Here is a 288,358-nt window from a genome sequence, read left to right on the forward strand (position 1 = left end):
AATATCATGTGGTAGCTGTCTTTCTGCCTAATTTATTTTGCTTAGCATAATATCCTCAAAGTCCACTTATGTTGTTACAAATGACCAGATTTCATTCTGTTTTATGACTGAATATCTTTCTTGAAGTTTTATTGTGTTCTAAAATATATATACCAGAGAAGAGATGCATAAAAGAAATATATTTGGAACAAAGGTGTCTATTAATAACATCAGTGTACATTAAATTAGACATAACATGGGGAGAGATGATAGCTCAGTGGTAGAGTGCGTGCTTAGCATACATGAGGTCCTGGGTTGAATCCCTAGTACCTCCATTAGAAAAATAAATTAAAAAAATGAATAAACTTAATTACCTCCCCTCCAATTTTTTTTAAAAATTAGAACTTCAATGCAAAAATATATCAGAATATTTTGACAACTTATGGTAAACCAGTATGATGCTATACACAAAACACTTATTGTTGGAATTATAAATAAATACACCCACACCAAAAAAGGTATAAATTCATTTTGTATCTATTAGTGGGTATGTTAGTTACATTACAGGCAGTCTTGCTCCAGCTATCTCTCTTCAGTAAATGATCCGAGGTAGAACTATGACAGAAGACCATGGAAGAGTAATAAAAATAGAAGGACAATCAATGTTGTGTACAACTTCCGAGGTCTTTGCTTCAAATGTTAGTGTAATAAATTGGTACAACTTATTTCAGGATAATTTGCCAATAACAAATTTAAATGTACATACATATATATACACACATATGTGCTCAAGAAACCACATGAACAGATGCTAATTATATCATGATTTTTAATAGTATACAACATTAAAATCAACTTAAGTATACACAGGTAGACAACAAAAAATGTTTTGTATACCCTATGCCAATACACAATTAAATCTAAAACAAGTATTGAAATGAACAAGTTAAATATGATTGCTGACCCACAGATATGTTCATCAATGTATTGTTAAGTGACAAAAGGAATTTTTTAGTATTATATAGTATGAATGATTCCTTTGGTGAAGCTGAGAAATGAATTCTATTCTTAGGACTCCAAGGCTGCTCTGTGTTCTACTATCCTCTGATGCCTTCCAGCCATATTAACAAAAATTAGCATAAATATAGCCCTTGTGCCTTAGATTCCCCTGATACAAAGAACCTCTGATTAATTTCAGATTGGGGCATGGGTGCCTGACAATATAGATCATCCTTAATTTGATTTAAGTTTCTGCCAAATCCCAGGAGAATAAAATAAACCATTGAACTTGTTTATCCTGACAAATGCATTCATAAACACTTATAAGGAAATGCTTATAATGCAATTAAGAAAGAATGCTAATTACAGGAAAACAACATCGCTAAACATTACACCTATATTGGAATATTGTTTTAGCCTTTTAAATAATCACGTATGTGGGAAGCATTGGAATAGGAAGGACAGAAGGAGGAATAAATGAAGGGAGAGAGGACATAAAGATTAAGTGAGGGAGTAGGGGTTAACTTTGTTTTGCAAAATCTTCAATAAATGGTTCTCACATACTTTTAAAAAATCTATGCCCCATCCACATTCTTTTAAGCATGTCATAAATGAATGAACTGAATTGCTTGATTTTTCTCTGTAAGTGCTCTCTAGTTTCTGTTTCCATGCCTTTGTTCCTTTTATACCTCCACAGACATGTCCTTTCCCAAATATTTGTCTAGATCTTACCTGATGCTAAGGAGAAACTCAGACCACACATTTCACAAAGCCTTTCTTGATTAAACACCTTACCAGTCAAACCCCCAGGGGAATAACATGTGACTGTATACAACAATATTTTATCCAGAACTTTTAACATGTAACCTATCCTACAAGTGCTGGTAAGTATTTTGGTTTTTAATTTGTCTCTAAATAAATAACATTCCTCATTTTTCATTTTCATTTTAAAAAGATATTAATGTTCTTTGGATTGTAGTTTTTGCTTTTAACAGTTTATTATTTCTGAAGTGTGCTTGCCTTTTTAGAGTTTTAATGAATCACTTGAAACTTCGTTTTCCTTTGAAGTTTTTACAAAGCAGTAAGTTTGATTGTTGCTTAATGAAACAATGACTTTATAGTATCATACACATGTTAGATTAAAATAAATTCTATTTTGTCATAGGTACCATCACCACTGTTTGAAAGATATTTCCACATGATATTTTAACTTGATTTCATTTATTCCATAGATATTATAAATCTATACAAGCTGCTCACTGAAACTCTGTCTTAAGGAATCCTACAGGCTTAATATAGGCAAAATCAAAGTTACCCTGTACATCATTACAGGAAATGGGTTCCAAAGTTGCTTTTGGACATAAAACAGTTTGACCTAATCATTATATACTATATAATATTAAAATGTTATGCATTAATGTTATACATTATATATTTTATATTAATGTATGTATAATTACTTAGAAAATAACAAGTTGAGGTTACTGGCATTTTCATTTCATGCACAGTTGACCCTTGAACAATGTGGGGGTGTTATTCCATATGTGACTTATAGTTGATCCTCCATATGCTCGGTTCCTCTGCCTCTGTAGATTCATCCAACCACGGACCATGTAGTTCTGTAGCATTTACTACTGAAAAACATTCCTGTATAAATGGACCCCATGGAGTTCAAGCTGCATTGTTCAAGGGCCAACTGCATTTACTTTTGGCATCTATAGATGTAGAATTACTTTTCCTGAGGTAGGTAAGACAAGCCTCCTTGATGCAGTGAGGTTTTCATGATATTAAGGTTCTCACCTATTTTATTCTACCAGATGATAATAAAGCCAGGTTTTGGTATATTTGAATATTCATAAATGTGTTATAGATTGTATTTGGTAGACAAGATTTGCTCTATTCTTCTATTTGATTGTATCTAGCAACATTTGGTTACTATTTCTAATTCCCCTCCACAAACTTCATAGCTACCCCAATAGTCACCATCTTACCAAATGGTACCCCCACACACCCCATTGCAAGGCCTATAGCATCTGATCTTTGACTCTTCTAAGCTTATTATACTGTTATCTTTGTCTTGTACTTTGACCACACTAGTCTTCGTTTCCCTTGAATCTGCTGAGCTCCTTCATAAGTTTAAATTTGAAAACCCAGTACCTGGAATAGAACCTGGTACATAGTAGCTGTCCAGTGAATAAATTAATTAATGCCTTACAACCATACATCTGAGGAAAAGTTGTGTTTTGGATGTTACTAAGGGTAAAGAGGTGTGGTGATGCAGAAATTACAATGGTTCCACATGTCGACTATTTTTCAAAAGTTCAAAATAATAATGAACACCACTTCTTTAAGTCTTGAGTTACTATATTATAAAGATAGTAAAAAATAACTTTAGATTGTTATACACAGAAACACTTAGCTCAGGGCAAAGCAATATTATCATTTCAGTGAAGAATGTTGCTGCTGCATTTGCTGCACATTGAGAGTTGGCTACTGTAGACTGCAGTTTTTGTGTAGATGATGGAGTGAAGGGCACCATTTGGATCATCCCCCAGACAAAAACGGTTACTGCTCTGTAATGATGGAGCAGCTGCTGTAGGCCACTAATTGTTGCTAGTTGTTTTGGCTTTTCCAACTTGAATAGGACTCTGAAAGAGAAACAGAGGGAGAAGAAAGCAAGAGAGAAAAAGAGGACAAAATATATTTCAAAGAGGACTGGGGCATGGGGAGATAAAGTAGACTCAGACATTATGTAGAAACAGATGGATATTTCCTGGAAGAGAGGATTGTGTGTGTGTGTGTGTGTGTCTGTGTGTGCATGTCTTTATCAGAGGTGTGAAAAAATTTTAACTCGGAAGTCATGTCTCCTTTTCATCACAGAACAAAGGCAGAGGAAGGGAAAATAGCCCCTGCAATGAAAATTAAGTGCTACGACTGCCAGCTCTCTTGGGTGGTTTGCCCAGTTTTTGAGGGGTTAAAAAAGTTACAAACCACAACACTTCACCTGCATCTTCATATGGGGCTTTGATGTTAGAACACAGCACTTGTTTTGGCATGGATGAAATACTCAAGTTTACCTCATTAAGCTCCTCAGGGAAGTTAAGCTACCAAAGATGATTATTTTGACTTTAATTATACAATTTTTTAAAAAAATAAAGCATGAGAAATGTATAGAAAAATACGTTTAAATTATTTTTAAAAATTTATACAGAAACCATTCCTGAGCCCATGTAATTGTAGTATAGCTACCAACACATAAAACATTGATCTAATGTATTCATTAAGATAACCAACCAAGTTACAAACAGATGAAACATTTTGTTCATCAGAGCAACTGTATGGCTAAATATATACAATATCGATTGAAATAAGCATCTTTAAATATGTTTATAAATATTATTTGATCCCTTTTCATACCATTATTTATAGTGTTTTTTCGTGTGCTATTCTAATAAGGCTCTTCTTAGCTGGACATGTCTGAGAAGCTAAAATCACAAATCTAATCAAGACTGGTCTGATCTGTTTCTACTTAGCAATTATTAACTAGAACTACTAACATTGTAGGTTAACAGCAAAATTTCAACTATCAAATTATTTAAGTCCAACATGAGTAAGATAAGTGTGTATATTTCTTTTATATTTTGAGGTGTTTCCTGTATTTTTTCTCAGTGACTAAAATTCTTCTATTGCTAGGAGCCAGGTGGGAGAAAATGGACCCTTATATTCCAGGCTTCTGGGCTTTAAACTGCATTTGTTCTAAAGAGAAATGTGACACTTATGTGTAGCATCAAAATTAACAGCATCACTATTTTACACTAGCTCAAGTTGTAGAGGGAAGCAGTAGCTATTAACTTAGTTTAAAAAATATCAATTCAAAGGGTTTTCTCTGTAGTTCGTCAGCCTCACCCAAAACTTTATACACCTTAAAATCAAGAGGTAATTTGAAAGCTATTTTTTAATCTACTTCCTGCAGTCAGTCAGCATTTCATGTTCATAACGTGTCCAAGATACATCAAATGCTTTGGCATCTCCTTTGCTGCTGCTGTAGGTCTTGTGACAGCCTGTGTTCTCACAATAGCTTCTTAATGCGTCTCTTCTTTCATCTCTTTGATTTGTTTTCCTAATCTATTAGCCTTATGAAGATGGGAAATACTCCCTAGAATTGTTTGTGTAAGTTTGAACTTACTTATTTCTTTTTAATTTGGTAGATAATCCTGTAAAACATTCTTGTATTCAATTTTTATTGGTTGTTTCCATATTTAAAAACACTTTGAGGTGAAATTCACATGACAAAATTAACAGTCAGGTGACATTAATACTTTCACAATGTGGTGCAACCACCAACTCTATTAGATCAAGACTGTTTCAAGCATAAAAAAGTAAAACCATCTACCTCTTGAAACTTTCTCCCCATTTTCCCTTCACTCCACACCAGGCAACCACCTGTCTCTATGGATTTATCAATTCTGGATGCTTCATAAAAATGGAGCCACAGAATGGGTGACCTTTTGTGTCTGGCTTATTTCACTTAGCATAATATTTTGGAAGTTTATCCATGTTGTAGCATGTATCATAATGCACACCTTTATTAAATATGGTCAAGTAATGTTCCATTGTGTGTGTGTGTGTGTGTCTATCATAGTTGCTTTTTTTTAATCCATTCATCCATTGGTGGACATTTTGGCTCTTTCCACCTTCTGGATATTTTGAACAGTGCTGTAATGAATTTGTATGTACATATATTTACTTGAGTGCATATTTTCAATTATTTTGAGTATATTCTTTTGTCCCTAATAACACACAGTTTATTGAAGTATTATTTACCTGGTATCAATATAGGGGTCCTTAAGAATTTTTCTGATACATCTTTATATCTTAATTTTTTTACAATCTTAACCATTTTAAGTGTAGAGTTCAGTAGTGTTAAGTATATCCACATTGTTGTGAAACAGACGTCCAGAACTTTTTCATCTTAAAAATCTGAAAAACTATACTTAGTAAACATTCCCTCCACTCTGTCCCCCCACCCCTCAGCTCCTGGTAAAACACAATTCTAATTTTTGTTTTATGAATTTGGCTAATTTAGATAACTCATAAAAACAAAAGAATATAGTACTTGTATTTTTGTGACTGGCTTATTTCACTTAGCATTATATCCTCAAGATTCATCCATGATGTAACATATGACCAAGAATAATATTCCATTGCCTATATATGCCACATTTTATTTATCCATTCATCCATCAGTAGACATTTTGATTGTTTCCATCTCTTAACTGTTGTGAATGGTGCTGCTACAAACATTAGTGTACAAATATTTCTTCAAGACTCTGCTTTCAGTTCTCTTGGATATGTATCCAGAAGTGGGATTGCTGGATCATATGGTAGTGCTATTTTTAATTTTTTTGACAAAAATCCATACTGTTTTGCATAGTGGTTGCACCATTTTACAGTCTCACCAAAGGTGCATAAGGGTTCCAATTTCTCCACATTCTCACCAACACTTGTTATATTCTGTTTGTTTTTTTATATAATGGTCATCTTAATTGGTATAAGGTAATATATCTTTGTGGTTTTGATTTGCATTCAATAATTAGTGATGTTGAACATCTTTCCATATGCTTTGGCCATTTGTATATCATCTTTAGAGTAATGTTCACATCCATTGCCCATTTTTAAATGGATTTATTTGATTTTCTGTTAAGTTTTAGTAGTTCTTTATATATTCTGGATATTAATCCCTTATCAGATATGATTTACAGATATTTTCTCACATTCCCTAGGTTTCCATTCAATCTGTTGTTTATGTCCTTTGAATGAAACTTAAGTTTGATGTAGTTCTGTTGTCTATGTCTGCTTTTGTTGCATGTGCTTTTGGTGTCATACCTTAGGATAATTGCCAAAACCTTTGTATTTTCCTCTGGGAATTTTACAGTTTAGGCCATACATTTATGTCTTTAATTTATATTGAGTTCACTTTTATATATAGTGAAATATAAGGGTCCAACATCAATTTTTTGCATGTGGATATCCAATTTTCCTAAGTACCATTTGTTGAAAAGACTGCCCGCATTGAGTGGCACTGGCACCCTTGTTGAAGGTGATTTGTACACAAGAGTTTATTTCTGGACTCTGTTTCTTTCCATTGTTTTAACTGTCTGTCTTTGTCAACACTAAACTGTTTTGATTACTGTAGATGTGTAGTATGTTTTTAAATCATGAAGTGAATCCTACAACTTTGTTCTTTTTCACAATTGTTTAGCTATAAGGGATCCCTTGAGATTTTATACAAATTTTGACTTTTATTTTTATATTTCTGCCAAAAATGACACTGGGGTTTTGATAAGGATTCTGTTGAATCTGTAGATTGCTTTGTGTAGTATAAATATCTTAATTTTAAGCCTTTTAATGTACACAGGACGTCTTCCACTTATTTGTGTTTTCTTAAATTTCTTTCCACAGTGTTTTATAGTTTTCAGTGTACAAGTCTTTCACCATCTTGGTTACATTTATACCTAGGTATTTTTATTCTTTATGACTGTAAATGAAATTGTTTGTTTCCTTTTTGGATTGTTAATTGTTAGTATATGTAAGTGCCACTGATTTTTTTTTTTTTAGAAGTTAATTTTATATCCTGCAACTTCACTTAATTGGTTTATTCTAACAAGTGGTTTGCCTGAATGCACATGCAAGTTGCAAGTATAATTTTCTTTCTCCCTTTCCTATTTGGGTGCCTTTTATTTCTTTTTCCTGATTGCTCTGGCTAGGGCTTCCAATACTATGTTGAATAGAAGTTGTGAAAGCAGGCATCCTGCTTTGTTCCTGATACTAGAGGAAAAGCTAGAAGGAGAGAGCACAGGAGCTAGAGAGGGGAAGTATGACATTGCTTGTATTTAACTGGAACAAGATAACATTTAAATTTACTGTGATTATTTATATATTGAGTTTTACTTCGGCCATTGTGTTAATGTATTCATTTTCCCATACTTTCTGGCCTTGACTTTTTCTCAACAGTTTTTAGATTTATTGCAGGTTTCTGTTTACATCCCTAAATGTCCCTCTTCTCTTTTTGAAAAGCTGATTTTCATTTCTTTTCTTTTAAGCATTACTTGCAATTTTACCATGTGTATTTAGTTTTATAATCAGTGTCTTTAATATATTTATCCCTATGAAAAGCATGTAATACAGGCCAAATACATTGACAATTTCACAACAAAGAAATTGAGGTTACAATCCTGAAAGCACATAAAATTCAAGACCAAAGGAATAAATAAAACAAAGAGGAATAATTTATGATGCTAAAAACTACATTTCAAAGTGAAGAAATAACATTTGTTACTAACTATGAACCAAATAACCCAGAAGCCCTCAATGTAAAATAGAATCTATTGAAAAGTAAGGCTTTAAAGGAGACTAGGCTAATTCAGACTATTAAAATTAAAATATTTCAAATTACAACATAATGCAAAACCAACTCTATGCTCTATACGAGAAACAATTATTTAAAAAGTAATTTAAATGACTCTAAATTAAAATTTAGACAACACTAAGTAGGAAAATGGGCAGAAAATTTAGTCATTTGGTGAAACTGGGGGGAAACAGTTTCATACTTTGGTAATGTAAAACTGATACACCTAACAGAGTAGTTTTGGGCAATATTCTACAAAAATATGAATTTACCCTTCAAGCTACCAATCCTACTTCTAAGAAGATGTCCTAAATATACACCCTCAACAATATGAAAACATATATATACAAGTTAATTGTGCCATTGAGAATTACTTGTATATCCAAACATAAGAGATAGGTGAATAAACCGTGATACATAACTATATTAGAGCATTACACAACTTTAAAAAAAGAATGAGGGAGATACCAACAAAGTGAAACAGAACGATTTCTAGGAGATATTTTTATGTGCGAAAGCAGTTGCAAAATAGAATATGTAAGATGCTACATTTGATGTAGGAAAGAAGAAACAGTAGATAATAACCATATTTTTGCTTGTCTACATGAAAAGAACCCCAGAAAGAATAAAGCCACCAACAATAATGACAAGAATAAGAGGTAGGATTGGGACAGTGGATGAGAGTGAGTGACACTTCTGTAAGTAATCTTTGTATAACGTTGACTTCTGAAAGCATGTGAATGCTATTGATATTTTTTATATCACAGTAAGAGTGGGAAGGAGGAAAAAAATAAAAATGAAAACAAACAGGAGCAAATTAACCCAACTTTATTTCAAATGAATAAGATGGCCAAATGGAAATAATTAATCAAAATATTTTATAAATACAATATATTTTTTTAGGAAATGAGTAAATGTTTTGATGTATTGAGAGCCAGGACATCACTTTAGGAGATTTCAAATATTGGAAAGAGTAAAGGGAGAAAATGGTTGGCCAGGTTGAAGTTGGAGGCATTGATAGGGACTGATGATTTCTAAAATATGCACAGGCGTGAGCATGCAAGTACATGAGTTAGGTTCCTTAGAGAAATAGCTAATTCTGGGGCTATTTCCAGGAAGTACAAAATGAGACTAGACCATCTTGCCATGCCAGAAAGTAAGGAGTCACTAAAAAAATGAGTGCATGTCACAAGGACACAGGTACCACCTTGAACAGGCTTCCACTGGCCAAGTCTGGGACAATTTGATCAACAAAATAATTAAGAGTGATGAATTATAAACTTTTGAAATAAGATGTAATTCATGAGACCATACCTATAACAAACATTGGCTAGATGGATGGATAGATAGACAAATAGGAAGAAAAAGTAGGCTATTTCAGTAAAATGGCCAAATGTGGACCATTATTAATTTTGGAGGCAATGATGGAGATAGAAATGATCATGTTGTAATCATCATATTAAACACTGAAACAGCCAAAAATCTCCACTAAATGATTAATCTGGGGGTGGCACATGTTGGTGAGGATCTTAAAGTGTCTCACCATGGATTAAATGTTGAAGATTGAAGTGAGTATCTAAATGTCTCAACATATATAGTGTATTAATTATGATGGGAAAAAAAGTATCAACCATAGAGTGGGAATGTTTACGAAACTTAGTACAACATCTGGGTAATTTTTTCAGTAATTCTGCTGGTCCAAAAGATATAGCAGACAGTTCTATCTATTAAATAGATTCAAATGATTTAATAATTGCTATATACAAAATACTTAATTACCATTTGAAAAAATACACACATTGAAAGAAACAAGCATTTTCTTTCATTTCTAAATAACGCAATGGGATGTGTGTGCCTTTTGGGCATTGAACAAACTGGGAATCAAATTGGACACTGATCATTTCCATTGCTTTTTCTGTGGTCTCATTTTCATCACAATGAACACTAGGTTTGCAATGTTATGGCATTTTTGAAAGAATATAGGATGATCCAATTTAACTGGGAGCTCACCTCAGGCTAATAGTTGGTGCGATTTCTGGCAGATGACAAGTATTGGGTTTCCGTAGAAATTTAAAATCATCCTTGGTTACCCCATGTATTCACCATGGGACCCTAGACTGTACTGGAACATACTTTCAAACCTATGTCTATAATGAACATATCAGTTAATACTTTGACAGTGTGATTAAAAATTAACGTGATTAACGAGGGGCAGATGGACATTGTGTGGCCCCACATGTGATACCTATACTGAGAGAGGAAACATATAAAATATTCAGGCTAGGAGTATAAAACCTGAATCTGATAATAAGGAAGCATCAGACAAACTCAGTTTTGTTTTGAAATGAAAGTTAAAACAACAGAGGAATGATAATTTTCAGTAATATCAATTCATAAAGTACAAAGAAAAGCTGACAACATTTTCCAGATCTCAGGAGGTCTGGAGAGAAAGGAGAGAAATGACAGCTCAGTATAATACTTGACCCTAGACTGGATTCTTTACTGTAGATAAAAACTTACTACACAGGACTCTACTGGGACAATCAGCAAACGAATAAGGAGAGCAATTTTGGCTAAAGTATTATATTAATATGATGTTACTGATGTTTATAACTGCACTGTGGTTATATAAAAGAATATCCTTATTCTTCAAAAATACATACTGAAGTATTAAGGATAAAGGGCAATGAAATATACAAATTACCCTCAGATGGTTCAGAGGGAAAGAAAAAGAGAGCTAGCAAAGAATAAATCAAGTGAGGTAATATAAAAGTAAATTTGTTATTTATCTACTTTGTAAGTATTTTGCAACAAGTGTTTTTCTTGAGAAATTCTATTGGAGGTAAAATATTTTCATGTTTCACTCTGTATTTATTCATCAACATATGATAGGAAAACCTTCCAGAAAACTGGGTGTGAGGTGGTTATTTTAAAGATGTCAGGAAATTCCTCTTACTTTGGCTTTTGATTACAAAGATTTTCTTTTCAGATACTTCTTTTCTGTTACTAATTCCATAATCTCCCTTTAGATTTTGTCATAGTCAAATCAGATTAATTATGCATTTATATTACTCATCCAATTTTTGAGCTAATTAGATTGTAAATAGCTTGATCTCTTTCATATTTTAATCTCTATTTTACAAACCTGTGCATATTTAATTAATGTAGAAACACTCACTGATAAAACTACAACCTTATACAGATTTTCAGATACATAAGCTACTGTTTTATGTCTTTTGAAATTAACATAAATTGGAGGATTATAATGTTAAAACAGATGAATTTATTGCACTTATTTCACCTTCTAACACAATGTTAATGCTTCCATGATGAACACTATTTATGCAAATACCAAGTTTTTTGAGCTGATGTGTTTGAAAATATAGTGATGGACAGCTTCCAGTAATGAGAAATGATCATGAATATGCACTAATGATTCCATCTGTGTTTTAACTTGCTCTAGTTTTACAGAACCCAGGCATAGTATCTTACGTATTCATAAAATAATTAACAATTATTAAAATAATGAAAGAGGAAATATGCTTATAGGCAGTGGGTGAGAATTGCTACCATGTTGATTAATTATCCTCACCTCAGTTAGCTTGAGAAAGAAAAACAAAAATCAAAGCCTGATCACCATAGTTGGTATTTTGTCAAAGTTAAGGGAGTGGGTAGGAGGTGAGCCTGCTGGCCCTGTAGGATGTGGAGTCACGGAATGGAATGGAATGTAAATAGATGGTCACCTCTATTTAAATTGTATGCACTCTACCAAAAAAAAAAAAAAAAAAGTCTGCACTGAGAATCATAGTGTCCTCCTTTTCTTAAAACCCCATACTCTCACCATCTTATCCATCATCTACTGCAATTTCATCTCAATAAAGTGGATTCAGTAACCTCATTGCCCTTCACCTAAACTTTATAATACTGCCTACTCTACCTGCTGGAACTATGCTCCTAAACAGTATCAATATTTCCTTAAGAGTGTTTCATGCCCTAACTGCAGTTATGTCCCCTTCCTTGAGAATTACTTTACCTGTAGCGCTACCCAGTAGTTGACTATTCTCTCGCTCACCATGCACTTCAACTTTGTTTGCTGTGTTTAATATTTTGTTTGTTCCTTGTTATAAGGTCCAGATCTGTACTCACTCATCTTGAAGACATTTGAGGCATGTGTCCTTATACTACACCACCCAACAGTCCCTATAACATGTCAGCATCTAACTTCAGTATTCTCTCCACCCTAGTTATTGCCAATATTCTGGGTGACCCCAGGTTCCATAGAGATGACCTTTCCAACATTCACCCTCTCTGTTCTTTAATCTCTTTACCTCTAAAGATTTCCCCCTCCCCTTTCTCATCCATGTAATCCTACACCATAAGCCAGATCTTGTTCCCCCCAATAGTGCTCCTGCCACCCCCTTCACTGGTAGTCGTAGTGCTCTCTCTACCAACCCTCTCAGCTCACTTGTGAATTGCTACTATCTGTATATTCTTTGATCTCATGTGAATCTCCACTTTTCCATATTTCCATGTCTCCATTCCTTGACCTCATCTTGTTTCCCCTCCATATTCAGCCTTTGTTCCATGCTTCATTATTCTAATAATTCTCATGCCAATGCTCTAAACCTTATTCACATTTTTTATTCTCATTGCACCCAAGGAACAAATTCTAAAGTTTCTCAACTACCTGCTTTATAATAAAACCTTTCAACTGGCAATGAAGCATGTTGTCATATTATCTTTATACATAGCCTCCAAAATTACCACATCAGTTCCTTCTTCACAAGGACATTTCTTTAGAGTGGTTGACCTTTGTTCTCTCTATGTTCTGACTTCTCTTTTTACCCCTTTACCCCATTCAGCTGTCTCCAATCATTCCATAAAAAGAACACTTGCTTTAGTTACTCAGGACCTTCTGGAGTTTAATTTAGAAACATTTTTAGGTTTCTTAATTGTCTGGTGAATTATTTCCTTTTCAAAACACTTTGCTTGCATTTTGCCACTCAAGCTGTATTGATCTTATTCTGCTCTATCTGGCTCTTGCTTCTTGATCTCTTTTTCTAGAGCATCACCTTTCTCTCTCTTTCTCTCCCAGTACTGCATTTCGTGAAGACCATTCATGTTAAAAGCTTCCATTTTACCTCTGTACCATCTATATGCTAATTACTTGCAAATTTATACTTAAACTTCTTCACTGAGCTTCAGACTCCTGTCTCTTAAGTGCCTACTTAATATTTAAAGAAACTGAAATTTTTCTTCGCACAAAGTAGAGTATTAAAGTATGTTAAACGAAGACCAAAGTTACCTCAAACTGAATATACTCCAAATAAACTCAGGTCTCTTCCTCATACCCTCCCTACCAAGGAAAGTAACTAGGTCTCCTCCAGTGATTATCTCAGTGACTGATACCACTATTCATCTTTATGATTATGACAAGTACTGAGAAGTCACACTTCCTTGCCCTCTCATATTATATCCTACTTATCACTAAGTCGTATCTGTTTTTCTCCAAAGTTCCACTAAAAACCACTTTCCTTTCCACTGCTAGTTTAAGTAGCTTCACACCCTCCCACATTCTTTCTATTGACTTATCTTCTAACTGATCTGTTTGTAACCCCTGTGTACCAGAGCTGAAAAAAATACTCCACAACTTTATCCCAAAATTTTATGTTCCTTTTTTATATACTATTTCTTCTGTTTTGAAGACTTTTCTGTTGTTTTCTCTACTCTCTAAATCATTTTCCTACTTAACTAACTTTCCTTCTATAGATATCTGCTCTATGATCTCTGCTCTGTATTACTTCAAGAACTCTTTCCTAACTAGCAAGACAATAATGAATTCCTAGGCTCTATGAGCTTATAACTTTATAAAATTTTTATTCATAGAACTTTCACAGTCTACTACAGTGCATCATATTTATGAGAGAATGGTCTGTATCTGTTATTTTCTGACTGTTTTACTCCCAGTGACTAACAGTTCCTGACACATAGTAGGGACTACTATGTAGTAACTACTGTTTCTAGAATCAGTCAATAAGGAGTCATAAATTATTTGCTATGGGGGGACTAAATACTTTATTATATGTAGTTTATATTATCCAGTAAAATGCAACACACAATTCAGCCCTGAATACCGATAAAATGTTCTATGTCATTCTTATATAAGGGACACACAGGGCATACTTATATAAAGGACAGAAGGGATAATAGGAAAAGTTTTCCATTATGTTTGACAAAACAATTAAATATTTTCTTTAATGGAAACTTGTAGATACTGAAAATGTAATATTAATTCAACTGAGTAAAAGTATTTCTACAGAGAACTAAGATGCTTTTTGTTGTTGTTCTTACAAAACTTAAATTTAGTAACAGAAATTAGAACACCAGTTCCAAATGCTAAAATGTCAGTCATCTGAAGTAGAACAAATTAAATCTCCCAGGATTAGGAAAGGGATTTGTTTCAGGATCTTGGATATAGCTAAGCCTGTAAGAGATACTAACTTGTTCTAGGTCTATGGATTGGGAAATATCAAGAATAAATAACCAGATAATTAGTTACAGATTCTTTCAATGTCTTAAGTGAGGTTCATGAAAGTCTTAATTATGAATAATTCACAGTTAGATCCTTTGATGCATGTCTGAAATGCAAATGTTTTGGTTGTTTATTTAAAATAATCCATTTAGATACCAGATGTTCTGGTGACAGAGTAAATAATTCTGTTCTAAAATTTAGAAACTCACATCTATTCCTACCTAGTTTGAAAGATAGCCTCAAGAGGGTAAGCCAGAGAGGTGTCTATGACCTAAGATGAATTATGATATTTATAAAGGGCTTAGAAGTATGCCTGACACATAGCAGCTGATGTATAATGGTAATTATAGTTATACTTGCAACCAAAAAATTATTCCTGTAGGAAATGTACATTTGTTTATTTATTATATCCCCATTAAAAATCTGGAATTTAGGCTTATAAGTATACATCTGGACACATCTGTATACTCCGAACAGATTTATTTTGAAATTGAAAAATGTTCATTGAATAATTATACAGTATTCTACAACTTGTGCTGATAAAAGGATTAACCTTTTATTATTACTCAAAACATAAATAATTAAATCTATGAATGAAGTCTGACAGTTATTTACATATAAGAAGCTAAACTTCTGAAAAATACATTCATTACTTCAGGGCTTGAATTATCTTAAAGAATTTAATTCGAGCAAATGTTTTAAGCTTCTCTTATATTCACTATGTAATAGGAATAGTTGAGGAATGGAAAAAAATGATCCAGTTGGATCTTTATTCTCAAGAAAATTTAGTCTATTTAGAAGAGAAAGTCACTTATACAGCAATGATAATCAGAAGTGCCACAAATATTGGTACTTGGAGGTGGGAAAGAAACAGAATTCAGCTGAATAAATGTAAAGATCTAATTGGCTTTATTCAATGATTCATTAATTAAGCAGCATCCCATCTAGCAGAAAGAAAGGAGCTCCAAGGAGCTGTACAAATGGAAGGCTTTTATAGGCAGAAGAGGGTGGGGAAAGGGAGTTTCTCACAAGGAACGTCTTGTTTCAGGCGGGGTACACATGGGGTCTACCAATGAATTATTTCACTAGTGATGACCAGATAATTCCAAATTGACTAGTTAAAGGTCGCATTCCTGGGATAGCCTGAAACTGCAGTTAAATTAGGTTCTGACTTGCTGACATGGGGCTTAGTACAAAGTGACTCTGTGGGGGCCTACTGTTTGTTAACAAAGGAAACACTTCTGTACAAAATAAATGAGACAGATTTTTGTGTATAGTATTTAAACAGTGTCTCTTAAGGATGTTCTTTGTGGGATTTTGCTGTTTTCCTTTTGCTTTAGGGACCATTAAGCAATTTATTGATTGTTCAGGTTATTGAGGGAGCTCATGGTATCTCTGCAATGATCAACTGATACTTAGATTAGCCAAGCTAGTTTTCAAGGGATGCTTAGGATCTCTCATCTCTGCATCTCCTAATTGCCTATCATTGTTCCCTATGTAGGCATCCTTTTGTAATGAGGTAAGGATACTTCGTATGATCACTGGATTAGTAAACATTTACTGAAAAATTAATTTATTTATAACTTTGTTTAAGCATTAGTAAATGTCATGTCTACATTTAAAAAACTTAAAGCATGACATATAATAGTTAAATCCTTTCAGAACATACACCATGGAAAGCAAATTATGCACATCTTTAGTAAAAATTTAACTTTTTTCCTGTGTAATGTAGTCAGATTTTCCTTCTTTTCTGAGTATCCTGTATTCTCACATATTTGTGATGGGCATATGTCTAGACGAGAAAGAAAATGAGGTAGGTGCCCTTAGAACATGCTGGATTCAGGGAGGAGAACCAAAGAGCTATCCTTTTTTTGACATAGGTTTTGTGAGTAACGCACAGTGGGAGACACAACATGGTGCAGCTGAAGTTGTTTATTCAGTGTTTCATCTGATGATACTGTTGGTCTCTGACCCTATCCTCGACAAATGTTAACATTTAGCTAGTATGCCGGTGGTGTTAGAAATATATTTTTCTGTCGAATTCTCATTTATTCTTCACATCCAGATCTAAGGTGTGGGAACAGATGTATAGAAAAAAAAAAAAAAAAGGTGAGGTCTTCATTCCCTGCACAGAGGAGACCATTATTCCCTTGAAAGAAAAAAAAAAAAAATCAAGTTACATTTAGTAATGGTTTTAACATTTTTAAATATTATGTTTTACTTTTCTCAAGAACTTGACAGTATTGTTTTACTATAAATACACCCCATGACTTAGTCACTTTCTGGAAAGAAGTTCTTTCATTCAAAGCCACATCCAAATACAGGCTCTTCAAAGTAAAAGTAATGGGAAAGTCTCATTCTTCTTGGTCATGCCCCTTGGTGTTATTCCCTAAATGGAATTTGAAACAGCTGTCAAGAAATCTAGTTAGCTAGAGGAAAGAATGTGAATAAAAAGCTAAATCATAATGTAATGAATAAAAGGGTTTCACCAGGCTTGTGGTCATCTGTGGCAACAGATAAATTATATTTAAATATTATCAACAGTATTTCACGAGTACCTGCCTCTAACAGTTGCTGTAAATGAGCCTAAATGGCTTTATGTGCATGCAGAAATGAACAAAGCCTCACCTGTTTCACTGGGGAGAAGGAACAAAGGCACTCAATTAGACTGTTCATGTTGCCAGCACCAGCAGCTTCAAGGTGTCCAGTCTGGCCTTATCTTAAAAGGCTGTTGGACTCCAGCAGTGCAGCATTTCAAGACAAATGGTCTCACCTGGGTTTCTTGAAATGGCACCTTTCTAAGCTGTACAAATATGGAGGTGAAGGGGCTGATAGCTAACAATCTAATTATCTGGTATTCTAGAAACCTGTTAGGTGTAACCTTTTATATTGCTCAATTTCTATTGTAAACTCACCGTGAGAGATGAGATGTATGTTAGAATTACTCAGACCCTAGATTTTAGTGAAGGTGCATGGAAAACTGATAAATTTAATTTCTGTATCACGCGCTAGCCACTTCCATTTCACATGAATGACTTATCCTTAACATATTCTTATTTTAAAAAGTAAACATCTTTCAGTAGCTCAGGAAACTGAAATTATTGAATGTTTTCCCTTAGAACAAGATAGACAAATTGATACAGGTGAATACCATGAATACTTTTATCCTTCTTTTCTGGATAGAACAGATTTATAAAACCAGAACAAGGAGTGAATGAAACTGAGTGATTTGTTTTGGGAATATAATAAACAAGATTCTGGAATCCAAGCTTTTCATGCTCAGCTTGCCAGAGATTCCCCTAGTTCTTGTGTTCTTTAAATAATCATGTATAAGAGTCATCTTGAGAGCTTGCCCTGTCCTGAAAGATTCTCATTTAGTAATTGCATAGTTGGGGATAAAGTAGGTAAATTTTTTTATCAGGCAACTCAGGTGATTCTTTTACCACCAGAGATCTGTAGACTTGGAGAAAGACTCCTCTAGGTACTGTGGGCTTGGTACTGAGTTGAATAGATTCTCAGAAAAGCACACTTAATGTCAGTGTTTTCTAAGGATATTAAATATCATCCTGTATATCAAATCAAATGTCAAGAAGAGCAAAAGACTTGCTAATGAAGCAATAGCCCTTCTCTTCCTCATTCTTTTATTCTGCCATGTTGTTTTCTCTTGAGTCACACAGTCCTCAAATGCAGTTTACGTTAGATAACAAGGTGGAGACTGCGCATCGTCCCCAGTATCCACTGAACCTTTATTCTTTGATAGAGTAACCCAGGATTTTATCTTGGCTTGGGTTGCCTAGAACAAAGACACTACTTCCCAACACCCATGCACAGGTTGAAGACTTGTGACTAAATATTGTCCAAATGGCTGTAAGGAGATATGTTTTTACAACTTTTTAAAAATTCCTTGAAAAAGAAGGCACAGATTTTTTTTTTATTTTCTCCTTCCTACTTTCAGTTAGATGGACAAAGTTAGGATAGCTGGAACTTGAAGGAAATCAGAATGTCACCCTAAAATATGCCTTTTTGACATGAAAATTATTGTGAGCTAAAGACACTTGAAGAAAAAAACCCCTCAGGTGCAAAAAGAGTGCTCTGACCTTCCTCTTTCACTTCCTGGAAGCAGGAGATAAGACCCCCATGGAAGATGTCTTCCATATATCAGAAGGAAAGCAACATTCTTATCAAGGACCTTGAGACCCAGAGAATTCTATACAAACAGACTTTGTTAAAATAATTCGTTAACATCCTTAGATTCTTCATTAGATTACTCACTTTTCTACAACTGACTTTTTAATTAAACCTAATACAAAAGCAAGCAGGTTTTGCTGTTTCTTTGGGTCTTTATTCTGTATGCGGGTTCACCTGTCAAGTAAGACATACTAAAGTTGTAAGTTTTTTCCTCTTGTTGATCTGTCTTATATCAACAGAATTCTTAGACCCAGCTGAAAAAAAAAATCCTAAGAAGTAACATTTGGGCTCAAATTTGCACTCAAGTGGCCATCTTTCTCTGAGTAGAGCTGCAGGTAGAGGATGCACTAGATGTCAGCCTTCTTGAAGACAGTTTCTGAACATTTTTATCTTTTCACTGCTTTATCTTTAAAGACTATATAACAGTTCATGAAACAGAGCAGAGTCAATCAATATTCAAATGAGTGGATTTTTCAGATCATATTTCAATTAAATACTACTTTTTAACTTTGAAAAGTAAATCAGTCCTTGATTTTTACTTTAGTCACTGAAAGAATGACAGTGTACTGCCACAACTGAAATTCTTTTGGAAATACGCCATGTAGGGAAATTCTTTGCTATTTATGGCTGTCAATTCTGCAATTAGACTGAGGTTGTGAACATAATTATACAGCTATTTGCTAGCATATTAACTGGTAACTATATGGTAGATGGAGGTTATGATTTGGGAAAAAGCTTACAACTACTAAAATGAGAATTCTAGCTGTCCCTTCACTAGTTTATAAGTGATTCATATCTATATCCAAGCTAAAGGCAGGGGTAGGGGGAGAAGAAATTCATTTAGTATTATATTGTGCCACTAATAATTGACATAGTAGATAAAATAAAATAGGCATTTTATCCTTGGCAATTAAATTTCATGCCTCTGCTGTGGGAGGCTCCATTTTCCCAGCTGTTAAATACAGGGACTTTTTCCAAAATCTGACAGCAACTTCTTTAATTAGATTAAAAAATCTTGTGAGATAGTGCCAAAATTTTAACTATTTATTCACATTTAATCATTTTCTGTACTCTAAAAACTACTGGTTACTCATATGCAATAGTGGAGACTGCATAAATCTTGATAATAGATTTCATTTGCAAGAATATAGTTAACGGGAAAAAATGCAATTAATGTACTTTGCAGTGTTTCAGAAAACAGGAGATGAAAACATAACATGTTGTAAATTGTTCTCTCCCTTTTCCCCTTACCTAGATGTTTTTCCTTTGTTGGAAACATTTTGCTATTTAAGCTAGTAATTTCTTTAAAAAGTGTTTAAAAAGGAATAATCATATAAGATATTGAATATAGTTCCCTGTGCTATATATTCAATATCTTGTAGTAACCTATAATGAAAAAGAATATGAAAAGGAATATAGGTATGTATATGTATGACTGAACTATTATGCTTTTCACCAGAAATTGGCACAACATTGTAAACTACACTTCAATTTTAAAAAATGGATAATCATAGACTATCATAGGTCATGCTATAATATGGGTTATGGATTATCCTATTTAAGATTTTATATTTGGAGTTATTTGAAATAAAATATGAAGAATAAGAAGGCAGGCTAAATTTATTATACAAAATTAATTTTGCTTTTCTTAAAAAATAAAGATTGCAACGCATATAAATGATTGATAGCTACTTTAGAAATTCATTTTCTAAGAAATTGACATTTTTTTGGATTGCTTTTCTCCTTTTGCAGTTTAGTGCATTTGTGACTATTTCCCACAAATCCATGGAACCTTTTCTTCCTAGGTTTTCATAGTAGCATATTATCCTGGTTCTCCACTATCTCAAAGGCCATTCTCTATTTTCTTCAAGAACTTCTTGTTTCTCTCATTTCCTAATTATGAGAGGCACAGCATCCTCCTATACACTGCTGACTTCATTTCTGTCTTTAAGAATAACTACAAACTTAGATCACAAAATATTACATTGCCCTCAAATTTCAGTATGAGTTTTCTTCTGCCTTGGTCATTTGTACCAGAATAGAAGCTAGAATCATCCAAACATGGAAAATATCCAAATGTGGAACTAACTTTCCTCTCCCATCTTCTAAGTCAGCTTGTTTCCATCTTGCCTATTTCCTTTTATTCCACTATTATTTCTTAAAAGTGCCTTGATATAAACATTTCATGACCATGTATGTATACTTACCTTTGTCACCATCATCATCCAGTCATTAACAGTTCTGTTTATTATAATCTTAAATTTTAAAATTTCAACCTCAAGTAAATGTAGCAATGAAAAGTTACTACCCTCCTTCCTTTCTCTCATCTCATATATTTAATTATTTTCTGGAAAATTTGCATTTGTATTTGAAGACTGCATGAATACCAAATTACTTGCTCAAGGCATAAATTATTATAATTGACCTTAAATTGAAATGTTACATAAGTTACGTTGAATTTTCAGAGTTGTCTGATATAGCTCTGTAATTTACAAATAAAATACCAAGTAAACTATTTGAAAATAAACTATTTGGAAAATAGAGGGAAAATGTAATTAATTCTATACATTTTGAATTAGACTGATAATGCATTCCTTGTATTATGCACATTTGAACAGATTTATGTGTTAATTTAGTTAATATGGTTGTCTTTATAATAATATAAGAACATAATGTGACAGCATAATTATTTTCCATTTTACTTTTATCATGAGCTACACCACCTAAAAAATAACTAGCATAGGCTACATATTTTTAGGGTAAGATTGTCATGGAATACAATACTATTTTATATATATAAAAATGTCAATGGCTATCTTTCAGCTTTCATGTCATTCTTTCTCCCATATTCCTCACTATTTTCTACCATTGCCTGAAAAACTGCCCATTGAAAGGGCACAGGAAAATTGGGTAAATGCTAGTCTACGTATAGTAGAATGGGAAGGCCTGGAAGGCAGGTGGACACTTAGCAAGAGCTACTAGGTATCAGATCAACACAAAGGTTCGGACTTCATCTTAATACGTTGCTTAGAATCCATCAAAATAGCTTTGTCTTGATTTCAAAAATAAGTTTTAAAATCCTAGTGAAATTCATTTTCTGAAAGATTGCCATTACATTGACTAAGACATGGCAATCAAAGTACATTATTGTAGTTGTTAATGATAGCACAGGAATATAGTCAACAGATCAATGCACACTAGAATCTGCACAGAGAGAAACACAAATATTGCTGGATAGTTATTTGGAAAAGTAACTTTTTGAACTAGAACTGTTAACCCACGCTGATCAAATGTGGCTGTTCAGACAGGCATTCCCTAAGCACACTACGTTAAATTAAACAAGGAGGCCTTTAGCGTGATGTGGCTTTAATGCCTTTGTAGCCTCCATAAGCAAAATAAAACCTAAGCCTGTAAATGCTTCAAGGTTAAGAAACCCAAATCTAAGGACAACCAATCACAATAGTCAACTCGGCTTTCTCCAAACTGCAACAGCTTAAGTTATAGCCAGTCAAATAATGTCCTTGCTTTGCTTTGGCCGTTTTTCTATCGTCTTTCCCTGAGCTCCTGCCAGGTGGAGCACTCCTTACCATTTCCAGTTTGGCACTACCCAATTTGAATCAGTTTTTCTCAAAAAAAAAAAAAAAAAAAAAAAAAATTGAAATTTTTAACAAGCCTCGGTTGATCTTTTAACATATCTAAGTGTGCCTGTCACTTTTTACACTACTTAAGTTTTTTCACAGCAACTTATCACCTGAAATATTATGTACTTATTTGTTGTCTATCATCATATCAAGAATGAGGAGTGAATGTGGAAACTTGGCCCCTTCATCTCTGTATCTCTAAAAGTAGAAGTAAGGGTTCTATAAATGTTTTTGATTAAAGTAAGGAATATTTCTCATATTTTATGTCTGTCACAAAATTGAATTACTGCTGTTAATGTCATTTAACTTAAAGTTACATTTTTAAAAGATTAAAATCTATATCATCCACCTCATTGCATCTCACTTGAAGGTTAAGTAGGGCGATATGAAAATAGATAACTGTCAAATACAAAGGGCAATGTAACATAGCAAAATTTGCAGAAAAGTAAGCATAAAAGATAATTTTAAAACAAACCTATTTTGCTATATCATTCTAAGTTGTTGAAGACAGTATGGTCTAGATTAGGAAGTGAGTCTGAACCCAGTTAGCATATCATAATCCTTCTGAGAATATTTATAATATTTATTCTGATGCATGGGCCACACTTTTAGGAATTCTTGCTTAATTGGCATAGGATAGGAACTGGGGCTCAGTAGTTTTGAAAAGCTCCCCAGAATGATTCTCACTGAATGCTCCCAACACCCTATTGTTCTTCTAGCTCTGTTTCTAAAATAACATTTTAAATTCTAACTTTCCAAAACTTTCTTCTTTCTTTGTACTTCACATTGCATATGCCATTATTTCCTTTCACATTTTAAGATTGTTATTTCCTCATAACAAAGCAATACAGCAAACAAAATTGTTTTAAATTATGCTTTTTTGAAATGAAAGATTGATTACCTTTAAATGTGAGATTTTGGTAGTCCCAACATTTATAAAATACTTAAAACTAGGTTATTTTTATTCAAAATATTTCTACTGAATATTTGATGGGACATTTATGTGTTACGTGTAAATTCTGGTTGATTTATTTTTGGGTAGTCTGACAAAACATTATTGAAATAATCTTATTACAATTCAGCACTTGGCTATGACAGCATAAATATTGGTTTGACCATTTTCAGTAAACTGATGAGCTAGCAATCAGTTCAGATGAAAATACTAAACAAATAGATAAATATTTTGCCATAAATATCTTAATAATAAAAGAAGGCACTGAATATACTGTCTCTAGGCCCCTGACATTTTGCACAGCAGAGGCAAAAACTTAAAATATTACTACTTAGGGTACAACCTGTGAATACTGGGCTCCCTATTAGTATAACAGAACATGTGAGAACTGTGCCTCAACAGGACGAAATTGGATAATGGTGCTGCTTTCTTCAATTTTCCTGCTTTAGGCAGTAGAGTCTTGATGACACAGTTGAATAGTTTACCTGGTCTAGGAGAGTATGTAACAATTTCTTTAGAAGACTTCTCTAATTTGTGCTTTATAAAAATATGGGAAAGAATTTTCTTCCAAACTGATAGATGTTGCCTTCGTGCGTGTGTTTGCACAAGTGTGTGTGTGCACGCGCACGCGTGTGTAGTACAGCACTTAATCCATGCAGTTGAAGGTAATTGTAACAGGCCAGTCTAAATCCTCCTCTCAGAAAGCTGTTCTGCTTTTAGCCCCCATATCTGTTTTGAGCTTCAATCACAGATGGTTGCTCTAATTCGGGCCAGTAAAATAGACCAATTAATGCTGTTCACGCTCTCTCACCTGAGTCCCTGGATGACCGTTTTCTCTAACAATGCCAAGACTCTGATTACATTGTAGTGGGAAGAACTACTTTAAATCCAAGTAGAGAAGCTTTCCGACTGTTCACACGCCATAGGAACCTTGACATTTCCTATGAAATGCCATTAAGTAGACCCCTGCAGCAGTGATTCCTCATGCTACAAGACTGGCCTGTCTGGCCATTATAATCTTAAAGCTTTATATATTCACTTACTTCTATAAGAGTAAGAAAATTAATTTTTTTTTCAGTTTTCTCAGTATCTAAAAGGCCTAAGCGATCCTATAAAGTGCTTAATTAATGAAATTTTTAAAATCTCCTAATCGTGAATTTTGATTTTTTCAAACCAATCTTTTAACTTTTAAAAAGTCACATTTTAAATAGCTTTATTTAGGTACAATTTGCATACAATGAAAGTCACTTGCTTTAAAAGGATATGTATAATTCAGTGACTTTTAATAAATTTAGTATTGTGCAACCAGTACTACAATCCATTTTAAAATATTTTCATCATTTAAAAAGATCCTTTGAGCCTGTTTGAAGTTATTTTTTGTTCTTACTTCAGCTACAGCCAACTACTAACCTATTTTACGTATCCAGAGATTTACCTTTTCGTATAAATGCAGTCGTACAAAATGTAGTATTTTGTGTTGAGCTTCTTTCATAAACATTATGCTTTTAAAGTTTGTCTGTGGGGTAGATGTGCTTTGTTTCTCCTTATTGCTGAATAGTATTTCCTTGTCTGGATATACCACATTTGTTTATCTGTTCAGTAGGTGGACATTTGAGTTATTTCTAATATTTTTATTTTTACAGATACTGCTAAAATTGTTCCCATAAAGATATTTGTGTGGTCGTATATTTCCATTGCTTTTAGATGGAGCCTAAAAATGGGATTGGTTTGTTGTATAGTGAATGTGTATATATCTTGTTAAGAAACTGAAAAACTCTTTTCCAAAGTGGCTGCGTCATATTATATTCTCACTTGCAAAGTATGAAGTTTCCAGGGCTATCCTGCTGTAGGAACCACATGGAGAACATGTTAAGTGTCCCAATCAGCTGACCCAGTTAACTGCCAGACATGTGTGTGGCTACCTTAGATCATGCAGCACAAGTCAATTCATCAGATGGCGGCAGCTGCAAGCAAGATGAGCAAAAAAACTTCCAAGCTGAGCCCAGTCCAAATTAGAGTATCATGAATAGATAAATGCATACAAATCTAGTGTTAAATACCATTATGTCACATACAGTCTTCCTTGTGGCTAACTTACCAAAAGGATATTGGATCTTATGAAATTTTAGTTTTATGATGAGTAGCAAGTTCTGTTCCTAACAAACATTTCTGCTTTTGGACTATTGGTTTTTTCACTGGAAACTGTTAATCAGTGCTATTGCTAATTGAAATATGAGGGGCATGGAAAGGAGCACAGTCTTTTGCCAGCAGTGTCCTGCTGGCTCTGCCAGTGGGGGTCCCCAGCACAGTGTCAGAGGGCTGGAGCAAGGACAACTCTATTCTACTTCTCAGCCCTTCTCTGGGTGCCGTGCTGGGCTCCTGCACCGCCTTGGTTCACGCCTGCAGTGACAGCAAGAGAAACCGTGATGCTCTTGCAGCAGCCAAGAGCATCGGAGATGCAGATGGCTGGGCCTCCTGAGACAGCAGTAAGGCCTTCTTTCCTGTATCTTCTGGTCTTTGGATAAGACTGCCCTGGGCCCTTTCTTAACCTGTCTGTCTTTTCTGACAGTTTTGTCACCCAACTCATGGCATTAAATTTCTGTGAATGAAATGTCAAGTGAGTTCATAGGGTTCTGGGTTCTCCTGACCAGTTCCTGGCAGATACTTTGTAAATGTCCCCTGAAAATCCAGTTTGAGGAAAGTTCCCTGTCTGACCTTGATGGTAGAGACATGCTTTCTGAACACAGCTGTTTTAATATAATTTTTGGCAACATTGTACAGACTCATAATCTGACAAATTTGTTGAACAGAAACCCACCTGGGGTTTCTGGGGAGAGTAATATATTAGATTGATATATTAGATATGTTAGAAGGAAGTGCTCCCCTGGCTTCAACTTCTACCCAGTTATCCCATTTCTAGAACAACATGAGTTCCTTTTGTTTTTAACTCAAATAATGATAAAGTGTTATGGTGGGAACAAAACAAATAGCTATGCATTTTCTCAGTGTTTCAAATTCTCTACCTAAATAGAGAACTTTTCAGAACTTTCAAATCTCCTCCACTTGCCTATTTCACTCGTTCCCTCAAAACCTACTCAGTCACTTTTCATCAGGGAAGTCTTCCTTCCCTGACCTTTCTGATTAGGTGTACACTCCCACCGAAACATTGCACAGAACCGTGGGTCTCCTCTTTCTACTAGATGTGATGTAATTTTGTAGTTATTTGTATTATTATTGGATCCAAAGCTGTTCCCACAACTTCCCTGTAAGTTTCACAACTACAAGGCCCATCATTTTGGTCATTTTTGTTACTCCTGTTCTCACCATGAAATCCTCTCAGCTAATTGTCAGTTTGAATTCTAGCTCTATTTTCTGTTTATTCTTTCCACCTTGGGAAGTTATTCCATCTCTGTGCTTCTGTATCCTAATTCACTGAATAGCTATGTTACTTTATGCAGTATATATAATTTTGCTAAGTCTCAATTTAGTCCTTTATTAGCAATGTAACATTGGGCAGAATTTAAATCCTCTTTAGTTGTCATTGTAATAAGAATGAGATACAGCGCACAACATCCTAAATCAACTATACTTCAATTTTAAAAAAAGAATAGGATTACAGTATTATTTGGAGGATAAAAATGCATATGAAGTGCTTATCATAGTGCCTTGTACTTGTTAAGTACTCAGTAAGGTTACATTTTTCTTTTTTTAATGGAGATAATAATCTAATATGATTGCTGTAATAATTACATTTTATATAATATCCTTTATGTAATTTACATTACCTACAACAGGTGAACAATGCATTAAAATTGTTGTAGTTTGTGTAATAGGAGCAGTCTTTATTGTAGGGGACTGTCTATTGTTAGGTAGAAATTCATTCATTGGAGAGGATGTCAGACAAAACTCTATTTCTGGTTTTGCCACTAAGCATCACCAATTAGCAATGGAGTAATTGTGACAGTGGCATTAATTATAACAATAAAAACTGTTTATGGAATGTCCACCTCGTGCAAAAGACTGTCGAAAGTAACTCCAAGTGGTGAGTTAACTAGACAAGATACTGAGTTCATAGCAGACCACATACTAATATTTTAGCCTTGGAAAATATTTAACCACGCCTAAGACTCTTTTCCTTCACTAATAAAATGAGATAATAGCAATACTTGTGGCATTAGGTAGTTATGAAATGAAAGAGGTAATTTACACTTAGTTTCCAGCATAGTGTTTGACCTATTGTAGACCCTCAGTGTGTGTTAGTACTTGCTGTTGGCTCTGGCATGTTTCTGTATCACACCTGACTTGAGAGCATCCTAAGGTTCTTCCCCCACTTGACCTATGTAACCACCTTCTCCACACTTCTCTGGGATGTACGCTTTCACCTAAAGGTAATTTTTTTTCATTGCCCTCTTAACATGTCATCCAATTTCCATGTAAGTCTTCCTGCACGGAGGTACAGAGGCTTTGGCCGCCTCTGGTGCTGCATGAAAAAGATCCACGAAGGGGCAGTGGCCCTCCTTCCAGTCTGATTCTTTCCCATGTCCTTCTGCCCAGTGCTCAGATCAGTTCCATCTTCTGAAGTAAGCCTCTCTGTCTATGTCAACCTATTTTGATACATAGCTCATTGCCTTGGGATTTTAAAAATAAGTATAGGGTCTGGTCTGTACAAGATTGTTAGCAAATTTAACTTAAAGAGAGCGATTTTGCCAAAGCCTTTTTTTCTTATCAAATGTGTCCTGAAAATTGTGATATTTTTCCCAGTAAAATATCTATGAAAACTTGTGCTCACTGTGACCATCATAGCCTCCAAATATTAACTCTTTGACTGGAGTTTATTTTAACTTATAAAATATTTACATTTGTGCATCTTTCTGCATCTTGCAAGTGGAAGTTCCCCTGAACTGTGTAAATAGCCTGGCTCAATCCTCTGACTATGCAGCTGATCGGGAAATTAAGAATTAAAGGAACTGCAGTGAGAGTTACAACGTCCACTTTAAGTCCAAGCTAACACAGGGTTTGCTGCCAGGCACAGGTAGAATGAAAAAAAAAAAAAAAAAATACCCCCTTTCGCCTGATTTTCCTCAGGCTGATTTAGTTTTCTTACCAACTTTTGAAGTCTGGAGAAGCATACATCAGTGAAAACTCCTTCATCAAGTAAAGAACAGAATGAAAAGTGGAATTCTATTGCTACATTTAAATAGAGTATCATCTTGTTATAATAATGAGAAATTTTCATAGACGAGGCCTCATCTCTGTGAGCAGCAAACTCATCTGTTTGATTTGAAAATATCATTCTTTCTAATGGGAAAGATTTGAACAAGGTAATTTTAGGCAACAAGACACTTTAGCTATCTTTGTCTAAATTTAAATGTAAATGAAAGCTCAGCAATCACTCCTTTCAATCCAGCCTTTTTCATTGTTATTAATCTATTTTGTCAACAGTGTTTTATAGACTAAATCAGTGGTGCTTTTTAAAAATAATATTGTTAAGTAAAGGGTCTATTTTATTTCTTATCTCTCTGATTACATAATGCAAGCCACTTTTGAAAGCTTAACAGAAAATAACAAAGGCTTGTCTAGGCCAAGATAGGGGAACTAATTCAATTATAATAAAAAGGATTTAAGCCCACGCCATAAGAGTTCTTGCTTTTATTATTTTTCAAGCCTTCTGGAGATTAAAATCAGAAGACTTTAATGCCGGATTACAGACACAGCTAGTAATCTTAGAAAACTTGTCAATTCAATAATGTTCATATGAATTAGAATGTTTTAGTAAATATCATTAAAACATTAAAAGTCTAACCTCTGGCAAATGAAAACTGGCAAAGTCTAGTGGATCCGTAAAAAGAAAATATTTTGCAAATCACATTATTTAGACAAATGCAGCTGTTGTACCAGAAATTAAAGTCTATGTGAAAATAAATATTTTGGTCTTCAGAAAACAAATGATCAGTTGCAGAAATCTCTCCTCTGCTACACTGCTTCTAGTAGTCTTATACCTCAAAGTCCACTATAACCCAGCAACCAACTGAACAATAGCAAACTGCTACTCTTCAACCAAGAACAGGTTGAGGTTATTGATTTAGAAAAGTTTAAATAGAAATAGCGGGATGCTTACCATTGTTGTTACAAGTATGCCTCTGGTTATGTCACGATTCTGTCCAAAACCTTACAGTTGCCATTACTAACATGACCATAGTCAGACACCTTTGTAAAAAATAATGTGATATAAAGTAGGATTGTCTTTTTTTTTACCTGTTTTTTTCCCCAGGAAAAGCATGTATAGGGCATGGGAAAGCTTGCAGGGAAGTGAGACTGACCTCTCCACCCTTGTGAGGTTTTATTTGCTCTGGTGCTTCGAGAGGAAAGGAGCAGAGAATACGTTGAAAGATCCTGGCTTGTGCCTTCCGGACATTTTAGGGATGCAAAAGACTCGGAAAAGTCTGACTTCCCTGTGAAAATTCCAAAGGCACAACAATGGCTTTAGCTGCCTCTGATGTCTGGATGAAGAAAGAGGCATGGAGGAGCCAGCTACACTCACCGAGGTGCTGGGGAAAGGGCTCAGTCCTGCTGATCATGCGTGGACCTAACAGAAAGAGGCTAGGACTCAATTCCTTTTGGAAAGAACTGTGGTCAAGAGGCTAGATTGGAAGGGCAAAGTTACCTAGACAGAAAGATTCAGCATGGGTGGGCCCCTGGGAAGTCCAGGACTGATAGAGTTATAAGTTGCTAGTTAGTGGAGATGTGACCTAAACAGGAAAAGGCAGAGGAGAGATGAGCGAAGTCCTTAGAGAACACTCACATGAAATAACTGAATGTAAGTGGGGTAATTCAGCATCATCAACCATGTAAGGACATGTCCGACTATCCATCTATCCTCTCATATTCAAAATCCTAGAGAAGCAAGAAGTACACAGAAAGGTGGGGTTTGGGGGAGAAGAGAAGTCAGAATTATGGAGCAAGAGTAAAACAAATACAAAAGACAGCTGACTAATAAAAAATAAAAAAATCACTGGACCATATTTACGCCCCCTCCCCCCCCTTTCTCATTGCAGGCTTTTGAGATTATGGAAATAAGGCAGAAGTTCTAGTTTGCATCAGACAGTATGGTGTGTTTAGATTTGACCACATTCCATTGTTCGGAAAAGAAAAACAAAAAACCTGAAGTAATTAGACTATCTAATAAGAAATGAAAGTGCCTTGGGATTTTTTTGATAAATCTCCAGGACAGAGTGGTTAAAAGGAGGTGCTTTAAAGAATGCAATTGCTTTTTCCTTCATATCCTACAAGTCTAGTTTGTTCACTAAAATAGTTACCTGGAATTCTTTTGATTTTGACATTCTGAAGTAAGTGTGCCCTTCACTAAGTCTCAAACTATGTATGCATCTTCTGATAGTATGCCACACTGTAAGAAAAAAAAAAAGTTTTGATGGGTGTTTAGCCCATAACTGGCCCTCAATGGATACTACTTATTACTCTATATTTCAGTTACAGTACCCATAGTGTGTGTGTGTTTCAATAAATATTTGGAATATAAATTAATTTTGAAATGGATAACATGGTATGTGCTCATATATAAAGATTGTGTAGATTAGATCATTTCTTCCCTGCTGGTAGGCAACACTGGATATATACCAGATACATGTGTGTGTACATGCATCACATACATACATAGATACATATGCACACATATATACATACCTGTATGAATGCCTGTGTATATGTATGTGTGTATATATACATATATAGGTGTGTGTATGTAGTCTCTTTGACTGTTTTATTCATTTATTTATCAAATACAGACTCAATGTAGTGTATAATTTCTCGATGTCTAAGTTTTCATTTTGCAGAAACCTTGTGATAATCTGTGGCTCTTTTAGCTTCCATATGCATATTAGAATTAGTTGGCCAAGCACAATAATAACAATGAATCAGTTATTTCCCCAAGGATCTCTGGTTCCTTTTAGTGGAGAATACATATACAAACCAAGCAAAGGGATGCTTAATACTACTGGGGTGTCATTGCACCAAAGCTTTCTCAGTGTACAGAGCTTGGAAACATGAAATTTGTGTAGACACATACATGTGCATCCTTTTCTATTTTAATCTCAGTCTGTATATTGATCAAAACCTCTGAGTTCAGAGTATCTCAAACACCACAGGGTGCACTTAAGCCATCGCCCCCACCCCCTTCTTTATTTGTAACTACTTTCCCTGACAGGTTCTCTGACAGTAAAAAACTGGATTTCATTATCTACAATATATTTACTGATTTGCCCAGTCTGAGAATACCAATAAAGCAGTGTCAGAATTGTTATCCTAAAACTCTGTGAAAAACAAATCTACTAAATAGAGTACAAAACTGGCAGATAATTATTTTTCCTTTAGTATTTTTTACTTATAGTATATTCAATATTATATATATTCAACGCCTTCTTACATCTCTTCCTTTCTTACATGAAAGGCAGACTACTAAGGATATTCTTTTGCACAAAAATGCATTTTCAACCAAATTACCTGAAATAGAGAAAGTCGAATGCAGCAGAGTTTGAGTCTGGCAGTTTTAAAGTAACGCATAATTTTTAAACTCTAAAACTTCAAATTAAAGATGTTAAACATCAAAGTTAGGGTTTGTTAGGGGTCTGGTTTTTATTCTCATTGTTTGGTGTGGTAGAGGACTATTTGATTAAATTAACCATGGAAATCACAAAGTTATGCTTTTCCAGGATGGAGAAGACATCTTATAGGCAGCATATAAGGAAAATACTAGTTTGAAAATGTATATCTAACCTTTACATTACAATTATTAACTGTTTAATAGGTGATTAAAAAGAATTTAAGGTACCCATTGGACATGTTGATAGGGAAAGCACTTGTTCTGCGGTACTTGCAGTAGACTACACAATTCATGCTAAATCATTGTGTTGATGCAGCTATTCTAGGGGAAAATTAAAGTCCTAATAGTAATACAGAATGGAATATGGAAGTCGAACCCACCAAAACTTAGCAAATATTTTCATGCATTTTACATAAGGATTTCCATCTTCCAGAATTCTTTTTCAATGTTTATTTATAAACCACCATCTCTATGCCAATATTTTCCTATAAATATATAAATGTATTAATAAAAGAAAGAAGGAGATGAGAAAACCATTTCATTATTTTCTGCAAAACAAAACAAAACAAATACCAGTTTGGTATAATACCACTTCTAGTCAATTCATTCTTAGGTTTTATGAAACTGACTAAAGTCTCACAGCGAATGGAGGTGTTTTCTTTCTAAAAATATGACTTTCTCTAGGGACCTCTCTTATCCTTTCACAAAGCGTTTCTCCACGTTTGCACCACACGCACTCCAGTCACTAAAAATCTACATTATGCATGCTCTGCAGTTTGATCCCAAATTGGATCTACCTATATCACTGAAGTAACATGAATATATTTAGTTTTTCACCTGAAATGAAAAGTTGTCAGATCAGTTCTTCCTCTCTGATTCTGCCTTTGACTGTGGCATTATTACAAACTGCCCTGAGGCATATCTTTTCTTTTAATGCGATGTCTCAAATGCAAACGTTCAGCGGTAGTTATTGTTCAACGTTACATAACCAAAAAGAAATGCCACCTAGTTATTAAACTGTCAGAACAGTTAAAGTGAATACATTGTAACAAACTTCATCCTATATAAAGTCATAGCCACTGTCAGCTTCTTCAGAAGAGACCTCATGAAGTGCATGGAGGGAAGTAAAGACCAAAACTGAGTAGAAATTTCCTGTCTTCAGAGATTTTTAACTATGTCATGAAAAGTAACCGTATCTCTGGTTCCACAAAATTAGTAAGGATGTAGAATTTCCTTTGTACTGACCATTCTTTTATTACTTAATATTTGACTTAAGGCGATATTTCCAACTATTAAAATATAGTTCCTTGTAGGGTAGCTCTCTTAACATTCAGTCACCATCTGATACTGAATTTCAATTTGAAGTCACCCCAGATACTTACTTGTGAATACTTTGGATTTAGCTTCACATACCTCAGAGAAGCTTATTTTTTATATAAAAGAAATATTACAATGCTCTCTTTTATTACCTCTGCGACCACATAATTGAGCCATATCATCTTTAATTATATGACAAGTTGTTTTATAGGTTGTGTAAAAATGTAAGCTTTCATCACATTTCCTCTTAAGACAAAGATAGCAAAAGGTTTCATGTATTAGCTCAAACGGAATTTTAGTGAGTTAAATTAATATAACGTGCTATTGACCTTACATTGCAAACCAAACAGAATAGTAGATACTATAAAAGGAAAAACTTTGAGATGTTTATAAAATCCTAAATTAATGTTGCAAATTACATGGCTGTCCAAATCAAAAGCGGCATGGCATCGAGTGACCGAAACGACTATTCTTTCAGAAATAAATAGGGAGAAGTATAAAACTGGGCTTCCCACGGCAAACTATCTTGCAGAGTCTTGGAGCCACCTCCTATACTTTGGATGCAGAACAACCAATGGAGATTTGTCAGCAGGTGCTAGAGTAACAGATGTATTTTCACTCCCCCTAACCATCTGAGGGGACCACCGAAGTTGAGAATTGAATTTCAGTTCCAACTAATATATTTCAACTATTCTAATCAATCTATCACCAATAATCTCAGCTAATTTCTACAATAGGTTCTAGTCTTTATTTCTGCCAAACAAGAGAACTGTGGATCTCAAACTGTCATTTGCTTATCAGAAGCAACAGGTAGTAATACTCATTGCTTGCACTAGTTGGTGAGATATTAACAGCCCATAGTTTTCTTAGTACAGAATGACTTGATTGACAATGGTTCTTATCCTCTTATCCTGCAAAGTTATTTTAATAATGGGACAATATTTGGCAGGTTTCTGTTACATAATCGACTTCTAGATATAAAAGCAGGTTGTTGAACATGTCAGTCTGCATGTATAACTATTTTATGTGTTATCATCAAGTAATAATTCTATTAAGATATAATCTAAAAAGTAAAATTGCACTTTGATATTTTCACATGGATGTATAATTCCTTCCATTCTTTGCTTATGATTGGGAAGGAACCTAGACTATCTACACTTCAGAATGAGGGGGAACGAGTAAGCCTTTAGTACTTCCCTAATCCTGATTTTCTGACTTAAAATAAAAATGGCTCATATAGATGAAAGAGAATGCCAGACAAAACACAAAATATCAAGAGGGAGGTGTATCTGAAACTTCCTTCTAAATAGCATGTACTATTGCATACCCTTCCAGGGAGTAACTTAGTGTACACTTGTTAGTGAGAAGCTGTTACTACACTAGTCTACTCAACACATAGTAGCTCTTAACTTCATTGTCACAGACCAGATGTGCTTGTACCCCCACAACCAGAAAAAATGGGTCAGGGGAGAAAATTAAACATCAAAAGTGGATTCAGTTGTTTTTTAGTTTTGTTTTTGTTATTTCATTGCCATGTTCCTCTGGTAATAAACAGGATGTTCAGTTTTCTCTTTTCTTTATGTATATTTTCTTACATATATTATCCCTAAATGAAATCTCATTTAGGGAAAATGCAACAAATTGGTTTTTTTGAAGATTGTTTCCATTGCTTAGCACAAATAATATTTGTGAGGTGGTGCTCCAGGGAATGAAGGAGACAGAGGATTTTGACTGGGTGGAAACTTTCAGCACCTCATTGAGAGAAATTTTGTGTTAGACAGATACCTTTATGTGTTCCAAAGTATGAGAGGAGTTGTCAACGGATAAAAGGTCAAGTAGATTTAGGAATCTCTCAGTTATTAAGTAAACAAGTTTCTATCATTGACATCTTCTTAGAGCTTTAAATAAACAAATTTGAGCACAAATGAGAGGACAGCAAGACAAAAAATGTAGAGAAACAAATGAGGAATGTTCTATAAGTGAAGTGAAATGATAAGGTCAGGATTTAAATCTGTTGAACAGCAGATTACCTTGGATGAAAGTCTTAATTTCTCTAACCCTATTGCCTAATTAATTAAAAAACCCCAAAATTTATACCTACCTTTCAGGGGTTTTGTGAGATTTATCAAAATATTAGAAAAATAGTAAATATAATTTGCAAGTATTAATAATAACAATAAACCTAATCTTCCATGTATATTATTAAACTTAATACTAGCAAAAAAAAAATCTGTAGATAGATATTGTTTTCTACTCTAATAGAATCTTTAGGAAGGTAAACATAATTTTTCTTTTTATTTTTTCCATTGGTATATCCTAGTGTCTAAAAGTATATATGAGTCGGAACTCAGTAATTTTCTTAATGAAGTGAATGACAAAGTGAGAAAACACTATTAAATTCGACGCGGTTTGATTCCAGAATCTCTGATCTCATTCACAGTATGTTGTAGATTTCAGCAAAAAGTGCAGTTATTTTTGTTTTTGTTTTTATTTTTCCTTTGAGGATGTACAGCTTTTAAAATCAGAAATTTTACACAACTAAACAAATGCATTTTATTCTGCTTCTGTGAAATTCTTATATTTAGTCATTTATTTATCAAACATTTATTAAATGATGACTACGTATGATATACTGAGCTAGAAACTGAAAACTATACAGAAATGAAAGACAAAGTTCCTGCTTTCAGCCCTGGTATAAAGGAAAAGAGCAGCATGTAAACAATTACTTATTATCATAGTTCAAGTGCTCATTTATTGTTTGCTGGATACACTGTATTCTTAGCACTGCACTATGAACTGATGAGGTAATGAGGAAGAACAGCTAAATATTTTGATGTGGTTTATTAAAAAAAAAGAGCAGAAAACTTTGAGAAAAGAAAAGCACATAATTAAAAGATCATAAGCAGCAAGTTCAAAAAATGGGTTGATCATTTCTGAAACCACCTGTATGCGGAGCATGAAAAGAAGATAGAAAGCTGCTTGTGCCTACGATTACTGATCATCTGTGAAGTGCATGGCATGTAGTGAGACCTTAAAAATACTGTTTTAATCAGTGAATGAATGGATGCTATAAATAATTACTTTTAAGGAGCTGGAAGTGGAAGGGATTTAGTTTGGGAAAATATTTTTTAATCTTCATTTTGCATCTTTTTTAATTTGGGAAAAAAAGGTTACTTCCAAAAGCCATTATCAGTTAATGGTTCTACAATTATTGGAATGTTATAATCAGAATAATTAATCCTGAGTTGACCAAATTTGATATAAAATGGTGTATAATATGTGCATTCCCTTTTCTAAAAACAAAACAAAACAAAAACTTCAGGAATACTTGTGGTAGGTCACACTGTAGGCCACCAAAAAAGTCTCAATAAATTTAAAAGGATGAAAATTACGTCAAGCATTTTTCTGACCACAATGGTATGAAACTAAAAATCAATTACAGAAAGAAAAACAGGAAAAGAACAAACACTTGGAGACTGAACAACGTGCTACTAAAAAATCCAGTAGGTCAATGAAGAAATCAAAGAGGAAAGCAGACAATACCTTGAAACAAAAGAAAATGGAAACACAGAACTCCAAAGTCTATAGGATGCAGCAAAAAGCAGTTCTAAGAAGGAAGTTTACAGCAATACAGGCCTTCCTCAAGAAAGAAGAAAAATCTTAAATAACAACTTAATCTATCACCTAAAGGAATTAGAAAAGTGGAAAGAAAAAAAAAAAAACCCAAACGTCAGCAGAAAGAAGGAAATAATGAAGACTAGAATAAATATAAATTCAATTAAAGTCAAAAATAACAAAAGATCAATAAAACCAAGAGCTGGTTTTTTGAAAGGATAAACAAAATTGATAAACATTTAGCCAGGCTCACAGGAAGAAAAGAGAGAGGACCCAAATGAACAAAATAAGAAATGAGAGAGGAGAAATAACAACTGTTATCACAGAAATACAAAAAATCATGAGACCACTGTGAACAGTTATATGCCAACAAATTGAACAACTTGGAAGAAATGAATAAATTTCTAGAAACATACCGTCTGCCATGACTGAACCAAGAAGAAACAGACTCTTTGAACTGACTGATCACTCATAGTGAAATTGAATTAAAAAACAAACAAACAAACAAACAAAACTCCCAGCAAATGAAAGTCCAGGATTGGAGGGCTTCAAGGGGGAATTCTACCAAACATATAAAGAAGAACTAATTCCTATCCTTTTCAAACTATTCTAAAAAATTGAAGAGAACAGAACAATCCTAAATTCATTCGATAAGGGCACCATTACCCTAATACCAAAAACCAGTCAAAGACACTACAAAAACAAAATTACAGGCCAATATATTTGAATATACATGCAGAGATCTTCAACAAACTATTAGTAAACTGAATCCAACAATTGGCCAAAAACCATGATCTAGTTGGATTTATTCCAGGAACACAAGGTTGGTTCAACATTCACAAATCAGTCAATGTGATACACTTCATTAACCAAATGGAGGATAAAAATCACACGATCATCTCATTTTCCACAGAAAAGGCACTTGACAAAACTCCGTATTCGTTCATGATTAAAAACTATCATCAAAGTGAGTATAGAGGGAACATATCTCAACTTAATAAAGGCCGCTTACGACAAACTCACAGCCAAAAAATACTCAATGGTGAAAAGCTAAAAGCCTTCCCACTAAATTTAGGAAAAAGACAAAAATGTATTAGTCTTGGCTCACAACAACAATCACAACTGAAAAACAAAGCAGCTCAGCTATAGCAATCTGCAGTTCTACTAAGTCTGTTTTTACCCTTGATCTCTTATTTGATTCATCACTTTTCCTGGTGTTTATACCAATGTGCCTTTTCTTAAACTCATATCTGTTTTTCAAATGGCTCATTAGACAGATGTTTCTAAGATTACATTGACATTTTCCTAAATAATGCCTGTTTGCTAAAATTTCAAGTTTTATTACCACAGGTGTTCTTCTTTAGGTTTATAAAAATTTTTTATTGAGGTATAGTTGATTTACAATATTACATTAGTTTCAGGTATACAGCATAGTGATTCAGTAGTTTTTACAGTTTATACTCCATTAAAAACTATTATAAGGTAACAGCTATAATTCCTTGTTCTAAAGAATATATCCTTCTTGCTTATCTATTTTATACATAGTAGCTTGTACCTCATTAGTGCCATACCCTTAATTTGTATACACACACACATATATATATAATAGACTATTACTTGGCCATAAAAAAGAATGAAATTCTGCCATTTGCAGCAAAGTGGACAGATCTAGAGAATATTATGTATACTTAGTGAAATAAGTCAGACAGAAAAAGGCAAATACTGTATGATATCACTTATGGGTGAATCTAAAAAATAATATAAACAAATATATATGCAAAACAGAAACAGACTCACAGGATACAGAAAATAAACTAGAGGTACCAGAGGGGAGTGGTGGGGCAAGTTAGGGGTATTATCATCATAGATTTTAGACGACTAAAATCATATATAAATTACAGAGAAACAAAATAAGATTGTAAGAGGGACTCCAAGGAGCAATTGTAAAGTTAACTGAATATTTGGTGGATTGCAATGATGACCTTATTTCCTTATATCTGCCCTTTGTCATGCTGTGCTGCAGTTTCTCATGGTAAGATAGAGTTTTTATCCCTAAGTATTGTGTTTGTGGTACCCTTTGTTTGTCTTAGATAAGTGATTGAGGCAAAAATGATGGTGTGCCAGTTCTAAGCCCAGGCTTCAAGGATTGTATGGTTCCCATTTGTACTCTTATGCATCCACCTTCACTATGATAATAGGATTGGGGGTGGGTAGCCAGGTAGAAGATGGGTGACAGGAGAACAGAATCTGAGGCCAGCCTATATCAACCAACAGATCGCTGATCTCAAGACATGTGAGCAAGTGCAGCCAAGATCATCAGCGCCTTGCCTATCTATTTGACTTCAGACACAAGAGCCGTAAACTCTCACTGCCATATGCCACTGAGCAGCACAACGGTGGTAATAGTTAACTGAAATGACATTAATAAAAAAGAATCAGATTATGCTACTCCAAAGACTCCATCTACAACAGGCAGGCTTTTGAACATATGCTCTTGCATCTTCTGCAATATTTTAGAGACTCTACATATACTGTTGGACCATATTGTCTAAGAAGTCCTCACCCAGAACAACATACATGGATATATATCAATAGTGTTTGTTTCTCTCATTCCCCCTGTTTTAATGTATCCAAATGAACAAATTTGGTGTATAGGTGTGCCATTTATGACATGTATATATCAGAGATCGAATTCTTCAGAGAAAATGAATCACACACATATGCACACATGTATGTATGTCTGAAATACACTAATATTCTTATCATTTCCAAAGAATGTCATTTATTTTCAAAATATGTCCCTTTAGCTTGTGCCAGTGTTTTACACTAATTTGGACAACTTTATGACCTTTTTTTTTTGCCTTTTGAAATCTTACTTATACTACATTCATTTTACATTAAACTCCTCAGTTGAGTGTTGTTTAGCAACTATGTACTTCTGAAGTGTACAAGATTTAACAATTTAGATGTCTAGTATCCTTTAAGTTCTTAGCTCATTAAGAGAATGACTAAATCTTTTTCTTTATACTCCCTTTGCTCTCCTCCTTGGCCGTCTTTCTGTCCCCTAGCATAGGAATGAACCAATACACTCAGTAAATATAATAAGTGTGTTAACGTTAGTTTATTCTTGAAAGTTAATTTGGTACATAATTTGAGAAACTTATGTCTTGGATTTTATTGTTTCCAGGCAGTTTAAGCTCATCATGTCGTTGATTCAAAGTTAATGATGCCAATGCATTTGGCTTCTGTATTAATTTCCTAGGGCTGCTATTACAAGGTAATACCAACTGGGGGGCTTAAAATATCAAAATTTATGGTTTCACAGTTCTGGCAGCTAGAAGTCTGAAATCAAGGTGTCAGCAGAGCCATGCTCCCTCTGAGACTCTGGGTAGAATTGTTCCTTGCCTCTTCCTAGCCTCTGGTTGTGACCAGCAATCCTTTGTATTCAGTAGCTTCCAGCTGCATCTCTCCAGTCTCTGCCTCTGTCATCAGACTGTGTTCCTCTCCCTTCTTCCAAGTAGACCAGTTACATTGGATTAGGGACCACCCTAATGACCTCATTCTAATTTGACTACATCTGCAAAGACCCTATTTCCAAGTTTAGTTACATTCAGAGGTCCAGGATTTAAGATTGTAACTTCTCATTTTGGAGGACATTTTTTCAACCCATGACAGCCCCTAAGTTCCAGTTGATGTTTGCCCAGCCTTATATGCAGAATCATTAAGAACAAAAATAAGTATTGAAACTCTAGAGAGTAAGCTTGTTCTTCTGAAGTATAATGTTAGACATTTTTTCCTGTCAGGCTATAGTAAGGCCCACCTAGAAAATCAGCGATGATATTTGCAAACAAGAGGAACTATTAACCATTAATGACGTTAAAAGGAAAGGGTATTAAAGATGGAGGTTTTTCACATACAGCAGAAAAACCATCAACAATGTATGGATGGTTTGACAAGCAGCCAAATGTCCACAGCAGTTATTAGCTAAAAAATCATAATCTACTAATTGCCTAGATTTGTCCATGTGTACCTGTCAATCAAATCTTATAGACAGACACCTCTATAGGAACATCAACAATCTTAGATAACCAATCTTAGCAATCATACAAACGAGTTACATACAAATAGTGCTCAGCTATTAAGAATAAAAGTAACATAATACTCATTTTGTGACTCATCAGTTGAATAACTTGACACATGAGCGTAACTTATGCAGATTAGAAAATGATGCTTCATTACCAATTCAAAAACATATAATTTTAATAGAATTCTTCAGATATTGTTAGTGAAGTAATCAACGACTATTGGAATTAAATTGGTATCCTGAATGGTCTAGCCTTCCATAACATTTTTAATACATGATTTAAGATATGTGATGTATAAGACTAGTCTCACTTAGTAAAGTCATATAAAGACATATAGGGTGCACTGAAGTACATGTGTTGATTTTAAAGGGTTGTAAGCCATCACCTTTATAAGAAAAATTTAATTAAGAAATAAGGTAGTGGGTAGTGATATGACCATAACAATATCAATGTATTTGCTATCCCCATCGTTAAGGTTTCTTGATGACTTTTTAAAAATTAGGTATTTATTTTATTGAAGTATTGTTGATTTACAGTATTGTATTAGTTTCAAGTGTACATCATAGTGATTTAGTTTTTCTTTACAGTTTATACTTAAAAGTTATTATAATAGCTATAATACCCTGTGCTAAAGACTATATTCTTCTTGCTTATCTAATTTATACAGAGTAGTTTGTACCTCTTCATCCCCTACCCCTAACTTGCCCCACCCACTTTCCCACTCCCCTGTGGTAACCAATAGTTTGTTTTCTCTATGATTCTGTTTCTGTTTTGTATATACATTTGTTTATATTATGTTTTAGATTCACACATAGTGATACCATACAGTATTTGTCTTTTTCTGTCTGACTTATTTCACTAAGCATACACAATATTCCCTAGGTACATCTATGTTGTTGCAAATGGCAGAATTTCATTCTTTTTATGTCTGAGTAACATTTCATTGTGTGTATATTGTATATATGTATGCCATATCTTGGCAGTTGTAAATAGTGCTTCTGTGAACATTGAGGTGCATGTATCTTTTTGAATTAAGTTTTTTTTTTTTTCCAGATAAACACCCAGGAGTGGAATTGTTGGATCATGTGGTAGTTCTAGTTTTAGTTTTTTGAGAAACCTCCATACTGTTTTCCATGGTGGCTGCATGAATTTACATTCCCACCAACAGTGCACAGGGTTTCCTTTTCTCTACATACTCTCCAACATTTGTTATTTGTCAGCTTTTTGATGACAGCCATTCTGACAGGTGTAAGGTGCTATTTCATTGTTGTGATTTGCATTTCTCTAATAATTAGTGATGCTGAGCATCTTTTCATGTGCCTGTCAGCCATCTGTATGTCTTCTTTGGAAAAATGTCTATGCAGGTCTTCTGCCTATTTTTTGATTGGGTTGTCTATTTCTTTGATATTTAGTTGTATGAGTGGTTCATATATTTTGGATATTAACCCCTTACTGGACATATCATTTGCAAATAGTTTCTCCCATTCTGTATGTTGTCTTTTCATTTTGTCAGTGGTTTCCTTTCATATCAAATTTTCATTTCAAAATGATGTGTTAGAAAGAAGGTCCAATTTTAAAATGACTTATCTGAAGTCTCAGATAAGTGAGTATCATCATTTGTGTAATACAAATAAAATCCATTTCATTGAATTAGCAAGATGTAGACAATGCTGGGACATTGCGGCTCCATTTTAGGCCAATCAGGAGATTGATCTGTGTGATTTTTAAAGAAAAAAATCAATTACATAATCTTCGATTCTTACTGGTTAACTTCAGAAGCTTCTCAAAAGCTTATTAGTGGCACAGCTGTTGGATATGATTACAATGAGTATCTCATGATTAAAATGCCCAATATGAGAGGAAAACTTTGAAAACAAAACCTGAGATTTACCTAAATATTTGAATATCTAATTATTATAGCTATGGTTTAATATGTATATGCAATATACATATATAACAATTATATATATATATATATAAAAATATATATAACAATATATATATACATATATAACAATTGAATACACATAGTTATAAAAAATCAGGAATAAAAATCTTTCACTATAACTACAGTATGGTGACATCATAATAAAAATAAACATAGTTATGTATTTAAGAGAAAACATTTTTCCCAGTTCCTAGTACAGGGTTATTAAAACTTCTGGAATTTCCTGAATGACAGGTCTTTTGTTATTCATTACAAGCTCCTTTCAACCATATCTGAGTTTATGCTAGTGAGGTGACAGGGTAACCCTTGGAGGATGGGAGCTGAATGTCAGAAAAGCCAAGGAATGATTAGAGGGTTAGAACTTTCAGACCCACTCCCAACCTGTGGGAAAGAAGGGACTCTGGAGGTTGATTTAATCACCAGCAGCCAATGATTTCATCAATCATTCCTACCTAATGAAGCCTCCACAAAACTCCTAAATGATGGGGTTTGGAGAGCTTTTGAGTTGCTGAACACATCGAAGTTCTGGGAAGGTGGTGAGCCCAGAGAGCACATGGAAGCTCTGCACCCTTTCCCCATAATTTAACTCCATGTGTCTCGTCCATGTGGCTGGTCCCAATTTGTATTCTTTGTAATAAACCGTTATAGTGAATTGTTTCCCTGAATTCTGTGAGCTGTTATAGCAAATTATTAACCTTGAGGAGAGAGTCTTGGGAATCCTCGATTTGTAGCCAAGTTACACAGAATGTAGGTAACCCTAGGACCCACTAATTGTGGTTGGAGTCTAAAGTAAAGGGTAGTCATGTGGCATTGAGCCCTTAACCTATGAGGTCTGCACTAACTCAAGGTAGTTAGTATCAAAATTGCTTAATATGAGGAGAAAAACCACACACTTAGTGTCAGAATTGTTGTGAGTAGTAAAGAAATACTAAGCCATCATAGAACTTCAAAAAATTAAGTAGTTTTTCAATTAAAAACTTTGTGAATGTTCTTTTCCCTTTGATCTACCATTCAAAGTTGGCTTACATTCAGACTAAAATACCATCTGTCTCATAGATCAAGACATCTTAATACCTTGACAGGACAATCTTAAGGGAAGCTCAATCACTGTTGTCCATAATTACTTCTCTTAAAACTACCTGATCTCTTATGACATGATGAGGTATGTAAAGAAAATATTATTTTAGTAAGATGAATACCGGTGAGTTAAAAGTGGTGACTTTAAAATTGTATTCAGAATTACTTAACATAATGATTTGTTAACTTCATTTTTTTCAGAACTTTGTGTATATAAGCATGACTATTACCAGATTCTGATATTTTGCATGTGAAGATTGTTAGTTATCCAAGGTCATACTCAAATATCTTCCATCTGTCTTACCACGGATGACATTTTCTGCAGTGAACAGGCATTTGTAGGTGTTGATTTATACATCTCAAATTCTCTTAATTTACATCCAATTCAAATTTAACCCGACAAACATCTTTTAACATTACAATACATATCTAATATTATCTTAGACACGGCTAGGTCAGTTCATGGGTGAAATAGATGGTGGCTTAACCATGTGATTTACTGGCAATAGTAAACTGGTCTTAAAACAAAAAACCACAGAGATCTCTCAACATCTTTTAAGGCAGGTAAGACACATTATTCAATAAGTGAATCAGTTTGCATTTATTAAATTCCTAACATGAAAATATGAACAAGCACAATTTTGGAAACTGCAGGAGAATGTAAGCATACAAAATGCTTCCACTGTCATTGTCATTATAGTGTAATCATGGAGACAGAAACACTAAACATAAAATAGAGAATCGTATGACAGTGCCTAATTACATCCTAGAATAGTCTAAAATGAGCTTCATTTTTTAAAGGAACTGTCTTCGATAGGTCTGTTAAAATGTAAAAAGATAGGAAATTTTCAACTAAGTAGCTAAACAGTTATCACTGCTGCTTTAACACTGTGAAGTTATTAAACAGGCAAACGTGTAAATATTGCATCGAAATCTGTTTCGTCTTTGTTTAGGAGGGATAATTTCTCTAAACCTGAGTAAGAATGAGGACACGTACTTACGACAGATTCTATCTGTCCAATAACAATTAAAAATTGGAGTAATTTGAGCATATAACTTTGCATTCAATAAAAAAAAATGTTCTGGAGAAATATCCTACTGAGTCCCAATCTGCTGAACTGTGCTGTGATGGTTGAAAATAGAGCTTGCGATAAAAGTCTCCAAGCAAAATTCAGCACTTGGGAAAAGCAAAGAGATAGGACACTTTGTTTCTAGTACAGAAGGAGGGTTAAAGTGACAGGGCCCATACAGTTCAGCAACACACAAATGTTAGTACATTCCAGTCCTTAAAAGGTTCCAGAAAGTTGTCTATGTATCAAAGAAAAAGCACCTACCCAGTAGAGTCAGCTGCTGTATCTGGTAATAGAAAATTGCTGACATACCAGCAACACTACCATCAAAAGATGAAGGTAAATCGCTTCTATATTCCTCGTGTTGGCAACTCTGGAAAAAAAAAAAAAAAGCGGGGGCACAAAGCTTGCTTTCATATTCAAGACATTGTGCTAACACTTTTATGTATACACTTTAAAACAGAATGAAGATGCAATCTATCAGTTGTATTATGGAAACTGCATTCACTTTTCTGTAGTGATCAGTTTATTTCTATTGTTTAAAAAAAAATCTTTGTGGTGTACTGGAATTAGGTAGTCAAGGTTAGAAGAGAATGTTTAATGAAGTGAAATCTCAGTTGATTAAAGGAAGAGCCAGAAAGAAGATAAGTAGTGATGCCTTTAAAATTGTTTACTTAAAAAAGATAGAAAGGAAAACCTTACCCTCTTCCCCCTGCCTTTCTTTGTCTCTGTCTCTCTCTCACTGTTTTTTCCTCCCTCAGCCGTGGCACTAAGTACATGTCTCCCATCTACCTTTCCCTGTCCAAAGCTTGGAAAAAGTAAAAATCACACACTTGAATTGCAGAAAGAGAAATTTAAAATAACTAAAACTAAAATAAAGACATTTTGGGCAGTAACAGTAATTGATATTAAAATAGATGGCTCTTTGAGGTTGTATCATGTCTTTCCCTTCAGAGAAATAGAAGTAAAGAATGAAATTCTGATTCCTCCTACAATTTAGATATAATACTGACAGAAAACTGAGGAAGGAATAGGAAACTTCTTGAGGTCTTGTCGCCTCAATTTTTAAAATTATCTGCATGGCAATCAATGGTAAAATAGGAGCCAGAAGTATGTAAATAGATTGCTTAAATTAAATAGCTGGACATATCTGAAGTGGGATTAAAAAAAAGTGAACTTTTTATTATCTTCTTATAAGTGTTCTATGACACTCAGTAGTTTGAAATAATACTCTGTTGGTAAAGGTTTTCATAACTCTACGCAAAGTGGAAATACGTGAAATAAGAAGGTTGCTATCTTAATAGTAATTAATATGTAGCTTAAAAAGGACACCTATAGATATGTTCTTACAACTGGCATTGAAATTAAGAAGCAATTTTATCTTCCAAGGCATTTTCAGCCCTTGACTATAAGGCATATCTTAACATATTTATTGTGTGTAGATTTCTTCAGTGTGTCCACAATTCCTATATATACCTGCTAGAGAATACATAGTCACTCAACAAACAACTCTTCAAAGAATGATGTGATGCAATATTTACAACAAACTCTATGGGTCTTCATTACTGAATATATTGTCAGAGAGAAGGTTACTGTCCTGTCGCAGAAAGAATCCAGAAACAAGACACGGAGGTCAAGAAAGCAAAGCAAGGATTTATTTAGGGACAGATATTATGCTCTCCAGGGAAGAGCGGGCAGACCTAGGTGGGTAACTTCCCCTAGTTTCTTTGGCAAGCTGCTTATATGGGTGTAAAAATGAGTGGGCAGAATATTCAGTGTCCGGGAGGTGTTTGGGGTTATCTTTCCTGATCTTCAGCCCAGCTCCATCTTCCCTGGGGGGATGGGGTTTGTCTTTATTTAGTCTTGATCAGAAAGTCACTTGAAGTCATGATGAGCTAAAGGTTACATTTGGGTGGTGGGGATTCCTTCTTGTCCCATCTTTCTTTTTTTGCCTCCAGGACATTTGTCAACCCAGAATATATGGTCTCTTATCCGTCTGGAGGTTCCTGCTTTTCTTGGTCTGTCCAAGGACCCTTGTTGTTCATAAGATGTATGGTTTTCTGCCATTTGGCCCATCTCCCCCTTTCCCGGCTCATATCTAGCTACCAGCCTGCTCTAACAATGTCCACCCAAACCAAATGTGGATGAAGAAAATACTATTAATCAAGCACTAATAAAATATGATAATATACAAATTAGTTTCTCCAGCTAGTGTAATTCTTGTCAACTCAAATACATAGAGTGGATATGAAGGAGCCGGGCTAAGTGTGTGATTGGTAGGAACAGGGGACTTGACAGAAAAAGCAACAATAACCTGATGAGTTCATTGAATTTGCTCTTGAAACAGAAAGAACAAAGGAAAATCAACATATCTTTGTTTAACATATAGAACTTGGTACCAGGCTGTATTTGCGTTTCTTATCTGTTTTCTTCACCAGCAGTGTAACACCGCCCATATTACACATAGAAAAAGAAAAGTGCAGTAATGAATAAAGCCTCTCCATAGTCACTGGGGCACAGCAGCATGGCAGTCAGTGGCAACGGAGAGCAAACGTATTCAGTGGTTATAAGAACTGTATATGATTTTCAGTGTTGACACTCCAAAAAGTAAATATAAAAAAGGATTTCTCAGTGATACAGCAAGACAATATGCCCTAATAGTCTGAACCTATGGTGAATTACATAATTTGTAGAAATGTATGCCATACTATATCATGCTTGTGTGTGTTTATGTTTTTATATAGTATTTGCATGTGTTGTGAAATTATTAATATTTGCTTAATTTTAGTGGTTCATCTGTAGGTCCTTTGGAGTTTTCTAGGTGTATCATGATGTGGCTACAAATTCCTTTTTTATACATTTTGTTGTTGTTAATATTATTTTACTTATTGCAATGGGCTAGGTCTCTGTCAAAAGCTGTGCAGAAATGATGGCAGGTTTTCTTTCAGAAAAAAACCTATTTCAGTATTTTCCAATCAAGTATGATACCTTGATATGATTTATAGATATTTTTATAGGAGAAAAACTTAAAAAATTAGATTTCCACTTGCGTTCCATTTCTTAAGAAGTGTGAGGTTCTTTCAACATGAATTGACATTGAATTGTACTCACTGCTTTTCTCTTTGTATATTGCAGTAAACATATTTTTTTCCTTCCTTCATTAAAGTGAATTACATTATTATGCTAATTTTGTATTTCTTCAATAAACCTACATAGTTTGTATTTTTATTTTTATATATTGCTTCAATGTGTTTGCAAATATGTTGGAGAATTTCTGCATCTGTGTTACTGAGTGATATTCTGTAGGCTTTGTTTCTTACAGTATCATGTGTGTTTGCACACACACACATACATGCACATATGTAGGCACATATGATCATATAACTGTTTCGACTTTTTTCTTGTGGCAGTTTTGATAAATGTTTCTCCTGGATTATTAGGACTCTTTCACCTGAAGAACACTCTTTAGATTTCCTTTAGTCCTAGTATGTAGTTAACTAATAGGCTTTCTTTTTTTTCCTGAATAGTATTTATCTCACTGTTATTTTGAAGGCTATTCTTATTGGGTATAGACTTGTAGGTTGGCAGTTTTTTTTTTCCCAGCAATCTGAAACTATCATTTCCTTCTTTTTTGTTCTTCATTGCTTGCTGCTGTTGTCAGCTCTCAGTGTGTCTTGTTGCTCATTTAAAAATAGTGGTATTTTTTTTTCTAAGATGGCTTACAGCACTCTGTTACTGGTTTTCAACAATGATACCATGATATGTTTACATGTGGCTTTCTTTTATTTTTCCTGCTCTTGAATCTGTGGTTTAGTGCCTTTCATTAGTTTTAGGGAAAAAAAATCAACTGTTATCTCTTTAGATATTACTTCTCTGCTGGCAATCCATATATATAACTTTTTTATTATCTGCCATATGTCTTTTAATATCTTTTGTTGCATTATACCTTTTTTTCTTTCCTACTTCAATCTGTGTATTTTCTTCTGACACATCTCTCAGTCTACTAAATATTTTATCATTTCTTTTTTGTTTTCAAAAATAACTACTGAGTTTCATAATTTAGCTACTGTATTTTCAGTTCTAGATTTTCCACACAGTTCTTTTTAAAGTTTCTAGTTCTTTGGAAATTTTCCTAGTCTCACCTTCTATTTCACTGATTATTAAGCATTGTTACTCTAATGTTCATAGTCATTAAGTCTCTTATGTGGTCTCCTGTGAGTCTGTTTCTTTTGATTGTTTAATCTCTATTTTTAATCAGGTCTTCTATGCTTGAGTATTTTTATTAATTTATGGAAATTGTGTGTAAACAATATTGAAGGTATTTTTAGGTTCTGGAATGATGTACTTCCCAACATTGTAAAGTAACAATAAATCTAAAAGAATAGAATATTTTCCTTAAATTCAGATAATCTGATGAGCAAGTATGAACTTAGTAGGTTACATATGATTACTTGAACCAGAAATAACACGATAAGTGAAGAATCAAACATGATGTGGGGAAGGACTCATTGGAATGATAATGGCTTTTATACTGTATGAGTCAGAGCTGTAGAAAGGTGTTGAGTAGAATGCTGATAAAGTTGACTTAAGTTTTAACAGGATTACGCTGGCTGCTGAGGGAGAATAGATTTTAGGTGAGTTAGGGCAGAAGGAAGAAAACAGACGTGTTTTAATAATACACTTGGGAGATAATAATTGATTTGGATATGGAGGTACTAGAGCTGGTGAAAAGTAGCCAGATACCTGCATCTTTTGTAGCATAGCAGGATTTGCCACCTCAAATATGCCACTTTCCAATAAAGAATAATTTTCAGCTGAAGGTAACTGAGAAGCAGATATAAGAATAGCTTTCTACCCTCTCCCTCTTTTCCTAAAAGCAGGACATACATTTACAAAGGTGCCCCTTCTCTTTTCTCCATAAAAAAGGGCCAAAGTTAATCACCAGAGACAACTTTAGACCCTTATCAACCCAAAGATGGCACCAGAGGAACCTAGGTAGCAAACTTCACTAACTAGCCTTTATCTACTATTAGCTTCCCCTGACGTATTTACCTTCTTAGCCTGAAGACCTTGGAAGTCTTAAACTATTTCTTTACAAATGTGTTTTTTTGATGTTGTTAAGGATTCTTTATAAGCCTGAGTTCTAAGCCACCTCTTATGTTACTCATCCCTGAGTTTCTTCCGTGTATATAACACACCCCCAGCCAAGAACCTAAGATGGGTAGAGAAAACATTTGTTCTCCCCAACACTTTTCAGATAGAGAGATGATGTATTGCTGGTTTGGATGTGGAGTATGGGGGGAAGAAAGAAGGGCTTTAGCATTACTTTAAGTTTTTTGGCCTGGTAAACCGAAGATTGCAGACGACAACACCTAAGATGTGGAAGAATTTTGCAGAAGCAGGTGGGTAGGTTGGACAAGAGGATTTTTTGGCACCCAATTAAAAATATCTAATAAGAAATTGGTTCTGTATATCTGAAGTTTCAGGGAGATGTACTAGTTAGATTATAAATTTGTAAGTTATCAGCATGTGGATGGTATTTAAAACCATTTATGCAACTGGGTATGATCACTGATGAAATAAAAACAAACAGAGAGATAGGAAGTGGTCAGGGAATGTTATTTACAAGTGTGTCCCCAATTCTTAACTCTCCTTCAATTTGTGCCCTTTCCAATGTGACTTCATAGTTCATTCCATTGAGAGGTGGCACTACTCAAATCCCTTGGAATCCTGGCCATGCTTGTGACATGCTTTGAACAACATGTTGCAATGGAAATGTCAAGCCAGGCCTCTAGACACCTCACGTGCTTCTGATTTCTCTTTGTGAAGCTGGGTGAGGGCACATGAACAAGCTTAGGCTAAGCCTGCTGGATGCGAGAGTCTTGTGGCTCAGTCACCTCTAATGTCCAGGCCAACGAGCCAATCAGCCTCCAGAAGTGAGTGAGGCTATTCTGACCAACCGCACATCAGACAGCACATCAGCTGCACACATATGTATGAATAAGCAGTAAAACCCACAGCACCTGTCCCAGATCAGCAGAACTGCTCAGAGGACACATGGATTCCTGAGCAATAATAAATATTGTTTTAAGCCACTGAAGTTTCAGATAGCTTATTACTCTGGGATAATTATAAGAATCAAGGAAGGAATCCTGAGAGCACTGTAGTTGTTAAGGGATTAGAGAAACGAAAAGGAATCAGAGAAAACTAAGAGAAGCCAGTGGGGCTGGAAAAAAAGCCCAGGTATTTCTGGTGTCTTTTAACCAGGAAAAAAAGTATTTCCAAAGAAACAGAATTATCAACTCTGTCAGGTAGTGCTAAGTCAAATAGGATGAGGACTGCAAATTGATCACTGCATTTAGTAACATAGCAGATGTTGTTGGCCTGACTTCAAACATGCTTCCTTAACCACGCTGACACAATGAGAAAGAGGCAGATATCATGACAGACACTGAAGATTACTATGTGAATTATAAATTGTAAAATTTTTAAATTTTAGATAGTCTCATTTTAGCTGAGTATATATGTGTTTTCTAGTATAACCAAATATGTAAGTCTAAGATATTAAACACAAACTAAACCTTTAAATTGTTGCTATAGACAGATTTTTACTCTTTATTCATACAAAAATAAATAAAACAATAAAATTCAAGCACCCTTTGGCTGTGTAAGCCATCACGTGTGACTTGTACACTCCTTTCATGAAACCAAAGAACAGTTTCATGCATGAATGGATACCAGCCTGTAAATAAGATTCCAAGAAAAAATGTGATGTGGAAGGAACTTTTTTAGCAGAATATTTTTAAGGGCATGAAAGCATTTCAGTTATTTTGGCCTATTAGTTATATTAAAGATAGAACTTCACTTTTATATATTAAAATAATTTTCTAGACCAATATAAAGAATTATACTAAAATTTGCCATTAAAAGGAAATCATTGGTATTTATTAATAGGCTTTATTTTTTCTAAAAGTGAGATTGGTGGGTTATTTAGGCAGCGGTTTTTTTTGTTTGTTTGTTTTTTTTAGTGATTTTGCTGAGCCTCACATAAGATTAGTGAATTCTGCATCCTGAGTCAGCTTTATCCCTTTGTTGCCCAGGAGGCCGAGTTTATCTTCTCTGTTTCCTGTGTTAACTGCCCCACCAACACTGGGATAGAGAACATGATGCTGAGAGTCTCTCGCTCAGTATTTAACGCAGGTTTGAAGACAGAATACTGAGGCACTGCTTGTAACCTTGGTGCATCCAGACCTAACAATGGTCAGAAAGAAATAATTACAGCCACTTCAAAGTGATTAAAAGCAGTTCTGTGCAAAGGGGAAGAATCACCCTAATTGTGCTCTAGGGAAGAGCTGTTTCAGAGGGATAGCGATGATTACTTTGAAGTTGAAGAAACCACTCTGGCCTCTCAGCAGGCCTCCCTAAGTAGAAATATATAAGCTCTCATGGACTCACGGGAGGGAGTAAACTGAATACCTAGTAGAAGCATTGATTTCTTAATCTCACGAGGTAAACCTCTGCAGAACAAGATGCAAAAACAAACCATGTGATCTCAACTTAAGTGACCCCACTGCATTAAAACTAAATTAGACCAATGTCGATAAGCCTTAAGAAATGAATGTCCTTCTAAAGGAAGCAATAGTTTAATTTATAATTCTGCCTAAAGGTTTCTCTGCTAAAAAAATAATCAAATAGAATAGATCTAGTGTTTTCTGTTTAATTTAAAATAAAATCAAATGAATATGATAACTGACCAGTAGTGATTACATATTTCAAAAGCCCACAGTGACATTTACTTACTCAAAGCTATAGGAAAACATACAATTTGTCTCCCAATTGTATTCCGGTGCCTGAAAGACAAGTGTAACCCCTGCATTTAACTTACTGCCAAGAAATGAATTAAAAACTAGGGAGAGGCATTCATGTACACAGATCTGACGCTCAAAATTTCCTTTATTAGTGATAGTTTCCATTGTGACTTGATCTTTGTTATTTAAAAATACATACACAAATGCTGCTTTGTTCTCAAGATGTGATAGAAATTACATAAACTAGCAATAACTATACCTGCTATTTAACTATAGTAATAAGACTCAAGACTGGCCTAGTTCAAGGATTCTCTTTGGTATAAACATCTTATTCAATAATATTTTAAATACTTCTTAAAATATGTTCTTTTTTACTCAGATTATTAAAAATTCATTGCTGGCATGCTCATTGTATACTATTGTTGATTTTGAAAAAAAAGATAAAATAGAGAATAGAATTACAAGTGTTCGGGACACTGAAAATGTTATATCACTCTTGTCTGTAAAAGGAAAATTTAGTTTGTTTGCAAATCTTTTTTTTTATTTTATATTTTACAAAGGTAATGGTATCTTAAAATAGAAATGGCTTCTAATTAAACCTTAAGGTATAAAACCATATTCATAAGTATTACAAATACCTAAATGGATAATTTAAAAGTAGTGTGTAGATGGTTATTTCTTCTTGTTTTAGTTATTTAGAAACAAATGAGAAGTATCAGTGGAAAAGACTGAAGATATAAACAAATATTTACATGAGCAATTGAGACATGACTGTAGCAATTTATAATCACTTATTTCATGTTATCCCTTAGTGTACAACATTTTTTGCTTTTTACTACTTGTTTAGAAAGTTAAACAGTACTGCACATGTTAACAACGTTTAAAGATTAAACAAAAACCTTCTAGTTTATGGAATTCTAAAACACAAGTACAGACTAGTATTAGTTTTCTGCATTCTCTATTGACTATGCTAGATCTCTTAAGTTTATTTCTCAGCAAGTGCTAACAGAATAATACTATATGGAATGGAATGTTACTTTTTTCCTCCTCAAATTTTTACTCATTGTTGACTGTTACTGGAAGACTACCATATGGTATAAAATAAAGATTTCATTTCAGCCTGCTGCAATATGTTGTATTAAAACCATAAGAAAAGGAAACTTGGCTATAAAGGTCATAAAATTGCTAGAATGTACCATACAGAAAAAGAAGTTATTACTGTCTAAGTCATCTCGTGAATATAGTGATATTCATTTCAATATGTGTGCTAAATGAAATAGGTTTAAAATATTTTTAAAAGATGCTTTTCTTATGCAAAAAATAAATAAGACAAGCAGTATGGCTGGATATTTAAGAGCTCGGGGTCCATTCATACATTCAGTAAAATTTATTGATTACCTACAATATGGTAACCACCAGGCAGAAAGATGTACAAACTCAGAATCAGTTCTCTAGAGGCTTATAATCTACTAATGGTGTTTGCAGATATATGATCAAATAACCATAAAAATGAAGTCGGTTCTATTTCTAGTAGACGTTTGAAAATGATGTTCTATGGATCCAGAGAAGAAAGTACTTAACTCTGCATAATGATTCAAGGCCGACTTCCCAGAGGAACTATCATTTCAGCTAAAAGTGTTGTTTCCATTATTCAAATCCCCTCAAGTGCCAAATCTATATGTCCATATGTTTAATAAAAAGAAAAAAAAAGAATGATTTCACAGCTTCTACTCTTGTGCCCCCACAATCCATTTCTACAGAGCAGCCAGAGTGATCTCTTCAAAACGTTGTTCCAAACAAGCCATTCTTTTGCTTACAAAGTCTGTGGTCACTGGCTCTCATACCATGATCTGTAAAGCTGAACTTATGCCATGTTCTTAATGATCCTCTGAACTTCCACTCTTCCTTCACTTAGTCCTTACTCTAGACATGTCTTTGGGGCTGTTTTTCATACATTTAAAGGCACTTCATGATGGTATTCAAATATCTTAATCCTTCACTTCATTCCAGTATCTGCTCAAACGTAATCTTGAGTGAGAAAACACTTCCCTGATTACCCTATGAAAAATTTCATCTTCTGGCCTATTGTGGTATAATAAAAAATAGATATTTGGTCTTTGTCCCCACGTCCTGGCACAGAGCTCGTAAAGCCCTTGGGAGCTCTTGTGTGATGAGTGGTGGAAGCCCTCAGGTAGCTTCAATCTCGAGGTTGATCTTGTTACCCAACTCAGGTTCAGCAGCTCACTGCTCAAAAGCCAATAATTGGAGGCAAGTGTCAGTAGAAAGGAAAGGTGCTTTCATCAGAAAAGCCAGCAATCTGGGGAAATGGGGGATTCATGTCCAGAGAGCAAATCTAAAGATTCTGCTCAGCCATGACAGTTTTTAAGGAGAAAAATGGAGGTGTGGGGAGAAGCTGAGCGAATCACTGAGGCAGGAGGTTGGGTTCTGCATTGTTCTCCATTGTGTGCAGACTGGCTAACTCTCTCTTCAGATGTTATGTTGCCCTGTGATCTCTCTGTAGGATTGCTAAGGGGGCTTTTGCAGGTAGAGAGCTAATCATTCTTTAACTGTTTCATTCTTCATTCTTTAAATTTTCTTTATCTAGGAAAAGAATCAACAGGTGATACAAGGCATTGTGTGCATTCAGGAGAGCATAAGCCAGGAGTTAATTTCAATTGCTTAGTGATCTCATTCCTATAATTAGATTCTTTTAAGGTCAGAGGGGGACAGAAATGGGTGAACAGGAAAGGGGCAGAAGAGCTGTTTTCAGTCTCCACAAAGATTAAGCCATGATTCCAGGGTTGGAACCTTCAGTCTCAAGCCCAATCTACCAAGAGGGGAGAGGGTACAGAGACTGAATTCAGTCACCACTGACCAGCGATTTAATCAATCATGCCTGCATAATGAAACCTCCATAAAAGCCCCTAAACACCAGGGTTCAGAGAGTTTCTATGTGGGTGAACCCAGTGAGTGTGCAGTAGGGGTGGTTGGCCTCCCTGTGCGCTGGGCACGGGAACTTACGTGCAGCAACAAAAGTGCTTTGTTCCTACAGACCCATGATAGCAAGAGACTCTTCTGTCTTGTTCATCACAGATCCCTGAAACCAGAAACACTGCTTTGCATATTGTAGGCATGCAGTAAATTTTGCAAATTAATATATGAATGAATGCAGGACTGCTATCTGACAATGAATGACTATATTACTATTTCATCATTGGTCTCACAGGATATAATGAGTATATTAAAAAAACAAGCATATGTTTTGTCAGGGTGCATTAGTCTTGTGAAGCAATACTACCAAATGAAGGATGAGAAATGAAGTACTTTGTAAACCAACTAACAAAGAATCCAAAGTAACACAAGAATCAAACAAGAGAAGGAAAATATCTTTGAGTAAAATTATCTCATATGTTCCCTAAAAGCTGTTCTTTTCATTTTGAGTTTTACAAGGTTCATTCCTTGCCCTGAGATAAAAATTATATGACTTTCCCCCTTGTTTGCTTATAGGCTATAAGATCTAAGGATCCCAGCAGGTTTTAGCTTCAAATACAAAAGGAGTAAATTCCCCCCATATGGTTTTTACATTATCCATATGAGGGTAATCAGAGAAACCAGCTAGGGAAATCAAAGGGATCAGCTGGAGACTTCCTTTTGCTAGAACTAAACAGACCAGTTCAAACAGTATGCTTCCTTGAAATGTCAGTTTGCAAAACCAACTCTCTCTGTGAGAATGGTTTATATTCAAAAGTATTAAAAGTATTAAGACAGTCTTCTCTAAATATAAGGTATATTTAAATGTGTTGACTAAAATATTTGTAAAATGTCTTTCTGTTACCATTTTTGTTATCCAGTGGCCTCAGCAGCAGACCAAAGCCTAACAGTAGCAAATTTTGATTTGAATTCTTCTTTCCTGAGTGAATTTTTCCTATGTTGTTCTGGCCAACTACAGAGATTTTTAACAGAAAATATAACTTAAGTAACAATATCTAAGGCTGTAGTATTTTCACATATGTAGGTGGGATCTTTTTCTTATGCAGATAATTTATAAAGTCTTTAGTGAAAAAATAGTGTCCAGCCATACAATACTGTAAGTCAACTCTGCTTCGATTGAAAAAATAAACAATGCACTGTCAGGGAGAAGTAATTTTTCCTCCATCCTTCTAGGTTTTGTGGCTGAGAGTCCCCTGTTACAAAACATACATTAACAAGAGAAAAACAAACAAGTTTGATAACACGTATACCGCCTGAATACATGGGAGATACCGAGGAAAACTAACACTCCCCAAAATGGTCCAGGCCACCATTTTGAATACCATCTTTAGTTAAAGACAAAAAGATTTTAAGGTGAGGGGAGGCCAGCTATGGAAGGTCACCAGAAAAAGCATGGTTAACAAGGCTAACGTGTGTTATGCAGGTTTAAATTGTTATCTTCTCCACTGATGAGTCTCTGGAAACTTAGAGTTATCATTCTCTCCCTGATAAAAGTACATTTCCCTCACAAAAGGGCAATGTCTTCTCTATTTTCAGAGATTCTCCTCTGTCTGCAGCTTCTCCAAAATAATCAGCTCAAATAATCCTTATGCCAAAAAGGCATATTTTAGGGTGACATATTCTACTACTCTTCAATACCAGTATTGGTTTCCTATTTTTGATAATTATTCTGCAGTTATATATAAGGTGTCAACGGAAACAGGGGGAAAGATATAAGAGAATTTTATGTATTATTTTTGCAACTTTTCTAAAATTAGTTTGAAACAGAAACTTAAGATATGAAAAAGAATTTTAGCTTTTAGCTAGATAATTAGTAGACTACAGTGTAAACCATAGGGAAAATATATCCTTAAAATCATGAGACGAGAAACCTATTTAGGGAAATCGAGTTTTTAAGAAGTTTTTACACTTCCACTTTCAATCATGACAGTGTATGTAGTCCTAGACTTTCTTTCTCACAGTAAACAATTATGAAACTAGACAAAATATGAGAACATTTTGGACATTAAAAAAAAAAAAAAAAACAGGCAGAACATGACTGTGGCTCCTAGGAAGTGAAAAATCCATGAGGAAAGCCCTATGATTTATTCAACTATCTTCCTAGGGGTTTATACACATTTGTGATAGAAATGAAAGAGACCCAAGCTTTTGAAGAGGCTGGAATTTGTACAGCTGGATCCTCAAAGAGGAAAGTGAACAGGGAGGAAGGATCCTTAGGAATCTGAATGGGGACTGATTCTGAGCCCTTGCTTTAAAGTCTGAGCTGTCCACCTGCAGGGTGAGGTTCGGTGAGTCCCGGCAGAACACAGCTACTCTGGGACACAGTGCAGCCCAGATGCATCAGAGGATGGAGGGTCATTTATTTGAAGCCCAGCCAGAGGAGAAAGACAATACTGTTCTCATCAAAAATTCAGTTTAGATACCAGAATAAAAGTCATATTTTAATAGGAAGGACCTTACCCAAAGACTGACACAATGTGAAAACAGACCTGCCTCATCAAAGAATAATACCAAGCCTTACAGTGTTAAAGGGAGCTACCAGTGACTTAACTGCCTGCGGGAACACAATTCAGTACCATTCAAAGACGGTGGTATTCTCATGATTCCATACAAGGTATCAATCAAAATGTTCAATATAAAATAAAAATTACTAGACATGTGAAGAAACAGGAAAGTGTGACATATAATGAAACAGGGGGGCAACTCAATACAAACCAAACACAAGAAGATCAAGCTTTTAGAATTAACAGACAAGGACTTATAAACAGCTATAATGAGTGTATAAAAAGTACATAAAAGACATAAATGAGTGATTATTCTTTATCTCATTAGAGAAATAGAAACCAAAAAAGTTGAAATTACAGAAATCAAAAGTATGTCTGAAATGAAAAATGTACTAGTCATAACAGCAAAAAGGACAGAGCAGAATAAAGGGTGAGTAAATATGAGGACAGTTCAAGACCTTATCCAAAATGAAAGAACACAGAAAAAAGTTTGAGTAAAAATAAAGACACTTCAGTGGCTTCTGGGAAAACATCAAACAGACTAACATATAAGTAACTGCATTTCCCCAAAAAACAGAAGAATGAGATGAAATAATATTTGAACAACTATTTCTGAAGTTTTGATAAATTTGATGAAAAAACATCAACTTAAAGGAGAGAATGAATAAAAAATAATAAACTTTTTTAAAAAAGCAACTTAGGCACACCATTGTCAAATTGGTGAAAATAAAACAAAAAGTACTGAAATAAGCAAATAAAAGCAATATTTCATTCAGCAGACCAAAATCAATAAAGGTAGACATTCTCCTCAGAAACAAAGGCCAAAAACAATGCAATGGTATATTTAATGTGCTTAAAAGAAAAAACAAACTAGTAAACCAGGATTCTCTATACAGTGAAAATATCATTTCAACATTAGTGGAAAAAGTAAATAAAACTTTTATTATTCTTGAGATAATTGACATATACATATAATTGTATTAGCTTTAGGTGCACAAATAAGGACTTAATGTATGTATATATTGTGAAATGATTACCTCAAAGTTTAGTTAACATCCATTACCATATAGTTACACATTTTTTTCTTGTGATTACTTGTGATTTACTCTCTTAGCAACTTTCAAATATCTAATACAGCATTGTTAACTATATTCACCATGGTGTACGTTACATCCCCAGGATTTACCTACCTTATAGCATGAATTCTGTACCTTTTGACTCTCTCTACCCATTTCACTCACCCAGCCTCTGGCAACCACCAATCTGTTCTCTGTATTCATGAGGGTTTTTAATTTAATTTTATTTTTTTAGATACCACATACAGTGAGCTTGTACAGTATTTCTCTTTCTTTGTCTGATTTATTTCACTTAGAATAACACCCTCAAAAGCCATTCATGTTGTGGTAAATGACAGGATTTGGGATTTTTTTTTTAATGGCTGAATCATATTTCATTGTGTGTATATTTGTGTGTGTGTGTGTATGTGTATGTATGTGTGTATGTATATATATATATACACACATACATACATACCAGATTTTCTTTATCCTTTATCTGTCCATGAACACTTGGGTTGTTTCCCTGTCTTGGCTATTATAAATAATGCTGCAATAAATGTGGGTGCAGATATCTTCTTGAGATACTGATGATATTTTCTTCAGATAAATACTCATAAGTGGAATTGCTAGATTGTACACTAGTTCTATTTTTAGAGGAACCTCCATACTGTCTTCCAAAGTGGCTATACCGATCTACGTTCCTACCAACATCCTCACCAACACTTGTTATTTCTGTCTGTTTGATACTAACCATTCTAACAGGTGTGAGGTGATATCTCATTGTGTTTCGATTTGCATTTCCCTGATGGTTAGTGATGTTAAGCAGCTTTTCAATTAGTTGTTGGACATTTGTGTGTCTTCTCTGAAAAAAATGTCTCTTCAGGACGTCCTCCTATTTTACATTTTTAAAAAGTGATTTGTATACATTCTTTAATGCTTCAGATTAACCCCTTATAAGATAATATGGTTTGCAAATATCTTCTATTCCATAGGCTGCCTTTTCATTTTTATTGTTCTTTTTGCTGTGCAGAGCTATTTAATTTGCTGTAGACTACTTGTTGATTTTTGCTTTTATTGCCTTTGCTTTTGGTGTCAAATCCACAAAATTATTGTGAAGATTAATATCAAGGAGTTCACTGTCTGTTTTCTTCTAAGTGTTTTGTGGTTTGGGATCTTATGTTCAAGACTTTAATCCACTTTGAGGTTATTTTTGGTGTAAGATTTTGCTCCTGTTTCTTTCTTTGGCATGTGACTGTCCAGTTTTCACAGCACCAGGCATTGAAGAGATTGTCCTTTCCCCATTGTGTATTCTTGGCTCCTGTTTTTTTTTTTTAATAAATTAATTGACCATCTATGTGTGGATTTATTTCTGGGCTCTGTATCCTGTATCATTGATCTGTATGTCTGCTTTTGCGTCAGTACCATATTGTTTTGATTACTAGAGCTTTGTAATATAGTTTGAAATCAGGATGTGTGATGCTTCCAGCTTTTTCTTCTTTCTCAAGATGGCTTTGACTATTCCAGGTCTTTTGTGATGCCATACAAATTTGGGTATTGTCCTATTTTTGTAAAAAGTGTCATTGGAATAGACATTGGATAGAAATGGCATTGAATCTGTAGATTGCCTTGTGTAATATGCACATTTTAACAATATTAATTCTCCCATGAGCACAGAATATCTTTCCATTTACTTATGTCTTCTTCAGTTTCTTTCACCAATGTCTAAAATAAAACTATTACTGATAAATTAAGGCTGAGAGAATTTGACAGTAGTGGATCTGCAACATGAGACATGCTAAAAGAATTTCTTTAGAATGAAATAAAAATGTGGATTTGCAGCAACAAATGTAAAACACCAATTAAATGGAGCAAAAATAATTATATTATATTCTGTAGTTTATAATGAACATAAACCTAAAATTTACAACAAGCGTATCATAAATGACATGAACAGTAAGTGGAATTATACTGTTGTAAGGTTCTTATATTCTACATGAAGTAGAACAATTTTAAGTCTAAATAGATTCCGATATATTAATAATGCATAGTGTAACCCCTCAAGCAACTACTTACAACAGTATAAAGAGACATAGCTAAAAAAGCAATTAGAGGAATTAAAAGGGTATATAAAATATTCAATTAACCTAAAATAAAACAAAAGAATAAAAGAAGAAAAAAAAATCAGAGGGGACAAAAGGAAAATAATAGCAAAATAAGAATGCTTACACCCAAACCTATGAATAATTTCAATAAATACAAATAGACTAAACATTCCAATTGAAAGGCAAAGACATGCACAACACAGTTACATGCTAATCACAAGATAAACACCTTAAATGTAATATCAGTGACAGGAGTACAGGAGCAGTTATTCCCAAGCTAATTTTTGATTTTCACAATAAATTTTGAAAATGAAGCTATTCAAGATTGCAGAGACTCATGCTGGCCAATTATCTAAATGACCTTTCTCATTCTTCTCAAGGGACACAACATGGGGCAGTTGGGGTACAAGGTTTCTATTTTTCTTTTTCTGAGGTTTAAATATTTGAACACTGACCCATGTAATAGTACAGATCCTATATCAGTGTCCACTTTTCTCAAAGATTAATTGCATGATCCATTAATTATGCCAGCCTGAAACGTGGGAATAAACTATGACACTGTAGTTATTTTTATCCTCTGTGTTCAGTCCATTCATCATGCACTCTTTACCCTTTGAATACCCCATGAATTGAATTATTTTCCCCCACAACCCCAACAACCATTGTATCTTACTTGTACCATTAAAATTGTGCTTTAACTCAAATGTTGAATTTTTCTGTAAAGAGCTGGACAGTAAATATTTTGGCTATGTTGGCCATATTATCATTGTCACTACTGTGTAGCACAAAAGCAGCCATAGACAACAAGCAAATAAACAGACCAAGTCATGTGTGTGCACCAGTAAAACTCTACCTACAGAACCAGGTAAATTTTGTTGATGGGCTGGAGTTCTGCTGATTCCCACAAACTCATTTATCTGAATCCATCCTAAACCTCGACAGTTCATTCTCAGTAAGAAGATATTTTGAAATGTAAGCCCCCTCTCCACTGAACCCTTAAATATCCTTTCATTTCTCTTCATATAAAATGAAACATCCTGATCTGACTACAAAGCGCAGCACAGTCTTCCTGACTCACTCACTCCGACCTCAGCGGCACCATGTCCACCTCATCTCCAGGCTTTCTGACCTTCTTTTGCACCACAGCAGTCATGCACAGACTCTTCTGGGATGATGTTCCTTCATCCTTCATCCTAGTAAGCATCTTAACTCAGTTTAACTATAGAAGACTTTCCCGGCCACCTCTAATAGGTAAAATCTCCCCATCCAATATCCTCACATTTTCTTACACATCTCCTTACACACAGTCTTCTCCAAAGCTTTTCATAAGTTTATAATTAGTTGATAAATAACTAGTAGCTTTAAAAGCTCTTATTTATGATATTGCTAAGAGTTCTTTTAAAAAACACGTTTTAAATGCTTTATATGCATTATCTGACTAAATCCTCCCAATGATCATAAGATAAGAATTCATTACCTAATTTTCTGGTTATAAAACTGAGGCCTTGGAAATTATCTGCCAAGTCAGACAACGAGGAAGATGCTTCTATATCAACCTAGGCAGTCTGACTTCAGAGTCCCTGCTCTTAACTACTGCAAAATAATGGCTATCCCTTCACTTAGACTGTAAATACTGGTTTTCTCTTCTTAATGCATATTGCAGAGATAAATGCACTATATACTACAAACACACACACACACACACACACACAGGTCGATGTATGAAGGGGTAAAATTACTGAAATTCAGCCTTTCACAAAATAGACTACATGTTCCCTAAGAAGTGTAGAGATGCGGACGGCCTGGATTTATGGAAAGAACATAAAAGAGTGTGGCCAGTAGACTGAAACTTTGAAGGAAGAACACAAGCTGGCCTCCCCCCATCACAAGAGGAAGCCCTGCGTTGTTTCCCTTTCACCCAGTGAAGGAGATGAAGTATCAGGTCTTACCCATTCACCTGATCGGTTTGCCAATAATCAAGAAACCAAGGGGTAGCCAGAGAGGATGGATGAGAGAATCCAAAGGCCAACACTGTGTTTCTGTTGCCCCCTTTCTCCACCCCTACGGAAACAAATGTAGCTTCACACTGAGTTTTCGTCAAGAGTCTGTAAGTAGCTCTTTAGTCTCCATTGGAGGGGGAAGAACAAGTATATTGCAAAGTCTTATTTGAAACACCCAGAGTTACAAGGGGCTTTTGTAATATATAAGTAATGAGTATAGTCACAGGCTGGAAAGCAAAAGGATTAAAAACTAATGAATAAGCAAGTAAGTTCACTGAACTGTTAATTTATATCTTAAGGTATAAACAATAGATGTAAGTTTTGATTATATGTTGTTATTTCTCACATTCATATTTAACAAATCCATTCATATATTTAATGTTTTGCAATGTGAATTCTACGTGAACATTGGAGTTGTCATTAGACTTCTATTGCTTAGATTGGCTTTGTGTTAAAACAGAATGACATCAAGAGAGTCAACATTTCCATACATTAAACATGTGGAAGTGCTCCAACTAACTAAATTGTGCTAAAAACAGAAGACAGCCAAATTTGCATCAACCAGATTCTTTTGCTACCTAGACATGATTATGTTTATATATATATATATATATATATATATATTTTGTTTTTCAATTGAGGAAAGAACTTTTTTCAGTAGAGTTAATTGTAGGGGAGGAGGTTCAGGCCCCCTATCTAAATTAGTTTAGACAGTTCAGGGGGAGGTAAAAAGCTTTTCCTGAGTCTGCCTGGCCTTGATTACCTTCAGCTCAAAGTAATTCTCATGCCAAAGCGGTGCATTTCATGTGGGGGGAGGGGCGTATTCGCCTCCCCTTCACAGTAAATATACCACGTACAGTTTTTTATTCAAATTATTGTTGATGGAATATAATTTTACTTTATTTGTAGCTGATTTCCTTTACAAAGTGAGATGTATGTCTATTCTGTATTTTTACTCTCTATTGATACATCCCTAGAAGAATATGATCAAATAATTTTGTAGTTACTGGATGGAGACTTGAATTTACTCCTATAGAGGCTCCAAGATTCAGCCTTTTCCAGGGTTTGTGATACGGGACCAAGGGGAGACTGTTTATTGGATTGCCCATTTGCCCCAGTTCTGCTAATCCACGATCATTTGGTATTTCTCAATCTCTCTCCCTCTTTCTCTATACTATACTTATAAAAATGTCAAATTACCTTTCCCAAACCCAACTCTTAAGAATAAATGAACACTCCAAAAGAAAAGCGACACACTTAAAAAAATGTAGTAAAAATTATAAAGAAATACAAAAGGCTGGGAAAATATTTTTAACCCAGCATCACCAGTAAAAAAAGTAATTACCATGAAAATGATCACATTGGCATAATTAAGAAAAGTGACAATACAGATTGTAGATTAGACCTAAGTGCTAGGCTCTCATACACTGCTTTGGTAATGACACACCCACACAGCTCTTTTAAAGATCAGTTTGGTTAAGCACATGAATTGTATTCACAATGTGCAGAAATTTTGTCATAGTAGTCATGTCTACTAAGAATTTATTCACAGGAAGTAATCACATGGACAAGTAACAATGAAATTTTGTTTATTGGAGTGTCAGTTGTAATATGAAATGGAAATTACATTAATGATGAATTATGACACTTGTTTTAATAAATTTAGGGACATTTTAATGGGATACTATAAAATGAGATAGCATTGTTAAATTGGAAAAATGTTCATGATATTTCATAATATATTTTTATAATCTTATGTATAAGCCACATCAGAGCATATAAATAGGAAAAATATATTTCCTGGTAGGACCTGTACAGTCTTAGTTTATACTTCCTGCCCTAGTGTAATTATTAAAAGCACTCTCAAAACCATCCTAGTTTACATGATAAATTTTATGGCCAATCTATGTATAAATAAAACCTTCACAATAGTTATTTTTAAATGGTAGTATTATGACTAATTACTTCTCTTTCAACTTTGTTGTATTTTATCATTTTTCAACAGAGGAACTATTATATTACAAGTATCAGAAGATAATACATTTGTTTTGTTATTTTAAGCTATTCCTCTTGTTAAATGTTAATTCTCTGTTGTAACTTGTCTGTTTTCCTTTCTTCTCTGTGAAGCAGTTTGCTTGACCCTCAGATCAGACTCTCAGGTTGCTAGACAGGTTTGGTACAATTTAATGTAAGTCATTGGCTGGCAACAGGGAAACAAGAGAAACCCTAAATTTGTCAATCATTTTTATTTTCCAGATTCACAGTTGTTAGACATTGTCGTTCTTCATTTAAGTCAAATCAAAGGAATGGGTACATATGATTTAATAGAAGTTTAACTTCTCTTCTGGAAAGAATACCAAGATTCATGTGTAGGAAAAAAATAGCATTTTCCTGGCGGCTCCTTCTCAGATTTCTTGTTTGACTTCTGTTTACATTTTTGATCTGCATACTACCTTCCAGATAGAGCCCATTTCCTCCGTCTGTAATCTGGGTATTATAGAACTGGGTTTCATAGATTTACATTTAATATTCCATTGGAAATATTTACACGTGTCAAAGAGTCAAATATAAAAAGAGGTGGTGGGAATAAATGAAAAAATATATCATAAATTTACATATTCCTTCTTTCCTTCAAATGCATATTTTCGATGACCTAAATGTGGAAGACAGACTTTTTTTTTTTTTTTATAATTCTCTGGGATTCAAAAGAAACTGTGCCTTTGATTGTTGAATGGCTCAAAATCTAATGGAGTACTTTATATCTAAATACCTTATGTATATGCAGGATTGATAGAAACTGTATGACTATAACTTAACATATTGTAATGAGATGAAGAACTAGACACAAAATAAGCTAGTTAACATCTCATGCCCTATAAGATATTCAATAAAATTAGGAAAGAAAAAAAAAAGTTTACCAAAGAGAAAATGTGTGCAAATAAGAGACCTTGATAGGGCCTCCAAAAGTGCCTTGGTATTGATCATTTCAAGGCCTGACATACATAATTAAGAAAAAAGTCAATGTTATTTAGTAACAAATACAATTCTGTGAAAGGTTCCTATTTATTTTTCAGCTCTTCATATATTATCATATTGAGTTTCTAGGTGACTCTAAATCTACTTATAAGTTTTGTGAGTTAAAAGCTCAAAAGAAACTCATTGACTTAAACAATTCAAATTAAATTTACATGTAGAGTCACTAGAGAAAATTACTGTGAAACATTTTTCAAATTTAAAATAAAAAAATGTAATATAAGAATTGAATAAAAAATTCCTAGTACATAATCAATCTCTCTTCAATTGGCTATGCTATAGTTAACTATGCTCCATGTTTTCCCATTGCCTTGATGTGTTAAAAACAATGTGTTATTTTTTTAAATGAAGCACCAGGTGTCCTGATACTATGTATAATGATACACAATTTCCCTTTGTTTTACCTAATAAGTTTCCAGCTGAAGTCCATCCAAACTTTCATGATAGCTACAATATATCCTGTCCTTTCCAGCTTGACACAATATTATATCTAATACTCATATCATGTCTTACAAATTTATGACATAAAAAATGCTCAGAGCTGTAAGCTATTTCTCTTTCACTATGCTGTTGTCTTTAGTCTAACTTTAAAAATAAACATTTAAATTTTGCAGTTAAGGGCTATCAGTAAGGTTATCTTAATTTAATATAAAATGTGTAGGTTTCAATTGAAAGGAGAAAGTATTTAAAAATTAACTGTGTATAATGTATCAATTCAGTAAAGTAACAATTTCTTTCATAACTGTTCTTCTCATTACTATTGTTGTATAACAAAATATCCACAAATTTCTGACATAAAATAACCATTTTATTCTCATAAATTCTGTGGGCCTGGAATTTAGACAAGAAACCAATGAAATCCCTGTTTCTTCCCTACCATGTCTGGAGCCTCACCTGGGAGTATATGAAATCTGAAATTATCTGGAGGCAGTTTTATTCATATGTTTAGTGCCCAGGTTATAATAATGCAAAGGTTTAACTCTGCTAGAAGTCTCAACAAGGCTATCTATACAAGACTTTGCTATGTGGCTTGGATTCCTCACAGACTGTCAACTTCAAGGCAGTCAGATGTCTTACTTAGCAGCTGAGGGCTACAGCATAAATGTTAATACAGATAAGATGGGAGCTGCATGGCCTTTTATGGCTAGCCTTGGAAGTCACACAGTGTAACTTCTGTCACACACTATTGCTTCAGACAGTTATAAGTCCACTCACTCACAAGGACAGGAGACACAGACATGGCCTTTCAATAACAGGAGAGCCAAAGTATTTAAAGCCATTTTTTAAAATTCTACAATTTCTACATAGAATTGTTTTAGGTATTGCAGCCCTATGCTTTGGGAAATTGCCAGAACTAGTAGAATATTTAAAACTGACACAGAATCTCAGATCATCAAATTTCAATCTCCCATAGTTACATGTGAGAAAGCTAATGATTAGAGAAGCAAAATAACTCATCTTTGGGAAAAACATAGATGCTAGATAGACAGACAGACTGGGAGAGCAAAGACTATAAACCACATCTAATATTTTAAGAGCTACATCTTATTTGGATCTCACCGATGACATTATTAACATTTCTGATAGCTGAGTTGACTACAGTCATGAGGCTGACTGCATGGCACCATGGTGATGGCTTTCCTTCCACCAAGCCCATTTGTCACACAGCTTAGTCAGCCTCCCTGTGAAGAGATGACACCAAGCTGCCTGTTTGTTCTGTAAGATCTCTAGTGCAGGTGCTTATTAGACACTAAAGATACTTTAGCTCCTTAACATTATTTGGGCTATCAGCAAAGAGTATTAAGGACTGGATATACTGTTCTGAAAAAAACAACTGTCCTAAACCTGAAACAAACAAAAATATAAGATATATAAACAAGGGTATCAAGATCTGCACAGGGTCTCCACTCAAGTGTTCATCATAGTAGTGATCAGAACATGCCTGTGAGCAGATTGTGTGACTGAGGAAAGAGCCATCCAAAAGCATTAGAGGAAAAGTATGTGGCCCTCACACAGGGCCAGGAGCAGTGCCCGTTCCCACCCACCAGGTTGGAAAACCTCATAATTCAAGGGGGTTTCGGTAGAATACACAGAACTGTCTTATCTAAGTCACGGCAAACAGTCAGCCCTAGATTAAATGCTCTTGTCGTCTTGCCTAACGAATCTTTACAAGCAAGACCTGAAATACTCAAACTGTTTCCAAGTAGCTTAATTGCGTACCAGACCGAGGCTTCAGAATATAGAAATACAAAAATATCCAGCACAAACAAGGCATAATATACAATGACTAGGATCCAGTAAAAAATTACCAGGTACTTAAAGGCACAGGAAAATACAATCCTGATGAGGAGAAAAGTCAACCAGTTAAAATTTACACAGATGTTAGATTAGCAGGCATGGACATTAAAATAAGTGTTAGATTATATTCCATGTGTTTTAAAACTCAAGTAGAGTCAAGTAAGATGTCAAAAGAAAATCTAAATTGAAATTCTTGGCGTGAACATGAAAACTATAATACCTGAGGTGAAAAATACACTGAATTAGATTAAAAACAGACTCAATATTGCAGAAGAAAAGATTAGTAAACTTGAAGTAAAAGCAATGAATAGTATTTGCTATTGACTATTATGTTTGTCTCACCTGTGGACTTAAAAATAAGAATATTATATGTTTACAGGACCACTAGAAGAAATGAGTTTAGTTCCTAAAACATTACATGGAAGAAAGCTACAATAGACAAGAAAAACTACATTAAAGGCACACACAAGCACAATATAAATATATATTGTTAAACCGCTGAAATATTGTGATTTATTCATTTCAAAAGTTACCAGCTTTCTAGCTAACATGGCAGTAATATTTGTAACATTCTTAGAAATTTCATACTTTTTTCTAGAAACTTCAATTGAAATTGTATAATTTGCTCTGCAAATTTTACAGAAAAAAATTAAATCATGCAATATATTTTATATTAGACTTAACAATTTTGGATAACTAGCTCAATGATATTATAAGAGCTACCAGAACCTGTATTAGATATAATGTGTATTAGTGAAGGAAAAGTTTTACTCTAATTCTGTATAGTTCTAAAATTCTTACTAACTAGAAATAAAGACAGATGTATGGAAGAATACTTAAAATGTACTAAAATGAAGCACATGATTCTGGCATCAAACTGTGATCTTGCACAAGTTTTGTTTTTTTTTTTTTAATCTCCCTAAACTCATTTTTTGATCTAGACAAAGAGATACTATAAACATATGTATAAATAAACAAGAAAGGGATTCCATGCTTATGTAGCTCAAATGCAACCAGTCTTGAACATCAAGAAGACGGTAACCAGTAATAATGTTCATTTATTCATTCAGTCCACCTGATTTGATTGTTTAGTTTAATGAGTGAAAATTGTTAGGCACCGTGATGTTTTCTGGGAAGCAACAAAGAGAAGATCATCTCTGTCCCTAAACAGCCATTAATCAATTGGCACTAATTCCAATACATGTATGCCCAGGGTGCAATGGGAGGGAGCATTCTGCGTGGGCAAGTATTTCAATCCTGGAATCAGAGTAGAGTTCAGAGAAAAGACAATAACTGAGCCTCAGCTTGAAGAAGGAGTAGTAGGAAGTTTTGTGAAACATCACAAGCATAGGCTACTTAGGTCAAAGATTTGAAATATGACCATATTGTGTTGAAGAACAGAAAGTTGTTTAGTTGTTTAACTAAAGCTTATGGATGAAATGGCAGGGAGTTAACCATAGATCATTGTGGGCATGTGTGGCCACCTCGAGTCTGGGGGAAGATGTAGACCTTTTCTTTGTAACCTGTAATTCTGCTGTCCACGTATATCATTTAATCTTATCGTGACAGCTGTATTTTTCACAAATCCTATTTATTTTGTGATCTACTAAAATCTATAGGTCATGCTGAGCACAATGATGATTTCTTTCCCCAAGACCTTAGACTCCCAGTGAAGGAGTGAATTTGCAAAATAGTCCATACTTCCCACTGTAGTGAACTATGATTGATGTGTATATCATACACCTTAATGTTAACAAAGTAATCGACAAAATAGGTAAATACATTTAATAACTAGGTATACTATATAATATATATATCACTCTCTAATAAAGTTGTGGCCAACCCATTGTTTAAATTCCAAATTAATACAAATAATGAACAAGTTAAATTAATTCAAGATTTCTCTGCTATTTCTCATCTTCCTTACATACTCAGGCATCCTAAGCAAGCAGAAATATGTCTGTTAAGTCTATCTGTAAAATCAAGTTTTGCCCTGATTTCATCTCTGAATAAGTTTTTTATCTGTTCTCAGCACTTTGGGATTTCAATGGGACTTGCCTTTAGATAAAAACTGTATTATAAAAGCTGTAAATAACTGCATTGTAAACAAAAGTTGAAATAGGAAAAAGTCTCTTACAGGAAGACAATATCTAGTTTAACCTGATAAAGTGTATTAATATATTGGGAAATAATGTATCATGCACATAGTTTAGTCAGACTTGCAGACATAAGTGTAGACTACTGAAATCAAAACTGTTACCATCCACACAAATACTACCCTGGATAAAGTGAGCATAAATGAACAGAATTTAAGTATCTCATTCTCTTTAGACATATCCTAGTCTGATGTCATTAAAATATTGACTTATTCAGCTCCTGTTATGTAATTCAGTGTTCAGCAAGCAATGTTATCATTTTAAAATAGTTCTCCCATGTTGATTTGTCCTGAGAGAGAGAGAGAGAGAAATGAATACTGGTCATGTGACCATTGTTTCTGGTCCAAGTACAGTTTTATTTATCCAGGTATGATAGTAAACTGAAATTCTGATTTTATTTATTAAAGGATATAGTACATATGCCCCTCCCTCAAGAAGGAGCTCACTCTTCTGTCTGCACACAAAACAGAGTTCTCAGCAGGCATACAGGGCACACTTGAATCTTGGTAAGCACATCATAATAACTTAGCCTCCATAATTCTCTTAGGAAGTAACCATCTTTCCTTGGCACCATATGCCTGTTTAAATTGAAAATTCTATAGCACTTAAAATATTATCTAAATCTACTGTTTGTCTATCCCTTTTGCCCACCAGTTTGTAAGTTACACCTTCCCTTTCATATTCTTACCAATTACTGGTACCCCGTCGTCATTAGTTCATGGCTGTCTCATCAAACACAGCTAGATTAAATACAGCCCTTTTACTGAGGACTTGTTTTATTGTTGTTGTTGTTAAATCTTTAACCAAAAGGTATTTTTTTAATTCCAATTTTCACTCTGCTCTTATCGAATACTTTATTTATAGATGCTTGTTACTCAGTTATCTTGGCCTGGCCACATTCTTGTTACCTTCTCTAGATTTATAACTAATAGATTATAATGGTATTTTTTTTTAAATTTGAGAGACAGATCATAAGACAAAATAATGAGATTCTACATAAGAACTTAGCTTTGCATATATAAAAAAATTGTCATTGCTAGTAGATGTAACACATTGCCATCAATATTCTAAGCTATTTTATTCTACTCAAATTTTTGTATTGATATTCACATTATGTGCATAAAGAAATTCATGGTACCCTTGTTTGCAATGCCAAAAAAACTCCAAAACTTAAATAGTGAGATCAATATACTATATCCATGGAATGAGATTTTATACATCCATTAAAAAGAATAAAGTGCACCTAAAGGGAAAAATGTGGACATAGAAAAGATGTTAAAGATACATGTTTAAAAAAAATCACATTGCTAAATAATAAATTTAAACTATGTAAAAGAAGGATACTAGTCCATTCATGTAGTCTTCCTAGAAACATATTTGATATAAATAATCATGATCATGGTATGTACTATGTGTTGTATTCATCTTTACAACGATGCCATTGCTAACAGTAACACCGTGTCTTCATTATAAAATTTAATTCAAAATGTTTCCACTGGCCATTGGAATTTTCCTTTTACCTATAAAAAATAATTTGATTTCTTCAGTTTTAATCAAACCTAAAAAATGTTTTGTTTGGCCAGATGCATGAAAAGAAGAAGAATATGAGTATCTTTAGAAAGTTTCCCACAGTAGCTACCACTTTCTGTTTCTGCTCACCTGGACTCTAAGTCATCTTGTTTTTGATGCCCTCTTTTGAGTCAAGGAAATCACTGTATTTATATACCTTGAAATATAAAGAAACATAGTCATATTCTTTGAAATACCTTTTGTTACCAAGTGATATTTTTTGTTTTGAGGCTTGGATCAGTAAAATACTGCTTAAAATTTGAGGTAGATATTCTTGGAAGATTCAAGGTCTATCAAACTGTCACTGAAGGCTACTAATGTGAACACATCAACTTCCAAAAAGCTGGAGGTTTTTCTGCAGTAACTAAAATCAGCATAAAACAATATTCTCATTATTAATGTTCAGGGTCATATAACAACTGTCCTGAAATTTTGTCTTCTATATGGTTTTAAAAGCACTAACCTCCCAATATGAACTCTTTTTTTCCCTTCTAATTGCTTCTTTTCAAAATTCTGTAGAGTTACATAGAGTATACACTGGTATCAATTATTAAAGTGCATATAATTGTGTTCAATATTTCATTATAATTATAATAAGCTCAACACTTTTAAATTCCAAAGTTATAAATGGAAAGTTTAATTACCGTGATATTTAAAATTGGACACATGGCTTCTTCATCTCTCATCATGATTATTAATCAGAGTATTTATCCTATAACGCATCTATTTGCCTAAGTCCATGTAATTTAATGTAAAACTTTAAAATAATACTATATTTTGAAAATAATTGTGTGTGTCCTTGAACCTGGAAAGAAACTAAAATAAAATATTCAAAAAATAGTTTTGTAATGAATTTAATTGATGGAACTATTTTTGAGACAATTTCACAGGTGTTCAAGCAAGAGCGTCCCCACAATATAACATTTCCATAAGTAAAAGTAGCCTCAGTGATCTTCATTTTTAAAGTTAATAATTTTTTAAAGTTAATAAACTTTACTAAGAACCAATTTTACACTTTAGGATTGGTTTAAATATTATAAAAAAATTGAAAATGGTAAAAGTAATGTCATATTTAATATTTTTATAAATCTAGCTTATCCTACAGATATTCTTTACCATGACTTGATTCCCACCTTTCTGTTATGATTTACATTTCCTGAAATACAATTTTTTTTATCCTAAAAAAAATCACCTGTTCTTTTAACACTGAATAGGTTCTGCAGCTTAGTTAACAAAGTACTCAATTGTATGCTTTACATTGCTCTTCAGTAGGCTTGAAGGTGTTTAAGGACAACATTCATGCATACTGAAACCATGAAACTGTCCTCTACTATACACTGTATTGTACTGTGCTAGGATAACAAAAGAGAAAATAAAAACAAACTGTTAAAATATGTCTTCATTTTATTTTCCTCTCAAGGTACGTAATAATATAGTGTTTAAAAGGACAGAAGCTAACTGTCCATCTTAGAGGATCATGTAAAATGAGTAGGATAAAGAACAAAGCAATTAAAATTAGGATAAACTCTGATCAAAGTTTCTAATAAAATAACGATATCAGTATGCATTTATTTATTGTTTGCAAGAATGACTTAGAATTTTTACATACATTCGTTCATTCATCATTACACTATCCGTATTAGACAGATATTATTATTTCCATTTTACAAATGCGCTACAGAAATGTTTAATGACTATACCAAGTTCTAACTACTAGCAAGTGGTACAGCTGAGATTCTGAACCTGAGAATTGACTGCAAAGCCAGGAGTATCTCAAATAGTAGTAAATTTCTTTTACTTACCATTCATTTACTACCTTTTGAATTTACTTTGAATTTAGATGATTTGGAAATTTAGATACTTTTCTGAATGTTTAATCTATGCAAAATCATATTCTGAAAAACATTTTTTGGAGGTAAATATGTGAAATACTATTTTTTCATCAGTTTTGAACACTGCATTTTAACACAGCATACAAACTTAAAGAGGTATTTTATTTTTGCTCTTAAAAGTTTTTGAAAATTTTATTTCTACACTATTTCTAAAGGTTACTTTCTATTAACAATTATTACAAAATATTGGCTGTATTCCCCATGTGTATAGTACATCCTTGAGCTGATCTTACACCCAGTAGTTTATATGTTCCACTCTCCAACCCCTGTATTGCCCCTCCTCCTCCCACCACCAGAAACCACTAGTTTGTTCTCTGTATCTGTGAGTCTGCTTCTTTTTTGTTATATTCACTAGTTTGTTGTATTTTTAGATTCCACATGAGTGATATCACACAGTATTTGTCTTTCTCTTTCTGACTTATTTCAATTAGCATAATGCTCTCCAAGTCCATCCATGTTGCTGCAAATGGCAAAATTTGTTCTGTTTATGGCTGAGTAGTATTCCATAGTGTATATGTGTATTTATATATACCACATCTTCTTTATCTGTGCATCTGTTGATGGATACTTAGGTTGCTTCCATACCTTGGCAATTATAAATAATGTGGCTATGAATATTGGGGTGCATGTATCTTTTCAAATTAGTGTTTTGTTTCTTTCATATATGTGCCAAGGAATAGAACTGCTGGGTCATATGGTAGTTTTATTTTCAGGTTTTTTGGAGAAACTTCCATACTATTTTCCACAGTGGCTGTACGTATTCACATTTCCACCAACAGGGTTCCCTTTTCTCAACATCTTCACTAACATTTGTTATTTGTGTTCTTTTTGATGATAGCCATTCTCACAGGTGTGAGGTGATATCTCATTGTGGTTTTGATTTGAATTTCCCTGATAATTAGCAATGTTGAGCATCTTTTCATGTGCCTGTTGGACAACTGCATTTACTCTTTGGAAAAATGTCTATTCAGTTCTGCTGTCCATTTGTTAACCAGATTTCTTTCTTTCTTTTTCTTTTTCTTTTCCTTTTTTTTTTTTTTATATCGAGTTGTAGGAACTATTTCTTTGTCATATCATTTGCTTCTTCCATTCAGTAGATTGTCTTTTCATTTTGTCAATGGTTTCCCTTGCTGTGCAAAAGCTTTTACATTTAATTAGGTCCCATTTATTTATTTTTGCTTTTATTTCCTTTATCTTAGGAGATAGATCCAAAAAAAATATTGCTGTGATTTATGTCAGAGTGTTCTGTTTTCCTCTAGGAGTTTCATAGTATCTGGTCTTACATTTAGGTCTTCAATCCATATAAAAGTTTTTTAAACACAGATGTATTGCAGTGTAAGGGGCATACATACAGTAAATTGTAAATAAAGTGTATAATTTGATAAATTGTGACATATCACAAAATAAAGATAATAAAAATATCCATCACTCCCCCGAAAGTACTGCTGCCCCGTTGTAATCCTTCTACACCAGTCCTGACTGCCTTACGCCACCGTTCTCAGGTAACCACTAATCTACTCTCTATCATCGTAGATTTGTTTGGACTTCCTAGAATTTTATGTGAATGGAATCATTTAGTAAGTACTATTTTATTGTCTGTATTCTTCCTCTCAGTATGGTGATTTAGGGATTCATCCATATTGTGTATATAAATAATTCATTCCTGTTGTTTCTGTGTAGTATTTCATTGTGTGAATATACCAAAATGTGTCTGTCCATTCACCTGTTGAAGGACTTAGGGATTGTTTCAGGTTTTAGACTATTACATATAGTTCATTCAGTTGCTATAAACATTTGTGTCGAAGTCTTTCTATGGACATATGCTTTCATTTCTTTTGGGAAATACCTGGGAAAGGAATGGCTGAATCATATGGTAGGTTTATAGTTAATCTCCAAAGTGATTTTTGCCAAAATATTTTCCAAAATGGTACCATTTTACATGAAATTTCCAGTATTTCCACATTTTAACCAACATTTGTTATGGTTAATCTTTGTAATATTAGCTATTATAATAGGTGAACAGTGGTACGTCACTGTGATTTTACTTTTCATTTCTTTATGAGCAATGATGTTGAGCTTTCTTCATGTGCTTATTTGCCATCTGTGTAACCAGAAAGCTCTGGGTCCTCAGAGATTCAAGCATCCCTGAGAAAGTGACTGACTTGGCATTGTGTTAATGCTCTTGGGCATCCTGAACCCCCTGAGGTCCAGGAGGAGCTAAACAGGTGTGCTGACTCTTGTTCTAAGACTGAAGGGCAGTAGGGGCCAGGATACTTTCTCCAGGTGTCACATCCACAGAATGGAAACTTGCCTAAATTCTATTACCAAGTAACTATGCCTGGTGCTAAACAGTTTTGAGAGTATACTATCATTTGAGGGAAAAGGATAAAAACTGACTACAAATTTTTATTTTTAAAATATGCAGAAAAATCTTTATAATCATGCATAAGAAATTAACAAATATCTTCTTATATAAAATAAAAATGGTAACTAGACAGAGTGTAGGATTTTTAACTGCAGTTTTTCACTTGGTTTTTGACTCATACAAAGCTACTATTTATTAAAAATAAAACAAGCAAAACTAAATGAAATATAAGAAAATGGAAATAGAAACCATTTTGTGTGTGTGTGGCATTGTCAATTACCCATTATTTTTATGCTAATGTACTATAGTTTCTATTAGAATTTTTTAACCAATTTTGATTGGAAAGATAAATGTAATAAATAGTCTTGATATTTACATGTGGAATAATATATGCCCAAGAATAGCTAAAGAATTATTTTAAAAGTGGAAGAATTATGGGACAGTTTCTATACAAGATATCAGATAAAACTAGAAGCCACCCACTCAGATCATTATACAGCAGAATAAAAAATGCAGTATCTGTGGAATTTAATGACCACAGGATAACTTCACTTGGAGGGAAAGGATGGATTATTTACATTCTCACCATCAGGGTAAAAGAGATGCAGTTCCTTCACATTCTCACCAGCACTTGGTATAGCTAGACTTTTTAATTTTGCAAAACTGGTTATCTGACTAGAAAAAAAAAAAAAAGAATATGAAAACTTCCGTATATAGCATGCAAAAAATGCACTACAGACATAATATGGACTTTAATTTTAAAAATCGTGAATCAGAAGCTTGATACTGTATCAGCCAAAATCTAGAGACAGCAATTGTTTTAACCAAGTGTGGAATTCCATATAAGAAAACACATATTAGACCATATAAAATGTTGTATAAAAGACTTTTTTAAGTAATATGTGCCATTACTAAAGTAAGCAGTCAAAAAATTTCTTAAATAATTGCCATGTACATGGTAGAAAAAGGGTTAATGTGTATAATATTCCCAGAACTAATACAAATTGATAAATGGAAAAATAATATCAAAACAGAAAAAAATCTGTTAACTGAACATTCACAGAAGAGCAAGTATTGAAAGCCAATAAACGCATAAAGTTTGCATATTTATGCATAAAATACTCAAACTCACAAGTAGCCAAAGAATGACTGTTTAATACTAACATATTTATAGGATAATGACATATCACTCAGCACCCATCAGAAAGGCAAAAGTTAAAATGGGTTATAACATCTGTTGCTGTCAGGGATTTAAGGAGAAAGAAATACTCTCACTTAAGTCTGTGGGGAATACAAAATGTTACAGGCATCTTGGATGTAATGGGGCAATATGAAATTAAGAATACTAAGAATTAATACTTTTAATTAAGAAATTAAAAACCTTTGATTCAGAAAAACATGTAGTATGCAAGGACATACATATAAGAACGTTTGCTCATAGCAGAGAACAAAGATAAATATATAATCATGAGAAAATATTTTAATAAAGCACATCCATGCCGTGGAATACCATGTAGCCATTGTAAGCAATGATCGATAGATGTGCTAATTTACTTGGATAAATTTCTATTTTATAAAAGGCGGTTGATACAGATATATGAAGGGAGGTATTATTTTTGAAAAGCAAAAGGAAACATTTAAGCCCTATATTCAGATAAGTGAATATATTATAATAATATAAATATCAACTATAGTATAAATGTTTTTTATATAATTACATGAACTTAAATAAAATTACATTATTCTGAATACTGAATTGCCACTATGGACTATTTTGGGAGATATAATGATGTAAAAAAGATACTGAAGTTAAAAATATGCATCACATTATAAATTTATATAAAATTATGTATTGACATTCATAGTGGACTTTCAAAGTAAAACAGCCAATGAATATCTTAGTTCATTTCAAACCAGAGAGTTCTAGAAATCCATTATGTACTCTTCTGATAAAATGAACATTAAAGTATTGAGGGAAATACCAGACAAGCAGAAAAATTCAACTAAATGAAAATCAAATTTCTTCACTAAATTAGAGTTCACTAGTTTTTTTTTTCCTATTTCTGAATACAATAGCTAAACCAATTTTAAAATTTATAAAAGGCATTATCTTTTCTGCCTTTTCAAAAGATTACTTGTTCCTAATTATGGCTAAACATGTTCACATCTGCCTTAAAATAGCCCCTTATTGTAGCAATTAAGTTAACATACAAAAATTGTTTCTGCTAATAAGAGAGATTTGATTTAGATGTCTTTTACCAATATGCATCCAAACATTAAACAACAAGTGAACTTTAAATACTAGATCTCATAATATATGTTACAAAATATTTTGGGAAAATAATCTCTCTTATACTTGCATCAATGTTTTGAATAATAATAGATGTTTCCCCAGATCTACTTTTCGTTCCACAAGTTTTTAAAAGAGAAGTCTTTCTTTAATTCTATACACTTGGATTAACAGAAGCAATCTAATGCATGTTAACCTAATGAAAGAGAAGTAGTGAATCAAACCACATTTATTTCAGTTCACTTGTTCACAGGCTCACTCATCTGTGAAATCTAATGAAACGCTTCTGGAATGAAAGGGATAAAGACACAGAAGCTGTAAAAAAAATTTGTGGGAAAATCTGAATTTGAGGAAATAAAATAAGGGTTTATGGAAGCTGATACTTCTGTAAGAAAACTTTCTAACAATGAATTCTACTGAATTTAGTGCACATTATTTCATAAAATTGAATTGCTTGCCCAATCAATTTGATCGACTATCTGAAACCATGTTTCATTGTTAACAAAATTTAGAAATGCTTACCATGGGCTACACTTATCCATAGAAACTAGAATTACACAGATTATAATTTATTAATTGAAACATGGATTTTAATTTATCATTCACTTAGAAACCTAAGAACACAGAGTCCCAGATTTAATAAACCTCAAATAATATTATTGTCATTTTAACCTATTGGAAAATTTCAGCAGCTGAAAAATGTAAATAGGAAAGAAAAAAAAAATCACAACCAGGTAATTTACCTGCTAATTTCATGAATTCTTGGTCATTCAAATTTATCTGAGATTTTGAGTCTAATCCAGTTTTGCAGCACTTGTGGAACACCAGTAATTTTGCTGCCTTTGTTATATACACACACATACACACACAGATAAAACCTTCAGTTCTAGTAAATACTGATAAATAAATTCAGCCCACTCGAAATCAACTGTAAAACGTGGTTTTGTGTAAATTTAACACACATGCACACCCACTTAACAGATGGATAACAAGTATGTAAGAACTTAGTTGAAAATCTGGTAACATAAAACCATCCAAAATCTTCCCCCCCCACCCCCCATTATCAGTGCTAAATTTGCATAGGAATGTAGCAGAATGATGCTTTAGAAAATTCTGGAAACATGTAAGCCAGAAAACCATTCTTACAGAACTTACATCCTTTTTATAGCAAAATATATAGTATACAACTTGTTTGACACATTTTGGGTCCTGTTTTACATGCCTTCCTACATATCCTTCCTGGATAAACTTTATCCATATAAAAATGTACATCTGGTACATATCTTCAAGTAAATAAAAATGTATATAATTATTTTAGGAGCTTCATATGAATCCAAAATACAGGGATCACACAATGATTTTTCTGCATGGACATTCAGATTACTTCCAGGTTTCATTTGATTCTACTAACACAGCTAAAACAAACACACTCACTTCTGTATTTTCTTTCTGGGACTTCTACGTTTTTGAACAGATAGCCAAAAAGGAGGGTCTGACCTGGAAATTATGGACATTTTAAGTACAATTGCTATGGCTAGGCTGTTTGCCTATATTATCGGATAATTCCTACTTGCAATGGTAATGAAAGTCAGCTTCTCCAGGGCCCCCTTAACATTAAATGTTATTTTCACTTAATATTTATTACTCAGTGTAAAAAGTGGCAGCTTTCTGTGACTTACATGCTTTATTACTCTCCATTAACCGCTCTGTTTGCTGTGGTCTTTGAGTCTTTGGCTTACTCTTTAGCCCACTTTTCTCAGTGAACCTTTGGAGGGTCCTTCTTCCCACAACTCTGACCCAGTTCCTAGGTGGTGGTATCTTGTTTAATAATCTCAATACAGTCATTATTAGTTTTTCCAATAACGTATCCACTCACAGCACAGCTTGTGTATTTAAATGGCTAAGCACACTTTCGTTAATAGCTACTAAGTAAATGTGTGTGTCAAAGTTTATTTCTCCCTTTTCTGGTTTTGTTTAGTCACCAACAGTTGGTCATTGATTTCTCCAACTATTTTCCTCTGATGAATATGCCATTAATATATTCTATAAAATAATTTCCCATCCTAAAATATTTTTCTTTTGCCTTAAAGGATAAATTGTATATGTGTACATATACTATTTTTGGATTATTTTTCCTCTTTGTCTCACTGACTTCTACTAGATACTACTGATGAAAAGCTGTTGCTAATCTGATACTTTTCCTTCTCTAAGTAACTTGTAATCTACTGGAAGGTCTGGATTATTGTCTTTATGCTTGGAATTCAAGATATTCCATAGGATGGTAGGGCATTTTTTTAATCAGTCCTGGGACATGATGAGATTTTTTAAGTCTTCCTTTGGATCAGATAAATTGTCCCCTTTGATTTATATAATCATTTCTTCTATATCATCTATTCCTTTTCTTTTTCTAAAAGACATATTATTTTTCTGTTATTGCTCTGGCAACCATCCTAAAGTCTTCTTATTGTTTCCATTACATGTCTTCTCTATTTGTTCTGTGGGCTCTGAGTTATTAATTTCACATGATCTGCCAAGCCACTCACTTGGTGCTGAATACTGATGACCCAGTCTTCCAGATGCTTAAATCAGTTTTCACAATGTTAATATCATGATTTTAATAACTTAATTAGTGCTCCTTGAGGGCTTATATTACCATGTTGTTAAGGTTGTTGCCTGCCGACTCCAACGACTGTTTCAGCAGGAGCAACTTGATCTCTGGGTCCTGTGTGTTATTTTTTCCTGTTTGTGCTCTTAAGTGTAATTTTTTTTCCCCTTTCGCCCTCTTAGTGATCAGGTTAAGTTATTAGACTGCATTGAACAAAGAGATAATCACCAGAAGGCACAGCTTTTTCTATGCCTCTGACCAGGCAGGAGACAATCTCTTAACTGCCCACTGTCACTTGACATCAGAGAAAAATCCTCTTTGCTCCCAGGTCCACCAGATGGATTTGTCAGACCTTTCCCAGCCTCAGAACCTGAAAACCATTCAGCTCTCTTTGGTAGCTCCTTTCCAGATTCAGAAAGACAAAGTTGGCCTGAGCAACAGTTTACGTGAGCCGCAAGGACAGCTCTTCCTTGAGCACCTCTATACTGAGCCCGCACTGGTTACTGGGTCATCCCGTTCTAGTCCTCAACCGAGAACCAAGTCCTGTGCTTCAGGGCACCCAGATAAAGCCTTTTGCCTCAAATGCCTTCTCTAGTTTTGATGTAAACAAAACAAAAACAAAAACAAAACTATTATCTTATCCCGAAGAAGATGAGATAGAAAACAGGAGATTTTTTCCCCCAAACATCTCTCTCAGTAAAATTAATTCTTCAAATAAAGTAATGAAATATGATTATTTAGGAACACTGTATCTATCTGGATATTAAAATAATTATTTTAGTCTTTTTTTCCCCCAAAATTCATATGCACCGTCCTATATCATTCTGCTAGGTTTTACGTGTGGCCTGCTCATTTTGTTATTAACACCACTTGGGGGCGGGGGGGGTGGGTTGGGACAGGAAGGAAGAAGGGATGTAAGAAGTGGTATATCTAGCCTTTATAATATTGTACTGCAATAAGCTACGTAGCAATCCTAAGAGGGTATTTTCTTCTGTGGAGGAGGTGATGCAGGGTGGGAAGGGGCAAAAGGGGAAGAGAATCAATTACTTGTTTGGATACAGTGTGACTGTCCCTCCCTTTACTCTCTTCTTCTATTTTACGAATGAATCCTACTTACGAAACATAATTAAATCTAACATTAGTGAAGAGGTGCTGCTGACTACAGAGTAGGTTCTGGAACTTTGTCAAATGAAAGGTGCTCATAACAAACATAATACATCACTCTCCCAATTATGGGGATCGTTCAGGAAGCCTCTGGCAGGAAGCACTGGCTGGAACTACCGGGCAGCAGTCAGCTGGTTTCATTAGGGTTAGTCCATGACTCACAGGGGTCATATTCTCCCAAGTATAATGACCATAAAATAAGTGTTTAGAGAAACATTAGATTCATAGTGTGAAATGAATTCTATGAAGATCGTTAAGTTCTATGGCTGCCGAAATAAATATTTTTAAAGACAAAAGCACAAAATATTTGGAGTTTCTAGTTCCCACATTAACCAAAGGAGGCAGTGGTGGGAGGATTGTCTGCTGCCCAATGAAGTCATTAAAGGATTGTGGTGGTGGGCAAGTCTGCCATCTTCAATATGTGGCTTCCAGAACTGCTCTGTGGGCTGTCTTCATTCCTGTCAGTCAGGAGAGAGAGGAGCACAGATGGACAGATATGGGGTGGAGGGGGGTTAAACAGGCCAGTCTGGAGGTGGTTCCCACCACTTCTACTCCAGTTCCACTGACTGAAATGCAATCGCATGGCCCAGCCAACTGCAAGGGGGGCTGCAAAATGGAGTCTAGCTCTAGGCCGACGGAGAAAAGAAAGTCTCTGCTTCACGGGCTTAAACTAAGGTTAATTAACAAATACACAAATATCAATTTAAAATAATATAAATATGATTTAACATTACGGATGATCCATACTTACCTAGAAGCAAGGATGAAACTGGTTCAGTACTTTTGTATTTTCTGCTCCTATAAACCACACGTTCAAAATGCTCTAATGGGCAGCCCACTCGTAGTAAATGGCACATATTTTTCTCTTGAGAGGAATGTTATGGCTTACTCTAGCTCTTGGTGGAAAGACAATATTGAGGGGAAAATGATATACTGGGGGAATATCTGAATTTTTTCTTCTATTATTTTTTAGCAGCTGCACTTTGTGCTTGTGAATTTTGCATGACCAGCTTGCCCCTGCACAAGGCTCTGGTGGGGGTGGCATCAGCAGAGCTGCTCCAATGCCCCAATACATGTTTGCTGCGTGCAGTAACCATGCTAATCAAACTGCAGCCTCGGGCGTTGAAATCTTACATGGACTGATACTAAGAAAGAATGTTGTGAACAACCAATTCTGTCAAAGTCCTGAGTAAGAGGCACTGAGTTCTGCTGCTGAGACTGATGCACTCACTCGGTTTTACCCAAAGCCTAGTTTTTAGATGTTTCCTTAGATATAGTAAGCAGTTTCTCTCTCTCTTTCTCTCTCTGTGTGTGTGTGTGTGTGTGTGTGTTTAATGATTTTTGCTTAAATTAGTTAGATTCAGGATCTTTTGTTGATTTCTGAGGAAACTAAAACACTCCAACACCATGTACTGACTCCCCACCCCAGCTTTCTCCCCTGCCCCCAGGTCTGGGCCACTTCTGAGTGGGGCAGTGGGTTCTAACTCGGCTCATACTGAGAATGTAAGAACTACAAACAAAATTTCTATTAAATTAAGTTTTGTGTCTTCAAAAAAAAATTAGGTAATCCCAAGAAAATATAGGATGTTGGACCCACATCTGTAGTTTAAAGGTATAAAATTTTAGCAACCACAATCAACTAGTCTTTGGCAAATAATTACTAAATAAGTTACTAAGCAGAAGTGTGAGGCTATATTAATGGTATCAGAGACCATCCAAGCAAGCAAAGCATTTTTTTTAAGATTCAGTGGGAAGGAAAACTTGGCCTGTCTGTACAAGCACGTGGCCCGTGGCACGTTTCTCAGTGATGTGTGACGCTGCTCCTGTGTGACTTTAAAACATCCCTTCTACGTAAGGTTTAGGAACCAAAAATCTTATTTTCAGGAATGAAAAGCCACCAGGTTTGTGGCTTCAGCTTCTACCCAGAAGGAGAAATCAACAAGTGCTGTCAACTACCTGTCTACTTACTGTCCAGAGACATTAGTTTTGTGGCCTTGAAAACTTAACTTTTCAGGCTAAGAGACATCCGCTGATGATTAAAATTCTCATGCTGCAGCTATTTTTATTTTATGACTTAAAAATATTTAATTGGCATGTACCCTGAGGCTTTCTGCAATGGGTTTATCTTACAAATAATTAATAACCAACATGAAAAGCAATATTTTAATTTCTAAGCAAATTAACTGTCCAACTTTTATGTCTGTTGTGGTCATATTTTTGTCAGATGGTCTAAGAAAAGCAGATAGAACAGATGACTATAATCAGAGTTAACACAAAAGGGCTTAAGAGGAATGAATTAAATTGATTAAGCCAGCAGTTTCAAGATTACCATTTTTAAATAAAAACTGTATACTATTAATTCATTTTGTAATTAGCCTGTCAACTATTCATTTTGAATGTATGTTTATAGCAAAAGCCTAAGGCTGTTATACACGCATGTCAATGTCAGGTGTGACAATGTTAATATCCTAAACTGAGGCCCATCTATATAACATACTTAACAATGAGACTACTTCACAGTCAGCAACACTCAATACCCAAGAAAAAGTGAGGTTTTAGGTATTTTGACCGTATATCATGAACCCAGGGGCTTCACATATGGTTTGTCCATTCAAATTTGGATTATTATTGCCATTTCTATTCTGAATGTAATAACTTTAATTCAAAGACTTCCTCTCACTCACTCTTTTCCTCGCTCTTTCTACCTTTCTTCCTCTCTCTCTACCTCACCTATCTTGCCTTCTCTCTCTCTTTCCCACTCATCATTTGTAAATCTGCAGTTCCAACATTTGAATTTTTCTTAATTCCTGACATAACGTACATTCCTTTTATTTAGCGACATACAAGTGCATTGTGCACGTGTGTATGGTATTATATTGATATGACTATATTGATCTATCTTCTTGAGCAACAACAAACCAAAAAAACACACAAGGAAATCTCAAATGCTTTATGTTTGAGATTTTGAGATGCTCTCCTGATATACTCACTGCTAAGTTAGTTCAATGAATGTTCAGTTACCAATTGAAAAATGGGAAACACATAGAAACCTACAATAACAGGAGAATCAGAAAAAGATTCTCAGTCTTCCTACTATACTCCCAGGACTGGGAAACGTCATGATAGTCTTCATTACAGCGAGGGGTCCACTGATCTCCAACCAGCTGTAATTTCAGGTTAGCTCAGCCTCTTTACCTAAACCTCTTTTTTTAAGAGAGAGGTACAAGGAAGGAAGCAGTTACATTAATGGTCAGATTGATGAACAGAAAATCAAGGCCAGATGTAGATTAAAAGACCATGATTTTTCCAAGGCCTTGGCTTGGATTATTAGCAAAGTCCCAAAAGTCCATTAAGAAGAAATTGAGGATTTTCAGGGTGTTGAAACTGCAGGGAATGGAAGGACAGATATTTAAGGCACTTTCTAGGAGAATACCTGAGCCTTTAAGACACTTCAGGGCGGAGCATGTACAAGGAAGTCTCTGCTGCTAAAAGGGATTACTTTCCCTACAACAACGTGGATGTATTACTGTGCCAATGTATCTCATCCCCACCAGGAAGTGGATGAGGAAAGAGGGAAACAAAAAAACTGTTGAGAGTAATATTACTTTCCCCTCCCGTATCTGTCAGATCCAAAGCATTTTTGGTTTTGCATATTTCCATTTGGAACTTTCTCTTAACTTCCCTCAATAGTATTTTAAAGTGAAAATTACTACTCCATTGCACTTTTAGGGCTAAGGTTGGTAACAGCTTCCTGTTATGGAGTTCCAGAGTAATTCACTGTTCCTTTTGGTATCACTTTAATTTTTCCATTGCTTTATGAGCAGTCCATTGATTAGAATCCTTTTTGTCTACACTTTGTTTCATCAGTTTCTTATCTGATTGATTCAGAGTCCTTGATTTCCCTTTAGGTCCCACAGTGAAATGATCAGCAAATGAGGACATTTCTACTTTCAAATTGTATCCATAATCTTATCTTACAACATTCACAGCTAACCATTCTCCAGGGCTTCCCCCACTTTTATGCCATGGCCTAGGGAGATGGACAGTACTGTTATTAACACTGAGATAAAGGGACAGGGCTGCTCACAGCGGAAGGGTTAGGCCATGGGGACAGCAGACATGTAGATCCTTCAAATTGCCGAGGGCTGAGAGGATTGCACAGAACTTGGGACACCCTGTTCTGGTTCAAGCCATTATTGTCAGTGCCCGAATTAGGGCAAGAGCTGCTCTCCCAACACCCCTCATTCCCTTGGTCGGAACAGCTGGGTTAGCATTTGAGTCATGCTTCATAGCTCCTCGCTGCAGACCTAAAAACAAGGTAGCATTACAGGTAAAATAAACCCACACTACAACACCATTATAAAGCCTGTCTTCTGCCGACACCCCCAACTTCTCATCCGCACTGCAGTTACTAGACATCTTGGTTGTCCCTCAGAAATCCTTTGGTTATACTATGTTTGGCACATTTTCAGTTGTTCCTTTTCCTTGGAACAGTCCTCCCAGAGCTGCACTGCCTTGTGTGCCTTGTATACCATTTCACTCTGGTGACACTTCCTTAGAAAACTCATTTGCCGTCCAACTTGAAATCATTACCAGTCACTCTCTACCGTTATTATTGATCTTATTTTCCTCCTGGCTTAGATCAACCAGTAAGCTTATCCTATATTTTGATTTATTAATTTTTCTGGCTTCTCAAAGTAGAACATGGGCTCTTTGAGGGTAGAGATATTGTCATGAACCTACAACTGAAAGAATAATACCCGATTCCATAGTAGTGGTTCAGAATTTTATGTGGATGATTGCTGTTTGACTTGAGAAGCTTAAATCTCCTTTAAGCCTCTTATTTCTTTCCTTTGAATTGGAAACAATTGCATTGCTGATCTATCACTGTTTGGACTCGAGGATTAATTGACACATTTATGTAAGATGATACAGTGTTCTACAAAAGATTAGACATACACGAGTAATGTGTTGTGATGGAACGCTGGGGCCAACTCCAGCACTGCAACATCTATCAAGTTTTCAGAAATTTGGGGAATTGACTGACGTCCCATGTGTAGCTTGAAAGTGGCTCCAGCTTAAAGTAAGTACTTCATGAAAATCATAAAATACTATACAAATCAGGGCCATTTTGTCCTCAAAGATCTGGTTAAATATTTAGCAGTACATCATTAAATTCTGATCTACATTAATAAATATGCCTATTTAATATCAGTACTACAAAGAATGTATTATGAAGAAGTAGAAAATATTTTAAAGTAACAGCTTTATGGATTAGGAACCAAAATAATATGAATTTAAATCATACTGAGTTTCTAACAATTTTTAAATGTTTAAATTCAATAAAATATAAATTTTAAATCATACTTAATTTTGGATTTGTAGTAACTAAATTATAATATACTTGTATCATCAAATCTGTTTTAAGGCATGTTCAAAGAAGGTAGCACTTTGTAGTTAAACATGGTAATTTGAAAAAAATTAAATACTCTGAAATTTTATAAAATCTAAGCTATTTCTTTCTCACCCTCACCTTCTTAAAATCCTAAGACAGTCATTCTACTATTTCACTGGGCATTAGAATCACCAAGAGAGCTTTTAAAAATTTCAATACCCATGAGCCAAGGCCTATGACCAATTCAATTTGAATTTCTGATTTTTGGAACCCAGATATTAGTACCTTTTTAAGCTCCCTAAGTGATTCCAATATGTAGATAAAGTTGAGATCCACTATCCTAAGGCATGAGAGTCTTGAAATGGCAGCATGCCTTGTAGATATGGATTTGGTATGAATATAGATAGAGATGGAATATTTCTACTTAAGCCTTATGCCAGTCAAGTTAAACTTTTGTAGATACATTATGTCATTATCTCTGAAATGTGTTTGGTTGAAATCCAAGGAAGATAAATGAGCACTCTTCTTAGAAATGGTTTCATTTGGCAGACACCACCACTTCCATAAACAAACTGTTCAACAAAATGAATTCTTGGAATCATTGTAACTTTAAGAATAGGAATTAAAGAACTATGTGGCAGGTGCTATATGTAGCTGCAGTAAATATAATGGAAACATTTGTACTCCTTTCATTATAAACAATATTATTTCTCCAGGGGCCTGTTCACAATTTTAAACATACATGTTGGCAGGCTGGTTTATCCATTCTCCCCGACTATTGTCTAAACACACTCTCCTAAGATAAGAATGCACTGCCATTATCTACACAGGGAAATCTCTAATAGTGTCAGTTAAAATGGATAGTGTCAATTGTTTTATTAAATGAAATCAATAACGTGCCAAAATATTTCAGAAAAAAAAATTCATGACCGCTCCAAAATGTGCTTATCTACAAAGAAATATCATTTTTAACTAGCCAGCTACCTGGCTGTATCTAGATTTAGGTAAACACATTTCAGGCTATAGAGCAGTTACTGCTGTTGTTTTCTTATGAGACTTAAAGAATGAATCTGAAAGCAAAATAAAAACTGAAATAGAAAAAAACAGTTTCAAGAAACTGACCACAAACGCACTAGAGGTAACAATGGGAATGCCTTCTGCATTGCAGGAGCGTGGCATACACCGTGAAATGTATAAATGGGGCCAATGGAGACCTGCAAATTAAAGATTTAGCATCACTGCTCACTATATGCTGCTCTGAAGCAGATAGTCTGAAAGTTGAATGGACAGCATTTTTATATTATTCTTTTAGTCAATCCCCTTTTCTCCAATCAGTACACTGTACATCAGTTCATTTTTGTCTCCCTTTATATGTGATAGTTAGAACAATGCTGCATTGTAAAATTGTATATGCTGTAAAATGCCCAAATATATAAATTTTAGCTTGTTTTCAAATCATCTTATAATTAAAAACTTGCTTTAAAAAGCAATCCTCTTATTTGCATTATCATAGGTATTTAGAAATCCCTGTTTAGAGGAAATAAACATTTGAAGTTTCCTGTAGAGTACATTTCTGTTTTTTTCTTCATGCCACAATGATTATTTTTTATTATTTAAGGTATGCCCTTTGGAAATTTATTGGTTCTTCCCAAGATGAAGACCATGAAATTTTAAAACGCTAAGAAGTACCACTGAAATGTGTAGAGGGTCAAAGTGGACGAACTTGTTAATTATTTCCAGCATATTCTGGATCATGAAAATACTGAAAATTATAATATTTAAAACTAGATCATCATTATTTCAGAAGATTGTATAAGAGGTACAGGGAAAAAGGGACACTAGTGCAGAGTTCTTGATGCCCTCTGTGAATCCACTCACCAGGTCACCTGACACATAATCCAACCATTTCTCTGATGTACAGTCATACACTGAGCTTCTGCTGGTTCCAGCTTTACGGTTCACAAGCAATTCAAATACCACCCCAAAAGTAAACATGTATTTCTCTTCAAATATGCTGAACCTATGTTCACATTCACGCAGAACAATACTACTGTCTCGAAACTGATTCTTTACAGGAGTGCGCTAGATTCAACTTGAATGTTAGAATTAAAAATAAGTTAATTTCATAAAAACATTATTTTTCCAGAAATTAACTATAAATTTCAGGTTGATCTAAGTAATTTTGATTTAAATTTTGAAAGTCATTAATTATACCCATTTTTGTTTAAATTTTAATATAAAATTTTGAATATTTAACAGAACAATGTTTCTGGCAAACATGAGTAATTATATTTTTAATATTTATACTTATTTTAATTTACATACTTCATGAAAGTATATTCAACTTTTGCAACCTGAAAATTTACTTATATTTATAATCTTTACATCTAAATATTTAAAAGATATCTTTACCATTTTAAAAGCATATGGCAATAATTATTGCCAATAGAATACAAATTAAGTAAAATCTTGATTATAAATATAGTGATTTTTGTCAAAATAAAGGCAAGAAAAATAAATTGCATGCTAGTAACATAATTTGTAATAATATATAACTTGAAAATCTATATATTAAATTTTGAATCATGAAAGTTTTTATTCTTCTTCATCCAAATATTTCCTACCCATAAACAGAACAGCTGAGCTTATACAGTAATAATTATATTCAGTTGTCTTTGATATGTTGCTAAATTGTTGTCATTTAACAAAAACGACACTGATACACATATTCATTCAGTTCTTAGGGCTGCTGTTACCAAGTACCACAAAGTAGATGGCTTAAAAGAACAAATGTATTCTCACTGTTCTGGAGGCTGGCAGTCTGATATCAAGATGTCGGCAGGGTTATGCTCCCTCCAGAGCCTCAAGGGAATAGATCCTAACTGGCGTCTTCTAACTTCTGGTGGCCCCAGTTGTTCCGTGGCTTGCAGACAGCATAACTCCCAACTTTCACACAGTTCCCACTGTCACATGGCCATCTTCTATGTCTGAGTGTCTCCACGTCCTTCCATGGTGTTCTCCTTGTGTACCTGTGTCCAAATTTCCCTCTTCTTATAAAGACAGCAATCATTTGGATTAAGGACCACCCTGATAGCTTCATTTTATTTTGACTAAATCTGTAAAAACTCTTATTTCCAAACAAGGTTCTCAGATTTCTAGGGGTTAGGGTTTTAACATACCTATTTTGGTGGCAGAAACAATTCAACTCATAGCAGCTGATTTTTAAGCTTCTTGTTTTCCAGTTGTACTTGTTGAGGTAAAGGCATGAAACTTTACCTCTTAGGTTTGTTAATTTAATAACTGAAACTTACAAATTTTAGAGAATGTGGTATGTGGGACTTCATTTGTCCTCTTTTCCTTGGTCATCAAAATATTTAGGATGGACTTTAAAGCTCGTAACATTTATTGCATTTTTAATCTACAATGGAATAAAATATTTCTGATTTAGGTCATAAAATTTCTGATGTAGAAATAGTATCTTTACATTAGTCTTTTATTCCCAGCATCCAGTGCACAAACTTACCTGATATTGGTATTCATTAAATATTTGTTGAAAGAACTTTAGAAAAAATGTTACCAAATTTGAAGAGAGAGAAAAACAAAGAGGGAGGAGGCAAAAGTGTTCTTTTCTCTTTTTTAAAACAAAGTTTTGATTTTCTACAGTTTGTGGAACCAACCTACTGCTACTTTTTCCTGTTTCTTAATTCTTCGTGGTTTAAAGATGTTTTAACACATTACATTTGAGAGGGAAAAGTTTTGACTACTTATTTCCCTTCCTGGTAGGATTCAAAGAAACCTTTTTAGGTGCTTTTGTTTTCCTTAAGTTCATGATTTCATAGGCCATATATAAAATGGCCCCAGTGAAAACCACACAGTGGTATGAATCACAGAGTCGATGATTTTCATCTGTTCTGCTCACCATGCATCCCTAGCATTGCAATTGCCTGGCATACATTAGACAGCTAATTAGTGTGTTGCATGAATTGATCATACGCATACTTCTCTTACGGGAAATATCTGAAACACATATTTATAGTTAGGTTACTCTTCTAAAAAGCAGAATACCCACAAGAGACCTGTTAGGTGCCTAATAAAACTTATTAAAGTAATCACCCAATATCCTTGTCCCAGAATCATCTGTTTGTCCTTTAATCACCGTCTTTCCTCACATGGACAGGATATTGTTACCTCACAGGTGACAAGCAACGCATGTCCCAAGGTTGCCTTCTTTTCTACCTAATGGTCTGGCACATGCAAGGAAGGGAAACATGTAGGCTACAAACCTGGTGAAACAAAATATTAATGAGCTGCTCTTAAAAGCTTCTTTCCTTGAAAGAAAATGAATTTAGCACTGAGGAAAAGCTAGCTCAATTTCTAAGAGTAATTAAGTCAACTGGCCACATTTTAGGTCTGTATAAAAAGAAAGTAAAGAAATTAAAGAAAAGGTTGCATACTGTTTTAAATTTTAATTATATTATGAAGAAAAGTACATACTTACCTCCTCAGACTATTTCACTGTTAATATGCATTGAGCAAAAAGGATAGACTAGATTTATTAAATAAACTTTTTATTTTAGAAGTTTTAGATTAACAGAAAAATTGCAAGGATTTTACAGGGTTCCCATATATCCCAAACCCAACTTCCCCTATTCTTACATTGTATGACACATTTCTTACACTTAATGAACCAATATCAATATATTACCATTGGCTAAAGTCCCACTGGTACTGAGATTTCCTTAGATTTTTATCTCTGTCCCTTTGCTGTTCTAGGATTTTCTCTGGGTCACTACATGGCATTTAGTCCTCAAGTCTCCTTGGGCTCCTTCTGGCTATGATAGTTTCTCAAATTTTCCTTGTTATGGATGGCCTTGACAGTTTTGAGGGGGCCTGATCAGCTATTGTGTAGAAAACACTTTAATTGGATTTGTCTGATCTTTTTCTTTTCCTCTTGATTAAATACGGGTTTTTTGGAGGTAGACCACAGAGGTGAAGCTGTTTTATGCTGAGTGTGATTATCTCACACCCACCGTACACACTGTCAGTGTGAACCCACTGCTGACGCTGGCCGTGGCCACTTCACTCAGGGAGTGACTGTAAGGTTACCCTACGACAAAGTGACTCCAGTTTGCCTCTTCCACACAGTACTCTTTGGAAGAAAATTAACACATGCAACCTGTCCTTAAAGAGAGAGAACTGATGCCGCATCTCCTTCACATCAGAGTCTCTGTATGAATGATTTAGAATTATTCTGCATGGGGGATTTGCCTCTTCTCCCTTATTTATTCATTCACATAATTACTTGTGTCAGCATGAATGCACAGATATGTTTTACACTTTGGGTTAAGATCCAGTACTACTTCATTCACTTTGCTGCTCATTTTCTTCCAACTTGGGCTCCTGGGAGCGCTTTCAGTTGACACCTCTGTCCCTTTGTCATACACCCATCATTATGTTTGTTGTGTGTCTTTCTTTTTTTTGTTTTTGAGTACTACAAGCTGCTCTATCTTGCATCCTTCCTCCTCCAGTCTTAGAATCAACCGTTTCTCTGAGAAACTGCGTTTCCTGTATTCAAGAATAGTATTAAAAATTAAGTGGTGCTAGGTGTACCTGTCACTCCTAGTGCCGCTGTTTCCAGTTCCTCTCGGATGAGAGAGTAAGGAAATGCACGTGTTCATACTCACTGTGTGTACACAGATGCATCAGTGCTTCTATTTCTAACCATCTGTAACTATTTTAAACCAGACAAGAGTTCTTACCAATGTCCCCTAACTCTGGGCCATTAGCAAGCAGATCATTCTAGCTTCCAGTCCTTGCTTATTTGTAAACTCCTTCTCCAACAGTGAAAAACCTGGTCCATCCCATCCACCTTCCATTTATTGAAGTGTTCAATTCTACTATACATGTGAAGTAGCATCAGAATTGTTAACCCATACCCTGTAGGAAACAACTTTTTCAACTAGATTACAGTGCTCCTGTGTGGTTCCTTTGCCTTCTGTGATACAGACTCCGCTTCCAAAGTTTTGGAGGCTCAATGAGGCTGTTTCATAACATTAGATTTTATTGTCACATTCTGCAGTCCACCCTGGGATCCACCACCTCCTACATATTTTTTAATTTGTAAATATTAAGATTCATCTCCTGGGTATATAGCCAAAAACAAAAATAAAAACTAATTCAAAACAATATATACACCCCAATGTTCACAGCAGCATTATTTACAATTGTCAAGATACGGAAACAACTTAAGTGTCCATCAAAAGATGGATGGATAAGGAAGTTGTGGTATAAATAAATATATATAATGGGATACTACTCAGCCATTAAAACTGAATGAAATTTTGCCATTTGATGAACTTGGAGGGCATTATGCTAAGTGAAATAAGTCAGAAAAGATAAATGCTGCATAGTATCACTTATATATGGAATCTAAAAAAAAACAAAAAAAAAATCTAGTGAACATAACAAAAAGCAGCAGACTCACAGGTACAGAGAACAAACTAGTGGTTACCAGTGGGTGAGGGGAGGGGCAATATAGGGGTGGGAAAGTGGGGGGGACATAGTACTCGGTATAGGACAGGCTCAAGGATATATATTGTAGAACATGGGGAATATGGCCAATATTTTGTAGTACCTGTAAATGGAAAGTAACCTTTAAACATTGTATAAAAAAATTAAAAATAAAAAAATTAAGATCCAGTTTATGCTATAAAGTTCTATGAGCTGAGACTAATGCAGTGCCATGTGCCAACCACTGCAACATCATACAGAATAGTTTCACTGCCCGAAGCAAATCCGTGCTTCACCTATTCAACCCTCTCCCCCAACACATGGCAACCACTGACCCCTTTTTACCTGTCCCTTTATAGTTTGCCTTTTCCAGAAAGTCGTATGATTGGAATCATACAGTTTTTTTCAGACTGGCTTCTTTCACTGAGCAATATACAGTTAAAGTTTCTCCATGTCTTTCTGTGGCTTAGTTTGCACTTGTTTTTTTGGTTTTTGTTTCAATTGAAGAATAGTCAATTACAATGTAAACAATGTGTCAGTTTCCTGTGTACATTATAAAGTCCCAGTCATGCATATATATACATATATTTGTTTTCATACTTTTTCATTAAAAGTTATTACAAGATATTGAATATAGTTCCCCATGCTATACAGAATAAATTTGCTTATCTCCAAAATTTATCCACTCCCATCCCCTTTTCCCTGGTAACCATAAGACTGTTTACTATGTCTGCGAATCTGTTTCTGTTTTGTAAGTGAGTTCATTAGTGTCTTTTATTTTTTTAAGATTCAACATAGGAGTGATATAAAGGTTTTTTTTTGTTTGTTTGTTTTCTCTTTCTGGCTTACTTCACTTAGAATGATCTCAAGGTGCATCCATTTAGTGCAAATGGTGTCTTTTATTCTTTTTTTAAAATCACTGAGTAGTATTTCATTGTATAAATATACCACAGCTTCTTTATACAGTCATCTGTTGATGGACATTTAGGTTGCCTCCATGTCTTGGCTATTGTATATAGTGCTCCTGTGAACATTGGGGTGCCTGTATCTTTTCCAGTTAGAGTTCCCTCCAGATATATGCCCAGGAGTGGGATTGCTGGATCATATGGTTAAGTCTATTTTTAGTTTTTTGAGGAGTCTCCACAATTTCCCATAATGACTACACCAAACTACATTCCCACCAGCAATGTAGGAGGGTCCCCTTTTCTTCACAGCCTCTCCAGCGTTTATTGTTTGTGGACTTTTGAATGATGGCCATTCTGACTGATGTGAAGTGATACACTGTAGTTTTGATAATTAGCAATACTGAGCATTTTTTCACGTGCCTGTTGGGCATTTGTATGTCTTCACTGGAGAATTGTTTGTTTAGGTCTCCTGCCAGTTTGGGTTGTTTGTTTTTGTTATTAAGTTGTATGAGCTATTTATATATTCTGGAGATTAAATTGTTGTCAGTTGCATCATTTGCAAATATTTTCTCCCATTCCATAGGTGGTTATTGTTTTGTTTATGGTTTCCTTTGCTATGCAAAAGCTTAAGTGTAATTAGGTCCTATTTATTAATTTTTGCTTTTATTTCTATTGCCTGCATAGACTGCCCAAGGAGAACATTGGTAAGATCTATGTCAGAGAATGTTTTGCCTATGTTTTCTTCTAGGAGTTTTTATAGTGTCTTGTCTTAATGCTTAAGTCTTTAAGCCATTTTGAGTTTATTTTTGTGTATGGAGTGAGGGAGTGCTCTTTGTTGATTTACATGCTGCTGTCCAGTTTTCCCAGCACCAGTTGCTGAAGAGACTGTCATTTCTCCATTGTATATTCTTGCCTCCTCTGTCAAAGATTAATTGACTGTAGGTCTGTGGGTTTATTTCTGGGTTTTCTATTCTGTTCCATTGAATCCATATGTGTGTTTCTGTGCCAGAACCATACTGTTTTGATTACTGTAGTTCTGCAGTATTGTTTTTATAACTGAATATTCCATTTATCCATTGTGATTGATATATCACAGTTTCTTTACTCACCTATTGAAGGGTATCTAGGTTGTAATATTTAGCAAAACATTATAGTGAAATAAAAAACTTGTACTAAAATGAGCTGTCATATGCACTGGTAGAGCTTTACTTTCCTTCAGTTTTTCACAGTCTTACTCCTGACTCACACACTGGCAGGATATGATTCAGAACATTTGAATCAAATAGAACTAAATTCATGTTTAAAGGATATCAAAACACAGTGAACTTGTTTTAGTGTGGTGTTTTGAAATACCTGAATTTAGTAATACTGATTTCCTAACACTCAGTCTATGCAACTATTTATTCACAATAACCAAAAATATTCCAAACTGGATTTTTTTCCAAAGAAACATAATCTTCATGTAATTAAGTACATAGTTACAAGTAGCTAAAATACTTTCCATTTACCCAAGGATCATTTCATAAATAAGTTGGTTAATTTTCACTCTCCTATGTACACATATATGAACTTAAAAATAAACTGAATAATTTTTTTCTATTCAGGGGACATCCTGTTATATTTATAAATCTAATCTTTGTTTACTATTAAATACAAGTATACTTAATTTATAAACTGAAATGGTTTTTAAAATAAATTTACTAATATTTTGTGCCATTTAATTGGAAAGCAATTTTCTTTTGAAATGTGTATTTTTATTTTTATTGTTTTGTTCCCTTATTTAAAAGATTGTAACAGCATATTACAAATGCTCTTCACCTAACACAGAGCAAGAGAAGAACCTGGTAGATTAAGAACTGTAATAATAATGAATAGAAACAAATGATGCTGAACAAATATAAAATGTTATACTGACATATGCATGTGTTTACAGTCTAATAAGTGTCACTGTATGACATTTAGTTTCTGAGAATATTGGCTAAACTTTAGCTTCTAAAATATATTTTAGGTTATAGAAATAACCTAGTAAACAACTTAAACAGACCTGTACTCAAACATTTGAGATATTCCTTCTCACACAGATCCATAAGGATCATGATGGATTACTGTACACCAGAGAACACAGATTAGTATTTGCCTTCCACAGTAAAATCATGACCTTGATTTTGTCGACTGAGGTCAAGGTAGCAACATTTCACTACCTCAGTTAATTTAATCATGGTCATCATATTATTTGGAGAAGGGCCTAAGAAATGTAAACATTCCTCCACTTCATTAATAATATGTTCTCACAGAAAAAATATTCTACAACCAACTAACATATTAAAATGAAAAAACTTGTAGTACAGCCCTTCTGATGGTTTCTTTCCTGGCCTAACAGAAATGACATTAGTGAAAATATATTAACCAACTAATTATATTAATCCTTAAGAAGAAATCAAAATACAGGGATTGTATTACTGCATTTTAACCACTTAAATGGTGATATCACATGGACATGGTCTGGAGATTTCCAGCAGGCAACATTATGCATTTCTTACCACATAAACATCAGACTATCAGGGCTGCCTGTGGCACTGATAGGCAGGTCCTTGATTTTGACAGTCTGTGTAAATATGACACCTGTCCATTGATTGTTTCCAAAATGATGTTTTTCTATCCTCTTTATTTTCTAAAGCCATAAAAGGTGAATCATCTTGAACAGAGTTTCAAAAGCATAACTTATCATTTGTTTGATAATATTCCATTTAAAATTCAGATCATAGCATTTTTAGTTGGGTAATGAGAGATACATATGTACTGTATAAAGTTGGAACATGATTTGAAGTATAGTTAATTTAATGTTGCATTAGTTTCTGGTGTACAACAAAGTGATTCAGTTATATATACATGTAAATTCTTTTTCAAATTCTTTTCCCTTATGGTTTATTACAGTATATTGAGTATACAGTTCCCAGCACTATATACTAGGACCTTGTTGTTTATTTTATGTATAGTAGTTTTATCTGCTAATCTCAAACTCCTAATTTATCCCTCCCCCTCCCTTTCCCCGTTGGTAACCACAAGTTTGTTTTCTGTATCTGTGGTGCACTATTAATATAAATAGAAATAATGAGAATAGAACAATAATATGTTTTCTTCTCATTAAACATACTCTATTTCCCACAACTAGAAAAGGGAATTTTATTTTCCTGGCTTAATTTTAAAAGTGTATAATAAAAGCGTTATAACCTAGTTCTCTCAGCACACATGTGCAGTGGCGTATCTGAAAGGAGGAAATAAGCTTCACAAAGTTGAAGAAAAACATCCAGGTTTGCACCACAAAAAAAAGACACATTAAGGTTTCAATACCAAATCATCTAACTCTAAAACATATGCTCTGTGATATATCACGATTCGTTGTGTTTAAAATTTAATGGAAAAATACAAAATGACATACAATTATAATAAAATTTGGAGTTGTGTATGTTTCATGTCCAGGAAAAGGAAGCATTTCCTAGACTGAAGCAGTTAATAGGGAACAAAGGTTACTTAAGCAAATGGTTTATAAACTTTTTAAAACCTATTTGGCATTGTCTCCTACTAAACTGTAGTTACAAAAAAAGTTTGATTCCATATCAGTATCTGTTTTTTCAGTTTTAATTTTAACAGTGTACTTCAGTGAATTCTCAGACCACTATATGAGACAAAATTACCCCCATGTGCAAAATCCTATTTTTATGCATAGCATTTAAATCGGATCAGTAAAAACATGTAAGGCTTGAAGACACTGAAATAGTGAGGTGGTTCCATCCAAGCCAGAGGCCAGAAGGAAAAAGCACGGAGAACCAAGCCACTGTAAGTCTTTAAGTTTGTAAACTCCATGAGTTTTTATTAATTCATTTGAGGATGACCTAATTTTCAATGATCTCTTTAGCACATTTTACCCATTTTATCCCTATATGCTCCTAATAACTTATCTAACCTAGCTAGTACAAGTCTGCATTACTCCTGGAAACATTCTGAGAATGATAGCGTTTCCAGTGAATTAGGCATGCCTTTTATTCTTGGGGGACTTCTGTGTTTAAATGAATACTCACACGCTTCATTACAGTATCTCTAAAATACATGCACACCCTGAGGCATACCAAATTACTGAATTAAGGTGACATAATTCTTAGAAAAAGAGTTCAGTACTTCGTTCCTAAAATATACCTATGTCTCCGAGGTTCTGACTAATTTATACTGCTAGGGGATCTGCCCCAATTTACTCTGGCTTCAATAAAATACCTGCAGCTGCCTCGAGCTACAGCTCTGATTTGGGACAGCAGCACCAGCCAAATTAGTGTTATCACAGTACCATTATTTTTAATAGCTCTTCACTTCATCAGAGTGAAAAGATTAGGACCCAATCTAACTTGTTAGTTTCTTGTTACCTGGAGAGCTCAACATGCTTCCAAATGGCAGATTAATATTAGTTCACAGCTGAACTAAAGAAAACACGTTCTTTTATGTATAAATAACACCAACTGTAGAGTTGGGACAATTTCTTCATCTCCTTTAGTGGTCTGAGAATTCACAGAACTACAAAAGATAGTTTAAATTAAAAGAAGTTGTGAGATTGTTATGGAATAAAATCATTTTTTGTATGTCCGTGCAATGGCAGGACTAGATTCTCACCTCTTGAATAAAGTGAAGTAACGCGACTAGAAATGCATTTCTAATGAAATAGCAGGTGAGTTATTTTGTAGCTTTCCTAAGCTAAGTTATAGAGTGGTATTTATGCTGGTCTTCCTGAATATCAGATGGGTGAGGCCGAAGGACATGGCTTTAAACACTGAAAAGGAAGAATTTTTTCTAAGAGGAGCCAGATATACAGGTGGAACAACTGGCTCTTAGTTTGCAGCTGTGAAGTGAACTGACTTAAAACTGTAGATTTCCCATCCAGCTGTGCTGCTGCACTGCCTAATTTGGAAGCTGTCATCCAAAACAAGACCAGGTCATTTATAGCTGGTAGGCAGCACGAAATGTACACATGACCTTTTGTGGTGTAGGTAAAAATTAATCCTTGAAGAATTTATTTTCATTATCTAAGCCCTTTTGGAAAAGAAATAAATAAGCTCTCTATGTGCAACCATCTTCAAAAGGTTTTTTAACAGAACACTGGCTCTTTCTTTATCAGCTAAGGAGTTATATGTAAACAGGGAGCCCCAGCAGTCGATTTGGTTAACTTTTCTGGAATCATGAAAATAATGGTGCATTCTCGAAGCGAAATGTGCTTTCCCTTTATAGTATAAGACTAAACTTGTGATCACTTCACTGTGTTATCTAGAAGTAGCTACTCCTTCCATTCCTTATATTCAAAATTAAATTTCTGAGATAGAAAATAAAATAGAGATTTAGTATTGGGGTGGAGGAGAAATAGTTTACTAAACAATAAATTTCTGTTTTCAAAGATAACAGAATTGAATTAGCTCTATACTAGTTTACTGATAGTTTAAAATGATACTACTTGTGGTTTCTGATTTATTCTCTAATTTTTGTGTTAAAATACTCATAAAAGTCAAAAAAGTAAAAAAGAGGCAACATTTTAAGAATACTGTTAACAAAAGTCACTGGGCAGTCATCTCTTGGATGTAAGAGGACAGATTCAAATTGTATCTAAATCTTTAAGGCAAAACTGGAAAATTCTACAGAAAACAAACTAACATATGTTCATTTTATCCAATCCAATCTCTCATGTAAATACTCGAAGGTGTTTTTGTTTGTTTGTCTGTTGGCAGACCAGAGGTAGAGAAGCCAGTCTGACATATGCTCTTTATAACAGAGAGAGAAATCAAAATAACCAAACGTAGCTTGAACAACTATAGATCAGTCAAAAACAAATGACAAAATAGCAGACATAGTGATATAAATACCTGCTATAGTATGAAATGTATAAAATGGAGCAAAGACCGATGTATTATTTTAATTAAGTATACACTTAACAATGAAGATTTTGTAGCCACAAGCCTATTTATCTGTTTTAATATCAGGAACACCTTGACAGAGTCCGAGGTCACTGTGATTTTACTAGGCATGGTTCTATGCCTTGATTCAAATGAGCCACGTGTACGGTGATTAAGATCAAGGGCACTGAAGCCAGATGACCTGAGACTGAACTCAACTTCAATTTACTAAAGGTAAGAGCATGTATAAATTGCTTCAGCACACTAGTTCTTAATAACAATACCATAGTAAGATTATCACGGATTAAATATACCTAATGTGCCTACACACCACTGTTTGTTCCTGTTTAGGTGCTAGGGTTTACATAACAGACTGTCAAATATAAAAACAAAGCTAGAGAGAATCTCAGTTCTTAATTTTCAGTTTCTATGACAATTACTTAGGAATGTGAATAATGATGCTGACTTATGATACTTAAATCCGTGGATTTTGGTTCAGCAGGAAGAAGTACCAGTAATGTCCATTTCTACCACTCACCTTAGATCTATGAACTACACTTTAGGGAACACAGAAAAGCTGATAACACAGTATCATAAGATTGACTTTGTGAAAATGAATTTTCAATATATATATTAAAATTCTTTTTCATTACGGGTTACCACAAGATATTGAATATAGTTCCCTGTGCTATAAAGAATTTTTTAATCTATTTTATATCTATATAGTAGTTAATATTTTCAAATCTCAAACTCCTAACTTATCCCTTTCCAACCCTTTTACCCCTAGTATGTATGTATATGTATGACTGAAACATGCTGTACACTAGAAATTGACACATTGTAACTGACCAGACTTCAATAAAATATATATAAAATCAAAAATTTCCAAACTATATAATACAGCTGAAGTCGTAGTCGGTAGTTTTACATGCTTATATTTTTAAAGGAAAGTAATGATGTAAAATTAAACCCAGCAAGTTAGAAAATTTTTAAAAATTACAAATTGAATAAAGTGTGTCTACAGATGTAAATAGAGAGGCAGGCAATGGAGAGGAAAGAGGGAGGGAGGAAATCCTTGTTTTCATAAAATCCTAACCTTTGTAACTTATGAAAATGAGAATAATTGATTTTAACAACAGAAACAAGAATGTGAAGCCCAGCACACCCTCAAGTCTGCCCAGAACTTGGACAGGCCTCATGTAATCATCTCAGTCACTATTGGTAATGAGGCCTGGCAGCACCCCCCTTTCTCAGAAAAAGCTGACACTCAAGGGTGATAGTGTAGGAGCTCAGGTCTGGCTTTCTGAAAACTGGAATAACATTTTCCATGGTGGTTAAGCTGTAAGAGAATTACACCTGAACTTCCCATAGAGACCTGCTGACACAGTAGTTTATTTTTCTTTCTGATTGTAACAAATTAGTTTTCTCAGTTGAGAATAAGGAAAAACCTGTGAATTCTTTTAGAAGCCATTGTTATTCTCTCTCTCCTTCTCAGTGTGTGTTAGTGTGTGCCTGCGTGTTTATGTGAGCTTAACTGATTCCCATCTCAGGCATACTCTTGAGAATGAGCACCATGACTGAAACATCAGCCAAATTACCTGTACTCTTAATATTTAAAAAAAAATTCTTATTTGCTCTCTCCCTGCCTTTACGCACAGTTAAAGTAGGTAAAATAATACTACAATGCTTCCTGTTTATTAGGTGCTACAAATGTTGTCTAAACCAATCCTCATAACTTTTATTTCATTTCTATTTCACAGGTGAGAAAAATGGAGGTCAAGGAGACAACATAGTATTTTTTTTACTTAAATACAGATATTTTATGTAGTCTGCATGGTCATTTTACAGCCATCTTCTAAATTCTATTCCAAGCTATCACTCCAAAAGGCTTGGAACTGATAATTAATCCACAAACTGATTGTGTTTTAGAAAATCAAAACTTAAAAAGGTTAAGTATATCTTTAGCAATTGTGATCAATTAAATCAAAGGAAAAATAAAGAAGTCTAGTATGCAGGAGCTAAGACAGAAGTTATTTGTGGGCTATTTGAATCAGGTAAAGGCAGGAAGCAATGGTTTTGGTATCTGCATAGAACAAGAATTCTAGGAATCAGGAGGAAAATCAAATAGAACCTGACACTGAGCTACCTTCAGAAAATCAGAAGTCTCAGAGTGTGTGCATAAAGGAATCTTAGAATTCTGGTCACAGGTTCAGGGGACTAAGGAAATATCCACTCCTTCAGGGGCTAGGCTAACATAAGAAACATCCCTGAGAGGTCAGGACCCTCAAAGCAGGTGATCAGATTCTTACCACTCTAATATTTTATAAGTAATAAGTTGAGAGACTAGTATGGAAACCTAAAATTATGAAAACTGAGAACACTGTGGGTCCCATTCAGAGAAAAACATAAAACCTCCTTTAGAGATGTTTCCCCAACCGCACGGGACCACTGTGCAAACCACCCTGAGGGGAGCTCACAGTCAATGTTTACAAACCGTATGAGGAGACCTGCACTGAGGAAAGGGTAACAGATGGAAGAAATGGGAGCACTTCCTCTCCAAGTGAAAAGATCCACTGGCATTCTAATCAAAATCTCACCAGGAATTGTAGCATAATTTGACAAGCTGATACTAGAATCCTAATGGAGTTGTAAAAGTAAAAATAGCCATGGCAGTTTTGAAAAAGAAGAGGTTTACTATCAAGCTACAGTAGTTAAAACTGGTTAGATGGAATGGAACTCAAAGTTCATTTTCCTCCAAGCACATATGGTACATGATACAGGCAGGAGTGACACTGACCATCAACAGGAGAAGGACTGTGTTAGGGTTCTCCAGAGAAAAAGAATACAAAGGACGGATATAGAGTGTGTGTGCGTGTGGAGAGGGGAAGAGAGATTTGAGAGTCAGTTTTTTCTTTCTTTCTTTTTTTTTTTTTACTCTTAGGGCTTCAAATTATTGAATAAGGCCTATCCACATTATGGAAGGTAACCTACTTTAGTCAAAGCTACTGATTTAAATGTTAATCCCATCTAAAAAAATACCTTATAGAACATGTAGACTAAAATGGCTCACCAAGTTGACACAAAATTCACCACTGCAAGCCACCCCCATCAACACGGCATCCATATACACCTCTTTAACCCATATATAATCCCCAAATACAGTAACAAGGTCCTAATTCTAACATGGGACATAAGATATGTTGACTTTATATGGTAATATTTAAAATGTATTAACTTTAAACCATGATATTTAACTTACAGGGTATCGAGGTGGGTAAACATCACCCAAGGACTTTGCATCCTCTTCTTGGTTAAGGGATAGTGCATTTTTGGTTGTTCTCAGGATAGCAGTATCCTGTTAGGCAGAAGTATGACTTTGTTATTCTCTCTAATTGGGGTGAGTATGCTTTAAGGAGACGTATACAGTTGCCATGTTGACACAGAAAATTCACCATCACAAGGATAGTCAGGAAATGTTTCCTCTCAAATTTAGAACCTTGGTCTCAACTGCCTAGCTGACATCATGCTTTGCAAGACCAAATAGAACTTATCACTATGTGCTCCCGAACTTGCTGCTCTCCAGTCGCTGTGCCTGTAAGTAAAAGGCAGCCGTCCCATCTGGTTATGCAAGCCTGAAACAAAGGTGTCAGCCTTGTCACTTTATGAAATAAAGATGAGAGGAAAATATCAATTATTAAAAGCCGTGCTATTAATCCTCTTTTAATCTACTTTATTCAACATGTTTATAATATTTAATTTCTGAAATCCAAATTAAGTAACCTAATGATTTCTGGTATTCTTACTATTTTATAAACTCATAAATCCGAGCTTATTCCTAAATCATGCACAATTAAAGTACGTTTTAAATGTAACTAAAAACATATTTAGACATTTTATTCAAAAGAGATCTACATTCTACAATTTTATAAACTCTGCCTATGAAATTTTTATAGTAGAAAGCTTTATATTTACAATTAATGGTAACTGTAGAAAATAATGTAATTTTAAATCTGACAAGAAAAGTATTTAAGAATACCTTTTGGAAATATCCCTTGTGTTTTTCTAGGAAGATAACTGGCACTGCTGGTTGTTCTCTTTGGTCATCTGCTTTAATTTCCATCTATTCTCTTTAAAAATCTTAGTACATCCTCATGGCCGTTGTGATGAAATTACCAGGCAAAATTGGGATAGATTTGGATTTCCTACAGAATAATACCTGATTCCAAAATGATACTTTATTGTTTAAGATGCTATTAATACAAACTGCTAGTAAGTAACAGTAAGAAGTGGACCAGCTGAAGAGTGACTAGGAGTGAATAGATCACTCCAACTTTTCCATGGGTCTAAGAACCAGAGACAGAAGTAGTAACAGATGGTGCTGACAGAGCCGCCGCTCCCCGGCTGTGATATCGAAACACATGTACGTTCATATCTAGTCAGCACCTCTGTCCCCGGGTTTAAGGATTATTTGGTGCGTTTCCCTCATTAGCATACTTACCTCTGAGTTTTTTGATGGAAAAGATTAGCTCATCTCTGTATCTTCAAAGTGTATATAAAATGCCTTAGCCAAATATATATATATATATACACACACACACACACACACACACTAAATGTTTATAATGGAGTGTTATAATAAATACACTGAACGGTGAAAATAAAGGGCATTAATCATATGTGTGCACTCTGTGAATGACTGCATTTTTTTCAGACACACTCACATGCAAACCTTAAGTCTTATTAACAGCACACTATTAGAGAACACTTTGAAACAAATGTACTTCAGACATGGTGCTACTAAAGAACATCCAACAGTTACTAAAGAACAAAAGATTATCATGTTCAAATATATGTGATTGTTTTCATAGAAACATGCTAAAAATTTGACAGTTATTTATATATATTCATTATTTTAAAAGGAAATCAAATTTTCATATATTTGATAGTATTATAAAACTCATTTCCAGACAAAGCTTTATGTAGCTTGGAATTCTGTTTTCAATTTTACATATGATTTTTGTCTTGCAGATACTAATTTTAGCTCAATATTCTGACTTCGTGCAGGATAGCTTAAGCTCACTCAACTGGGATAATCTGGCAGAATTTAATGAAGAAAAGTCGGAGAAATAGCTAAAGGAAACCAAGAAAGAATTTGTATGTCTCAGGTCTAGTGGGCCTGGGTGGGCGGATAGCGGGGTGGTGTCTGCCACCATGCTGGGCCTGGGGAGTGGAAGGGACCTGGGCTGCGGGAGAGGGTACCTGGAATAAAGACGGACTTCACTCTCCTGCATTCCTGGGAAAAGATCTCCTAGGCTAGGTTCAGCTCAGATAGTGGAGCCCACTGGAGATCAAGAGTGGAGAGAGGATCTGAAGGGGCAAACAGAATATACCCAGAACAGCCTGCACCTGTGACATTATCTTTGTGTAATAATAATAAAGAAAATTGTTGCTTTGCTTTTAGCCTAAGGCACAAATAAAAGAGGACAGAATTATATGGACGCCCTTGACACTACAAAACATAAGCTGTAACTAAGGTACATATAAATGAGTATCTCATTCTTCTCAGTGTCCTTTCTAAGTACAGAGTCTACTCTCTACAGGGATGGCCAGTTCACAGAACATAAGCCAGGTATGTGTGTTCCTGAGATAAGAGCTAATTAAACTCATCAACCAACAAAGGTGCTATGAGTTTAAAACAGTGAGAATACATGTTCAAGTGTATCTTCTTCACAACTACTCAAATATTGAAAACCTCACAAGCCACCTCCTCAGAAAGCAGTCTCTGCATGCACCGCACCCAGTACACTGTGGAAGACGTCAGTTCTCCCCTGTATCTTGTAAATAACCTGTTTTTCTTTTGAGGGCTATGAAAACTGCTACTTTAAACTTCAGTTTCCTTTCTGGTAACAGACATTACTGTGAAGGCCCATCTTTTTTTGGAAAATTTAGATGTGGTTTCAATATGTTGATTCAGTAACAGGTTATATTTTAAGCCCACTGGCAGCTTTTCTAGCCAACATTTCATTTTACTTACCAGAGAAAATGTGCCCATAATAATTTAAACAATTTAAATCATTTTAAACAATTATTTGTCCAAAAATAGTTTAAAAGTTGGTCAGATTATGGTGACAGTGTACCACCAATCCTAAACCACACACAAAAGAAAGGGAGTTGACATTCTGCTTCTAGAGCAGTTTTCTTACAAGTACTTTGAAACAGTGAACATGAGAGAACTAATGCGGTAACAATACATGAACGGCGCCATCACCACCTGGCTCAACCGAGCCAGGAAAGCGAAGCAGAGACTCCAGGAAGGAGCAGTGAGTTCTGTAGGTGTGCAATGAAGGAAGTTCCCAACATCCCAGTATCATCCTGTAGCTGAAAAACTCCAAGATGGGAGATGGAAGAGGGAAGCAGGCACAGGGCATTCAGCCAGGAAAACCCAAAACAACTCTGCTGAGGGTGACTCTGGGGCTAACCATGAGTTTAAGGGGCAAATTCTCAGTGACACGAGCGAAGCATGATCTACACAGGTACTCACTGTGGAGAGGGTGTTAGTCATCCAGAGATAGTTTGAGACACACCTGTTCACACAAAAATTTCAGTCAATAGTATCATTTCTTTATAATAAGAAAAATATATGTACATATAAAACAGGAATGTTTTTGAAAACTCAATTGCCTAATTAGTGAAAGTGAACATAAAAATATTAAATTAAGTAGAATAAGGCATTCACTGATCCAAACATTTTACTTTATCAAGAGCATTTGTCCCCAAACATGTTGTGATTGTTTTCATATAAATACTTCATGAAAAATTAAAGATGTTACCTACAGGTTATTACTGAAAAGGAAAAAACAAAAGTCAGACTTACCTTATATAGTAAGCAAATGCACAGAAACAGATTTCAGAGCTTGTAAAATAATATTTATAAATAACCATTCTCTCCCAGTATAAATGACCATTAGACTGAGATCAGCACCCAGCTGCTTCTATCTAACAGGGAGCTTAACTCTTAAATACAGAGGTATCTCCTCTCTACCCTGAGATTCATATCTAGTTTTCAGAAAAGGCGTAAGAAAATGGTTACGGTGCTCCAATCCTTAACTCCACGTTCTTGTATATTCACATTCCACTGCACAGAACACCTCACGTGCCTTTAACACCCTTAAAGCAGGCTTTTACCGTTTTGGTTCGGTGATCACATTTTGCCATGCCAAATGACAGCTGTTACAACATCAGAATATCATCAGTTTTATTTTCACATTGAAGCTGCAGTTATTTTTTAATACTTCTGTCCTTTGGCCTTTTTTTTATTCTATAGCTAAGTGGTTAACATTCAAATTACAGTCTTACAGTTTCCTGGAACCTGACACACTGAGCCTTATGTTGTCTTGTAGTTGATTTAGTTACACAAATTTCTGTTAAAGATTACTTCCTCTCACTTAAAGTTTAGCTTGAACTGCATGTTACAATAGGAAAAAAGGACCAATAGTAAGAAAGTTGTAACTCTTATCTTTGAAAATAAGAATTTAGTAGATATTGTCTGAAATGGAAAGATACATACATGACCATTATTCAGTTAATACATAAAGAGAGGCTGGGGCAAGAGGTTCCTAGTATTTCATACAAATGTATAGCACTAACTGATTTTTCAAACCACATATTTGCACAATTATAACACAAAAATAATAGGATAAAACAAAAGATACCTTAGACAAGTCAGGTAAAAATAGAGATAGATGTTTACTACAGTCTTAAATAGGTTAACAAACAGCAAAACATGCGCCTTCACATATACAACGTAGCAGCACCCTATCTCATGAGGGACCTGGACACTTGACAGGAGCTGAAACAAAACTAGAGGAGGGTGAGACACTAAGAGCATGGAAACTGAATGTTTCTGTTTCATAGGATGGTGATAACATAATATTAGTTCCTGAAGAGACACTGAAGATCATTTAGTCAAACATCCTTATTTTACTACAGAGGAATCCGATATTAGAGAAAGCAAGTTAACTGAAGACGGTCACAAATCAGTCAACAGCAAAACTGGGACTGGGCAAAACTGGGACTGGACACAACTGTCTGTAGATCTGGGACCTATTACTCTCCAGTGGTGTAAGAGCAAATGTTCTTCACCAGACAGCACAAAGAGGATATTGTTCAAAAGGAGAAACTGTAGTAGTGATGTGTTACAGACAGCCACCCACACACCCAGAAATATATACGATGATCACCCATTATGCACAAGACAGGAAAGCTGATAAATCTGGTCTAGTCTGAAGGTGGTCATAAATGTAACGTTTGTTTAAAGAAATAATTCAAAAACATTTTAAATAATTTGAAAAATCAAACACACACACACATACACACAATGAGTGGTATGATGGATAAAACTTGAAATGAGTGTTTTGATGTTTGCAATGTTTCTATTTTCAATTTTTTCCAAGTTTAATATTTTTTACTGAATGTTTGAAGCATTTAGTTTTGTCATTCAACTGGTTGAAATCCTTAGAAAAATACTGATACTTCTGATCAAAACTATTAGAAAAAGGCAGACTAACAGTTGGATGCTGACATGTAAACATAGAACAAAAATTCAAAGTTCTATATGATTATTTTTAACATATATGTATATACATTACAACTTCAAAGTTCAAGCTATCTTTTTTTATTATATTTTCATTTAAAATTAACTTACTGAGAATTTATCAATACACTTCTGAATATTTTTCATAGCTGTATTAATTTATGAAGTTCAGCATTATTTATTAACATAATTAGAAGTATAATTGAGAAGAATTAAGACTTATATTAAAAATGACTTTTTCTTTTGGGTTATTTGGAGTTTTAAATTTTACAATTTACCAAAAGAGAACATGGTCGAATTAATTAGGTTAGTTAATATAAGGAATTTTAAAATTAACTTAATCTAGAAATTAGTACAGTTACATTATTTCTGCTTGATTACTTTGAGTCTTTCAAAAGTGATTTTGTCTTCTGAATATTTTCTGTCAGTTCAGTTTGTTCCCCACTATTAGAATACCTATCTACTGCTTTGAAAATTTGTTTAAACGTTTACTGGAAAGCTACATGGTACTAGCTTATTAATCCTGTTCCAGTGAAGTTCTAAATACAGAAAGTGGTTTTATTTCATTGATAATAATATTAATGAAACTGAAAAAAAATGTGATTTTTAAAGCCATTCAAGTCCATTTACAGAAAAAGCCTCTTGCAGCAAAGTGTCTATTTATTATGATTCAGGCACAGTTCTCTCCCACAGGAATTTTTTTTTTCTTTTAGTCACCACCACGGGGAAAAGCCTAGCTCAGGATGAAGCTGATACAAAAGAGAGGAGCAGTGAGAGACAGATGGTCGTAAGGTCCTGGTGGCATCATCTGACATAAGTTACAAAAGGTCGTGGTCAGTGACACTGTCCTGCACAGCCAGAAAACCCCTACCAGCTGATGGACTGTCAGCTCCTGGAATGGCTCTCAGGATTCTTCCCTCCTCACATTCCCTAGTCAGGCTGTCCCCACTGGACTACTGCAATGATCCTCTCACAGGGCTCCCATCTTCTTTCACACACAGTTCATCCTGTTCACTGAGTCAGAATGAGCCTGTCCTTCTGCTCTGCTCCTGTCACATCCTTGCTTACAAACCTGTTACCTAGGATATCTCTTTCTTTAAAAAAAAAAAAAAAAAAAAAGGAATTACTTCTACATATGTTAATATCCCAAGAACATTTTTATTATTTTTACTTTAATCATTTTTCTTTTCAAAAGACTAAAAATGTAAGGTGTTTTGTTTGTTTGTTTTTATGCGGGGGGAGGGTGAGAAAGGAAGAAAAATGAAATCTGAGCTTTCATCCTTTACAATTTTGCCCCACGTTCCTTCACTTACTCTAAGGGGTATAACTGTAACAGCTGATATGTCTTCTTTCTGCAAGCTGTAATGTGTCTACAGTCCGTATTTTAAGTGAGCTGATTATTCTATAAAGAATTTAAAAGAATGTAAAGAATCTGTGTTTCTTCCACTGTGAAGAATTTGGCCAAATGTGCTGAAATGCCCTTTTACTCCATGCAGTGACAATATGGGGAAAGATGCAAAGTAAAACGGCTTAGCCTTTCAATCATGAAACCTATTTCCACACTATGTTACTGGTTTAGTCATGCATGTTTAAACACACTGTCACCAATAATGCAAAATATCTGATACTACATCACTGTACAGAATAGAAAAACCACTACCACCACCACCAAAAGGTCAAAATGAAGCCTACTGCCTGGAAAAGTCCTTTTTCATAGATACTATGGTTCTTCCTTGAACATTTTCATATGGTGTCAATAGCGTTTTCACAATTAATAAATCTACACCTGCCAATATGTGGAAATCACCAGCAAATGGATATGTACTTACAATCAGACAAAAAAACACTTTAATCAGGACAGTCCTAGGGTTTTAAAATATTATACTTTAAAACAACTAAAACTTTAAAAGTTACAGGATAAACACTTTTAAGGCAATTTTTCTTTTATTTCTTTTCAAATCCAATTTATTTAAACTAAAGTAAAATAGTCCATCCGTTTCTCCCTTTATTAGAAGAAATCTTTAATGTCACATTAAGATTTTCTTTAAAATTCTAAGTATCAAATTTGGTTTCAAATTTGAAACCAATTCCTCTCCACATTTACAAAATGAAAGTCACTTAGTCATTTAATGAATATATTTTATTTACTGAGTGATATATGACACATCCGATTTATTAGAAGCCATTGTTAATTAACAAGAAGCTTACAAAAATATTACCTAAAGACTTCTCTAAGAATAAAATTGTAGTTTCACACCTTCTCCAGATATGAGAATGCTTTTCCTTAATGAAAAAAATTAAGTTGTTGGGCATTTGCTTAATATATTTAAACATTAACTAAAATCATCACTTAAAACTTTTTCCTACAATCGATTTTTAAGAATTTCTATTTCTCTATGAAAGTTACTTTTTAATTTTAGTAACTGCCAAAAATAAAGCAAGAATAAATATAAAACACATATGCCCTTTTAAAATTAAGGAACACACTTTAAATTATTGTGTTAGAAAATTAAATTAGGAATCCCAATTTATTTCATCATTCTCATTTTATGCCTATCCAGTCTATTACTTCAAATGTGTAAAATGAATGCTCTAAGCTCTAGGTCAAGTTTAGGAACATGTTAGTAAACCCAATGGACAACATTTTATTGCAACCCAGTGCACAGAAGAATGAGAATAGATTAAATGGTAGGTATGAAAAATGTAATACCAGTTGGTGGATGTATAAAAGAATTATCATAAAAAATGATTCCAAGTGCTGAATCTATTATCAATAATATGTTACTTAAAACCATTGAAAAGTTAAAAAAAAATTGAAAAGTAAGATACAGAGGAAAATCCCAATATATATTACATGAAGGAATCTTTTCCCTTGGTTTCAGTTGATACATTTATTTGAGATTTCTCTACCCATTTTTCCTCCCTTTCAACACTGAGTATTTTTTCTGCCTTAGTTATTTCCTTGTCTTGTTCGCTAGTACCTAGCTGAGAAACAACTACACAAAAAGAAAACACTTTGATCATGTCTATTCCTTTCATTTTAAATGTGTAGTTTAAAAATAGCTGTCATTTATTCCTTGTTTATGCAGCAGGAAAAAAATATAACTACATGTTTGCCCCTTCTAGATACTAGAAATTAAATTATTTTTCTATACAGAGACACAAAATCTTATTTTGAATCATACCATACCTGTTCTCTATTATTACAATGCTAGATAATCTCTCACATATTAAATATGCTAAGATTCACTTACTATGCATTTTTAACTGAAGTATAGCTGGTTTATAATATTGTGTTAGTTTCTGCTATACGGCAAAGTAATTCAGATATATATATATATATATATATTCTGATTAGTTCCCATAATTTCTATATTATAGTTAATACAAATGAGTCTGTATACAAAACAGAAACAGACTAACAGACATAGAAAACAAATTTATGGTTACCAAAGGGAAAAGGGAGAGGGGGAGGAATAAATTAGGAGTATGGGATTAACAGATGAAACTATACATACTATAGGTAAGCAACGAAGATTCACTGTATAGCACAGGGAACTACACTCAATATCTTACTGTGCATTTTTAAATAAAAACAGTTTTCTAGGTTTTTAAGTAGCTGAAGAACTGTCCAGGCATTCTGAAGCAGAAACTAGTCATGTCGTCTTTTTAATTATGGTAGCATTACTATTGAGCCATAATACTACCTAAAGTGTGTGACTTCTAACCAAGCCATCAATACGCATTGTAACTTCTGGTAACTGAGAAATCCTGACTCCTTGTCTGCATGTTGAAAGCGACAGGGCATTTTATACCCTTCCACAGTTCATCGTGAGCTCTCTGTAGTTAACTGATGCCCTGACCTTCAGAGTATTCTTCATGGATTCTGGGCACTGCCCCATGCTCGGCCTGGCTTGACAGATATTGGGCAAGTTGTTCTCAATGGCACGCTGCCCCATGTGTTTAAGACCCGGCAGTGACATCTTTCAGCTTAGAAAACTCAGCATGAACAACTGTGCTCAAAATTCTACACAGTGACATCCAAGAAAAGTTTACTTCTTGGGAAAATAACATAATTTATCCCTGCCAAGTCTATGAGGCTATTTCCAAACCATATATATTTCTAAAAGAGAGAAACCTATTTATGTGGTGTTTTCAGACAAAAATAATATTCATAATGAAATATTTTGTGATCTCTAAATATATACAAGACTTAATTTATTTAAAAAACAAATTTCAAACACAAATTTTGGCTCTGCATTCTTTTATAATTTTCATTCAGGAACTCCAAGAAAACAGCTTTGTTTAACTGTTTATATATTTGTGTTTTCATAAAGGAGATTCAAAGTATTCAAAAATTATTTTTATAAATTCAATTAGAGAAATTTCCTGGTACATATATAAAAGTTGCTTAAAATTAATTTTCTTAAATTAAGTGTTAAAAAGATAATAAATTAATTTAAAACTAATCAAAATAATTTTTCTATTAATGCTAAAAAAATAGAAAACTAAGTATGAGTTTCACCAAAATACTGGGATCATCTTCTTTATTGATGTGAGAGAAGATAATTTTTGCAATAATTCATGCCAGACCTAAGTATATAGTCTATTCAGAAGTCAAAATACACCAGGTTTTATTGTGTCCTGATTACACGATGCTGCCTTTGAGGCCACAGTGCAGTATGTGTTTAAAGTGCGGGAATCAAAGAGCGTGGGAGAGCAAGCGTCTGCTGCTCAGACAGACAATACTATTCGCTGACTCCGACAGTCTCCATTTAAAGAATCACACATCCCACCACCAATACCCTTTAGCATTACGTCTAGAAACCAACCCCCACCTCATTCCAGTTCTCAGCAAGGCAGAGCCTATATCCAAATGATAACTTAGTTGCCTATCAATTCACAGAGATTATTAACGTTTTACCCTTGCTGAAACTATTTTCACATGGCAACTGTATTGAGAGTATAACCAACCCAATAACCGAAACCTAGAAGCTCAGTCCAAACCCTGTTCTTAAGACAGAATTTTATACTGTTAAGGTTTTCCATGTTTTGAAGTGACCTTTACAGTATGTGAAATACCTGTTTGAGGTTCTATCCTGTGTTTACCTTTTTTATTTTTTTTTTACTTTTTCATGGATCCCTTATACCACTGACATTTATTTTTTCATATATTTCAACATTTTTATAGTGAACAGAAGACTATGGTGTTTCTTTTTTTTTTTTTTTTACCCAGTATTTCATATGGGTCCTGCCATGTCACTGCACTTTCATTGAGTTTGAAATTGAATGTGTCCATGTGACTCATTTGGGGCAATGAAATGTGAGCAAGAGGGGCCTGGGTCACTTCCAGGTTGACATTTTGAGAAAACAGCACGTGCTTCACCGCACACTCCAGCCCATACTGAGGGGGGAATGGAGTGGCAGCTCCCTCAATGGACTGCGGCAGAATCGAAAAGCAAGTCTTTGTTGTATCTCTTCAGCATAACTGGGAATCCTGACTGATAAACTTGAAAATTCTTTTAAAAAAAGAAAAAAGCCATAAAACGTATATGGACTGGAATATAAAATTACTTTTGTACTTTTCAATTTGACAAATATTTTATTTTCCCAAGCCTGAACTTCCAAAGCTGGCTTTCTTTTCACACTGCTCCTTCTGATATTCACTCTCTAAAATGAATTTGATAATAATGTGAATAAAGTTCTACTAGACAAAAACTATGCACGCACAATCTCTCCTTGCATTGCTCTCTCTCCTTCATAACATAAAATTCTAATTTTCAGAAAGTGCTAAGACTTTCAGTATGTAAAAAAAGACATTATTTTCTTAATTTTTATTACAACTTTTCTCAAGACTATGATTTGCCTATGTTAATTCAGGCTGTTTTCACAAAGAATGATTTGCATGAAAAAGGTCCCCTCAAATACCTGGATCTCTTACTTCTATTTTTTGAGTAACTTATTCAATATGAAAAGCTTGGAAATAACACAGCAGATCAATTTTAAATGATGTTCAGAAATCATGAAACTAGTAAGTTCATGATTTGAAACAATTTTTAATCTTTTCTCTCCAAAAATTAACCTTAATAAGCTAAAGAGTATAATAAAATATGAAGAAGAATACAAATGAAATAAATTAATCATAAGGTCTTTTGTGGCACTTTGTGTATTTTGTTTGATGGCTTGTTGAACCTCAAGGATTTCCCCCCCCAAATGGGAACACTTTAAGCTATATTATTAAAAGAACACATACTGTTTTAATAATCTTCAAGCTGCTTGAATCTTTTGTAGCTAAATGGCTTTATTCCAAAAAAGCAGATAAAATTTAAGCTGATTGGAGTTATAAATATGTCAAGAATCAGTCTAAATCCGTCATTAAATATCACACTTTAATTTGAGATGCTCTACAAATATCGACAAAATATCATCTTTGAAGCTTTAAAGATAACAAAAATATTAACAAAAGAAAAGACTGCAAAACTTTAAACCAGCTAAAGATGTCAGAAATAAGAAATTAGCATTCATACGTATAAGCCATGCAACTGCTTTGTATATGGGATTATATCACAAGAAGCATCAAATTCTACTTTACAAATATTCAATTGAAAAACTCAAATAGCTTTTGATTTATTAAAGTGCTTTATAAATGTATATATATAATTTGAATGAATTGGTATGACTGAAAATTTAAAAATCTTAAAAATTTTTAATTAGAAATTGCTTTTAGTTCATAATCTGGTTTGAACTCATTAATTTTTTCATTTTACATTAACTCAGAATGATGTATACATTTTAGTAACATTTTTCTAATGAGTATACTAAAATTATAAATAGTTTTTAAATAGAAAAAATAATACATCACAATGGAGTGCTTTTAAATCTCAGGAGGTAAGGTACTCTGGGGTGTTTAAAACAACATCATACTTTAAGTGTTTTATTTTCTACATTTTCCTTGAAATATGTTTCATCATGAAAGGTAGAATATGCCACCCCAAAATATGCCACTCTTGTGTAAGTATTATTTTGAGATGAAGGTAATTGAGAAGATGCAGATACAAAAAAAAAAAAAAAAGCTTTTTGCCCTCCTGTATTTGCCAAAAAGCAGGACATAAAATTACAAAGGTGTCCCTCCTCCCCTCTCTACCAGTAAAAACAAAAGTTCCTCCAGCTTCATTCTTTTTCTTCAGTAATGCTTTGGCAATTTTGGGTCTTTTGTGATCATGGTATTGGTACAAAAACAGACATATAGATCAAGGGAACAGACTAGAGAGCCCAGAAGTGAACCCACAAACTTTTGGTCAATCTTTGACAAAGGAGGCAAGAAGATACAATGGAATAAAGACAGCCTCTTCAGCAAATGGTTTTGGGAAAACTAGACAGCTGCATGTAAATCAATGAAGTTAGAACACTCCCTAACATCGTACACAAAAATAACTCAAAATGGCTTGAAGACTTAAACATAAGACAAGACACAATAAATCTCTTAGAAGAAAACATTAGGCAAAACATTCTCTGACATAAATCTTAGCAATGTTCTCCTAGGACAGTCTACCCAAGCAATAGAAATAAAAGCAAAAATAAACAAACGGGACCTAATTAAACTTACAAGCTTCTGCACAGCAAAGGAAACCATAAGTAAAACAAAATGACAACCTAAGGAACGGGAGAAAATATTTGCAAAAGATGAGACTGGCAAGAGCTTAATTTCCAGAATATATAAACAGCTCATACAACTTAATAAGACAAAAACAAACAACCCAATCCCAAAATGGGCAGAACTAAACAAGCAATTCTCCAGTGAACACATACAAATGGCCAACAGGCACATGAAAGAATGCTCATTATCAATACTTACCAGAGAAACGCAAATCAAAACTACAATGATGTATCACCTCACACCAGTCAGAATGGTCATCATTCAAATATCCATAAATGATAAATGCCAGGACAGGCTGAGAAGAAAAGGGAATCTTCCTACACTGTTTGTGGGAATGTAGTTTGGTGCAGCCATTGTGAAAAACAGAATGGAGATTCCTCAAAAGACTAAAAATAGACTTACTATATGATGAGCAATCCCACTCCTGAGCATATATCCAGAGGGAACCTTAATTCAAAAAGATACTTGCATCCCAATGTTCACAGCAGCACTATTTACAATAGCCAAGACATGGAAGCAACCAAAAGGTCCAATGACAGATGACTGGATAAGAAGTTGTGGCATATTTATACAATGGAATACTACTCAGCCATAAAAAAATAAAATGCCATTTGCAGCAACGTGGATGGACCTGAAGAATGTCATTGTAAGTGAAGTAAGCAAGAAAGAGAAAGAGAAATACCATATCACTCATATGTGGAATCTAAAAAAAAAAAAGAGACAAACAAACTTATTTACAAAACAGAAACAGACTCACAGACATAGAACACACTTACGGTTACCGGGGGTCGGGGGTAGGGTGGGAAGGGACAAACTGGGAGTTCGAGATTTGCAGATACCAACTGGTATATATGAAATGTAAACAAGTTTATAGTGTATAGCACAGGGAACTATATTCGATATCTTGTAGTAGCTTATGGTGAAAAAGAATATGAAAACGAATGTATATATATTCATGTATGACTGAAGCATTGTGCTGTACACCAGAAATTGACACAACATTGTAAACTGACTATACTTTAATTTTAAAAATACAAAAAAAAAAGTTAGTTACTGGAGACAGCTTTGGACCCTATCAGTCTGAAGAAGGTTATCAGAGGAATCTGCATAACAAACTTTACTAACTAGTTTATATCTATCATTAGTCCCCCTGGCCCACCCAATATTTACCTTCCCACAGTTTGCTGCCCTTAGAAATCTAAACGTGCTTTCCTTTGTTATGTCATTTAGCACAGATGTATTTTTGTTTACTGAAGATGTTATATAAACCAGAGTTCTACGCCATCACTCTGAGTTACTCCTTTGTCCCTGGGTGTCTCCCATTTATACATGAAGTACACATGTTAATGAACTTGTGTGTGTGTTTCTCTCATTAATCTACCTTTTGTCATAAGGGCCCAAAGAGAACTTAGAAGGGTAAAAAAAAAATTATATTTCTTCCTCTAGAAATATTTAGTAAAGAAATATTAAGAATGTGCAATCTAAATAGTAATTAGTTTGAGATATAACTGTCAGAGCTGCACCAGCTAGAACCTGTATCTTATACCATTTCAAGTAAAAATACAACAGAAACCAAGAGTTTCTTCCCAAGGCCTATTCTCCCACTTCAGTGTGTCTGTTTCAGACAATTTTCAAGCCTCTCTCTTAAAAGAGGTTCAGTAGAAAGTATCTTTTCTAGAATAATTTCCTCAAGGACATGCTCACTGATTTACGTTATTAAATATTAATGCATTAATCGACTAATTTCAATAAACATGTAACAAATGCATAATGTGGTGAATCCTGGAATAGGCACAGAGATAACCAATGCAAAATTCCCACACCCAAGGCCCTACAGTACAATTTTACCTATTTATCTATCACCTAAAGCAATACTATGAGATTTGACATGGAAAATAGGGATATATCACCTTTTGAACATAGTCACATCTCAGACCAAGAACCTTAGATTTTATTAGATGGGAAATTGCAAACCACTTATGGAATGGATTCTGCCAAAGGATGAATCTTCCAGCTTCCTTATCTGAGGTCTGTTATTCTTACACGTCATCTTTAGTTTCACTCACTCCCAGTCCCCACAAACTTCACATAATCAGAAATGGAAGATAGAGGTGGAGGTGTAATGCTTTCTCCTGGCCCCAAGCCTTCATTTTCTACTGTCTGGTAAAAACCAACTAGTAGATTAAATCATATAAAACAGAAAATATTCAATCATTCTCTTTCTACACAAAAGGCAAATTCATAAGAATCACTCATTATTTTGAAGCTCTCAGAACTTTTTTTATCCACTCATATCATCTTACAGTATTACCAATGTTGACACTTGGCTCATAACCTATTTACCTATTAAAATATTATCATCAAACAATGACAATCTTGCTATGTAGACATTGCTATCACCACAATTTCAGTTTTTGTTCTCAAATTTAGTCGTCAAAACCTCTACCGTCCTTTAGCAACCACTTTATCCATGTCCTAAACTTTGCTGATTTACTGGCACTACCAAATGCATGGTGTTCAACCTCTGCTACGTCCTCAAAATTGCTTGGGAAACATTTTTTGTGCCCACATCTTCATTCCTTTTACCATATATTTAAAACCTTCACCATTTTCCTCAAATAATTTGCACCACCACTCACTACTTCTACTGAATACAGATAATCTTATATCCTACCTTGCACATATAATGAAGGGGACATACCCTCTCAATCTCCTGTCCCTTACCTAAGGAGTCAAAATAGTACGTACCTAATTCTGGTAAACTAATTATTGATCCTACTCTTTCCTGTGACCCTGTTGCAGTAGAATAAATCCCCACCTTTTGATGTATGTATGGCTCTGCAGTGCCTCCTTGTAGACTATAAAGAGTAACATTCCCTAAGGCATTATTACTTTGGGCTCAGGTGTGTGACCCGCTTTTGGCAATGTGCAGAGAATCTGTGTAAGCAGAGGTTTTACATATTTTACACTGTTTTGCTTTGCCTCTTGCACTTCAGCCATTCCATCCAGATTGACACAACTTGCCCTAAACAGCCAGTACGAGACAACAGGAACAGACCTCCACCCAACTAACAGCCTAGAGTACAGCCCAGCCAATCCCAGAAGAGCCCAGCCTGGATACAACCTCCCCACAGACCTGAGAGTGAGCAAAAAATGGATACCACTGTAACCTGCTATGAAGTTGTTTCTTACACACAATTATTCAACTGTTACATCACATCAGATATCTTTCCTCCAACCCCAATGGAAATTGCTGTCTATTCTCTCTGAAACAGAGCAGGACCCTATGGGGCCTTCCCAGGACAGACCCACCTGCCTCTTGTCTGTAGAAAAAATTTAGTCAAAGAATAAGTTTAATCAGAGAAATAAGAAAATACAGAAACAAAGGGAAATAAAGTCAAGCAAAACAAAATAACAGTTTAGTCATTAAACCAAGTCAAGAACATTTAGTTCCTCCTCAAGAGCTATAGATAATACTCTGAGCCATATCCTTTCAGCTGATTTGTAGATACTAAAACTCCCACCAGGTGGAAGAAGTTAACTACACAATGACCAGGCTGTAGCCATGGCATAGCTGCCACAATTCCAAGAACAGGCCTCTGAGAAATGGGAACAAATTAACCCTGGAACTGAAGATTAACTATACTTAAAACAACCAGGATGATGCTGATCAGACCACTGCATGACTGATTTCAAGACGACTATCAGAGCTAACTGTGCTGTTCTGCACGTTGCTCCCTCCCTCCACCTGTACGCCACTGAAACTCCTCTTTAAAAGCTCTTCCCTACTGACTGTCAGTGGGAGGGGTTGGCCTCTGGACAGGAGTTTGCCCTCTCCCCTGGTTGTCAGGCTCCAGAATAAAGCAAACCTTCATTTCTACCAACACTGGCCTCTTGCGTATTGGCTTTTGAGCAACAAGCAGCCAGACCTGAGTTTCAGAGACACCTCTAAGGGTTATCCTCACTATATTCTGGATTTTACCTCCCTAGGAGTCTTACTTCAACTTGCCAAAATTATCTTCTTTTAGACCCTTCCCACTTTAGGTCAGCTCTTCCCCTCTACCATACCCTCTTCCCCATCCACTGCATGGACACCCCATTCTACCTACTGCTCAGGCTCCAACAATCTCTGGTGTGGCCAGGGGTCCTGTCCTCCCTGGTTAGGCACCGACTGTCTATTGGGCCAAACTGTTAAGAAAATTTGGGAGAAGAGAAGAATAGAAAAGGTAGGATTTCTTTAAAAATAAATTCCAAGCATGCAATCTCTTCTTACTCTGTTCACTGCAGATGTTTCATTCTAGACTGATCCTTATTTTTTAATTTAATAACTTTTTTCATCCCAGAAAATATACATTCTAATGAAGTCAAATGTACACCTTTACTCATATGAGTTGCATTTTTGGGAACTTGTCTGAAGAATTTTTTCTTTAGTTGCGGTCATAACTAAATATATCCAGTATTTTCTTCTTAGGACATAACAATTTTCCATTTCATGTTAGACTTTTTAACACATCTGAAATGTATTTGTATATGTAATGAGCTAGGCTTCTATTTTCCCTCTTCCATGATGCTAGTCAGTTTTCCCATCATAATTTATTAACAAGTTAATATTTTCTCCATTGACTTGTAATTCCTTCCTCCTTATGATAAAAACATCCATAAATTCATAGGTCTGTCTATGGGTTGGCCATTGTGTTGCACTGGTCAGTGTGAAATAATTAACAGTTCCAGAGCTAGGTAGGGAGAGATTTTATTTGAAAGGATTATTGCAAAAGGAGGGACAAAACGATTACAACAGAGAGAGGACTACTGTAATAGAGAGAACACTCCAGGTGTGAGATCTGCAAGCATCTCAAAGACAAGGCAGAAGAGGATTTTTCTTTTACAGAGAGAAGTGAGTCAGACTAGAACCAGAGGATGAATGAAAGTGATGTAATTAGTGGATCAGAGAAGTTTTTTACCCTCAGCCTATTCGCAGAAGGGGCTGTTAATGAGAGGTTATCTACTGGCTCAGGCTGAGGGTGGATCAAAGTTCAGGAACCTGGCAGAAGCAGAGCAACCTAATCCAAAGTCTGGTTATCAAATATTTTGTTCCACCTGATTAGCGGGGGCAAAACCGTTCAGCTATCATTTATATGGCCAAGAACAGAAATTTGGAGGTTCTGCGTTTGGCCAGTCATGGGTAAACAAGGGGGGTATTCGTGAGTCTGATCTAAGTCACGTGGGGAGGCTTGTCTCCTTTTGCTAAGCCATCTCCTGGAACACAAAATGGTAGAGGGATTTCTTTACCATGACTGCTGCCCAGGATTACCAGTCATATCTGGCAGGGTAGGTTAATCTTTCTTAATTTGTTTTTTAAATTTTCCTAGGTATTATTGATTCTTTTGCCAATTCAAGAATAACAACAATCAATATAAACATTCATTTTTGTAAAACTGGAATTGTATTATTTTTATAGACTAACATAAAAAGAAATGGCATTTTCATGCCATTTTCCTCTCCTTATATATGGTATATACCTTCACATACTTAGGTTTTTTTTTCCTTCAGGAAAAGTAATGGATTTCCCTATGGTCCACTACCATACCTTAAATACATTCTTAGGTACATAAGAGATTTTCATTACTCTTAAAAATGGAATACTCATTTTACTATTACCACATGTCTAGTTTTTACAAAGAAAATACAGGAAAACTATCAATATATGTATATTGGTTTTAAGTCCAAAAAACTTGCTAAAGTCATTTGTTAGTTCACAGTCTCTAGATTTTCTTGAATTTTCTGTATATGTATTCATGTCCTCTGAAAAATAACAATGTTCTCTCTTTCCATTCTTTATTGTTCTGAACTCTCCTTATAGCACTGGTTTGCACTTCCAGTTATGCGACCCTGAACATAATTAGTGATAAACGACACCTTGTCTAGTGTCTGAATTTGAGGGGATACTTTACATTTTTACTGGTATCCACTGAACTGGTATTTCACAGAACACATGTTGTAAAAAATAACAATTCACCTTAATAAAACGCAGCAGTACTTACATCTTTGAAACTCACAAATTCTAACAAATACAAGGCAGTTTTTTCTGTTTGTTTACCACAGGTAGGACCCATAGTCTGTACCTACTGATGATATTAGTGGTGTTTGTATAGCATCACTTTTCACTTAAGGAACAAGCAGATTTATCAAATGCATATTAACCTTGTCCTGGTTTCAAGGCCAGGTTGTTTTGCTACCTTTGTTGCAATGATAAAGGTATAAAATTAAGTTTGTAGTTCTAATCAGATATAACATCCCTGGGTTCCTTTGATGCACACACGTTGGTAAGCATAACACCTTGGCATTATAAAATGTACATTCTTAACCAATCCAATACCAGGAGTAAATGGAAATCACTGATGTAGAGTATGGGGAACCAAAATCAAAACAGAACAAAACAAAACACACACACACAAAAGCAAATTCTGAGCAGAGACCCTATAGAGTCCTGACAAGCTTCAAGAAATGTCTAAACAGGAAAAAAAAAAAAAAAAAAGCATGTTTTGTGGGAAAATAAAGCATAATTTTGACAATCTAAGCTTCTGAGAACTTCAGAAGTACAAAACATATACATCCTTGCCTAACTCTGAAGGAAAGTCACATAAATAGAAAAATAAGATAAACAAGGCAGGAACACTGGGAATCAGAAAAATAAAAAGATTCTGATATGGACAGGAGTAGTGCCCATAGGAAAATGACTTCAGAAAGGATTTTACCAGCAAATGTATGTGACACTGAGCGTGCCACTCTGAAAGGCAAATCCTGTGGAGCCATAACAGCAGAGTGTAGGGCGGGAGCAGAGATTTCTCCTGAGTCGGAGAAGAAAGTGGCTCCACACCAAGGACACACTTCGTACATTTACAACAGAAGAGGAAGGTAAATACCACATGATTTCACTTATATGTGAAATGTAATAAACAAAGACCCGAGCTCATGAATACAGAGAACAGATTGGTGGTTGCCTGGCAGGAGTGGGGAAGAATGGCTGAAGGCTGTCAAAAGGTACACACTTCCAGTTACAAAATGAACAGATCATGGCAATGTAATGTGTAGCATGGTGATTACAGTGAATAATACTGTATTGCATATTTGAAAGTAGCTAGGAGAGTGGATCTTCAACGTGCTCATTATAAGAAAAAATGTGTAACAATGTGTGGTGACATATTAGTTAAACTTACTGTGATCATTTTGCAATTTATACAAGTATGGAATCATTACACTGTATACCTAGGAAAACCAAAAAAAAAAAAAGGAGGGACCCCTTGGAGCACAAAGGTGAGGGTATTATGACCTGCTCCTCCTAACAGCCTGGAGGTATGTACCTCATTTAAACATGGGAAACGAAGAGGGTTTTGTTTAAGCTTACACCAATTATGAGATAAAAAGTGATGAAATAATGTTTAAGAGAAAATGAGAATACCCCATTAAAATGTAGCAACAAAACAGGAGAATGTGTAATAATCTAATTTTTCAAAGTAAACTAAAGGTTTAACAAAATGGTGACAGCTTTAAAGGGACAACACAAATCAGAAATAAAATACAAACTAACATGGCAGAACTTAAAAACAAACACTGATCACATCCATAAGTGCAAATGAGCTTGAATTTGACATTGTTAGGATGTGAGAGGATTTAGATGAGCCTCACTTTCAGGAACACCAAGAAAAAAGTCAAGATAATATAAAAATTATGATTATCTATAGAAATATAAAGAGTGGTCGATGCAAAAAAAAACCCAAACAATTTCTTAAGAGTGGAACTCTACGATGAGCTGCAAGACACATTAATTGCTGTGAGCAAACAAAAAGTGTAAGCAGGGGTAGATGGAGGTGAAAGTCAGAGCAGAAAGCAGGCAGCTGAGCTATTAGTGATACGGGGTATGACAGGTGGGACCCACTCAAGACTAAAAGAATTCCAACTGCAAGATGAGTTTATTCGAGAAACCATCCTCCTCTTCCCTACCCCTTTAAAATGTCCTACGTTGTATTTTAACAGTTTAACAAACAGTAATTAATCAATATTTTTGAAAAGGAAATATATTTGTCACCAATTGCCTTCAAAATCTATGAAGTAACTTTCCATTACCAAGTGTTAGGATTACAATAATGTTGCAGAAATTAATACATTCTGGTTCATTATGTCTATCATATACATGATCATAACATGTTATCATATATTATATATATATACACACACACTCGCATTCTGTATGTAATATATATATATGCACACAGACACGCACACTCACTCTCACATATGAGGCAAATTACGTGGCCTTATTCTTTTACCAGGTAACATTATCCCCAAATTCATCAAAGTAACCTTCAAAATGCAGGAATATGCTTTGTCAAAGTTTTTCTCTCTCCATATATATAAAATGAAGAAATTTATTCAATCCTTCCCATGTGCCAAACACAGTGCTAGTGTCAGAAATAAACAAGGTGAATAATAATGGTCTTTATCTTCAAAAAGCCTGCAGAGGGAGCAAATCAGACATGAGGATGGTAATGATCCTACCTTATGGCAAATGCAGTGATAGAGATTGCCCTAATGATTATTTGAACACAGAAAAGTTTTCTATTTTTAATCTCATTCTTAATTTGTGGGGTTTTTTTTTTCAATTTTTTTATGGAGGGGGTGGGATTAGGCTTATTTATTTATTTTTAGTGGAGGTACTGGGGATTGAACCCAGGACTTCATGCATGTTAAGCATGCACTCTACCACTTGAGCTATACCCTCCCCACTATTTTTAATCTTATTCTTAATGATAAATGCTTTCAAATGGTTAAGAAAAGCTCTCTGGAATAGAGAAGATCTGAATCTTAAAGGTCAAGAAGGGTCTATCAAGCAAGGGAGGATAGTGAAAGAACTGCAGGCTGAGGGAACAGCGAGAACAGAATGGTAGACACAAAGAACAAGACGTGCTCAGAGAAATAAGCAGGTCAGCACTGCTGGTGCATGCGTTTTCTGCTGTGGGGTGGTAGTTACACGTGTGTTACAATCAGTGGTGGTGAAAAGAGTTGGAGAGATTCCAAAGTTGAAATCAAAAGGAGAAACAGATGAATGAATTCAAAGCAATAGAGTATTATATTGTAAGTAGCCTTAATTGAATCTGGTTTGTTGAATTACCAACCTCCCCCTCCGCCTGATAAATGAATTATATTTCCCTAAATGACAAAATAAAAGGTCAATAATTATGTCATTAGTTACAAAATAACTAAATAAATGGCACTTTTATTATTTTTTTAATCCACTGCTCTAGTGTAGGTATGAGAGCATGATTTGAGGAATATACAACTAAAAGCACAAAAAAAAAAGGAATTAGAAGACTGGGGCATAAATGCAACTTAGACTTGATGAGAATTTATTCTAGAACTGTCTCCAGTGGGACAAATTTAAGAACAGTGATTGTGAACTGAGGATGGAGGAAGAATCAGAGATGAACTCAAGCTTCTAATTTTAGGACTCAAAGTGGAGAGCTGAGAGATTGGTATAGAAAGTAAATCAAGTATTGAAATGTGAACACTAAACAATATAATATACTAGAAAGTGATGTTGAAATGGAGCTAATCTTGTTTGACAGTTTAAGGTAAACAGTGATTACAATAAGCAAAAAGCATTCTGTCAATGTTGTTTGCTTTGACAAAGCCGGGTGACAAATTTCCAAAAGATTAAGGTTATTGTTGGTACTCTATTATTCTCAGGTGATGGGAGGTAGAAAGGACTAATTTTAAGCAATCATTATCACCACAGATACATTCCCTGGGAAATTTACTCAACACGCTCATTTCAAACAAAATGTTCTGCAGTGTTCACTGTGTAAAAGACAGTTTAAATCATGTGGTAGTGACAGAGGAGGATAGCAGATATGAGCCTAAATAAATTTAAACAGCTCTGAATGAAACAAAATTAAAAGTTAACTAGAATTCCTTGCCTGAAGTCTAAACTTGTACTCAATGTGTCTGCTGCACATCTGGTTTCCTCCTTACAATTTCCCAGTAATCAGCAGCCAGGCAGCACTGCGGGAAGCCGTGCTTTAAGAAATCCTTGAGCATCCTTCAAGTCTAGTTACCTGGAGCAATCCTCCTCATTTTGCTGGAAGAAAATGCTCCAGTTCCTTGGGTACCTTCACAGAGATGGCAGAGGGGCGAGAAAGACAAGTCTCCTAGAGGCAGAGATGGGAATGCTGCCAGCAGAACAGGCCCTGAGTTCATTCCACCAAGCTGCTGCCTTGTCTCCCTCTGGATGCCCATCAGATGCAATCCAGGTTGGGGCATCAAGGCTTTGGAGACATAGTTCTCAAGTGCTCCCTCTAACAAAGTGCTTTTGGGTGAAGAAATAAAGCTCCGCATTTAAAGGAATAATGTGGGTCTTCTCTCCATTTTTTTCTGTAGCTCAGAAGTTAAACTTAGGCCTTCCCTACTAAAGAAAGCTATCCAAGAGGAAACAACTGCACTATGATTAAAAATGGATGTTAAAGGTGGAGGGTACAGCTCAAGCGGTAGAGTGCATGCTTAGCATGCACCAGGCCCTGCGTCCAATCCCCAGTACTTCCTCTAGAAATAAATAAACCTAATTACCTCCCCCCAAAATTAAAAAAAAATTAATAATAAATGAATAAAATGTTAAAAAATGAGTTAAAGCAGCTTAAAAAAAATGAATGTTAAAATAGCAACCAATCAACAACCAAAAAAACCACAGAAAATAAACAATAGCTTTCACTAGTCATTCCCATCTTTACATGATAAGGCCACAGAATTGACACTGTTTTCACAAGACTTTTTTTTTGTTTCCACTAATACTTATTAAGCATGAACTTTTGTACCAGGAATTGCACAGAACATCTTCATGCTGTCTTGTTTTAGCTTAACAACAATCTGAGGGTAGAATTCTGCTTAGGAGGCTCAAAAGGGTTAAGAGCTTTGTTCATGACAGCCACTTAGCTGCAGAGAATGAATCTGAATTCACGGCTATTGACTGTGACCCTGTGCAGATACACCTGTGTGCCCCAGCCTCAAAGTATGCTAGCCTCACTTGGTCTTTGTCACCTGTCACATCCTGACAGCATCCTCATGGCCTGGGTTGGACCTATGAGAAATCGCCAAGCACAGGAGGGTTTTGGAAGCTGAGTGGTGGGTGAGTGTAATGGAGACGGCTTCCTGCTTAAACACAACTCATACACATGTACAGGTACATTCACATCCACACTCAACCCAGTGAAACTTCCCAAGGCCCAAGAGAACAAGGGTCATCGCTGTAAAGACAATCTAGCCACATGAAGACATTTTAAATATCTCTTTTAAAGGGATATAAATCCAGTGACTCGGGTTTCCCTTAAAGCTACTACTTTAAAAATAGATTCTAAACATTTACTGATACACTCTTGGTTTAATGCGCCTCCAAAATAGTCCTCAAAGTAATTGAAACTAATGTGCTTATTCCATGGTATATGGCTTGACCGACAGAGCATGGGTTCTGAAAAGGCTATGTGATGAAATTCTCTAAGAAGGCATGGGGACAGGGAGACAGTAACTAATAGAAAAAAAAGACAGACCAATAAACATTCCACATAAATACGTTTAACATATTAAAAGCTATACAATCATGTAACACCCATTAAGTGGTAATTTCAGATGATTCGATACTCAAGATCTTTTATAGATACTTAACTGCCAGGTAATCAATATGCTTCTTAAACAATTCCAGTGCATAAACTGAGAGTTTCTAATAAATTTTAATTCCTTTAGTCACTACAATGCAAATAAAACAACGAAATATCTCAAGATAAAAATGTGTAACTCAATCCTGTACAATAGTCTTAATTTCAAATACTTAAGTAAAATATTAAAGTTCCCTTCAGTTCTCATTTTTTATTCTCAACATCAGATGCTGCTTCAAAAATAGTAGTCATTTTCCCTTTCACTCTCATACACAAACACATATTTATGTAAAATAATTGCTGTACTTGAAGAGAATAAAAACTGGGGAATTTAGGAGTCAAAGCAGTAATTATGACTTGCCATCAGTAGAGAAGCATATGCTGGCCTAAGATCCTAAAGAAATTAACATTTTCCTTCTCTTTCTTTTCTCCCTCCCTCCTACTTCCTTCCTTCCTTCCCTCTTTCTCTCCCTCTCTCTTTTTCTTTCTTTCCCAAGAGCTATAATATTCTATTCAAAATATTTCAGAGATTAAATATACCTCTTTTTATCTGTATCTTCAATCCAAGTTTGTAGCTAGATGTTAATACATAAGAAATGCAACATATCTTTCATAATATCGATTTAATACTTTGTAAACAGCTGAGACTTTCTTCCAGGAGATTTTATACAGCAAGAGACAAACACCTAATTCTCCACTCAAAGCCCACAGAAACTCAGCTTGGCTTTCTAATAACTTCCTGTTCCTTGCTTTGATTTTTTTGAACTGTTTCTTTAACCTTTTCTGAACTACATCCAGATTTCTAGGCTTTGCCTATTAATTTGCAAGAAATATAGTTTGTCTCCACAATGGAGAAGGGTACAGACTGAACCTTTTTCTGCAAATAGCACAGCATGCCTTTCCCAATTTCTAGCCAGCTGCACCTGCCACCCAGTCTCTTGCTGCTACTGTTCATGCCTGTGCAGCTACGCCACGTGGTTCCAAAATTCCCTTCCTCCTCAGCGTGCTGGCATCCCACAATGAAAACAGAAGTTTTCTTTTGATCAGTAGGCAGTGACTATTTCTGAAGGCAAATCCGAGTTTACTAAATAATTTGTTCCTAACCAGAATAAGACACTACATTACATGTCAGTAGACAAGTCATTTAAATCAAATCACCTCTTCAGATATACCCAAAATAGTTTGGAATACTGATTAGCAAGGATCCCAGAAAATAAAAACGTTATGGAAAGCAAATGGAAATTTTAAGAATACAAAATAATTTAATTCTTCCTCAAATAAAATAACCTTCACATTATTATATAAGGAAAGTATAACCTTATTCATAGTCTCAAAACAAACTTGCCTAATGTGGAGTGGTGTGATCTGAGACAGGCTTAAAAGCCCATCTATTCCCTAAATATGCACACCATCTATGGCAAAGCAGACTCTCATTTCTTGAAAAAAATTATCATCTCCTTAAGGCTCTTATGTAATGCTTATCTTCTACTGATTATATTATGCAATGGGAAAATATTAATACGATAGCAAGTCTCACTCCCTTTCAAGCTTGGCCCCTTGATTTTCATTATCACCACCCTAGACTCCAGCCAACCTGTATTACTATTTCTCAAACATATATACATTTCTGTTTCCCTGCCTATTTTTACAGAAAAACTGACAACCTTTAACATGGATTCATCCACATTCAACAAATATTTATTTAGTCACTATTATACATCAATAGTTTAATTGATTGTTAGGAAGACAAGGAGAGAGAGAAAAAACAGTGTCTGTTCTCATGGAGCTCACCATCAAAAATATCTAAGATTCTGCTTGTCCTCTATGTATCTACTCAAAAATCTCTGGCCATCTTTCAGGGTTAGTCACTGATTTTAAGGACTTCAATATACTAAAATTTCATGTCATTTTAAGATGTAAAATACTGGTAGTTATGATGAGATATGGTTACCTCAGGTATCACTCGGTAGCTTTGTGGGCTTTTCTTTGATTCTTTCTCCAGTGGTTCAATTGTCCCAAGTCCATTACTGATACCCTCACCCAAGTCCCCTTTTCTCTTTTTATCATAAAACCCCGATACTACTACATCTATCTCCTAAAGAAAATGCTGAGCAAAGATGAGTTGTATGTAGCTTTCTGAATCTCAACTTCTCTTCTGGAGAAGGTAATAGATATGAATGTAGACAGAATCATCCCACCAAGTTTATCTAAAAAGAAAGCCCAACTGGCCAGAGATGAGGAGCTGCCCAGAAGCAAAATCCTGAATGCTAGGGAGCTAGGCACTGCAAGAAAGTACTAGAACAGACATGGCTAGCATCCAGTTTCTAGAGGGTCACAGACGAGGATGAACTCAAGTTACAAGAAGCAGAAAGATCACTGAAAGCGAATAGTTTATATATTCATGAATATGTAGTTTATATTTTGTACATATGTTTATTCACAGTTCTTTCAATCTCTACCAACAGTCTATTTATTGTCTTTCCAGAACTTCTCCCACAGCATGGCCCCAAAGCCCATAATAGGTCCTTGTTATGGAAACACTCCAGATTCAAGGGATTGGGGAAAATTGGTGCTGGGAACACTAGAGTCACACTTCACAGGGATGTATCCTGAGATGTGAGAAATCTTTGGCCAGAACAGTTCAATTGGAGTATTTATGCAAAAGCTTGATAGGAATCAGTTTCCCCGATATGTTAAGAGAAGAACTGGAATTAGAAAAGGAAAAAAAATGAAGTTAGCAAATGAAGATTCCTCATTTACAGAGTTATGTTGATAAGGAAATGTAAAGCTAGCTAGACAACTGAGGTCAAGAAAAGTGTTTCTTTTGTTTTGCATTTTGTTTAATAAGGAAAATAACAGCATATTTGCAAGATCATGCAAAAATAGTAAAGTGGAAAAGGAAAACTAGATGATGCAAAAGAAAAAAGGGAAAATTGCCTGAGTAATATCTTTATATAAGAATATGCCCAGAAGACCTAAACAAGCAATTCTCCAGTGAAGACATACAAATGGCCAAGAGGCACACGAAAAAATGTTCATTATCACTAATTATCAGAGAAATGCAAATCAAAACTACAATGAGGTATCACCTCACACCAGTCAGAATGGCCATCATTCAGAAGTCCACAAATGATAAATGCTGGAGAGGGTGGGGAGAAAAGGGAACCCTTCTGCACTGCTGGTGGGAAAGTAGTTTGGTTCAGCCATTATGGAAACTAGTATGGAGATCCCTCAAAAGACTAAAAACAGACTTACCATACGATCCAGTAATCCCACTCCTGAGCATATATCCAGAGAAAAATCTAACTCAAAAAGACACATGCACCCAGTGTTCATAGCAGCACCATATACAACAGCCAAGACATGGAAACAACGTAAGTGGCCATTGACAGATGACTGGATAAAGAGGTTGTGCTATATTTATACAATGGAATTCTCAGCCATTAGAAAGAATAAAACAATGCCATTTGCAGCAACATGGATGGACCTGGAGAAAGTCATGCTAAGTGAAGTAAGCCAGAATGAGAAAGAAAAATACCGTATGATATCACTTATATCAACACTTATGTGTGTAATCTAAACAAACAAACTTATTTACAAAACAGAAAACAGACTCACAGACATAGAAAACAAACTTATGGTTACTAGGGGAGAAGGGGGTGGGAAGGGATAAACTGGGAATTTGAGATTTGCAGATACCAACTACTATATATAAAATAAACAACTTTATACTGTATAGCACAGGGAACTATATTCAATATCTTGTAGTAACTTATGGTTAAAAAGAATATGAAAATGAATATGTATATGTTCATGTATTACTGGAGCATTATGCTGTACACCAGAAATTGAGACAACATTGTAAACTGACTATACTGAAATAAAAACATATGTATATACAAAATTTAAAAAAAAAGAATATGCCATCCAGCGTACAAGTGGATATTTAACCAAAGTCAAGAACAGAAATATTTCTTTTGTGGTAACTGAAGAAAGAGGAATATCTGGTCACAAATGCCACGCAGACAGCATAATGTGGTTGGAAGAGCTTAACAGATTACTTTGAGTTGTTTTTAAAATATGAAGTAAAGTTATAAACTCTGGGGAAGAATTAGGTAGGAGATATTGTAGATTTGAAGAGAGTAGAAAGACTATTTCCCTGGGAGTATAACTAAATAAACTGGTATAATTTATGCACAGTAGGCATCATTCAAGTTGATAAATACTAATCTTGAGATGATCAGCTGGCTATAGTGTTCAGTCACCATATTTACCTCTGCAGGGACTGGGAGAGAATAGGAAAAGAAATAAAAAGAACTTTCATCAGGTTATGATTTAGACAAGCATGTAAGACAAATTATGGAAGGGGGGACATTGATGAAAATTATGAGGAAATGATGCTAATGACTGACTATGAAATTAAATTGGAAATAACAACTTGATGAGATAAAATACGTTGGAGAATTGGAAGAAACTAAATTTTGTAGGTTACACTGAGGTGGAGAAATTGGTGGAGTTAGATTTCTAGAGGGAGAGAGCTGGAAAAATGACAGCTGGTGGACTAGAGAGTGGAATATTCGAAACTAGGCTTCTTTAGGGATTGCAGTTATTGGTAAAGAGAAAATCTACAACATGATCATGGGAAAAAAATGGCATGGAAGTCAAGAAATGAAGATGAGGAGGCCAAGAAGCTAATAAATCTACTAGATTCTAGTAACTCAAATATTGAAATAGCCAGGACTCATGAAAGGATTCAAGGTGGAGAGAGTGACAATGAGCTAGGTAATAAAGCTCCCGAGTTTCAGTAACCAGCTGCAAAAGAATGGACTGATAGTGCCTTATTATATGAGAATCAAAGCTGGTTGTTTTTGTGGAAGAAAGGGGAAGTGGTTTAGAAGTGAAGTAAGAGGTAAGAGAGCCCACCCACCATGTGGTCCGCACACAAGAGGACAGCAGAGGAAGGGCTGGCATAAGGAAACTCAGGTATCAGTTTCAGCAAGAGACAAAGGGCATGCTCTTTAACAGTGCCTGATGATATAAAAGATTTGTTGATGACAAACAATGAGTTCTTAAGGTCAATCTAAAAGGATTTTTTGTTTTTAAGGAAATGGAGATTGATTAGAGAGAGAATCACATAAGTCATCACAAGAGTCATCCCTAGGGTTATAAGTAGATCAGAACCAGACTATGACAGATGATAAGGGAATTCTGAGCTGCTTCTGCCATCAGATAAACAGAAATAAGAGCCACCATGCAACTGGTCCTAATGGTCCCAAGCCAGATATTGGTGGCAAGCTGTGAATGTTGTGGAGAATGAGAAGTGGGAATGTTGCCAGGAGCTCTTAATTTCTGCTGAAGGGAAGAAGAAAGAAAAAGACCAAAATTAAAACAGAACATGCATCCTTCCAAAACACCGTGGAAGGGGGATTTTAAAATTACTCCTGGGATTTCAAAATTGTAGAACAGACTACACTGTATAGCACAGGGAAATATACACAAAATGTTATGATAACTCACAGAGAAAAAAATGTGACAATGAGTGTGTATATGTCCATGAATAACTGAAAAATTGTGCTGAACACTGGAATTTGACAGAACATTGTAAAATGATTATAAATCAATAAAAAAATGTTAAAAAAAATTACTCCTATTAGTATGCTCAGAGCATTTAAAAAGTTTCTTACATCTATATGAAAATGTAATTGGGTGCTATTAAAAGGAAACAACTCACAAAACTAAAGAGTGCTCTTACCTACTAAAAATGATTTGAGGGAAAAAAAAATATTAAAAAGACAATTGACAGCCTAGAAGATGTAATTGAAGGAAACACAAAGAACAAAAAGAGAAAGAGTCAAAAAAACAAGAAAAAGTTACACAAAACAGAAAACAATTGAAAATTCAACCGAAAAATGAAAAGAAGTTCAAATGTCAGGGAAGAATTATGGGGATGACATCCAGGGGAAAAAAAACAAGAAATGGGAACCATATCTTTGAGTCAGTTTTACCACAGAGGAAAAACAACTCCTGAAGAGTTGGAAGGCAGAAAGGCTAAAGCTTCTGAGACCCTCACTGCGCTCTAGAAATTAGTATATGATGTTCAGAGCCTTTCAAAACAAACAAACAAACTAACCCTGTTTAAAATACCATGCTTTGCATTAAGACTTTCAGGAGCACCTGATAATAAAAAGTGGATGCAAAGTACACCAAGTCTTGCAGGGACTAAAAGCCAACTTCAGATCATCTTAATCTTGAAATTGGATTACAGTAATTCAGGATTCCTAGTGTCCTTATTTGCTTGTCAGAGCAAATATGAATTCTCTCTGAGTTAAAGTAACATCATTCTAGACCTCAAATCTACATTTCTTTTGTGTAGAGTGCCCAGCACTCAGTCAAAAATAACCAAACAAAATAAGTGAAAAAATGGTATGTCTGAAAAGGAAAAGAAACAATGGAAAGAAGATCCATATAAGGTACTGATTAGACAGAGACTCTTCAATAATTCAAAAGACTGCATTCATAACTTTGACAGAAATGGGAATTATTTTTCAAAAGCAAAATGGAACTTTAAACATAAAAACAAAAAATTAAATAAATAAGTGGGTTTAATGGATGATTATATATTGATAAACTGAAGGGGTAAGGAACTGGAAGAAATGGAAAAAAAAATAACCAAAATAAAAATCACAGAGATGTAACATAAGAACAAAGAGATAAGAGATATGGAAATAAGATCATGAATGCATTAATTTGACTCCCAGGAAGAAAAGAGAGTTGATGAACATACGTCAAGTGATATTTGCTATGTCTTTTTTTTTTTTAATGGCAAAAGCAGCACAGTAAACTCCAAGCAAGTTAAATCCAAAATTTAAAGGAAAAAAAAAAAACAAAAACACTAAGCCTATGCACATCAGAGGAAAACTACTGAAAATAAAAATAAAGAGTAGATAATAAAAGCAGCAGGAAAAGTAAAGTCATATTATTTTCGAAGGAGCAATACTAAGGCTGAGAGCTGATTCTTAACAAAATTGAAAAGAGCAGAAGACAATGGAATTATACTCTCAAAATGTTGAAAGAAAAAAGCTGCCAATATAGAACTTAATAACCAAAGAAAATAACTTTCCAAAGTGGAAGTAAAATACAATCATTTTCAGACAACAAAAATGAAGCAAAATATGTCACCAGTAAACCCACAATAAAGGACACACAAAGATTATTCTTCAAGCCAAAAGTAATTGTCCAGTTTGAAAAGCTGAAGTTAGGAACAATGAAAAGGATAAATATACGCATTAATATAAATAAACATATACTATATAATCACATAATTTAAATGTATTATGTAGTTTTAAATATATACAATTAACATACAGGAAAAATATAAATTTTAAGGAGAAATAAACTGTTTTAAATGTCCATGCTTTTTCTCGTATAAGGTAAGGTACTAATTTACACTAAGGCCAACAGATCCAGTACAAATTTGTAAATTCCGGATAACTGCTAACTGAATTGTAAAAAAAAAAGTGAGTATTTATCAAGCTAGTTAATAGCGGAAAATGAGTGAAAATGTTGCAATGTTTCCAACTAAGATGCATTATAGGGAAAAGCAGAATGGTAGGACAAAAAATATGCAAACAACATGACAGACTTAAACCCAAATAATTATTTAATTACCTCACAATAGAAATGAGCTAATGTTAAATTTAGAAGATAATTATCACACAGGCTAAAAAAGCTGAATGAATGTATGTTACAAATACAAGGATTAAGGAAGGTTGAAAGTAAAAGGATGGAAAAATAAATGACAGAAAATTTTCCAAAAGAAAGCTGCTAGCACTGTTAGTAACATATAAAATAGATTCTAAGGCAAAAAAAAAGGATTCTCTATAATGTTCAAGTATGATTAATTAATTACTAAAATTACTGGGAACATATCATTCTAAACAACCTGGTATAATACGCACCTAACAGTATCAAAATACATAAAGCAAAAATTAATTGCAACAAAAGCAGAATTAAGAAAAATCACCTTTTTAGGAGAATTTTTTTAACTTATTTTTTTTAGTAACAGACTGGAGAAGCTTACAAAAAGAAGGACTAGAAGATTGACCAATACAATAAACAACCCTGACTTTACTGGCATATGTGGACAATCTCAACAGAAAAACCACAGAATGCACACTCTTTTCAAATATTCAGAGGATATTTACTAAACTTCAGGATTACTCTGGGACATGAATAAAGTAAGTCTCAAAAATGATAAAGGGTTAAAGTTATACAGATGTAAATACAAAATAAGAAAAAAGATAAGGAAACTCCATGTGTTTGGAAATTAAGCCACATATTTTTTAAAAACCAGCAGATCAAAGAAAACATTACAATTAAAAATAGAAAGTATTCTGAGCTGATTTATAATGAAAATGCAATGTACCAAAACTTGTGCAACACAGCTAAACCATACTTAAAGGGAATTTAAAGATCTGAATGTCTTGATTAAACAAGAAAAAAGGCTGAAAATCAGAGATCTAAATATCCACCTCAAGAACTCTGAGGAGCAATAAATTACATCCTAAAGAGTAGAAGAAAGTAAATTTTAAAAATTAAAAGAGCATAAAACAATGAAATAGAAAACTACAGTACAATGGAGATCAACAGTGTGAGTAGGTTCTTAACTAATAACTATTATAATTAAAGACCAGTAAAATGTATTAAATCATAGGATACAGAGGTATTTACAAATGTTGCAAATAGAAAAGAGGATTTATGGACTCTATCAACTTTAAGAAGTCATAAGATGCAAACACACATAATCAAAACAAACTTTATGCCAACAACAGAAAAAAGAAAACCTAGATTAAATGGACAGGTTTCTAGAAAATGAGAAAAAACTTAAAGCAGACACAAGTATAAACAGAAAAACTGACATGTTCTATGTCAAGAAAAGTAACTGGATCTGTAATTAAAAATTAATGTATTTCCTTATACTAATAACAATTAAGTAGAACATAAACTTATTTCAAAAAAAAAAACTATACCTAAAATCAAAACATCTAGGAATAAAGCTCCTAGGAATAAATATATCAAAAATTGTACTAGATTTCTATGTAAAAAACTGTACAATATAATTGTGAAAATGTACAAAGGGCCTAAGTAAATGTTGGGATTATCATCTGCTTGGATTGTGAGATGCAGTATTGTAATTTCTAGTTCTCCTCAATGTATTCTGTAGATTCAGTGCAACTCCAAGCGCAAAATCTTTTTTTGTTTTTGCTAAAAATACGTATGCAATGCAAAGAGTGAAAAAAACAAAACAACCTGTAACGTGATCATGAGTATAATGTTTAGTAAAAGAAGTTAGACACAGAATACATACTGCTTGATTTTAACCTCCATGTATTTCAAACACAGGAACAGATAAACGATATTATTTGATATAATATGAAGTTATAGCAATAGTTATCTATGGGAAGTAGAGACTGCAGTTTTGGGGAAGAAACATAAGGGGAACTTGTTCTATTTCTTTCCCTGTGTCATACTGATATGTTGTTAATTTTGTAATAATTACTGCTCTGTACACTTACGTCTTATATTCTGGGGGATGGGTATTATATTTCCATTTTTTTAATTATAATAAAAATTAAAGGAGACAACTTGTGAGAAAATATGGGACAAAATGATTAGTTGTGCTAGTCCTATAGGTGATGAATAGTATTAAGTGAAAGAACAAAAAGAGGAGAATTACTAGTAAGTCCGCTAGCTCGGGAATGGATCTAGAGCTACAAAGATATCACACAGAGAATGCTCATGAGGCGTAAAGCAGGAGACATTTGGGAAAAAAAAAAAAAAAAAAGACCTAGTATCATTCTTTGGAAATTTCTGAAAACAGGCCACCTACAAAAAAAAAAAAACAAAGAATCAAACCTCCCCAGAACTTCTCACTGATGACTCCTGATGTTATGAAATAAGTGATAATTTTAAAGTTTTCAGGAAAAAAAAAATGATATTCAATCTAAATTCAACATTCAGGCCAGCATCCAAACTGGTTTGAAAATGAAACCATTATGTAGCCTACAGACATGAAATAACCAAATTCCTCCCTCAAATTAGTCTTGAAATGAAAAGACACTATTTCAGAAAAATTATGATGAAAAATGAGAGGTAAGTGAAATTCAAGAACTTTTCTCTCAAGATGAAAAAAAAAAAAGAGGAAAGAAAGTGAAAGGTGGGTGGGTGGGAGGAAGAGAGAGGGAGGGAGGAAGGTGGGAAGGAGTAATCGTGTGAGAGATGCACTGGTCCTTGTAATAAAAGACTTCAGATTAGAATCCTCTATCAGTAGAATCTGAGAACATGCTCAAAAAACCAAAATTTTCATCTCATATATAAATAGAATAAGGAAGCTAGATAGCATTTTGTCATGATACAGAAAGCATTTTCTTGTTTTTCCAAAAATATAAAAGTAAATTATAAACTCCAAAACAAAATTTAAACACTGTGTAATAAAGCCAAGACACTATTTTGAAGCAAACTGAAATAGAGCAAAACAAAAATGCTGTCATTACTAGGAACATTCTCCTTTGAGTAGCACAGGAGTCCTGACACTGGATACATAAAAACAGCAGCAGCAATAGTAATGGCAACCCGCATCTATCAAAACCCGACTATTTACCACGCACTATTATTCCATGATCTTTTCATGTAGTGAATCATTTGATTCTCAATACAGTCCTATGAAGTTAAGTCCTATTTCATAGTTTACAGATTAAGAAACTAAAGAACAGAGAGTTTATGTAATTTGTTCTAAGTTATATTCCTTAGGAAGTGCTGGGCCTGAAATTTTAATATAGCCAGATTGGTTCTAAAGCTTGAGCCTTTAATTACTGTTTTTATGTCTTCTGCAAAAATATTATTCCACAGGCATTCTTGTTTCTAAATTAACCAATGTTAATTGAAGACAATTGAGATAAATGATTAAGACTAACACTAATTTCAATCTACGAAGCATGTTAATCATGATTATTTGGGGAAGGCCCCATTTTTCTCTTATTGGGCTGGCTGTCTCTTTTGCCTCTCCCTCTCACCTTCTCCCATATAATCTGTCCCCATTCTTGCTATATTAGTAATTTAATAACCTGTTCATAATCTGGTGTGTAATCGTTCACATTCCCCCATGCTCTTACAATCATATGCCAGTGCATCAGGGCATATGTTTCAACACACAAATACAAATAATTGCCTGGAACCAGCTGCGTTTCCAGTCTCTGATAACTCCCTGGATGTTGGTAAGCTGTTTTAGTCTGAATACTCAGGTCTATTTTAACTTACTTATTCATTGCTTATATTCTATGTTTATTTTCTTCCTTAAAATTAATCTAAATGTATCATGCTGTTGTGTTTTTCCCTCTTTTTATACTATTAAAATGCACTTAAAGAAATTTCTTCCAACTTGTTTGCCAGGTCACTAATTTAGGCCTCAAAAGACAATCTTATTTTTTAACTAACATAAGAGAAATATTTCCTTGTTATTCAGAATTCAGACTTTTTTCCCCCCTTGCTTAACTACACGCCTGTGTGAGTGTATGGATGGATGCTGAAGCATCGAAATTTCCCTAATTGTTGTTAACTAATTTTTTCTGTTCAAATTATCAGCCTCCTCCAGCACCTTTACTGCAATGGTTACGCATTCTGCGAGTATAAGTTTTATTCATTCTCTGGCTGCCTCAGCTATGTATAAAACCCATCCTGTTAGTCTCGCAGTAGACTGGGCACAATCCCTCATGTGAAAAGGAACAGCCATCTCTCCATCAATGGACCAGTGACACAGAATCAGGCAAGCCGCAGTCCCAGCCCCCAGCTAAGATATTTAGAATATCAAGCACATCCATGGGGCTGACTTAAGCCTCCCTACAACAGTCCCCACAGCTCTGAGTCACATTTTTTTGAGGAGCTGCACCCTTGTGATCTTCAAAAGATTCTCTGACAAGGGACTCCAGACAGTTGGCCTCACCCATAGCAGAGAAACCCCACATCAGTTTTCTTGGGCCAACTCCCATAGAGGCCAAAGGATGAACTCCGACCCAGACACTTGATTTCCAAAATTTCAAATCTGGAGAGGCAGACAGATTAGAGATGGACACAGCTGAGAATGAGCTGCAGTGTGAGGAGTACAGCTATTGGACAAAACCCCCTGTGGGATTTTTCCAGGCCCAACAACAGGCAATTCCAAAGGCCTCCCTGGCAGACGTCGGAGGAAAGCTGCCCTCCCTACAGCAGACCTGCAGCACAGCCAAGGCACTGCAGTCTCTCAGGGGAGTAACAGTGAAGGACCCAGCCCCCTGGCCACCATGTCTTCCTCCTCTCTGCACTCCCAGTCCCGGTGCCTCCACGTGGAGGCCTCCTTAGAGGAGAGGAGCTCAGCTGAGGCCTTCCCCAGCCATCTCTGCCAAGAGCACCTTCCGGGGCCAGAGGCCTTGAAGACAGCTTTCTCCACTCAGATTCAGGGTGCGATACTTCCCATTCTAGCCCTCTTCCCTCATCCTTCTCCCCACATCCCCACCAGGAGCCTTAGTTTCCATTTCCCTCGGCAGTGAGACAATCCCCATGTCTTCACTGAACTTCCTGACTCTCACCTTTCCTTGTCCCAAGGAGAAAAACGGAAGATTTGGGGAACCGATGCCTTCTCCTGTTTGGCCTCCCATCTACATTACCTCAGTGCATTGAGGACTTAACCGCTGACACCTGGCAGCACTTGGCAGTGCCTGGCGGCTCAGGCGTCTCCAATTCAGCTCAGCTGGCGGCACAGCAGACGCCGGGAGTGGCCGCGCAGTCACCCCTTCAGGCCCAGGCACTGCCCCAAGCTTCCAAATCCTTGGCTTCCGAGAGTTTTCAGTTGACTGGCCTCCCATAAATTTCCCACAGCCTCAGGAAGCTACCAAGACCAAGTTTACGCTGTAGCTAGTGTGCGACAACCAGTACAAGAAGAGACAGGAAGGTCCGCTTCACCCCACTACGCGCTCCCCACCCCTGACCTTGAAGAGGGCCTGTGAAGAGTCAACCCAGCAAGACCAGCTGGGGCCTCTGACTTAAGTGTAAGCGCTTGGCTGTTCAATCACCCATTCTGCCCAATCCTACACCTTCACTCCGTAAGTGACGCCAGGGCACTTCCCCCAAGGTGGCACAGACTCAAAGTGAACCTCGCAGTCTGTTTCCCACTGCACCTAAGACAAGAGTCCATTTTTCTTTACCATAATTTCCCTTTAAATGTATAGGCAAACAGTAGACAAAGCAGAAAAACCTAATTATGGTGAGTTTAAGTATAAAGAATAGATGGTAGGAGAGAGAAAGTTGGGAAAAGAGAGGGAAGAAAGGTGCGTTAATATTCTTACCTTGAACAGTGGTCATAGACAGCTAAGGCGGCAACAGAACCGGGCAGAGCGGCGCGGACCGGCGTCTGGCAGGAGCAGCCGTGAGCACGCGCGGGCCGTGAGCACGCGCAGTTGCTGGGTACGGGGTGGGCGGGGCTCGTGGGCCTGCACGCGTAGTGGGCGGCCCTGCTGCTGACGCAGCTTCAGGAGCTAAGGCTAATCCTAGCCCTCACCTGCTGCTAACGTAGCTGCAGGAGCACGCTGCCTGGTGTCAACACCAGCCAGGTGCACGCCCTTTGGCTGGGAGCTAGTGCAGGCCCGCCATATTGAGAAAAAAAAAAGGTATCGGAAATTGATGGAAATTTAACAGATTTAAAGATGGACTCGATATTATATAGAAAATCATTTTCTTAAATATGAAAATAACATTATGGTTATGTAAGAAAATATCTTAGTTTCAAGGAAAACATCATTGGTATACAAAGGTGAAATATAACATCAACAATTTAAAATAATTCAGCTCAAGTATATAAATAGATATAGCATATATAGAAAAATATTCTATTAGCTAAGCCTATGTGATGAGTTTAAATACACTTAGTCATTTTGCTCTGGTTTTTGCTGTTTTGTATATTTTTATAAAGTTTTTATAATACAGTAAATAAAAGTATGAATTAATGAAATATTAATTTAAATTCCAGAATATTACTTGATGATAAAAATGACTAAAATGATCAACTATAACCTGAAATTAAAGCGAGGTGACTTGAAGTGAATTCTATGTGTTCTCATTTTCATCTGTCATAGAAAGTAGTAACAAATGTTAATACTCATATTTCAAGAAATGCTTGTATAAAAAAATGACAATATTGTTGCGAAAAACAAGAGAACCTCAAATGTAGACATTTAAAAATCATTGCTTCTACAGAGGGATAGTGGAACTGTGATTCCAAAAGGGACGTGTGGGATGATTTTTTTTGCAGGTTTTCTATAATCATGGCTTTCACCATCTGTATTTTTTACATCAATAATAGAAATAAAATTGATTAAATAAAAATAATCCGTGTTGACTATCATGAATTAAATACTCTGTCTTTCTTTTTATCCTAATTTTCATGAAATATATAAAGAGACTCTCGTGTTATGATTTGTTTTGAATTTTATTGGTAGGTGACAATATATGCTTCAAAGGTATCTATTCTCCAAAATCTCATAGGAAGAGAAATAATTCACAAGTTAGGTGCAGCCTTCCACAGAGCATAGCCCATTGTTACTGCTTTCAATTGCCACTTTGATCAAGAATGTTCCCTATAGCTCTATAAAGCAAATAATATATTATCAGGAAATCATCCCAAATATCAAAAACCCTGTTTCAATGACATAATTTTTTTCCACATTGGACTTCAAATTTACCCAGGGATTTGAAGTACTCTGATTTATTTTATGATTTGACTTTTCTGTATAAAATACAACTTTTTTACATAACTTTGCTATTCCAGGTCATGTTACAAGTATAAATGACAGAAGTAGTGAAGTAGTGACCTACCTGAGAATGTCTGCATGTGGTTATTAAGTTCCCAGGCATTTCGGTCTGCTTGAGCTTCTCCTGGAAATAGGGCATGGCAGTGTGGCTTGTGACTCCAGCAGTGTATTTTTCATGTTGCTTATATGGGATTTGAACGACTAGTTACAGTATCTCCTAGCACTCACATGTCAGTTTTTCACCAGTTTAGCTGTACTAGTTAATTACTAGCTCTAGGTAGCTCTTTTGCTTTATTCATTTACAGGAATGACAAAGTGTTATGTGATAAAATTGATTAAAAGGAATGTGGTAAATGCTGGATCTTAAATATCACTTGTCCTCTACAGCATCTTGTTTATATAAAATAAGTCCTAATTTAAAGGGTTTATAAATAAATTATATATAATTATAAATAAATTATATATATTTAATTATATGATAATCCGTAATTTACACATGTACATTTATTTACATATAATTTGTATATCCACTAATTCACATATAGTCTATCTCTCAAAATGTATAATATATACATCAGCAGTAATAGAGATTCAGAATTACATTGGAGGCAACACTCTGATGAGGATGGTAGAAGAAAACTGATTGGATGTTGTGGGGCTGCACCATGCTGGCCTGCAAGGCCTGTGCTTACCCAGCTTCAAGACCAAGGAAAGAGCCTGGAGTCAGCAACAGAGACATCAGTGGTTTAATGGATAGGGGTGCCTACATGTCTGAAGCAAGGTCCTGGTATGATACCCCACTGTGTGCGGCAGACAGCAAGGCAGGACAAGGTGGTAGTCTTTGCTCTTGGTCGGAGTAGGGGGTTAGCAGCTATACGGGGAATTGACCTCTGGTTGGCTCATCTGTTACCAGGGAAAGCAGCAGAGGGGCGTGCCCCTCACCTTCCCTTTTGATAAGCATATTGGAGAGTTCTGATCTAAAGTTAGAAAGATCACTAGCTGGGGCAAGTGTGTAGGAAGGTCAGTCCTGTGAGTAAGGTGCATGTGAAGCAGGCACTGTTTGAGCAGGGGATGGACAGACAGTAAGAGACCATCTTGAGTGGCCTGACCATACAGATGTTCTGTTTAAAAATTCAGTAACACATTTTACATAGTGACATTTTTTATCAACAAATACCACATCTGTTTTTGAAGGAAAGGTGTTAAACTGAGAATGCTATCTATTAATGATCAAGCTTATATTTTTCCAATAATAAAACATTTACTTATAATGAAGAGTTGCAGTAGAATAATAGGAAAAGAAAAGAAAAAAAAACCGCACATAGAATCTGAACTTAGTCTGAATCCAAGTTATTACTATATGACCTTGAGCAACTCATGTACTCTCTGAAATTCATTTTTCCCATCTGTAAAATGGAGGTGAGAACAGTAACAGCAACCTCCCAGGGTTTCTGCAACTATCATGTGAGATAAAGTATATGAGAGTTCTTTGGAAATTTGCTCAAAAATGTTAGCTAATTTAATTTAATTAGCTAGAGGTCATATTCTAATGTACTTGACATCTACATTCTATTTCATTCCCATTTAGAGTTAGGAAAAGTCATTCACTAATCATAAGGTTATTATTAAAACTTGTTTATAATTCAAAGGAGGCAAATGTTAATCAGACAAATTAAAAATGCCACAAATTAGAAATAGCAACATTTTCCTTCTGGGGTAAGTATGCATGGCATATGGGAATTTAGTGTTAGATAGATGACTGTAGTAATAACAATAGATAATTAAATTCATGTGTTCAAGTGGCCTCATTTTTATCTGAGTGTGTGTGCACATGAATACAGAAAATAAGCAGTTTAAGATAATATTTTCCTGTTTATAAGTTACCATTTGTTAACATAAATTATATTTGTCAAAGTCCAATAAAAATACAATATAAATTCAAGTTGTATTTCATTATTATTACATAGATTCACAAATATAAAGAGAAGTAATATATCACCTCTTTCCTACTATAAAATCAACTTATATACATAAAGTCTCTTGTGAAATATCTTTATAAGGAAATAAGTTGCCTTAAGAGCCCATTCTAAAATTGATTACTCCACATATTCTTATTTAAATAAATTATCACAAATAGGCTATTTTAAATAGAATTACTTACAAGTACATTCTCCCACTGGAGCTAAAAATGAAAAGACCATTTTTCCAAAAGCTTTTTTTTTTTTTTTGCCATTGATAGTATGTTTAAAATAACCTATCATACCTCAATGAGGTAAATTTATTCAGCGCTCTGTATAGCGCTCTTTAACTTCACCTAATTGTTAAGATTGTTCTATAAATAGTTATGTAATGGTTTTGCTACACACTGTTTAATTTGCTTCCAAGTATGTGTTAATACACTACTCTCCAATGCGAAGAATTTAAAGTTGTCTTTAATGCAGGTTAATTTACAAATTTCACATTTTTAATTTTTAGCTTTTTTGAAGATTTAATAAAAAGGATAAATTAGAAACCTTTCAAATGATAAGAGAAAACTTTTTATGCTCTGTAAATTTTGTGAATGTTACATATTGTTAAAGTATACCATAAAGAGGCAATATCTACCATCTATATCTATTAAAATAATGTTTTAATTTGTTTTAAAATAGAGAACTGGGGAAAAATAAGACTCCATTAGTTAGTAGCACCTGAAAGCATCTTTTTATGTGGAGAGCACTACACTTTTAACACATGTATTCTTAAATTGACTAAAAAAGATGTATAATGACCATCAAAGGGTCCCTTAACAAAGAATAGCAAATTTTAATAATGACAAATCATTAACAATTTAAGATGACAAAGTATGCATTAATTATTTTTATTCATACTCAATTTTTATGAGGCAATTATATGAAATGGGTTTTTAATATTCATCAAGTTAAACAGAAGCAAATATGCGAGTGAGTGAAACAATTCTCTTCTGGAAGAGAGCTGAGGGAATCAGGTAACTACAAAAAATAGGCTCTGAAGACTGGTCCTGAGCATGAACTCCAGTGCCCTACTGTCTGGGTGTATCTTCTGGCTCAGCTACTGACTCTAACCTGGTCAAGATTTCTCATTTTTGCATAATTTTTTTCAAGTGTAAAATGGGAGTCATAACAGAATTGACCTTCTAGAATTTCTCTGAGCATTAAAATTATAAGCTTTAAAGCAGTGCACGTAAGAAGTGCTGAATATGTTTAACTGTTGTTATTGGCCGTTACTTCCTTGATACTAAATTTAAATTATCAGCCATGCATAAATTTGTTGTTCTGTTTCCAGTGAGAAGTAGCCAAAAGCCATGATGAGTGAATTAATAATAAAATGCATTGCTGAAGGAAACTGTGTACTAGAAATACAGGAAGACCCATGTAGAAGAAATAAATAAAATACTTAAGAAAGAAAAAACAATAGAGATAATTGCATTTTTCTCCAACTCTATTTTCCAGGTGGTGGGGAAGTGAGGGGAGTCGGGGTGGGGATTGGGGTGGTTAGGCCTGGATTAAAGGCCAAATGGTGAGTACCATGAGTTCCTCTTTTGGTTAGATGAACTGAAGTTTCTATATAAAACTACTATGTGGATATTTAACATTTTCTCGAAAACATTTTTTGTAGAGAGCCCAAAGTATTTCATCTATTGCCTGTTTTCTTTCAACGTAAACTTTTTCTTTTTTTGATAGCATCCTTCTTTTTTGGCACAGTAAGATGTTTCAGCTAATCTATATTTCCTCATGCAGCTTTTGCTGCTCTTTTTATCAGTGAAAGGTATTTAGAGAAGTCACAATCCAGATGCCACTCAGTGGTGGCCACTTCTTGGGATTTTCAAGAGACAGAGCTAGCAAAAATTTACTTTAGAAACAAAACAAATGTATGTATTCATAATGTATCTCCAATTTAAATTTTCTACCACTGGATATTTATCTGATCTGTTTTCTTTTAAATGTATGTTTATTTTCTCTTTTACTGAAAATTTTGGTTTCAAGATAAAGTTAATGTTATTACTTTTTGCTTTATCCAATTATAAATAAATTAGTTTCAATGTAATAACACCAGAATTGCTAATAAAATAAGAAAGCTGAATGAATTTCAAGAATTCTTTGCAGTTCAGCTTTTCCTTGAAATACATTATTTCTCTAAGTTTGAATAGAAAAATCTAACATGTTATGAATTAACCTTAAGAGAAAATACATTTTAAATCAACCATGATATATAATTAGTTTCATTAGTTTTGATTTTAGGAAATTTTTACTTTCTGATTCAGTTTTATTTGATTATGTAAGAATATGAAAAGGTTGCAAATTACAATCTATGTAACAAGATATTTGGATAAAAGCTTGCCTTTACTCCTGTCTCCCCCATTTTTACTTTTTCTCCCCATAGAGATAACTGGAAAGAAATTATATACACTATTCAATATTGTGCCTTTTTCACACATAAGTACAGGCATACCTCAGAAATACTGTGAGTTTGGTTCCAAACCAGTGCAATAAAGTAAATATTGAAATAAAGCAAATCACAGGAATTTTTTGGTTTCTCAGTGCATATAAAAGTTATCTTTACACTATATTGTAGTCTATTAAGCATGCAATAGTACTATGTCTGAAAAATAAATGTATGTACCTTAATTAAAAACCGCTTTATTACCAAAAATTTCTAACCATCATCTGAGCCTTCAGCGAGATGTAGTAGAAACATCAGAGATCACTGAACACAGATCACCTTAACAAATATAATAATAATGAGAAAGCTTGAAATATTGCAAAAATTACCAAAATGTGGCAGACAAGAAGTAAGCAAGGACTGTTGGAAAAAAATGGTACCAATAGACTTGCTTGATACAAGGTTGCCACATTCAGTTTTCTTTAAAAAATGTAGTTATCTCTAAAATGCAATAAAATGAAGTATGTCTGTATATCATAAAAATCACATTATACCACTGTATAAAGATTATATGTATTCTTTTTTAGGGTTACAGGGTGTCCTACTGCATTATATACAGGATTTAATGAACACCGTTTCCTACTGAAGGACACTAAGTTGTTTTCAGTAGTTTGCTCTTAAGAATATCACAATGGGTTTAAGTCATTTAATATGTTTGTCAATGTATCTTGGTGATAGATTCCTGAAGTGGAATCATAGAGTACATTCAGTGTGTCATTTTGCTGTTGTTACTGACTGTTCCTCCATACCTGTAATGCCTTTTTTTCCCCAGTATATATAAGCAGTATATATATGAGACTACATTTCTCCACAGCTTCATTACCAAAATATTTTGTCATGCTTTTAGAATTTTACCAATCTGATGAGACAGAGATGTTTGTTCTTCCCTTATTATGTGTGAGAAGGAGCAATTTTTTTTATGTTAAAGAATTTTTTTTCTCAGTGAATATATTGTTTATCTCTAGTTTATGTCATTTATTTATTATGCTATAGGTTGCTCTTTATTCCTTAATATTGATAGGAATATAAACTCTGTGTCTTATAAATTGGAAATATTATTTCCCAGTTGCTGTTTGGTTTTGACTAACCTTATTGTGCTTTTCTTATCATTTTATCCCATTAAGAACTTCACACCAATTTTCTTCTAGTTCATATATATTTCTGTTTCTTACATTTTGTTGTGTAATCAATTTGGAATTTATCCTAGAGTGGGAAGGGAAAAAAATCCATCTTATCTTTTATCAAATAGCTATCCAGTTGTCATGAGATTTAAGGTCTTTTTTTTTTTAAATAAATATCTAAAATATGGAGTTCTTTTATTTCTGGCATATATCATAGAAATATGTTCTCCAATTACAGTTACCTTACAGTAAAATGAGAGAACTATACTATAGACAGAAGAGAAATAATCTGTTTTGCAGAATTCTTTTAGGTGTTAGAATTTTTGAAATTTTAAAGTCTTTAAAAACATAGATAACAATTTTTAGTGACCTACTTTTATCAAATCTTTACAAATACACTCTTTAGAAAAGTAATGAGATCATGTATTCTTTTCTTCTATTGTATCCTTTTCTATAACATTTATTAAATTTTTTATAATAACAATAAGTAATTTTGGCATAAAGGGTTTTGGAAATAAACAACTGGTTCATGGCATTAAAAATCAGGCAGTTTGTTACAAGGGGTGAACATTCTATAGCATGAGTCAGCGTTTGCACGGAGTCAATAGAGTGTATCAGTTAAACCATATAATTGTTTAGGAAGAAATTACTTAAAGTAGCTTCTACTGTACACAGATTCCAGGGGTCTCAAAAGTGGAAAATTTACTTTTGAAATAAATAAGCTCCTCTGATTTCCAACACTAGAAGTTTTGCTCAACAAGTATTCAGAGCATTTTCCTTTGATACATTAATTAATTTAAGTAATTAATTAAAACACAGGTAGAAGTCAATTTTTCCAGAAGTATATTTTAGAAACAGTTTTAGAATATATATAAAACAAAACTTTCAATAAAAACAGGGAAAAAAATTAAAAGTTATAAGCACTGAGAAAGATTATAGGTTTTTGCTAATACAGTCTTTAAAGCTTTTTAGACATTGGAAATCATTTAGACCTCATTCCTAAAATGAATTTAATTTCTTAGAAAAGTCAGATCTGAATTAATATTTCATATCTAATTAATCTTTAGTCTTTTTGCTCATGTTGATAAATTTAATATTCAAATGTATCACCAATCCATTCTATATTATATCAGGCAAAATTTAATGTGGCTACATCTCCCTGTCAACCTCATCTCACTTTACTGCCCAACAATGATACCCTTTTCTACCCTGGCTGGTCTTACTTTCCTACCCAGAACAAGAGACTACATTGATCACCTTCTCCCTGAACTTCTTAAATTATCTTCTGATGGATGATACACTTAACTCCAGTATTTACAGATTAGTATATGAATTCAAGTCTTCTTTTCCCAGCAAAACAATGAAGTCTTTTAGCAGAAGAATTATAACAAAACTTTCTATTATAGTCACACACTAGTATAAATTTAAAGTGTATGATATTGGAGGGTATAAATAATTGTGAATCTCTTATTTCTTTAGTTTCAGTTTTCTAATAACAATTTTTTAAAACCACCACAAAATCTATGGATTTATATGAAGTATTAGTGCTCCTATTGGTATTCTGAAGAAAATAATTAAAGTGAAGATCAATCTTAAACATCCTGGATGTTTAGTGAAAGTAACGATTGTCTTCTTTTTTTGAAAAAAGTACAGAATTTGTGCTTTACATACAGTTGAATAAAGTGGGTACTATATACTTTGCTGTATTGATTATTTTAATATTATTATCTAGCTTAAACTGCATTCTAATATTTTGATTGTAGAATTGACTTCTATTTTCTTTAGTAATTTTTGATATGTTTATAATATTTGTTTTCATAAGAAAACATATAAACTATCATGAAATGAAGATTATAATTATATATTAATAAATATGAGCAGACAAATGAAAACAAGAGCCTTTATGTATTGCTATTTATAAACTGCTTATAATTTGATATTATTGAAAGACTCTTCTCCCTTCCACACAAAATTGTGATTAAAGCCAAAGAAGCTATTACATAAAATATATGATCTAGATAGAAGTATACCTAAGTAAATTATCAGAACCTGTGAAGATTAGCTATAATGTCAGTTTTTTTTTTCTTTTTCACATTGCCTATGTGAAAAAAAGTAGAAAAGACTTTTTGACATATTCAGTATATATAACAAAGTATGTTATGTATCATAAAGCAAAGGGAAACGTGTTGCTATTGTATAATTTAGCTTGTGCAGATTACCTTTCTCATGCTCAGGATTCATTTTTAAGTGTAACTATGTATTTAGTTATAACTAATCTAATAGCTAAAAATATTTTCTTCAGTTTGTAGCTAGGTAAATACGTATTTGCCATGGTGCCTAAATCATGTGCCTGGTAGTAAGTAAATTGTGTAGCCATTGATATTCTACACAATATTTGATGTTCTCCAATAACTTGAAAAGTATTTTAAGTAGAACGGACATATGATATGCAAAAAAAGTATACATATTCATTAGGTTCAGGAAATAATATAGCAAGTGTGTGTGGGCAACAGTGAGTGTTATTATGATGATTTTGCATTTTCACACTGTTTAAAATAGCCCTCAGTAATTTTATACACCCTTGGAAACAATACTGCTCCTTCTAGGATTTGAGACAATCAAATTCATTGAGAGATGATTTCTTACCTATTTATATTCCATTAACTCTGATAATTCGTGTCGCTTCCAAAGATGCAACTTACAAGCGTGGAACACTAGGAAAAATGAAAGAGCCACACCTAGGGATTAAAGATCACAGAGCATGAGTTCACTATGTGCTCCATAGCCTCTCTGTCACTTTCCAGAAGAAATATCAAAAGAAAATGAATTTTAAGATACGCCTTATTTGGGAAAAGAAGTCGCAAAGTTACAGCATAAGACTGAGTCTATGTATTCCAGAGGGGCGTGAGTCTACCCTACTAAAAATGTGTTTGATTTTATTGGAGAAGCATTAGGAAATAAATATATTTGTAAATATCACTGTTTGTACTTCTTCTTCACCTCCCCTGACTCTCTCCGTTTAAAGCAAAACTGAGAGGATAGGTACTAAATCCTATGGAAAGGAGCAGGGAGATGGCAACAGACAAGTGGGTTCAAGGCTGGGACAATCCCCAATCACTAGACAAAGGGTTTATTGCCTGGGGGGATTTTGTTCAACAAATGATCATGTATGGTTTGACTTACCATCTGGAATAATTACAGAATACTCATTAAAATGACTTTAATCTGTTTAATTTTTAGAGAAAATAAATGCATATATTTTAACACATAAAAAAGTTAAATACAACTTACCACTGTTCCACAGACTACTAAATAAAAACACTAAGTAGTCATTTAAATGTATTTGATTACTATAATGACCTTGTTAAAAGATTATTGTTTATTTTATACAGATGAAAAATATTAAGTAGTGGAGCTAGAATTCTAAAGTTTGTGCCATTCCATTATACCACTTTACATCTCTATTTTTCATATGTAATACACAAAGACTATATACAAAACCACTGAAAAAGCAGATAAGCTATGGGGATAGGTTCAGCCTTGTTTTTGTCAATATGTTCTTTGCTAAATTCCAACCAAAAGCCATCATATTAAACATCTTTTTCCTTGAAAACAATACTTTAAAAAAATGCTACTTGACACTGAGTAGGCAACTTAAAATTAGATAAAAGTATATAAAGATAATCATGCCCCTTTTGAAAAATTAAAGCAATAAGTAAGTCCTCTGTCAAATGCAACTGACACATTGAGGCTTCTTCTGCACTGTGGTGGCATATAAGCTGCCAATATACAAATATATCTAGCTATAAATACAGATAACCTTTCTATGACTATATATTATTTTGGATAATATGATATATTAAGCATGAAATTTAGATTTTGCAGATGAGGAATCTAATCACCCATGGCAGCTGTCATATTTAGAGCAACACATGAGAGATGGGAGAAATGTATAAATGTCAGGGAACAGAAAGTCGTTTCAAGTATCAAGATTTCTCCAACAGATGGCTTGATAGCTTATTTTTTATATTCTATGAGTTCTAATTTTCACCATAGTAAATATATTTTAATAATACCTCATAAGTCAGATTAATTTGTTGGAGAAATCAAATAATGGGAAATAGGTTTACAAAATTATAAATACAGAACTGAAGAGTATTCTTCTTAGTTGTATGTCATAATGATGGTCAATAGTTCAAACTGAACTTCTATCCTATGAGATGCTGTAGATATAAGATTTGGGGAAAAGGGAGGATGAAGATCAAGGGAAACATAAAAAATGACTATCAAAAAAGCTGGTTTGCTGAAAGAGCTCTCAATGACAAAAGCTAGAATGACCCAGGTTAGAAAATTAATCAGGCAGTTCTGGATTATAACCCGAAATATAAAAGAAATAGTCACAAGTCCATATTGACATTAATAAGTGATTGAATAAGTAAATCGATGGACAAATCTCTTGTACAAAAGAATGACAAAGAGTATATGTAAATAGTGTACCTTACAGGAGGTGGATCTTAATTCCTGTCACCAGCCCCTGTGGTCCCCTGTACACCCTTGTCCCCCCACCCCACTAACCCCCCACCCCCCACCCCCAGGGTGTTCTACACTTAGTGACTTGCTTCTAAAAATACAGTAAGGAAGGAAAAAATTGTAACGTTACAATGAAGGAAACTGGCAAACACCGCCTTAACCAACTGGTGACTATTTTAATGAGATTGTGAGGATATTAAGACCCTTGTGATAGATGCAGTGAGAAATATATGCGGTAAAGCAAATAAAGCCAAATATCAAAAATTATTAAATCTGTGGATTAGAATTTGTCTTTAAGTCAATTTTTTAAAAATATTGGAGGTAAGCGTGACATTGAACTCTTCTCAGAATCTCATCTTTTTAGTGTGAAGGCAAGTGAGCTAACAGCCAAAAAAATAAGAATAGTAAAAAGCAGAATTCTGAAAGAAATAAAGCAGGATGATGGGAGTCTTTAGTAAAGATGGACAAATCAATCAGGTATTAGAATACTAGATTTGTCTATATTTTGGCCTTTTGAAGTTCACTAGCCTGGAAAGTTACAGTTATAGATAGCAATGAAAACCAACTATAACTACTTTAGTTTCATTTTGTCTGCATATATTCAGAAGTTCTTTACAGAGGTCACAGTGGCCATGGAGACTGACACTCCAATATCCATAATTGTTCAAAAAATAGAAAGGAGCTTCATAGTGATTGTTAGAAAAGGTGTTCCTTGCACTGACACTCGGTGTGATTTCTCCACTATCTCCTTGGCAATTAGTTTGACCAAAAGCTCCAAATCCTCTATTACTGTTTATTCATTTACTCAGCAAACATTTATCAATCATACCCAATATACCCAACTTTGCAATTAACACTAGAATGAATTTCATTGGTTTCCCTTAGTTATAATACACAGATAATAAATACAGATTGTCTAAATCTAGGAGAGCTGTAATAGAGTTAGGCACATAGTGAGAACTCTGGAAGCCCAGAGAAAGTGTTCATTCCCTCAAATTTCACAGGTAGGTGGGTCTTAGTAGGTAAGTAGAACTAAGTCTTAACAGTTTAGTGAGTGAACCACAAGTATAAGGAAAATTAACAAAGGCATAGGAGAGGGAAGAGCATTCCAGGCAAAGGAAATACTATGTCAAAAAGCACTGAGGCAGGAGAAGCATAATTCATTTTATGAAATGTATGTGTTTCCAGATAATTGAAGTCAAGTATTCATGTCAGAGTATGAGGGATATGGTTGGAACTAGCTGAGTGTCTTATTTGCTATGATTTAAAAAAAAAAAAAAAGGAAATGATGAAGGAAGGAGAGAAAGAAAGAAAGAAAGAGAAGTTAACTTTGTCCTGAAGACAATGCAATAGAGTACTATGATTACTTTATATATATTTGGAAACAATGAAACTGACAGTAGTGCAGAGAATAAATTAGGGAAGTTATAACTGAAGGCACGAAAGGGAATTGAGAGTCTGTATGCTAATCTAAACAAGCTTCCCTAACAGTAATAGTAAAATAAAAGCATAAAATTTAAGAGACATTAGAGAAGGAGAATTAACTGGACCTTTTAATCACTGGATTAGGGAGTGGAAAAAGCAAGGTGTTAAGCCTGGGTCCCCTGCTTCCTGCTTGAGGGGTAGGTGAATAGGGAGGACAGTCACCATGGTATAGGACACAGGGAGAGAAAAAAAGTGAGACAGAGAGTTTGAGCAAAGCTTGGACATAGTAATTTTTCAATGCCTATGGAACACCTGAATAACTGATTCATATATAAAAATCTCAATTTTTAGTTTTTGGGAAGTGATTTAGACTAGACATACATATTCATTAATAAAAAATATAGAAGTGTGTATTTAAATCATGGGACAAGATAAGTGTTAAAATTAGAGACTTTAAGAGTCATTCTTTCTACTCAGCAGTGTTCTAACCAAGAGCTAATTGAAGGACCCAAATTGGGATTAAAGTATCCATTTTATAAATGGGCCAAGTAGATGCTCCAAATCCCAAGATGTAGGGCTACTTAGTGAGGTTAGAAATGAGAATACAAGTGGGCCTGGATGAGAATAGAAACCTCAAAGGACTTGTCCACTGTTAGAGTTTACACATTAAGTCCTAGGCTGAAAAGCTGGAGCACAGCAAAAGGAGGACTTGTTGCAACATCCAGAGGCATCTTAGCACGGAGACCAGAATTCCAAGACAAGCGCCCTATGTCAGCACAGGTGGTGGAAAGACTAATAGAAGACATGCCAGGAATAGCCACGCAGTCTCAATATCTCAGCTCTGCCTTATGTAAAACATAACCTAATAGATATCAAGCTCTCACTCATCTCCTATTACAGTCTGTTTGCAAGTAGACAGGTATAGAGGGGAATTAAGTGCCTTGTTTAGAAACTGTCTGATTAAGGGATGAACAGGAGAAACCTTGATACGACTTCCTCTTAATGGAGAAGGTAGCCCCATCTCCATATTTGCTGAATTGTGAATATAAGAGGATAATTGGTGTCCTCTAATGGGAAGGTCACTCAGGAGAGGCAATGAATGCAGGAGAAGAAGAATAAGGATAAATATCTAGAGAACAGAAAAAAGGAGGGCAGGGGGAGGAAGTGGGGGTAGGCAGAAGGAAAGGGAACTTTAAAAAAATGGAGAGGAAACTACAAAAAAGGGAAGAAACAATGAAAAAAATAAAGGATGCCACAACTAGCACCCAGATTTGGTCTCTAGTACCATTTTCCAATATCAGGAAACAAGGCCTCTGGAACTAGATCAGGCCCTCGATCTAGGACAGGAAAGATACACAATGAATTTGGAGCATCTTCATAGTGCCACAAAGTAAGGGCATGCTCACAAAAGAGGAAGAAAACGAAAACACAATGATGGGGATAAACCAAAGGGACACAGGAGTCAACTGAAAGAACTCCGAAGGACCAAAGCTGGAACAATTTAAGCAACAAAATAAAGAAAGTTGTACTGGATTATAACTCAAAAGTATAAAATAAATATCCATGAGTCCATACTGAGATAAATAAATTATTAAATAAATAAATGATAGGGGAAAATAGACAACTTTCCTGTGCAGAAGAATTACAAATAATATATGTAGATACTCTGTCTTCAGGATGCAGAACATGACTCCCTGCTCTAAGTGTGGTCTGTGCTCAGTGACTGCCTCCTAAAGACTATGGTGTGGAAAGGGACTGGGGAGAGAGTAACTTTATAGTAATGTTAACCTTGATCAGTGTTAATATCAACAGTGATAAATTATGTTGCTAATATGCACCCTTGATATAATGTGATGAGAATGGCACTTTACCTCTATGATCTCTCTCCAAAAACCTATAACCTTAATCTAGTCATAAGACAAACAGCAGACCAATCCCAAATTGAGGGATATTTTACAATATAGCAAAGCAGTACTCCTCAAAACTGTTAAGGTCTCAAAAAACAAGGAAATTCTGAGAGACCGACACAACCAAGAAAAGCCTATGGAGCTATGTCAGCTCAAGTGATGGACTATACTGGATGGGATCCTGGCCCAGAACGGACTTTAATAATAATAAGTCAATATTATTTCACTAATTGTGACAAATATGCTATACTAACTTAAGATATTAATAATAGGGGAAATTGAGTGTGGGGCATATAAGCACCCTCTGAACTATCCTTTCAACTTTTCTGTAAATCTAAAACAAAACATTTACCCAAAAAAAAGACAGGTTAAAAACAGGGTTTTGGTTATGAGAATGGTCAAATAAAAAAATAACGACCAGAGAGTGTTTACTGAATTTGGTCAACAGGATTTCTGGGGAGATGCTATAATAGCCACATAAATGCTAGAATAAAAGGATACAGCTGTGAACTGGGGAGTAAACAATAATGTAGACAATGAGAGCAACATGTACAAAACACCTCCTTTAACTTATTTATGACCCAGGGAGAAAAAAAAAGGAGCACGGGTGAGAAAGAGGTGTTTATAAACCATAAATAGAAAACAAAGCTCATTATTAGTAGAAGTTAAAACAAGAAGGGGTGAATAAATAATTGTGGGTGGAAAGTTCCCAAGACAGTATGGTGGATGATACCTAAAGCACAGGAAAAATAATTAGCCCTGAATAGGGAGAAAAAAACTTCTCTCTCCAAGACCATAGTCTCAGTGTCATAGGAAGGAAGACTATAGTGAGTTGATATGCAGATTAGCTAAGTCATACTGAGGGAGCTGAGAAGATGCACAATTTTCATGTTCTGTGGATAGCATGATAGCTCACAAATGTCAGCTAGTAAGAGATATCCTTTTCCTTTGCTGCCCTAAGAAAAGAATTGTGTGTTTCTCAGTTTATAGTTGTGAAATCTTTCTTTCCTTGAAGTCAAGGTGGTTGTTCCAGATCTCCTTCCTGATACTGGTTATTCTCTTAATTTTGAAATTTCTAAATTAAATTTTATGTTACACAATTTTCTCTACATATCCTGTATTAAGTTTTTAAGATCTATCTATGTTGACACATTAACATATAATTGTATGAATTAAAGTTTTTTTCTCATTATTTTATGGAAGGACACTTAAGTAATTTTAATTTTTTTCATATTACAAACAACACTAAAATGAACATTTGTGTAAATGTATTCTGGTATACAATATAAAATCTCCCTGAGATAAATCCAAAATCACAATCTCCGTGTCCTAAAGTAGGATTAAGTTTCAGCAAGTGTCCTTTACTTTTCCTTGGGCTAAGCTTTCAAAGTTTTGTTTTATTTTTTAACTTGCCCCATTTCAGGCACAGAGCACACTTTTTACTGACAACTTCCTAAAGGTAGATGCATTGCTAAGTATAACTGAAACTACAAAGAGAAAAAAGGGCACAATGCATGAAATTTCATGTTACAAGAGTGACTGTGACAGGTGCTAGAATACAATTACCACATGATATGGATACCCAACAGATGCAGAGATTTTACATTCCAACCAGAGGAACAGGGTGACTTCATGAGTATTGTGGTCTTTGAACTTAACCTTAGAAGATCATAATGATTGCAACAGAAAAATGAGCTTTGAAGGAGGGGGAAGCTACCTCAAATGGAAGAAGAAAGTGCTTCAAGGCAAATGAGGGAAAGATTCTAAAGTATGTTCAAGAACAGTGAATTCTGGATGGAGCAGCAAAAGTTGTAAAGAGTAGTTTTGGAAGTTTTGGAAGAAAGGTATGCTGTGTCCAGTTCATACAGGTCCTTAAATACATTGCTAAGATTATCCTTTATTCTAAAAGAACTAGAGAACAATTAAAGCCATAGACTAAAGTGACCTGACTTGCAACAGATATGCTTTGGCTCTAAATAACAGCCCCACATAAACCAACTTAACTCATCTGAAAAAGTTTTAAATGTAACTGATTCATTATGTTACTAGATTATATGATTTCACTTATAGGTGGAAAATAAAATAAATGAACAAAGCAAACAAAACAAAAACATGTAGATACAGGGAATCAGGTTCCCAGAGGGGAGGGGGTGGAGGGGGTAAAACGGGTAAAGAGGGGTCAACTGTACATGATGGATGGCAACTAGATGTTTGGCGGTGCATACGCCAGTAGTGCAAACAAAGTCAAAATATAATGTATATAGGAAGCTTATATAATGTGATAAACTAATTTTACCTCAATTTTAAATAAATAAATAACCCTATTAATGTGCAGCTTACAAGGTTAAAGCAGAATAACTGATACATATGGGGGGAAAAAAGAGCTCCTAGACATAGTGTAGACAGAGGGTTTGCAAATTCAATAGCACAGTCATTTCATCAAAGACCGGAAGCTTTCTATCAGTCTGCCTCGTCATCCCCATGTGCAGGTGATGTTTCCCTTCATGGATGAAAAATAGCTACACCAGTTCGAAGCCTCACAGGCAGAAAGCTGATGTCCTATTAAAAATGGGCATTTTCAATCTTGAATCTCTTTTAGTCCATAAGCAAAACCTGTCCTAGAAGCGTACAGATTTCCCATCAGGTACAATTTGCTAAAAAAGCCACTGGCCATGACAAAAAACAATCATGCCAAGGAAATAAAACAAACACAACTGCCCTGGACCAGTTATGATGAAATCAAAGGCACTACAGAAAGCTGTTGTTCCTAGGGACAAGGGCTAGTAAACACCAAAGCAGCGTCGGGACTTTCCCAGTAGAGGGGAAGGTGGTGGTTGTGTGCATATAAACAAGTGTATCCGACATAGAAGCGTATAAGATGTAGGACATGAAGGGATATTGGCAATACGCTGGCCAATGAAGGGCCTATTTTAAGAGTTGTCATGAAAGCCTAATTTAGGAGAGTAACAGTGATGAATGAAAAGATGAGATTGTGTCAGGGGACACTGGGAAAGTAAATTAAGAAAATTAAGGAGAATGTGTCAGATGGATGGGGGCATAGTTGATAACTGAGAGTAAAAACAGCTTGAATGATGGTTCTAGAAGGACTGGAAAAAGTAGACATATTTATCATAGAAATAAAGAATGCATAAGAGAGGCAGATGGGCATTGAAGATGTTGGACAGTGTTTGGGGATATTAATTTTAAGGGGCTATTAAGGTACCCAATAAAAACTTCCCATAAATACCTAAAAATGTAATTTAGTAATTGTTAAAGCTAGGGAACTAGAGATCTCCAAGGAAGGGAAGTGATTAAAAAGAAGAGTAAAGAAATGGAAAAATTCTGTATTTAGGGAAAGACAAAGGAGAAGCTAAAAGAGCATATTTAAAAACAGTAGATGTACACTTAGATAAAAATCTAGAATAAGCAAATCCATGTAATAAGAAGGCTGAGAAATTGTGATTAGTCATTTGTAACCTATTCACTTATTCAGCAGAGTGCATGGAGTACACAGTGATTATGGTGGGGTAAAAAACGAGGGAGGTACACACCGGGGACCAGTGAGTGTAGGCTACTTTTCACTCTTCAAGAAATTTGGTAATAAAAGAAAAGACAGGCACTGGATTTAAGCTAAGTGATTTTTTCCTGTTTGATAAATGTTGTTTGATTCTTGTTTATTTATTTTTATAATGATAAATGACTCTGACCATCATTATATGATATACAAATGACCTAGAAGAAAAGGAAGTATTAAACATAAAAGACAATGCAAGACTTTAAAAGTCTAATTGTTCTCAGAAGCAGAAAACAAAGATGAGGTCAAGAGTAAAAGTACAAACTGGGAGTTCGAGATTTGCACACACTAACTACTATATATAAAATAGATAAACAACAGGTTCATACTGTATAGCACAGGGAGCTATATTCAATATCTAGTAGTAACCTCATGAAAAAAGAATATGAAAACAAATATATGCATGTATTATGACTGAAACATTATGCTGTACACCAGAAATTGACACAACATTGTAAACTGACTCTAGTTCAATTTAGAAAAAAAAGTGAAAGTACAGTGATAAGCTTCAGAAGGAAATGGGTTTACTAACTGGAAAGAAAAGGAAAATAATTGCTGATCATTTTATTAGTAGAGGATAGAGAAATGATTAAAGAGATTATCCACCACCACCATCCCCCCATAAAAAAGAATGCACCGTAGTTCCTCCTTTTACTGCATGGGATTATTTTTAACATTTGTGGTCATACTGTGTTTACCATTTTGGTAAATATCCATGAGTGTGTACATGTTCATATGCGGAAAGAAGATAAATGATGAAATCTCAATCCATCTAGGAAAACAAAAGAAAACATCATGTGCTTGAAGAAAGGAATAAATACACAGAGGGAAATATATGAAAATAAATAAAGATTATTATAAATGAAGCAACAGAGAGGGGTCCTATGATCTGCACAGGCCATGACAAAAACAATCATGTACGTTGTTTTTAGTTATAGTAGATTATTATTAGTTATGATCTCTGTGCCAGTTGTAGATTATTATTATAATCTCTGTGCCAGTCAAGCAATCAGTCCCTACGCAGCAAACTGTTGGCAGCTGTCAGGATAGCTTGTGGTACTTACAGAGATTCGTCTGAAATGGTTACAATGAGCCCAAATGGAGTTGGCAAGTTTATTCCTTTCACAGACAGCAAAACCACAGTCAGTGATGTCAATTTCTCACATCCCTGGTTCTACAGCCCACATCAAACAGAAGGAGCCAGATGATAGACAAGATGAGTGTGAAAGCTCTGTCTTGAGGGAGCCAACTCACAGTCAAGCAGTTTTACAGTCTGCAGCCATACCCGAATGAGGGCAAGACAGAAAGTCCCAATACTGATGGAACTAAGGAGGCAGATGAGAAACTGCCTCCTAATAGACTCCTGCAAGATAGGAGGTAACCAAGAAACAGCCTTGTGACAGCCCCTATCTCACCATGTTGCAGGGAGGATGCCAGCACATTCCACCAACACTTGGTTCAGACCGTGGTTGAGTCTTCCCTACGTGGCCACCATGGAGATCAGCGAGATTGCCAGATGCTATCATAGAGCCATACCGGCTGCAATGGACTATTCATTCTACCCATCATTCTCTTTAAAATCTTCTGGATGTTTCTTATGCCATTATCTCCAAGAAAACCTATTTCTTCACAAAGATAAAAATTACATGACTTGTTGCTTTTACTTAACAGAGACATTGATATACCTTCATTTTCTCTTGTATGATTACTTATTAAATCCCTATGGTGTGACATTTCCTATTAAAGGAATAAATGAATGTATTTTCATACCTTTGTCAATGTAAAATAATCAAATCTCTGCATTAGTGACTCACATCAAAGAGGCTGGCCTAATTCACAAGTTATAAAATGAAAAGTCATATTAAAATAAAAAAGTAAAACTGTAACAGTTGAAAATAAGAATATAAAGATGTGTATGCATAATGAGCTACTAATCAAAATTACCCACTCAGAATTTCTTGCAGAGGGAAACGCAGAACAGTTTAAAATGAATGAACAGCTCAATGAGCAGGCAAATGAGAATGATTAGAAAAACACATTCTCTTACATAAAAATAGAAATGTGTAAAATAAAGTATATGTGCATTTTATACACATTTGGTTGACTTTCTTTAATGGATTCTGGCTTTTTAGCTATTTTTTAAAGTTAGTTCTTGAAAATTAAAACTCTTAGGTTGACTTACTGATCCCTCAATTGCCTTTTCTCATTTTCCTTCCCACTATCAAAAGAAAACAAAAATGCAAAGCTTTCTGCTTGACTCTAGATCCATCTCTGAAGAAAATTACAAGGGAAACTAAGAGAATGTGTGTACCTGCTTACGCGGAGATGTATTAGTCAGGGTTCTCTTGAGAAATAGAACCAATGCTATATACATATACACACACACATTTATATACACACATATACACACACATATACATTTATAATAGGAAACGGCTTACATGATCATGGAGGACAAGAAGTCCCACGATCTGCCTTCTGCAAGTTGCAAAACCAGGAAAGCTGGCGGTGTAATTCATTCTAAGCCCAAAGGCCCGAGAACCAGAAGCTCTAATGTTGAAGGTGAGAAAAGATGGACATCTCAGCTCAAGAAGAGAGAGAATTCATCCTTGCTTCCCCTTTTGTTCTATCCAGGCCCACAAAGAATTGGAAGAGGCTCATCCACATGGGTGAGGGCAGATCTCTTTACTCAGTCTACTGAATCAAATGCTAATTTCTTCCAGAAACACCCTCACAGACACCCAGAAAAAGTGGTTTACCAGCTGTCGGGGTATCCCTTAGCCCAGTCAGTTTACACATAAAATTAACCATCTCAGTAGGAAACCAGTCTAAGTACTTTGCATACATGATCTCTTAACTATTAACAATGTGTCTTTTTAAAGGTAAATAGGTAAACAGTGTTATCTTTAATGTATTTATCACCCCCCACCCCCCACCCCTCTTAAAGGGGTTAAAGCAGATCTTTAGAAATTCTCTTTTCCATTGAATAGATTGAAAGTTGGGGTCTATTCTGAGCTCTCTCTAAGTTGTCCATTTGGCAGCTTCTGGCTTGCATCCCATGTTCCTCCTAGTTACATCAGCTCCTCCAAGGACTCACCCCTTCTGGCACCATCTTGGGGAAAATGTGGCTGATTCTGTAGAGCTGCAGATTCTGAGTTTGAATTTAGTCACAAAACTCAGGAGTGCAAGAAAGGTAATTTTATATTTTCTATAACCCAACTGGCTTTCTAGTATAAGCATCCATTCCACAGGATGAAAGAAAATTAATTTTGGGCAGTTTAAAGTTTCCCCCATTCCTATAGGACCAGTGTTCCCTGAAGGGATTAGGGGTTGCCATCTGATCTAAGTCATTAACAATACACCTTGGTATCTGCTGAGATGCTTTTGCTTCTAGTAGCAATCTGCAATCTGCACTCTGCTAAGGAGGCCAACAGTCATCATTGTTTTGCATAACAATAGTCATTTTTGTCTCTGTATTTGACCCTCATTAAGCCAAGTTATCCCTTCTAGTGCATGTGGTCATTCTACTGCTTCTCCATCACGATGGACATACAAGAAACTCATGGCGACATCTATGGGGCTTTACAACTTCCAGGCTGTTCAGGGTTCCATCAGAATTGTTCTGCTGCCCTCTGTCATGCAGGGCATGGGGTAGCTCTCCAAGGGTCCCACAGCCTGTCAGCTAAACACATCTTGCAACAATTTCTGTTTGGAATCTGCTCTGGGCTTCCTGGAAATTTGCCAAGAAAAGGAATTAAAAGTTTATCTGAATTCAGATTCCCTCAAATCTATGTGAGATTTTTGTTATCCTCTCTTTCCCATGATGATGCAATGTGAAGTCAGGATTTAGGGCTCCAGCCAGGGGTGCCACCAGCCTCTTAGCTCTTTCTTCTTCTTCTCTGATCCTCTAATCTCCCACACAGGGAGTGGTTAGTATGAGAAACTTTGCTCACACCTCACTTAAGTTCTTCTGAATGTTTGTTTTCTGTGGCAATGAAACTTTTGTTTCTCCCAGAGGCTATTATCAAAGTCCAAAAGCTAAGAAACAGTTTCTTGTTTTCCCCCATTCTTCTGGGATGTTCTACCCTTGACACAAAGAGCATGGGAGTCTCTATCTACTGGCTAAAATGTGTTAAGAAATCAAGAGGAATGTAGGAACAAGATGACAACTATGGGACAAATGAAAATATGATAATGTGAATCTGCTCACATGTCAAAATATTGTCACCTGACACAGGGACAAGCTGAGGGAATGAACAAGTGATAACAACTGCATGTAGTGACCCCATCTCTCGAATTTTCAAAACCATACAGACATGCATGAGTTCAGTCAACTGTATTAAAAGGCTGAAGGTGATTAAAGAATAAATAAAATTGTGTATCTAATATGACATATTCCTATTGAGGAGAAGCATCCAAAAAGTTAAACACTTCTGTGAAGAATCTCTTCCAATGCCTCTTCACTGTGTTCCTTTTGCTCACAAGTCATTTTATTCACTTTTAGAGGTCCCTAAACCTACCTACAAGGGTATTTCTGCCAGGGCCCATTTGTTAACTAAAACAATCACTAATCTGGGCTCATAAATTCAGACCAATATTAGGTGCAGGAAGTTTTAAGGCAATCCACCACCAATCAGCCTGGGGTAGTCTTTGTCCCTCTTTTTTCTGCAACACCATCCAGGCCTCCACACCGAGGAGCTTCATGTGTACCTGTTAATTCTATTAATGAGAAATGCTCGGGGAACTACAGGGAGACTGGACCTAAGCTTCAAAATGATTACTTTGTGGGCCTATATGTGTTAACAATCAAGATGCAGTTGGGGAGGTGAGTAAGTTGGGTGGGAGGGTGAGAAAGGACAGAGAAGCTGTTGTTAGAAGTTGCTTTCTCCAATACTGGGACTGAGATTAATTTGTGTTAAAAGGAATAAGAAAGACTAGAGTTAGAACATTGTCAGCAGTTGCAAAAATAGCTTAGAAACATGAAAACTTTAATATAGTACAGTGTAAACCGGCCTGTACGGGTAAGGATTAGCAGAGAAATTGGGTAGAATGATGGATACTGCTTTTTCTAATCACTTACCTACATTTATTAATTCATCATATCCAACGTTTAGGCAGTCTTTTGGAACTGAGGTTTCAGTAGTGATCAAAGCATTCTCTTCTCCTCATTTTCAATCTTTCATGTCCATGAAGTCTGCTTAATCCTGTAATTCTGCCATTCGTTCAATAAGTTCCAATAATATCAAATAATGGCTTCTTACTTTCTAGTTGCCATATACTTTTTTTATTGAAGTATAGTCAGTTTACAATGTTGTGTTAATTTCTGGTGTACAGCATAGTGATTCAGTTTTATATATATATGTATGTGTGTGTATGTATATGTATATATACACACATATATATATTCCTTTTTGCATTCTTTTTCATTATAGGCTCTTATAAGATATTGAATATAGTTCCCTGTGCTATACAGTAGAACCTTGGACCTTGTTGACCCTGTTTTATGATGATTTTCCTTGTAGTTCCACTTGTACAAGATCTGCCAAAGTTCAGTAGGTATTCTGTGAGACTTGTTCCACATATATTTTTGTAGATGTATTTTTGATGTATTTGTGGGAGAAGATGAACTCAGTGTCCTTCTATTCTACCATCTTGAAGCCCCCCTAGTTGCCATATTCTTTTGCCTCCACTTAAAATGTGTGCTAACACACAGACACACACAGTCATTCCCAATGTTTAATAAATGGGGTCCTCACGCATGACAGGAAAGGAGATTATTCTAATTATATTAAAAAATAGTTATTTTCCAAATTTAATTGTTTGATGACTACCAAAGCCTACACTCTAAAAGTAAAGGATTTTTTAAAATTGTCACATAGCAAGGCTTCGATTTAATAAGTGAAGTCTAACATTATTATATTTTAATTAAGACAAGACCTAAAGTTGTCAAATTCTGTGGGATTTTACATTTTATATGGACACAATTAAACATAAGTGGATACTTGATAAAGAGTTGTATTTGAACTGCTGCTTCTGCTTCAGCTCTTTGGGAAAATTGAGTGCCCAAAATGGAGACAGATAAAATGGAAAGAAGCAAGGTAGGATAACATCATAAAAACTTCCCTTATAGATTATAGCAGAACATGTTCGCTGGATTTAAGACATTTTATCTTTGGGCTTTTTCGAAGTCACATGAAAAATCAAACACTAGTTCCAGTATTGTATTCTATTCTGTTAGTTTCAGAGAAGATGAGAAAGGATGTTTGAAGGACATTTTTTGCATACTTAGTGATGTAATTATAGCCTATTTAAAGAAATATCTCTGTAAATATACTACTATTGCTATTATTGTATTATAAACAGTTATCATTGTTATTAGCTAAATTAAAATACCAAACATGATATTCTTTCTGAAGATACTCTGAATGGAAGCAGTGAATTTTAGGAAATCTCATATGTAATGTACAGAGTTTGTTTTTTCTCATGAGAATTCTATCTCTAGTTTTCAGTCTCTCAAGGCTTGAATAATTAGTATAAATAGATAGCTTGCATATTGAGGCGCTTTGGAACCAAACTTTTTTTGAAGTTTTTGTTACTAGTGATAAGAGGAAAAAGTACATTTCTTCTTCTGCTTTTTAATGAGACATTTAAATTTCTTTTTTTGAGAAAGAAAGCACAGCAATGTGCGCTCATACAGGCAAAGGTATATTATTTTAGGGAACACATGAAGGAAGAAAGGTTATTTGTTGCATTTTTGTCAAAAACTTAAAAAGAATATTTATAAAAATGAAAAATTTGAAAATTGAAATGATGGAATTTATTACATTGACTATTTTTCCAATTAAGCAGTGCCTTATTTTCTAAATCTTATGGGGTTTATAAAATGGCATGGGAAAATATGCTAAAATATTCCTATCTTGTTTATTTTCTCCTCTTCATCTTTCTTCACTAATTTTCATAGTCTCTTTCCTATTCCATTCTATTGTTTTCTCCTCATTTTTCTTTTTTGTGTTGCATTTTAACTCCATATGAAAAAGGCATTTTAAACAGCACAATAGTCACAAAGAGGTCAGCCCTACTTCTTAGTGGAAAGGGAAACACTTACAAAATGATGAATCAAAATACATGTCAAGGAAACAGCCTATATTATGGACACATCATCACTCCATGACTCAACTGAAAGGAAAGAAACAGGTGTTCACCCCAACAGAGAAGAACCTCCTCATCCTTTGCAGACTCTGGGGGTGACCTCTGTGGCCCCAGTTCTTATATCCCACTATCCTGCCTTTCTCAGTTCCTGACTGGGACATCAGATAAAACCTACATGGCCAGGATCTCTCTGCCGTGGCCCCGTTGTCTGCCTCCACTCTATATTTACTTCCACAATAGGCCTCTCTTCCACTCAGCCATCTCACCTCTCTGTAGGTGGCATTAAATTGATACCACTGTGGAAAAGAAATTAATTTGGGTTGGCCATGAAGTCTAAGGTTTCTCATGTGAGGATGGTCTTGAGCCAAATTGCTATCCTTTGTTTTAATGCTTGGTTTTCTGTTATCATTAAATTCCTTTAAAAGAAAATTTGATCATGACTAAAGGTCAGTTAAATAGGGCTAAGTATTTAAGAGTGAAGCAAATATAGGGGAAAAATAGAACTCAAAAAATGAATACACATATCATTATATTTTGGTATTTCAAGAAGCTCTTGGAATCTTACTTACTTAAAATCCATTTTAAAGTGTCAGAGAAAAGAAAAGCATAAAGGAAAATTTTCATTTCTATCCTCTGGCCTATAAGAAGCAAGGAGACTGAAAGAACAAAGATAAGAACAAAAGAAAATAATCTAGGCCTAGCTATAGAGCAATGACAAATTCTCCTAAATCACAGAAGACAAGAAAATTTAAAAGATTGATAACTCTCAATGCAGTATAAATCATATTTTCCATCTATCAACCTGGACCTATCTATCTATATTGTTACTGGAGGAAGTATCATTTTTTTGACAAGCTGTTGCTCTTAGCAACAAGTCATCTTGATATTTTCTTTGATTATAACTAAAGAGCAATATCCATTCTTGTTACATGGGTGTAAAGTATAATTTAAAGCTCATTAAAAGTGTAGCAGGTGTTCACGTATAAAGTGCAAAATAAAATAGGAAAGAATTTCTCTATGGCTGAGCTGTCAGTGCTGTAAAAGCCTAATTTATTTTGCATAACCTTTTAGCAAATAGACATGATTATAATAGAGAAAAGAGAAATAGAAACAATATATTCAAGAAACTAAAGGGACTTAGCCTTTTGATTTGACCTTGATTCCCAGCCTTTGAAAATATTACAGTCTTTTAACAATGCAGCTTTGACATACAACACATTTTTCTTCCCAAGAGATAGAAGTTCTTCAGACATTTTCTTAGCATAAAAGCTGCTCTAAAGTAGAAAATGAGTAGGTGCATAAACTGAAGCAGAGTCAGTTTATATTCATTGCAAAGCAGGGAAGAGAATGATGTTCAAACGTCCAGTCTTTTGATGGGTTTGTTTTTCATGTGGAAAGTCCCTCCTCTGCAGAAAGGAAATTCAAACTCAAAATTCAAAAGTGAGTGAAAGTCTTCTGGCGAATGGAACTATTTCTCAATATCTTCCATTGTTGGCTGAAACTAGGCAAATGGTAAGAAAAAGATCCAAGTACATCAGATCTAAACACAGAACTAAAACTCAGAGTTATAATTGTTAACACAGTGACGTGATTTGAGCTGTGGATTTGCATCACCCTTTCAACCAGCCACTCTAATGAAAGCCCACGATTGCTGGAGTTAAGTGGGTTTGAATAATTCAAATTATTAATATTTTTCTCTGTTTAGGCAAAGGAAGGAAATGTATTTTTTAAAAAGGCAGGGACATATAAAGCAGAAGTTGTGGTATTTGAGAAAGAATGGTGAGAAACAAGACACAACTTAATTGTAATAGAGTTTTGATACTGCTTGCTGAGACTCAATGCTGTCGTTAAAATTAATTTTTGAAATACAAAAGGCAAATATTCATAGCAATGAAAATAAAAATCTGAAAGTAAAATTCCATATACTCTTAGTAAAACCCACAATGGGCTGAGGAAGGATGATAAAAGTCTGCTGACGACCTCATTGTGCCCAGTTGTGGGCACGAAGGGGAACGTCAGGGACACTGTTTATTTTCACTTCCTAGACCAGAAATTTCCATTTAAATACAACTGTTTAAATTAAAGAAGAATTAATAATGGACATTTGCTTCCTTTCTCCATTAAGGAAAATGGTGTATCAAAGAATACAAAGCAGCTGTCACATATGTGCCTAAAAGTTTGGTGCAGAGGTCCTAAAAAAAGTATTTTGTTTGGCTAGAATAGAGGGTTTTTTAAATGAGCCAATAATTTTTCTAAAAATAAGTATTTAAATACCATTAGACAATTATATCTTGTAATTCTAGGGTTGCAGGCCAAACTCAGTTGTATACAGTAATTCATCAGAGTGGAGAAGCAATTGCCCCTGCCCATCCAACCCAGTAGAAACGATCAGTGCCACCCCTGGCTGCCACCATGCCCTTCTAAACAAAGCCTCCTGTTACCGTCAGAGAACTTTGTGCTTTTCTTTTACTCGCTTATCCTTGGTGTATATTTGAATTCTTCCCTTGTAACAGAGAACAAAGTGGTTTTATTTGTTATTAATAAAATCATAATCTGTGTCATTCATGCTTTCCCATTTTTTAACCTAGAAGTTACTAAGTAGATATTTGCAGAACTGCACTGAAGCTTTTAGTCATGACTATGTGAAAGCAGTATTTCCAATACTGCCCTATCCTGGGGCATGTAGCTTTGAAATTTTTAAAGATGATATAGCTTCATATTCTATCAAGAGACTATTGAGGATCATTTGACTTCAGGAAATGTGTGCTGCTGCGGCAATTCTTGTATGTAATTCTAAAGGAACTTAAACTGTTTTCCCTGTTGTGGAATATATATAGCCTGTCCTTAAAAATTGCAAACCACAGAAGTAACTCTCTGAAGCAGATATTTAATAGTCTGCATTTATTAGAGGAAAATATAACATGGAGATTTCTCTTCCGAAAATTGATGCCAAGAATGCCCACTTGTGTCAAGTTAGCATTTGTGTTAGAAACCACCCTTTACTTTCTGCGGCATATGACAACACGATCACGGTGTTACTCTTCCATGGGTCCCCGGTAAATACTCCTCGCGGTTCCCTAGCAGTGCTGTTAGAGGTCTGTCTGCATTGCGAACATTCCAGCCAAGTAAAATGTGCCCTCTGAAAATAATCTGCAAAATGGCAATTTGGGTTTGGAGGGTGAGACTATACAATGTGAGAGACAAAACTCTCACAAAGGATTAATAATTCCAGTTGCTCTATAATGATGTTATTGAGAATCAGGCCTTCAAAAATGTCAAAAATTTATTGAAAACCTTTATCATAATTGAAACGGGGATAATAGTATTTCATTATGCCATATTTGGGACTATAGGAATTATAATGTACTTCTCTTGAGGGCCATCTCTTTTATTTGCTTTAAGATAGAATAAAAAAATCTTTCATCATAAGAGTACGTGTATGTAGGCAAACTCATATAAAATACATCAATGTGTCCCCAAACTATTATTACAAGTAAAGGGTCTTTTGGATTTTGTAGGGGAGGCACATTTAATTATTTACCAGTAGTAGTTTGCGCTAGATGTACTCTGCTTCTGTTACCCAGTTTCTAAAAATATTTTTTCCCTTAGTCCGTAAGTAGTACATGCTCATTAAATAAATTTTCTAAATACAAGATGATAATGTCTATATCCCTGAAGATATGGTTTAGTGGACCAGGAAATCACAGCAATATACAAATGCAAGGTTTTGTAGTAGGCAAAATGACTCCGGAATAGGAAAGTGCACACAATCTCTATTTACTCCAGCACTTATATATAGTATCACAGGGAAATCAAAAATAAAAAAGAGGCGAATAAAAGAAGTACAAACCTCCCATTAAAAAGGAAATATAAATATTTTTACTGCTGTCAAAACGTTTATAATACAATGAAATAATGGATCAAGGTAATGACCTTCAACAGCTAGTAACATCACTACGCAAAATTTTGATGATGAAGTTTATAATAATGACTCTATCACCTGAAACTATGATTAATCTTAATGTCACAGTAAAAAAAATGTTACCAAAGGAAGATAAACATACAATAGACATGATATAATGAGAACTTAGATGCCATTGTTGTGCATGAAGAGAGGATGCCTAACCTGTGCATCTAAAGTCAATATAAGAATAAATACTTGGGGGTGGGTGAGAAAAGCAAAGGGAGAGTTGTTTTCTTCTTAGGTGGTAGCTCAGGGCTCTGCAAGCCTCATTAGGAAGCCCTGTGTCTAATACAGAACATGAAACATGGATGAGCAAAGGCAGAAAGATACTTGTAATTTGATGGGCTAAAGTCCATCAGTCTTATGAGACTCAATGAATGCACTAGAATGTTGCAAGGGAAATATGCCAAGACTTCCTGAGCTGGGCGCCTTATTGGGTCAAGGGGAGCAGGGAAGGGAGTTGCCTGCAAGTGTTTAGAGAGCCTAGGAATCAATTGAAACCACTAACCCCCTCCCTGCACTAAGCTTTGGACAATGAAAGTTCAATTTCCACTTAAACAAATAGATTGTTTAAATTAATCATTGATTTCTTGAACAGATAAGCTACTATTACTTTTTGGCCAATGTTTGCATGTTTGCTTCATTCATTTCAGAGGGAAAAAAGTTTGTGTAAGGGAGGAAACCTTTTACTTAAAGTTATTAAGTAATTCTAAGAATATTAAAAGAAAAAAAAATCCACAAGCTGAAACTTAACAGTATATCAAAAAAGAGGCCAATTCACAGACTTCTGGTATGTGTTTTTGCAGCTATATTTTCAGCTCTCTTTGCTTCTTAAATCTTTATCTCCAACTCCTGGCCCACTTTCTTCCATTTTAATTTCCAATTCATCCTCTAAACTACGACTCACTTCTCCCTTATCTCCAAATCTGAACTTTTCCCCATAATTCCCTTTTGATTAAAGTTCTTGCCTCTAAATTAGTTTCTTTGGTGCTTGCTACAGCCTAAAGAAGTCCTCCGTATCATTCACCCTCAAGATAGAGAATCTTAAGTGAAAATCGGGATTTTTCTTTTTTTCCTCCCTTATGAGAAAGCTGTCACCCTAAAAGAAGACTCAAGGTATAGTTCTTCTGCTGACTTCTTGCAGAGTTGCCCTTAATTCTTCATTCAGCACTCTGGCTTTCCCACTCTCAGCTACACACTTTAAAAACAGAAAGTTCCTACTCTGGAGATGACCCACACTTTTCTCTATATCTAGTACATGCATGGAGTCATTGCTGGTCACTCATCTCCTACCCCATGGAGTTTCTGATATAACAGCACTACTAATTTGACAATGGTAATAATATACTGCATGTGGAACACTGTGCAGAGAAATCCATACCTAATTTATCCTTCCAGCAATCTTGTGAGCTAGGCTCTATGATTAACTCAATTTCATAGATGAGGAAACTGGAACTTAGTGTGGTTTAATGGATTGCTCAGGACTGCACAGAAAACCAGTAGGGTACTCAGGATTTGACCCCAGGCCAACCTGGCTCTAATCTCCCATGTTTGTCGGTTCCGCTACTTCCCCCCACACTCCTTATACAGGCTACGTAAGACTGATTGTTTATTCTAAACACAGCAAATAGAGTTTTGTGTCCTGAAAGCTAATTATCCTGAAAACGCTATATGCAAACCTAGATCTGGAAACTTACACCTAGAGTCCATATTCCATTTGTCTCTTAGAGTGCCATCTGGACTTGGCTTGCCCTACATGCTCTGCCACATTCTTATTTTTATAGCCTGGTTCGTACTCTCAATGAGAAGCTGTCATACTGATACCCAAAGCAAATAGATTAGGGCCCCAGTTTATCAATGGAAATCCCCAGATTAAGAGTAAGTTTATTCTGCTTTGTCTACAACCAGCTGAGAAAAGTGAACTTCAGCATCAATGTTTGTAGTTAAATATTCTGTTCACCCTGTTTTCCACCAATCTGTAACATAAATAACACTATTGCTCTCTGCTAAGCCTTTCAACCATCTTTACTAAATAACTTTAATGGTATATCCTTGGAAAGTAACTATTTGAACACCACATAAGCCAGACAAAGCATTCTTCTAATTTCGGATCCTTTCTTAAGCACAATGAAATGAATAATTGTGCAGTCTAGCTGACACTATGCCTGTACCAACCTCATTTCCTCAGATTCTACTCCCCACAAAAATACTTGAAATGGAAAAAAATAAAATCACAACAGTATAAAATGAGAGAGTAAGAAAAAAATCACTAAACATAATTTTAACATTACCTTATGAATAGGTTTACATCAAATGTTTATTTTTAACATATTTCCGTAAGTGTTTCCCATGTTACGGCCCACTCTTAGGAAATAGTTTAATGAATGCATGATTTTCCACCAAGAATAAATACTCCAGTTTACTCAACTCTTTCCTTAATGCTTAGTATTTAGGTTGTTATTACTTTTTGCTTGTATTGCTATATATTTATGCAATGAATAGCTTTTATTTACAAAGCCATTTCTATGTTTAGAATCAGATCTCCAATTCAAAAATAACTAGGTCAATTGACACAAACATTTTACAGACATCACGTATTTAAAGATTCTTATGCTAAGGATGTTATTTTTCCCTAGTTACAAAAATAGCTATTTTATTCTGCCACTCAAAACGAGTTAGAAGTACAGAAATGGTTACTCGAAGTCCTTGGCAATAAAACAGTGATTAAAAGGTTGCATGCACATTTCTGTGAGACTACACTTCCAAAGACTTATTGAGCACTTCAGATTCTGAGGAAAAAATGAGTTCACATTCCTCATCCACATTTATTTTCATATTTACTTAGACAAGTTGCTTACTGTCCTTAATTGTTTCTAATATCTGAAATGTGAATAATAATGGTTCTATTCCATAGTTGTGTTTTCAGTTGTAAACGGTATAATGATTTAAAGGGCACAACAAAATGTTGGGTAGGTCAAGAGTGCTCATTAAATGTAAGCGATTTCTAGCTTAGCAGAGCCCCGCGGCATAATCTTAGAGGAGAATGTGCTCCAGAGATAAGAAGCCGAGTTTGATTCCTGATATACTCTGTACCAGCTGTGTGACCTCCAGCCCGTTATTTGAACTCTCGGTAACTCTTGTTTCTTCAAATGGAAAAACTGGAATAACCATCCCATTTATATCTAATGGTTATTGTCTATATTATGTGAGATCATAAATGTCTACAATAAAGTCTGGTTTATAGTAAACATTGAATAAATATTTATCAGGAATTACCAGTAGCATAACATAATTTTCTACCCATTTTTAAATTAGTGGCTCTCTTCATAAACAGAAAATTGTTTGGTTAGCAGTAGTTACAAAAAAACACAACTCTTTAAATTAATTTTAAAGGATTACTTCCTTTTCACTACAAACTACCCAGGCTAACTGCTACTGTAAATCCCTACTGCTGTATATGAATGCTGGGCTGCACCCTGCAGGCCTACAAGGCCTGTACTCGACCAACTTCAAGACTGAAGAAAGAGCCTGGAGTCAGTGATAGAGACATTAACGTTTTAGTGGACACAGGGGAACTTACATGTCTGAGGCAAGGTCCTAGAGCAACTTCCCACTGTGTGCTATGGACGGCAGGCTGGACGTGGCAGCGGGCTTTGCTCCTGGGGCAGAGGGAGGTTAGCAGTTATAAGGGGAATTGATGTCAGGTTGGTTCATCGGTTCCCAAGGAAACCAGCAGAGGAGCACATCCTTCACCACCCCTTTGATGAAAACAATTACCAGCTGGGGCCTGGGGCTAGTATGTAGGAAGGTCAGTCCTGTGAGTAGGGCACAGGTGAAGCAGTCACTGGTTAAGCAGGGGATAGACAGAGAGCAACAGAACAGCCATCTTGAGTGGCCTGACCATACATTGGATAAAACAAAGCCACTATTATCCAACCCAGTGGCCTGTACACATCCTGCAGGCAAGCAAGAATTGCTGAATATGATTTTGGACTCCATTATTAAAATAAAGTTTTAAATAAGAACATCCATTTCAGAGCCTTAAGAGGGGCAAATTTTAATGTAATAGAATGCTTCTAAGATAAACTAACAAGTTGTTATATTTGTTTCATGTTAAATTCAGCTTTTTCCCCCAGCTTCTTTTCCCCATGTTAATGTGTTCTCAAGGTTGAAATAGCTCTGTGATTTTTCAGGATTTTGTGCATTAAGTTGAAGCATCATTTACATACATACATACACACACAGAAACACACACATATCTTTTAATGTATATATAATTTAAAATTTATTTTAGATGTAAAATAAAATGACATTTTATTTCACTAAAAGCAGTTCAGGCATTACTAAAAAGTCAGGATACTTACTTGTTTGTTTATTTATCACTCATTTTGGAGAACTGGACCTTCTCCAGCAAACTAAGAACACCATGTGTTTGGTTATTGTAAATGTTCTTTTACAGAAGTCCAAAAATGCTACTTATTTTTATGTAGATGGAGTTCTTGTTATTACTTAACTCAAAAGAAAATCTCAGTTGCACCCCTTTAAAAATAAATTTGTTGTACGAAATGATTAATCTCATGAATATGAAAGGTAAATTAAGAGCAGGCAACCATGCTGAAATAAATTCTGTTTCCAATTAAATAAATAATTTAGATAAGCCATTCTTTCTCAGAACTATAAGTTTGGACTTCAAATACATCTTAATTCCAAAAGGCCTATATTTTTTAATAATCCCACATACTTTTTCTGCAAAAATAACTTCATATTATTTCTCCTAATTCAAGTTCTTAATTTGGCCCAACTCACAACTTGCTACTGGTGAAAGTTCAGTTTCCTTTATGTATTAGGGTCTCCTCCCCTTCTTTGGATCAGATAGAAATTTGAAGGGTTTATGTATTGCCAAAGTAGAGAAGTTGACCCAAGCCCTGTTGCATTGTGGTTCACATCCCCATTGCTCCTTCTTCCCATAGTGCTGCCGCCTAGTGGAGGCTTTTCCCATCTGGGACCCATTGATGCTCTGGCCAAGCTCAGAGAACAGGGCTGTGGATGGAGGGGAGATGCCCCACAGATTCTCCTGTTAATTTCTCTGGCTCTCACGTGCACAGACATTCCTCAGGTACATAAGCTCAACAAGGTAAGCTGGACATTTGCTACTCTTAAACAAATGACATAAACAGGGAAAACAATCTGAAAACCCATTTACTCTTCAGTCTCAGTAAACTCTGTCATTTTGGATTAGCCCTCTACAACCTCCTGTTCTTAACCACTCTCTCTGCCCTTTCTTTCTAGTGCCTTTATCTTCTAAATCCAACAGAGGTCTTGGTGGGATAGAGTGTCTCTGAAGTGCCTTTTGACATCTCATTTTTTTGCCCTGAAACATGACAGGTGTTAAAGGCTGCCTAAAGAAAGTAAGCCCAAATCAGAATCTTACAGATTGCAGAAATAAAAATAACTCTCCATTTTGCAAGTCTACCGCAACAGTAAGGACACAATACAAATAGTTAATAACTCAATAAATTGTCTTGCCATCTACCTTTTATTTTTCTTAAATCATGCTGTCCTTTAGGAAAAATAATATAGCAAATAGTACAGCTAATGGTAGAACTGTTTCAATATAATGGAGAGAAATGAAGAAAATACAGTCTCTGGACTGACTTGTAAGGACAATTTTCTTAATCATTGTTGCTTTCAACAGAAAGATAAAGACAATTCAGAGATGAAGGGAAAGGCTTTCGGCTCAAATGTATTGTCTTACCCGGTTTCTGCCACTTGAAATTGTCTAAACCTGGGATATAACCATTAACACTATAGCACAACGACTGCAGGTGAAATAGGGGAGATTTTTGTTTGTTTGGCTAGTAAATAATAGATGCAATCACTGCTCACCCAACTTTTTGTGAAAGTGAACTCTTTCCCTACTATTAGAATGTCTAATAGTAGGTTAAGGGGAGCCACCAGAGAAAAAATAATAATAACATGCAGATACAGTATGCCAGAAAGAGGAGAAGTAAAGAGAAGAATGAAATCAAACGAAAATAAAACAAACAACAGTCACAGCGAGACAAGCTTCTCCTCCCTCTGGAACCCAATGGGGCAGTTCTTATAAAAACAAATCTTGGACGTAAGTAGACAATTTTCTTTCTTACAATTCTAATTCCAGTATATTATTAGTTACAAGCTCGGAAAGCTTTGGGGTAACTACACTTCTGTCATCTCAGAATTCTCTTTTGTCTTTTAGAAAATGAAGAGAGTAACATTCAAAAAGCCCTTTGGGATCTGCAGATGAAAGCATTATATAGCTATTAAGTGTTAACATAGGACATTTACATAAGCTTCTGTAAACATCCTGAAATTTGTTTAAAATTATCTATTACTTAAAATGAAAATGAAGAGGAAAAAAAATTTAAGCCTTCAGTACAAATGGTAGTTTGGTTAGTTTTGAATTTGAATGCTGGACAGGCTATCAAAAATAAGGAATTTGCCAAAGATTTATAAAGGAACATGAGCTGCCTTAGAATTTATGAAAACTGTGTCTTACTTTCTGGAGATATTATGTATGTTATGCGAGTGTTTTCTATCAAATGTTACCATCCAAATTGGATTTAAAATATTTTCAACTTCAGTGAACTCTTACTTTATCTATACTCTGAATTTAGTTGCCCTGTTTTTGTTCTGAACACGGTATATTGATTTCAAAATTGAAAGAGCAGTTTTAACTGCCACCATTATCTCTGTATCCCAAGAAGACCATTGTATAAGTTTCTGTTGAAGGCATTGATGGGGAAATTAAATGGAGATTATTTTATGTTTTAGTCATCAGATTTAAAATTCCTTAATTTTTCCACTGGAATTTTGGTTCAGTTTTAAATGAGAGATCTACCATTGTCCAGCAAAACCAGCATTGAGAGGCCCCAGAGAATCCCTGGCTCTGACATCAAGGGAAGATGTGAGAGAAAAAAAAAAAAAAAAGAATCCTAAGGTATGGTAATTACTTTTGGCCGAATGCACTCAGCACACTTAAACAATAAGGGTAAAGTCAATTCTTAAAGTGAGGATAAGAATAAGATGATCATATATTATAAAGCTTATAAAATAGTGATGTTATTTTTCACTCATCAAAAAATGCATCAAGATGTCTCCAGAATAAAATATTAACAATCAGCAACTGCTCTGTGGTTCAAAGATCTATATTTGATTTGCTTTTCTCAGTATGATCTTGCCTATAAAATTAAGCATGGGACAGTTACATTTCTTAGTGATGAATCCAAGACAACAATCCATTTCCTTCCTCTAAATAGCATCCTCTTTGAAAAGTGACCAGACTGAAAAATGGGTTAAAGCCTCAATGGCCACAGGGCTCCGAAACCCAAACTCAAGCACATTATTCTTGCTTTAGAGAGTCCTCCTTGGCCATGTATGCACAGCTACCATCCGGTCACCCCGGCTGTCTTGGGAACAGCCTCTCTGCATTTACACATCTTTAAATTCATGAAGCCTCCTGGCTCGTGTGCATCAACACTGTGTGTGGAAGTGTCACCACAGACAAACACCTCAACTGGCAAAAATGAGCTCAGCCACAGATTAGCTCTATAGCACCAAGAAAATAGCCTCTCTGGTCTTTGGTTCCGCACATATAAAATGATTAGTTTGTACAAAGATCAGTGGTTTCCCAAATCAGCTATGCTTCAGTATTACTTGAAAAGCTTCACAAAAATACAGATTCCTGGATGTAACCCATATTATCATTATGGAAACCACCTGACTACAGGGCGCAGAAATGTGTGTTCTCTAGGAGTGACAAAAGTAAGCTTTGGACTCACATTTGATAACCAGGAGACTAGATGACACCAGAAGTCTCTTTGATTTCAGTAATACTGAGTCCAAAAATACCAAAGAAATAACAGAACAACTATGCTCTCCTAAATTTATCCATCTTTATACATCTTCTCACTGGTTTTTGCCAGGTGCCATTCCATGCATAATATTAGTTGGTTTACGTATAGTATTTTATTTAATTAATTCTGCCACCTGATAGGACAGTGTTTTTTCATTTGACAGATGACAAAACCATGGCCTACTTACCAGATTCATTTGGCAAACGGCAGCACTGCCAGTATCTAACCCCGGGGCTGTCTGACTGTAAGACTGTGTCATCATCGCTGCCACTGTCGCTGTTATTACTGTTATTATTGTTACACTGCACTGTCTCTACTTGGCTATAACACATGATGAATGAAATTACTGGGGTAGAAAATAGCACTGTATAGATTATCAAAATGTCACTCTCAAAATGCCTACAACAAATCAAGAAAATAAAGGAAGGAATGAAGAATGTAAGAAGGGAGGAAGGAAGGGGAAAAGTTGTTTATTGATACCTGTAAAAACTTGATATGATTTGTCTTCCTGAAAATTCGATTTAACCCAACAATGTCAATGCTTCCCAAAACATTTCGTTGTCAATTCATAAAATATTTAAGACTATTAAGATAAAATCAATGAAGTACAATTTAAATAAAGAATACAACAAAATTCTGAGCAAAAGGTAATTCAGCCAACTGCAATAAGTATTAAAAGCACATTAATGTTCCCGATTTTTTCAGGAAGGTCAGATGTGGAGAACTGTGATAGGTCCCAGGCTCAAAATGGTAAACAACAGAGTCCCTTCTATCAAGGACCCTGGACTGTAGAGTTAGGGGCAAATAAACAGGCTAATAGTAGCAGTACTGTGTGGCAGATGTACTGGTAAAGAACAGATAGAAACAGCCACGGGAAGGATGTAATAAGGTTTCTCACTTACTCTCACTGCTGACAGCTTTTAAGGGACACCTCTCTGTCTTTGCTTTCTGCCCCACACCTGCACAAGCTGAAAGAAAACTTAGATGCTCCTTACTCTAGTGCCGATGGAGGATTCAAAGTACACAAGCTCCTACATGCACACTCCTTTAAGGTCATAAAGCATGAGAACTCTCTCATCAGCCCACACCTTCAGCACAGTAAAACCCCCCAGCCAGTCTCCTTTTCTTATTCATTCAAGCCATTTTTAGCCCAGTTTGGAGACCTTCCCTACTTGTCCCAGAGAAGCCTTTTTGTGTAAATGATAACCTTTTTATGCCTTCTTAGGATGTGTGCTGTCATCTTGGAGTCAACTTGTCTTTGTAGGAGATCCCACACAAAGATATAGGAAGGGCTACATGCCCAGAGCAGGCTACTCAATTTATTACATGAAAATAATATAGATAAGACTAATGTTACAGTATTTTTTTTGTCTGGAAGCTTGTTTCAATGAAAAATAACCTAAGAACAGATACTGGAATACTCCATTTTTTTACTTTACAGAGAAACACACACACACACACACACACACACATATCTAATAAGAAGAAAACTGGGACAGCATTGGATGTTAGACAATGAACCCAACCCCCACACTTGGTACAGTGAAGATTTCTGGCAGTAAAGGTTGCCGGTACAAGCAGAATAAGAATATGCACTGGCCTATTATTGTGCAGCATTGCACAGAGCAACTTAAAAGGAAAGAATAACATTTTCTCTCTCACACTCTCCAGCCCCCAACCAATTGCCATGCAATCCCGTAAATGAAGGGAAGTATGGTTTGCTCAATATTTTAATCGGACTGATGAGCACGAAGGAAAAAAATAATTACAGAGGATGTGAAAATGCTCAAATATTCAATCCAAAGTAAATAGCTAGTTTAGAACAAAGATTCCAGGCATGATTAATTTTTATTTGATAGTTTATGTTTGGCCTTTTTATTTTTACTTATAAACTAAATAGTAAGATAGTATTTTTCTCAGCATCTTCCCTCAGCTTCCCTTATAAGATTCTCAGTTTATGTATTTGATCTTGAGGAAAGTACATTAACTAAGAAGTAATAGTTCACAGAGAAGGTTTCAATTTTTTTTCTTAAACCAGGTATCAGTACCCTGAGGGAACCAGTCTAAATCTAGTAGAGTGTTTTTAATTGCTGTGGTTTAGGTTTATTAGTATATTTGTTCTTTATTACAGCTGTATAATTCCACAATTGCAATCTTTTCTCCTTCTACTATTTAAAATACTAAGTAATGGTAACTAAAAGATACATTTGAACTTGTTACATTAGGGTACACAGTGTCTCATTTAAATGTTATCATATACCTTTTATTTCATACACCTCATTCCTATGAAAAGCAGAGTATCTGCCTGTCACACAGAAGAAGAATTTTATAACTAGCTCTCTAGATATAGTTGAGGTAGTGAGGTATATAATTTGCAAGATAACCACAGTACAAATGAGATTTTTAATGCTTCAATTCTTCATATTAATGTAAATAGTATCATCAGTTCATATATTTCTCTTAAACTCTATACTTATTCACAAATACATATGCTTCATAGATAATTCATACTTAAAAGTCCTAAATTGATGTACTTATTACATGAAACCTACTTATTAAATTGCATTGCATTTCTGATCTCACTTATTCCTCCTGGTACCCAGGTTAGAAACTCCTGACTAATGTTTGACATTTCTCCCCCTTCAGCCCCACACCCAATCTGTTATCAAATCCTTTCTATCATATATATATACACACAGACACACACACACACACATATATAGATTATTGTTTTCAGATGCTTGTGTCCTCATTATCATTGGCAATATTTTTATAACTGAATTATTACAATAGTATCTAAGTGATATCACCTTCATTCTCCTCTCATGCTAGTTCACCATTCTGTCTTTACTACTTGTCTGCTCAAAACAAATATAACTCAGTTGCAAAATCCAGCAGTGTTTTCACATTTTCACTAAAAGCTGAAATTAGTAGTACAGAAGAAGTTAATGTAATGCAGCGTGGCATACTGTGTCTGACCTCTATACCTCTGCAAATTCTGTGTTTAGATTATTCTGTCTTCTACTTTGTATCACCCCAGGGATGGACTGCTCAAGTTCACATTGTTTGAAAAATTAAGTCAGATGTTACATGCTCTAGAAAACCTTCAATTTTTTTTTTTTTTTTTGGGGCAGTGACTTGCAGTCATTTCCTTCTTCCATAGAAATGCAGCCTTTTGGGTTTTTTTTTAAGCCAGGCACATACTTGATATAGATACTATATGTCCTACCAGACATCTTTGAAGCTAATAGTTCATAGATGAACTTTGGGACTATGAAATATAAACTAAAATATCATATGGAACCTTCAGGGAGCCTTTCTTTCGAGATGATTGATGCACTCTCATTGACCCTTCAGGCTTCTTGATCGCTGGAACATCAGTAGGCTATTGGCACAAGAATGGGGATTACTGGTACTCTAGCAAAGACCTGGGATGAAGTAAAGTATTGTGCTTTGCAATGAAGAGGTGAAATGAGCCCAGAGCTCTGAGGGAGACAGAGCCAACACACTAGCCTTGGACTCTCTTATCTCCAGGCTTCTATTAATGTGAGACCAAAAAATAAATATTTTTCTCATGTAATACACTGATAATTTGGGGGACTCTGTTACCTGCCACTGAACTTAATATTAGGATGTACTCCTCAATTCCAAATTGTTGAACTGATCTACTCAACATTCCTATTACCATTTCATATTCACTGATTACAATGTATTGCAAATATTTGTTTATACGATTTTCTTCTGGTCTGTATGCGGAAAATATGATGAGAAGTTGAAGATTTTTTTAATAATTAACATTTTATTTATTTAGTGTTTATTAAAGTGTATTTCTACATTTAAGCATTTATTGAATGTTAGACACAACAATAAATATGAGGGATAAAGAGATGAATATTATATAGCCTACCTTTTTTATTATTGTCTAGCACAATCCCTTCTAAATGAAAGGTGCTAAGAAATCTTTATTACATGAATAATCATATGTACTCCTCAAAGTTCTGTGATGTTGGGTAGTGTAACTTATTTATACTTTGCTAGAGGCTTCTTAACTTAGTTGGTAGAACACTGTGAAAGGGCATCTTAACCAAATTAATGTACTCTTGACCCACAACTCAAAATCAGAAAATGAAAACAATTTAGCCATTTGTACTACTGTCCAAATCTGGTTTTAAAACATTATGCAAATATTAGGCAAATTTAACTATAATCTATGATATGTTTCCAAAACAAATAGTACGAAATGTAAAATAAGCATTCATATAAAGTTTATATTAATATATCACTATTCTGATTTCAGTTTCAAGGAAAGCAGTAGGAAGACCTAAATGATAGTCTGATAAAAACGTTCAAAGTTCTTGTCAACACACCAATTAGTATAGTTAAAGACAATTTTTAAAATTCTTTTCTATGGAGAGTCTTTCATACAATTCTTACCTTAGAATATATCCTTTATAAACTACATTTTGTTACATTTTTTTCACAGTAAGTATATTCTCATTTAACAAAATTCCATTGGTTCTCTATCAAAGATTGGACACTTGTGAGAGAGCCAGGTTTAAGTTAAAAAGATGCCAAGCTGGTATGATTTCATGTACCTAGACAAGGTGCTTCTGAATGTTTCTGACTTAAAAGATAAGCTAACAAAGTTCTTTTATAATGAAAATATAAATTTAAAAAGATCACTATATAAAATCATGACTAGGTTGTTAGTTAATTAGTGGAATATAAGTGATACAAATTTGCAGTCTAATAGTTAGGTCTTTTCTTTATACATATATTTAAGTGCAGGTAAACTGCAAGAAAGAAGACGTAACAAGTTCACTGAAGCAAGAATCCTTTGAGCAGTGAATAAGTAGCAAAAGCACACTGGAAATGGAACAAGAGTGTTCCATGAGTCCATGAGTGGAAAAGGAAGTCCTTAGAAGGTGAAAAAAAAAAAAAAAAAAAAGTCTACTCAGAACAAACAAGCAAATTCACAGCTATGCTGAGACTGGTATTAGCTTTGTTCTTTGCATTCTTTGCTATATAGAGGGCTATTTTTCATTTTGAAAACCTGATTAAATATTTTAGATTATTACTAGTACCATACACATAGAATTATACAAATAACCTTTATCTACATGATCTACATTATCTCATTTGAGTCTCTTCACAACCTAAGCAAGTCCATTTACAATCTTGAAGTCAACATCAAGGTTAATGATTTAACCACCATTTTACATAAGCAAATTACAAAGATGTTAATAAACACTGATCACACATTTTATAATTATTGACTCACTAAACATTGTTATTAAGATCATACTATCATATTCAATTTTTAAAAAGAAATTTAATATTAAGTGCAATTGAGGGTCACTCTGAAACATCCTAATGTTGGGATAAGTCCAAAATGTCAACAATAATTCAGATGTCTGAGGAGAGGTTTACAGAAAAAAGCAGTTACAAGGGCATACATGTAAATGAAGTATCATTGAAGATAAGTTAATGAAGTGAAAATGCTCACTTTTAAAGATGTAAAAGCACAATGAAAATAAATATACTTTCATAAAGTAGAGGGGGTGAGATAAGGAGTGGGCTGAAATGTGAGAAGAGCTGTAGGAGGAAAAAAGTAGAAGATATTTTTAAAATAAAAGATGCTTGAACTTGATGTAAACGCAGGGAGAAATGTAATGTGAGATGTGAAATTTTAGATGCTGAAAATCTCAGCCCGTTTATCAACCAGGTACCACTCTGTTAGCAGTAGAACTGGCATTTGCTAGCTTTCTTCTCAAAAATTAAAAATTTTTTTTTTATAATCGTGATTTAGAGCTGAGTGAGAGGATTTATAACCAAATAGAATTGTTTCAACCATTTCTCCATATTTTATTTTGAATAAAATTGACTTTTCATGAACATCTTCCATAAGTATATTAATTCTTTTATGACTTAGTGGTTTTGTCATGGGAATAGAAACCCTGGTCATATCATAAACATTGCTGATTTCTGAGCAGTTTACTGTCATTGAAATGGATAGATTCCAACATCACAACTTTAAACTCTGAGAAAAAATTACTATCTAATGCAAAGCTCATTAATAGAGCATAATTGGAGAGAGGAGTTCAAGATGGCAGCATAGGAAGACTCTAAACTCACTCCCATCCATGGACACAACAAATTTACAGCTATATATGGAATAATTTTCTTCTGGAAAGGACCTAAGAACTAGACGAACAGCAACTCTATAACAACAACAACACAACAACAACACAGAAGAGATGCACTGAGAAGGGTAGGAGAGGCAGAAATATGGCCTTGCTTAGGACACCACCCCAGACACGATGACCCCACAATTGAGAGGGATTCCAAAAATACAGAACTCCCCCTAGTGGAGTGATAGGAGTGAGCCTCAGATTAGGCACCCCACCCCTCGGAGCTGGCACCAAAAAAGACAAGACCCCAAAACTTCTGCTTTTGACAATCAATGGGGATTAAGAGCAGGAGATTTATAGAAAATGGGGTAAATGGAGATCTGCTGTTAAAGAGCTTGCAGGCAGAACTTTTGCCCTGAGATCCAGTGCAAAAGCAACAGATTGAAAAATGCCTACACAATAAGTGAGGAAGACACACTTCCTAATTTTAAAGCAGCAGCCAAGAGGTAGGAACCTGCAGGGACTTTATCTGGAGATGGAAGTGTTGGCAATGACATTTTTGCAGGATGCTAGCCTGCTGGGGACAGAGCTGAGGGGTGCTGTTTGCGGGGCCCTTTCTCTAGCTTATTAGCACTGGAGGTCAGGCTCTGACCACCCATATTGTTATTGGCCCAAGTGAGAACCCTGCGTCACACTCACCCCAAGAAGCCCTGGAATCACAACCGGCCCAGGCAGTGCTCCAAGCCCTGCCTTCCCCACATATTGGACAAGCCACAACCAAAATATGTAAGTACACTGAGTCTTGTCCTCCCTGCACAGCAGCCAGCCCACAATCAGGCCAGGAGAGCATCCTGAACTCCACCCTCGCTGTGCAGCAGCTGTGGCCCTATTACATCTGGCACAAAACACATTCCACACAAAGGACATGCATAGAGTACCTGGGTCTGGTGATCAGGCGAAATTGTACTTTTCGGCCACACGGAACAGCACCTCCACAAGAATCTTTATTCAAGAATGAAGGAGGTAGCTGTTTCACCTAATACATATAGACAAACACAGAGAGATAGGTAAAATGAAGATGAATATGTTCCAAACCAAAGAATGAGGCAAATCTCCAGAAAAAGAATTCAATGGAATGGAGATAAGCAACCTACCTGATAAAGAGTTCAAAGTAATGGTCATAAAGACGCTCACTGATCTGGGGAGAAGAATAGAGGAACACACCAAAAACTTCAACAAAAAGGTAGAAAATATAAGACAGTACCAAACAGAAGTTATAACTGAACTGAAAAAAAAAATACTAGGGGCGATCAATAGCACAGTGAATGAAATGGAAGCATGAATCAGTGAGTTAGAAGACAAAGCAATGGAAAATGTTCAGACAGAGAAGATAAATTTAAAAAGAATTTTAAAAATTAAAGATACTTTCAGGGACCTTTGTGACAACATCAAGTGCTGTAACATTTAGATTATAGGAGAAGAGAGATAGAGAAAGGGCCAGAAAAATTATTTGAAGAAATAATGGCTGAAAACTTCCATACTCCGGGGAAGGAAACAGAGGTGCAGGTCCAGGAAATCCAGAACTTTCCAGATAAGACAAACCCAAAGAGAAACACACTGATACACATTCTAATTAAAATGGCAAATGATAAGGGTAAAGAGAGAGTCTCAAAAGCAGCAAGAAAAATGCAAGTTTTTATATTCTCAGGGAACACCACAAGGCCATTAGCAGATTTTTCAGCAGATACTTTATAGGCAAGAAGGGAATGGCGTCACATATTCAAAGTGCTAAAAGTAAAAATTTCCGACCAGGATTGCTCGACCTGGCAAAGTTACCATTCAGAATTGAAGGAAAGATTAATAGTTTTCCAGATAAGGAAAAACTAAAAATGAAAAAAAGTTTATCACCACTAAACCAGCCTTAGAAGAAAGGTTAAAAGTACATCTCTCAGCTAAAAAGTAGGCATTAATTAATAATGAGAAAATATTACAAATAATTCACCAGAAAAAAAGTAAATAATTTAAAAAGATAGTGAATCATTCACTTACAAAGAAAATATGAAAGGTAAAAGGAAAAAGTAGTAAAATTAATTAAAAATACAACAATTAATTAAGGAATACACAAAATAAAAAGAGTAAACTGTGTCATCAATAATATAAAATGTGGGACAGAGGAGTCAAAATATAAAGCTTTGAAATGTGTTGCTTTCAACTTAAAAATTAAGTTGCTATCAACTTTAAAAAGACTGTTATATGCACAGGATGTTACATGTGAACCTCATGATAACCACAAAGAAAAAATAATATTGTAAATACACAAAACAAAATGAGAAAAGAATTGAAACTTAACAGTAGAGAAAACAATTTATGCACAAGGGGAGAAAGAAAGAAGAAAGAAGGAACAGAGGGAAACTACATAAAAATCCAGAAAACAATTAACAATATGGCAATAAGTACATGTCTAACAATAATTACCTTAAATGTAAATGGGACAAAATTCTCCAGTCAAAAGGCAAGGGTGGCTGAATGGATAAAAAAATAAGATCCTTCTATATGCTGCCAACAAGAGATTTATATCAAACCTAAAGGCATTCACAGACTAAAAGTGAAAGGATGAAAAAAGATGTACACACAAACAGAAACAAACAAAAAAGGCTAGGGTAGCAATTATTATATTAGGAAAAACAGACTTTAAAACAAAGGCTATAACAGAAGATAAGAACATTACATGATGATAAAAAGGATTAATCCAACAAGAGGATATAACATTTGTAAACAATTTTGTACTCAAAATAGGCACACCTACATATATAAAGCAAATATTAACACATTAAAAAGGGAGAAATAGCAATATAGTAATAGAAGGGTACTTTAATACCCAGCTTACATCAATGAATAATAAACAGGTCACCCAGTCAGAAAATCAGTAAGAAAATATTGGCCTTGAACAATACATTATACCAGATAGACTTAAAAGACATAAATAGAACATTACATCCAAAAACAACAGATTACATACTGTTTTCAAGTGCATGTGGAACAGTCTCCAGGATAGGTCACATGTTAAACAACAAAACAAGTCTCAGTAAATTTAAGAATGAAATCGTACCAAGCGTCTTTTCTAACCACAACAGTATGGGAATAGAATCAACTATTAGAAAAAAAAACAAACTGGAAAATACATGGGAGGCTAAACAATATGTCACTAACCAACCAACTGGTCACTGAAAAAATCAAACAAGAAATCCAAAAATACCTTGAGACAAATGAAAATGGAAACACAACATTCCAAAATCTTTGATACACAGCAAAAGCAGTTCAAAGAAGGAAGTTCATACCAATAAAGATTTACCTCGAAACCAAGAAAAAGCTCAAAAAACAAAACAAAACAAAACAAAACCCCAAAACCAACCTAAGTTAACATTTAAAGGAATCAGAAAAGAAAGCATAAAGTTAGTAGGAGAAAGGAAATAAAATTTGAGTGGGAATAAACGAAATGGACATAAGAAAAAACAAAAGAAAGAAAAGATCAGTAAAACTGAGAGCTTGTTCTTTGAAAAGATAAATCAAATCAACAAACGTTAGCCAGACTCATCAAGCAAAAAAGAAAGCCCAAATAAATAAAATCATATATAAAAAGAAATTACAATTAATATCACAGAAATACAAAGAATCAATAGAAAATACTATAAGGAACTATAAACCAACAAAGTAGACAACCTGAAAAAAGTGGATAAATTCCTAGAAACATACAATCTTCCAAGACTAATCCATGAAGAAATAGAAAATCTGAATATACTGATTACTAGCCATGGCATTCAATCAGTAATCGAAAAACTCTCAACAAACAAAAGTACAGGTCCAGATGGCTTCAAAAGTGAATTCTACCAAGCATTTAAAGAAGAACTAACACCGATCCTTCTCAAATTATACCACAGAAATGAAGAGGAAGAAACTTTCAAACTCATTTTATTAGGCCAGCTTTGCACTGATACCAAAACCAGACAAAGACAAGTAAAAAATATATATATATGCCAATATCACTGACAAACGTAGATGCAAAAGTCCTCAACAAAATACTAGCAAACTTAATTGAACAACATTAAAAGGATCATACGCTATGATCAAGTGGGATTCATGCCAGAGATACAAGAATGGTTTATCATCTACAAATGAATCAATGTGATGTAATGCATAACAAAATGAAGGCTAACAAAATGAAGGATAAAAATCATATAATCATCTCAGTAGATACAGGAAAAGCATTTGACAAAATTCAACATGTTTTATAATAAAAACCTTCAACAAAGTGGGTATAGTAGGCACATAGCTCAACAAATAAAGGCCATGTATGACATGATACCCAAAGCTGAAAAGCTGAAAGCTTTTCCTCTAAGATCAAGAATAAGATAAGGACATTGACTGACACCAATAAAATAGTATTCGAAGTCTTAGCCATGGCAAGTAGGCAAGACAAAGAAATAAAACATACCTAAATTGGAAAGAAAGACATAAAACTGTCACTATTTGCAAATGGCATGATACTGTATACAGAAAACCCCAAAGACTCCACCAAAACTATTAGAACTGATACATGAATTCAGTAGTTAGCAGGATACAAAATTAATATACAGGTATCTGTTGCATTTCTATACAATAACAATGAATCATCAGAAAGAGAAATCAAGAAAACAATCCCATTTGCAATTTCATCAAAAACAATAAAATATCTAGGAGTCAATTTAACCAAGTAGGTGAAAGAACTGCAGTCCAGAAAAAATATGATGTTGAGGTAAGAAACTGAAGTGAAAACAAATAAATAGAAAGATAAACCAAGTTTATGCATTGGAAGAATTAATATTGTTAAAATGTCTCAAAGCAATCTATAGATTCAATGTAATTTCTCTAAAATACCCACGGCATTTTTCACAGCACTAGAAGAAATAATCCTAAAATTTGTATGGAACCACAAAAGACCCCAAATAGCCAAAACAATCTTGAGAAAGACGAACAAAGCTGGAGGTACCATGGTCCCAGACTTGAAACTATATTACAAAGTTAAAGTAATCTAAATAGTATGGTATGGGCACAAAAATAGACACATAGGTCATGGGACAGAATAGAGAGCCCAAAAATATAAACAGAGAGGGTTTACAATGGAAATGAGAGTCTCTTCAGTAAGTGGTGCTGGGAAAATGGGATAGCTACATTCAAAAAAAATTAAAAAGGACTACTTTCTTACACCGTAAACAAAAATATACTCAAAATGAATTAAAGACTTAAGTATAAGACCTGAAACCAGAAAACCCCTAGAAGAAGACATAGGCAGTATGCTCTCTGATAGAAGTCTTGTCAATTTTTTTTGGATCTGTCTCCTTAGGCCAGGGCAACATTAAGCAAAAATAAACAAATGGGCTTACATCAAACTAAAAATATTTTCCACAGAGAAGAAAACCATGAACAAAACAAAATGGTAACCTGCTGAATCGGAGAAGATATTTACAAATGATATATTTAATAAGGGGAATGATACCAAAAATATGAAAATAACTCATATAATTCAATATCAAAAACATTAAAAATAGGTAGAGGACCTGAAGAGACATTTTTTTCAGAGAAGGCATACAGCTGGCCAACAGGCACATGAAAAGATGCTCAACATCACTGGCCATCCAGAAAATGCAAATCAAAACTGAAAATGAGACATCACCTCACATCTGTCAGAATGCCTATTATCAAAAGGGCAAGAAACAAGTGTTGGCGAGGATGCGCAGAAAAAGAAAACTTCTTGCACTGTTGGTGGGAATTAAATTGGTACAGCCACTACTGAGTACCCAAAAAAATTTAAAATGCAACTATCATATGATCCATCAATTCCACTCCTGGTTATTTATTCAAAGAAAACAAAAGCACTGATTTTAAAAGATATATGTACCCCTATGTTTACTGCAGCAACATTTTTTATGATAACCAATATGTGGAAGCAACCTAAGTTGTCCATTAATAGATGAATGGACAAAGAAGAAGTTGTGTGTGTGTGTGTGTGTGTGTGTGTGTGTGTGCGTGCACGTGTATGTGTGTGTGTAATGGCAATCTGCTTAGCCATCCATGTAAAAGAATGAAATCTTGCCATTTGTGACAACATGGATGGTCCAGAGGATATTATGCTAAGTGAAATAAGGCAGAGAAAGACGAATACCATGTGACTTCACTTATCCGTGGTATCTAAAACACAAAACAAATGAAGAAATAATACAAAACAGAAATGGATTTACAGAGAATAAACTAGTGGTTGCCAGACCTGAGAGGAATAGGGGGCTGGAGGAAGTGGGTGAAAGAGATTAAAAGGCACAGACTTTCAGTTATAAAATAAATAAGTCATGGGGATGTAATGTACAGCATAAGGAATGTAGCCAATAATACTGTAATTACTTCGTAAGGTGACAGATGATAACTAGGCTTATCATGATGATTATTTTATAGTATATATAAATATCAACTCACTGTGTTATACACCTAAAAATAATGTAGTATTTTATGTTAATTGTAATTCAATAAAAAAAAATAAAGAGCATAATTGGAATTTTCGCAGAGAAGAGTGTGGAGTACTTTCTCTAATTCAATTTTGACATGACATAATATTAATACTGGTCATAATTAATCAATTATCCAAACAACAAATATTTATAAGGCAGTATGTTGTGGTAACAAATGAAAGGTAAGGTGCCGGTGTCTGGAAGATCTTGTTTTAAAATTTATCTTTGGCACTTTCAGTTATGTAAATTTCAGCAATTGGTTTAAAATCTCTATGCTTAAATCTTAATCAGCCATCAAATGATTTCAATCTGAAACAAAGCCTGGCCTGTAGAAGCTAATTCTTCTCAGCAATAGAGGCAAGAATGGAATAAAATGCTTTCCCTCACATTTTTCTTAAGGTCCTATTTTTTAACAAGAGGAAAAAGAAGAAAAAAGTGGAAAATCATCAGTATTAAGTGAATTAGATGATCATTTAGGATCATGCCCATTTCTGTTAGCTAGGATTTGTCCAGCCATGAAGGTTGTCTTTGCTGTCCCCTATTCACCTTCTCCCCTGACTCATTTGAGCTAACTGACATAGATTTCTCATAATATGAGAAACTTCAAATCAGATAAAAGTAATATCACACTAGAAAAAACTAACCTAATATTTTATTTACTACAGAATTCCCACTAGATCACTTGAAACAAACAGGAACCAGAAACATTTGTATTGTATTTAATACCATGTAGATATGAAGAAAGTAAATTCCTACCATCTAAATCCCAGAATCACTGCACTTTCCTAGGCTGGATATATGATTAAATGTTCACATTTATTTAAGGATCCCCGGAAATTTACCCTATTTTCCTTTACTATATTTTAATATACATTCACGTTAGCATAACCAGAAGGTGGCATCATCCTGTAGATCTGTCTAATTGTGTGTGTCAGCACATGTATGTTAGTAAATCCCTTGTTTCTTTTACATGTTTGATTTACAGAGAAACACTGAAATTTTTCTGGATAACTGGAAAATATTGACTTGGTAAATTCTAGGGTCTTATTTTCAGACACTAGTTCAATATAGGAATTATATCCATGCAAAGTACATACTTGGCAGAATTCCATTCATTAAGACCTATCAAAGCATAAAGGGCATAAGCTTTTTCTCAAAAAAAAAAAAATCTATACCACTGCAAAAAGTTCAGGGAAACTTGCTGCCAAAAGAGCCACCAAAATACAATGGCTTTAATATGATGAAAATGTATTATTCTCTCAAGTAACCAGCTTGATATGAGTGGTCCAGGTTGGCAGAGTGGTATGCGTGTCCTCTCTATATAACTTCTGAGTGTGTCCCATCCATCACTATTTCCAGGTAATAGAAAGGGCAGGGAAAGTAAATGAAGAATAAGTAATTTCCTGTCAAGCATGTGGCATGTTAGCAACATACATCACTTCTGTTCATATTCCTTTTTTGACAAATTACCCATATGACTTTATCCAGCTGCATGGGAGGCAGGGAAATGTAAACCATATTTGTGTGGCCATGTGCGATGCTAACATATAGGGGTTCTATTTCCAATAGGAGGAAAGCGTGAAATGGTACAGAGGGTATTGAGCTTTCTATGAAACACTCACCATACTTAGAAACACTACTTACTCTCAGAGTTTAGAAAAAGCATATATGTGTTTATGCATGTGTGTGCACATGTGCATAGGTATGTGTGTGTGTGAGTTTCTATTACCTCTATTTTAGACTTGACACCAAATGAATTAAGTTGAAAAAGTGTCATAATCTCCATTTAGCTCTCTACCTAATGTGAGATATTTCAGTCTATATTCACAGGAAACAAATTCTGAAAAGGGTATTTGGGTAGAGGAAGGTATTGGGAAGTGCCCTCACAAGCAACAACAACATTAATGATGAGAGGAAGGGTTGGGCAGAAATAAAAACTGATCTGTGATGCAGTGCCAGGGCAAGTCAATCCCATAGGAAGCCTTGAAACTCAGATGGTCTTACAGAGTTGTCTTACATGAGACAGGGGGCTGCACTTTTAAACCCCATATCAACCAACTATTGGATGTGGATAACCCCCCAGGGAGGAGCATACCATGGTTGTCAGTTCCCTGTGGGGAAAGATAAATAGTAGAGACTGGCTTAGCCATTTTGGGCTGCTATAAAAAGTCGCATATACTGGCTTATAAAGAGCAGAAACTTACTGCTTATAGCTCTGGAGTCTGGAAGCCTGATATGAGGGTGAAGATGCTGTTTAGGGTTGAGAGTGCCAATTTCTCATTATATATGAGGACACAGTGGAGAGCAAGAGCAGAGAGGGGAAGCAAGCTCTCTCACTGCTCTTGTAAGGGCAATAATTCCATTTATGAGAGCCATCCTCATGACCTCATCTAATCCTAGTTACTTCTCAAAGGCTCCACCTTGTGATACCATCATACTGGGGAGCTGGGCTTCAACATGTGAATTTGGGAGGGACCCAAACATTCAGTGTAACCTTCCTAAGAGATGAAAAAATGAAAGTGCTTGTGGTAGAGAGGGGTGGTGAGTGCTAAATAACCAGATGGCAAGAATTGGAGCAATATAAGAAAATGTTTCATTGTGATTCTAGGACTAATTATATCTGAACAATCCAGATATACTGTAATGCTCCTCTTAAGCATATCTCATTGCACCTCAGATAGGAAGGGGCAAGCGTGGTCTTAACTCAAATAGGACAACCAACAAATCTTGGGATAGTTTCCAATATTTTCTTCTTTCTTCCCCAGAAAAGGATGCTATTTAACTAATGCTACACAGAAGATTGAAGTTCACATACTTTCCCTCCCCCATGCATCCCTGTCAGGATCTTGGAGGAGGACATTAGCTTGTACAAAGAACAAAGGATAATGTGTTTATTCAAGTTGTATCTGAACTTCTCTTTAAGAAATTTACATTTACTCATGAAGAATAAAGGCAAATACTTTGCTTAGAACATTCTTTGTTTCTCAAGGGAACCATGACAACCAATTACACATTAATTCCTATCCATCCCTTTTGCAATTATTTTTGTTATATAATACCTCAGTACCAATTTGATTGTACCTAGTACATATGGAAATTATCTCAGCATTTGTAAAGTCTGCTTTTCTTGTATCATCATTTGGAATTAATTTTAAAATGGAAAAAAATCCATGAATCTCTGTTTAATCTTTAATCCTATCTGGAGGAATAGCAGTAACATTTCCATTTCTGCATTACTGGCATACATCCCTAGAAATACCTTCAATAACAGTTGGTGTGTTATCCTCTATATTCTTCCTCCCATCTCTACTCATATTGGTATTTAACTTTTGGGCAAGAGTCATGTAAATGCCAAAAGATAGAAGATGCATATTCAAAGCAGATATATTAGGGAAACTTACAGGCAGAAGTGTGGTTAAGAGTGCATTGTCACAAGTCCTTCATCTCTCAATATCTCATGGAGAGGAAGCTTGGCTTTATCTTCAGAAAGAGAAAATTTTCTGCCACTTTGTAAATTTATAGAGGAAATGAATGTCAACATGGATTACCAGGGGCTGTTGGAAGCCCCAGAACTGGGCAGTAGAGGCTACAGCCTATTTTCTGGCATCTCTTACTGAGGGAACGGGTACATTCATACCATCACTGGATTCATCTTAAGGCCTTTCAACCCTCCCTGACTAGTCAGCTCTTTTTCCCTCCAGCCTTACTGATATACAATTGACATACAATACTGTGTAAGCTTAAGGTGTACTGTTAATATAACACACACTCATATGTACACACACACACCAACACACACACACCATATCTAGATGTAGGTATATAGCAATATGATTACCACCTTAGCTAGCTGACATCTCTATCATGTCACGTAAGTACTATTTCTTTTTTGTGGTAAGAACATTTAAGCTCTACTCTCTTAGTAACATTCAAGTATATGATACAGCAAGTTAGCTCTTTAAGAAAGCACAATCAAGGCCATCTGTCAGAAACACAGACTTGCTCTCTTCATAAGTAGAGAAAGATGGTTGAACACAACTTTCCATGGTACACGTCAAAATGCAATGGCACTAAGATCTCCATTCTGAAATTTGAATATGGGTGGACTATTAGATAACATAGAGAATCATTATTAATTTTGCTAGTGTGCAAATGGCATTGTTTTATATAAGAAAATGTCCTTACTTCTAGTGATGCATACTGATATACTTAGGAATAAACTATCATGATGTAGGACCTTATGTTAAAATACTTCACAAAAAATACCTCAAGCAATTTGGCAAATGTAAGCAGTGGTTTAGCTAGATGGAATGTACATGCATGTTCACTCTATGATTCTATTGTCTGTATTCAAAATATTTCATAATATGTTTAAAATTAAAACACATTCTTGTACAATCACTGTGCATCTTTATAAAATTCAATCAATGGGGAGAAAAATGTGTGTGGTGGCAAGAATACTCCTTATCTCAGGAGACTTTTTACCACCTCAGGTAGATCTTTTCCTAACTGGTAGCTTCTTTTTACCTTTCATTATAGCAAGATCAATTTTCCAGTCCAGATACTTGAAATGTATCCTCTAAATTGCCATTATACTCTTTCTTCTCTCTTTTGTAATCATCTGCTCCTTATATACAGCTGTAAGAATAGTTGTCTACATGTTACTGCACTTTGGGGAGATGGGTATTTAATTGTTCCCTGCCCACTTATATAATTGAGGCACATTAGTATAGAAAATACTTGAATTTTTATTGCCTCAGGCACTGTGGAAGGAACAAAAAGAACTAAACCTTATCTTAAATTTAAAACTTAGCTAATGATTCAATGCAATGTGTAAATATATCAAATGAATAACATTTATGTGACCTCTTAACTGTCATAAAATACGTAACATAATGATTACAAACAGATTTGATATTAAGCACATATTCTTTGCATCATTTGTATAAGTATTTCCCAAATACATGGAGGAAGAAAAATTGGGGGACTTATTCAAGGAGTTTCCAAGACATTCAGCTTGTCTAACATAAAAAATAATAGTATCATTATAAGAAAAGACATGCATAAAAATTCAGAGTCCAGCTGACTCTTCCTTAGAAAACAAATAACAACGTGTTTTGAACGGCAAAAGTCATTTTCCTTTTTAAATACTTTTATTTTCATTATAATCCAAAGTGAGGTAATTCATGCTCAGCTGCCAGAATCAAGCAGGAGGAAAAAAACCCTCACTTAAAAACTCAGTAGGATTCTGAACCCTTTACAAACAAGTTCAATAAAATGCATATTAATCCACTGCAAAATAGAGATCCTACTTGGTCAATATTCTTTAATAATGACTCTAAATATATGAGTATCTTCACATCAATTTTTCTTTTTCAGCTCTTTTTGTTCTCAATACAAAGTGACTTCTCTTTCTTTTTAAGATTTAGTATGTCAACCACAGCCTGCTCCATTACACAAAGATGCCTGGTTACTTGAAAGACTTTGATACATCTGTGCTATTCCCTATGTGCTGACATATGTCTACTTGCAACAGAGAAAAGAAACTTCAAGGATGAGCTCCACTCATTTCGGTAATTGGTATTCCAGCCTGCTAGTTCAGATGGATTATTGTTAGTGAGATAGGCAGCTAACATTAATGTCAAATTAACATAAACTATAAGGATGATAGTATGCTGGAATTTGCATAATTTTCATCAGAATCTAAAAGCTTTTGAAATTGATTCTCAAGGACTAATAAAGACATATTAGTTTACTTACTACAACATTTTTGGGACGTTATTTAAAATGTCACATTCTAATTTTAAGTCAGTGATCTGCAACTTAGGATAATGGACAATATATGAATTTTAGACACAAATTAAATAAGTTATGTGAAAATATGAACCCCAAAGTTATTAATCAGCCTGTGGACAAAGGAGCACCATTTCTTTGATTCTTTAAATGTATAATGCCACTTAAAATTCAATCCCTTGTTAATATCATCCTAAAAATTTATTGTGTACATTCTCAGGTGCCTTAATGCAGTCTGTTCAGTGATTCAAAGTCAAATGTTAATGGCTCTATTCCAAAGTCTTAAAAAAAAAAAAAATTCTGCCGTATGTGTGATTTCATTCCAAGAGAAAAACTTTTGAGAAAGTTAAAACTGTTTATATTTTAAAATTTTTTCTGTTATGTCAAAACAAAAACGCATGAAAAGACATATGGCACATAAGCATAGAACATCCCCATCCCTGGCCTGTTTGGCTTTGGAGTTGTTCCTCTAAACAGATTATCACTTATCAGCTGTGAAGGTGAAGATATGAGCTCCTCGAAGCAGGGAAACTGGTTTCTCTTATAGATGTCCTGCCTGCCTGAATTCTGCATTCTCTAAGTGTCTTCCACATGAGATCTGTTTTGCTAACCCATAAGAAAGTTATCAGTATACCCACCACCCCAAAGCACCACTATACCTAAGCACCAACTACACCACAGTTTTTAGCACACCTCTTTCCTCTCTTGTACCATCTTTTACAGCAAACCCCAGAAGATAATCATAGTTGCTCAAAATGGGGAGAATTTCACATTCTATGTACACTGTGGTGTACTATTAACACATTATTATAAATCTTGTTTAAGAGATTGACTATATGTGCAATGTAACTAAACAAAGCTTTGGTTTTCCCTAAACTAATGAAAAAAAGGGAAAAAACTAGAGATGTACACAAATTTTAGTTTAACTCATCAAGAAAAACTTAGTCAGTATTAGAGAGTTAGAGCTCAAACATGGCTAGGCATCATACTGTTGGTAATTGTTGTTACAAATACTTACTTTGTTATGAATAATCAAAGAGCATAAGCTTGTCTGCGCACAGCTGAAAGGTAATCTTGTTTACTTAAGACACCTTTCAGGACAACTTCTTTGGATACAGAGAAAAAGCACTGGTTCCAGTTCTAGCTCTCCAGTGTGGTAGCTGTGCAACCCTGGCCAGCCATATATTTTTATCAGATCCTTCATAGCAAGATAATAATAAGATAAAAGAATAAAGTAATAATAAGATAAAAGAACTTGCCCTGTTTGCTGTCAAGAGTTATTGGAGAGTTCTGGCAAGAATCATTTTCCATTCCTCATTCTGAAATCACACAGGCATACTCTATTTTGAATGAGAGAAGCAAACAAATTTAATTCACTAAATACAGAGAGGTAGGCAGTACAGAGCCTGAGATACCAGAAAAAAACAGCAAAAGTATCCTTTCTGAAGGGGAGGGGCTGCCCCAGAAAGAAAAAAATTCTACTTCCTTTTTTAGCAATTGTGCTACATATAATAATGCAAAATTAGGTAACTGCAGTGAGTAAGAGTGAGCAGGAACTGTATTAAACATTTTTTTTCAGAGAAGTATGGAAGGCAAGGCCAAATACACATGCAGAATATCCATTTCTACAAGAAGCTATACAAAAGCACAGTAATAATGATAATACTATCAAGTGAAAATGGAGAAGATGGAAAAGGATGGTGAAGACTTGCTGATTTTTCATTTGTTAATAATAAGAAACTAATAGAATGTGTTTGAAGTAAAAACATATATAAAATTTTAATTAGAAAATTTTATCAGTAGAATAAAAATGCAAATACTCAAATATCAGAATTACACACAGGAACAATGAAAACAGATTGTATAGGAGAGATTAAAACATGTTAACAGGAAAATGACAAAATTAGGACAAAACTTCATAACAATAATGTAATAATATCAATGAAGGTTAATAGAGTTAACCCATCTATAAAAAATAGCTTGACTTTGGATCTCAGCAAACACAAACCTATACTTTATAGAGTATATAAAAGGTGATTCATAAATCTGAAAAATGGGCATTATGTAAGTGCAAGCAAAAAGAAAGTAGGATTGTAACCTTAATATCAAACAAGGTAGGATTCAGGTTGATGTCTACTATATGAGATAAAAGAGTTCTTCAGGATGCTAAAGCCTGCAATCTACACAGAAGATAAGCAGTTATGCATATCTTTGTAAAGTATAACACAGCAGCAATATTAGTAAAGCAGAAATTACAGACATACACAGAAGCATTCTAAACATACAGCAATAAGTTGAAACTCTGAATATTTTAATTAATATATCAATGTCAAAGACTGCTTTTTGACAAACATCAAACAGCCAGAAAAACTCCTAACTCACCTAATCAAGAAAAAAAAAGTGGGAACATATAAAATATGAAATAATAGGGAAACGGTCACAGAAACAGGAAATTATAAGAATCAAACAAAACAGATTTGCTTTAAAATATGCAAATAAGCTTGAAAACCGGTGTAGGACAGATAAATTCTAGGAAAATAAATTTCCCAAAACTGACCCAGGAAGAAAATAAAGCCTATACAATTAATGAAACCTATAGAGAATATTACCTTAAAACAATTAAATACCATAAAAACTAAATGAAAAAAGCTGAATCAAACCTCAGGGGATCAGAGAGCTTACAGGATAATTTTAGTAATCTCTAAAAGGCAAATAACTAAATGTTATGAAAATATATCCAGAGTACATAAAAAGAAGAGAGCTTCCAAATTCAAATTATAAATTGAGTATACACTAATACTAATATATGACAATAATTTTACAACAAATAAAATAAAATTACAAAAATATCACTTATGAATATTGACCTAAAAATCACAAATAAGCAGATTTTAGCAACCTACTTAAAGAAATAAATGCAACATGGCCTAATAGTGTTTATTCTAGGAATTCAGTGATGTTTCAATATTGTTAAATTGATTGATATAATTTATCAAATCAATACTCCTAGAAAAATATCAGAGACTTTTTCCATAGGTAATAAGAAGTATTTGACCAAACTGAAGTCAGTTTTTGAAAATAAAAATTCAAGAAAATAAGGAATAATTAACATTTTCTTAAGATGGTAAAACAGACCTATCACAACCTCAACTTCCCTCTTAATAAGTTAAGCTTTGTACTTGAGTTCTAATCAAAGCAATTTTAAAAGGTAAGTAAATTGCATGAAGTATGAAAAGTAGGAAAAAATAAGGAAATAAAATTATGTGTTTATAAGCGATAAACACAGCATGTCTGTAAAATGTAAGAGAATCAACTGAAATTGATCCCAAACAATAAGATAAATCAATAATATTTCAAGCAATCAAATGTATAAATAGAAATAACCAGTGGTCCTTAAATAGTCAATTATAATTCAGAATTTCTAACTATGTAAGGGAACCTACTTACAACAGCACAAAAATCAAATATACCTATGAATTATATTAAATAGGAAATATATAAAATTCACACAAAGAAAAACTTAAGAAGCTACTGAAGGAAACAAATGATGCTCTTACAAATAAAAATTATATCATGTTCTAGGATATTATAATAACTTCAATTTTATGCAAGTGAATTCATTTTTATAATACCAGTTTTAAAAATTCACATGGAAAAATAGCAAACAAGTATAAAGAAGAAAATTCTAATTCAGAATGGACACTAGCCCTGCTAGACACTAAACAGTAATTTCATTCATCATGTGTTATAGCCAACTAGAGACAGTGCAGGTAACAATAATAATAGCAGTAATAACAGCGACGGTGGCGGTGAAGATGACACAGTCTTACAGTCAGACAGCCCAGGGGTTAGATAATGGCAGTGCTGCCCTTTGCCAAATGAATCTGGTAAGTAGGCCCATGGTTTTGTCATCTGTCAAATGAAAAAACACTGTCCTATCAGGTGGCAGAATTAATTAAATAAAATACTATACATAAACCAACTAATATTATGCATATCATTAAGTGTCAACATTAAAGCAGTTTATTATAGGGTATGCATAGAAAGACAAATAGAATACAAGAAAAAGTCCAGAAACAGACTGAATAGGTATGAGCTGTTAATTGTTGTGATCTCAAATAAGGGAGAAAAAATGGACTATTCAAGAAATAGTGTTCTGACCACTGGAGTCATCTGAAAAGAAATAAATAGGAAGATATATAGCATATCATTCACTAAAAAACATGTCAAACTGATTAAATATTTTAATGCAAAAGATAAGACCATAACAATACTAAAAGAAGACATAGCAGCCATTTCCTAGTAAGCTAAGAGTAGGAAAGATCTATGTTAACACAATTTATAATTCAGAGGCAACAAAAGAGGTAATTGTTTAATTAGACCTTCAGTTATGAGAGTTCCAGGCAGAATGATGAAAGCGTCAGTAGTTCTTACATATTGTGCATGAGTTACTACTACAAGAAAGAGATGCGCCAAAAAAATACCGAGTCCAATGCTGATAAGCTGAATTTAGAGTAAATTTTAAAAGGGTCAGAATCTGCTAGGTTAGAAAAGAATATGAATTAACATATTCAGGTTCTTAAGCCACAAAGATATTGTCAAAGTACAACCTATGGAATGGGAGAAAATATTTGCAAATGATGAGGCTGACAAGGGATTAATTTTCAAAATATACAAACAGCTCATATAGCTTAAAAAAAAAACAATAAAAAATGGGCAGAAGACCTAAACAGACATTTCTCCAAAGAAGACATCCAGATGGCCAACAGGCATATGAAATGTTGCTCAACATGGCTAATTATTAGAGGAATAAAAAAAACTACAGAGGTATCACCTCACACCAATGAGAATGGCCACCATTAAAAAGTCTATAAATAATAAATGCTGGAGAGGGTGTAGAGAAAAAGGAACCCTACTACACTCTTGATAGGAATGTAAATTGCTGCAACCACTATGGAGAAGAGTATGGAGATTCCTTAAAAAACTAAAAATAGAGTTACCTTACGATCTAGCAATCCCACTTCTGGGAATATATTCACAATCTAAATGTCCACTTATCTTTCTGGATAAAGAAGATGAGATATAGATATAGATATATAGATATAGATATAGATATAGATATAGATATATATCAACTTCTATACACACATACACACACACACACACTCACCCATAAAAAGGAATTCAATAATGCCATTTGCAGCAACATGGATGGACTTAAATGTTATCATATTAAGTGAAGTAAGTTGGACAGGAAAAGACAAATATCATTTATTATCACTTATACATGGAATCTAAAAAAAAAATGACACAAATAAACTTATTTATAAACCAGAAACAGACTCACAGACATAGAAAACACATATAGTTACCAAAGGGGAAAGGGGTGAGGGGGAGAGTTAATTAGAAGTTTGAGATTAACAAATACATACTACTATATATAAAATAGATAAACAGCAAGGACCTACTGTATAGCACAAGGAACAACATTAAATATCTTGTAATAACCTATAATGGAAAAGAAACTGAAAAATAATATATATGTATATGTGTAATTTAATCACTTTGTTGTACACTCAGAACTAACACAACATTGTAAATCAACTATACATCAATAAAAAAAAAATTGTCCAAGTATACAATGACTACAGGGTAAAGATTAAATCAAGTGTTTGACTGTGACACCCTTTGACAGGCCTCTGAAAGAATTAACATATTTCCTAAGGAACATTTTCAAAAAGATAAAAAGGATTCTAGGAATCTTTAGGATTTTTGATTCACAGCAGGCCTGCCAGTGTCCATTGCATTTCTGCTTACACATTGACTAAGCTGTGTAGAAAGACCTATCTTAGTAAGAATGCTCTTGATGGATTCTGTGGTACAAAATATTGCAGTTGGCAAGTTCTAGCAGCTTGGTATAAAAGGGACTGAGATTGTTCAAAACTCAAAAAGTTAACTGGGATCACACCTTTAAATTACACACATCAGGCTGAGAAGGTGGACGTAGCTCAAAGGCCGTATAGTCTATGTTCTCTTTAAAAGTGGCTGGACAGAAGAATAGAAAAGGAAGACCTTCCCACAGAGCAAAGTCAAGGACAGAATGACTGGATAGACTTTCCCAAGTTGCAGAACCAGGGTCTGGTCAAGCAATATTAACCAACTCAGAACAGCAAGTCTGTCAAAACCTAGATTATAGAATGACTAAAGACTCCTATGTGTCTCCCATTCCTCCTCTTTTCAAATGGGAGGGTCCATAGAGTTTATCTATTTGTGTGTCATCATTATACACTGGCTGTTTGGAGGGGAAGATAACTTGTCTCTTTAGTTGGCATTTCCTCAGATTAATAGAAACTGCATTCAAGCATGAACCTCTAGCCCTAATGTAGATCATGAGATCTATATGGACTCTGAGTGTGACAATGTGACTCAATGAGATTTAGGTGGTTTTGAGGGGGTGAATGTACTTTGCAGATGGAAGGGATGGGAATATCCAGGTCAGGGGGTGGACTGTGGTAGCTGATTACATAAATAACTTCAATTCTTCACCCTTCTCTGTGCTCAGGCCCCACACAATGTGACTTAGAAGTTCTTCCTAGAAGGTGGCAGAGTTCACTTCACTACCCTTAGCATCTCAGCTGGACTTGACACTTGCTTTTGCCCATGTGATATGGTGGAAGTGATGGTGTGCCAGTTCCAAGCCTAGGCCACAAGAAGCATTGTATGTGTCCACTCGCCTTCTTTGTTTTCTGCTTTCCCCACTAGGATATGCTTGTGCGCATTCCTTCGTGAGTGCCACTCACAGATAAAGCTGATCTAGGCCAGTTACAGCTGAGGCCTGAGACATGTGAATGTGACACTGGCAGCTGACTGGCAGCTAACTGCAGCTGCCCGAGGAAGCCCTGAGGAGATCAATTCAGATCAACAGAACCAGTCAGCTGATCCACAGATTGGTAAGCAAAAATAAATGTTGACTGTTGTTTGCCACTAAGGTTTTATGGTTGTTGCCAGCATTATTCTGTAACAAATAATTAATGCAAGATGTTTTTATTGAGGGTGCTCAATGTGGTGAAAATAGCTATTCAGGCTCTGTGGTCACACAGAATGTGTTTGAATCCGTATTCTCCCAATACTTCTTTAAAATACTGGACAAGTTACCAAACTTACTTAAGCCCAAGTATTCTCGCCATGAGAATGAGGAGAGTGGCTAGCAGTAGCATCTATCTCATAAGGGTTGTTTTAAGACTTAAATGTGATGATATGCCAAACTGCAGAGCAAAGTAGTTAGCACATGGTAAGTGCTAAATAAACTCTAGTTATTATTCTTATTTTCCTATTCTTTTGAAATAATTTATGAACTGCTTCTGTATATTATAAAGTAATTTCAAATGAATTTTAGTTTAACATTAAAAATTATATGACATAAACAACATGGCATGTACTACAATTGAATATTTTAAATAATACTTAAATAAGTGAAAAAAACAGCCTTCATAAAACACTGTAATTTCTACCACAGCAAAAATAAAGTTACATTCAACTATTTTATGTCCATCACTTGGCATATTTACAGCCAGATCGTGGGTGTCTACTAAACATTTTTTGGACTGAACCTGTGCATAACATGATCCAAGGACTTCCTTTTTTGCTGCCATCATATTGAAGACAGAGTTAATGTAAGCTAAAAATTAATTTTAATTAAATAACCACATTACCTACACATAGTAGCCACTCACCAGGAGTTCGTTGAATTGACTATGAAATCAAATACAAAAACACACAAAGGTCATGCAAATTAGGTAATTAACTTTTGAGAGGTGAATAAGGCCAAAATAATTATTCAATACTGTTTCTGTATTTCTAAATTAATTGTTAATAAATGATTTATCAAATGTCAGCAAGAAAACACCACTTACATATGTAAGTAAACACTACTAACAGTGATCTCAATTAGCCAATAATTTGAAGATTAGGTAACAAACATAAAAATATATACTTATTTTCTTCACATGTGATTTTTTCCAGGAAAAAAAATTTGTTGAGTGCCCTTTTTCTATTGCCAAGTATTAAACTATATGATAAAGAAAGGAAGCAAGTGGAAAACCAAAATTTTATTTGGAGAAGTCACAACCTAGGGAGAGAGACAAATGCTTAATCACATAATCATAATTCTGAGAAATAGATGCTATATGATATGCCCAAGGGATATGGAAGCACGCGGTATGGAATGACTGTGCCAAAGGGGTAGGAGGTAAAGAAAGGCATTTCTTTACTTAATAGGCAATGTTTATCATGTAAAAAAGGGAGGAGATGAATTCAGATCAAAAGACACTATTATGAGTTAATAAATGCACTTGGTGATATTTAACTGCACTTTCATCTACAACAATAATAAGACTGAAAGATAGATGTTATTATGTTATATGTTAAAGAATTGGGAATTAAATCCAGGGTCTTCAGTCTTTAAGGGCAATTCAGATTCCACCATCCTAAGTAAAAATATATAGAAAAGCATAAAAGTGTGGAACGGCACTATGGAATGTGGCTAGAACAGAGAATGCATGTTGCAGGCAGGAGCTATGCAGGGACGGCAACCCCTGAGACTGTAAATAAAAGTAAGCACATATTTGGCCACAAAGAACATCTATGCCATTCTACAGGACTGGATTTTCTTCATGGAAGTGACAGAGAATAACTGAAGAAATGCAGAGGATTTTATATAATCCACCTGTATATCATAAAGAGCTTCTGCCAATACTTGAAACATCTGAGGAAGGAAAATCAGAAGACAGTGATTGGGAGTATCAGGTAACTAACAAATAGTTAAGGAGTGAGAAAATGAAGTCTTTGTACAAAGAACTGAGAGTGGGTATACAAAAGGATAGAATTCAGAGATATTTTACAGATAGAATCAATAGAATTTATGGCCAATCTACAGGAATAGTGAGAATGGAGCTCAGAGTTATCAAGTTGGGGCCAGCAGGCATACTGAGCACTATTAACAGAGACAGAGTGAATAAAAAAGGAAGCAGATTTGTGGATTAGTCCTGGAATTCCATTAAGGATTTGCCGTGATTGAGGTGGCTGTAGACCATTTAAAGTAGGACATGTAGTAGGAAAGGTTACTTAGATATATATGCTGATATTTATGTATTATGTATTTCATTTAGCTTACTATCATATACTACATATTACAGCCAAGCATGAACTGGAGGGCTGGAAAACCATACGAGAATGCAAAGTGAGCACTGAAACTAACAAAGTAAGTATTCCATCTACTCAAAAGTTTAAAATAAAATGTAATTAATAACAGGAAATGTAAATTCATTTACTACTAATAATGTAACCACAGGAAAAAAAGAATTCTAACTTTAATGACCAAAAAAGAAATAAACAGTAATTAGGTGTCTTAAATATCATATTTTCATTAAGAGAAGACAACCCTGTCTTGATACTTTAGAGAAATATTGATCTTAAATGTATTTTATTCATATGACTTTTGTTAAACAAACTAAGCATTATTAGTTTTTTTTATTATGTCCAAATCCATATAAATTAAAAAAAAATAGAATGCTTCATATTACAAATGACAAGTGCAAAAACACCCCATTAGTGTTTTTCTTATATTAACATATTCTTATTATTTCTTATATTAACATATTCTTATTATTTCTTATATTAACATATTCTTATTATATTAACATTTTCTTATATTAACATAAGAAAAACAAGGAAATTTTTTACAAGAGAATAACAGAAGGAAAAAATTACGACTAAAATTAAATCTGCATATTACTGTAAGTGTAAAGGTTAAGCTCTTTGATTTGCAGAAGAATGATCTCAAACTCATAAAGCCAAAGCAAAAGAATATAATTAACAGGACTCACACATCTAAATGACTGAAAATGATTAAAGGTATCAGGTAACATGTGAATGGAAAGAGCTAAACAATATAACCAACAACAAATCAAATACAGTGTGGAAATATTAATATCTGATGGAGGAAAAATAAAAGGAGAAAAATCAATCACAAACACAAAGTTATTTCAAATATTCATGTAAATGAAGCAGCCGAGCCACAATGAAAGTGTAACTATAGAAAAAAATTTCTCATCATGTAAATAGGATTAAAATATCTGATATAGAATCTTGAATATAAGAATATGAAAAAGTAGATTTTAACCATGAACAGGCAAAACAATGAAAAAGTATACAACATAGTTCAATATCAATAAGAAAAGATACACTACATGTAACCTTTTCAAAGGTGTCCAGTTCAAAATCCATTCATTTGATGAAGTTTGAACAAGAAATGATAAAAACACAAGTAGAGGTGGAAGTAGTTGTAACTCTGTACACAGAACCTTTGCACTTGGCTTCATACTTTCTTCCTTAATTCATTCTACCCCATCTCCAAGGACTCCCCGCAATTTACCCCCAGGTTAAAATATTATTTTTCATTACCTCAAAGGAGATTAAATTTATTTTCTGAAAAGAACTTAAGCTACTAGAATAGGGGACATGATTTTAAGGAAAGTCCTTCATATTTTGATTGTGGATTTCTCCTACTCTAAATGCTCATTGCTGATTTTGTACTAGACAGACCATAAAAGAAACAACTCATTGAAATGCTCTGCCCATATACTTAAGGCAACTCATCACCTTCACAGTATATGGGAGGCAGCTACTTGAAAAAACAGAAATACATATAAAATACTACCTAGAGCTGCAGAGTTGTTTCTGGGGTCTGACTGACCAAGTTAGAACCCTGTGTACTCTATGTGCTAGCTATGTAGCCTTGAAAATGTGTGCATTCTTTCTCTACTCTTGTTTCCTCATTTCATCTATGAATAATGGATAGTACTATTGCCTATCTCAGAGAGTTTGTGAGAATTAAAGAAGCTGAGGCATTGAAGTATTATAGGAAGCAAAATAACACCATGGAAGAGAATACCAAAATAAGTTAGACCAATTCTTACCATTGGTAAGGGTGTTATTTTAGGGAGAAGCTAAATATTTAAAAAATTTCCTGTAAACAAGAAGTATTTTTTATACAGTAATAAAATTATACTATATAGCAAAAATTACAATCAGCAGCAGCAAGAAAATATAAATAACCTAGAAACTACCTTTAGAAATACATGCAATCTACATAGAGAAAAAGTTAAAATGCCATTGAGGAAGACACACACATTCCAGACAACCTGAACCAATGGAAAGACTTGTTAACTTTGTAAAGACTGCATTTCTTCCTAGATTAATATATTATTTTATAACATTTATGTGAACCTAATAAAAATAATTGATATAACTTGTTCTTATTGTTATCGTTTGGAAGTAGAAAGGTGATTCTATAGCCCATATGTTAAATAAACATTGGCATTAACCCAGATCCTTTGGAAAAGAAGAGTAATGATAGGGACTCATCATATCACACATTCAATTATTAAAGAACTTTGACAATAAAAGCACTGTGGTTCTGGTAAGTTCTTGGGGTAAGAAGACCAGGCAGAGGAAACTAATTCAGAGCTTCTATAATAGGAATGATCTTGATACTTTCAAAGAGAAGGCAGATAGGACTATGGTAGCAGGGAGACCAGAGTGGAAGGCAGGGTTGCAGGTCTTTGAGGAACTTGCAGGCAATGAAATGGTTTTTATACTTTATAGTAAGAGCTCTGTATATATAGAAAAGATAGAATTAACTGTGGAGATGGAAGGAAAAAGACCCAGAACAGAAATTTGGAATGTATCTGTATTGGGGACAGGCAGAAAAAAAAAAGGCAAGCAATGATATACAAAAAGTAATCTAAGTGAAATAAAGATACTTAGGAGATAGAATTGTCATTTAAGACAAATATAAAGAAAAATGTGTTGGAATAACAATACTGTTGAACATTTAAAATACTACCATGGGTTTAAGATATATTGAAAAAGAGTCCATTGGCTTTGTAAATTATGATGTACTTACAAAGCTATTTCACTGACAGAAAAAGGAAATCAGAGTTACAAATAAACATGCATAATATCACTTAAGAATTTTAAATGTTTTGCCTAATGTTAGTCCTTGAATACTGGAAATCAGTAAGGTAGATTTACTTCCATAGACTCCTGAGACCTTTAGAATTTTGTATGCTTTGTACTTACATAATAGACTACATGGATATTTGAATATGACATTATTTTGACTCATCATAAGAAGGTCAAATACTTTAAGTGATTTTTTTTTTGCAATAGTTACTCATTAACATTTATTAAGTTGAATTCTTTCTTGATCTACTTTGAACCAAATAAAACAATTTGTACACCTAGAACAGAGCAAAATTACTTGGCATATTTGAATCTAAAGCCCTATCAAGTCTAGGTAGAGATTATGGCCCATAACCCTTAAAAAGTGGTAAAACAGGATTGTAAAACGTAGTAATTTATAATGTTTATATTTAGTAATAGCAATTCACACAATTTTATTGCTATTGTTATTTAGACAATTATAATAATGATTTAATTTCATGAAGCCATTCATTAATGAAAAACCTAGGAAAGGTAGTCCTTCTTCAATTTGTCATACACCTTCCACCCACCTTAACATCCTATAGCCCCCACAATAATATTTTGATAAATTCTGGTTCTTTCTTATAGTTTCTTATTTTACTATACAAGTTTTGAGGACACTGCACACTTTATAGTAAACATCATTTAACCAAGGATATATTTATTTTAAAGCATAGTTTTGAGAAAAGCTTCTTCCTCTCCCTAGAGAATAGTTATGTCTCCTATTACAAATACTTTGAAATAGGGAAGAGATTATTAGTCCCTAAAGACTTGCTGCTCAGTTGAGAGAATTTTAAGCCTCAGTGAAAATGTATCAAGATAGCCTTTGTCAGGAACATAAATGTGGTTCACTTTCCTCTAGTCTTGATTTTTTTATTCCTATTTTATTTTATCTCATATTTTCTCTTTAATAGTTAACATTTTCATTAATGAAATAGGAAAAGCATGAATAAATAAAATTTTATTATCAGGGTATTTGATGGTAATAAAAATCTAATGAAAAAAGGATAATTTATTAGTTACAATCATACTCCAATTTACTGAAGAATTAATTTATTGTAAACATTGTTTCTCAGTTATTTATTCCATTTTGTTGGAATAGTTTAGCCATTTCCTCAACTTCATAAGTTCTTGAATTTTCCCTAGTGAAATGGGACACTACTTAAGTTGTTAAAAATTTGTGTTTATCAAAATTTTAAGTTAATATCCAAATTTTGTGGATTATCATAGGAGCAATCTGTCATCTTGACTTCTATCTTGAACTAATTTTAGAAGTAATGCTGTGGTTTTCTTTACTCAGTTAAGAGGAAACACTTATTGATAAATTTTGCTTTTTAGTCAAATAGTAGTTGTCATAAGCTTCAGAAATATTTTCTACATATAATTCAATAATTCCCCAAGCTGGCCTATGACTCACAATTGCATCATTTCTCTCATAGGGGAGACCTCAATTTACTTATAGAATCATATCTCACTTTATATTCCAGTATTTCATGAAATTTAGCTAATTTCTCTTCTAAATCAGATTCTTTCATCTTGGAGATGGAAGCTTATCATACTTGGGCTTTTCCCTTTGGCCTGGCTCATTTGGACAGATACTGTTTTCAAATTATCTTTTTGTTTTTGGATTTTCAGCCTTCGATGTTGCCTTTCTGATTTCCCTCAATTCAACACTACAAAACTGGGAACCAACTCCTTCCTCAATACTGATCTCACTCAAGGCTCTTGGAATCCTGAAAAGGTCTCAATTCTACTACCTTAATTGTCTTTAAGGGAAGATCAACAGAAAGTGACTATGTAAGACAATTTTTAAGAACAACCTATGAAAAACATAAAAACAGAATGGTTTACCAAAGCCAGTTTTATTTTAATCCAAGCTAAAAATCTAATTTGGTAAAAAATACCTTAAAAATAATATAAGAAATTATGTACTATATAGTTTTCATGTGTATGAAAATATCACTTTTTTAGTCAGTTTTGCAAATACTGAAGATATTAGTCAGATCTATTATGGGACCTAGACTTGATATTCTGTGCTGCTCAGTTTTGTTATAAAATCACAAGAACTCTAATCCCTCCAAATTCATGCTTAAATTAGAAAAGAAGATTATTTCTATGACCACAACACTGATAAAATTCATATTATGCTATCCTCTCATTTATTTGTTTGTTTATTTACTTTAAAAAATACATATATTTTTTTAAATGAGTGGAGCCTTCAAGATTGAGAAGGCAGATACTGTGAATCCAAAAATTGACTGTTGCTCTTGGCCACCTCAGGCCACTTCATGATCATTTGATACTCATAACAAGCAACGCTTCTTCTCCAGAGACTCCTTGGGCACATACTTAATCTCCAATCTATTCTCCCATTCTATGTCACATTACAATATGGGAGCAAAACAATCTATATCACTCCTTAGTTAGCTTATTTTAACTAGCAGTGGTGCATCCTCTATGCTCTTCCTTCCTCCCTTCCTCCCTTCCTCCCTTCCTCCCTTCCTCCCTTCCTCCCTTCCTCCCTCCTTCCTTCCTTCCTTCCTTCCTTCCTTCCTTCCTTCCTTCCTTCCTTCCTTCCAATTCAAATCACTCCAAAGCACTAAGGGATAATGGAAGAATAGACCTATAGAAATAGAATGAACTTGAATCCCAAAATGACTGCAAAAGGGAACTTCTGGCAGGACACAACTTTGAACCATTACATGCCATTTTTCCAAAAATATGAAGCAAATTAATCCAGAAACTAAGAGGTGTCTTACCTTACAAAAAAAAAAAAAAAATCAACTGAGTAGATGTAAAGATGTAATTGGCTTTATTTAATGATTCATGCATCAGGAAGCATCCCATCTAGCAAACAGGATGGAGCTCCAATTTGCTGCACAAAATGGTAGACTTATATAGGCAAAAGGAGGCAAGTCAAGGAGGTTATTCTAGCAAAGAGTGAACTGTTTCAGGCAAGGTCACCTTCCTTTAAGGGGATGATGGGGGGCTATCAAGCAGATTTCCTTGCTAATGTTGGCCAGGAAATTCCAAACTGAGTGAGAAGACATTCCTGGGAGAGGCTAAATGTGATTAGGTTAGGTAATAAGCCTCAATTTCTTGACATGGCCTTAGCACAGATGACTCCATTTTGGGCCTGCTGTCTTTTAAAAAAAAAAAAAAAATCTTCTACATAGTTCTTTACTTTCTTGGACACATAGGAGATGACATGAGAATGTAGCAAAGGAAACAGAAAGATTATTGGCAAATATATATTTGCTGTTTATGTGGAAAGAAAATTTTTTTCATCAATAAAAGGTGCCCACAATTCCCAAGATAGTGATGTTTACTCAGAAATGATGTTTATCAAAGCAGAAGGTCCTTGAAGAGATTTTTGAAAACGTAAAGAGCGCCTAAAATAACTTTTGCTAATGATTCCAAAGACATAATTTACATTTCAAAAATATTGGCTATGAATATGCGGTTTGGTTTTTATGTTTCTACTTTTACATCTTTGTTTTAATGGTTGTTCTAAAGAATGGTTACACTACCTTTAGGGCTGGCCTATGTAAATTTCTTCTATTGGCACAGAGTAAAGGAACATTCACAAAACTGGAAAATTTGGATCCCTGTTTTCAAAGTGTTAAAAAAAAGAAAAAAACTGAAGTATCTCTGTGTCAGATATTACTAAATTAATTTTAATACTGGCTATTTCATTATTTAATTTGGGTTTTGAGCAATAATAATTCTCAGCAAGAGATTTTTTCTTTATTACTTTTTATAATTTTTTTGGCTTTGTATTTTTGGTCTTTAATTTTAGGCCTATGTGACTTTCTTTATTGTGTTAAATTAAAATGCTTTTCAGTCTCTGATCATGGTTAAAATTTAAGGAAACATCTGTTTCTTGTGAGAGGTTGGTGGAGATTATATTGTGACCACTGTACATTAGATATCTTTACCTTTTTTTAAAGAATTGTTTCATGATGAAAACCTACACATGTAGAGATTTATATTGCTTTTTCTTTCATTTTTTTTTAACCAACCCAGGTGAACATATTTACAGAGTTTTATTCCAATTATGACCCTAATTAATCTTAGAATAACTGAAAGAAACAGAACAAAATTCGTTCATTTGAGGGAGTTATTTAAGGAACTTCAAGCACGGTCATACTTTTAAAAGATCCAAATTACTAAAAACTGCCCCTCTGTGGCCCATGCTATATCCATTTTTCTTTTCTTTCTTAACAGAAACCAGATTCTGTTTCAGGTGTCGATAAGCTCATTTAAGAAATTGTATTTTTCTGATTCTATTGCAGTTAGGAGTGGACATTTGAACAAGTTTGAGCCAATTAGATATAAGTACAATTTACCTATAAAGCTCTATAAACAAAGAGACTCATGTGTTATAAACTTTTGTTTATTTTGCCTTATATCGTCTTAAGATTTAGATTTGATGCCATAAGTGAAATGACCATGTTACCATGAAACACTAAGCATAAGGTCAAAGCCATATGCTCCAAAGTCTCAGTGGAGAGACAGAGAAAGTCCACAAGTTCAATGATAATTTAGTGCTGCTACTTCAGGCCCAGTCTGAATACTTTTAGCTTGCTCATATGTGTGAATAATAAAATCATTTATTGGTTTAAAATCATCATTTCTATTTACTCACAGCCAAATTTAATCTTATCTGATAGAATCAGGTGTCATACCAACAACAGTAACAACAACACACAGAAACAGTAACAACTAAATAAAAAACTCTATGTTTCTAATGCCAGAAAGGCTAGGTAGAGGAAACCGGGAAAAAGAAAATAAGAGAGAAATAAGCCTCAGACTGAAGGAAAATGGGACAGATGTTACCAGATGTGATGCAAGGAAATTGAGGTGGTATAGGAAAATCAACAATCTTCACAATGATACAGAAGTATATATATTTTTTTCTTTTTAACAACAGTGTGAACCACTTACTATCAGTTTTCCAAATACCTATGAAAAAATACAAAGGGAGGAAGAAAGCCAATGCATAATCAAAAGTTAAAATATAAACAAAATTAAAATTAAATTTTGTACAATTACACAAAAAAGCAAAAACAGGTAAAGTTTCTTATTTTTTTTTTATAATTTTTAAAATGGAAGCATGGTTGAATTCCAATAATATATTTGCATCACACATACAACATAGTGATTTGATATTTTTATAGATTATACTCCATATAAAGTTTTTAAAAAAATGCTGGCCATATTCCTAGTTTTGTACATTATACTCTCGTAACATATTTATATTATACCTAGTAGTTTTTACCTCTTGATCTCTCTCACCTATCTTGCCCTTCTCTCTACCCATCTCCCCTCTGATAGCCACTAGTTTGTACTATGTTTCAGTGAGTCTATTTCTGTTTTGTTTTTTATTTCTTGATTTTAATTTTTAGATTCCAAATATAAGTGAACACATACAGTATTTGTCTTTGTCTGAATTATTTCACTAAGCATAATACCCTCCAGGTCCATTTATGTTGTCATGAATGGCAAAATTTCATTCTCTTTTATGGCTGAGCAGTATTTCTTTGCATATGTAAATCACATCTTCTTGATCTATTTATCTCTTGATGGACACTTAGGTTGCTTCTATATCTTGGCTATTGTAAATAATGCTGTTATGAACACCAGAGTGCACATATCTTTTTGAATTAATGTTTTCTTTCTTTTTTTTTTTTTTGATATATATCTAGGAATGGAATTGCTGGATCATAGGAACCCCCATACTGTTTCCCATAATCACTGTACCAATTTACTTTCCCATCAACAGTGTATTAGGGTTCCCTTTCTCCATATCTTCATCAACTCTTGTCTTATCTTTCGACAACAGCCATTCTGATAGGTGTAGGGTAGTATTTCTTTGTGGTTTTGATTTGCATTTTCCTGATAATTAGTAATGTTGAGCATCTTTTCATGTGCCTGTTGGCCATGCGTATGTTTTCTTCAGCAAAATGCCTATTCAGATCTTTGCCCATTTATTAATCTGGTTATTTGATTTTTAGACATTGAATTGTATGAGTTTGTTACATATTTTGGATATTAACCTCTTATACGAAATATCATTTGCCTTTACCAGTGTGATTTTTCCCTGCATATATTTTCTTATTTCTTGCTATAGCTTTTCTTTTTCACTTAAAGAAAATTCTTTACATTTTTTATAAGGTCAATTTATTGGTAATGAACTTTTAGTTTTTGCTTGTCCAGGAAACTCCTTATCTCTTTCAATCTGGATAAATCTTGCTAGATAAAGTATTTTAGGTTGTAGGTTGTTTTCTCTTTGGCACTTCAAATATACCATGCCATTCCCTTCTGGCCTGCAAAGTTTCTGCTGAAAAATCAGGTGATAGCCTTACGGGTAGTCCCTTACAAGACTCATTGTTTTTCTCTATCTGCCTTTAAAATTATCTCATTAAATTTTACCATTGTAATTATATGTCTTGGTGTTGACCTCTTTGGGTTCATCTTGCTTGGAATTCTGTGCTTCCTGCACTCAGATATCTTTCCTTCTTCAGATTATGGCAGAATTTCATCAAACACATTTTCTGTCCATTTCTCTCTCTCTTCTCCTTCTGTGACCCCTATATTATAAATGTTAGTATGCTTGATGTTGTACTAGAGAGCTCTTCAACTATCCTCACTTTGTTTTTTTGTTTGTTTGTTTGTTTTTTCTTTTTTGCTGTTCTGACTGGGTAATTTCCACTATTCTATCTTCCAGGTCATGTGTACATTCTTCTGATCATTTAACCTGATGTTAATTCCTTCTAGTATATTTTTCATTTCCATTATCATATTCTTCAGTTCCAACTGGTTCTTTTTTATATTTTCTAGCTCTTTGTTCAAGTTCTAACTGTGTTCCTCTATTCTATTCCTTAGTTCAGTTAGCATTTCTATTACTGTTTCTTTGAACTCTTTAGCAAGTAAATGATTTATCTTCACTTCATTAAGGTTTCTTCAAAGGTTTTTATCTTGTTCTTTCATTTGAAACAAATTCCTCTGTCTTCTTATTCTGTTCGGCTTTCTCTGTTTGTCTCCACGAAATTAGGTGAATCAGTTACCAATCCCACTCTTGAAGGCATGTCCTTATGTGGAAACATCGACTGTGTGTGCCCAGTGGCTTTGGTGGGAGAGCTGGATCTGATGCACTGCCCATGTCTTCTCCCTGAGTGTGCTGGCAGCTGCCCCCTTGGTGGGAGGTAGAGCTGGAGTCAGAGGAGAGAGAAGCAAAGCCAAGTGTGAGCTGAAGCTTTTCCCAAGCTCAATGGAAATCTCTGCCTTGGTTGGGGGCCAGGCCAGGGCTCAAGGAGCTGGAGCAGCACTTCTGAGCTGACTTTACTTTTCCCCAGTGCAGTGCATGTGCGATGGCAATGTTGGTCTCTGCCTTCGTTAGGGGGGGATTTTGGCCTGAGGATTTGGAGCTGCACCTCTGTATCGGTTCCACTTTTTCCTCCGGTGTGTGAGCTTGCACAATTGCAATGGCAGTCTCTGCCTTAGTAGGCAGTAATGCCGAGGCAGAAGGAGCTGGAGCAGGAGCTTGGTGAGGGTTGTAAGCCATGCTAGGGTGGTCCTGGAAGGCTGACCAGAGCACCAGGCAGTTTCTAATCTGATGTCTCTTTTCTGGGACTGGGAGCAAACAAGTTTGTGTGTATGCTCTTCAAGAGCAGCATCTCGGTTTCTTACAGCCCTCTGGTAAGCCCCACTGGTTTTCAAGCCAGCAAAGAGGGCTCACCTTCCCAGTGTTGGACCCCAGGGCTGGTGTGCCTGATACGCTGCTCAAATCCCTTGCTTCTCAGGGAAGTCAGAGATATCCCCCTCTTCTTCTGGATTGCCTGCTAGGGATGTGGGTCTGGACTAGATTGCTACTCCTTCTCCTCTACCAGATTCCTTGTAGCTTTTTCTTTATAGCTTTGGTTGGAGAACAGCCATTCTGCTAGTCTTCAGGTCATTCTCAGTGAGGGTTGTTCTATAAGGAGTTGTAGTTTTGACGTGTCCCTGCAAGGAAGTGAGCTCAGAGTCTCCCTCCTCCACCATGTTGATCCCACCTTTTTTAATCTAAAGTTTCTTTTTCAAGGAGAACAATAATCAGCTGCCCTATTTATGTGCCTCAAAATTTCTGAAAGAACTGCGGCTGAAAAGTTTTGTCATTCAAATTGAAATAATTCTGTTGAATAGTTCTATGGTCAGGATCTGCCTAAATAAAGACAATGAGATCATATTACTTGTAAATTAATGCTGTTCAGCACAATAAACATGAGCCTTCAAGCCCAAAGCAAGTAAGAAAGGTAAATGATTTTATGAACAAATAAAGCTTAATGAGCATTATGCATTCCTGAATGGTGTCTTTCTCATTTCAGATTTTGATATGGAATTAAATGTGGAGATAAAACAATTATTTAATCAGGATGCATTCTCAGATGTGGGTATTACTAAAGTCTAAATTACTAAGTATGAACAATGCTGTGAGTGATTTGAAAATGCTAATTAGTCTGATCTGTTTTTGCCATGTTTGCAAAATTGAAAGTAAGCTACATTAATCTTATGTTTTAGTCAACCGTAAACTCACATTAAAAAAAATAGTATTAGTCATTACTGCAAAGCATCACTGTAATACAGACTTTTCCAAGTGTTATTTTCCTACCTGCTACAAAGCTAGGTTAATTCAAGAATGAACAAAGAAATCTTTTGGTTGATTCCATCTTGGTTTAACACTTGAAGTAAAAGATCCAAAAGGTTCCAAAAGGATTCAAAAAAACCCAAAAGGTTCAAAGTTGCTCAAATGTTGAGCAATTATAGTGCTCAACCTCATTAAGCCAAGTTGTGTTTAGAAATGCTTTTTCTGCTTTTTGTACCTCATACTTATTTCATTTAATCAATCGAAGGGACATGGTAAGTATAAGGAATCTACTTATAATAAAAATAGTCCAAGAAAGTTAATTCATCATGGTAGTATTAGGGGTATATTACATGTCACTAAAAGAAATCACTTTAATTGATTTGCATATGTTGACCTAAACAAGCAATTCTCCAAGGAAGAAATACAAATGATCAATAGGCACATGAAAAAATGCTCTATATCACTAATGATCAGAGAAATGCAAATCAAAACTACTATGAGGTATCACCTCACACCAGTCAGAATGGCCATCATTCAAAAGTCCACAAATGACAAATGCTGGACAGGCTGTGGAGAAAAGGGAACCCTCCTACACTCCTGGTGGGAATGCAGTTTGGTGCAGCCACTGTGGAAAACAGTATGGAGATTCCTCAAAAGACTAGGAATAGACTTACCATATGACCCAGGAATCCCACTCCTGGGCATATATCCAGAAGGAACCCTACTTCAAAATGACACCTGCACCCCAATGTTCATAGCAGCACTATTTACAATAGCTAAGACATGGAAGCAGCCTAAATGTCCATCAACAGCTGACTGGATAAAGAAGATGTGGTATATTTATACAATGGAATACTATCCAGCCATAAAAACCAACAACATAACGCCATTTGCAGCAACATGGATGTTCCTGGAGAATGTCATTCTAAGTGAAGTAAGCCAGAAAGAGAAAGAAAAATACCATATGAGATCGCTTATATATGGAATCTAAAAAAACAAAAACAAAAACAAAAACAAAAAAACAAAAATACAAAACAGAAACAGGCTCATAGACAAAGAATACAAACTTGTGGTTGCCAGGGGGACGGGGGGTCAGAAGGGATTGGGATTTCAAAATGTAGAATAGATAAACAAGATTGTACTGTGTAGCACAGGGAAATATATACAGGATCTTGTGGTGGCTCACAGCGAAAGAGAATGTGACAATGAATGTATATATGTTCATATATAACTGAAAAATTGTGCTCTACACTGGAATTTGACACAACATTGTAAAATGACTATAACTCAAAAAAAATTAGGAAAACACTAATATTATTTATATCTGGAATTCAGTTGATGAAAATGGAAAACTATGTTCTCCTATTGAACTTACAAAACAATCTTCCCTAAAAGAAAAAAAATAATGTGAAAGCTTTAATTGTAAGATCTCAAAAATGTGCTAGCATGTATCCTTGAAATGTTGTCATATACAGTAGGTTGTAAATGACAAGAGAATTGATGTGACAAATAGTGCTACTGATGCAAAAATAATTCTTTTGAATTGTTTTTGAATGTTGAGAAGTCAAAGGACAAAGAGGACAATATATTAAAATAATTTTTAAAAAATCTAATGAAGAATGACAAATACTTTTGGAAGGCAGTTAGTGGAAAGTATCTCTGTCAGCTGACTGTTAGAAGTTCTATTTGATGTCTGAGACTAAGCACTAGGATACAAGAGCTGGATTTGACTTTGACATCTAAAATCTTGAATTCTACTTCATGTGAGAAACTGGATCATGATTCTTAGAAGAATGTGCCTTGTTTATGGAGCACATTGTTTGATATTCAAACATTATCCTCCTCATATCTCAGCATCTGGAAGAAAACCAACTGCATATCATCCAGATATGAAAAATTCAATTACCAATATAATTGTACGCAAAATACCTATACTGTTCTCCAGAATTGTTTGGCAAAAGGAGAAAAAAGCTTCAGTTTAATAAAACACTGCAGTTTAGAATATAAGTTAGTTAATGTAAGTGACCTGTGTAAACAAATGATCTGTTGAGTTTTGTAAAAGATAGACTTTCCCAAAATACATTAATATGGCTTACTGCCTTTTCCAGAGAATCACATTTTAGTTAATATGAATGTATCCTGAAGTTAAAGACATTATGATATAGCCTCTATTTAATGAGGAGAAAAAACATATGTTGAAATAAGCTCATATTGGGACTAAATGATCTAAAAATAATTGATATTAATTTCCTCAGTCTATATTTATATTAGCCATATTTTTACTGTATTAGCACACTGAGATAGACACCAGTGAAACCCATGCAAGCCCCATTTTCCATAGGAAATAAACTCACACACAATATTATTTACGATCCTCATAATTATGTTGCCCAAAAGTAAGCCCTGGATATTACCTTCTAAAATTATAAATCAGAGACTTTCCTCAATATTTTATTTCACAGCATTCTAGCAAAGAAATTTGAGACCAAGTAGAAAGCATACTCAGTTAATACTGGATATTATTAAAATCTGTTAGTGGAATATGGTGCTCGGTTAGGACTAGTTGGAATCAGTGAACAATGTAAGTGGACAAATATTACAGGAATAAAGGAACCAGCCCATAGGTAGCACTTTGGCTCTTCTAGGCGATTTTAACAGGAATTCAGGGTTTCAGACCTTGTTTAGAGGACAGGTCTCTCTCTTGGCAAGGTGAGGAAAAGTTACAGGAGTCAGAAAATAACAAAAACAAAAACAAAAACAGAAGGTTAATGAAAGAATGAAATCACCCATGATAGCCTATTTGGCCTAGAAATGACAGAAGGAGATCAATATCAGCTGCTTAATGGAGGGTAGATACAGGTTGTTAAGGGGTAATAGAGAAAGAAACATGATTGAGTGTTATTCAAATCCTAGACTTTTTATTAGTGAAGAAGGGAAATCAGAAATTGGTAAATATTCTTCAAGTGAATTAATCCACACACCATTTGAAAGTTATTGTTAAGACTACCGAAGAGAAAACTTCAAGTGGCAGAGGCTAGGTAACATCCTTAGCAGCACAGTTCTAACGTGACTCAAGTTTTGTTTTATCCCCATGACTTAACCACGGTACCACACTGCCTTTCTAAATTGAGGCTTTCAAGATAAGAAGTTTGAGAGTAGAGGCTCAACCCCTGAAAGAGACAAGAACAATCAAATGGACAGGAAAAAGGGAGAACTCCCCCTTTCTTTGGGCCTAGACAGGCTTTGTTCATGTCTCTCCCCACATGTTTTAGTGCTCTCTGCTTGTTTTATTAAGATAAACTAAAATAAAGATAAGAAAAAGAAAAGAAGATAATAAAAAATTAAAAACTACAATAAAAAATAGATAACATAAAAAGGAAATAATTAAAACAAAGCCTAAAGGTGGTAAGAAGAAACTAGGTAAATAAGTAATACAAGAACAAAGTAAACATGAGATAAAAGTCTTACAAAAATGTAAGAAAAGATAAATCAACTAAGAACAATTAACACTGAGATTATAAAAACAAAAGGACTAAAAGATTAAAAGGAAAAAATAAATATGCAAAAAAATTTAAATTAAGTCAAATAATAAGAAGAAAATAAACTAGGGCATAAAATGCTAACTGGAATAAAAGAAAGGAAATAGTACTACAAGCTCTAAAGTTTAACACAGGCATATATTTGTGTGCTTAGAGATAAAATTACTGAACATGTTAAGTGTACTGCTATTCAAAATTGTGCTTTTGACACAGAGGGGCCTAGCAATGTCTTCTTGGTTTGAAATCCTCTGGAAAATCTGCAGAGAGATCTTGACCATTCCTTTCTTCCCTGACCTCCCTCTCCAGTCCAATCTGTGCTCAGAGATGCTGATCAGCCCTCAAATTGCTTCCACTGAATTTCCTGCTGGGTACCCACAGGCACACAGATCCTTGCTTCCCTTGAGATATTCTTTTTCAGCCAAGAGCTAGTCTTTGCCAAGAAGAGTTAGCAGAATGCCACTGAAAAGTTAATCTAAGAAACTGAAATGCTATTTCCCTTAGCTTCAAAACATTGTTCGAAATGGGCTGGTCTTTTGGTAAGTCTTATTAAAAGTTCTAGTTATTACAACAACCATTTTCAGAAAACAGCATAAGAATTTATGCCTTTACACATGTTGTATCTTACACAGAAGAAAAAAAAATATACAGCAGGATAATATGGTGATGTATTACCTGAAGCAGTCTTTTCTCCAACACCACCCCTCCATCTGTCACCTTTCATTTTTGTCATGAGGCATGAGCCAATGGAAGCTGTTGGAGAGGGACCTGAGAACATATGTGAGAAATATTTAACTTCTGAGCAAAAAAGCTGCCTGATCTAGATTGAAGTCTGATATATTTAAGAAAAAAACCCAAATAGTGAAAGCTTTTACTATAATTGCTGCTCTCTCTTCCTAAATACATTAAGACCCACAGAACTATGGAAGAGAAAGATGGGAAATGAAGGAAAAGGAGGATTCCGTGTTACAGGGGACACTGCACCCTTCTCCCAATTCCTGGAAATAGGTCCTGGGAAGAAGGTTTATTCCACTTTATTTTAAGGAATTACATTGGACAGAGCCCATTATTCAGACACTAGGATACAACTAAGATTAATAAAGAAGACTCTTACTGTCATTAAGTTGTAGTTGTAGAGTAGAACAGTGGTATTATGTGTGTAGACACAAGAGGACTGGAGACATTTCCCAAACTCTCTCACAGAATTGTGACCTAGTAGATAAGGCCCAAATAGCAGGCTAGCAAGGAACTTCATGTCAAATTACACATATTTAGTTTGAATAGTACCTGCAGGATGTGAATAAAGATGGAGCTATGTTTCAGAAAGGCACACCAGGACCAGATTTGAAACAAGTCAACAGCACAGATTGACTATTGAGTCATTCTCTGCATCACCTAGCATTACTGAGCAGAGGATAAGACAGGCTGATTTTAGTGTGGATAGAAGATAAGCTTCTAGCAAGGAAAACATCCCCTCCTTCCACAAAATACCATGCTTTAAGTTGGGTGGGACAAGATATTCCAGAGTTTTGAAGAACATCAAAGACAATAAGATTGTATTAGTACTGAATGACCCCATTAAAGATACTCCTTGGTGTTTTTTGCCTCCCTAGAAATGGAGTGGACTTATCACATCCCCATTTGGATTTGCTATCTTGCAGCATGAATTTTGTTCTCCTATCTTATCTATATGTCTGCTATCTTCCTCTTTATTTGTTTACCTTTCGCTTCCCTTGGGTATGTTTGTAGATTCTGGAGCAGGAAAGGAAGATAAGGAAGATGAGGTATGGGAGAAAAATCATTAAAATACCATTTAGGGAAATTTGAATGAAAATATCAACTATTACCAAACCAGACTAGCCAAAATGACATAAGGTTGTATTTGTAATAATTCCATCTGCAGTCCTACAAATAATTCCCTACTGAAACATCCACAATAGCACTGGATAATGAAAACACTCTATTTCAAGCACAAAATGTACATTAAGTGTCATGCCTTATAAATTCTGCATTCTGCTCCATAATATATTTATTTTTTATAAAAAATATAAATATTTAAATGCATAAAAATCAAAGAAAAGATTTCTACCTTTGATAAATGGCTGCTAGGTTCTTATTTCATCTTTTAATTTTCAAAACTTGAGTGATTCCAGTAATTCTATTTCTGGTTCTTGTGAAAAATGTGGCATTCCATTAGACAGTTGAATTGAGAAAGTGGGTCCCAGAAGGAATAAAAAGCCACTGTTTTATGATTCACAATCATGTAGCAATGCTACAAGCAACAAAAACTTGGTCTTTGCTTTAAGAAATCACCTCAAGAGGAATATCTGAATTTATACTCTTCTGCTAGGGTTATTGCTTGAGAAACACAAGGGTATGATTTATTAATCAATATTTGATAGAACATTCTCATTAATATTCTGGATTGAGAATAATAAAACGTGAGTATAAAAGAAGAACCCCTTCATGGCTATTGTCATGCAATGGAGGAACCACACAATCAATGGTCATTCCAACATAATGCAGAACACAGAAGTGCTTCAGATCATTGAAAATATCTTACTGTGAGGTCATGTGGCTCTAACTTGCCTGCTCTGTGGTTCAAGGTACTGCTGAAAGTGCTTCACCTCCCACCACCAACTACAAACAAAGCAGTAAATTAACTATTTAAACCAAAACAATTTGGGCCTTACAGGACATGGCTGTGCCTTGGGTACTGTTGGCTCAAGGGCCTGCATAGCCTTACCTAAGTGACTAATGGGACTTAATCCACATTATTGATTTCCTTGTTAATACCTGAGGTAGGAGCCGTTGGGTAATACCTGCGGTGGGAGCCACTGGGATAATCAATCATATCCTCAATTCTCATTTCAGTACCATTTTCCATTTTCTGATGGTCTTTCTTCATTTCTGTTGTAAAATTTCTCTCAGTAAAATCTGAAATCTTATTCCATGGTTAAGAACCTACCCTATATTCTCAAATATTTCTCCAATGGTTCCCTCTTTCTGTCTGTCTTAATTGGGGCATTTCCCACAAGGATAGTTCCTCGCTGTGCAGCCATATTAAAAGAAGAATGTTTCTTCTTTCAGAATCCAAATATCTCAGATCAGGAGAAGTAAACAACTAACACTGTTGAACATGTTTTCATGTACCCACCAGCCTTTTGAATAGCTATATTGATTTTTTAAGTGAATGTCTTATGATCCAAAATTTATCATGTTATTTAAAATGCAAAAATCGTATTATTTTCTTTTTTGTATTTCTCATGTAGCTTGTAAAATGTTTACTCTAATAAATAAAAAATCCATTATAAGTTCTTTTGCATCTTAAAATATTTTTAAATCTGTCCATATCCCTCCATCTCTACTTCCATTAGTTTTGTCAATACCACCTTCATCTTTGGCCTTGTCTACTACATATCAGCCTGCTAATTATTTTTTTCTGTCAATGCAGCTGCATTACAAACCATTCTGTAAAGTATAGCTAGTTAAATCTTGCAAATATTTATTGTAATAAGGCCACACTCTTCAAGAACTTCACATTGCTTATGGGATAAAACTCTTCACATGACCTGCAAGGACTAGTTTATGAAAAGTCATCTTCCCCAGACTTATATGGAAGCTGGCCCACTTTTCTCCATATTTTATTACTCTCACTTTCCTTCTCTTCCTCTGGGTCACTGTAGTCTCTCCTTTATATATGTACTCCCTCTGTCTGGAATGGTCTTTTTCCACAACCTTTTTCTTAACAAATATACTGTACAGCTATCCTTTAGACCTCAGCTGAATCATCACTTACTCAAGACAGTTTTCTAAAATCTTGATCATGTTCCTCTTTGTTATGTCCTCAAAGAACATCCTCCATTCAATTTACCTCCCCCTATTCAAATATAAACCACCGGAGGGCAGGAGTTGCATTACTTTATCTCACTCTCCTTTATACTTTAGCACATAGCATAGAAAGTTCAAAATGGAACTATTCCACATATACATTTGAAGAAATTAGTGAGAGAAAGAATAAATCTCAAATGGAGATGTACAATAACTACTTTTTAAGTAATAACATCAGATGGTTTATTCTGAGCCATTTATTCTTTAATAATATTTAAATATGTATTATATTAATCAATGCTCCAAAATATTTACTTAAAAATAAATAACTTAGCTATAGTCATTGGTATACATTTAGAAGTTAATACTTTTAAAGACTAGCAACCATGGCATTTCTGTAACAGTAGATTAATGAAATATGCTTGGCTAACAGAGTTCATTCTGCTAATGAGATAAAGCAACAGTAATTTGAAAAATACTACTAATCTAATAAAAATTGCATGCATTTTCTCATCATTTTTAATGGAGAAGTAAGCAATCCAACTATTAATAGCATCAAAAAGTTGGAAGTTTTGATAATTATCACTTCTCAGACATACTTTAATTTTTATCCCTCATTTAAATGGCATCCATTTTACTTATTTGATTTTAATATATATAGTATTTAAATAAAAGTCACAACAGTGAATTATATTGTACATCAAATATTTCCTTTCAGGCTAGTAGCTGTCTAACAAACAAATATATCAAGAAATTGGCATTTAGAAAAATGCAGCCTAAAATAAATTTATGTAATGTGATTATTAAAGAGGCAAACTCATACACTTTGCAATTAAAGAAATATTGGTTTGAGTTTTGAGCATATTACTTATTAGCTGAGAGATCTTTAATGAACAATTTTAATTCTCTAAACTCAGTGTGCTCACTCATTAAATATAGGTATAATGCCTAACTCACAGGGTTATTAGGAAGTTTAAAGGAAATAATCTTATGAAGTTTCTATCATACTATGTGGCATATGGACAAAAAATATATTTTATCCAAACCACCACTTATTCTCTAGTGTAGTTTATAACACTCTATATTTTGTTTGAAGTTTGATCTTATACTGCTTATATTATCTATTTATGGCTATAGCTGAAAATGGAGTAGACTGCTTCTAAACTGGCAAGAAGTAAAATGCAAAAGTTTATGGAAAACTTGTTCTTGAATCTGTTCTTAAATTATGTGTCAAATTTTACATGAATTCCAGGCTAGAAAAAAGACAACAATCCAATCTGTCAGAAATATATTTTTTATTTGCCTTGAGTGTCAGAGCAATATAGCATTCAAAACATAGGTCAAATACAAAATAGAAAAAATGCTAAGGAAATATTTCTGAAATAATACAGAGCTTTAAAAAGGACTGTCTAGTATTTCTAAAATTTATCTGAAAAACCTAACAGAGAGAAATGAGGCAACACCTCAATTCAAAGATCCCATATCTTGGTGTTGGCAGATACAGTCCTTACACAGAAAGTTGTGTTCTTCCAAGGAAATAATGAAAATAAAACTATAAGATCAATTATAAAGATTTGAAACTCTTGAACCCCAAACTACTAGATAAATATGCTATGAATATGTAAGTTTTGTGGTTTTAGTTTTTAAAAAAAGGAAAAATAGAAATTTGTTCATTAGTTATGGCTCTATTGTCTACAAACTTACTTTCTCTTTTTTGAGAAACTTCCTCTCCTACTATGCTCCCACAAATGTTAAAATCTTGATATCAGCATCATTTATCTTTAAGTAAATAAGCAAAATTAATATCACTTATTCTATAGTCAATATCTCTTTGTGATCATTTCCCTTAGTTGGTTCCCCGAAGTCCACAGGCAATCTATTGAAGAACAGTCTCACTCAAAGATAATTCAAAATTTGAAGTCCTCTTTCCTGTGGTCATCTGAGGGTCTTTCTTGAAATCTGTCCCCTAAATTATCCCCATGCATGAATGGATTTAATTCTGACAATCTTATATATACCAGTTCTCAAAGTCAAACATTGTTCTATTATTTGGATACTTTTTAAATTAAAATTTTACCTGACCTTAATCATTAATCCTAAAAATATATTTATTTACCTCATACTATGTGCAAGGTATGCAACTAGGTGCTGAGAATCCTCAAGTTAACTCAAAGATTTGGGCCTTGCCCTTGTCATGACTAATGGGGAACATACATTGTAAATACGTATTGGTTAATGTTATATTTGTTTTAAAATATTCACATTTTCAAATAGATTTTTTTGAATTTTAGGCCTACATTCCAAAATTAGGTGCCACATCCTTCCATGTTGGACTTGCAAAAAAGTAGGAGGAGACAACAAATTGTGTTTGTGATTATTAAATCACTCATCCCCCTTGACTTCATGAAAAGCATGAGAAATTGGAGAAAGATTCTAGAGGGGAATTTTGTGGGTCAAGCTATGTTTTCCGTCCTACCTCCTTACTCCATCCCCACACAACAAGGATGGGTTCTAGGATTATATGCTTATTCCTTATACCAAACTAAGCACAAAAAGAATTTGGGTGGAACTTCATAAAGTATCATATGTATCCAACATTTGGAGGACAGGGTAGACCAGCTCAGAAAGTTTAAAGAGGTAGATACTGACTAACTGCCTGAGTTGACAGTGAAACTATGGGTAGGGGACTTTGTTGGAATCAGTTTACACATTTCTGTAGGTAAAAGATACCTGTTTCCTATGAACAATATGCAAATGACATACAAAAGAAAGCTGCTTTGGATTCATCTTTGGTCATGTTCAAAAGAGCTTCATGGAGAGATATTTATAATTCAGAAGAAAGAATATGAGGTAACACCACACATCTAGAGGTGAAAAAAGGATTATTAGGCTTTATCTTGGGAACTACTGATAAAAGAGTCAAAGAGAGAAAAATTTCTAAATAACCCATAAAAGAGTTTGTAGGACAAGCAACTTTAAGTATTTGCCAGTTCCAATTGTATCATAGCCAAGCTAGATTCACTAAAATAATGTTTCTGCTCACAATTCTTCTCCTTTACTCTAGAAAAATCACAACTGTGATTAACAGGAGAAGGAAAATAGAGTTTAGATGAAAAAAGAGGTTAAAAACTTGATTATACCTCTCATTCCAGTCCTCAATTGTAGGTTTCTGCCTAAAGCGTGACTTGGCTGTGGGAGGAAAGCGTCTTACATTTATAATAGTTGTCGATGTTTTATTATTGTATGGGACTGAATATTTTAATTAACACAATTTAAAGTGAATTTTGTTACTTAAAGTATTTGTATTACATTTTACTATCCAAGAGTAACTGGAAAAGTAATGACAGTTGCTCTACATTCCATCCAAATGTAGTGTGAAGACAAAGCTCCAAGAGTTGATTTAAAAGAACAGTCGATACAAAAAATGTGTATTATAAAAAATTCAGAATCTGATTTACTCAACATAATGGTTACTGAAGAAACAAAAAGTCACCTTGAACACCTAAGTAAACAGGGGAATTTGTTATAAGGATAAAGTAGGTCTCTCAGAACCCCAAAACAATGAGGCAGCTGAGTTAGAATGAGATAAGAAACAGATAACCCTGTCAGAGCTCTTTCCTCACCCTTCATCTGTTTCTCTTTGCATGTTAATTCTTTCTTTCCAGATTTTTCAACCCTCCCTTCATGGTTCATCAGGAAAAAAAAAAAAATAGGCCACCAAGGTTCTCACAGATTCAACTTCCCTAAGAAATTATGTATCTTTCTGCTTCCAAACCAATGTTTTCAAAATAGTCTCTTCAGTTATGACCAGGAGACTGGTCTTACTGCATGAACAAAGCTGCTATTGAAGCCCCCTCTGTAACCATGGAGATGAGAGGTAAGTCGCTGCAGGTGGTCACTACAATAGACAATGAAATGCTGTCTATGATAATGCAATAGAAGACACCATGTAAACATAAAGAAAACACATCTAATCAGATTTTGGTGAAAGTGTTAAGAAAGAACATGAAAATTTTTCAGAGGAAGTGATTTTGCTATATGTAATTGGGCAAAAAGTTCTTCCATGGGCTTTATTTGCCAGTGAAAATTATCTGGGCATGACAGGGGATGGAGTGGCAACTTGCAGCCATTTCTAATTGATTCACCATATCTATACTTTAAATTATTTTGGTTTAAGAGTGCTACAAATTAATTGTATTTGTCTATTTAGGATTTAAACACAATCTGAGAATCTTTGTCTTTCAGTAGAGAAGCTAAAACATTTACATTTACTGTCACAACTGATATTTTTGGCTTTCATCTGTCATATTGTTCTAGAGCTTCAGCAATGTATGCTTTCTTTTTTATGTTTGTGCAGTGTGAACTTGGCAAAGAAGACCAATTGTTGAGTATGAAACTAGAGTCAAGGACTTTGTCTTTTAGAACTCACATAGATTTTTTTTCTATAGAGTTCAGGTTATTAAAATTGCAAAGGAGAAGATGATAGTGGCATTTTATTCCTTCCTAGGGTATCTCCTTCTTGCCTAGATTTACATAGGTATTATGTTATTCCTTATCTTTATCATTAGAAGAAAAAAATAGCCAATTATTTCTGGATACAAATTTGTTTTTATTAATTTTGCCTACAATATGATATGTTCATTGGATTGTTTTTTGTTTTTTGTTTTTTTAATTTAAGCTTAGCAGAAGTCTCTTCAAGCATGCATTTTATTATTACTACTCTTCTAATTGTTCTTTTTTTCCCCTCAGGAAAACTTAACAACCTGTGGATAGACCTCTATCACCATTTTTTATGGTCCTTATTATTTTTATCGTTTTTTAAAAATCGTGTGCTTTCATCACAGTACATCACTTCCCCACATCACTGTTTTGCCTGCAAGGCTCATTCTACTCTTTGCTGTTTACAGTTAGTCTGCCAAAGAGCTGGGATGCAGTAGGACAACTGCCCTTTCCTCTCAGTTGATACCTTTCCATTCAGCCTACAGATTTTGGTAATCCACAAAATCACATTTATTTCAGCCACAACTGATTGAATCAGAGAGACCATGTGATAAAGAAAGATAAAATCATAGACTTGAAGGAGTCCACCTAATTGACTCAGGATTTGATCTGTGGAACCAAAGATGGAGTGGCTGAATCATATTTACAGAACAGAACTAATGACAAGGTCCCAACCTCCAGCTGCTAGTTTGTTCCCTTCTTGGGAATGCTTCGGTTTGTTTGTTCGCTTACAGCTTTTCCTTGGACACTTCAATTTCTACAACCCACTGTAAAACCTTTTAGCTAGTTTCTGTACCTACACAACATGTGGTCTTCTTTATAATTGCACATTGTTCTTTCCTTATTTCTCTGTGCTACTATTTCATAGAGCCTTCTTGAATCTCATTAAAATACCAAACAGATTTCTAAAATATTACTACAATAAATCATTTTTAAAAGGTACACTTTTTCATTCCACTTTCAAAATACAGTTTCCTCTTTATTAGACTACAATATATTTCCATAGGTCCAACTCTATTTTCTTCTTCATTAGTCATTCTCTAAGGAGAACATATATACCTAAAATTAAACTTTGCTAACTAATCTCTGTGTATGCAAGGTTCTTTTCTTTCTTTTTCTTTTTTTTTAAATTTCTGTACTTTCCTCTAATTCCTCTTCCCCCTACCTCCCACATCTGGTAACCACAAATCTGATCTTTTTTTCTGTGGGATTGTTTGTGTATTTTTGAAGTATAATTGACCTACAATACTTGTTAGTTCCTGTTACACCACATAGTGTGCACAGTTCTTTTACCTATACTGTTTGTACCAGTCAAGTTCCTTTCTCTTCTGTACAGAAGGAAAGTTAGTGAAAAACAACACCAGCAACAACAATGGTGCCCAGAATTTGACCCCACCTCCGGCTCCTAGTCCTTGATCCTTCCTGTCTGTGCCCAAACCTGAGTTGTTAACTTGATTGGATTACATACCAATATGTAAATATCATTCTTGTAAGGCCATCCCTCCTTAATTCAGTGTATCTCTATAGCTGGTTTGTTTCATGCTACATGTTCCGTGCCAACAGGCATCTTGCCATTGACTGGGATTTTCAGTTCAACTCCACAGGGCTTGCAGAAAACAGAAATCCTTTCTTAACATGGAGTTGGGCAGCAATCTTAATTTTCTTTCATGTTTCCAGTTGTAATCTTTTCCCATCTTTCCACTGGATTTTAAAGGAGAATTGGAAAAACTGCATTTGCTCTGATAGATCCTCTCTTTATATTGGTATTTTCAGACTTAAATTTCTAAGCCTGAATTTGAACAATTTCTTAATAAGTTTCAGTATGTTAACACATCATTTAGTTTGCAGAAATTGTTTTCCAAATGTGGTTATTTTCTTATTTCAATATAAGTGAAAAAGAAATTATTTTGTATATTCAATGTAGTGATTTTGCCATTAAAACCATTATGGAAAAGCTTATTAAGTAAATATTTAACAATTCCAAATAAAATTTATTTAAAGAAACCAGTGATAGAACTGTTTTAGATTTTTAGTTTGGGATTTTCCAAGATAAAACTCAAGTGGAATAATTTGAACTTAGAATCACAATTTGTTTACACCTTATTCCAAATAACCATTAATTCTATGACTAAAACAAGAAGTTGTTTTTCAATGTCCTGTATTCACTCTACCAATTCAATCTCAAATATTTGGTCCTCGTGAAATAGTTTTAATGAAATGACAAATTATTGTAACTTCTAGAAGCTCATGATTCAATACACTAGGATAAACTTTAGAAGTTAACTATTGTGTACAAGTCTGTAAGATATTTTTCTAGACTTAAAGCAATATAGAGACAATTTAGGTAAAACTTGATACCAGAACAGGTACTAAGTTAACATACTCTCTAGTAAAGCATATATCTATAAACTTCTGAATTAGTTTTTTAAACATAAATATTGGCCTCTTCCCTAATGTGATTTAAAGTTATACTCAGAGGAAATTTGCCTCATCTTTTATTTTGTATACCTTATGCCCAGGTAGAGTTTTTTGAGTGAAAAAAATCATTCATTGAGAATGTGAGTTTAGGGAGTAAAAACCCATGAGACACTGGTGTGCTTTGCAACATTTCAAAATAAATTCCAAACCTTTTGAATGCATAAGATGCAAAATAAACCCTTTAATGATTCAGGTCTTACATTCTAAAGAATCCCTCATAGTTTTCAAGGCAATCAGACACATACAGAATCTCAAAAGTAGATTTGCATTTTTTAGATCAAGAAAAAGCTGTAGACAGTTGGAAATGAACAGTACATAAGGTCTGAATGGCAATATTAATGAAAGCTGTTAATATGCAGATTCAATTCAGAATGGCAAATAATTTTTTAACCAAATAAGAGCCTTTTTACTTCTCAAAAATTAATTTCTCTCATTTTGTTACCCAGTTCACTTTATGCAAACATATAGGCTACAATATTATATCCACAACGCACTTATAGATACAAGGGCTTAACTGTCAAATATGTTTTACCACCATCAATGCAAATTTTACATTACTGTTCTCTATATGACACAGTAAAAACCAATCCTATGTTTATTTCAATTGCCCATTTAAAATGCAATTTAATAAAATACTTATATTTTCTAAGTGTAATGAAATAGTTTATTCTAATACAATATACATAGTAATAAAGTAGTATTTCTTGTGTCACCTGTTCAAACTGGGTATATTCTGAATAAGTTGTGTTTCAGTAAATCTAGTTTTATTTTAGCCTCTCCATTTCCTGCTCATTAAATATAGAAAACAGATTAAATAAAATAATAAAATGAGAGAAACCTATGGACGAGATTATGTGACAGTATCAAAGACTGAGAAAGCTGACGTAATTTTCCCTATCTCAAGGAATAGGAGTCAGTAAAGTTTCACTCCACCAAAAATATTCTTACTGTGGAAATGCTATTGTGAATGAAAAATACCGCAAGCCATATCAGTAAACAAAGAATGCTGAAGCCATCAAGTCATCAGCGGCTGCCGCCACCCCACAGTGAAGACAAGCCTGCAGCCTGGCCTCTGCAGCCACTCACAATGGTGCACCCTGAGGGGACTCAGAATAAGAAAGGACAGGATACTGGCCCTAGATAGCTAGCTGCTTGTCAAAGGAATGAATTCAATGAGCCCAAATGTTTGCTTCCTCCCATATATAGAAAAGCACTAAATTCTTTAACTTGAGGTGTCTGGTTTTCTTTAGTTAACAAGTAATCTTCTAATGTTCCACCTACCTGGTCTATGTTGTAAAACTCCTCTGTATCCTAGCTCCTTCCTTACCTCTTCAGAGCCGTCCCTCAGAGCGATCTGAGAGGCTGTCATTCTGGGCTTGAAGGGGTTCAAGTCCTCAGAAATGTCCACCAAATAAAACATGACTCTCAACTTTTGGGCTGTGCATTTATTTCAGTGGACACTAGTCATAACCACCAGGAGCTACTTGATAAAAAGAAGCATAAATTTTGTGGATAGGCATTATCAAGTAAAATAGGACCTGATTAGTGCCTATTATGCAAATACTGATGCTTGTCTATTAAAACTCTGGGCATCAAGATTCTAACTTCTCAAATTGGTTAATTCCACTGGGTTAAGATATTCATCTAACCAGCTACAATTAACTGAGATTTTTTTAACTTAACAATAGAATCAATCTCTGAAAAGACAACTTTATTTAAATATGTCTATTTTTTATGTGTATACCTATAGCAATGATAACTAGATATTAAATAAACATGTTATGTCTAATGATATATAAATGTATATATATGTGTGTGTATAAATACATGTATTTCAATTTGAAAATAATATATGGAGAAAATTACAGTGTAGTTCCAAGTGCTTTAGTGCCAAATGCCTTCCGTTTTATTACTGGTGAATCTCTTACCCAAGAATAGCCAGGTTAATAGTCTCTCTTCTATACCATTTGCTGACTGACTTCTCTTTTCACTGCAGGTTCATTTCCTACTTAGGTCCTCATCCTACTTGCCCCTTCTTCTAATAAGTGCATAATCTGTTGAACGCCTTTCTCTGTGAATGACTCGGCCACAATGCATGGGTGACCGTCCCTGGCAGTTGTATTTGTACTATACTCTTCCTAACCAAGTGAATGGATATTTGACTGGAGTAGGCCTGATCAAAGCGTCTCTCCTAATCATTTGCAATTAGGACAGAGAAAGGGCCAATCTTTGTAAGTGATGAAACTGAGACAGGAAGGGGGCAGGGCACAGCCATTCAAGGAATGCTACAGCAAGTAACATCAAAACGGTGAAAGATTCAACCCCCAGTAGGCCTTGAGGCTCAAGATGGTGGGAGAGTTAACTTCTAGTAGAACTTGAGCTTCATTATATGCCTATTGTAATGTATTAACATGGTGAATAACATGCCCACAGGCACCATGACAGTCCAAGGCTAGCCACAAAAAGTCAAAGAGTGGGAAATGGCCAACTTCCTGGGAATCCCAGCCCCTTCCCCAGGCTAGTTAAACTGGTCCTTCCACTTATTTGCATATGAAGCTACCAAAGCCCATTAAATCGGGCAACACTGCCCCTCAGGGCCTCTCTCTCTCTCTCTCTTCTTTCAGAGGAGGCCTGCACTCTGTCTATGGAGTATGTACCTACTTTTAATCTGAGCACCCAACTCCCACACTTCGTGGTCTTTCTCTTGCCTTTTGATGTATCTCTCTAAATAAATCTATCTTTACTCAACTGCAGCTTGCTCTTGAATTCTTTCCTGCAAGAAGCGAAGGACCCACACCTGGCAGGGCATGTTCCAGGGGCTCAACCAAAGCCTGGGACACGGCCCTCCTCACACCCCACATCCATTTTTCCTGCATCAAAACTATGAAATAATAGAACACTATTATTCCATGAAGGAGAAAGAAAAGAAAAGGTTGTCTATGGGGAGAAAAACACAAGAATGACATAAATGCACTGAGCAAAGCTCTGGTGCCTCCTGAGATAAGGCTCCCGTCTTTCTCTTGGCTTCATGAATCACTATGAATCTTCTTTATAAACTAGGTGTTTTTTTCAGCTTGTCTGAGTCGAGTTTTTTCACATTTAAAATATAAGAGCCTTACTAATATGGTTAAATAATTATAGTATTGTATTCTCATATTCTCTATCTACAGCTGTTCAAATCTTATCCTTTAAGGTAGTTATTTCTAGAGCTCTAGCTATTTCAGCTTCAAGGGACCTCTCTGCAGATTCATAATATTTTATAAAATAAATTTTCTGAAAAATTATCTGGTAAAATATGCCTTTTCTATGCATTACTTCTATGGAATAGGTTTTATAGATTTTCTTGACTTTTAGCAAAATTTTCTTGGCTGAATACTGACTGTAAGAGTGACATTTCTTTAATAAAAGACCTTTATACTCTGTTTACTTTGTTGCAATGAATAACCACTTTTATTCCTTTAAGCAATCTCTGTATATGTTGAAAACACTCCATTATCAACTTACCAAAGTAGAGTTTGATTTTTCAGTCTTACACACTAACTTGACATTTATTTAAATACAGAATACATTTTTAAAAGATATATTATATATACATACATAGGTATATACATTTATACTTATACACTTATATTCTAGTGTCTCTCAAAATAACATGACAATAACCAAACTCCTTATATTTTCACCAAAAAGAGTTTCTCTCAAAATCCTCCATCAAAGTAAATGTCTATTCTTGCTATCCTTCAATCCAAAAATCCATATTTCATATTTTTTGATTTCATACTGTTTTAGATCATATATCCAATCTATGATCAAATACTGAAAGCTATATCTTCAGAATATATCCAGAATCTGAACTGTTCTCATCTTCACCACCAGCCCCAGGTCCAGACCATCATCTTTACTTGTAAAGATTTTTTGAAATTATCTTCTACTCTAGTGGTCTTCCTGATTTTGTTCTTGGTTTCTTTGGTCAATTTGTTCCCCAGAAACCAGTGTCTTGTTAGGGTATTTCTCTGCTTGAAGTCCTCTAAGGCCGAAGACCTAACAATGACCCACAAGGTCCTACATCATCTATAAAGTTCTTACTACACTGTGCTCACCACAAAATAAGCACATGATCAACACTGACTGATGTTATTTTTATAATTATTTTAAATTATATATAAGAAAACAATAGGCCCAGAAGGAAGTACTAAAGGAAAGAGCCTTAATTCTAATTCCTGCTTTTCCTTCTTCAAAGTTAATGGAGTCTCTTTTCATGTACAGAAAAAGTTAAATTGACCAAATAAAAATAAAAAGCTAGTAATATAAACAAGATGCAAGAAAACTTGGTAAAATATCAGTATAAATTCCACAAAGAGTAAAGCATTTTATAATGTCCCCATAGGAATTTGGGGAAAAAAATATCATGTGTAGGTGTTACCAAGCAATGGCTCACTGACTGATGTGCAGAGAAGCCAATACTATAGCATTGGGTTTGGGAAAAGAAAAAGCTTTACTGGAAGGTTGACTTGCAAGGAGACAGGAGGCAAGGCTCAGATGTGTTGCCTGATCTCAGGTTGGGTCAATCTTTTATGAGCTAGGGGAGGAAGGTTGGTATGCAGAAGCACTGGTGTGGCAGATTTCCGTTGAAGGGCTTTGGAACTTGGCCCCTGTGGTAAGGTATAGTAAAGGGGGCTTCAGCATCTGATATTCCTGGACAGCAGATCTGTTGCTTCTAAAAGGGTTCCCACATTCATGTTCTAGTCATGCCCTGATCCCCTGGTTCTGTGGAAACTTTGGTTCCAGGTGTTTTCTGAATTTTCAGAATTTTCTCCCCTGTGCATGCTTCAGCTTAATATGACTTGCAGTTTTATTCTGTTGTTTCTGAAAAAGCACTCTGTATCTTGTTATTGATAGACTAACCAGTTTTGTTACAGAAATGACAGGCCAGCCAAGAAACAAGCACCACTCGGAGGGTTGGAGTACTCAGATGTATTACGCCGGCGGGCTCAGAGGGGCTTCTGCTCCAAAGCTCTGAGCACCTCCAAGACGTGTGCATGAGGTTTATAGGGTAAAGTACAAGCTTGGGGTATTCGGCCAATAGGCATGGAACAGCTTTAGCAGCATCATTATCACAAAAGTGGAGGCAGGGAGACAGCAAACCAACATTCCAAAGCAAGATATATCTCTTTGAAAATCCAGCTGGCTAGCAAAAAAAACATGAACAGCAAACCAACACTAATTAACTTAGATTTACGAGTTAGTCCAGCAGAACTCAGATCGGTATTCCGATACTTAAATTTGTGAGTTATCTTGTTAGCCCAGCACAGCCTCTCCTTCACATTCCTAGACTTGTGAGTTACCTTGTTAGACCAGCTCGGCTTTTCCTTCACAGTTTGAGCTGACCCTGTGGTTACACAGGAATCACTATAAATCAGTAAAGTTATGTGAATTCATGAATAACCAGAAAAATTTTAGAAAATTTGGTTCTAAATCTGATAATAACAGAAAAAATTAAAAATCTATCGGTAAAGAGAGGCTGTTTATGACCATCTTCTTCCTATCAGTTGATTTGAATATGGTCAAACACAGGAATTTGAATCAGAAAAGTTTTATTATTAAAAACAGAAATTTGAGCAGCTAGTTATTTCATGGGGGAGAAAGTAAGATAGGGGAGATTCTGCTATTTTTGGACTGTTTATAATTAATTATCATATATTCTATTGTCCTTTCTAGGTTCACATTCATTGGTTCAGGGATTTCCAAATTGTGGGTAGTGGACAGTCCCAGTAATGAAGAATAATAGTGGTCACTATTGAGTTATCAGGTGCCAGATATTTTGATGTGTGTGTGTTTACACCTTGATCCATAAAATAATTTTTTAATTTAGACATAGAAGTCAAGATTCAGTAACACTGCCAAATTTTTATAGCTATGAAGTGGCCTAGCTAGGAGTTGGGCTGAGGTCTATCTGAATCCAAAGCCAGTGTTTATAAAAGTACATGAAAGCCTTTCTTTGAAACATACAGATTAATGAGTAGGTAGAATATCAATGTTCAATGTCCTAAAAGTATTTTTAAGTTACAGAACTGGAACATTCTATACCGAAACCTTTAATATACATCTATTAAAATATTATCATTTTCATAGATAGCCAAAATGTCATTACTATATCTAAAATAATTAGCATTTCATGCATTATATACTATTTTCTGAGTTTATCTTAGTTTTTTTGTTTTTCTAATACTTTTTACCGGTTCATGTTTTTTCCTTTTGGCTTCCAATAATAGGTATGCTAGTCTGTTCTTTATATGCCTTCTATGTCTCTTTCTAATACTTTTCATTTCTTACTTTATTTCTGTTAGATTTTCATTTCTTTTCTTACTTTTATTCCCTATGTCTCTTACTTTCTTTGCTTTTTCTTGTCTCTTTTCTCCCTTTTGCTACTTGTAAATTTGTCTGCTTTTCTGAAATTATTTTTTCTTCAATTTATTTCCTGATTTCTGTCAATTTGTACTTCACAGCCTTCCCCTTCCTCTCTTTGGTTTCCTGCGTATGTGCTCGTGTTTGCTTCAATTATAATCTCAGTTTATTGACATAGCCATTTTCCTTTCTTATTATTCATATTTAAATGAATAAATTTTTCCTGGTCCAGCTAATAGAAAGATCTGATGTAGAAGTGGTGAAGCGTAAGGGTAGTGTTTTCTAGTTTCTTCACTTAAAGGCTCTCTCTTCTCTTGGTACAAATTGAGTGGTTTCTTTACAACAAAGTGTTGCCACCTTAATTCCTTTGCACAGCCCTTGCTTTATTTCCTTTACTCCTAGCACAATGCCCTGCCCTAGTCATTATCAGAAATCACAGCCGGTTTTCCCATGAGGTAGAGCCTCCTGCCTTCTGGGGTAAAATCCTCCTACTCCTTTACTGCTGTCATTTTCCCTGGGATCAACCACAGGCTTGATTCCTTGGCCTTCCCTATTCTTATTCAGCAACTGGTATAATCCTGCAAACATTTTGTTCTTATTCTGTATATTTTTCCCTATTATATACCAGGTATTTTGAGCTTGGCAGTTTTTAATCTGTCTTAGGTTCTGCTAAAGGTATAAAATATGGCAGGTTCCGATTATCCTTCTAAATGCTTTGTATGGTTATTATCAGAAAAATTGAAAAGATTTCATTCTAGGTTGAAATGCTATGCTCTTATTGTTGGTAATTTACTTTTTATAGGCAAAGTGTGTCATGTATGAAAAATGCCCAAACTCAATAAACTGAAAATACAGAAAAGGTCTTTGAGAATTTTATTTTGTTTAATTCATGTATTGTTTTACTCATAAATTTATCTAACATTTACTGAGGGCTTGTGTGAGGTTTTATTTTTCCTATTATCTTTACTTGTACTACTCAGCTGCTTCTCCAAACAATTAATGATATAAATACTACTATTCATCCTACCTTTAGAGATGGGAAAACTTGGTCACAAAAAGCTCAATTAAGTTGTCCAATATCACCTAACTTTCAGATAGGAGAATCTATACCCAAGTGGTTAACTACAGACTGGGTATATTAATTAGTATGTAGAGAGCCAAGATAATGTAAAAAGAAAAAAAAAAATGGGTTTTCTGGTAAAAACAAAAAAAAAACAAAAAAAATTTATCTTTATATAAATTAGGTAATAAATTCTAAAATCTTCATGACTAGAAGGATTTTTTTTTAGAATTTAATGTTCAATAGACTTCGAATAATTAGTAAGGACCTTATATAAAAATCTCCTTAGTTCATGTATTTTCCTCCTCCAAAAAAGAAAAACAATTCATTTTTATAGAATTGTGTAATCATACTAAGAAGTAATACCAGTTATGCTCAGTTAGAGAAGATAGTTTCTAATATTGAATTTAATGCTTCAGATTTCTTAGTAACAATTCTTGTCTCTCCCCATAATATGGGAAATCATCGGTGTTATTTACACATAAAACTTAAGGTAAGGAGTAGAAAAATGTTGTCTTTCATCATTATAATAATAAAAAAAATCTACTGTGAATTTCAACATATCTTTAACTATACTGAATCTGTGAGCTATCTAAGTCTAGATAACAGTTTCCACTTATATACACTTATCTAATTATTATTCTTGTAGTTTTTCCGAGAAACTTTCATATTTGAAATGAATATTTTTATAGGAAATAAAACTATACTTACTGTATACACAAAGTTGATTTTAGTTCCGATGTAACAAAAATGAGAAATTTATTTTTTGAAATGAGTAAATTCTTATGCAAGTTTTACTCTTGTCATCACATTAGAGATTTTGCATCAAGAAACTAGCTGAGTCTGAGAAAGTTCTGCTAAATGTTATCAGTAAATAATCATAACAAGTAGTAATATCACTTGTAAATATTTCAAATTATGAAATTAATTTTCTTTAGTGTTACATTAAATGTATTTTCATATTCTTACCATTTTTTATTAGTCTGTTTTGTCTTAGAGCATTGTTTTTTAGCACAGAAACTTTTTCGTGTGTATAAATCTATATATTCTTCCACCACTGAAACTCTCACTTCTGCTGGGAATTTAAAATGATATTCAGTAATTCAAAATAACTAATTATGTAACATGTATTACAACAGGAGTAGAATTAAACAGAAATTGAATGATGCACTAAATATTAAATTGTTATATTTTACACTATTTCTTTTATCAAGAAAAGGAAGTGAACAATGGTAATATGAGCATTATATCACAGTAAAATAGTTTTGTTGAACTATATCAATCTGTTCGTAATAATCTCCTCATATGGAAAATCAAATGTCAGCTTAAAACAACATTTATAATTGGCATTTCTTCCTCTGTCATTTGGTTTAATGATCCCTGAGTATTTGGATAATAAAGATAATATTGGAGCTGATTTCTTTGATTTGCTTTGATGTTTTCAAGGCAGGAAATGCTTTCAAATCATTTTCTGTGTATAATCTGAATGCAGGTAAAGAATTCCTCAACTTGTCAGAATGCTAATTAAATGCAATAATAATTTGTGTAACCTGCTGTGATACTAAAGTGGCTAATGACAGTCACTTGGGTTTCCAACCAGGAAGGGTTTGTTTTAATGCACATGTCTAATTTAAGAAGTTTACTGTTTTATTATCACATAATATTGTCATTTGCTTGAAATAATGCAAAGCTAATAGCTGACTGATGATTCCTTAAGAATTTATGGCTTCTTGTAAAATCAACAGAGAATCTATTTCCAAAGAAAGAAATATCAAAATCAAGTAATAATTTTAAATTAATGGGGAAAATATTTCAGGCAACTCACAATAATTCCTAGCTTTTTTAAATTTATTATTCCATGATGTTTCACTGTAGGAAAGGCTCTAAATTTACAGATAAATGCTGGGCTTGCTACCTTAATATGTGAGTGTGGTCGCTCTAGAGGCAGTGCAGCGGCTACACAGCCACAATTTCGTGCTCCAAGAGAATTAATGGTGGAAAGTTACATGATGCTCAAATAGCTCCTTCCTTAGGAAAAAGGAAACTATCCAGAAAGTCACACACCTAACAAAATCTATTGGAACCATGGGACTTGGATATTTTTATAAACCTATTTCCTTTTTTATAGAGCTTTAAAGAATCATCTTTGTTCAAAAAGAGGAATATTTTGTTTACTATAAATGGATAGAACTTTTTTCACATTTTCACAAATGCCAGTGTTTTTTTAGTTCAGAAATTAATTTAAAATGTCATTATTAAATAAATTCCTGTATTATTTTGAAATATTTATTTCATTATCAATGCCAAAGGTAATCAAGGCAATTACTCTTGAGGCACAAAGCAGATGTTACTGTAAGAATGTTCTGTCACTACCCCTTACTGGGGTGTGCCATAGTGGCAGGCAGAGTTGCTAAAATGCCCTCCTTACGCGCCATGATGTCTCACCCTAATCCCTGGAATCTGTGTCTATAATGAGATGTCACTTCTTTAATCATGTTATATGACACAATTGGCATTAAGATAGAGGACTAACCGAGTATGCTTGATCTAACTGAATGAGCCCTCAGAAGCAGAGACTTCTCTGGTAGCAGAAGGGGAAGAGACTCAAAATACAAGGTCTGATGTGTCGTACTGATAGCTTGAATGTGGAGAGAGCCAAACGCCAAAGCAAGAGGCAGCCTCCACCTTAAAGCAAGCAAGAAAACACGCACCTCCATCCTACAACCACAAGAAATGATTTCAGCCAACAATGGATGAGGTTGGTAGTGGATTACTCCCTACGTCCAACCAAAGAGACAGCCGGGTCTGTAAGCCAATTGAGTGACTCAAACTTCTCACCAACAGAACTGTGACATGGAAAATTGATTCGGTTTTCAGCTGCTAAGTTTGTGATCATTTCTCATGTAGCAATAGAAAACTACACAGAGACAAAGGTAAAAAAAAAAAAAAAATTAGCCTCACCCAGGGTTAAATGTGCTTTCTTTCTTATGCTGGAGAGAGTCTCTTTATCTAGCCTGGTAAGTAATCTTAGAAAAAGAATGCCTCTTCCTTATATCTTCCCAATACTAGGTAAATAGCTTAAATATAACTGTTACAAATTAAAATTTGTTTTCCATTTAGAACACATGACCTATTTGGGCACAAATGTATGAAAATGTTATGCCAGTCATTTCCCTGTTTGCTCTCAGATCCACCCCTGCTCCTCACGGGGTTGATACCTACAGATGATAATCCTCATGCTTCTGCACCTCCTGGTTTCAGTTAGGCGCAGTCAGTGGGTGGCCTGGTGGGTCCAGAGAGCAGGAAGAAGAGATAAACCAGGGCAACTCCTTTCCAGCCTCCAGTGATCATCTCCAGCACAGGCTCATATTTCAGCTTTTACCTTACAGCTATCCCCTGCCCCATGTCCCAGCTCCTCCAGGTAGGCCTGGGAAAGGTCTCCAACCCATGGGTTCAGCTCCTGCCTGGTGTTTATAGCTCCTGGACCCTGGTAACCCCATCGTTTTCTCCAGCCCCTCCTACCCTAAGGGGGTTTCTGCAGTTGATTTCTAGTTGTCTCATATTCCCCTTTTTTCAGCTCTTTGTGTACCTCTGTAACTAGTTCCCTATATTACACTCACTGGAATTATCTAGTATAGATTCTGTTTTCCTGACATGAACCTGACTAATACCATTGTTAGGAGAAGTGGTCTCAAGAAACAGATCTTTCATTAGAATTCTGGAATTGGATTCTACACCTATTTGAGCTACAACATAGTGGTGATTTCCCTACTGTCAGTCAGAAAAGGGATACTAAATACCCATGGCATAAGGTTACATCATTATTACTTAAACTATCACCAGTAGTGGTTATTTGAAATCAGGTCTTCTGGAAATAAAATTGCTGTTGCCCTTGATCATTGTGGTAGAAATGATGACTACAAAGTTCATAGTATGAAATGACCACTTCGGGCTATACTGGAAAAGAAAATGATAAAAATCTTGCTTTAAAGCTTTCAGCTCAAGACTTAGAATACCAGAGAGAAATCTTCTATTGTAACTATGAAACAGTATCTTATTTCTTACAGTCACAGGCCCCACAGGGCTAAGAATCAAACTCTAAATTTAATCATGCCAGGTGGGAAATAATAATGCAAATTGAATGAAAAGTTTTACTGAGTTTTTTTGTTTTTGTTTTTGTTTTTGTTTTTGTTTTTGTTTTTTAAAATAAAGGCTAGAACACTGAAGAGTGAGTTCCCAAGATTTGTAATGGAGACTTCTAATCGGAGTCAGAAGAATCTGAGAAACTTGAGCCCTTAACATTCCACTGAGCCTTCTGCTCACAGTGGAAGAAAGCCTCTTCCTTCTTTTACTGAGGAGACATCTCCCCCTTCTTAAAGACCCTGTAATAATCTCACTTTGCAATGGGTTATCTATTCTCCTTAAGACCCACCCTCATTATTCCCCTTTGCCCCCAGACCCATAACAGGACACACCCCAGCATATCTCTGGGAAATAAGGCAAACTCTGAGCCAATATCAGAAGTCATATACACAAAAATAATTGTAAGATTTGATCATTTATTTTGGCAAGATCCTGGGGGACGTTAATAGAAATAAATTTAAATGTGACAGGCACTCTGTAACATGGATTCAATCAAATTTATCCATATGTATATATTTTCTTAAGACTTTTATTTCAATGTGCTAATTTCCAGCAGTTGGAAGTGGCTCTGACACTGATTAATTTACCAAAAGCTATACACAAAAGTGGACCACGTTCAATAGAGTGAGATGCCAGAAAGTCCCTGGCAGGAGGAGGAAGAAGAAATCCAAACATTTAGGAGCTGTAAATGTTAGAATAGATTTATGATGTGAGTAACACAAGCTATATCAGGAAGATCCAAACTACAGTTCCTTTACCAAAGCATCATTAACTACCTTAAAGAGGGAAACACCAGCATCTGTGAAAAATCTCTGGGGTGGTTTTCCTTTGAAAACCAAGGTTAACATTGGAAAACACCTCCATTGAAATGAACTCATTGATTTCCATGGGACTAATGGGATCCTGAGGTGACAAAGTCTGGGTAGTAAAATTTAATCATCAGAATAAAATGGGCAGCTGGGGTGGATTGACAAATAAGATATTTTGACTTTGACACTCAAGTATCTTCAATGGTGGCTAATTGATTACTGGACCCACAGATATAAAAGAGTTTTTAGGCTAGTAAAATATTATTTAAAAGTGCAGACTTACTCAATTCCAAGACACACTTCACAATCGGAGCCTCTTGCCTGAGGAGAAGATTGGATTCCTTTGAATAAATACCCTTCAACAATGCCACAAGTATATACCATAAGTCACCCTACAAGCCTCCTTCGCAAGTGGAACTTGAGGCCACTTACCAGGGTGATTGTGCTCTGAGGAAAGGAAAATACTGCAATTTTCCAGTGACTATTAGGTAGTGTTAATGTTTTGAAGATGATCTCTGGAGATCCAATTCACCACTGTGGCCCTTGGATAAGGGATGGGGATTATGAGTCAGGTGCTAAATAAAGTTTTTTTTAGGTTTTTCATGCACTGAAGTCAATGTACCTGTGATTTCACCTTGAATATATTTCCCCAGTTTCAGAATACATAATTGTAATATATACTTGGCAACTGGCAGAATCCCTGCATAGGCTACTGACCCATGTAGTATAGGTTATTATAATGAGAATGGACAAATGAGAGCTTTATGACTGCTCTGACATCCAAATTTTAAAAAACAGAAACAATACCCCATCTGTGATCCCTGAGGGAATTGAAAAGATAAGTGTCACCCTCAAATACTTGAACGATATAGGGGGTGGTGATTCCTACCACATGGCTATTTTCCTTGAATGTTTTCCTTGGAAAAAATCAGAAGTTCTTGAAGAATGATTGTAGATTTTCATAATTGTCATCAGATGATAACTGAGCTGCATTTCCCAAACCAGACATTTTGGAGCTAACCTCTGTATACTGTGTTATCTGATATGCAGCTATTGATCTGGAAACTGCTAAACCTTCATACTAATTTACAAGAAAAATAAGGAGTTTACCTTTACCTGGCAGTGTGGCAGTATAACTCACTGTCTTAGCTAAGCTCTATGGCAACCTTGAGCCATCTCTTATAATACAATACCCAGGGACATGGATAGTATTGAATTCTACAGAGCATCATTCTGGCTCACCTTGATGATATCAAGCTTAATCATGTAGAGGGAAAAAAAAAAGTAGCAGTACTTTAGACGGTTGGTAGGTACAAATATCCATGACAGAATATGAGTGATAAACTGGAAAATCAGGGCCTGCCACAAAATAAGGAAATGACGATGCCTAGCTCCAGATTTTGGAGCAAAACTGTGCAACTCCTCACACTGGGTTGACTTCCTATTTGTCTACTTGATACGTACTCTTCCTGGAAGAAATGATGGCCTGTGGTACAGATGTACCCTGACTTGTAGCAATTAAGAGTTTAGAAAGAAAATATTTAAATACTTAGGACAACGATGCATGAGGGAGAAGAATACAGACAGACTTAACATGTGCATGGATTGTGAGAATTTTCTGTTCTGTATATATATACTCACAAAAGTTCTCCCACTTGAGAGGAGTCTCTCAATAATCATATGGGTAAGATGGCCCATTCTACATATGAATTTATCTTTCTTGCTCATAGAACTCCTGCCAGTATTAATATTCTTAGGTTCTTATTCACCATTGTGTTTGATATCATATAGATGGTTACTTCTCACTAAGGAGCTTGTTTTACTGCAAAAGAATGCAAAAATGGCTTTGTAATTATGGGTCTTCATGCTCTCACTATATACCCCATTATCCAGAAGCAGCTCCCCAGTAAAGCTATGGAATGATTTACCAATGACTCACTTATGGAAGATAGTTGACAGAAAATATCGAGTAGCATTAGTTTATTCTGCTCTAGTTGGGCAGGCAAAGATCTTGGATAGAAACCCAAAGCAGCCTCAGTTGATATAGTATATTCTTGGAGAACACACTCACACTGGGGTTGTTTGCATAAAGTTGTGGAGAGATCTGAGAGTACCAGAGTTAAGACAGAGGCTAAGATTCAGAAAGTCAGACACCTGTTGGCCAGAGGGACAAAAGAGGGCTGGATACAAAACTGAGAGCCTTCTAACGTTCTGTTACTTTCACATAATTAAAAAATAGTATCAACTCTAAAGCTGGCATAAATAAGTCAAGCAAGTTCTTTTCATAGTAAATAACTCCTACTTATTTTTTAAATTATGTTTTTATTCAAAAATAGGATTTTTCATTTGGTATGTGTTGTGGTTCATGCAAGAGCTCAATGAAGCACTGGAAAGACCCTATTTTACAAGATAACCAGAGCACCAAAGTTCCTCCCCTTCATAAGTAATCCCAGAATTTGCCATATTAAGTTGAAAGAGGTAGTCTGTTTCGCATAGCAATGACTTTACTGCCCAATTCTAGTGAACAGAGACCACACAGAATCTTCCTAGTACCTTCTGGGCAGCCTGGGAGATTCTGCCACTAGGTTCTGTGTCTTCACACTTTTAAAGATTCTCCTATGCTCTATATAAGAGGGCTCCTAAATGGTGTCTTTATGATCTAAAAGTTTTACACTTTCCTTCCATCAAGAAATCTACTTATTTCCTCCTGAAATGCCCTTAAAAGGTTCTGGATAAAACACTCTCAGAGTAAAGAGAATGGTCTTTGTTTTTCCTTTCAGAGTGAAACACCTGCTCCTTGGAATGGCCTTCTGCCTCCATTTAACAAAGTGTCAAATGTCAACGGTCTCATGCTGAGTTACATGTGCCTCAGTCCTTTGAAGAGGCTAAGAAAACATCCCCAGTGGTAGGACACCACTACCAGTCAGAGCTGCCCTAACTGTTTTCAATTTACTGGTAAAATTCTTGAACAAAAACATTTTTAAAAGAGTTATTTAATAGTACTCTAATGCAAATGTTTAATGTCTGCCAGGGAAAAAGCTAAGCACTTCTTTCTTTTAATATGGAGAACAAATGTATGAGGCTGATATTATTAATGAATTCTTTTGTAGGTGAGGGTATAAAGAATAAGAAAAGTAAATTAAATTACAAAACTTGGAACTAGTAGATCCAGGATTCTCTCTGATGTCTGTTTCTAGGTTACAGCATTATGGATTAAATTTTATAGTAAAATTCATTTTTATTGATATATTTTGTTTCTAAATTTTCTTTTATAAGAAAGAAACATTTTTTATGGAAAATTTTGATAATTTTTTTATGATGTCAAAAACCTGAACAAAAAAATTCAATTCAGTTATTGAAGTATATATCTCTCTGCTTGGTATTAAGTGCACACAGAATCAGACCATTAGTATTGCTGGGTAAAGCAGGGGTTTGTTGGTGTCATGAGACAACAGCTAGTGGAGGGACTATGACAAACTGTCAAGTACATGACTCATTTAACTGACCAAGTGACAATTTGACTCTAGCTAATTTTGGTCATGCTAAAATCCAGTGCCTGTTGTCAATATTCTGATTTTTTTCATTAAGAAAAGTTCCTATTTCTGGATTTTATTGGTCAACTAATTCGAGAACCTTTGATAACACTGCGCTGACCAAAGTATGTCCACTGCCCAAATACCAGATAAAAGCGAGCTTTTTAACCTTCTTGAGGATAATTACTAAAGTTTTAATTCATTTTAATTTTTATTATTTCACATATATACACTTATCATTGTACACATTGTCCTATGATGATACAGTTAGTCTTAATATCTAAACATTAATCCTTATAAGTAGGGCATAAGCAGAAATGAAAGCAAACAAATTAAAATTAACCTATCCTGAAGTCTGGGGTCTAAGATGGCAGCAAAGGAAGATCTTGAGCCCATCTTTTCCCATGGACACACTGAATCTATACCTACATATACAACAATACCTCCTGAAGAGGTCTGAGGGCTGATTGAACAGCTTCTGCACATAGAGGGACCACATATAAACAAGTAGAAAAGACAGAGGCATGGTATCCACAGGAATCTCACTCCCAAAGCAGAGCCCTACTGTAGAGAGGAATACCACTGAGGGCCAGAGAAGAGACTCCACTTTCTTGGGACACAATGAAAAAAACAGTGGTTTAAAGGACTGTTAGACTGTCAAGAAAGAAATCCAATTACCAACTTTAGATTGTCCACCAGATGAGTGGAGAACTGCTGGAAATCTCTCAGGGCTTAGAGATGGCAGTGAGTGCCATTGTTTGAGCCTCTCTGAGACTTGCACCCACTCCAGTTCCAGCTGACCCATCAAAGTGGTCTTGGGCACAGCCTGCCCCAGGAGTCCTTCTGGCTCAAGTCAGATCCAGCTCCAGCCATCCCACCAAGGCAGCCCCAGCAAGGAGCACCCAGAGATACCAACACCTTGCCTACTATAACTCCATCCATCCCACCAAGGTGGCCCTGGTGAGGAGCACTTCAGAACTCCCTCGTCTGGCACCCACTCCAGCTCCAGCTGGCCTGCCAATGCTGCCTAGTGCATGAAGTTGACACAGGGAATCCTAACACACAACAACACTCCTTCAAGACCAGGAGAGGTAGTTGTTTTGCCTAATTCATAGAGACAAACATAGAAAGTCAAACAAAATGAGAAGAGAGAGGAATATGTTCCAAATGAAGAGTAAGGTAAAATACCAGGGAAAAACCTAATGAAATGGACATAAGTAATTTACCTGGTAAAAAATTCAAAACAATGGTAATAAACTTGTTCACTGAACTTGGTGGAAGAATGGATAAACTCAGTAAGAACTTCAATAAACAGAAAATGTAAGAAAGAACCAATCAGAGCTGAAGAATACAATAACTGACATAAAAAACACTAAAGGAAATAAACAGCAGATTAAATCATACAGAAGAACAGATAAGTTATCTGGGAAATAGAATAGTGGAAATCACTCAATCAGAATAGCAAAAAGAATTTTTCAAAAATGAGGATAGTTTAACGGACCTCTAGTTCAACATCAATCATACCAACATTCTCATTACAAGGATCCCAGAAGGAGAAGAGAGAAAAGGACAGAAAAATTATTTGAAGAAATAATTGCTGAAAACTTCCCTAACCTGGAAAAGAAAACAGAGTTAGATACAGGAAGCACATAGAGGACCAAACAAGATGAACCCAAAGAGATATACACCAAGACATATTCTAATTAAAATGTCATGAGTTAAAGATAAAGAGAGAATCTAAAAGGCAAAAAGAGAAAAACAACTAATCACATACAATAAAAACCCTATAAGTCTATCCACTGATGTTTCAGCAGAAACTTTACAAGCCAGAAGGGAGTAGAAGGATATATTTAAAGCGTTGAAGGAAAAAAAAAATTACAACATAGAATACTCTATATGGCTACGTTACTATTCAGAACCAAAGATGAGATAAAGAATTTCCCAGACAGGCAAAAACTAAAGGAGTTCATCATCACTAAACAGGTTTTACAAGAAATGTTAAAGGGTTTTCCTTCAGTAAAAAAGAAAAGACCACAGCTGAAAATAAGAATATATATGGAAATAAAAATCTTTCTGATAAAGGCAAATATACAGTAAAAGCAGTAGATCAGCCATATACGACAAATTCACAGCTAAAAATCATAACTTAGTGAAAAGCTAAAAGCTTTTCTTCTAAGATCAGGAATAAAACAACACTCTCACCACTTTTATTCAACATAGTACGAAAAATCCTTACCACAACAATTAGGCATACAAAAAATGATTAAACGAGATTCAACGTGGAATGGAAGAAGTAAAACTGTCATTGTTTGCAAATGATATAATACTATATAGAAACTCTCCAAAGATTCCACCATATAACTATTTAGAACTAAAAAATAAATTCAGTAAACTTACAGGATACAAAATCTATATACAGTAATCTGTTGCATTTCTATATACTGTTTACATACTATCAGAAAGAGACATTAAGAAAACCATTTACGACTGCATAAAACCCCAAAATAAACAGAAATAAATTTAACTAAGGAGGTGAAAAATGTGTACTTGGAAAACTATAAGACATTGAGGAAAGAAACTGAAGATGACACAATAAATGAAAAGATAGACTTTGCTAACAGATTAGAAGAATCAATGTCATTAAAATTTCCATAATATACAAAGCAATTTATAGATCCAATGTAACCCCTCTCAAAATATCCATGACATTTTTCACAGAACTAGAACAAGTAATACTAAAATCTGTATGAAAACACAAAAGATCCCAAATAGCCAAACCAACGTTGAGAAAGAATAACACAGAAAGCTTGAGAAATCATGCTCCCAGACTTAAAACAATATTAGTAATCAGAATAGTACGGTACTGGCACAAAAACAGACATATAGATCAACGGAACAGAATAGAGGTCCCAGAAATAAATCCATGCTCATATAGTCAATTAATCTACAACAAAAGAGGCAAGAATATACAATAGAGAAAAAGTCTCATCAATAAATGGTGTTGGGAAAACTATACAGCTATATGCAAAAGAATTAAACTGGGCCATTTTCTTACACCGTATATAAAAATAAAGTCAAATGGAGTAAAGACTTGAAGGTAAGACCCGAAACCATAAAATTAGAAGAATACATAGGCAGTATGTTCTTTGACATAAGTCTTAGCAGTACTTATTTTGGATATATCTCTTCAGGTGAGGACAACAAAAACAAAAATAAACAAATGGGACTACATCAAATTGAAAAGTTTTCGCACAGTGAAGGAAACAACCAACAAAATGAAAAGGTAACCCAAAGAATGAGAGAAGATATTTGCAAATGATATATCAAGTAAGGGGTTGATACCCAAAAACTATAAAGAACTCATTCAATTCAATATTAAAAAAGAAAGAACTTGATTGATGGACAGAGGAACTAAATAGACATTTTTCCAAAGAAGACACACAGATGGCCAACAGCACATGAAGAGATGCCCACCATCACCAATCATTAGAGAAAAGTAAATCTCTATGGGAAACCACCTCTCACCTGCCAGAATGGCTATTATCAGAAAGCTAAGAAACAAGTTCTGTGAAGGATGTGGAGAAAAAGGAACCCTAGTGCACTGTTAGTGGAAACAAAACTTGGTGCAGCCACTATGGAAAACAGTATGGAGGATCCTCAAAAAACTAAAAACAGAAATACCATACAATTCAGAAATTCCACTTCTGGGTATTTATCTGAAGATAAGAAAAACACTAATTCAAAAAGATATATATACCCTTATGTTCACTGTAGCACTATATACAATAACCAAATTATGGAAGCAACCTAAGTGCCCACTGATAGATGAATGGATAAAGAAGATGTGCTGTTTATGTACAATGGATTATTACTCAGCCAAAAAAAAAAAAAATCAAATCTTCCATTGGTGGCAACATGGATGGACCTGGACAGTATTATGCTATGTGAAATAAGTCAGAGAAATATAAATACTGAATGAGTTCACTTCTATGTGGAATCTAAAAAACAAAACAAATGAACAAACAAAACAGATCAGAAACAGACTCATAGATACAGAGAACAAACTGGTAGTTGTCAGAAGTCAGGGGGGCAAGCAAAATAGGTGAAGGAGATTAAGCAGTACAAATTTCCAGCTAAAAAATACTGTATATCCCATGATGTAATGTACAGTATTAGGAATATAGTCAATTATATTGTAATAACTTTGTATGGTGACAGATGGCAAGTAGACTTACTGTGATGGTTATTTCATAATGTATAAAAATAATGAATCACTATGTTGTACACCTGAAACTAATATAATATTATATACTAATTATATTTCAATTAAAAATAAGTAAAATCAACCTATCCTTAACTTTTTCCCTCTCATCATGAAAGGCTTTTAGAAGTGAAATGGTATTTATTTCACTTTATTTTATAATTACGAGTCTCACATTACGAGAGGCCAAAGTCTAAGGTTTAATTATTTTAAAATGTACCATAAGTTCTTAATAAAAAGTTTTCCCTTACTAGGAGCTAAATAGTTTGTAATTTGAAAATACATTATTTCATTTATTTATTCACTACATTTTTCTTAAGCACTTTAAATTCAGTCATAATGTAAAATTTCCATGTACTTTAAAGTAAAAAATTCACTATCTGGAAACACGTTTTATAAGGACCATTTAAAATATTCTGCATAAATATAACATTAGAGAAAGTAAAATATTTTAATTGCATTGTTTTTACTTAAACCAAAATTATTATGTAATTTTGCTTCCTGAAGAAATTTTCAATAGATATTTCATTGTTCTAAGTGAACTTGAACCATACTATTTAGTAGAAAGAATTAAGAATGGATCTTTCCCACAGCAAACCCTCCAATGAAGTAATAATTATCTGATTTTTTCCCTCTATTTCTTAAAAGATATCTACATTGAGTATGTGAACCAAAACAATTTTGCACACTTCCTGAAGTGATACTCCTTCTTGAAGCCGTTTTCCAACTCATTAAATAAAGCACATCTTTTCCCTTCTAGACAGAAAGTTTTTTTATGTGATTTCTAACGTGATTTCTAACTAGTGATATTATTTTGACAAAAAGCAGGCACAACTCCTCTGTCTTCTTATTGCAGCATTTAAAAATAACAATTTATTTCACATATTATCTATGTGATTACTCTGTATTTAATCCTTTAATGCTCTTCTTTTTCCAAATTTCCAACTTCATTGTCATTTATTCACACATCTAATTCACCACTCTCTTCTTGAATTTATTTTTTTATTTAATGGCCAGAATATCATGTTTCTGTTCTCATTGTGTCTATATCTGTTGCATCCAGCTCATTTCATTGTCCCACTAAAACCTGACAACCTTTCCTTACAGTATAACACTCAATATTCATGTCCCAAATTTTTATTCTGTTTTCTTCCAGAACATGTACTCCTTCATAATGATATTGAAAGATTCATGCCATCAGTGACAGCTGCTGAAATTAAATTAACAAGTAGATGTCTTCATAATTATACTCTACAATACGTTATAAAATGACTGTAAGAGAAATTATATTGTCTCTTTGTTATGTTATGTGAAAACTTTTTTTAACTTAAAGGTCATTGTTATTTGACATTTGAATATTCTGCTGTGCCACAAATATTTTTAAAAGTCAAGCTTATACCACTCAATTGTATCCTGAATATAATTTAATTCAAGTGAATAAAATTAAGTAATATAATAGGACAGTGTTTCACATTTTTAGTATTCATTCAATTACTAAGGTATCCTCATTTGCTTTATCTGTAAAGAACGAACGATTTTGCCTATCTGAGATGTCTATGTAACTTGAAACAGAGTTTCTGCCACCATTTTATAATAAAGTGAATTTGGGTCTCTCAGTCTTAAATGCAACTTCACAGGCTTCAGTTTATTAACTGTCAGAGTTTGTACTTTATTCCTTGTTCCCCACTGTGTAATATGCAAGTATCACGTTAATGCAGACGTCCTATCTATCCAATTCTAGAATCTAATCTCAGAGGACCCAAAAGGACTGGAAACTAATGTAGAAAGATGGATGGATAGATAGTTTTAATATAGATATAGTTCTCTAAAAATCATAATTGTCTTACAATATATTTTCAATGTTCAAGACTCAATTTAGACATCTGGTTTTGACTAGGTAGCAAACTAGCATAAGGCAAGGATAAATATTTCTGACATAATTGAGAAGGGTTTTGCTAATGTACATTTGGAAATCATAAGGACTTCACTTGGTTAGTTCAATTGTGGTTAATAAAAATTTGCATCTTGTTCATTATATGACTGGCACTGTGAGAAGCTCTGGACTCTACCCTCAAGTTGCCGAGTTAAGGTCGAGATGACACCAAAATATCAATAGCATACCATAATATTGTTGGTAACTGCTGTAATTACAGAATCCCTCCAATGGGCATTTAGAACAAATTGGAGTTTAAATGAAGCTTTTGGAAATACATACTCTTTAATCAGCATTACTAACTCTTTATGCTCTCCTGCTCCCTTTCTCTGACAACAGCTAGCACTGCACCCAAGACCTAAAATATTTTTTTTAACAATTCAGGTAATTGCTTCATCATAGGGTAGAGATGTGTTAATAAGTGTCATTCAGTTTGTAAGTACTGAATCAAGATGTCTACATAAATCCATAAGTAAGAGTATGAGGTGAGGAATTAAGGTCACCTTGATTTGTAAACTGGCTTCCCTATTTTTTGCCCTCAGTTTCCTCACCTGTAAAGTGATTGACAAAATGGCAATAGGCCCCATACCTTAATTGTGAGACTTCTATGCAGTAATGTGTATAAAGTACCAAGTACAATGCTGGATGCCTAATATACAGGCAAGGAATTGTTATCATTATTAGCTTTTCTATGCTGATTGTCCCCTTCCTAGTCCTTTAAAAATGAAAGAACTCTGATTTCTTACTGATAAGTCAGTAAGAAAAAAGAAATTAGTGTAACTTGGCTTCAGAAATTAATAAGACAGCAATTTTATCGTGCTCATTTATGTTCTAATTTAAGCACAAATACTTAAGAATAAAGTTACTTTTACACAAGAGTATGTCCAGAATATGTTTCGATTGCCCAATAAGAATTATTACCCCTTCAAAATTACTAACCATTAATATAATGTAGTAATTCAAATATTCACAAAAAACTGATTTGATAGTACATAAATTCCTCTTATGTATTAGAAAATACATTTTTTTCTTTTAGTAGAATCTAAATGTAAAAATTACCTATCAGTTTGAAGTACAATGAATAATTCCAGCAGGGAATAAATGCCACTTATAAAGGCATAATAAATAGAAATAAACCCTATATTTAACCATAACAATACACATTTTTCTCAACAGATGTTATTTTTTTTTGAAGGTGAATACATCAGAAAACAGAGTACTTGAAAATTATTACATACAATTAATAATTTCTTTGAAGCCATATGATAATTGGGGCAAATGTGATGACTTTTTTCTAAATTATTTCTATAAATACATCATCTTCCACCTAATTTTTTTAGTGTATATTACTATCCATAATTTTTACATCGTATTTTTGAACATTCGTCTTATATTCAGTGAAGTTAAAAACATGTTTAAACTGTTAGTAAGTACATATAAGGGTCTTACAGTATGGCTTTTAGGGAGATTATCTCCAAAGTTATAACAAACAATCCATATTTAGATTTCTATTGCCAATTCCAAATTTATATTAATTTCTGCTGACTTTTTAATGAAGTTTTTATGAAAGAGAAAGCCTAATAGACAACATATTGTTGCTTCCATTTCTCTAGACCATTGCTCTGCAAGAGAACATTCTACCATGATAGAAATACTATAAATCATCGCTTTCCAGGACAGTATCCACTAGCAACATGTGGCTACTCAGCACTTGGTATATGGCTACTGCAACTACAGAACTGAATTTTTAATCATATTTAATTCCAATTAATTTAAATTTAAATTATCACATATAACTGGCTTCTAATGCATTGGACAGTGCAATTGGAGGTAATTACTGTATAATAATAAAATACGTATTTAGTTCCTCAACTCTTCTGTTCTTCTTTATCCTCAAAACAAGACACAGACTTTGGCAGGGAAAATGTAACACTCAGATCTCCTTCTCCGAGGATCTTAAAAGAAAAATCAACCAACAGCCCGAGGTACTGCTGCTGCAGGGAGCATAACTGATGATGCACCAGGTGCTGTGTTCTGAATCCACCACCAGGTTGTGCTGAGCCCACTCTTTCCAAACACTGCTCCCAGTCAATTAATGTTCATAGCAAGGATACTGGGGCAGGTCCATACCTGCAGGATGCAGGATGCCTCTGAAGGGTGACTTTGGCTTGAGGAGACAACTTTGGCCTGGCAGAAAACTTCTTAGAGCTATGCTACTGTTTGAGACTCTGTCCATCAACTGTCCTTTATTTCATCTTCCCTTCACAGTAGTCAGACCTCTATCTTAGTCTTATGGTTCTTTCCAAAAATTCCAACTGCCTCTCTTCTTTCCTTCCCAGGCATTTCCCCCTAGAAAGGTCTTACACATTTAATCCCATCTTGGCAAATGCTACTCAGAAGACCTGAACTAACACACAGGATTTTGCCATTTTTTATAAAATATTTTAGGATGATTTTTCAGGGTTAAAGGGTAGTCAACAAATCTCCACAGAAAAATAGATAGTGGGTAACATGTAATGAATGAATAGGAGTTAAAATAATTTAAATGTTTTTAAAACAATAGTGTACTATTCCCTTCTAGGATGAGACATCTAATCTGCACTGGATTTTTTTTTTTTTTTTTGCCATTTTTCCCCTTGTGAATTTCTCTCTCTAGGTTATGATTGCATGTTAGATATGATAAAGGCTTGATGACCGGTTCAAACAAAAATAAGTTTCTACTTTAGCTCAGTTGAAAAATATGCATATATACTTCTGGACCAGTGATTCTTAACCAGAGTGATTATATCCCTCAAGGGATATTTACCAACATTTGGAAACATTTTAGGTTGTCATTACTGAAGTGATGCTACTGGCATCTATTGGGTAGAGGTTAGGGATCCTACAAAACATCCTATAATGAACAGGACAGGTTCCCCACAAAGAATTCCCAACCCAATATGACATTAGTGCCAAAGTGGAGAAACCATGATCTAGAATAAGTTTACTAAGTTTGTGTATGTCTGAACAATCCTCTCAGACTGTGTTCATGTATTTGAAAGCTGTTTCTGGCACAAAATATAACTAGTCCTACACACACACAAAAGTGATATCCTTCTTAATAACACAGTTTCCCTAGTGTTTGGTTAATTTTGTGCCACATTGAATTGACATATCCCAACACAATTCAATCAAATCTTTTGGCATCTGAGAATGGTATTTGTTAAGTCAATGGCTGGTACTTTATCTTTAATTATTATAGTTATTTTCTTTCACTCAAGAATCATGTGCTACACAACTACAACAAGTTAGATATAAGGCCAAACATGATTCATTTTCTAATTCTTTGGCAGTTAACACACAGTGAAGAAGACAAGTAAATAATAAGATTATAATATTGCTAACTATAGTAATTCATAGAAAAGACATCTAACTCAGAAAGGAAGAGAAATGCAGTAACAGTTTCTGGAGTGAAGTATCAGCAATAGATTTCCAAAATAAAGTGTGTTATGGAAACATTTAGAATTTAGCCTCTTGTTGATAGTGGGATTACAATACAGATAAAGGGCATACCATATGAGAAGAAATATAAGCCAAATTAATCATCATATTCAGATAACTGTAAATTGATATAATTAATGAAGAAAAATACATTTGGGTGATAAAAAAGATGAGGTTACTACAAATGTGAGGGAATGACTATGAAAGGTCTATCAGGCCAATACTCCTGGTACAGAAGATGGAATTGCAGGAGTGGGCTTATTGACAGCAATCATAATCATAGAAATTGATAAAAAATAAAAATCTTTGATAGTCAGAGGAAGCCAAATATTTCAATGTATAGTAAAACCAGAGAGGCAGCCAAGAGAGGCTTGACCTGCAAAAAGATATGGAGAAGGTTAACATAGCACGATGACATTAGGGACAAATTAGATAGGTATCCAACAAAAACGTTTACTCTGCACAATCAAAGGAAATTAAGAATAGATCCTCAGGAGATTGAAATAAGTTATCAAAACATAAGTCATGATTTCTTCCCAGGTTTCCAGATAATACCCAGTGTGGGACCTGGAAGCCTCTGCCTAAAAGTGAGGTCAACTCCCTGGGGCCTTGGCCTGAGAGGTAAGAGAAATCATAGTGTAGAAGGCTAAATGGAAGCCTCTGACAGTGATGTTCCTTGGATGAATTCATAAATAAAAAATAATATTGCATCTTGGGATGAATGGAAAAAATTAGGAATATCCCTATAAATCCAAAGAATGCAGAATGGTGATTCCCTGCCATTCATTTCACTAGTCTGACCCATGAAAAAACAAAGCAGAGGAAGCAAGCTGTCTGGTGTCTTTTCTTATAAGGGCCCTAATCCTATTACAAGGTCTCATGACCCTAACTAAACCTAATTATCTCCCAAAGGCCCCATCTCCAAACATTGGATGTTATGGCTTCAACATATGAATTAAGGTGGAGGGGAGGGACACAATTCTTTCCATAGCTCTGTGTGTGTGTGTGTGTGTGTGTGTGTGTGTGTGCGCGTGTGCACACATATACAGGAAAGAAAATTCTTCCTATGAGGAATACTTTGGCTCTCTATTTGAGCTGAACAAATAAGAATCTATAGAGGATGTGGCCAAGACTGTAGAGCAGAAAGAACCTGAACTCACCTCCTCCTACAGACACACTAAAATTACAACTATTTACAGAGCAGCTATCTATGAGAATGACTTTAAAACTAGCAAAAGAGATTTTCTACAACTAAAGATACACAGAAGGAACTGAAAAAAGCTGAGTAGAAGAGGTGGAGACACAGACCCACGCTAGTCAAGACCCACACTCCCCGGTAAGTGACACACTAAAAGGACTATAATCACCATTGCAGAGGCTCTCTCCAAGAAGAGAGGGCTTGGCCCCCTCACATTGGGGTCCCTCTGGCCAGGGGGTCCTACACTAGGAAGGCATGCCACCAAAACATCTGGCACTGAAGGCCAGAGAAGCTTGCATATGGGAAAGCCAGGGGGCTGTAGGAAACAGAGATTTCACTCTTAAAGGGTGCATGTGTAGGTGGTAATTTGAAGGGCTCAGGGTTCTGACCCAATTGCTGGTCTTGGAGAGTCTCCTGGAGAAGCAGTAGGCAACCGAATCTCCCTCTGGGGACAGAGATGCTGATGGCACCCATTTTGGGAAGCTATATCTACCAAAATACTGGTGCTGGCAAGTGCCATTATGGAGTCCTCCCATTAGCTATTTGCATCAAGAGCTTACCTGCCCACCAAAGGACCAGCACCAGCCCTGGGACCCACATGGGCCCCATAGCCAGCAGCCACAGGACCTGGTCCCACTAAACAGAGGGCCTGCATCAACCTCAGGACCTTCTTGGCTTTGCAGCCAGCTGCTCCAGAGCCAGGCCCCACTCACCAGTGGGTCAACAGCCATTGCTCAAGGCTGGACCAGGCATCATACCAGATCAGGGGGAGAGAGTGAGCTGTTGGGACCCATAGAACATCTACATAAGGCTACTTCCCTAAGACTAGGAAATATTACTGACCTAACTTATCAATAAAAATAAACACAGAGAACTAGACAAAATAAGGAGACAGAGGAATATGTTCCAAAAAAAGGAACAAGAAAAAATTCTCAGAAAAAGAACAAAACAAAGTGGAGATAAACAATCTATCCAAAAAAAGGTCAAGGTAATGATCATACAGATTCTCAATGAACTTGGGAGAAAACTGGATAAAAACAGTAAGAATTTTGACAAAGAATTAGAAAATATAAAGAAGAACCAAACAGCTGAAGAATACAAATTTAATAACTAAAATTAAAATTACACTAGAAGGAATCATCAGAAGATCTGATGATACAGAGGAAAGGATCAGTGAATTGAAAGACAGTAGTAGGAATCATCACACTGAACAGAAAATAGAAAAAAACCAAAACATTTATATGAGGTTGGTTTAAGAGACCTCTGGGACATCAAGTATACTAACATTCACACTATAAGGGTCTCAGAAGGAAAAGAGAGAGAGAAAGAGACAGATCAAGAATAAGAAAAGAATGCCCACACTCACCACTTTCATTCAAAATAGTATTACAAGTCCTAGACACATAATTAGATAAGAAAAAGAAATAAAAGGAATCCAATTGAAAAGGAAGAAGTAAAACTGTTACTGTTAGTCAGATAACATGAATCTGTACATAGAAATTCCTAAAAAGTTTCCAAAAAAAACTATTAGAAGTAAAATATGAATTCAGTAATGTTGCAGGATACAAAATTAATATACAGAAATCTGTTGCATTTCTGAACACTAATAACAAACTATTAGGAAGAGAATTAAGAAAACAATCCCATTTACAATTACATCAAAAATAATAAAATACTAGAAATAAATCTAACCAAAGAGATAAAAGACCTGGACTCAGGAAACTGTAATAAGACACTGATGAAAGAAATTGAAGATGACACAAACAAGTGAAAAGATATATATACTATGCAGGGATTGGAAGAATTAATATTGTTAAAATGACCATACTACCTGAAGCAATCTATAGATTTAGTGTGATCCCTATCAAAATACCAATGGCATTTTTCATAGAACTAGAACAAATAATTCTAACATTTGTGTAGAAACATAGCAGATCCCAAATAGCCCCATTATCTTGAGAAAGAACAAAGCTGCAGGTATCATACTCTCTGATTTTACTATATTCCAAAGTTAAGTAATCAAAACAGTATGGTACTAGCACAAAAACAGACACATAGATCAACAGAACAGAGTAGAGAACCTTGAAATAAACCCACACTTATTTGGTCAACTGATCTATGACAAAGGAGGAAAGAATATACAATGCAGACGAGACAGCCTTTTTAATAAAAAGTATTGGAAAAACTGGTCAGCTACATGCAAAAGAATCAATCTGGACTACTTTCTCATACCATGTAAACTCAAAATGGATTAAAGACTTAAATGTAAGGCATGAAACCATTAGATGAAAACAGAGGCAGTATGTTCATTGACAGCAGTCTTAGAAATATTTTTTTGGATATGTCTACCTAGGCAAGGGAAACAGGTGCAGAAATAAACCAATGGGATTACATGAAAGTAAAAAGCTTTTGAACAGCAAAGGAAACTATCAACAAATGAAAAGGCAGCCAATCAAATGGGAAAAGATATTTGCAAATAATATAGCCAGTAAGGGGTTAATAGCCAATATATACAAAGAAGTCATACAACTCAACATTGTAAAAACAAATTGCCCAATTAAAAAATGGGGAGAGGACTTGAATAGACATTTTTCTCAAGAACATTTACACATGGCCAACAGGCACATGAAAAGACACCTTTCTGATCACTAATCATAAGAGAAATGCAAATTAAAATTTATTAGATACAAGCCCACATCTATCAGAATGGCTATCATCAAAAAGATGACAAATAACAAATGTTGGTGAGGATGTGGAGAAAAGAGAAACTCATGCATTGTTGGTGGAAATGTAATCAGTGCAGCCTCTATGGAAAACAGTATGTAGGTTCTTCAAAAAATTAAAAATAGAACTACCGTACAATCCAGCAATTCCACTTCTCAGCATTTATCCAAAAAAAAAACCCCAAAACACTCATCTGAAAAGATATATGCATTCCAATGTTTATTGTAGCATAATTTACAATAGCCAAGATATGAAAGCAACCCCAGTATCCATGGTTAGATGAATGGATAAAGAAGATGCGGTGTGTACACACACACATACACACACACACACACACACACACACACACACACACACACACACACTGGAATATTACTCAGCCATTAAAAATGAAATCTTGTCATTGTGACAACATGGATGGATCTAGAGGGTATTATGCTAAGTTAATTATACAAGAAAAGACAAATACCACATGATCTAACTTATATGTGAAATCTAAGAAACAAAACAAAGAAAACAAAATGAAAACAAATTCATGGATACAGAGAATACACTGGTAGTTGCCAGAATGGAGGGGTTTGAGGAGGGTAGGTGAAATAAGTGACAGAGATTAAGAGGTAGAAACCTACAGTAATAATAATAAATAAGTCACGGGTATATATACACAGCATAAGGAATATGGTCAATAGTAATGTAGTAAGTTTGCATGAGACAGATGTTTACTAGATTTATCATGATGATCATTTCATAATATATGCAAATGTCAAACCATTATGTAGTACACCTGAAACTAACATAATACTGTACACCAACTATATTTCTATTTAAAAATAAACTATGTACACATTAGCTAAAAACAAGATTATATCTTTGTCCAAGTATTCCAGTATATTGTAGGAAATAGCAACACAACCTTGCTGGTTTTTGCCTCCCAGGGTCAGTATAAAAAGCATTGTTAAATGGAGAAACCCCTCTAGAGGGCCAGTCGCTGCCTGATAGCACTGCTACCCAGAGGGAGGGGCCTGCTAACCACTGCAGCTGCCTTGGCTTACTAAAGCTAAGGTTAGGATACTGAGACTGGCCTGAGGGGAAAAGTGTCATCTGTTCTCTGTAAATTTTTTGGCTTTGATTCAGTCAGCAGCTTTTTAAATGCCAGCATACTGTGGCTTTAAGGTTTAATTAAGGGATTAACATAACAAATCCAGGAAAAAGATAACCATATTACATGGCTTTGGGTTTACCAGTAGAACATAAAAATATTTAAGACAATTTGATTTTCTGCCTTTGGTAATATTTTTTCCAGATATAAGCTAAATCATGCACACAAAAACCAGTGAGCAGAGAACAGGCTTAACCATATGTTCAGTACAGAAACTACCAGAACATGTATAAACTTGTGTTGCTCAATACTATTAATTTTTAGTAATCACAAAAATGTACTAAATCACTAAATGTAGTAAATACTAATAAATGTGTTTCCTTCTAGTTGGTTTAGCAAAGAATTTTCAGGCATGTAAAGAAGCTAAAAACTCTGTTATTAAAGTTTTATGTTTTTAACAAAATTTATTCCCATTATCTTATATTAGTATTATAAATACATAGCGGAAATGTAGTAAAGCAATGTCTGTTGCTGTCAGCATAAATGGCTAAAGGCTTCTTCAGGAGCAAACTTGTCTGTTAGGTCAAAGTGCTTTTGCAACTCACAGATGAGTTTCACAGTGCAGTATACTATCCAGGGTCTTTAACAGATAAGCGAGCCACATACCAGGAGGTGATCTAAGTTTGGGGGCATATATCCTTCTCATCTCAATCCTAGATCTTCTCAACCAGTGTCTCATATAGTACTGCAATAGATTTGTGATAGAGGCAAAGGTAAAATTGTACCTTTTCTAACTTTATTTTATTTGGTTCAAATACAAGCAGGTTTTCATGGATTCCACTTTATTTTATAAATAATATTATAAATGACACATGTAGCTGATTTATAGTTTTCACTCAGAAACATAAATAATAGAGATTAGTTTTCATTTGACTATAGTTCACAGCTCATGTGCATATGGTGAAAAAGAAAATCCTTCCTATTTAACTGCGCTGCAATTTCAGAAAACAAATGCAAGACAGTGTTCTAAAAGGAGATAACCAAATAATACACAGCCTGCTCAGACCTCCCTTTCTCAAATTCATGGCCATTAAATCTGCCAAGTACAAGTCTATTGACTTTTCCATGTACCTTTGCTTGAGGAAGTAAATTCTGAATATTTAAAAGCTTATTATTTTGTGGGAGCTTATTTTCTAGGTGGCAGTGAAGAACAGAAGTTTTGGCATTCTCTCTGGCATGACCTAAAAACCAGATGATAAAAGACAGAGGAAGACAAGTTTAAAATAAAATAATAGTTGCATGAAACACAGTAAATATGAATATAAGAATAAGTTATCTTTATTTGGAGAATTTCCTCAAGGATTTACTGCAACCTCAAACAAGTATATAATTGTCTGTGCACTTATATTGTTCTGTACTTTTCAAACTAACACTACTTGTGGTTCAGTCTAGGAGACAATGGTCCACAATCTGAACAGAGATTTTGCAAATTATTTGCTTTGTATAAAGTATTTTCTGTCTGGGATTTCAACAGTGAGAATAAATGAGAGAAACTGGTCACCTGTGGGGATCTTTCCAGTGGCCATTCTAAGACACACTCTTAAAATATATCAATGATTAAGTGGATGAAATGTCTCTTCTTGATTCATCAGGAAGAAATCAATCTAAAATGCTCTTACTAAAAAGTGAACTCATTTTGAAAGTTTTCAGATGAGGTAAAGCTGAATGACAGAAGTATTTGGTGATTGAAACCAAGAAAGAGGAAACAAAGAGTAAAAAATTAGTATCACTCTATAAAGGGAAAAATTCATGGGAGTATGTATTGTAAATCAGATAGAAAGAGTGAAGATCTTCCTTGTTCACATCCAGCTAAATAGGGGTCATTTGTTTCCAAAGACTTTCAGGAAAAATCCTATTAATTGCCCTGAGATTCACCTAGGAAGTGTGCAAGAATCTGAAATAATTGCATTTGATAAGATAAATATCAATTACATTCATTATGCCTCCATCCTTGGAGTTGGGGTTTTCTGAATTTCATGCAAATTAAAGTATCTTTAAAATATGGTAAGGAAAGATAGTCACCCAAACAAAACTTGAAATGCTTTCCAAAAGTTAGGGATGGGATGGGAAACTGATGTCTGCCACTTAAATCTGCAATTATTCATTGAATGAAACAACATTAACACCTAAAAAACAGAAACTGTTTATGCTGATTCTATGACTACTTCCTCACCACAAATCTTGTATCCTAAAACAATACTCATTTATTATCTCTCTTAAAAGATAAACTGAGGCATATTAAAATTTTTAAGAGTTTGAGTAAAAATCAATTCCAGTCGAGCAGCATTCAAGCCAGCAGATAGAAAAGAGCTCTGAGAAGCTATACAAAATGAAAGATTTTCATGCGTAGAAAGGAGAAGGAACAAGAAAGTTATACAAGGCAAAAAAGCAGGTTGGTTATTGCAAGGTTAGTTTTTTTTTAAGGAATGGCAGGAATTCATCAAGAAGATATTCTAACTAGTTCTGACAGAAAATTTCTGATTGACTGTTTAAGATTCCATTTCTGGGAGAGCCAAAACAGTAATTAAGTTAAATCTCACTTTGGTGATGTGGTGTTTGGCATAAGTGACTCCATTTTGACACTACTATCTTGGTTTTTTACCACCTCACAAACTTCTTCAGTCAGAAAGCTAGTTTGCCTTTCTGCTTTGGACAACACATAACTGAAATCAAAATCAAGTGTTGACCAGGCTGTTTTTTTCTGGAGTCTCCTGGGAAAAATCTGCTCACAAATCATTCCTGTATGTTGAGAGAGAATTCATTTCTTTGTGGTAATATGACTCAAACCCATTTTCTTGCTGGCTGGAGGTTGGAGGTCATTCTCAGCTTCTAGAGGCCACTCTAAATTCCTTTTCTCATGGTCCCCATCTGCAAGCTAGATGGCTCAATGAATCATGCTAGTGCTTCAAGTCTCTGACTTGGTCTTCTGCAACAATCTGAGAAAAACTCTCCTTTTAAAAACTGTTGTGATCAGATCAGGCCTGCTTAGAAAAATATATCTTAAAGTCAACCATGTCATAGAACATAGCCTAATCCTGGGAGCAAAACCCATCATATTCAGCTAGGGAATTATTCAGGACATATATCAGAGAGAATAGGAGATCTTTGGGGAAATCTTAGAATTTTGTCTAATACAACCACCTAATTACTTTTGGCCTATAAATTGAGCTCTTAAACAAGTTTTTCACATTTATCCACTTTAGAAAAGTATTTTCAATTATCATGCCAGATATATTTTAGTTACAGCAGTTAATTATTATTCATGTTTAATAATTAGGGCCTTTGAATCTGAAGTGATTAAATTGATAATTTATTTTTTCTGAAATTATAATTTGATGAATCAACCAAAGTGTGGTCAGCTTCTGAATCCTTCTTGAAATGGTCAGTTACCGCCTCATCCCTGAGAATTACGTTTTGCTTAATTGTCCTAGGTTCAATTTTCCCTACTCCATTATCTTCCTACTTACACTAAAATTTGATTGCTAGTTACTCAAATGCTATCTATTTATAAAAAGAAATCCCATAAGCAAAGTCGTGTTTAAAAAGGTCATTTAAATCGGTGGGGAGAATATAAAATCTTATGATGGAAAAAGGGATATTTATGATGCTTCTGTGAACATGATTAAACTGAAATATTGAAGGTTTCAAACAAAAATAGATAAAATAATGAATCTATTATATGACAAAATTCTCAAATAGTCTCAGAATTGCCTCCTTTTTTCTTTTCTTTTTGTTAGTTTTAGTTTGCCAAAGGGTTTAATGAAATATAACAAGTTAAAGATAACTCAATTAACTTCACCCCTAATTCACACTTTCCAATATTTTATCATCACTTTCAATGATACCACCTTTCTCTGGTGTTTCCTTCTGACTTCTGCTCCTTCACTGCTCTTTACATTCAATAATAAAGGCATGAACCCCTTTGAGAGTCTGACAAAAATCCATTGATCTTCATCACATAAAGTTATATGGGAATATATGCACATATACACAACATTTTGCTTTCAATTTGAAGACTCACTGAGCGCCTAAAACTATCTCCATTTCATATCTCTTAAGTTTTGTTTTTTATCTCTCTGAAAAGTTTTATATCCACATTCTCTGTCCATTTCTAGAGCTCTCATCCTTACACTTCCTTTACTGCAGTCATTTTCTTGCCGTTTCCAGACACTAGTGAATTCATACTCAGTGCACCCTACACACAGATAAGGTTTAAACTATTTTTTTCTCAAAAAACTCTTTCAATATATTCATTTACTCAAAAGTCTCACTCTCTGTATTTGAGTGCTCATTCCTTTTATCTAAACTTACAAAGGCCCTTTCATCTCTTTTCCCTAAACTCACTACCTTAGCCTGTCCCCTAATTACTGGTTGTGGAAAATACTAAAGCAAGTGTTTTCCTAGCTTCAACCAAATTCAAATACTTTCCTTTAACTGAAACTGACTTCTTCCTTGCTGCCTGCTTGCTTTTCTTTGCAGGTGACTTCCCAGTCATCGTCAGTGCCCTCGCTTCACCCACCTGCTCTTCTGCAGTATGTTAATTTGACATATCTTACCTTACCATCCCACTTTCACTTAAGAATATTATGTTTCCTGTAAAGGCACAGGTACACATGTAGTTAAATACTTGCAGTAAACATAGAAACAAGCCAATAAATTATATCTTCTATAATTTTCAAAGAAAGAAAAAAGCTAATTTTAATAGAACTAAATATAGTTTGAAATTTTGTTTTAAAGTTTACTGTTAATTGCCTTAAAAATAATTTTCATGTAACACATTACCCAAAGGCACATACACACACATACAACCTTTAAAATAAAATATAAGGTAAAACAGAACATTTTTATTCTCTTTGACAAAAATAAATGGAATGGGATAAGTTCTCAGGAGTTGCTCAGAGGTTAATTCTTAGATAAAGCAATTCATAGATAAGATATTAAAAAAAATAAACTCCAAGGTGGGAGGGGCAATATAGGGGTAAGAAATTAAGAGGTACAAACTATTAAGTATAAAATAAGCTACAAGGATATATTGTACAACATGAGAAATATAAAAAGTATCCATATGAGATCGCTCATATGTGGAATCTAAAAAACAAAAACAAAAACAAACACAAACAAACAAACAAAAAACAAAGCGTAAATACAGGACAGAAATAGACTCATAGACATAGAATACAGACTTGTGGTTGCCAGGGGGGCGGAGGGTGGGAAGGATAGACTGGGATTTCAAAATTGTAGAATAGATAAACAAGATTATACTGTATAGCACAGGGAATCACAGAGGAAAAAATGTGACAATGAGTGTGTATATGTCCATGTATGACTGAAAAATTGTGCTGAACACTAGAATTTGACACAACATTGTAAAATGATTATAAATCAATAAAAAATGTTAAAAAAAAACCTTTTACACAAGAAACCAATAATGGTTACCTATTTATGAAGAGGAAAAAAATATTCTATAATAACTACAAATGGAATGTAATGTTTAAAACTTGTAAATCACTATATTATACACATGTAATTTATATTATATTATACATTAACTACATGTCAATAAAAATGAATAAATAAATACTCCAACACAGGAAGCAGAGTTTTTGACCCTGTACTGTACCTACATCCTGATGTCTAATAACAGAACAGAGGGGAAAAAAGAAAAAAGAGGAAAAATAAATCATGAATCACACTAGCATCTGGCACAGGGAAATGGTAACGGTTTCAAGAGGAAGCTTTGCCATGAAACGTCCTGAATGACATGAAATGACTGAGAGGAACACTGGCAGAGGAATAGTCCTTTTCTGGTGGTAAGGTTTAGCCTAGGACAAATGCTTGTACTGGCTTATTATGGCTCTTTCCTGGTGCCATGGTCCCAGGCCAGAATTAAAAGAGGCCCTTTGGCCAATGGTCTCCTTGAATACAGATAAGGTAGCAATGGATGCACAGATTCTTTGCATAAGTGTCTGGGAAGTATGTCAATTCTCTGAGTGACATCAGCAAAATCGATCAATAATCAATGCAGCTACTTGGAAATAGAAGTACCTTCAGGGATTATGGGGAGTAAGGGGTGGGCAAAATGTAGTAGTGAAAATTAAACTTAATAGCAGCACCTTTCACTTTTCGATGCTGAAAGGAAGAATTTGGGTGATTGAGGTACAGAATAATTGCTACACTATTATTTTGCACCATAACTGTACCTCTAGGCTGATGGCCTAAGGAAATACCTGTTATATTTATATTTACATTTTAGTTGATACAGATTAGGCATTGTGAGAATTCAGAGTTTGTCAAATCAACACTATAAAGTGACATTATAACAGTCTGCCTTGAGAGGTGCTGTAAACCGTTCCCTTTAGAATGGGAGATTTTTCTGTTCCCTTCTTCACATTGCATATAGAGAATCACTTCTATTAGACTAATACTTGCCATAGAAAATATTAATTGATTAAAGAGTAGCTTTTTGAAAATAGAGTAATATGTAGACGCCACGTAGTTCACTTGCTTCCCTTGCATTATCTGTAGGTTTTTAATTGAAATGCATGAGATAATATCAGTATTTAGCAATGTCTGAATATGCTTAGCTTGGACATGTTTAGATGTTAGCCTCCTTTACTAACAATAAAGGAAGAGTAAGCCCAGATTTTGCAGTAAGCCCAAATTTTTTATTTATCAAGAGAAGAAGGTGAAAGTCAAAGCTAACGTCACCTGTCTAAAGCATTTAGGATAATAATGATACATATGGCTGTATTTCAGAGTACGGCAGCAGTTTTTAACAATTCAACATTTAAGTAGACAAGAAAAGTGTAAATTTTATACAAATTGACAACCAAATTTTACATTATTAAAATATTTTGAATGGGTGTAAATGCTTCACTAAAAAGTAGGATTTGTTCTCCAGTTCAGCTTTTGCATTAATACCTGTGAGATCTTGTCAATTAACTGAAACTTAGGAATACATTTTTATTAAGTAGAGATGAAAAAAATCTGTAACTCATAGGTTATAATGGGGCTAAATGAGAAAATGAGGTGAAATCATGTTGCAATGGCAAAGAGGAAAGTAAATTCTAGTTATATTATTGTACTTGTTAAATATGTATAGTTAGGGTAAGTATAAGAAAGTGCTACTTTAAACAGAGTAATAAATTCATAAATTGATTAAAATCCAAGCTAGACAATGTTAAAAATGACTTTGTAAAATTGTTTAAATATTGAAAGTAAAAGAAACATGATGAATAAACAATGAAAAATGGATTGGGGTAAATTTCTGGCTTTTAAAGAATATTATTACTGTCAAAGCAGCACTTCTTAATTAGATGCTTTGTAAATGTGTACTGGCATTTTCTTCTTAATATTGGCTAAATGTTTTGATTAATCATTACAATACTGCATAAGATAGTCTTTTGCAGCCCCAAACGTCAATAGTGCCTATTTATGAAAATACACAGACTGTATGAAACAACGACTCTACACTTAAGTCTCCTGTCGGCTTACAGTCTGTTTCCTGTATTATTCAGTGGAAAGTTGGGAGAGACAAAAGAAACTGCCTTAACTAAAGTGTTGGAAAAGTCAGTTTCTAATCCCAACTCTAAATAACTGCATTTGGGTATTTGGTCCTCTGAACTTTAACGAGCTTCAATCTCCTCTTATGTAAGATCAAATTATGAATGTTTCCAGTTCCATTGATATAAATATATACTTATGTATATATACCAATGGAATCCTATGAATATAAAAAGAATCCTCCCCTCCTTTACATTACAAAAAAAGAAACTCACACTTAGTGGTAGTTGTTGACACTCATTGACAAGAGCTCCTATGCATTCAATAATACACTAAATGAATTTGTTTTTCATTAAATCCAATAGCTCCTGCAAACTCGAAAAATGACTGTGCTTAAATAATGCCTTGTGCTCTTTTGGCTTCATTCAGATCTAATTTGCCAGATGATCAGGCACCAAGAAATATTTTCTTTATCTCATGCAGAATTTTTAAAAATTGAGTCAATGTTCAAACATTGAATTTATTAAGCTAAAGTTGATTTCTAAGTTCTTTTGGCATGCTCAAAAATGATGGAAATCTTCATCTTGATCTTGGATAGAGCATATGCTTCTCCATTTCACCTCATCCTCCAGCTCTTTATTTTTTTTTCTTTAGCCTGATTACTTTTTTAAAATTCATTTTGTTTTCTGCTTGGTCCCATAAGGCACCTAATTTCCACTGTACACTTTGATTATATTCCTCTTTATTTTATCCAGCCTCTCCTTAATTCTGTAATCACAAAATAAACTCATCTTGTTAAACCTAAATCCAAATAATCCTTCTCATATATATCAATAAAAGAGTAACAAAGCAAAAACAAACTCAAACGCAAATAAAAGTAGGCAATTTATTTCCTCTCCTATTAACTACCTGCAGTTATCCCATGTTTCCTTCCCTACACAGGTTCCTTTATCTTCTCTCAAGTGAAGTGATCCAGATTCCCCCAGAACAATTCTTTAGCTTCTAATTTAATTTATGTATAATCTAATATACATTAATAATAAAAACTTTAGACAAAGTTTAGGAATGTGAATACTTCTAGTAGACAATAGGAAAAGCTTTTTTAAGGAGAATAGCTGTGAAAATCCATGCAAAATGTATCACATGGCTGTCTATTAGCTCCACCAACAAATTGAGTTGGCCTAGAGATAGTAAACAGATTGAAAAACTAAGGTATTGTGGTTAACTGAAAATAATACTCAAAGTAAACTCAGTATTCCTCAAAGATTACATCAAGATTGGCAATAATATTTAATTTTAGTGAGTAAAAAACATTGAGATTTCCTTTTGGTTTTTTTAGACAGAAACTTGATGGCTCATGCTTTTTGTGTCCTGATCTAGGAAACAATCACTTCCTCCAAAACAAAAAGACCTGTTGACTCGTTTGGTATTCTCTCAGGTTTTAATGGTTCTTAATTTTGTTTACATATATGATTAATCTTGATCAAATTCAAAATAAAGTTCATTTGCAGTGTAAGACAGGAATCAGTTTTTCCCCCACATTGGTATACATTCACTTTTCTAATACATTTTATTGAAAAGAATTTCTTTCCACCATGGAAGTGCCTTGGCACCTTTGTTGAAAAATCACTTGATCATATATGTGTGGGTCTCTTTCCAAATTTTTTGTTGTTTTATTAATTTTTTTCTATTCTTAAGGCAATATCATATCATTTTGATTGCTATAGCTTTTTAATAAAGTCTTGAATCAGACAGTATAAAGCCTTCAAGATTGTTTTCTTTTTCTAATTTTAATTGTTCTAGGTATTTAAAGTACTTCAAAGCTTGCCAAATGTATCTTCCCTAAAGGTATTTCAAATCTATTTACACTAAATTTAAATATAAAGTACAATTCAATTTTCATAAATATTTAATGCAATTAACTCGCCTCTCAATGAAAAGTAGTAAATGTAATAACAAGGATAACATAAATACTGTTGTAATAGAGGTTGCTTTACTGATATGTTCTTTCATTTTATTTTAAAATGGTTATTTTAAAAAATAAAGAGTCAAAGAGGTATTTTGATTTCAATTAATACATCTCTTTTAAACAACATGTTCAGGTTATTTCTGACAAGCCAGAAAGTAAATAAATGGTTAAATAGTACAGAGTGGTCCTTAGTCAATTTGTCAATATATAGGACATTGACTGACTACCAAACTACTATATGACTCAGGAGATGTTAAGATGAGCTTCAATTTTTATATGATAATTGGAAATTTCAGAACCTAGTGTTCCATCAGTTAGCAAAGACAGATATGTCCAAAGATATGATAACAATTTGAAAAAGTTGCTGGTGAGTGCAGATATCTAGAGAAAATTTAGCAAGTTCAAGTGACAGAAAATTGCAAGAATAGGAAAATAATTTTTAAAATATATAGAATCATTCAGTTATTTGTGATCTGCTAGAAACTTTGTCAGTTTTCCAAATCTTATCAAATTCCACTCTAAATCCATGGGAAAGAAGTGTGAGGCAGAAAATCACTATGCCAATTGTGGCTTATTTTCATGTTTTATATTTTTATATTTGTAGCATGGATTAATAGCTTGAATATTTGAATACTATTTGTAATACTTGACAAAGTTATTAATAACATTTAATATATCACCTGTGTTTAAGCCCAGAAATAAGTGAATATTTGTATTTAATAATTAAAGGCATTCAAACGTATTTTTGTGTATAAAATATACATTTTATTAAAATTTTTGGTCATGTAAATGAGAAATTTTTATGTGTTTTTAATGAAAATAATCATAATATTCAATTTCAATATTTATTCACAATTAATATTATTTAAAATAATGTTATTTTTCAGTGATAAGGAAAAGCATGTATGTGTAGAAGGCAGTATCACTCAATAACTTATTCTTAAGTAACTATCAACTTAAATCTTTGTTGAAGATCTGTCATATGTGGGAACTGTGCTACATATTAGGGATAAAAAATGGTTCTTTCCTCAAAGATACCGTACTTGAGTGGGTAGAAAGTTTATTTAATAGAGCACAAAATGAAATAGAAAATGTCCTCAAGCCAAATCACATTTCACTTCAAGAATTAGCTTTCCTCTAAATTATTCCATATTCTTTAAGTTTCTAATAAAAACCTATTAATGGTTTTTAGTAGTACTTAAAATTTTCAACATCAGACCACTGGCATGAACTAAAATAATCTTCATCCTAGCATGGGTCCTAATATTTAATTACTATGAAAGAAGATTAACATTATAATAAGCAACTGATAAAATTCATGACTAAAAGCTAGCCATTTGGAGTGTGACAAAAAGAACTTTCTAGGCAGAGAAAACAATATTAGAAGCCTTCAGGCATAAAAATGGCTGGGTTTATTTGAAAACCAAAATAAATCTCATATAGCAAGGAAATACTCATGAAGAAAATAAATGGAAAGTTAGAGTAGGGTCAGATCATAAAGCCCATTGTAAAAAGTGTGGGATTATTTTGAATTTGTGTCAGTTTCCTAGAGCCGCTATAACAAAAATATGAAAAAACAGGTGGTTTAAAAGAACAGAAATATATCCTCTCACAGTTCTGAAATATAGAAATTCAAAATCAAGGTGTCAATGGGATTCATTCTTTTCAAGGATTCTGAGGGAGAGGTCTGGTCCATGCTTCTCTCTTTGTTTTGGGTGATGACCCAAAATCCTTAGAGTTCACAAAGGCATCTTTCCTGTGTGTCTGTGTGTCCAAATTTCACTTTTTTTTTAATAAGAATACTGTTTATATTGTATTATAAGCCCACCCTATGCCAATATGATTCCATTTTAACCCAGATTTCAAACAATTCACATTAAAAGCAAAAGTTTAGTACCTATCATTCAACATATAACATTTTAGATTTTTATCCTTTGATTATTCAATCAAACACTAATCAAGATACCACTGTGGAAGAATTGTGAAGATGGAAGGAATTAAAGTCTCAAATCATTTGACTTTAAAATGTGGAGACTATCTGGGTGGGTCTGGCCCAATCAGGTGGGACTTTTAAAAGCAGAGAGTTTTCACTAATGAATGTAGATGCAAAAATCCTCAACAAAGTACTAGCAGACTGATGCCACCAATACATTAAAAGGATCATACATCACAATCAAGTGGGTTTATCCCAGAGATAAAAGGATTTTTCAATATCTGCAAATCAATGTGATACATCACATTAACAAATTGAAGAATAAAAACCATATGAATATCTCAATAGATGCAGAAAAATCTATCAATAAAAATCAACATCCATTTATGATAAAAACTCTCCAGAAAGTAGGAATAGAGGAAACATACTTCAACATAATAAAGGCCATATATATGACAAAAACCACAGCTAGTGTCATATTCAACAGTGAAAAATTAAAAGCATAAAAGCATTTTCTCTAAGATCAAGAAAAAGACAAGGATGCTCATGCTTGCCACTTTTATCCAACATACTTTTGGAAGTCCTAGCCACAGCAATCAGAAATAAAAAAAGAAATATATATATAAATAAATAGAATCCATATTAGAAAATACGAAGTGAAACCGTCACTGTTTGCAGATGACATGATGTAATACATAGAAAATACTAAATGCTACCAGAAAGCTATTAGAGGTCATCAATGAATTTGGTAAAGTTACAGGATACAAAAGTAATATACAGAAATGTGTTGCAATTCTATACACTAGCAAAAAACTATTGGAAAGTGAAATTAATGAAATTATCCCATTTACCATTGCATCAAAAACAATAAAATACCTAGGAATAAATCTAACCAAAGAGGTGCAAGACTTGGACTCAGAAAACTGTAAGACACTGATGAAAGAAATTGAAGACAATACAAGCAAATGGAAAGACATACTGTGTTCTTTGATTAGAAGAATCAGTATTGTTAAAATGACAGTTCTACCTAAGGCAATCTACACATTCAGTGCAATCCTTATCAAATTACCAATGACATTTTTCACAGAACTGGAAGAAAAAAAATCTAAAATTTGTATGGAAAAAGAACCAGAATAGCCAAAATGATCTCAATAACAGAGGTGGGGGAATCAGCCTCCCAGACTGCAGACTATACTACAAACTATAGTAATAAAAAGAGTATGGCACTGGCTCAAAAACAGACACATAGATCAATGGACTAGGATAAACAGTCCAGAAATAAACCCACACACTTATGGTCAATTAACCTACAACAAAGGAGGCAAGAATACACAATGGAGAAAAGAGAGTCTCTTCAATAAGTAGTGCTGGGAAAACTGGACAGCTACATGTTAAAGAATAAAATTAGAACATTCTCTAACACCATATACAAAAATAAATTCAAAATGAATTAAAGAGCTAAATGTAAGACTGGATACTATAAAACTCCTGGAGGAAAACATAGACAGAGCATTCTTTGACATAAATCACAGCAAAATTCTTTTGGATTCATCTCCTAAGTAGTGGAAATAAAAACAAAAATAAACAAATTGGACCTGATTACACTTAAAAGCTTTTGTACACATAGCAGCATTATTTACAATAGCCAAGACATGGAAACAGCCTAAATGTCCATCAACAGATGACTGGATAAAGAAGATGTGGTATATTTATACAATGGAACACTACTCAGCCATAAAAACCAACAATATAACACCATTTGCAGCAACATGGATGCTCCTGGAGAATGTCATTCTAAGTGAAGTAAGCCAGAAAGAGAAAGAAAAATACCATATGAGATCGCTCATATGTGGAATCTAAAAAAAAAACACAACAAACAAAGCATAAATACAAAACAGAAATAGACTCACAGACATAGAATACAAACTTGTGGTTGCCAAGGGGGCGGGGGGTGGGAAGAGATAGACTGGGATTTCAAAATTGTAGAATAGATAAACAAGACTATACTGTATAGCACAGGGAAATATATACAAGATCTTTGTAGCTAACAGAGAAAAAAATGTGACAATGAATGTATATAAGTTCATGTATAACTGAAAAATTGTGCTGAACACTGGAATTTGACACAACATTGTAAAATGATTATAAATCAATAAAAAATGTTAAAAAAAAATAAAAGCTTTTGTACAGCAAAGGAAACCATAAGCAAAATGAAAAGACAACCTACAGACTGGGAGAAAATATATGCAAATGATGAAACTGACAAGGGATTAATTTCCAAAATATACAAACATTTCATACAGCTTGATATCAAACAACCAACCAACCAACCCAACCAAAAAATGGGCAGAAGACCTAAACAGACATTTCTCTAAAGAAGATATCCAGATGGCCTATAGGCACATGAAAAGATGCTCAATATCACTAATTATTAAAGAAATGCAAATCAAAACTATAATGAGGTATCACATCAGTCAAAATGGCCATCAATAAAAAGTCTACACCTAATAAATGCTGAAGAAGGTGTGGAGAAAAAGGAAGCCTCCTACACTGTTTGTGGGAATGTAAATTGGTGCAACCACTATGGAGAACAGTATGGAATTTCCTTAAAAAACTAAAAATGGAGTTACTATATGATCCAGCAATCCTACTCCTGGGCATACATCTGGAGGAAACTCTAATTTGAAAAGATACATGCAACCCAAGTTTCACAGCAGCATTATTTACAATAGCCAAGACATGGAAGCAAACCAAATGTCCATTAACAGATGAATGGATTAAAAAGATGTGTTATGTATGTGTATATATATATATATAAAATGAAATATTCTTCTGCCATAAAAAAGAATGAAATAATGCCATTTGCAGCAACATGGATGGATCTAGAGATTATCATATTAAGTGAAATCAGATAGAGAAAGACAAATATCATGCGATATCATACATGCAATCTAAAAAAAATGATGCAAATGAACTTATTTACAAAACAGAAATAGACTTACAGACATAGGAAACTAACTTGTGGTTACCAAAGGGGACAGCAGAGGTGGGAGGAGAGATAAATTAGGAGTTTAGGACTAACATATACACACTACTATATATAAAATAGATAAACAACAAGGATCTACTGTATAGTACAGTGAACTATATCCATACCTTATAATAACGTATAATGGAAAAGAATCTGAAAAAGAATATATATATATGAATCACTTTGCTATACACTTGAACCTAATACAAGACTGTAAATTAACTATACTTCAATTAAAAAAGGGTATTTTTAAAAAGTGACCAAATTTTAGTGAAATGAAACAAACAAAAATAGTAGAGAGTTTTCTCCAGATAGGAACAGAGGAGGGAGTTGTATCTTCAAAGCACAAGGGGTATTCAATGAGTAGTTGCTGACTTTGGAGATGGCAGGGTCACATGCAAGAACTGGAGATCTGTCTCTAGGAGCTGACAGCTTAACAACAAGGAAATAAGAACCTCAGACATATGACCTTACAGAAATGAATTCTGCCAATAAGAATGACTCTAGGAGAAGATTCTTCTCCAAAACCTACAGAAAGAAGTCATGCAAACACCTTAATGTTGCCTTTGTAAGACCCTGAGCAGAAAATCCAGCCTCACTATAGCAGACTTCTGGCTTACCAAACTTTGAGCTTATAAATGCAAATGAAAACTTCAGTGAGGTATCACACCAGTCAAAATGGCCAGTATTAAAAAATCTACACATAATAAATGCTGGAGAAGGTGTGGAGAAAAAAATAATACATATACAAATAGATGATTTTTAAATTACTACGTTTGTAGTCATGTGCTACACCACAATAGAAAATAACTACAATTTTGGTCAATGTGTTATATGGTTATTCCTCCCCATGACATATATATAGCAATACTGCCAAGAAGGAAAACTTCAGTTTCAATTTCTTTTTTCCTCTCTTAATTTCTTACTTGAATTCCTTTTTTTAAGCCTTATTCCAGTAGGCCTTGAAGTTTTGTTGTGAATTCCTACTCTATGAAATTTTGATGATGTAGTATAAGGTAGGTGATATGGGATATGTGGTACATGGTATGTGGTAGACTGTTTTTTCCCCTATTTAGAACTAAAAATAAAATTTGGGGCCAACTTTTATAGAAAAAAGATAGTTAAACTTAGCTTATTTTCTTGAAACTACTCTTTCTTTTTAGATATTTTTATTTAATAAATTTTAAAAACTTATGGGAATATAAAAAATTTGTTAAATAGTGCACTTAAGCCAAGATAGAATTTATATTTTTCTAAACATAAGCTTGATATGTTCCACTGAAATACAGGCTGAAGTTTATTTTAATAAATTTCATTTTACAACATGAAATTTTATTTACATGTTAAGCAGTAAAACCACAACAACAAAAAAGCAAGACAATGTCATTAGAAATACAGGACATAATTTTATATAAGACTTTGGGAAAACATTTTCTTACTGAGTAATATGATCAGTTTTAAATATAATTCTAGCAGGTACTAAATTGTTATGCACTTGTTTGTTTCTTGATCTTTTAATAGGTCACTATAAGGTATATAAGGTGTTTATTTTTAAATGAAATTTACCTTTTTATTATGAAACCTGTCTTTTTTGAGGGGGCAAAAATATCCAATTTTAGGTAGAAAACTGAAATAAAGTAATTTCTGTCCTCATTCTTGATGCTTTTTAAACAAGAAAATGCCTGTTTACATATGTTAAGATGTTGAAAACTATAGCAAAATATTCATTCTTATGAATGTTAAACATCCTACTTCTATAGAATTCCAGAACCTGTGTAGGGGCAGATCAGTAAGTCTCATCTTCAGTCTCTAATCAGACTGCAGCTCACAAAATTCTTCCCGTTGTCTCAGAGTCTAGGTCTCAGTCTGAGCAGATTCAGAAAAAGGGTCCCTCACTCTCTCATACTCTTGTATTCAGTGGAAGGTGTTCTAATCTCTCCTTTAGTTCTTGCAGGTGGTTTCCAGCAACTTCTGAGACTTACTGATTCCTTTTCACATACGCAAGTCCAAGCAGGAGTAGAAACACCTTCCTTTCCTTTTGCAGCTTGTTTTTCAAAAGATTGTTTCCTTTGACAACATTTTCTGCAAGACCTCACAAAGACCTGTTAGACCAGTTTTGGCAGTCATAGTTTACCTTAAAATTCTCCATGGAATGAAACCTACTATTTTCCTGACAGCATCCTCTAATTCACCTCTCTGCTGAAACACCCTGCTGAACACTGTTCCTTTACTAACCCACTGGATTTCTGTGCGTAGCAAATGTATGTGCCCTTTGACCAGGTGTACACACATTTTTAAAACATTCTCAAGTAAAACTGGTCTTTGTTTAACAAGTAAAGTACTTTTGTAGCATCGTTCAAAACTTCTTTTTTAAATTTCAACTTCAAGAACTTTTGTCACCAGCATTTCTCAGTGAAGAAAGCATTGTTGTGACTACATCAGGATTTTCTTTCATTTAAAGAGATATAAAACCTCTCATGAAACCAAACATTGGTGGGGCACTGTCAGCACAAATGTCAACACAGTCCCTCCAAGACAGACTCTGTTTGCAGATAAGAGGGAAAACATGAAAAACAGCTTGGCCTTTGCTTGTTTCAGTCTGCTCTTTGCAGTAGGGAAAAAAAAATTCTTGAATCTCACTACCATTCACCAGCCTTACAAATGCTACAGCATGACATTTACTGAAGAAATCTCAAGACTAATTACCTGGTAAAAGAGCTGATGTTCTCCAGATTATTACACAAAACTTCTTCAGCATGATGTGGTTTGATATTAACATGTCTATTATCATACTGTTCGAGAGGGGAACCTTTCCAAATCCTCATACTGCATCTTGTCCTAGCATTTTAATCACTATCATTTTACATACTGATATTATTAGGTTCTCATCAACTGTGTGACTTTTCCTTCTCTGGGCAATAAGTCTGGTTACTAAATAACTTGCTTCCTAATGTGACTTTTTAAAATGAAAACTTCAATTTTGTGATCCTAACATCTTTAAAGTAATCAGCACCTCTAAGTGTCAAAAGGCTGTAACTTGTAATGAAGTATATTTCAATTTTGCTGGAGCCATTCCTGCATTTTTAGTTTACTTGCCACATAGTGGAATAGGAAATGTGGATTAAACCCCCAGGAAAAGGCCCAAGGATAAGAAACTTTCATTGTAATGGTTGGCTGTTTTCTTTGTTTTTTTTTTTTTTTTTTTTTTGATGTGTGTGTCCTTATTATATTTCTGAAATGACTCAGAAGATTATAGCTGTTCATCACCAACCTTTTCAGAGCTGTTTACTGGCTTAGACCTAGAATACTCCTCTTTCTTTCACATCTCACTTTCAACAACCATCACACTTAACTCTCAGACATCTTTGTTTAAAAAAAAAAGGCTAATAAGATATAAAACAGAAAAGTTTATTATGGAATATTTGGAACAACAGCAAAGTGTGAAAGTAGGTAGCCAGTTGCAACATACAGAAATTCTTTCTTCTGAATTAAATTTTCCTTCTGACTTTCTTTTATGATGGTAGAGCATGTTTGCTCCTATGATTTTCTAAATCAGTAGGTGATGCCTAAGAGGGGGTTTAGGGTACATGATTTGGGAGGGAGAGTCTGATGTCATTGGCCTCCTCTCTTCCCCTGAGTATACTTAGGACTCACCAATTATAAACAGCCTCTCCTATGCGATATCAAAAGTGAGAATGAGCACAATCAAAAGAGCACAGTGCTTTTGCACACATTGCTATCTGGGAGTGAAAAAAAGATTCTAAAATGTGATAATGAAGCTGCTCCATCACTGTGTGTGCTAAGATCTTGCACAAGGTACAAAATATTTCTTTTTGTATTATGATCCTTCGCACTACCCATAACCACACCGTTATTTAAGTGAGGAACCCAGGTTGAGAAATCCTACTGTATACCCACATGGATTAATATCAGCTACTTACCATAGTATTTTCACTTATCAGTAAAACTCATGTTAATTATTATATTTTTGTTTTAATATATATTTGGTATTTAAGTGTACCATTTTAAGTGTTAAAATATAAATAAAAGTCACAAAAACTGTATATATAAAATAATTTGTTCTGTGACTTGTCCAGCAACTATCCATAATGATTTAGAACCAACACACAGAATCCTATAATGATATTGACAATGATGTTGGGAAACTCACATCTGTATGGGTGCTGTTCCACAAATCAAGTAAGACGAAACAACAATAGTATTAGATAGGCAGTTTCATCAAGATTGTTTCCACTTTAACGCATGCTATTGGAGTTCCAGCAGTACAGGCCAGACTTCAATAGCAGAACCTTCTTTATTATTTTTGCCATAAATTTTTGTTTTTTTTCCTTCTTTCTTACCACTTGGAAAGTTATTCAGGCATTTTATGAGATAAGGTTTTATGAAACTCTATACTATACATATCATTACAACTAAATCTTATTTTACTGTCCTTCTCGAAGAGTGAAACCACAAACTGTCACTAGATTAATCAAGTCACAGCAATACTCCCTATTCCAGTGAAGCTACGTATGGCTGAGCTAAAGATATCAAAACTTCCGTAAATCACAATACAGATACTGTAGCACAAACATCAAAGCAGAATTTATTTGTAGTCATAGACCCCAACCCCCTCATACGCACTAGTCATCTTGTTCATCACTAGCTAGTTTTCAAGGTCAGGGAGGTAGTTACTAATGTCCTCAATGCTGGCAAATAACTGAAATTCTGTCTAAGTTCTGCAGATGTGATTTAAATGGAATAAAATTACATGCAAAGCAAGTATGAATAATTGTCAAATTGGCACTCTACAATTAATCAAAATGTATTGAAAGGCTTCAAGGCAGGCACTATTGCTGTACTTTTTATTCATATTCTATGTTTTTAATATTGAGCCAATTACACTGTGAGACTTTCCTTCAAAATTATTGATACACCTTGTTCTCAAATGACTGCACACAAGAATCATGAGTGAAAATTAAAACTAAGGGACAAATACATAATTACCAGAAACCACCCTCAAAACAACAGATCAGACTCTCTAAGACTGAAGACCAAACACGTATTTTTATAAAGCTCTGCAAGTGTTGAAGCACAGAGTTGAAAATCTACGGACCAAATAATGTAAACATTTAAATCCCATCTTTGTACAATTAGCAAATAAGCTACATTCACGGTAATTTTGTCGGAGCTAGTGATAGCTATGATGAGTCATTCATTCATTCATTCATTCATTTAATCAGGAATTCATGCATGAAATTGTAATTAAATGACTGTTGCATACATTATATTCCAGGAAATGGAAATACAAGAACAAATTAGGCATAGTTCCAATTCTCAGTAAGATCATGTTATGAAAGCCAAGCACATTAAAAAAATTATAATGCAATGTGGTAAGTGCAATTACAGGCTGTACCAAGAGACTAGAGAGGAAGGATGTTTAAATGTGTTTGAGATGTTAGGGTCTTGAAGTATGATTTACACCTTTTTTAAAATTTAAATGCATGTGAAGGAGACATTAGAAAAAAATCTTCAGAAGAAATGATAGCAAATGCAAAGGCACAGAAGAGTAAGAGTTGGATATGGTTGAATAGTATACATTTGTTTAGAGATTATGAAAGATGGGTCTGGAAAAATAAGGCCTTGAACATCATGTTGGGGGCCATGATTACAACAGTTTGAATTCACAGATAAGTAAAGCAAAAGAAAGTAAGAAAAAGAAGAGCAAATTAAGAAAACAAAAAAAAAAGAATGAAAAGAAGATGAAAGTGACCCATAAGACTATTAGTTTTATAGTTTTGCAAGTAGGATTAAGATGTAGCAACACTTTTATTACTCTATTACTCTACGATTTAAAAACCAAAAAAATTTTTTTAAATCATAAAGGTGGAAAATAACATAAAAACACAGCATAGTTTGATGAGTTGACATACTCACACACAACTTGTGACATTGTCCTTTCTGTTCCCTTTTGTCTAAAGACAAGTAAAAAACCTCGTCAAAGTTTTGGGATTCACTTGGGGGACCTGGAAACTTTTAAATCTGGGACAAAATTAGATATTATTTTTATCAAATCAATTCTGTCATAATGGAAGGAAGTGTAGTAGGGGACAAGATTACTTCTTTTCTCACAAATTGTTAAAATTGCATTTGGGTCAAGTTTGCTTTTCCAAAAATTTTAACTTCTTTTAGCCAGAGGGTATAATTTAAAGCATCAGCTTTTGGAACCAAATTGTTTGCATCAGGTTCATTAATTTAGTATCTTCTTCAAGGGGACAAAGCTCCCTGTTTCAAATCATTAACAGTGGAATAGTAATCACACTGAAAAACAGTTTTAAAAAAATCTAATATGCAGTAGCATGTTTGTGACAATTAGTTGAGTACATAAGAATCAATATATTACATAAAGATAAGAAATCAAAATTAGCCCTTTCTGACTTTTTTCACTGTAAGTCAAAACAAGAAAGATTACTAGTTCTTATCCTCAATAGATTTTTACAAAATATGTTAGCAAGCTCATGTAATGGGGAAACAAGTTTTCTGACACTACCAAACAATGAATTTCTGGCTGTTACACTACAGTATGCATAGCCTTAGACTGTTTTGTAAGGTTCTTTTCCACAGGTCTAATTACTTGGGAAGAGCAGAGTACAAGGATCTAAAGGTAACATGAAATGTAACAATTTTTTGCTCCATGTAGAATTGTCAAAAGTAATGCATGGTATTAAATTCTATATGCCCTAAGCAGAATCGTTACACAGAATACTTGCTGTATATACGAAGTACTTTAACTTATGTCAACCTTTCACCAATTATAAACACTTCATTAGAAGTTTTCCACATTACTAATAAACATAATGTAAAGTAGCTGGTATATGGAAAATTAGGACAGTCAATATGACTGAAATTTTAGTGTGAAAATATATGGCTAATGTCCTTTTTTAGCTCTGACTTGACCATATTAATCTTTCACAATTAAGAGTACATGACAAAGAAAATACTTCAAAGAAAATCTCAAGATTATAAATCTATCCCTTCTGGTTACAGATAAGGTAGACTTGATCCAACTGTAAAGCAGCAGTAACTATACCCTTCATGAAAGTGTACCACTCTCACACTGCTGAATGCTACTTTACTCAGAGTTAATTACCAAGTAAATAGCTCAATAAAAGTGAAGTCAGAATTTCTAAAGACATCAATTCTAGTATTTTCAATACTCAGATTTTAAGTGAGTTACTATAAGTGCTACTTCCTTATATACTTTTTGCAAGTCCTAACTATTTTAGCTAATTGTGCATATTTCCATCTTTATTTCTATTCATTAATACTATAGGCTGTAGAAATTCAGTAAAGCGAAATTCTATAGGAGTAAAACATTATTTTACAATGTCAGCTCTATATAGTCGCCAGCAGAGAGAAAATATTTTTCAACTATTTCTCTGAATTCTCCTAGCTAAGAATGAAAAATAGCTCCTCAAATGCCAGTGAACTGCATCAGCCATATTTGCCAAAAGCTCTTGTTGGAGAACAAGCATCAAATAACCCCTCTTCCCTTCTACAAACTCATTCTCAAGATGGCCTTGGTTCTTTTTTTTCCTTTAATTTACTTTAAACCTTTAAGGGTAATTACTAACCTAGTCTTACAGAAAAACTCAACTAATTAGCTCAGTCAGACGGGTGCTGAGATGCTTCTGGAAGTAACATCATGATGGCTGTCTAAAGAGAACCCCAAGTTCAGTTCAAACTTATATTGGTTGGTGATGGTGGTACTGAAAAAACTACATTCAAGAAAAGTCATGTGACTGGAGAATTTGAGAAGTATGTGGCTACGCTCAACTAATCAACTCCTTTTTCTCAAGTAACATGAAATAAACTAAAATATTAATATATTCATTTATATAATATTATGTATTTATGGATATACAGGTATTATATACTAAGTAATGTAAACATTTAATGCAACAAAACTGAACCTTACTTTGTTACAATGCGCATTAGAAGTGGAATTAGAGTGCTGAATCACCACTCTTTAAATAGAAAATCATCTATTTTGGAATCATGGGGCACTCCTTAATCAAAGTAAAACATAATTATGCTGTTAAATACCAACAGTTGAGCAAAAATAAATCACTTCTGTCAACCATGACTAGTATAAGCAACCAAAAATACTGTCTCAGTTTAGGCTGCCATAGACTGGGTGGCTTAAAACAACAGACATTTGTTTCTCATGGTTCTGGATGCTGGGAAGTCCACAATTAAGTTCCCTGGTGAGAACATGTTTCCTGTGTTATATATACTACCTTCCCACTTTGTCCTTACATGGTGGAGAGAGAGAGATCTGGTCTCTTTTTCTCTTCTTTTAAGGATCCTAATACATTATGAGGTTCCCACCTTCATGATCTCAACTAAACCTAATTTCTTTCCAAAGGCCTTACCTCCAAATACTATCACACTGGGGGACAGGGCTTTAACATATAAATTTGCGGGACACAAACAGTCTATAACAAAAAATCTTTAGACAAATTTGGTTTAATTTTATGGTTTTCTTTCATTGGAAAAACTAAGTAGCTCAAAGATAATATAGAAATCTTGTATCATTACACCCAGTGATAAAAAGCAGATACCGTATTTTACCACAATAGGAAAAAAATAAAAAGTAGGCTACTTAAAATAATGGTGGATTATTTTGCAAACAGGGCAAAAATGTCAGTATGTAAACATTGACATTTTTCCTACTAAATCTTTCCCATGGAAAAAGTTTTAGCCTAGTTGCTAAATAAATATGGAAAACAGTGAAGAGAAGAAAAAGAAAAGCCATATGAGGCTGTAACCAAAAGAATATAAGGATTTGGCAGGTGAGTGGCTTGGCATAACTACAGAAATTATGCTAATTGGGAAGGGGATGGATTTTTGAAGAATGTTGTTGGTGTGA

General features: G+C 34.5%; 2 long non-coding RNA genes and 1 other non-coding gene across 4 annotated transcripts; 1 reads left to right on the forward strand and 2 right to left on the reverse strand.

Annotated features, from left to right (window-relative positions):
- Positions 1-16,630: 16,630 nt before the first annotated feature.
- On the reverse strand, positions 16,631-176,743 carry LOC116658538. Of its 2 annotated transcripts, none has more exons than XR_004313805.1 (4): positions 176,495-176,743; positions 108,542-108,584; positions 45,693-45,801; positions 16,631-17,067 (listed from the first exon to the last, which is right to left on the reverse strand). It is a non-coding gene; the product is annotated as an uncharacterized LOC116658538 (long non-coding RNA). The 2 variants fall into 2 exon arrangements; XR_004313804.1 differs by lacking the exon at positions 176,495-176,743 and adding an exon at positions 143,326-143,582.
- Positions 126,957-127,029, reverse strand: TRNAV-AAC. Its single transcript has one exon. It is a non-coding gene; the product is annotated as a tRNA-Val (tRNA).
- A 55,634-nt stretch (positions 176,744-232,377) lies between the features above and the next one.
- Positions 232,378-252,249, forward strand: LOC116658554. The gene is made up of 3 exons (XR_004313806.1): positions 232,378-232,389; positions 251,322-251,326; positions 252,171-252,249. It is a non-coding gene; the product is annotated as an uncharacterized LOC116658554 (long non-coding RNA).
- The last annotated feature ends 36,109 nt before the right edge of the window (positions 252,250-288,358 follow it).

This window comes from Camelus ferus, chromosome 2 (assembly GCF_009834535.1).
Source record: "Camelus ferus isolate YT-003-E chromosome 2, BCGSAC_Cfer_1.0, whole genome shotgun sequence".
Lineage (NCBI taxonomy): Eukaryota > Metazoa > Chordata > Mammalia > Artiodactyla > Camelidae > Camelus > Camelus ferus.